The sequence below is a fragment of the Amblyomma maculatum genome, chromosome 2 (genome assembly GCF_055883805.1).
Source record: "Amblyomma maculatum isolate TAMU_Amacu chromosome 2, ASM5588380v1, whole genome shotgun sequence".
NCBI classification, from domain to species: Eukaryota; Metazoa; Arthropoda; class Arachnida; order Ixodida; family Ixodidae; genus Amblyomma; species Amblyomma maculatum.
In genome coordinates, this window is record NC_139345.1 from 179605996 (window position 1) to 179894353 (window position 288358).

Consider the following 288358-nt stretch of genomic DNA (forward strand, 5'->3'; position numbering starts at 1 on the left):
TTCGCGCTGTCGCTCGCAGATTCCGCGGTGTGTGCAGCCCCGAAATGAAAGAACACAGAAGGTAGATGCTGCAGCGGCATGTCGTCAACGTACTAGACACGTGAACGGAGGCTTTATATAAAAAACACTGTCGCTCAGCAAACGTTCGACAAGCGTATGACATACATTGCGGCATGATAGACACTTTTGTCCACTTTAGTGTGAATTTTTCCCAAGCCTGTACAAGAATAGGAATTAAAAAAAAAAAAACTGAATGAGCAGTGATCACTTCGAAGCTTCTTTAAGGCTAACACACAGCATCTCGTCTTCAAGAGCAAAACCGCCTTTCAGCGCTAGATGCGAAACCATCCATGTAACACCGAAGATGAAAATAATTTCATGCAAATGTAATGTAAATTGCAAAATGCCAGCTTGATATAAATTATTAGAATAACAGTCAAAGTAAACGTTGTAGGGTTGAGTTTTAAATCTTAATGCAATTCATATACAGTAAAACTTCACTTGAACGAAATTCAAGGGACCTTAGGAAAATGTTTGTTGAAGTAAAAGTTCACTGAACTGAAATAAGTGCGTGAAAGCGTATTTCTATTAGCACCAAGAAGCCGTTTTGCGGTAAATATTCTACTCGTAATGCAGTAGCCTTTTTCACCACTATTGAACTTAGGACTGCAGTGTTATTCCCTACTGAAAAACAAAACGTTCTACGGAGCAATAACCACACACAACCTCATCGAATCACATAGACCCTCATACGGTGCACATCATTATCATAAAATATCTTCCATAATTTATGTAACTGTACAAGAAATTATGAGATCTTACACAATTATATGCGACTTTTAAGTGATTTCTTACGTGAATTGATTGAGACTGTGTGAGAAAATGTGAGGCTATTGCCTCATACAATTTTTTCAATAGGGTTGGCTTCAGTCACTGTTTGCAAGCTCCAACCTCGTCCGGCACCGCGGTCTGCTGAGCAGCAGAGGCATTCATTTTCTCCAAGCAGATCATCCTTCAGCCGATCACGATTAACCAGCATGCATACGTACGCCTTTCTTGGAGCTAAAAGGCTCTTGCAGGGCTGAAGTTGTGGCTAGGGGTGGTTATGACTGTGGATTCAATTAAGCATGCCAAGCTAGCTGGTGAGTCCGCTGAATACAAGGTTGTTTAGATAGCCAGTTAAACGTAGAGCTAAATGACGGCAAGTTTTCGTCACGCGCTAATAAAATATGTTTATCAACGTACAAATATTCAGGAAAACGTGCACGTTGTTCTGGTTGAAATACTCAGTATGACGTGGGAGACACAGGATGACGCTATAGAAAATGTTCGTAGAACTGAAATCAGCAACAATTGAATTTCGTTAAAATGAAGCGTTTGCAGAGCGTTCTATGGAACCTCGGCGGAGGAACTTAATAAAGATCGTACAACTGAATACTTCGTTTAAGTGACGTTCGTTCAAATGGTATTTTACTGTATTAGCAAATGTGTTGTATTTTAAATAATAATTTAATTTTGCAAATAAATATTGTTTTAATGAAATTTTTACATGATAATAAGGTAATGAAAACAAACAAAAATATTTTGATAGTCATGATACCACTGGTGCTGGAAGTGGTAAAAAGAGGCCAATAAATGACGCAGATACTCGATGCAGTGGCTTACAAATGAGTTTACCTGCTATATCGAAGGTATGCAAGAACCATCTAAAGCGTTAAAAAGGACACTCGCACTGAAGACCTAATTAAAGCCCTATATCGACCCCATTGAGGCTCTCTTCGGGAAAGTAAGGGTAATGTGCGGAAGGAAACGACATGCTAGATGCGAGGGCCGTAACAGCTAGCGGTACTTGACTTCATTGTCAAGACGGACGTTTCACCTGAGAGCGAAATCAAGGCAGCTTGCGTCGACGCCAAAAAAAAAATCATTTCTGCTGTGCCGCAATCAGTAACCGAGGCACTGAAAGAAGTGACATCTCCTGCTGTCCCATTACCCACTGTCACATATTCCGGTTTACCTTTACGTCGCTAGATATACCCTTATGTTAATCAACTTCGGGTGTGATGCTTTCGCTATTCTTCTTGAAACTAGCGAAAGAAGCAGTCCTATGTACAATCTTCTACGAGGACAATATTCTAGTGGACTGCATTATCTGAAACCAGAGCTTGTTGCCCTATTGGACAAGTTTTATTTAAAAAAAAAAGCTGCCGTGCACCTACTACGCACAAACGTTCTCGAAGTACTTAAGATCTTGATTCAATCAGCACTTGAGAATTCACCACTTAATTGCCCGGAAGCAATTGAGAACAGCTATGTCATAATTAAGGTCCGCTTCTTTGATATTTGAAAAATTTCTCAGAATTCTTGGCACATAATTATCCCAAGAAAGTGACAGACAGGGACGAGATGCCAACTTCTTATGTGCAAAAGCGTGCAGGAAGATTTTCAGACTGAATTTTCTAGCCGCAGGTCATATTTTGATGAATAGATGAATATGCATGTACAATGTGTAACTTTGAAGGACTATTTTTTTAGTGTTTGCCGATCGTTTCAATTATGTATAACTGTTTATGCCCATTTCCTTGATTAAAAGTTGTTTCTTATCTATGTATTAAACAGACTACGTCTGTCATACATGTACGTCCTCGCGAGACTACATATACATCTTCGGTCTTTCATTCGACTGAAATGTTTTGAATGAAGCTAGAACAGCCCACTCCACCAGATAACTGAAACTTTAACTATATGCCCAAATTTTTGCTCCTTACTCTGAATCTGAGACGCGCCATGAATTTTCGCCGGTTCTGATTTGCTGTGAACAAAAACGGCAGCTGTTGACACAATCTCCACCATCAGCTTGCCATTCACTTGCGTTAGGTCGCCCTACACCTATTTACAGCTTTCAAACGCACACTGCATAGCCTGGTAAATTTACTTTGGTACACAATTTAGGGGCAAAAAGTGTTGAGTTAAGTGCACTCAAAGCTTCGTTTCTTGAAGACATAGCGCAAAAAAGACGGGGACAACTAACACAGAAGTAGACAGTACAGGCGCTAACTGACAACTTTATTTTTGAGGAAAACCGCAGCACAGTTTATGTCAAAACTCATGTGACAATCAAGGGGCCTTATACTACGACCAAATACAGTTTAACAAAGGGCGGCCGACAATCTTGACCCGGAAAAACCATAAAACAAACAAGGGAGGCCGGAAAGCATTATCAACAGATTATATAAAACTCATTGTGAACTTATTACAACAGAGGGGGCGCGTACAACATCGTGGCCAAGGGACCATGCCAAAAGAACCCAACAAAAGCAACGAGCGAGCCTAAGAGGGCCCAAAACAAGGGAAGTAAAAGCAGAGTCAAAACTAAAAACAGATAAAACGTGCCAAGCAAAAGCAGAGTCAAAAAATAAAGACAGACGAAACGTGCGAAGCAAAAGCGGAGTCAAATCTAAAAGCAGACAGTCTGTGCGAAGGAAAAGCAGAGTCATGAACTAAAAACAGACCAAACGTTCGAAGCAAAAGCAGAGTCACAAACTAAAGACATATGAAATGTGCGAAGCAAAAGCGGAATCATTAGCTAAATCAGACTATCCGTAGGAAGCAAAAGCAGAGTCAAAACTAAAATCATATTCAGAAGTGTAGAAGGCTCCCGCTAAAACATTGCAGAGCTAAACAAGAATAATCAGGATGAGAGAGTAGAAGAACAGTTTAGAAGAACCAACAATAATGAAGAGTGAGAAAGTCAAGGGAGTAAACACACCAGAAACCGGGAAGGAATAAAAGAAATTCCACAGACGATAACTCGTTTCATATCAGTCAGCAAACGGTTGCTTGTGGTAATAAAGCAAAAAGGGTTATAACACCTACATGTGGCCATCAAGGTATTCAAATTCGCTTTCAAGAAGGTTGATAGAAGGTACGCTGACGCAATCCTGACCGGCCTTTCTAATGAAGTATGCCTCCATGACTTCGCGCTCAGTTTTTTCTTTGGCTGATCTTAAGAAATCTGTGCTATCTAAGAGCGGATAACATGCGTTATTTGGATCTGTTTTACAAGCTTTAGAATGTTCGACAAGGTTAGTACCCGATTTGTTGCATACGCATAGTCTGTGTTCACAGAAATTATTTGCTACTTTGTGAACGTTATTTCAGCTCGAATATGGGGTAGATTTCGCATAGAAAGTTTTTAAAACCCGCCCCCCAAATATCCAAAAACGTGTGTGTGTGTGTGTGTGTGTGTGTGTGTGTGTGTGTGTGTGTGTGTGTGTGTGTGTGTGTGTGTGTGTGTGTGTGTGTGTGTGTGTGTGTGTGTGTGTGTGTGTGTGTGTGTGTGTGTGTGTGTGTGTGTGTGTGTGTGTGTGTGTGTGTGTGTGTGTGTGTGTGTGTGTGTGTGTGTGTGTGTGTGTGTGTGTGTGTGTGTGTGTGTGTGTGTGTGTGTGTGTGTGTGTGTGTGTGTGTGTGTGTGTGTGTGTGTGTGTGTGTGTGTGTGTGTGTGTGTGTGTGTGTGTGTGTGTGTGTGTGTGTGTGTGTGTGTGTGTGTGTGTGTGTGTGTGTGTGTGTGTGTGTGTGTGTGTGTGTGTGTGTGTGTGTGTGTGTGTGTGTGTGTGTGTGTGTTTGCATGTGCAATATTTTCACAGTAAACACATATTTCATAGCTTATTGTGGGGATATGCACTGATCGAAAAGTACAGAAATACGTGGTGCCAAGCGTTTCTCGTATAAAAGGTAACTGATTAGCGCTGCCGTTATTCCTCAAGGCCAATCGTTCCGTTTGCTCCACTGTTTAAATAAAAGTGTTTAAATCAATCGTAGAAGGTAAACAATTAGTTCTGATCAGTGGTTGGCCATAACTATTAACTTTTCAATTTCTGTCAATGGGTTGGCAAAACCTGCGTGCGAAGCTACTTCTGTCTGCTGATCTTTCTTTTATTATACATTAAAAATCAAATTTTTTTACCTTATATATCTATCTGAAGTGTCAATACATAGGCGGCCCCTCCTTCAGATGAACCGCTACGATATTTTCTCATCACGCATGTAGAGAATATTAGCAGCAAGGAAGCGGCTAATATACGTACATTCAATAGCCCAGTCGCCTTTCTTCCTCGATGCTAAGCTAAAAGAGTGTATCTCGGACCCACTTCAGGGCAAACATCGCAATCTCCGGCTCCTCCGGGAAGATTCTGTGCTTCTCGGCGCATTCCTGCAATTGAAGATAAAGCGGCTGGCAACGACATCATTCCAACTTTTTCAAATTTTCTTAGCTCAAATCGCGATGGCTCTCCACTGCAATGAAATAGAGAATGTGCACTCTTTAGTAAACAAATGATGCGCAAGGGACGAACGTTAGACGTTCTGCTTCCCCATGTTGTCAAATAAGAAAAGTGTCAATGAGTCTCTTCTAGTCAAAATACTTTGGTAAAAAGGCTCCGCTAAAAAGACTAAGAAGACAAGAGATTCATTGACATTTGTTGGTATTTGGCAGCACGAGGAAACCGAGCGTCCACCATTCATCTCTAATTTTAATAACTCGCATAAGGCCATACGCTTTGCTCAATCTTCTCAAAGCACTATTACCTTTCTAGAAATAACAGTGTTAATAAGGAATGACAAACTAAGCACTAATTAATACAGGAAACCTAGTGAGAGACCCCTGTACTTGTACTTCGACAGCAACCGTCTTATACACTACAATTCTAGCATCCCATGTGGACAAGCCGTCCGCTTTACACGGGTATGTTCTGGCAATCACGACTTCTAATTTAACTCTGCCAGCCATTGTAACACCCAAATTGAACGCAAATATCCGGCGCGCCTAACAAATGATGTAGTAGAACGAGCTAGCCTTCTCCATCGCGAGGCTCTCTTCAAGGCCGAAGAGCAACCATCCGGCCAATCGCAAATCAATCTCGTTCTAACGCACTCTGCATCGGTCCCCAATACCCCAATATTGCAAGAATTGTGAAGTGAGGTAACAATATTCTCATACAAAGTCAGCATCTAAAAGGAGTTTATCACCGGTACCTTGCTGTTGCATATCGCTGCAGAAAGGAGTTCAGTGGAATTTTCATTTCTTTTGAAACAAGTCCCACTGCACCAATCCGCTGCCATCCTTGCAAAACGTCACGATGCAAAGATTGCGCACAAATGACTACATGGCTAAAACTTAATGTTAAAATTCGGGCAACTACGCTTGCGATACTGACAACGTGATTTACATGCTTGAATATTCCAGCTGCAAAATTCAGTATGTTGGCAAATTGAAACGACCTTCACATACCGCTTTAATAATCACAAAGCTACACACTGCCTAACCTTCCTGTCTCTAAGCATGTGAACATTACCTAGCACCCTTTTGCAATAATGCAGTTAAATTTATTGAAATCAGGCTTCAGGACCCGCCAAGAACGCGAGTTCGTGAATAATTCCTAACAGACAACTTCAACACGGTTTCTTGTGGTCTGAATGAAAACATCAGCAAAGCTATATTTTGTCTCGTCGTGGCATTTTAACTTGATAGTTATGCCTCTGGCAGCTTCTTGCGGGATATTATGTTTAGTCGACACTGGCGTCTTTTTGCACTCTTTGCTTGCTTTGTTTTTATCATAGCCCACAGCCCCTAGCGGGATGTCAGGGTAAACTTGCAATCATCTTCATATGTGCATGTTTACTACCATTTTGGCCGTTTGCCAGTTTCACCCTAGCATATGCTTCTCGCCATAAGATCGTCTGATCGTTGCTCCTAACCTAATAGCGTTTCACACGATTCATTGTGCAGTCTGCACTGATACTGAGCGAAAAATCGAAGTTTTCCCAATGTCGCGATTTGGATCAGTGTTTAAATGTCTTAATCTCTTGGTTTTTTTACCTCGCTAAATCAGTTATCCTTCACTGTCAAATCATAGTCAGGTTTCATCTGTCAGTCACCCACCAATCAGAATATCATTTCAGGGAAGAATGGCCCCGGATATTGCAGGATGAGTACAACGCGTATTCTACTCTTGTGATGTTTTGTGTTTCTTGCGATGAAAGTGACAGACAAATGTTTAAGTGACATACCTTGCTTTTTCTTGCGCAACATTTTCAGATGCACAATCTGAGCGAAATCCGTAGCATTCTGCCTGTAATCTGTATATATTGTCGAGGGACGACGAGGACAAATTGCTGTGCTCGCGTGTGGAATGTGGGAAACGCGAGGACAACCACGCGTTGGTGTTTCGAGCTGGGCGCCGCTTGCTTGAAGCTGTTCGTCTGTGGTCAGCTACCTCTTTGTGAATATTTGTTTGTTGATCCACTCTCTGTGCACGTGTATCTACGTTACGTTATTTGTTGGAGAAACAGGGTAGCCCACAGCAAGCACGGCACTCCGTAACGGTCTTGGACTTCCAGTCTCTTTAGCCACGCCCAACGACGAGGCCACACCATCAACGTCCCTCATCCCGGCTATCATCATTGCCCACTCGCGTGATCCCGGAACCTTCAATGGAGTGGACGGTACTGATGTGGAGAACTGGCTCGCTATGTACGAGCGGGTGAGCGCACAAAACCGGTGGAACCCGACCATGAAGTTGGCTAACGGCATTTTCTACCTGACGGGCTCTACAATGGTCCGGTTCGAGAGCCACGAGGAGGAACTAACCAGTTGGGACCTCTGCAAGCGGAAACTTTCCGACTTGTTTTGTAAGCCAATCGGACGTCACCTGGCCGCACAGAAAGAGCTCGCATGCCGAAAACAATCGTCCTCAGAGCCGTATGTGTCATATATTCAAGACATTTTGTCTCTGCATGAAAGTTGATACCGCAATGCCAGAGAGTGATAAAGTTGGTCATGTAATAAAAGGAATAGCAGACGACGCCTTCAACTTGATCGTACACAAGGACTGTGGAACAATTGACGCGATCCCAAAAGAATGCCGCCGGTTCGAACAAGCGAAAAACCGCCGTATTTCCTCTCAGTTCGCGCGGCTACCGAACAAGGTTGCGACGTCGTCCTGCGTGGACTCAACCCCATCTCGCCCTCTGCCAACATTCGACAGCCTGACACGACTTGTGCGCCGGGAGCTAAAAGCAGTGCCTCCACACTTTCCCAACTATCGGTACCGGACAGTGCCTCTACGGTATCCCTTATATAGGCTGCCATCCTGTAAGAATTCGCCAATCTCGGGATCAAACCTATATGCTCCATTAGCTCCCCAGATGCTCGCCGTGTGTCCCCGGTACTTTGTTCTGGACATCCGTACTACCCTCGCCCCAGCCGCAACCCAGATGAGTGGACAACACCTGACAACCGGCCAATCTGCTTAAACTGCTCCCGAATCGGTCACATCTCTCGACAGTGCCGAACTCGATCACCATCGACCTACCACCGCTACCCTGATTATGTCTATTCCCGCCGCTCCTCATCGCCCTCTGAACAGCAATTCTCAAGCTCCGACGCTCACACTTCCCATCAACTGTTCGTCGCCGCCATATCGACGTCGTTCTCCGTCACCCTGATCTCGCCGCCAATCATCTCCTGACCCGTATGCACAATGTCGGTCGGAAAACTGTTGGCTGCAGCGTCTGGAGGTGATCTTGCTCTGACGACCCGACCCGAAAACCCTCCAATTCTCCAGGACCGACGGAACATGCTTAGCGTCGACATGGACATCGACACGGGAGCGAACCTCTCCGTTATGAATGCCCATCTTCGCTATCGCTGAAAAAAAGTGCTCACTCCTGCCCCCTCCGCTGTTGTCCGTGTCGCTGATGATTTCACTTCTGCTATCGTAGGAATGTGTACAGCCCGTGTGCCAATCGCCGGCCGTCATACTTCTGTTCTCTTCACTGTCCTTGAACACTGCCTTCATGACCTAATCTTCGGCCTCGAATTTCTCTCTGAACATTCTGCCCTCATTGAATGTGCCACAAATGTTGTTCAGCTCGACCTACCTTTTACGGAGGAGCCGCCAGATCCAGTTTTGCACCGCCTAAGTACTGTCAATTTTCTACGCCTGGACCCCGAAGCCGTCACCTATGTATCGTTCTTGACCGTCCCATCAGTCGCCGATGGCCAGTAGATAATTACTTCAGCCCATTTGATGTATGTACCTCTTGCACGGATCGTTGCCCTTGCGCATACAGTGGTCACTATGTCTGCCAATCAAGTGTCCCTTCCGGTTCTCAGCTTTACCTTGCACGTTCAGCCGCTTACCAAAACATGTCGTTCGCCACGCTGTGCCCTGCTTCCGAATGCATTGTATCAGCTGTTATAGGTCGCGTACCCCCCTCGGCGAACCACTACGTGTCAGATGTCCCATCTGAAGAATACACAAAGATGATTGCTCGTGACCTTTTGCCAGCACAAACATACGATCTCATATGTCTTCTTTCCTCTTTTCACGACGACTTTGACATCTATAACCACCCTTTGGCTCGGACCTCTGTGGTTACGCATCGCTTAAACACCGGTGACGCCGCTCCCATTGACAGACGTCCGTATAGAGTGTCCAGTACAGAACGCGACATCATTAGGCTGGTGGTGCACAAGATGCTTACTAAAGACTTCATAGAGCACTCGTCGAGCCTATGGGCCTCACCAGTTGTCCTTGTTAAAACGTAGGACGGGAGTTGGCGCTTCTGCGCTGATTACCGGCGCCTCAATAGTATCACGAAAAAGGACGTGTATCCTCTCCCAAGAATCGATGACGCTTTGGATTGCCTTTACGGAGACATAATTTTCTCTTCCATCGTCCTTCGATGCGAGTATCGGCAAATTGCTGTCGATAGCAAAGACCGTGAAAAGACCGCATTATAGTTACACCGGACGGATTATACCAGTTTAAAGTCATTCCGTTCGGTCTCTGCAATTCGCCAGCTACCTTCGAGCGAATGATGAACTTTGCTTTTAGCCTTCAAATGTACTACATGCCTGTGTCACCTCGACGACGTTGTAGATTTTTCCTCCACATTTTTTGCTTACCTCGAAAGACTGACGCGCATTCTTTCCGTCTTCCGTAGAGCCTAGTTGCAGCTTAACTCGTCGAAATGCCAAGTCGGACGCTGCCAACCCGCAATCCTTGGGCACATTGTTGATGCTTCTGGTGTCCGCCTAGATCCTGCTAAACTTCAAGCTGTCAAGGACTTCCCTCCACCTCGACCTTCTACGGATGTGCGAAGCTTTGTCGGCTTGTGCTCCTATATCCTACGTTTCAACAACATTTTTGTGCAATCGCCCGTCCCCTCACCGACCTTCTTAAGGACGACACCACTTTTACCTAGGGCCCTGCTCAAAAGACTCCTTTTCTACACTGGCTCACTTCCTCACCTCACCAGGCTGTATTGACCCATTTCGACCCGTTGGCTCCAACAGAAGTTCGCACCGATGCCATCGGATATGGTATTGGCTCCGTGCACGCCCAATGTCCCCAAGGTCAAGGCCGTGTATTCGCGTATGCAAGCCGCCTTCTTTCCACTGCCGAGCGCAATTATTCAATTTAGGAGCGCGAGTGCCAAGCCTTTACTTGGGCTGTGTCTAAATTTGGATCCTACTTGTTTGGCCCTTCTCAATGAAGTCGTGAGCTATGCTGTGTAGGGCCTCCCAAGATAGACAGGTCACGGCAGAGAGTTTTGACAAAATGTGAGTCACTGGAGAAGGCAATGGCAACCCACTCCAGTATTTCCTGCCAAGAAAACCCTATGACCAGTCAAAATAGCATTAATGATATGGCGGCGGAAGATGAGCCCCCCACGTTCGAAAGCATCTCACATGTTACTGGGGATGAACAAAGGGCGATTCCTAGTAGCTCCAGGACGAATGAGACGGCTGGGCTAAAGCCAAAAGGACGCTCAGTTGTGGCTGTGTCGGGAAGCGACCGGAGAGCCCGAAGTTGCAAGGAGATATACCATATAGCATAATACATAGCATTCATTGATTACGAAAAAGCATTTGACTCAGTTGAAACCTCGGCGGTGATGCAGGTATCGCGAAATCAGGGGGTAGGCGAGCCATACGTGAAAGTGCTGGAAGATATATATAGTGGCTGCACAGCAACCATAGTTCTCCATAAGGAAAGTAACAAAATTCCCATAAAGAAAGGTGTTAGGCAAGGAGACACAATCTCCCCAGTACTATTCACAGCTTGCTTAGAGGAGGTATTCAGAGACTTGGAATGGGAGCAGTTAGGGATAAGGGTAGATGGAGAATACCTCAGTAATCTGCGATTTGCTGATGACATTGCCTTGCTAAGCAACTCGGGGGATGAACTGCAAATAATGATTGATGACCTAGACAAAAAAAGTAGAACGATAGGCTTGAAAATCAATATGCAGAAGACTAAGGTAATGTTCAACAGCCTCGGGAAGGAACAACAGTTTACATTAGGTAGCGAAATACTGGAAGTAGTAGGCGAATATGTCTACTTAGGACAGGTAGTAACCGCAGATCCGGACCATGAAAATCAAGTAACAAGAAGAATAAGATTGGGATGGAGCGCATTTGGCAAGCACTCGCAGATTATGACTAGCAGCTTACCGGTATCGCTCAAGAGGAAAGTATACAACAGTTGCATCTTGGCTGTACTCACTTATGGGGCTGAAACGTGGAGGCTAACCAAGAGAGTTCTACTTAAGTTGAGTACAACCCAGAGGGCTATGGAACGAAAAATGGTAGGGGTAACATTAAGAGATAGAAAGCGTGCAGAGTGGGTCAGAGAAATAACTCAAGTTACCGACATTCTAGTAGAAATTAAGAAGAAGAAATGGACATGGGCAGGACATGTAGTGCGAAGAGAGGATAACCGATGGTCACTGAGACTAACAAATTGGATTCCAAGGGAAGGAAATCGTAGCAGGGGGCGGCAGAAAGTTAGGTGGGCGGATAAGATTAAGAAGTTCGCAGGGGTCAAGTGGATGTAGCTAGCACAGGACCGGGTTAAGTGGAGAAATATGGGAGAGGCCTTGGCCCTGCAGTGGGTATAATCAGGCTGATGATGATGATGATGATATCATATAGCAACATGGAATGTAAGATCTACGACGCAAAGTAAACAGGATGTCGCCAAGCGAGAAATCGAAAGATTGAACATTGATATCTTGGGTATCAGCGAGCTCGAGTGGACCGGAATGCGAGAATTTAATTCCGGCGACCATTATGTCTTTTATTCTGGGCACGAATCTAGGAGAAGGAATGGGGTCGCTCTCATAGTAAACAGAAGGATGGGCACAGCAGTGATAGGATACAACCCCAAAAACGACCGCATGATTTCACTTCGGATCCAAGGCCACCCTTTCAACATAACAGTTATCCAAATATCTGCACCAACCACTACTGCTGAAGAAGCTGACGTTGATAGATTGTATGCTGACCTGCAATGCCTTTTAAACCGTGCTCCATCATCAGACGTCCTTTTTCTCATAGGAGACTGGAATGCTAAGGTGAGGAGTAAAGAAATATCCGTAAATTACAGGCAAGTTCGGACATGGTGAGCCTAATGAAGCTGGGCAAATGCTAGTAGAGTTTTGCCAAGAAAACAACCTCACCATAGCGAATACTCATTTTCAAAAACACAAGAGGCGCCTGTACACATGGACTTCACCGGAAGGTCTGTACAGGAATCAGATTGATTATATTCTTTGCCGGCAGAGATGGAGAAGCGCTATACAAGCAGTAACAAACAAGGTCTGGGGCCGATTGTGGCACCGATCATCAGCTTCTTGTCGCCAAATATAAGCTTCGATTGAGGAAAACGCAGAAAACTAGAAGGCCTTTCAGGTATGATCTGGATCAAATTCCATCAGCATATGCTGTGGAAGTGAGGAATCGATTTCAAGAATTAGATCCAGAAGACAGAGAGCCTGAAGAGGTATGGACTGATGTTCGTGATATAATACAAGAAGTTGCTACTAAGGTAGTCCCAAAACAAAAGAAATGCAAGAAAGCAAAATGGTTATCTGAAGAAGCTTTGCAAATAGCTGAGGAAAGGAGGACGGCAAAAGGTATCGAGGAAAGAGAAAGATACAAGGTTCTCAATGCAGATTTTCAGAAAATAGCAAGAAGAGATACGAATGCCTTCCTGAATGTAAAGTGCCAAGCAGTTGAGGATAACAGCCTATTGAGGAACGCAAGAGCTTTGTTATAAGACAATCAGAGATATCAAAGGAAACTTCTGTGCGAAGCTGGGCGTGATAAAGTACAAACTAGGCAGGGACCTCACTGAAGCCTCAGAGATGAAGAGGTGGCAGGAATACACAGAAGAACCGTACAAGAAGGACCCGGATGTGCAAATCCAACATAAGACGGTTGTGATTACTGATCTCGAGCCGGGCATCCTGAAGAGTGAAGTCGAATGGGCCTTAGCCAGCCTTGCTAAGAACAAAGCTAGTGGAATAGATGGCATTCCAGCTGAGTTGCTTCAAAACCTCAACCATGACGACGCTGTTAGCGTTCTGTATACATTGTCAGCAAATTTGGACTACCCTGCAGTGGCCACAGGATTGGATGATTTCCGTTACATCCCCATTTCAAAGAAAGGCAGTGCCGAAGAGTGTTCTAACTACCGCACGATCGCGCTTATTTCGTATGCTAGCAAGGTTATGTTGAAAATCCTCCAAGGTAGGCTGCAGCAGTATGTGGATCGGGAGCTTCCGGACGTGCAAGCTGGGTTTCGCAAGGGCAGAGGAACTAGAGACCAGATTGCCAAGCTTCGCTGGATCATGGAAAAAGCAAGAGAGTTCCAGAAACCCATCTACTTCTGCTTTATTGATTACGCGAAAGCGTTTGACTGCGTAGATCACAGCAGATTGTGGCAAGCTCTCCAAGAGATGGGAGTTCCAATTCACCTATCTGTCTCCTCAGGAACCTGTATGAATTGCAAGAGGCCACAGTCAGAACTGGGCATGGTCTTACTGATTGGTTTCCGATTGAGAAAGGAGTGAGACAAGGCTGCATACTGTCGCCTTGCATATTTAACCTATATGCTGAGTGCATCATGAGGAAGGCTGGTCTGGTCGAGTCTTCAGCTGGAGTGAAGATTGCTGGGAAACGTATCAACAACATTAGATATGCGGATGATACCACTTTAATGGCAGAAATTGAAGTGGAAGTGAAGAGATATCTGATGCGCGTACAAGAAAAGAGCAAGAAGTTTGAGCTTAAACTGAACATTAAGAAGCCAAATATCATGGCGTCTTCCCCTATCAAGTCCTGGAGCATCAAGGGACAAGAAGTGGAAGCTGTGACAGATTTTCTCTTTTTGGGCTCCAAGATTACCCTGGATGAAGACTGCAGCCATGAAATTAGGAGACGCCTGCTTATGGGAAAGAGAGCCAAGGCTAGCCTAGACACCTAGTAAAGTACAGAGACATTACACTGCCAACCAAGATCTGTATAACTCGTGCTATGGTTTTTCCAGTTGTGATGTCTGGATGCGAGAGTTGGACTGTGAAGATGGCTGACCGCCGAAGAGTTGATGCGTTTGAATTGTGGTGCTGGCGGAGACTCTTCACAGTTCCTTGGACTGCCAGAAGATCAAATCAGTCGATACTGTCGACCATAAATCCTGACTGCTCATTGGAGGGTCAAATTCTAAAGTTAAAGCTCAGTTACTTTGGTCATCTGATGAGAGGAGAGGAGTCGCTGGAGAAAGATTTAATGTTGGGAAAGGTTGAAGGTCACCGTAGAAGGGGTAGGCAGCGAACGCAATGGTTAGATCGCAGTCTCGAGGCGCTGCAGATGAAGTTATGTGATGTTAGGACGATAGTGACAGACCGGAAAGCGTGGCGTGATATGGTCTATAGGGTCACGAAGAGTCGGACACGATGAACGACTGAAGTGAACTAAACTCTCGGTTGTGACTTTATTCACTGAAGGACCCTACAAACCGGCTTGGTCGCTGGACGTTGCGCCTTCAAGAGTATTCTTATATCGTTATCTATAAGCCAGGGCGTCTACATCAAGACGCTGACTGCCTGTCTCGTCACCCTGTGGAACCGCCAGATCCTGCCGACAATGACCCCGGTCCTTCCTTGTTCACTATATCTGATCTGCGTAACATCGCGATCGAGCAGCGGCAAGAGTCCTCCTTGCGTCCACTAATCGATCGCCTCAGCGGTGCCACCTCAGACCCTACACTTCAACCCTGTTCTTCGCGATGACATCCTGTACCGCCGCAAACTACGCCCTGATGGCCCTCCGCTCCTGCTCGTTGTTCCCCAGCGTCTCCGCTTCTCGATCCTCAGGGAAACATGACCTGCCCACTGCGGGTCACCTCGGTGTCTCACGAACGTATGATCGGGTTCGACGCCGCTTCGTTTGGCCCTGTCTTTATCGTAGTGTTCAGCGTTACATTGCCAGATGCGACCTCTGTCAATGCAGAAAGCGCTCATCCACATTGCCTGTCGGTCTTCTACACCCTATCGACGTATCCCTCGCACCCTTCCGTTGTGTAGGACTCGAACTCCTAAGAAATGTTCCGACGTCCAGTTCCGGCAACCGCTGGATCGCTGTTGCGACTGACTACGCCACTCAATGCGCTATCAAGCGTGCATTACCAGCCAGTTGCACCACCGATGTCGCCGATATTCTGCTCCAAAATATCATCATTCACCATGGTGCTCCACACCAATTGCTGACGGACAACGGCGGCTACTTTTTGTCCCGGGTAGTTGACGACATACTTCGGACCTGTTCCACGCAACATAAGCTCACTACAGCGTACCATCCTCAAACGAATGGGCTCACCGAGCAGCTTAACAGGACCCTCACTGACATGCTATCTAGGTATGTTGCACCCGACCATAGTGATTGCCTTGCTCTATGTAACATTTGCTTACAATTCGTCGCAGCATGACACCACAGGCTATTCGCCTTTCTATCTTCTATTTGGTCGACATCCTGCATTGTCATTGGGTGCACTGCCGCCGCCATCTTTGGAGTCGACTACGGAATCCGCACGTGACGCAATCGCCGAAGCAACTATGGCCCGCGAAATCGCCCGCGACCTTCTCACCACCTCCCAGACCTACCAGAAGTCTGTTTACGACCGTCGTCATCGCCCAGTGCACTATGCCCTAGGATCACTCGTTCTCGTTTGGTCTCCTTCTTGTCGTGTCAGTCTTTCTGAGAAACTCCTTCACCAGTACAACGGCCCTTATCGTGTGCTCCGTCAGGTCACCGACGTGACATGCGAGGTTGCCCGTCTATTTCTGGGAGTCTGTCGCATTTCATCGTACTCAGAACGACAAAGCGAATACCACTAAGTAATACTACCCTCTCCCCCCTCGGGAAAAAGGACATGACAGTCCTGGTGCGTTCTATCGTTAGCTTCAAACGGTACACTTTATTTATTTATTTATTTGAAGTGCATTTCATTTTTTACACTTCAGAAGGAGGCCAAAAGGCACAACGCCTGACGTGGGCCTTCCTCCCTGGGGGAAGCAAATTGCATTTGGCACATGTATACAAAACAAGCAAATACAATATGTGTAGCGGTCATCATGACATCAGTTTCCACAAGCACATGAAACAAATACCATTACAAAAATAACAATACCTGAACGAACATTTTTTAAAAGGACGCTCGCAGTTCACATCCGCCAATAACATCCAGTCACCCTTAACAGATGTAACATCTGGTGTCCCTCAAGGGGCCGGGTTATCACCATTACTCTTCTTAATATATATCAACGACCTGCCCTCTAATATTCAATGCAAATTGCGACTCTTCGCGGACGATTGTGTCATCTATAATGCAATAAGTAGCCCAACCGATAACCTCACTTTGCAACAGGACCTTGACGTTATTGCATCATGGTGTGAAAAGTGGCAGATGCCTTTAAATCTTACTAAGTGCAAATCGTTGTCCTTCACTCACAAACACACCTTGACGAATCACACATACAGCATTTCATCCGTCCCTATAACCGTTGCAAAATCTTATAAATATCTAGGTGTACATCTCACATCAACACTTTCTTGAGTCACCCACATTAGAACCATTTGCTCCGACACTTCACGCACACTTGGCTACCTGAGAAGAAATCTGAAATCTGCATCACCTAACATAAAACAAATCGCGTATGAAACATTTGTGCGGCCAAAATTAGAGTATGCATCATCCATCTGGCACCCATGGCAATCGTATCTCAACATCGAATTGGAATCAATCCAAAATCGTGCAGCCCGGTTCATCACTTCATGCTACTCAAGAGAAGCCAGTGTCACCGCCCTCAAGCAGTCCCTCCGTCTCTCAACACTAGAATCACGCCGAGCCGTTTCCCGCCTATGCTTACTTCATACATTTTATCATAACACAAGATCACGGCACGCTCTATTAACCGCCCCACTACGAACGTCCTCCCGGCTAAGTCACGGTAACCCGATAGCACGCATCAGTGGCCACACGTCTGCTTACAACAACTCATTTTTCCCCAACGCAATAGCACTATGGAATTCACTGCCTAACGACATCGCTGCATGCACTGATCACAAAACATTCCGCGAGAAAATAAAAATTCACCTCGCATAGATCTTGATCACTTCTGCGCTCTTTGTAGCGAGTATTGCTTGACATATCTTTAATAAATGATGTATCATTTGCTGGGAAACCCTGATATGACTACAACCCCCTTTATGTTTGTTTCTATGTTTGTTCTTTTTATTGTTATGCACGTTCCCATCATCGCCGTTGTAAACCAATAAGCCCCCCCTTATGTAATGCCTTCGGGCCTTTAAGGGATCAATAAATGAAATGAAATGAAATAAGGTGTTCTGAATAAATATGAAAAAAAAAACATGAAATCATCACAAGCCACGATTGCTGGTATAGCAATCTACGATGAACATACAAGAACGAAAAACTGTACAGAGCATGTTACAGCAAATTAAGATTTCTTGAAAAGAAGCAATGATGAAATACAGGAAGTTATGAAAGGAAAGAAAGAAAAAAAATCATGTTCACTGATACGAATACACGGTATATCACAAGATGTACCGAAACGTCATGCAGTCAGCAGTGCAATCACCTTTCTATTGTAAATTGTTTTACTTTTACATTGGTACAAGAGGTCATGGATATTTCTGTTTTCATTTAAAAGGGCAGTCATTTGATATTTAATCGTTTTAAACCCGTAATTCGTTCTTGCTTTTGGTGTTCTTATTTCCATATGCCGAAGGTGATATGGATTTTGAGGTAGTTCTGGCGTTACAAAAAACTGAGGTTCAGAATGAATTATAGTATACATTTCAAGTGCTAGCCGAAGAGTTTTTAACTGAAAAATGGTTAATAGCCCTAAGCTGTTCCACCACTGGTCCGTGCTTTCTAAGTAACCTAGGCTAGCAGTTGCTCTAATGGGCTTTTTCTGTAGCAGAAACAAAGCATTTAAATTAGCCTGTGTTGTATCGCTCCATACCAGCAGACAATAGTGAAGATGCGATTGAATTAAACTGAAATAAAGTTGTTTTTTTAGCCATATTGGTAATAGAAGCCTAAATTTGTTTAGAAGGCCCACAGATCGCGAAATCTTTTTTCTTACTTGATTAATATGGACAGTCCACAGCAGGTATTCATTAAATATAACTCCAAGAAATTTTATTGACTTAACACGCTATATAACGTTTGAATTGTATAGTATAGTTGGCTCATCTCCTATGACTATTTTTAGCTCTGAATATTACATACTTCGTCTTCGTGATGTTTAATTCTAACCTATTGGCCCGCAACCATAATGAGAGATTTTCTAACCAGATATTTGCTTTACTCTCTATAGTTTGTAAACTCGCGTCAGTAAAGAAAATATTTGTGTCGTCGGCGTATAAAACTGTTTCGCAGCAAGGAGGTATATTAATAATATTATTTATGTGAACTAGGAATAGAATGGGACCCAGTATTGAGCCCTGTGGCACACCAGTGCGTATAAGGCCGTAGCTGGAGGGTATGTCGTTGATCATTGTAAATTGCACTCTGGATGACAAGTAGCTCTCAAGAAGACTGAGGGCTGAGCCTCGTACCCCGTAGAATTCTAGTTTGCGTAGTAGAATTTCGTGACAGACGAAGTCGAAGGCTTTTCTAAAGTCCAAAAATAGCCCAAGTGTAAACATTCTGTTTTCGATGTTATAGATCATTTTGACTTTTATGAAAAGTAAAGCTTTTTCCGTAGATTTGTCCTTCTGAAATCCAAACTGTTCTTTGGCAATAGCTCTGGTCTTAGCGAGATACGAAACAAGGCGGGTGTTGATGACTTGTTCGGCAATTTTCGCGAAGACAGGCAGAACGGATATTGGGCGATAATTATTAGGGTCGTTATAGCTTCCTGTCTTGTGTATCACGCAAACTCTCGCAATCTTTAATTTCTCCGGAAACTTGCCTTCTTTGAGCATTTGGGTGCATATTTGTGACAGCAAAGGTGCGATAATATCGGATACAGCTTTCACTACCTCACCCTTAATGTTATCAGCACCAACGGAACAATTATTTTTTAGACACATCATATACCTAGAAATTTCGGCTGTTGTTGGGGAGAGAAACATTGAATATTTTGGATTGACTTGAAGAAATGACATTGAATCAGTGCACATCGTTTGTGTGGCCTGATTTTACCCAACCGTCAAGAAGTGTTCGTTGAACATGTCTGATAAGGGACGACCTCTGAGGTGACGCCATCTACCACAATATCTACTGGAGTTGGTTGAGATCGTTTGTTTAGATATTAAATTGTTGTATGACCTCCATATTTGATTTGGGGCATGTTTATTAGCAAACGCTTTTGCGTAATAATCCTGTTTTGCGGTTTTCAAATCGGTGTTGAGTTTATTCCTTACGGTTTTATACAGTTTCAGTATATTCATGTCCCTACACTTTAAAAAATCAGCAAAGAGATTGTGTTTCTGCCTTATTCTTTTGTACAGCTCTTTTGTGACCCACGGCTTTTTAGACTTTTTATATTTAGAGCTGCGAACAAGAGGAAAGGCGGCATTATAGGCATTTTGAAATTTTTCTTCAAAGACATCGTAAAAGCGACTAGGATCCATTTCATTAAAAACATTTGACCAGTCCACTTCTGAGATCATGCGTCGAAAACAATTTATTGTTTCGCCATTAATGTTTCGATAAAAATAATTAACTGGGTTTTTAGAAAAAGTTTTCCTCGAATGGGGCAGAAAAATAAAAAAATGGAAGATGGTGTTACGTTTCTCCACCGACAAGTGGGACAGCTGACGCGGCCACCGCATAGCAACAGGCAGAACCGCGAGCGGATCGGCCATTTCGACGCCGTTCATCGGCCGCGCAACGTTTCCTCCCGCCGACAAGTCTCAACGTGATCCTGCCACGCGCCAAATGTGTGTGCGTGCGTGTGTGTGCAAACGCCGGCCAAGCCTGGAGCTCGAGGGAGAGTGCGTTGCCCTCTCCTGTCTGCAGGAGGTGGAGGAGATGAGGTCGGACCATCTGCGATTGAGTCATTCGTCGTGAACCAACATGTTTGGCTCTCCCTTTCCTGTGAACTGGAAAAACTATAAAAAGCAGCGGCCGACTCCGCTGAGAGAGAGACTACTTTAACGCGCCGTTGTTACGACGCTAGACACCAGCTGTGTGAGAGTGTCTGTAATCTCTCCGGGTCAGCTTCACTGCCCGTTTCTTCATGATGTTGCAGTAAAGGTTGTTTCGTTAAAAGACGCCTCGTCTTTGCTGGCACCTTTGATGCCGTCCGCCGTCCACGGAGCCGCCAGGCCAATGCTACCGAGGGGCGCGCCAACCGGAACGTAACAATTGGTGGCAGCGGTGGGATGACGACGACCAAGCCGTAACCGTGGTTGGAGGGATGAGCCAGGCGATACAGTCGTCCAACAACTGGTGAACAGCGGAGAGACGAGGACGACCAAGCAGTGACCGTGGTCGGTGAAACGAGCCAGGCCTGACCGAGGTGCAACATCTGGTGGGAAGAGCGGAGATGTCCGAGGCGTGACCCGTGAAACAAGCAGCTAAGCGGAAAGTCGGGAGCAGTGCAACGAGCCCTGTGTGATGACTGGTTGCCTGCAGCGGAACGACTGCGTTCGATTCTTGGCTGCGAGGTTTGGTGAGTGCGGGACTTTCTTCTACTGAGGTTTGCCAGGCTTTTGTTAAGTAGAGAACAGAGCTGGTAATTGTGTTGTCATTGTTGCTGGGTTAATTGCAGCAAGGCAATAGTGGGCAGTAGAGAAGGCAGCACTCGGAACAGCCATGAATTTGGATTTGAAGTCGTTGCGCAAACCGAAATTGCTGGAGCTTGCGGAGGAGTTGGGTCTGAATTTATCAGACAAACTCAGAAAACCAGAAGTGTTAAAGGCTATTCTTGCGTTGGAAGCTGAAGATGACGAGCTTTTGGAATGCCTTGAGATCATTTACGAACGTCAGGAGGAACGTGAACGTAGAGAACGTCACGAGAAAGAGGAACGTGAACGTAGTGAACGTCATGAGAAAGAGAAACGTGAACGTCATGAGAAAGAGGAACGTGAACGTCATGAGGAACGTGAACGTAGAGAACGTCACGAGAAAGAGATTCGTGAACGTAGAGAACGTTAAGAGAAAGAGGACGCCCGCGTAAGGAAACTGATGCAGCTGGAGATTTCAGCCCATGGAATGAGCGTAGAAAAGATTAAAGCTTTTAATGCCATTCATTGTAACAGTTCAATACCGCGAGACGGTCCGCCACCGTTCCTCATCGCCGAGGATATGGCAAATTATTTGGCAGACTTCGAAAGTGTCTGCAGAAATAAACGCATCGGGCGAGATAGTTGGGCGCAAAAGTTGGTAGCTGTTCTCTTCGCTGAAGCGTCAGAAGAAATCCAGCGATTAGTTGGCAACAGCTTTCAAAATTATGATGCACTAAAAGAGTCATTGCTGATACGATATCAGATAACGCCTCATGATCTTCGGAAGAGATATGAGAGCGAGAACAGTTGTTACAAGTCGTACTTTGATTTGGCGTACCAGTTGAAAGCCGCTGTAATCAAATGGCTAGACAGTGCGGAAGTTTCGGAGCAAATCGAACTTGCACCGGAGTGTGAAGAACAGCACACTGAGATTAAGACCACGTACGCCGTAGACGCAAGTGAGCCTGAACAGTCAAAAGTACCACAGAGTAAACTACAGCTTGGGGAAGCGACTGAGCAACGTGACCGCAGTAGCGAGCCGACCGAGCCTCGAACAGAGGAGTATTGTGTTACCTTGGTCGAGCCACTAGCTGAGACGATTAGCACAGGCTTAATCGGTGAGAAGTCCGAAGTGACGCCGTTAAGCGAGGTGAACTGCACGCCGACCCAAGTAGCTGCAGGAGATACAGTTCCATCATATGAGTGTGGGGAACTGGCAGTAACTGAACCGCCTCTCGAGTTAAAAACAGAAGCTTGTGCAGAGCGTGGTGGAGAAGGAAACCAGCTAGGAAATGACAGAATTTCGGTTTCCGAAATCGACTGTGTCGTAGAGCAGGGCGCGCAGAAAAGCGAAGTGCCGATCAGCGAAACTGCGCAGCCCGCGAGTTGTGATCAGCCAGGGCAGACCGACGAGGAGTGCGCGTACACTGTAGAGAGCGAGACTTGCGAAGGCGACAGCGTACGTCTAGAGCAGAGTCAGAATCGTTCGTGCCCTGATACCACGCTAGGTTGTATTCGCGAAAGCAACCCCAGTGCGAACGCGGACGTAGCACACATGACCCTCAGGCTATCCGAAGCGCCCCAGCTGTCGAATGAGCTTGATCGTGCGCCGGTTAGCGCTGAGCAATGCGGCTCATCGGAGGACCCGTGTAACGTGAGTGGCGAGCTGCCAGAGGATATGCCTAGCTTGATGGCTGGCATGAGCGGTTGTTCGGATTTGAATGAAAGTGAGACAAGCGATGCAGCCGCGGCGCCGCCAGAGGAAATGCCTAGCTTGGGGGCTGGCATTAGCGGTTGTTGTTCGAACTTGACAGAAAGTGAGTCATGCGCTGCTGGCCGTGAATCAGACGCGGCGCCGCACTTTGACCACTTTGACGACACCGATGTCCTACTAGCTCCGGTTACCGCTAGCTTGCCAGAGCTCGAGCCGGAAGAAAGTAGGACTAGAGTATTCAAGTGCTGCCACCGAAAAACGCGGAAAGGCAGGCGCGAGAAAGAATGCTGCCATCGTAAGGAGGGCAAACGATTGCAGAAAGAAAGCAGAAGGCTAGTATTCCTGTGCTGCCGACGAAAAACGCGAAAGGGCAGGCGCGATAAAGAATGCTGCCATCGTAAGGAGAGGACACTCAAACGATTGCAAAAAGAAAGCAGAAAGCATGTGTTTCAGTGCTGCCGTAGAAAAAAAACGGAAGGGCAGGCGCGAAAAAGAATGGAGCAAGTGTAAGCCACCGCGAAAAAGAAAGCGACTATCCCAAAGGCACACATGCGCCCGTGCCGAGAAATCGCGTGACTGGTGCGCAAGCGTAAAGAGAGGGATAGGTTGTTTAGAAAAGCGAATGACTCGTGCTCGTCTGTTTCTTGGTACAGAAACAGGAAGGTACGGTTGTTCCGGGAAACGGACAGCCGAAGTTTTAGTGAAAAAGGTGATCTCAACAGTAATGCCGATGGCTTAAGTCGAAGCCTATAACGTGAGAAGAAGCCTTTATTCACTAGTTGGTGTTTTTCTTCCTGGCATAGGATTTTGAACATATCGTGTTGCATTATTTTTGTTTGAAGTGATGTTTTTGAAAGCGCAATTTTCAAATTTGTGGACGCGTTCCAAGTGCTGCTGAGCTGCCCTTTAATGTAGATGGGGGCATAAGAGGGAAATAGTCTGGCAAAACTTAGTGAAGTTTGTGCCGTGCTTGCTGGCAGACCGGTTGAGGTTTTAGCGTGGTTGTGACGTTGTGGGTTGTCAGAAATCTCTCCTGAAGACAAGTTGCAGAGTGCCTTGGAAACCGAACTTGCCAAGAACTTCTTCAGGCTGTTTGAGCTCAACAGAAGCTGAGTCGGACGACCCCGGCTAGCAGCAACATCCCGATCCCTCCGGACAGCGGATGCAGTCCCCTGCCCTTCGGGATCTCCCTTCCCCGGCGGGGCAGTCTGTTACGTTTCTCGACCGACAAGTGGGACAGCTGACGCGGCCACCGCATAGCAACGGGCAGAACCGCGAGAGGATCGGCCATTTCGACGCCGTTCATCGGCCGCGCAACGTTTCCTCCCGCCGACAAGTCTCAACGTGATCCTGCCATGCGCCAAATGTGTGTGCGTGCGTGTGTGTGCAAACGCCAGCCAAGCCTGCAGCTCGAGGGAGAGTGCGTTGCCCTCTCCTGTCTGCAGGAGGTGGAGGAGAAGAGGTCGGACCAACTGCGATTGAGTCATTCGTCGTGAACCAACATGTTTGGCTCTCCCTTTGCTGTGAAGGTTTACCCTTTCCCTGTGAACTGAAAAAACTATAAAAAGCAGCGGCCGACTCCGCTGAGAGAGAGACTACTTTAACGCGCCGTTGTTACGACGCTAGACACCAGCTGTGTGAGAGTGTCTGTAATCTCTCCGGGTCAGCTTCACTGCCCGTTTCTTCATGATGTTGCAGTAAAGGTTGTTTCGTTAAAAGACGCCTCGTCTTTGCTGGCACCTTTGATGCCGTCCGCCATCCACGGAGCCGCCAGGCCAAGGCTACCGAGGGGCGCGCCAACCCGAACGTAACAATGGTCACTGACGTCGCATGCCATCACACCCGACTTGACATCGTTTGGTAAAAAGTCACTGAAGCATAAATCAAGAGAAGTACCGGTACTTGCGGTGATTCTTGTAGGTAGGTTTATAACATTTGTGCAACTGTAGGTGGACATAATAGCAATAAAGTTCTTAGATCCAGTATTCTCAGTTAATATATCTATGTTAAGATCGCCCAAGACGACAACAGATTGGCTATGTCCTGTAAGCGAGTGAAGTACACTGTCGAGGTAAGAAAAAAACCGTTCAACGTTCCCAGACGGTGGTCGGTAAACGACAATTATAAGAACATCACAAGATTCTGCAACAAGTACTTCAAAATCATAATCAACAACGGAAAATGTCTGTAGACAGGCATGTGATACCCCATCACGAAAATAGAGAGAGACACCTCCCCCTTTTTTGCTGTCTCTGAACAAAGACACATCAGAATAGTTTTCAAATTGAACAACATCAAGTGAATCAGTGAACCAAGTTTCTGTAAATGCTAAAACATCAAATTTATGGGCAAGTGAATTGAGATAAGTGTCAACGGCGTCTCCTTTATTTCGAAGACTTTGTGATGTTGTTCTTGTTGTGTTGGGTTTAGTGGCGCATAAGCAACTTAGGCTATCATGCGCCAATTTCATGGTTAAGAGTGTTGTATTTATGTAATTAAAACTTACATTCTTTTTAGGACGTTTGCTTCCATTAAAAACCTGAAAACACAGGGCAAATCAACAAGCGCATTTTCACCTAAAAGCAAAGCTGGATGAAGAGGAATGTGTTGTTTGTAAAACTGTGTAAAATATTTTTCCCTTAGTTGTTCAAGTTGTCTGCATGAGATTAAAATGTGGATGACTGTTAGCTCGTGTCCGCATGAATCACACAGGGGCTTATCCTGTTTAGTTAAAATGAAGCTATGTGTTAAATGTGTGTGTCCTATGCGAAGACGGCATAGAGCCACTTCTTTGGAACGTTCAAGGTGGGTGCTCGATTTCCACTCTTCTATTACAGGCTTTATGAGGTGTAGTTTGTTATTTGTTTCAGTGTTCCAAGTGGACTGCCATTTTTGTATCAGTTTACTCTGTACAAATTTCATGCAGTCTTGAGATGGTATCTGCACTTGTTTTATTTTCTTGTCTCGAGCTTTGGCAGCGCACATATCTGCTTTTTCATTACCTCGGATTCCTACATGACTGGGTACCCAGCAAATTTTTATGCTTCGTCCTTCATCTGTAAGTGTTGCTATGCTGTGCAGGATGTTTCCAAGTATTGGTATAACTGCATTTCTTGTGTGAAGGGCTGTGACTACACTTAGGGAATCTGTGTAAATAATACTTCTCCTGAGGTTTTCTTTCATTATGTTCTCTATGGCAACAGTGACAGCATAGCATTCAGCAGTAAAGATGGACGCGCACTGTGGAAGTCTCATTATTTCCTCCCATTCGCCTTGAACAACTGCGCTTCCGACATAATGATCTGTTTTCGAGCCATCCGTGTAAAAGTCTGTGAAGTTACTGTATTTTTCTTTCAGCTGAAGGAATTCTTGTATGATGTGCTCTTGTGGGGTTATTGTTTTTTGGAACTGTGTAAGAGAGAGGTCGCAAACTGCAGGGACCAGGTACCAAGGAGGCAGAGGGTTAGGGAAGACTTTGCGAGTATAAGCAAAATAAAGAAAATGTCTTATTTGGGTGAGAAGGTAATCCCATTACTGTGCTGTTAAAATCATCTATCGCGTAATAGCTGTAGTTCTCTGAAAGTGTTCCGTAGTCCATACTGCCAGAAATAAAGAAGCAGAAGAAACTCAATGGATTAAGGTTCACTCTTCCAATTCATCGCTTTCAGCCCGAGTCGTTTCCTTGATGTTGCACCAATCTGCCTCACATGCAATGCGCAAAATGGGTTCTCCGGGGCCCTTGCGGACCATCACCTTTCCGTTCTTCTGCCATGTGAAGCGATAACCCATTTGCTTTGCCCTTGTGCGTGCCAGCCACAAAAGATGCTTGTTTCGTCGGGTAAGGTTATTGTAGAAGCGGATATCTGAACCACTATCGAAGACTTGCCTACCCTTGCCCTTCCAGTTCTCTTTTGTTTTCCTAGAAACGAACCTTAAAAGGATGGGAGCCTCACGCCCCTTTTTTTGCGGAAAGACGGTGGATGCCGTTAATATCGTCCTCGTCAAGAGAACACAGACCAAGGGAAGCAGCCAGCTCATTGATTTTAGACAAGAGGTTTTCATTTTCTTCCGATTTGAGCTCATGTATCTCGAGATTCTCCGTCTGCCATACTGTTCAAGTTCGTTAACTTGATCCTTTAAATCTAATATCACCTTCGAACTACCGGAGTCTTCGACTGCTGCAAGACGTGCCTTGATGTCTGTTAGTTCACGGTCCTGCTTGGTTTGGCGCTGGAGCATTTCATCATACTTATCAGACATGAGTCCAATAGACTCTTGTACATCAGTTACTATTCGCTTCAACTCGGGAAGTGCATTCATCATCTCAACTAAAGGCATCAGAAGGCATAGTTTTTTTTGCATATCTGATACGATAGCCATTAGTCCCTGTTGGGAGAACACCTGCTGTTCGTTATTTGTATAGCTATTCACCGGGGAGGAGTCATCTGAAGAACTTTGTTTGCTAGACTGCCGCGCAGTGCGCTCTGACGCCACTACACATGTCCGACATTTCCACTGCGTAATGCTGTTATCAGCCTTTTTATTTTGTAGACTTTGGCTGTTAGACCTGAACATGCTTTTCCGATGTGGTAGTTGAATTCACACGTTGCACAGGTTACAAATGGGTCTTTGGGCGGGATAGCAGCTTGGCAAGGAAGACACAGGTCAGGGTCTTCTAGTCCCGTAGGGTTAAACATAGCTATCACTAAGCAGTTGCACCCGGCAGCAGCAGCAGATGCAAACAAAAAAATAATAAAAGAAGCAAAGCCACCAACCTGCGAAGTGGAAGAAATGCGTCAGGCACTTTTCAAGACAAGCGTCGTCGATGTGCCACTGCTGCTACTGCCGAATGCAAATGCGGAGCGGTGCTTCCCAGTATCGCCGAAGAAACCTCGGTAGTTCAAACGTCGTAGCTGGGGCCAATGGGAGCAATCCAGATACGGTAGATGTTAGACGCAGATATGATCAGCAATCTTGGTAACCATGCTCCGGCGTCGGCAGGAAATTTTTCAGGCGCAGCACAGCCGTAGTGGAGCCATGCGTCAACGGTTGAGCTCGAGCGGAGGCCCAGCCGTAAAACTGCGAAGTGGAAGAAATGCGTCAGGCACTTTTCAAGACAAGCGTCGTCGATGTGCCACTGCTGCTACTGCCGAATGCAAATCCCCTATTTCGGAAGTTGGCGCCACACCTGGCAAATCTGAAAAGGAATTAAATGACAATTCTAATTACTTTGCAGAAAATCGCAGAAAAGTAATTAAATTACATTATTCATTACAGCTCTCTAAAAATAATAAAATTACAATACAATTACCTCTGCTGAGTCATTCAATTACTTTAAATTACTTTCTAGTTTCCATCCATGCAAAAACTAAGTAAAGCTAGTAAAGAAAACAACTTTTCCAGACATGAAGCACATGCGTTCTTTCGTCTTCCGCCAAATTCCGTCCCAGAGAGCTATTGCTTCCCTTTTTCCTACAGCACTTGCTATTACAAAAACAAGACAACTGCAGAAAAAAAAAGCAGAAGCATGGTCGAACGGTCGTGAAATGACCGGCGAACCCAGCGTCTTGCTGGCCCGGAGCTGTCTCCGCCATTTGAAGGGCCCGAAGAAGCTAGGTTATTTATTGCTTCCGCTGTCCTAAGAATTGACCTCGGCACTTTGTCCTCACTGCTCAGTTATGCTCAACCACGGTGGCTCACGCCATGGACCCTTCCGCCTATCTCCACTAGCCCCAATCCTCCCTTGTCCCGTGGCGACGAGTGTAACTAGGCACCACTGTGCCCTAGCCGACGCAACAGGGAGTGCCACTGCGCCGCGCTCCCAACTAGTCCAACTCCAGCCTTCTTGCACCCTCTCTTCCTTCGGCATTCCCTTGACGCCTTGCATCCTGCTGCTTAGAGAACGTCGGCCATGACATAGCCGCACTAAGTGACCCTGCTACACACGAGGTCTCAGACGCACTGTTCTGCTCAATTCTGTCTCCTTTTGCGAATCCGTTACGCTGTCTTCGGCTTGCCGCACTTCGTTCCTGCTTTCGTGGCACTCTACTTTGTTGTCTATTGAAGGAGTAATGGAGCACTTTAGTAAAGGTAATTTCGAAAGGGATTAATTACTTTTGCTGCGAAATTACTACAGAAAAGGAATTCATTACATTACTAAATTACCAAACCGAAAAAGTAATTCATTACATTACAAATTACCTACAAATGTAATTAAATTACAGTAATTTCATTACTGTAATTCAATTACTGTCATGTATGGTTGGCGCTATAAACTAGGACTTTGGATACACAGATTCAACTTCATATATTGACGTCGGTCACGGGGCGCAAAACACAGTAAGGGCCTGTGCAACGGGACAAACGTTTTTCGCACAACCCCACTCGACGGCACGGGAGCCACAGCAAGACGAGAGAGCCAGGAGTGTAGTGGAAATCACGGTGGCGACTGTCGTACCGGAACGTTTGGATGTTTTGGGATGCAGAGAGCCTGGCACGAGCTATCCGGCGGGCATCATGAGCGTGGGCCACGGCATTCCTGGAGTAGGTACTGGTAGCGTCTGCCGCGGGTAGTGAGGTGTCGGAGGGCAGTAACGGGTGTCGGCCAAATAACAGATAAAATGGAGATTATCCAGCTTGTCACAGGTGATCGAATGGATTCACCTCCATCAAGAGATGTTGCGGGAGAGCTCTCGAGACAACTAACATTGATGGCAGCACAGATCACACCACCCTCAGTGTCGGCTTCTCCTGGGAGTCTGTCGCACTTCATCCTCCTCTGCACGGCCAGCGAATACCCCTAAAACTATACATATTGTCATCGTCAAACAGCCAGAAGGTTAGAAGCTGGGTTTAATTTACTCACAGTGACACGGCACTGGGACGAGGCAAGGCTGGCGGGAGCTCGAGAGAGGAAGACGAAGAACGCCGGGGTCACTAGCGTGGCTAAGGCCAGCTAAAATGTCGGTAATCCAGTCCGGTCGCATGACGGCGGCACAAGAGTGATTAGGAATGTGGCATTACTCCCCCTATTTGAAAGGCGCCGTCCTCGGCGCTAACCGTTGGCGATCAGAGCAAGAAGGAACATCGGTAATGTTGAGTGGCTGGGGCGAACGAGCGGCTAACGAGCATGGTAGGGCTTCATACGTGCATCGTGAAGCACTTCGGACGTTGGTCGTCGAAAGAAGCGGACAGTTCCCTGGAGAAGAGCTTCATAGTTCTCTTCGCTGACTTGGCGGAATACCTCATACTGGCCAAAGTAGCGCCGAAGCAGCTTTCAAGACCGCCCTGTTACACGGATTGGGCTCCAAACCCAAACTCGTTCTCCGGGCTTGTAACTAGCAATTATGTGTCGTAGGTTATACCGGTGAGCGTCTTTTTCTTGTTAGCGCCAGATACGCTGTCGAGCAAGTTGTCGGGCGGCCTCGGCATGCTGAACGAATTCATCTCCATCCGTGACTGCAGGATTAACACTATCAGGAAGCAGCATTGCGTCTAACATAGTCATTGCTTCGCGGCCGTGGACTAAACGAAACGGAGTGAAGTGCGTCGTTTCTCGCGGCGCAGTATTATATGCGAAGGTGACATAGGGACGTATTGCGTCCCAGTTTAGATGGTCCTCGTCGACATACATTGAAATCATATCGGCGATTGTCGTATTATCTTAGACACCTGTGCAACGAAAGCTTCATCGTCCATGATCGGTCATCATGGCGGAAAGCTGTTATCTTCCTTCTCTTGTGTCTTCACCAATCGATACACGATCTTCATCTTGGCATAAATCTCAAACTTCGACTTATTCGTCCAACGATCGGGACGCTCGCTCGGTGGCTCGGGGTAGTGTTACGGATGACTAAGGCATCATTCTCACAGCCGGGTTTTCCCTCCTCCGTCGCGTCAACCTTCAATGGAGCAGGGTAGTTAATGGTGCCAGTACTCCCCGAAATCGGGTGGTTGGCGCTGTGGAGTTTTGCTCCATAATGTCCCTTTTGCTCCAAGGTTCAACCGGTCGAGCGAGCGACGGACTGCGCTCCACGAAAGACGGACCAGTGAGCGCGCTCGCTTCTCTCACGTGACTCTGCGTCATGGCTTGCGTGTCGCGACCGAACGAGTGCCGGCGAAGCGACCGCGCGGCCATCGCGGGCTCGCATGCAGACGGCGCTGCGCGAGCACTGAGAGAAAAAAAAAAGCGTGGGTTGTGCTCTTGTCTGGTGCCCCTAGGGTGCCTCGATACCAGCGCCGCGGCGGCGCGCAACATCGAGGCACCCTAGTTGCCCCGCGAAGCGTGCGCTGACAACGGACCACAGATGTCGTTTCTTGTTTTTTTTCTTTCAATTTTTCAATGCACCGGGTGTCGCAGCTAAACATGACCTCCTGCAAACTTTACGATGTTTCAGTTGTATGTTTGAATGGGTGTATCAAAAGAATTCTTGCAAGCCCCACCGGGGTGGTACAGTGGTAAGACGCCCGACTACTGTGCCGGAGCTCCCGGGATCGAATCCCGGCCTCGGCGGCTGCGTCTCAATGGAGGCGAAACAAAGTGGTGTCCGTGTGCTGTGCGATGTCAGCGCAGGTTAAAGATCCCCAGGTGGTCGAAATTACTCCGTAGCCCTCCACTACGGCCCCCCTTTCTCTCTATTCACTTTCACTCCCACCTTCATCCCTTCCCTTACGGCGCGGTTCAGGTGTCCACAGAGCAAGTGTGACAGATACTGCGCCTTTCCCTTCCTATGAACCAACCAACGAAGTTCTGGCGACCCGTTCCTTTACTGATGACAGAGTTAATTATATATGTTCCTATAGATTTCTTCGATTTCGCTGACTGCCATGAATAATATTATAGAAGTGCGCATTTATGGTGAGCTTGGATACTGGCTTGATATATATTGGTACCCATTTGTTGTTCCGCAGTACGCGCGTTGTTTGTACTGAGGCTGAGATAAGAAGGCATTCCAACTCTGAACTCAAGCAACAAAGTGCACCGCAAGAGAGTTTGAAGCTGAACTGCCTGGCTAAATATTATGTCGGGTGAACGGTGCTGAGAGAACCTATTGCGACTGCCGCAGACGAGGGAGACAAGTCCACGCCCTCTTTCACATTCCAGCAAAAAAATGTCAACCTGTTCACAAACGGCGCCGAAAAAAGCACTACGCTTGCATGCTGAAGTTTGCAGACACAAGACTTTTCAAACGAGAAACAGGTGCTTGCTTAATTGAAACCATGCGGAGCATGCCGCACAGACGTTGAGCGAAAGCCTGTAACGTATACGTACGCCTAAAAAAAGAGAGAGAGAAACCTATATGGCAGGGAAGACGGAGAGAACGGAGAAAGCTTGGGATAGTAACGCTAGGTACGAAAAACCAGAAAGCTCCAAGCTAGGAGAGCGGAGAAGCGGAGATGACAGCCATTCATAAGAACAAGAAAGAAAGGGCGAAAAAACGATAATATGGGAGATAAGAGAAGGAGCAGAGGAGGAGGTGAAAAGGAGAGTTTGTCCAGGCAAACTAACAAACGAAAGAAGAGAAGAAAAAAAAATTAGTCGTTGAAGGGGGCCGCACAAAAACATCGTGCATAAAGGGCAGGTGGTATAAGAAATGCAATAGCGAAAAAGGTGCATCAAATGCAAAGGGAAAAAACCCAGCAATACACCGACCAAACAAACTTTTGCCGTTTTTTCTAATGAGAGCTGCGACGGAGCCGCGTTTTCACAGTTGCTGCGGCTTTAAAAGCCGCATTGTTCCCCACAGCCGATATCAGTGTGATGTTATTTAAAATCATATCACTTAATTCATAAACGGCGATTTAAGAGCACTCTCACAATTTCTGACGAGAGCGCATGTTCCTGTGTTTCTTCAGTTTAGCTGCTTACCAAGAGTAATATAACTAGAGTGTGCATTTACACTACGTTTTAATACTCGCTGCTTATATTCGTACCAGTTTGCTTCCGTGCTGTACGCGCGGCGCTTTGCAGTAAACTGTGGAGTTGCGTACAGCTACTGAACATAAGATGGAATGCCTTCCAGTCCCAAAGCACAAGAGGCTAACAAAAAATGCCGATTTTATTTCATTTTGCAATATGCAGGACGGCACAGCTAACCTCGACTTCCGACAGATTTGCGTGAAATATTATTTCATTCGGTGCCATTTTAACTTGATTTTTATTGCTTGTATCAAAACCATCTTGCCATGTTGTCGCGAACAATTATTTTATTGGTAGAATAGTTCATTATGTTTTCTGTGATTGTGCTGATTGCGAAGAATAATTTCGCTGATAGGGAATAGTAATTGTATTGGAGCGAGCATAATTTTCTGAGGTTTATTACATGGTTGCTATATTTACGCTCATTTGTTTTGGCGCAGTACGCGTGGTGTTTGTACCGTTAACGAAGTTGAAATGGAAACGCGTTCTAGCTCCAAACTGGTGCTAGAGCAAGTGAGACAGCACGTTTTTTTTTGTTTTGTTTTTTTTGAGATCGTAGCTCTTTGGCGCTCATTCCTGCGTTTCACGTCGACGTCGTCGTTGGCGTCGGCTGTCCCTGTCACCAGCTCCGCAGCAGGGGCAGCGCGCTGTTTCCCCACCCTCCCTTCCGCTTACTCCGTGGCGGCAACCGCGCGTAATATCTGATCACCCCCCCCCCCCCCCCCCCCACCTCCATACCACTCTTTCTGCGTGGCGGCTAGGGTGCTCTCCGGTTGTCTAAACGCCGGCTCGCTATCAGCGGATCACAGTGCGTGCATCACAAGCCGAAATGTAGTCACGTTCTCTTCACTCGCTAGCGGCGTCAACGGCATCAGTCAGTCGCTACTATCTGTTCGTCGCACAACGTTCCTATGGGCCCACGCGCTACCTCCCGCAACCTCCCGATAAAGTAATCGCACTCTTCATTTCTTCGACCACGAAGCATCTTTCATGACAGGCAAGAACTGTTAGCGGAGTGATTCTTGAAGGAATACGTGTGGAAAATTTAAAAAAAGTTGTCTGTAATTGTACAGGGTCATCCACTTCTACCTCTAACACTGCCACTGCTTTCAAAGCCCCATTGCGTTTGACCCGGATATGTAATAAAGCCACGTGGCATGCCATACGAAGCACCACCTCCGTGTCCCTCGGTGCCCATATCGCTTTGCCTTGATATGCGCCAGCGTCGGATGCAATGTTGCTTTGAAAGCAGTGACCGTGTTATAGATAGAAGTGGATAACCCTGTACATACGTGTCTTGCTTGAAATCTTTGCCTCAATGTGTCGAAAAGTTGAAACAGCTGATGAGCTGCGCTCAAATTTCGCATTAGGAAGTAACGTAATCGTCGGCAATTTTTTTTTTCCATACAGACGCGAAGCACAAGACTTCCACCGCTGCAGGGCGGGCAGCAGCCATCTCCGCATTTTTTTTTCTTGCAGGAGAAAAAAAAGCGCTCTGACGTATAGTCACGTGGCCCCGCCCGAACAGGTTTGACGGCGTCCTAAGCCCCTTTCCGTTTGAACATCGCGCCGCTCCATCCGTCGTGCGGTGACTCCCGCCCAACGTTGCCCCCGTCGGTGCCGCCGACACGGAGAGGAGAGCCAGCTGTGAAAATGAGGCCTAAGAAGAAGCAAACACTGGCATGGGCAGGCGCGCTTGCGCTAGACCTGCCAACATTTATTACAAGTCATCTCACCGTCATTCTGTTCCCTTTCTTCATCGACTTGTCGCCTCGTAATATTTATTCCGCCTTAAGTATATATATTGTGGAAGAAGGCCAGGTCGAGACGGCAAGGTCGAGACGGCAAGGTCGACACGGCAAGGCAAGGGATGCCGTAACTGGCGTTTTACTCCGATGACGAAACCTAGGCGCGTGCCGGAGCCGGCGCCGCTGGCAGCCTGGCCGCTCCTAACTAACCGATGCATCGCGGCGCACAAATGGTTTCAAGCGAGACACATGAACAATTTCAGTTCCACGGTGGCGTCGATCAGCTGGGGGATTAACAGGCGTCACTTTGTAGTTCACTGGGGAAGTTTGGTTTATGACCTCATAGGGACCTACGTAGCGGTGGTGGAATTTGTCACTAAGGCCAGGGGTGCGCAATGGTGTATAAAGCAGTACTTCGTCGCCAGGACGAAAAGAGACCACTCGATGTGTAGAATCATAGCGAGTCTTGCGGTCTTCCTGGCACGCTGCCGTGTTGAGGCGGGCAAGATGACGGCATCTGGCCACACGAGATAAAAAATGGGCAGGTACTGATGTGGAGTAGTCGGGCATAGAGAAGAAGGAAGCGTCAAGAATTGTAGTGGGAGGACGGCCATAAACAAGGAAAAATGGAGAGTAACCGGTAGTTCGCTGTACTGCTGTATTATAGGCGAATGTGACGAATAGTAGAACAGTATCCCAATTTCGATGATCTGGTGTGATGTACATGGGTATCATGTCCGACAAGGTGCGATGAAATTGTTCTGTGAGACCGTTAGTCTGGGGATGGTAGCTTGAGGTTGTGTTATGAAGGGTGGATGACGCGTGAAGAACTTCGGCAACGACGTTCGATAAGACGGCTGTACCGCGGTCACTTAGGAGCACCCGAGGAGCGCCATGACGCAATACAATTGATCGCAAAAAGAAATTTGCTACTTCTTCAGCGGAACCAGTCGGTACAGGTGTTGTCTCAGCGTAGCGTGTGAGGTGGTCGACAGCCGTTATAATCTAATGGTTACCCCCATTGGAGAGAGGTAGGGGACCATATAAGTCGATGTCGACTACGTCGAATGGCGTGGCGGGACAAGGAAGAGGTTGTAGAAGGCCAGCGGGCGAAGACGTCAGCAGTTTGCGACGTTGGCACAGAGGGCAGGATGCGACGTATTTGGCAACGGTGGAAGATAAGCCAGGCCAAAAGAATCGTTTTCTCAGGCGGTCGTAGGTTTTGTCAAAACCAAGGTGACCTGCAGTAGCGTCATCGTGGAGAGCCGCCAGTATACGTGGGCGAAGCACACGCGGAACGAAGTTCCATCAAGGCAATACATATAGCGGAGTAGGATGCTATCTTCGAGCTTGAAATTGCGAAGCTGTCGGCGAAGCCTAGCATTGGGCGGGTCCGAAGCGCCGATAAGGCGGTCGATGATAGGACGGCAGTAGGCATCGGCTAATTCCTATGAGCGGAGAGCGTGCTTGTTTTCAGAGTCGTCAAAGCAAACGGTTGTGATATACGTCGGGCAAAGAGACGGTCGGCTCTGGTCAGAGGTGGAAATGCATTGGGCAGAAAAACAGCAAGCCGATTCAGAAAGTGGACAGCGAGAAAGAGCGTCGGCGTCTTGGTGTTGGCGACCCGATTTATAAGTGACGTCGAAATGGTATTCTCGCAGGCCTAGAATCCAGCGGCCAAGTCGGCGTGTGAAATTTTTGAGTGAAGACCACCAGCAAAGAGCATGGTGGTCGGTCACAACTGTGAAGTGGCGACCGTATAGGTAAGGGCGAAATTTTTGGACAGCCCAGGCGACAGCAAGGCACTCCTGCTCGGTAATGGTGTAGTTTTTCTCAGCTGGAGTCAAGGTCCGACTGGTAAAGGCAATCACTTTCTCACGCGATGTTGCATCACGCTGCAGAAGTAGAGCGCCAAGACCGTGACCACTGGCATCGGTGTGCAGGATAGTTGGAGAGCTGTCACTGAAGTGGCCAAGAACAGGATCTGATGTAAGGGCGTGTTTTAGGTCATTAAAAGCAGTTTCGCACTGTTCAGTCCAGACGAAAGGGCTGCGTGCTTTAAGTAGCTCATGAAGTGGTGCAGCAATAGTTGCAAAATGCCTTATAAAACGCCGGAAATAAGACGCGAGGCCGAGGAAACTGCGCAAATCTGTAGTCCGTTGTGGACGAGCAAAGTTCAAGACCGCGATGATTTTTTCAGGATCTGGGCGAATACCGTCATGGCTGACCAGATGTCCCAATATTGTAATTTCCTTCTGTGCAAAGTGGCACTTCTTAGTGTTGAGCTGAAGGCCTGCCGAAGCGAGACAGGCGAGGACTTCATTCAGGCGCGTGAGATGGTCATTAAAGGTTGCCGAAAAGATAACAATGTCGTCCAAGTAACACAAACAGCTTCTACATTTTAGGCCACGAAGCACAGTATCGATCATTATTTCAAATGTCGCTGATGCGTTACAAAGTCCTAAAGGCATAACATTAAATTCGTAAAGGCCATCGGGTGTTGCGAAAGCGGTTCTTTCTTTGTCGTCCTCGTGCATAGGTATTTGCCAATAACCTGAGCGGAGGTCCAAGGTCGAGAAATATTCGGAGCCTTGGAGAGACTCAAGGGCGTCATCAATTCGCGGCATCGGATATACATCTTTGCGGGTAATTTTGTTGAGTGCGCGGTAATCAACACAAAAGCGTACCGAGCCGTCCTTTTTTTTAACTAGCACTACTGGGGAGGACCATGGGCTTGTTGAGGGACGAATTATATTGCGATGGAGCATGTCATTTACATTTTCTTCAGCTACTTTTCGTTCAGAGAGGAAAACCCGATAAGGCAGTCGGCGAACGATAGAGTTACCTTCAGTAATGATGCGATGGTGCGCAACACAAGTCTGTGCCAGTGGTGTGGAAGTGGCATCAAAAAAGGCTTGGTGGTGTCGAAGCAATGTCAGCAGTTCTTGGCGTTGGTTCGGCGTGAGTTTAGGATTAATAGTCTTTGCGAGAACAGAGAGAGAGAGACGTCTGACGAAACACGTTGCTGAGGCGGAGGGGCGGTGAGCACCATCAGGGAAAAAGGTTGAACATCCACCATGCAATGCAGAGAAGTTCCTTTTGGGAGCACGAGGGATTCACGTGAAGTGTTAGTGGCCACTACTGTCGCTGAGCCGTTGTGGAACCGAACAAGACTTGACGGGAAGGCGATGCCGCGTGAAAGATGACTATATGATGGTGCTATGAGTACGTCCCCGTCAGTTATGTGGTCAGAAACAACAGTAAGCAGTTTTTCGCACTGAGGAGGCAAAACAGTATCAGCGGCGGCAACGGGGGGATGATGTCGTTCAGAAAGGTCAGATGAAAAATCGCTGTCTGTCAAATGGATAACACGGTCACCACAAGAAATTAACGCTGAAGCGGTTGACAAAAAATCCCATCCAAAATTCATCAGATGCGCACAAGGTGAGAGCACAGCAAACTGCACATGATGGCGGATGCCGTCGATAACAACTCGTACGGTGCACTTCGCTGAAGGGCGCAAAGGGACGTCATTGGCTCCCCGCAGTTCAGGCCCATCATATGGGGTTGTCACTTTTCGCAAGCGGTAGCACAAATGAGCGTGAATGACAGAAATTGCAGCCCCTGTATCAATCAAAGCTTCGACCGGTAAACCTTCAGCGATAACAGCAATCACGTTATACGGGCGATCAGGAGGACTTTTAGTAAGTTCGCAGAGTGCAGTTTGACCTCCGGAAACTGCAACACTTAGTTTTCCGGATGGCGTACAGGGAGAGCGGTTGCGGGGCGGAGAGGGGAAACTGAGCGGCGGCATGGGGAAAGGGACCGGCGTCGAGATACATGGGCGCCACTTGGTTCAGACGAGGATACGGGCGGTGGAGAGGATCGACGAGGTGGGCTGGCAATAGGTCGTCGCTGATAATATGAGGATACATCACTTTCGAAGGCGTCGTAACCACGCCGCTCGTTCTGAATGCGTCGACGACAGAAGCGGGATATATGCCCTCGGATTCCGCAGTAGTAGCATACTGGGCGAGAGGGGCGCCAAGGTGCGTAATAGGGCGGCGTAGGCTGAGCCGTCGTCACGGCGTTGATGTGGTTGTAGGGCGATGCCAGTTGGGGCGGCGGAACAAAAGGAGGGAGTGATGCTGCGACGTGCGAGTAAATCGATGCTGGGCGGGGTGCAGGAGGGTCGGACGCCATTGGTCGGGTGATGGTTGCAAGCTCATCTTTAATGATGTTGCGGAGACCGGCGTCGTTAGAAGGTACCGAAGAATGATCGCACTCGTGTCGACAGACAGGCTTGAGGACTTGGAGCTCCTCCCGGATCATGGCTCGAACAAGCGCCCGCAGATCCAGGTGAGCAGATGTCGGGCCAGTAGCAATGCCGGGCTGCAATCGGGAGGACTGCAGCTGGTCGATACGTTGGCAGGTCGCAATAATGGCGTCAACAGTAGAAGGATTCTGGGCAATCAGGGTGTTATATGCCACTGAATTAATTCCTTTCAAGATGTGGTGTACGCGTTCAGGTTCCAGCATGGTGGGACTAATACGCCGGCAAAGTGCAAGTATGGCCTCTATGGAAGACGCGTACGACTCATCGGGACCTTGGAGGCGAGAGGCGAGCTTATTCTTCGCGACCTCAGTCCGGAATGGCTGGGTCCGCAAAATATTGGCGGAACTGCTGCTTGAACGTGGTCCAGTTAGTGGTGTGGGGGTCGCGGTTAATAAACCAGGTTCTGGCGACCTCAATGGGGTAGAAAGAAACATTCAGAAATTTTAGACCATCGTCCCACCGGTTGTAGTCACTGCAGCGTTCATGGGTGTCCAGCCAGTCATCGCCATCTTCATCGCGACGACCAGCGAACAGCGGCGGGTCGCGTTGTCGTGTGGGCACAGTCGGAGGGGGTGGTGCAGCCGAGGTACAGGGTGCTGCCGATTCGTGGGTACTCTCGGTAGACATAACGATGGTGGCAGGCGGTAAACAGCGACCGGAACGTAGCTCCAGCGAGAGGCAGGGCACAAAACAGCAAGGGGATCAAGTCTGACCTCCACCACGCGTGGAAGAAGGCCAGGTCGAGACGGCAAGGTTGAGACGGCAAGGCAAGGGATGCCGTATCTGGCGTTTTACTCCGATGACAAAACCCAGGCGCGTGCCGGAGCCGGCGCCGTGGGACGATGATGATGGTATGTACAAATAAAAGGAAGATGATGGCATGTACACATTAAAGAACGTCCACAGAAGGCTCACAATATATATATATATATATATATATATATATATATATATATATATATATATATATATATATATATATATATATATATATATATATATATATACATATATATATATATACAGGATGGCACACAACTTTCCCGATTATCTATTTCATTCGAACAGTTTCGGACGGTGGACTGTCCTTCTTCAAGGTAGAATTGAGAATGGAGAATAAGTCCGCAGATTACGCCACTGTTAGGAGAGGGAGAAGGAATTCTCGCTCTCCGTCTATGGAGAAGCAAACGTTACTGAATAGATAGAAAGGGCGAAAAGCTCCAGTTGATTATTGGCTGGTAATGCAGCAAAGACGGAGAGAGAAGGAAACAAAAAAGAGGGAGGGGGGGAGAGGGGCAAAAAGAGAAAGTGGAGAGCCGACGAATATAACATACGCGCCGTGCTTCCACGAAGACGACACTAAAAGCAAGACAAGTCTCCCTCGAAGGAAGCCAGAAATTAAGCAAAGGCTCAGAATAGCATTTAAAAAAATGAAAAACAGACTACGCGAGCATGCATACCAGAACGGCCCGATCCCCAGCGGTGCAGGTGTTCAAAAAACCGTTGGGATAAGAGTTATGTGTTCTAGACGAAATTGTTCCACCCCGCGACGCGCCAGCGTTCGGAGCCAGGGCAGCGCGCCGCCGCGGCGACGAAAGAGCCGTCGGCCAGACGCGCTCTCCCGAAACCCGAAACCAGATGCCGCAGCCGGGCATTCGCGTCAAGTCGTTCCCGCGAGCGTATCCTAAGTGAAGACGTATGTTGCGGGATAGAAAACCGACCAGAGAGGGGAGGCCAAGGAGCTAAATAACGAACAGTATAGTTTGCGTGAGAAAGAGGAAATTCTTAGGAGCGGGCAAATGGGGGGGGGGGGGGGAGATAAAGGCCTCGGGTATTAGTTATGTAGGCTTTTCAGAAAGGCAAAGTTGCCCAATGTGTCATTAATTCCATGGGTTAGAGTCTGAAATTTGTGTATGAAGTACGATTCTCTTTGCTCTCTTTGTCGACTTGTTTGGAAGCCTGATTGAAAGAGAATGACCCGAATGTTTTCGAAAGTGTGGTTTGAAAGGCGCAGGTGCTCAGAAAAAGGGAGATTTGGCAGCGTGTGGACGTGGGCCTGGTGGTTATTGAAACGAAACCTGAATGGTGTTTCGGTCTGGCCGACGTATTCCATGCCGCACACACCGCAGCTTAGCATGTATACCACATCGGCACTGCCGCAGTTCAAGGATTCTTTGATCTTAAAGGTGAAATCAGAGAAGTTCTCTTACAATATTTGTTGCCTGCACATTATGGCAAATTTTACAGGGTGGTTTTCCGCACGGTTTACATCCGGGGTTAGGGTTAGTATTGGCGGTTGTTTTAGATTTAACTAACATGTCCTTTAGGTTTCTAGAGCGCCGATACACTGCTCTCGGTGGCTGTTTGAAAATGGAAGACACTGACTGCTTTGCTGGATTATATTGAAATCTTTCGAGAGGATATTATTAACCCGTGGCATGTTTGAGGAATGTGTAAGAACGAGGTTTGTTGGCCGGTCCTTCTGCTGTAATTTTTCAAAGTTGATTATTTCATTTCTGTCTAAGCCTCGAGCTTTCCCAATAGCATCATCAACAATGAAGAGGGGGTATTCCTTTTGCAGAATATTTGTTTTTAGTTGCTCCGCATGGCGGTCAAAGTCCTCTAGCTCAGAGCAAATCCGTCGGAATCTATGGGCCTGTGAATAGGCTATGCTATTTTTACAGTGGTGTGGCTGGCTGCTTTTTAAATGTAGGTACTGCTGGCGGTCGGTAGGTTTCCGGTATAGGGTAGTCAAGAACGTTACCTTTTCTCTGTATTGTAACATCCCAGAGGTTAATTAATGATTTAGAAAAGCTGTGAGTGAACGATCCGGATGAAATGAATTGTAATTTTGTATAAATGTTAACAGGCTAGCTTCGTCGTGGGGCCAAATGAGGAAAATATCGTCAAGAAAACGTTTATAATGGAGGGGTTTCAGAGTCTGAGTGTCCAGGAATTGCTTCTCGAGGGCCGCCATGAATTATATTGGCATAGGCCGGTGCCACCTTAGTTCCCATCGCCGTAACGTTAACCTGAAGGTAGTGTCTTCCCTCAAATTCGAAGGTTTTGTGATTAAGCACTAGGCTAAGAATAGTGGAGAGTGTTTCGTCATCCAGGTTCACCGAGGGGTCTGTCTTAAGGTATGCATCCACTTCCGCGCATATGCCGTCTGAATAGGGGATATTCGTGTACAGGAATATTACGTCCATTGTGACTAAAAAGCTTTCCGTCGGAATTTCGAGGTTGGACACGACCCTGAGGAATGATTTGTGTCCTTAATGTAGGCAGGGATAGTTGGTATAATGTCCTTAAAGAGGAAGTCAAGGACTGAGGAAATATTTTCGGTGAGTGTACTGTTACTTGACACAGTTGGGCGGCCGGGACGGTTGGGTTTGTGAATTTTTTTGGAGGAGGTAGAATCGCCCGAGAACTGGTTTGATGGGCTTCATTGCTTTAAACATATCCTGGGATATATTTTGCTTTTGAAACAGAGATTCTAATTGATTTTTGATTTTGGTTTCAAAATCTCTTGTGGAATAGCTATCCAATTTAGTGCAGAAACTTTTATCTTCTAATTGCCGGAAACCTTCTGGTAAATATTCTGCCTTGTCCATAACAACAATAGCGGCGCCTTTGTGCGCAGGTTTGATGATGATGTCGGACCGCTGACTCAAAGCGTCGAGGGCTTGGCGCTCTTCGGGTGACAGGTTGTTACGGACTGCATTAGGTTTTGATTTTGTATACGCAGCCAGAATATCCTTTTGAACAGCAGCGATGTACATATATAAATGTTTGTCTCTGTGTTCCCTTGGTGTCCATTATTTATCAGATATCCCCGGTATGTTAATTTCACGCTTCCTTTCGTGGTTACTGAAGTATTAACGGAGACGCAGACTGCTTGCAAAGTTATCTAAATCTTGAAATAATTGAAATTAATTTAATTTTCCTCTCGTAGAGCAGAATGTTAGACCCCTAGAGAGCAACGTTCGTTCCTAAGGTGACAGCGGCAGACTCGATATATTCACTACATTATCAGTAGCCATGGTAGACTGGTTTCCAGCAGACCCGCAAGGCTGGCGAGGAGCTACTTTATCTTTAGCCACAGGTGGGGCTGGTTTATCCTTGGCCACAGGCCGTGTTAGGGGATTGCTAGGTGTAGGGACCACACCATCCCGGCTGACTTTTTTTTATTTTCTTTTTGTTGATTTCGGTTGTTTTGCGATTTTCAATTTTGCGGAGCTCAATTAGTTCATTTTCCGTGAATGATTGTTTGCGGCGGCAGCATTCTTCAATATGTTCAAGTTCGAGAGCTTTTCGATGGCTGTGTCTTATAATTAGGTCCATAAGGCGCAGTGAGCTGTCATGTAGAATGCCATTCAACGCCGCCTCTTCATCGTCGTTCAGAGTTGTCATAGCCGGGGATAGCTGTAGCGGCATACCCTTTGGTATTGTTTGCGATTCACAGTACAGCGCTAGTGTTTTAACGTGAGCGCGGTATCGGATGCGGTTTTCTGTAATCTTACGGATTTTTAGGAATAAACGTGAATGCGTATTTGGGTAGCGGGCCGTACCTGTGGCGGTAGAGAGTCAATCGCTGCGGTGGCTGTGCCGTGCCGCCTCGCTGCAGGCCTTCCTGGTCATTTATCGGCGGCGGGGTGCCAAGGGGGGTGTCTCGGGTTCCTGAGAATGCGGGCGAATCGCAGTTGAATTCAATACTGTCCTGCAGCCACCTGAAGTCCTTGGAGCCGGATGTTGACGGGAGTTCCACCCTGTCATCGGGATCGAGGCGCCAAGTGTGCGTTTCACGTGTTCGCACATGATAGCCACGCCCTCGAAGCTCAGGTGGAGCCCATCAGTCGCGAGTACTCTCCACGGTGGCAGCTCCTCGATTGCGTGGTTCAAGTTTACATACCGGGGATATACCGGGGATACATACCGGGGAATTAACATACCGGGGATATCTGATAAATCATGGACACCAAGGGAACACAAAGACAAACATTTATATATGTACATCCCTGCTGTTCAAAAGGATATTCTGGCTGCGTATACAAAATCAAAATATAATGCAGTCCGTAACAACCTGTCACCCGAAGAGCGCCAAGCCCTCGATGCTTTGAGTCAGCGGTCCGACATCATCATCAAACCTGCGGACAAAGGCGGCACTATTGTTGTTATGGACAAGGCAGAATAATTAACAGAAGATTTCCGACAATTGGAAGATAAACGTTTCTACACTAAATTGGATAGCAATCACACATGAGATTTTGAAACCAAAATCAACAATCAATTAGAATCTCTGTTTCAAAAGCAAAATATATCCCAGGATATGTTTCAAGAAATGAAGCCCATCAAACCGGTTCCCGGGCGATTCTACCTCCTCCCAAAAATTTACAAACCCAACCGTCCCGGCCGCCCAATTGTGTCAAGTAACAGTACACTCACCGAAAATATTTCCGCAGTCCTTGCCTTCCTCTTTAAGGACATTATACCACCTATCCCTGCCTACATTAAGGACACGAATCATTTCCTCAGGGAATCATGTCCAACCTCGAAATTCCGACGGAAAGCTTTTTAGTCACAATGGACGTAACATCCCTGTACACGAATATCCCCCATTCAGACGGCATACGCGCGGCAGTGGATGCATACCTCAAGACGGACCCCTTGGTGAACCTGGATGAGGAAACCCTCTCCATTATTCTTAGTCTGGTGCTTAATCACAATAACTTCGAATTTGACGGAAGACACTACCTTCAGGTTAACGGTATGGCGATGGGAACTAAGGTGGCACCAGCCTATTCCAATATATTCATGGCGGCCCTCGAGAAGCAATTCCTGGACAATCAGTCTCTGAAACCCCTCCTCTATAAACGTTTTCTTGACGATATTTTCCTCATTTGGCCCCACGACGAAGCCAGCCTGTTAACATTTATACAAAATTACGATTCATTTCACCCATTCATATCGTTCACTCACAGCTTTTCTAAATCATTAATTAACTTCTTGGACGTTACAATACAGAGAAAAGGCAACGTTCTTAAGACTACCCTATACCGGAAACCTACCGACCGCCAGCAGTATTACATTTCAAACGCAGCCAGCCACACCACTGTAAAACGAGCATAGCCTATTCACAGGCCCATAGATTCCGACGGATTTGCTCTGAGCTAGAGGACTTTGACCGCCATGCGGAGCTGCTAAAAACAAATCTGCAAAAAGGAATACCCCCCTTTCATTGTTGATGATGCTATTGGGAAAGCTCAAGGCTTAGACAGAAATGAAATAATCAACTTTGAAAAATCACAGAAGAACGACAGGCCAACAAACCTCGTTCTTATACGTTCCTCAAACATGCCAAGGGTTAATAATATCCTCTCGAAACATTTCAATATAATCCAGCAAAGCAGTCACTTGTCTTCCATTTTCAAACAGCCACCGAGAACAGTATATCCGCGCTCTAGAAACCTAAAGGACATGTTAGTTAAATCTAAAACAGCCACCAATACTAACCCTAACCCCGGATGTAAACCGTGCGGAAAACCACCCTGTAAAGTTTGCTGTCATGTGCAGGCGACAAATATTGTAAGTGGCAACTTCTCTGATTTCACCTTTAAGATCAAAGAATCCTTGAACTGCGACAGCACCAATGTGGTATACATGCTAAGCTGCGGTGTGTGCGGCATGAAATACGTCGGCCAGACCTAAACACCATTCCGGTTTCGTTTTAATAACCACAAGGCCCACGTCCACACACTGCCAAATCTCCCTTTTTCTAAGCACCTGTGCCTTCCAAACCACACTTACGAAAACATTCGGGTAATTCTCCTTCAATCAGGCTTCCAAACAAGTCGACAAAGAGAACAAAGAGAATCGGACTTCATACACAAATTTCAGACTCTAACCCATGGAATTAATGACACATTGGGCAACTTTGCCTTTCTGAAAAGCCTACATAACTAATAGCCGAGGCCTTTATCTCCCCCCCCCCCCCCATTTGCCCGCTCCTAAGAATTTCCTCTTTCTCACGCAAACTATACTGTTCGTTATTTAGCTCCTTGGCCTCCCTCCTCTGGTCGGTTTTCTATCCCGCATCAAACGTCTTCACTTAGAACACGCTCGCGGGAACGACTTGACGCGAATGCCCGGCTGCGGCATCGGGTTTCGGGTTTCGGGAGAGCTCGTCTGGCCGACGGCTCTTTCGTCGCCGCGGCGGCGTGCTGCCCTGGCTCCGATCGCTGGCGCGTCGCGGGGTGGAACATCTTTGTCTAGAACACATAACTCTTATCCCAAACGTTTATTGAACACCTGCGCCGCTGGGGAGCGGGCCGTCCTGGTATGCATGCTCGCGTTGTGTGTTTTTCATTTTTTTTTTAATGTTATTCTGAACCTTTGCTCAATTTCTGGCTTCCTTCGAGGGAGACTTGTCTTGCTTTTAGTTTCGTCTTCGTGGAAGCACGGCGCGTATGTAACAATCGTCGGCTCACCACTTTCTCTTTTTGCCCCTCTCCCCCCCCCCCTCTTTTTTTTGTTTCCTTCTCTCTCCGTCTTTGTAGCATTACCAGCCAATAATCAAATGGAGCTTTTCGCCCTTTCTATCTAATCAGTAATGTTTGCTTCTCCAAAGACGGAGAGCGAGAATTCCTTCTCCCTCTGCTAACAGTGGCTTAATGTGAGGACTTATTCTCCATTCTCAATTCTACCTTCAAGAAGGGCGGTCCACCGTCCGAAACGGTTGGAATTAAATAGATAATCAGATAATAATGACATCCGGTTTGAATTTAACTCTGGCCCATTAGTAACAAGCAAACCATGTCTATATATATATATATATATATATATATATATATATATATATATATATATATATATAGACTTAAGGTAGGTGACACACGGTAGAAAAAACAACAATTTATTCCGACGTTACGGCCGGGGTCCGGCCTTTGCCAAGGAATGTAGCACATTCCTTGACAAAGGCCGGACCCCGGCCGAAACGTCGGAATAAATTGTTGTTTTTTCTACCGTGTGTCACCTACCTTAAGTCTATGCCCTACCGGACCCATTCGAGCTTCAACCCCCTTCCTATATATATATATATATATATATATATATATATATATATATACGTGTGTGTATGTGTGTGTGTTTGTGTGTGTGTGTGCACTGTCCTGACGCTGGGGCTAAGTCGACCCGGCCTTCACTTGGTAGCGTGCAGAGACTCCGGGTTCATGAAGGATTGAATCTTCGAAGTTGGTAAAATATATACAAGCAGGTTTAATGGCACTTTGAGAAAACTTATTTACATGATTATTTACATGAAAATGAAGGGTACATCAGTAAAATGGCAAGCGTTAAGAGTTCATAGCGAGAAGCGTCTGGATGAGCCGTTTACCCAGGGCTCAGAGCCTCTTTTCGTGCTCTGCAATGTCCTTAAAACCCCCTATGTCCAGCCCCTCTCTGAAGATGCTGACCAACCAGTTCCAGGGCACGCCCCTCAGATATCGGCATCCAATCGAACACATCACTGCACTGATGGTCTGATGCACTGACTGGTCCGGCATTGTTTCGTTGGGCGTGGTCACTTGTTGGCGGGAAGAGCTTGGGAACGGCGAGGAGGTACATTTCTATTCTTCAGCAATGATTCGATATGCTGGTTCCGGTAAGTGGATTTCCTTCTCAGAAACCCAAGTGCACGTGCGCGCCGCATACTGCTCCCAGCATTGTCCCTTTCCAACAATTGCAAATCTTTCCTGCATTCCCGGGAAATCCTCTAATGGCCGTAATCACCTTGCTCCTTTCTTGTCCTGTACGTCAGCGGACGTGTCACTCTGTCGTCTCCTTTGGATAGTAGGCATTCCTCACTGGACGATAGCGCTTCTCGACGGGAAGGGTGAACAATTGAACGAAAGCACTTCCGGCTATTTCCCGCAGGGGGACATTACATTTCTTTGTATTTTTCTAGGCGTTCCCCTGACAGGGCCAATTTGGCATTTGCAGGGTCTTCACAAAGCAAAACAGGCTTACACAAAAGAATTTATGGAAACAGGCTCACATAGAGCCCTAATTGTACCAACAGCACATATCCACAGCACTTATCCATGCCCACAGGCGAACAATAGAGCGCGCAAGTGCGGATGATGCACGGTCATAACCGCCTCCTCCCCCGCCAGAAGAGTCACGGAGGGCAGCAGTCGCAGCTGCTGCATGAAGAGACGACTTAATGGCCTGCACATGAACGCTTGAAGCTCGCTGTTGCTTTTCCCGTTGTCTTGATTGTCGTAGGCCAAATTGCTTGAGCTGTCTGAAACTCAACCACATGTCCAAGCATGCACTCGGCTCCCGTCTGAAGAGACCAGGTTAAAAGAAAACTGCTATCGTTGTTCGAGAAAAGCGCACACTCAAGACGCTCAGGACCCCCGTATTCCTAGAAAACCAAACGTGCTGCTTTACATAGTCACACATATACAAGCGCACGAAAAAAAAAAAGAACCTGAGTATCAATTTGGATACATGGTGAGGAACACCTCGGACCGCTTAGAAACAGCGGCTAAGCTCGTCCGCATTCCCATTTAACTTCCCCTTTTTGTATCTTATTTCAAAATTGTACTGCTGTAAAATCAAGCTCCACCTCAGAAGGCGACTGTTCTTCGATGTCGCAGTTTGCAGCCAAGCCAGAGGACAATGGTCCGTCTCTACGGTGAATTTGGCCCCTCCAAGATAGCACTGCAATTTTTGAATGCCCCATGCAATGCAAGCACACTCTTTCTCTGACACGCAATAAGCCCCCTCTCTAGAACTCAGTTTTCTGCTCAGGTAGAGCACGGGGTGCTCATTACCGTCGTCATCTCTCTGGCAGAGAACAGCACCTAGTCCTCGATCACTGGCATCACACTGGACCGTGAATTCTCGGTCATAGTCTGGAGCTCGCAATACCGGACGGCTAATCAGCACAGCCTTCAGGTTTACGAAGGAGGCTTCCTTTTGTTCGTCCCAGACTACACTTGTCGGTTCTGTCTTGCGGAGAGCGTCGGTCAGAGGGCTGGCCAAAGCTGAATAGTTAGGGATGTAGTGATTGTAGTATCCAGTCAGACCCAGGAATGCTCGAATTTCCGTCTTCGTGCCCGGCCGCGGGTAGTCTGCTACCGCAGAAATCTTAATCTCGCTGGGTTTCCTGAAACCTTGACCTACATTGTGACCCAAGTAGTCCACGGTCGCCCTTGCCAGGCAACATTTCTCGGCCTGTACGGTTAGTCCAGCTTGACGCAAAAGGCTCAGTACAGCTCTTAGATGTACCATATGGTCCGCCCATGAGTCGGAAAAAACCGCAATGTCATCTAAATAAGGCACCGCGAATGTTTCACACCCCTTTAAAACCCTATCCATGAGTCGGGAAAAACAAAATGGAGCATTTTTGAACCCGAAACTCATCATTGTTGGCTGGTAGCTGCCCGTCGGAGTGACGAAAGCCGCGTATCTGCTGGCGCGTTCAGTGAGCGGTACTTGCCAGTATCCTCGAGTAAGGTCCAGCGTAGTCACATATGCCGCTCTACTGACCTGTTCTACTCTCTCCTCAATATTCGGAATAGAATACACTTGCTCCCTGGTGAGAGAATTTAGCTTTCGGTAGTTTACCACAGGCCTAGGGTCTTTACCTGGAGCTTCTACTAAGATCATAGGCGAAGCATAATCGCTTTCCGACGGTTTTATTACTCCCAATTCCAGCATGCGAGTTACTTCCCTATCCAGAATTTCTCTTTGCCTTGGAAAGAATCGGTAGCACCTTGATCGCACTGGCACGTCTGAAGTTAGCTCAATATCGTGCTCTGTCAAATCAGTCCTGTCTGGCCTGTCCACGAAGCAGGCCTCAAACTCTGTTATTATCTCGCCCAGATCGGACAGCTGGGATTTCTTTAGTTCTCCTCTCTGCTCCGTCTTTTTGAGAAGCTCCTGAGCGTTGCTTCCTTTTCCGATGAGGCAAATCAAGTTGTCCCCCATCTCCTCGGGAAGGTTTAACGTTAGGTTTACCACGGCTTCCCTCTGCACATAAGGCTTCATAAGATTGCAATGATAAATGCGCACTTCTTTACGCCTACCGGGGATTTTCACTGCGTAGTTAGTGTTAGAAAGCTTTGCAACGACTTCAGCAGGTCCTTCCCACTGTACTTCGAGCTTATTCTGCCTTGAACCTCTCAGCAACATCACCTTGTCCCCGATACGAAACGTCCTTTGACGGGCTGACTAATCATAGTACACTTTGGAAGGAGCCTGGGCTGACTTCATGCTGGCCTCAACGAGTTCCTTAGTGTTATGTAAGCGATTCAAGAGGTTCAGAATGAATTCTACTACTGTTGGGTCTTCTCCGCGCCCCTCCCAGGCTTCGGGTGAGCGCAGTGACCTTCCGTACACCAACTCGGCTGGGCTAAATCCAATGGATTCGTGCGGCACTGACCGCAAAGCGAAAAGTGCTGCAGGCAGGCAGGTATCCCATTCGCGCTTGTTTTCATAGCACAGTCCCCTCAGGACTCGTTTGAGAACAGAATGCCATCTTTCTACGCTGTTGCTCTGCGGATGGTGGATCGAGCTATGCACTACCTTAACGCCGCATCGCTCGACAAATGAGGTGGTGAGGGCACTTGTGAAAACGCTACCCTGATCACTTTGGACCTCGGAAGGGAATCCAACTCGTGCAAACACTGACAGCAGCGAATCCACTACACTCTCGGACGTCACCTCGCGCACTGGAACAGCTTCTGGAAACTTTGTGGCTGGGCATAACATAGTGAGGATATAACGGTACCCTGACTCTGTCACAGGAAGTGGCCCAACTACATCTATTATTAACCGGTGAAACGGCTCGGTAATGATTGGTACTAACACCATCGGAACTTTCCACTTATCTTGCGCCTTTCCAACCCGCTGGCACGTGTCGCATGACCGTACAAAATTTTCCGTGTCCTTAAAACATCCAGGCCAATAGTATTCTTGCAACAGTCTCTGCTTTGTTTTCCTTACTCCAAGGTGACATGACCACGAGCTGCCATGGGAAAGTCGCAGTAAGTCTTCGCGGTACTTTTGGGGAACGACTAATTGGTCCCGCTCTACTCCGCGCTTATCCTTGAATAAGCGATACAGCACTCCCTTTCTCATCTCGAAAGAAATATTCTTTGCTGTCTTAGTGGCGCGGTGGCGCTCCCTTATCTCCTGTATCTTGGGATCACTGGCTTGCTCCATAGCTAAGTCCTCTCGGGTTCCACTTAAAAGTCTCGTGAGATTGCTAGACAATGGCGGCAAGAGGTTACTCTCAAGAAGGTCCTCATTCCGCGTCTCATCAAGCTCACTTTCAAGTTGACTTATCTGAGATGCCTCGCTCTCCAAGTTTTCTGACCCGCTATCTTCCGCATCGACCACTGTTTTAACTGCCATTTCTTCCGCTGTGGATTTTTCTGGAATGAGCAGTGTAGCTAGTTCTCGCGCCTTTGAACGTGTTAAGGTTTGCACAACTCTGTCTCCGAAAAGGGTGCCCCTCTTTCGCAGTAGCATGTCCGATTTGTTGGAAAACAAATACGGATAGCACTAAGGAAGCTTTCCTGAAACGGCAGCCTCGGTTGTTAACTCGCCGAAAGGGCCCTCGATGACCACGTTCGCGATCGGCAAGCACACACTCTGTTCCTCCACTACCTGGCGGATCCATGCACACTGTCCTGTATAGTCGGAAGGCGACACATACGCCGGATGGACAACATCCATCGTTGCGGCCGAATCGCGCAGTACCTTGCAAGGCTTCCCGTTGACTACTAGGTCATGCAGGTAGGGTCCCAAAAGCTGCATATTTTCATCGCAGTCACTGACATACGAGAAAACAATCTTTTCTTTCCGGCAGTTGACGGCAATGTGACCCTGCTCATTACACCTAAAGCATGTGAGCGGCTTCCTAGCCCCAAGCTTGTTCTTTGTGTTCTGCGCGTTGGTCACTTCCCCACTTTTCTCACTGCCGTCCTTTCTAGGGCGTTTGCCTGAAGAAGCCTTCCTTTCTTCGTTTGCAAATCTAGCAAAGTGCCTTTTCTGACGGTTATTCACACTGAACTTGGGATTGCGGGGCCTATCCACTGCTGGGTTGCTGAATTGTCGGCGCGAAGCATACTCCTCAATAAGTTCGGCAGCTTCAGTTGCCGACTTAATTTCGCCTCGGTCCTGTAACCAATTTCTTTCTTCTTCTGGGAGGCAGTTATAAAACTGCTCCAAAAGAATTCGCTCGATTACAGCGTCCCTATCACTGTAGGAATCTGTGCTCTTTAGCCACTCGCCCAAATTGATTCTTAAATTGTACAGTAATTCAGGGTAACTCTCGTCCCTGGACTTAGTAGCGTTCCGAAAACGTTGTCTGAACGCCTCGGCGCTAAGCCTTATCTATCTCAGAAGGCAAGCTTTGACCTTCTCGTAGTTGTCCGCTTCCTCCTTGCTTAGCCGCGCACCAACCTCCGCTGCCTCGCAGGGCAGAACCGTCAATAATCTCTGAGACCAAGTGTCTCGCTGGAAGGACAGTTTCGCGCAGGTTCGCTCAAAGTTAGCCAAATACAGACCGATATCCCCTGATATCACGTATGGCTGCATGTACTTTGACATCTTGAAATCTGCCTCCTTGTTGAGAAGAGGTACCGCTAGCTGGGGACAATTGCCCGACCTCTTGCTCAACTCTAGTTCTAATTTCTGGAGCTCAATTTCTAGCTCCAGCCTTTTTGCTTCTCTTTCAATTTCAATTTCACGCTCACGCCTCTTTTCCTCTTTTTCCCGCTCTTTCTGCTGTCTGAGCTGCTCCTTTTTTTGTCCGATGAGGTTCCATGCTTCACTGAGCTCCTCATAATCGGTTCCCAGATCAGCGATTGCCTTTATAATCAAGGTTTTTCGTGGCAAACCACTTGTATCAATTTCCAATTCCTCACACAATTGCAACAGTTCCGGTTTCTGCAGCTTTCGTAGGTCCATGATCGCTGCGAGTGTCGGCTACTTCCAAAACAACTGTGCAAACTACCAAACCTAAAGGCGTTTCCACACTCTTTACCAGTTCTAAAATCTAACCCTGTTCTAGAACCTGGTCCACATCAGAAGAAAAGCCAAGCACTCACCCACACATGCGATCGATGTTCCGAGCTGCTTTCTTGTTGGCCGATTGTTGCTCCTGCTTGTTGCTTGAGATGCCACCTCCGACCACCAGATGTTGTGGCTTGTAGATTCAGATCCCAACGCTGGTCACCAGTTGTCGTGACGCTGGGGCTAAGTCGACCCGGCCTTCACTTGGTAGCGTGCAGAGACTCCGGGTTCATGAAGGATTGAATCTTCGAAGTTGGTAAAATATATACAAGCAGGTTTAATGGCACTTTGAGAAAACTTATTTACATGATTATTTACATGAAAATGAAGGGTACATCAGCAAAATGGCAAGCGTTAAGAGTTCATAGCGAGAAGCGTCTGGATGAGCCGTTTACCCAGGGCTCAGAGCGTCTTTTCGTGCTCTGCAATGTCCTTAAAACCCCCTATGTCTAGCCCCTCTCTGAAGATGCTGACCAACCAGTTCCAGGGCACGCCCCTCAGATATCGGCATCCAATCGAACACATCACTGCACTGATGGTCTGATCCACTGACTGGTCCGGCATTGTTTCGTTGGGCGTGGTCACTTGTTGGCGGGAAGAGCTTGGGAACGTCAAAGAGGTACATTTCTATTCTTCAGCAAGGATTCGATATGCTGGTTCCGGTAAGTGGATTTCCTTCTCAGAAACCCAAGTGCACGTGCGCGCCGCATACTGCTTCCAGCATTGTCCCTTTCCAACAATTGCAAATCTTTCCTGCATTCCCGGGAAATCCTCTAATGGCCGTAATCACCGTAATCGGAAAAAACTACAGAAAATTTTCTGATGTTATCACAGAAGTTCTGTGCGGGTTTTGACGGGAAACCTGTTGTGACAACAGAAGATTCTGTAGTAACATTAGAAATTTCTGTAGGTACAACATAAAAGTACTACAGAACTACAGACAACAGAAATATACTACAGAAAAACTACAGAACTACAGAAAAATCTGATGGTTACGATAGAACTACAGGATATTTTGTCGTATTTTTGACAATGTTCTGTAGTTTTTTTCGACTGGGGATCCTTTCTTGTCCTGTACGTCAGCGGACGTGTCACTCTGTCGCCTCCTTTGGACAGTAGGCATTCCTCACTAGACGATAGCGCTTCTCGACGGGAAGGGTGAACAATTGAACGAAAGCACTTCCGGCTATTTCCCGCAGGGGGACATTGCTTTGTATTTTTCTAGACGTTCCCCTGACAGGGCCAATTTGGCATTTGCAGGGTCTCCACAAAGCAAAACAGGCCTACACAAAAGGATTAATGGAAACAGGCTCAATTAGAGCCCTTGTACCAACAACACATATCCACAGCACTTATCCATGCCCACAGGCGAACAATATAGCGCGCAATTGCGGATGATGCACGGTCATAACAGCACGCAGGAACCAGCGCTGAATCCTATTTTTTCCCGCACAAGCACACTTCTTGGCTTTTTCATCAGAACTGTATCCGAATTGAATGTTCGACTGCATATTTTTCTGGTTTTGTTTTATTATGAATCCTGTTTTTTATACTTGCTTTTTCTCCTGATTTTATCTGCATATTCTTATCATTTCATGTCTTGTACAATGTTTGATGGTGCCCTTTCTTCTGGGGCTGCAGTATAACATATATATATATATATATATATATATATATATATGGTGTGTGTGTGTGGGGGGGAACCACCACAGGAATCATTTTCCCGCACAAACGCACTTCATTTAGCTTTTTGAGCTGAACTGTATCCGAATCGAATTTTAGACATATTTTTCTGTTTGTTCTGTGTTATGCACACGTCTTTATTTGTATTTGTTTTTTCTGTTAATGTTATCTGCATATTCTAGTCATTCGATGCCTTGTACAAAGATTGATAGTGCCCCTCCTGCTGGGGTTGCAGTATATCAGATATTGTGTATGTGTGCGTGTGTGTGCTGCACTACACACTACACAGACTGATGGCATACGGTACTCAAATAGGACACTAGCCGCTATTTAATATCCGCATTTCTGTTTGTACACATATGCATGTGTCTGTGTTCATTATGAATTGCAGTGTATGTAACTCATTACACATCACGTATGTCTTGCGACATCTGTCTCTACTCTCCGCCAGCCGCTGCTAATGTTCCAGAATAGATTAAGCAGTTTTCGTCAGTGGCACCCATTTCCTTCATTTTGTGAATAAGTGCGTGTGATATTGAATATTTTATTAACGTTATCTAAGAAACTAGCAGTTATAATTAGAGCCTAATAATCAGGCATTGTGTACTTTCATTATTCCAATTTCTTTTCAGCTCATGACGTCATATCACCGTCTGTTTTGCGTGCCCGCCCCTAACGTACTCTCCACACCAGCCTAAAGACACAATCCGTCGGTATACCATCTGTTCTCAAACAGCACAAGCTGATCATACTGCTGCATACCTGCTTTGATCCTGCTGCAGAGCTAAATTCGTCCGTTTAAAAGTCACAGCGGGGAAAATACCCCCCCCCCCGCTCTCCCTTCCCCTCCAGAACAATAAAACCTCGGACACGCAATCTGTCCCACAAATCCTTACTGTGTGCTATTACTGTGTGTGGACAAAAAGTCGGTTTGGTTGCTTCAATCTGCTGGAGATCAAGCTGTGTCAACAAAGTACTTTGTGCTTCAAATTGGATTCACGTCAATACGTCCTTCAACATTAACTTACAACTCCTTCGTAGTATAGCCCCTTTGGATTTTCCATGTTCCTGTTTTCTATCCATTCCTGAAATATGTACAAAAAAAAGCTTGTAACGTAGTCTAAAATTTACTACAAGACAAGCACTAGACACCACCGGTAAGATTAGGTTTGTCGCTGCGAATCAATTCAAAAACATTTTGCCACTTCACATCAAAAACTAGAGAAATGTTTGCCTAAATGGAGATAGATAGTTTTTTCTTGATTTAAAACATTTATTCGTTGAGCTATATATGCAGACAAGCTCTACCTCTGCGGGTATGGCAGAAAGAAGCTTGCATTACGTACTACGTAGTAGTCAAAAAGCTCCGGGAGCTACGAAAATAAATTATAGAGGAAATGATCAACCTTGCGCGAAAATTGATAAGGAAGTCTTTGTCCATAGCAAAAACCTCTTTACTAAAGCTTCGTGGACCATCATATATATTCACAAGCTGAGAGCAGTACTGGCTACTTCTATGCAGAACCTTACGCCGCAGACAGTAGTGTCGAGATGAATTCCTTCGCAATGCGGGCAAAGTGAATTGCACCGCCGAAGTGCTCACTTGGCACAGACGGTCTCTATCTCTCACTCCAGAAAGCAACGCAAGTCAAAGGCATGCAGCATATAGCGGCGGCATTATGACGAAAAATACACCACTACAGCTTCACGGAATTTCTGCTCTGAAAATAGATTGGGTTGCACTAGAAGACGGTTTCGATCTGGAGTAAAGTTGTCTTAAAAAGTTTTGCAAAGCAATCATCACGGCTTTCCTGCGCTGGTAAATGTGTCCACTTTAATTGCAAAGGTATGTAGAAATTACAAGGCAACTGCCAGCACTAGGCAAAACATATACGAGCAATATTCCGAGAGCACTGCAGGACGTGCACTGGAAAAATACATAAGCACAAGCGAGATGTATCAGCGAGATACATCTTTCCCGTGAACCAGTTATAGAACGCCGGTGAACTTCGATGCGTTCAACGAAACGCTGGTTCTATTCGGTAAGGGGCGCGCGATGTACCGTGTGAAGCAGCAACAATAAAGCATGCGCATTTCTCTACTGCAGATTCTGCAATGCTCTCGGAATTTCGTTCATCAGCGCGCCTGCTCGTCCAAATGAATGAATGAAAACTTTATTTCCGCCGAAAAGGAGCCCTTCATCTCCCGCCCCCGGAACGCCGGCCGGGGAGCGGGTCAGGAGGGCCCCGCAGGCTGAGATCAGGTGAAGTTACAAGCACTCTGCACAGCCTCAGCCGCCAGGCGGGTCGCGTGCCGCTGAACGGTGGGATCTCCGCTCCGCAGCCAAACCTCCCAGGCTTCTCTACTATCAATGTTATTGCCGGCAACTGGGGAATCGGCGCATTGCCATATTATATGATCTAGCGTGCCTTTTTGTCCGCAATTTTTACATTTAGAATCTTCTTCCTCCCCGGTCTGTGTTAAGAAAACCCAGACAGGGCAGAAGTAGTTATCGGCTTGTAATCGCCTCCAGATGCGTGCTTCATTGTTAGTGAGAGACCGATCTGGGGGAGGGTATACTTTTCCATCTAATTTGTAATATTCTGTGATCTCATTGTATGTGATAGCGCAATCTTTAATTCCCTTGCATTCGGGCTGTTCTACCGCTGCCCGGTGGTAGAGATCTCCGGCCAGCAGGTGCGCAGCTTCGTTGCCAGGGACAGATTCGTGTGCTAGTATCCATATGATGGATATGGTTCTAGTAATGGGATTTGTGAGAAGAATCTTTTTGTCTGAGATCCGTCCTTTTGCAAAATTCCAGACAGCCGTTTTGCTGTCGCTGATTATAGTTTTGGCCTGTGTACCAGTGCATGCGAGAGCTATTGCGACCTCTTCAGCTGTACTAATGTCACGGGTGCGTGTTGAGGCCGCAATTTTAGGTGCACCTTCTCCATTTACTACTGCCGAGACAGCTGCTCCGTGTCGTCCGCATGATGCGTCTACATAAGCAACTTCATCGACTGCTTTGCATTTCATTCTTTTAGCGATGGCTTTGGCTCTGAGTTCTCTGCGTTCTTTGTTGTAGTCTGGGTGCATGTTTCGAGGTAACAACGCTGCCACACATGCTGCGCCGCCTGCTCTCCATGACATCACCATTGGTGGAGGCGCACCAAGGCGGCGCCAGCGGTGGTCAGCATAGCAACGTCGCCGAGGTAACGTCGCATTATACCCGTCTCCATTTATGATTTTGCCTGCTCCTCTTCATTTCTTTTTGTACTAATTATTTCTTTTTGAAAATAACTGACACCCATTAATCACTTTTCATCGATCTGGATCATTAATTAGCACGTTTTCACTTTCACGACGAAGCACCCATCGCTGGTTGCGTGATGTCACATTCGTTTAGACGTCAAAACTAGCTCGCTCGGCTACTTTGGTATCTGATAGCCTTTTTGGCTCTAATTAATTACCTAATGACTCCACTTCGACCACACGATTTCATTGGCAAGATCATTTGGTCTTCTTCCGCATTCATTTGTTCTTTTTCGTCTCTGTTCAGTTCAGCGCAGTCGTGATGATTATATTTTTCGGCAAGCTTCTTCAAATATAGCGACATAATGCTTACGCATTAATATCAAGCCATTACCTATCTGCTTCCGCCCTCCTTCTACCGAAGAATAGTGTAGGCGCTGTTCAGATTACTCGGCCTTTCCACTTTCTCGCATTTTGGTGTGAGCTTATTCTGAAGCGCTTGTTCTCTGTCGGCTGGGTGGAAGACCGGGCTTTGTGTCCTCTGTTTCATCTTCCCATTTCACTAGGAAGGCAATAAATCCAAACTAATTTCTGGAACGTTTTCGTCCAGGGCAGGGAGTGAAAGAGCACCATCTTTGTTTTCTAAATGTAACAATAAATAGCCCGATCATTTCGAATTGGCAATGACACCTAATTGTGCGTGACAACATAATACGTACCGGATTGAGGTCGACAGTGAGAAGGGAAGCCATTTTGGCGATGCAATCGAAAGCAGCGCTACGATATCTGGCAACCTCCTGCAAAGCGATATACATAATACAACAGGTCATTTAGGCCGAATCAGTACGCTTCTATCACAAAAGTATGGGGACACATAATCTCCGTCTCTAAAGGTATGGCTTGCAAGCGTGCGCCTGCTGCTAGGGGGCCGTTCTCCACAGATAGCAACGGCTGTGGTTTTATACCTATGTCTGAAGAGAGTTTCGCACGTCCGCACAAGGCGGAGCCAAAGCCGAGATGCAGCACTGATAGGCGGGCTGGGTTTCTGCTTCAGTTTTCTTCTCACTGCTATTCGTGGGCTGCTTACATGCTGTAATGAGCATTTAGCTCGTGCAGAATACCCGCTTCCAACTTCTGCAGCAGCAACGAGAAGCATATAGCCATCACTGCTTCCTGTGCAGCCTCTACATTCGCTTGCGCACCGAGGTCTAGATATCTGAAACAAAAAGTGAAAGCTATAGCACACGCACGCTTTGTGTCACGGATGCAATCAAGGCAATGGAATGAGCATGTATGTGGAATCTGCAGCTGCTTCCATTCAACAATCTGGCGCTTTTTATGGCTGCTTTACACACAAGGAAGCCTTACGCACATGCTCGGTACAACCCTAGCTGCAGCGCATCGAGGTCGGGCGATGACACTGAGCGCCAATGCTGGCGTTGTTGTGACTTTAATTGCTGAGCTCGACTTTGAATAACGTAAAAGCAATAGAGAAAAAAGAAAGGGTTGCATCGTTGCTGATACGCGAAGTAACTGATTGTAAAATGATATTAAAATAAATTGACTGATTGATTGATTGTTTGGTTGACCTGGGAACTGGGGAAGAGAAATGAAAGGCTTGGTATACCAGAGATGCTGGGTTTGTTCATATATAGCAAGTGTTTCCAGAAAGATAGTCACTAAATTTTGTAATTAGACCCAGTGCCAGGTGCTGGCTGGCGAAACAATGGGTAACATGATTCCTCTAGCCTGTGGGAGGTCAGTGACTAGAAAATTTGGCCTTCGGCCCCAATATAAGTTGAGAAAAAAAAAATCTCCAAAAGTGTTCATCGGAGAAAGCTGCCCTTACGGCACGGAAATTCATCATCACCAATAATACTTCTTTGTCTTCAGCTTTCGTGTTTTCTTACATGTTCCCTATTAGCGCTCAAGTAGCGTAGATTGCATTATGATCGCTATGACCTACTTGTGCGCCGCCTTTATTGTGCCTTTCCAGTGAAATCTATTCAAACGGGGTCTGACAAAGCTCTGATATTCAGCGATAGCAGAACCCCAGAAATGAAGCGCTGCTGCGCACAACCCTGCACTGGCCCCAGAAGTAGCTAGCAACGAAGACATGAGGCGAAGATGCAAATAACGGAGAAAATTAATGCGTAACTAATTTGTAATGCATGGGGTCTAGTAGACAATTAATCACGTGCCGCAATATATTAATTCTCTTATGCACAAATGGGCATGGGCAGGTCATGTAGCGCGAAGAGAGGATAACTGATGGTCGCATAGGGTAACAAATTGAATTCCAAGGGAAGGAAAGCGTAGCAGGGGGCGGCAGAAAGTTAGGTGGGTGGATGAGGTTAAGACGTTCGCAGGGTTCAAGTGGATGCAGCTAGCACAGAGCCGGGTTAATTGGAGAAATATGGGAGAGGCCTTCGTCCTGCAGTGGGTATAGTCAGGCTGATGATGATGATGATGCACAAATGAAAGAAGGTACACCACGAGAGAGAATATAAAGGGCAAACAAAATCCACCAAGAGTCAACTTGGCACATAAGGCGACATAGAATCAAATAATGGGAAATGCCATCTTCTTGGAAGATGCTTATTACATAGATCATTAACCAAGACAGATAAGTCCTATACATACTGAAAATGCATTATAAGCCAAACGGCAGTTATTCACGAGCATGGCTGAAATTTTCTGAATTCAGCATTCGGTTTGGAAATTATTGTGCCATAAAAGAGGCAATATGTACTGCACATTAACAGACGAAGAAAGGAACATCATAAGTTCACCTGTCATGAACCAAAACTCACTCACTAGTTCACTGCGGCATTTTCACTAATAATAATAATAATAATAATAATAATAATAATAATAATAATAATAATAATAATAATAATAATATTATTATTATTATTATTATTATTTTTTTTTTTTTTTTTTTTTTTTCCCCAAGATGGCGCCCAGTAAGGACGCATGTGCGCTGTGCTCCCGCCCGTTTTTTGGCAAGCAGCAGTTTTTACGATGTGCCTACTGTGCGAAACGTGTTCACACGAAGTGCGTCACCTGGGCGGATGACGAGCTGCAACTTCTGAAGTCCGGCTCTCGGCCATTCTTGTGTAATTTGTGTGCGTCGTCGTCGTCTGACGGTGTTAGGCTTAGCGACGGTGGTGCTAGAGTCCCTGGTGCCCCGCTCCTGCCCAGCCACCCGACCGGTTTTCCCCCTTCAGCCGCGACCGGCGAACATGGCGGTGAGTTTGCCTCGCTACGGGCTCTCCTCCTCGACGCGCTTGAGGGAATCTCTTTTCTGAGCGATGAGGTTGCCCAGCTACGGGAAGAGAACGAGCGCCTTCGTGTAGAGAACTCGCGGGCTTTCGTACAACAAGCCGAGGTTATCGCCTCTCTACGTGCCGATGTTCACGGCCTACGCCAGGAGCTTGTGCGGTGTGCTGCTTCGCAGTGTGAGCGTCCTCTCGTCGAGCGTCCTCTCGTCTCCGTGGGCAATCCTACCCGTGAGAAGCAGCCATCTGTGGACTACTCCGCCGCTCTTCATCGAGGGATGACTCCTGGAGATATTCCCTGTTCATCTTCTGCCTCTGCTCCTCGCCGTGCGGTTGACTTACCCAGTGCGATGAAGAAGCACCGACGTCGAGCCATTACTGGCGCATCGAGCTCATCTGTCCTGAACGTTGCCATTTACCAAAAGAAGCGTCCGAAGACTATTTTCGTCTCTAAACTCAGTCCCGATACTACATCGGTAGACCTTACCAACCATCTAAAATCAGTGAATATTACTCCCATTTCCTGCCGGCAGCTGAAAACAAGGTACGACTCCTACTCGTCCTTCCATATTGAAGTTGATGAAGAATCCTACAGTAAGCTTGTTGAGCCTTCGATGTGGCCGATGGGTTGCATATACAAGGACTTTCGTGGGAAGCTTTACGACGATTTGCTTCATCCCTCTGAACTGACGCAAAATTGCAGTGGCCCCTAATTTGGATATCTATTATCAAAACGCCCGAGGTCTTCGGACTAAGGGATCAGAATTTTTTTCTAGCGTCTTGTCCTCTTGTTATACCGCTGTTGTGGTTACCGAAACCTGGCTGTCAAGTGATATTCCTTCCAATGATTTCTTTCCAAATAATTACTCTGTTTTTCGTAGCGACCGCCCTGAAACAGGTCCCAAATCAAGAGGAGGTGGAGTGCTCATTGCTATTGACAGTTTTGTGAAGTGTGTTGGAAGTTCCGATCTGGAAACTGTTGAAGAATGTGTGTGGCTCGAGCTCACTTTAAATCGACATGAAAAACTTTTACTTGCAGCTTTCTACATTCCTCCGAATCTACCTCCTTCAGCCTATGATGATGTTCTGCTCTCAATCGAACATGTTATAACCCGTCACAGCAAATACAAACTTCTTATTTTAGGTGATTTTAATACTCCTGGTATCAACTGGAACTCACTTATTTCTTCTCACAACAATCATTACATATTAAGTAAGTGTAACGCTCTACTTGATTTTATAGCCTTTAACTCTTTGCAGCAACACAATTTCATTGAAAACTGTTGCGGTAATATTCTTGACATCTGTCTATCGAATTTTGAAAGTGTTCGAGTCTCGAGTTCAGACATACTGCTGACTCGCTGTGACAAATTTCACCCTCCGCTTTTAGTTACTACTGCTGTCTCTGCCTCACCTTCTACTAATTCAGATCGGGTGGGGAATTCGCCCCGTTTCGCGTATGCACGTGGTGATTATGTCGGTCTTTTCAATTTCTTCTCTTCCGTCGACTGGTCCCTTTTAAATGACATTAATGATTCAGAGGGTCAAGTCAGTCGCTTTACAGAAATAGTTCTTGATGGTATGCGTCGGTACATACCCTTGCATACTCCTACGCGTAGGAAGTTCCCTTCCTGGTTTTCAAGGGAACTAATAACGGCGTTAAAGCTCAAGGAACGGGCCCATCGTAAAGCGAAACGCCCTGGGTTTCACAATTGGGCAGATGAGTTCCGCCGTGTGCGTTCTCTTTGCAAACGCTTATACAAGCGGGACTACGACTCCTATCTTGAGTCTTTAGAGAGGAATGCCTCAAATCGTCCTAGTCAGTTCTGGCGTTACGTTCGCAAGCGTTCCATTAAATCAGATTTAAGTATCAGCTTAGTTGACTCTCAGGGTTCGGAAATTCGGGATGTTGCCGACAGTTTTGCACAACATTTTTCCTCCGTTTACAAACATCCACATTGTGATTCCGTTTGCCTCCCATCTGGTGCACTATCTAATTCCATTCTCTTTGACGAGGAGTTGATAACTGAGAGTCTTAAGCGTCTGAGACCATCTTTGTCTCCTGGACCTGATGGCATTCCAGCTGCCATAATAAAAGCCTTCAGTTATATCTTCGTACCAGTACTGACTGCCATATGTAATAACTGTTTAAAAAATGCTGCCTTTCCTCGCGTGTGGAAAATGGCACGCGTGTTTCCTGTCTTCAAGTCTGGAAACAAATCTGATGTTTCCAATTATCGTCCGATTTCTCTTCTATGTGCAACCTCTAAGCTTTTCGAATTAGCTTTGCACAGCGTACTTTCCTTCCATCTCAAACATATCATAGTACCGAATCAACATGGCTTCATGTCGGGTCGCTCTACTTCTACCAACCTAGTCACGTTTATGACGTATGCCTCTGCAGCAGTCCTTCAGAGGGGTCAGGTTGACACTGTGTACTGTGATATGAGCAAAGCTTTCGACGTTGTTACTCACTCACTACTTCTTGAAAAACTTCTACTCTCTGGCGTTGAAGTCTCTCTCGTAGCCCTCCTACGCAACTATCTCCTTGATCGCTTCTGCTTTGTCAGTGTCAATGGACAGACTTCTTTCGTTTACCCTGCAACGAGTGGAGTTCCTCAAGGTTCAGTACTAGGCCCGCTTCTCTTCTCCGTTTTTATTAATGATGTTTCCTCGGCGATAAAGAACTCCTCGTTTCTTCTTTATGCTGATGATATAAAAATATTTAAGGTAATACATTCTTTTCAAGATTGCGTGTTGTTGCAATCGGACATATCTGCTTTTTCTGATTGGTGTGCGAAGAATCGACTTACCCTCAATTCTTCCAAAACTAGGGTTGTGTCCTTTACTCGTAAAACACATAGCTTTCTCTACCATTATTCTGTTAATTCTGTGCTGTTGGATAGGGTTGATGAAATTAATGACCTTGGTGTACTTTTTGACCGCACCCTCAGCTTCTCCTCTCACACTAAACGCATTGCTCAGCGGGCTATGCGCACACTCGGATTCGTTTGCAGACTTTCGAGAGAGTTCCATACTCCACTTCCGTTCCTAAAACTGTACCTGCCCATATGCCTGCCGGTCTTGGAGTATGCGTCGGTTGTTTGGAATGGCACTTGCAAATCGAACTTGGACAAGGTTGACAGAGTACAAAAAAAAATTTTTACGGATATTTCATTATCGCTTTCCTTGCGCAACTTCCCCCTCTCGCTCCACCAGGAGCGCCCAACTGAATCTTCCTTCCCTTCACTGCCGTCGTATCAGACTTGATATCATATTTCTGTACAAACTCCTTCATGGCCACATTATGTGCCCTCAGCTCTTAGAGTACATCCTACTGCGCGTTCCGCGAAAGAGCATGAGGGAATTCAAACCATTTCAGGTTTCTCCTCTTCATTCCCACTCCCCTCTGGACAGGATGCAATGGTTATTTAACTCTTTTTGTCCTCGCCTTGACATCTTCCAAAACTCGCTCTGTTCATTTACATTGGATGTTCGTAGCGTTGTATTCTAAATAGTACTTTATCACATATAACTTCCACTTTCTAGCCTTGTATTTACTTCACTTTTTGCTTTTTCTCCTGTTCAATGCTGTCTGTATCGTGAACTACTTTTTATCCGTTTCTTACTTATATTTCAACTTTAAACCTTATATTCGAATCTTACTGTCCCTTGTTTAATTTTACTTCTTTATTGTATTATTCTGTATTTCTAGCCTGTGTTTTAAGTACCATGCACTTGTTGCGCCTGGAATGGTTGTTTATTTTATGTATATTTCTATATTACTATAATCAATGTCAGTTATCTGTTGTTTCTTTTTTTCTCTTCTATCTACCGTTCTTTTTTTTTCTTTATTTCCTGGTGTGCTAAAAAAATCTCTCGCTGTGTATATAAGTGATGCTACTCATTGTTTGCTTACTTTCCGTGATACTTTTCGTCTCAGTTTCATTTCATGTATTATTTATTTCTTTTTTTGTGTTCTCTCTGTGTGTGTAAACATGTTTGTGCTTTTTCATTTTTTTTATTTGTGCTGCAGCACAAAGACCACATGGTTGTTCCTGCGCACATTAAATAAAGATTGATTGATTATTATTATTATTATTATTATTATTATTATTATTATTATTATTATTATTATTATCATTATTATTATTATTATTATTATTATTATTATTATTATTATTATTATTATTATTATTATTATTATTATTATTATTATTATTATTATTATTATTATTATATCGAATCCCGGCCTCGGCGGCAGCTTTTCGGTGGAGGCGAAAAGCAAGGCGTCCGTGTGCTGTGCGATGTCAGTGCACGTTAAAGAACCCCAGGTGGTCGAAATTTCCGGAGTCCTCCACTACGGCGTCTCTCATAGCCTGAGTTGCTTTGGGACGTTAAACCCCACAAACCAACCAACCATTATTATTATTGGTTCACGGGAGGGGAAAGGCGCCATATCTGTCAAACTTGCTCTGTGGACACCTGAACCGCGCCGTAAGGGAAAGGATGAAGGTGGGATTGAAAATGGAAAAAGAGGAAAGGGAGCCGTAGTGGAGGGCGGCGGAGTAATTTCGACCTGTAGAAGTACGGCTGATTGGGCGAGTTGGTGAACTATGATGGACAGTAATATAAGTGCGCAACAAAGACGAGACAAAGAGGAGAAGTGAACAACAACGGCGCAGAACTGACAACTGATTTAATGGACAACTGGAAGAACGGAAGAGCATATATATGCACACACTTGGTGTACCCACATGCGCATAGTCAAAATTTATAAAAATATATCAGCACATGTAAAACGCCCCCGATCACACGCACGTGGTGAAACCTGCCGACGCACTATCGATTGTGCAGCATGGTAATCCCTTTTTCTGTCAATGCGACGGACGTTTTACTGACACAAACAATTTGCTTCCGGTTAATATGGAAAGCCTCGGCGATTTCTCGAGTAGTCTGGTCTTTATGAAGAAACAGTATATTAGTATCAACAAAGAAAGGTACACACTCACACGCGTTACAATGTTTTGCTAAGTTTGTTTCATTCTTTTTTATAGACTGTGCATGTTCCATCCAGCCTAGTGTTGATGCAACGGCCTGTCTGCCCAATATACGTATTGCCACAGGACAATGGTATATGACACACTACGTCCATCCTACACCTAATGAAACTCTTGGGGTGATTGACCTGGCATCTGTTCTTACTTTCTCTGAACTGCTGCACCCACCTTGCCAATCTTATTAGGGGCCGAAAACCACCTGGGGATCTCTAACGTGCGTTGATATCGCACAGCACACGGACGCCTCTTCGTTTCGCCTGCATCAAAACGCAGCCGCCGTGGTCGGGTTTGAACACGGGAACTCCGGCACAGTAGTCGGGCGTCTTACCACTGCACCACCCCGGCGGGGTCACCATTTGCCCTAAATTATTCAATTACGTAAGGCTTTCATGTGTAAGTGTGTAATTGTTTTCTGCTCGCTGAAGCATCTATCACAAAACATTGTATCTTGCATCGTTATTTCTTCTTTCCAGATTTCTGAAATATTCACTTAAGACGTGCTAAAATATCTCAAACTAAAACTCCCGATAACTTAAGCATCGCGCGTCGTTTTGCTCTCAGTAAGACTTCTAAATACAGATTCATTCTCGGATACTTTAATGCTGCAATGTTTTCCGCGGTCCCTTTCCCTTAAATGTGTTTCTTAACCGCTATATGAATATTTGGCGTTTTTCCTTTCACATTGTTTGTTCACAATTTCTAAATAATTCGAAAGCTTTGTGTAACTATTATTTCGTGTGATATTGTTTCCTGTCTTTAGAAACTACGCTTTAGTACCCACTCCTGCAATGGCGCATTAGGGCTGCACTATGCAGCAATATAATGCAAAAAAAAAAAAAATCAGATGATTGTCATGAACCCGGTAACTTACGCTCACACTTGAAGACTTCGGTGGAAAGTACTTGTTAAAACAGAAGCGGAATACCACGCACATCTTGAATATTCCCTGCGCAATCATTCAAAAATTCAAAAACGAAAATGGTTTTGATGAGCATCATTACAAAACTACAATCTCAAAGTCTCTGCAAATGTTTTTTTTTTTTTGCTCATAATGGACGCTATCGTATACGAGCGCCGGCGTGCTAAGAACGAGTATTCATTAGCGCGAAAACACCCCTTGCATGCCAGTCTCTTTTTAAACCAGCGGAGTAGTCCTGCCTAGACCCTCCTACATTTTTAGCAACGTAGCAGGCAGAAACAGCATAGCGCGCTATACGCTCTTCAGAGGCCTGCCTAAAGGTTACTTCGTGTGAACCTCTGCCCCCCACCGCAGCATTGCCTAACGCTCTTCCTATTGACACCCATAAATATCTCCCTCGGCGCATAAATTTTATATAGTTTTGGAGTCCTTTCCATTGCGATGGTTTAATGCGACTGCATTACCAGCTCCGCCTTTCAGAGAACGGGGTATCGGCAGTCTGAAAAAAAAAAATCACAATTATGCTTTTTTCAAGTTGTAATTCGCAGGCGATATGACCAGTTTAGTTGTGGATTGATTTATGGGGCCTAATGTCCCAAAGCGACTCAGGCTATGAGAGGGCGCATCTGCGTGGTATTGGAGAGCTGCGATTTAATTTCTATACGCTGGGGATCTTTACCACGCACTTACAGCACACAGCCCTCTGGCGGCTTGCTTTTTGCCTTATATTTACACTTACTTATGCAATGTTTGATTACAGAGATGCGATCGCTCTAATTCGAATAAAAAAGCTAACAATGAAAACTTTTGAAGGCAATTAAAAAACATTTTTGACATTTTTTAAACTTTGTGCATTTATTCTTCTTCACCTCAGCTTTGAAAATTGTTAAAACATGTTGCATAATTTGTTGCATTATTAATTACGACCACTTCAATAAGGCTCCTGTGCAAGGCATAGGTACCACGCAGATATGAAGATTATACGACTTTTGTGAATCACCCACGATTTTCAAATTTGGCATAATATAATAACAGGGAGAAATATGTGTACAAAAGAGGAATAAAGATATATACATTCAGAGACAGCCAAGCAGGCAGGCAACGAGGGCTCAGCTTTCGACACACTTGTCTTCACCTTCCACAAACGAGCGCGCCACTTCGTCCTAATCGTTCTCCACCTGGAGCATTATTGCATGTGGTCATTTTTTATCTCAACGTTGCAAATAAGCTGTGACAGACATAGCAATGAATGATTCGGAATCAGTTTTGAAATCATATAGATTCTAATGCACTGCGGCATCGGGCAACACACAGACGTTTTTCGCAATCGCCTTCACTCTCTTTGCGCACCGCATCCTTCAAAACAGTGACTACCTCGGGGCTCCCGCGTCTCGAATGATTGTGTGGACTCCAGCTCACATGGGCCTCGAAGGCAATGAAACGGCAGACGCCGCCCCTCGCGCGCTCACTCTACGGGCAACGCCTTTAGAGCCTTATGATACAGATCCCAAACCCAATCCGGTTCTCACTTTTCGCGTAATTGCTGAAATATTTCAATTCGGCCATGCAATTTATCCCAACCCTTGTAAGGGCCTTACAAAAGTGGGAGGAACGCACACTCCCCCCGCCTTTACACCTAAATGCTGCCGTGCCCGGCAGTTTTAGAACACTTTGATCCTGCCTGTACAGGAAAATGCCCGCACTGTGTGGAGAAGTCTTCGGATATCTTCCACGTGGTGTGGGCATGCCAGCCAACCTTGAACTTCGCCACCAAACGCAACCCCACTCGGGAGGACTGGGAGGCAGCCCTGTTCGGCTGCTCCAATCAGACAAGCCAGAAGGCCCTGGTCCACCCAGCCGGAGCCGCTGCGGTCGGAGCCCACCTAGTGATTGCGAGAGGTTGCCACGGTTACCGCAAGCTTCCTCCCTGAAATAAAGGTTGACACACACACACACACACACACACACACACACACACACACACACACACACACACACACACACACACACACACACACACACACACACACACACACACACACACACACACACACACACACACACACACACACACACACACACACACACACACACACACACACACACACACACACACACACACACACACACACACACACACACACACACACACACACACACACACACACACACACACACACACACACACACACACACACACACACACACACACACACACACACGCAGACGCACACGCACACGCACACACACACACACACACACACACGCACACACACACACACACACACACAGACCATAAGGCGGATTAGACAGCAAGAATATAAAGTTTAATGAGCAAGCAACGTATTCCAAATAGTTTTCAGTGAAATCGAAAAGTTGTCAAGGACATGGAGAACCGCCTCATTAAAACAGTGTTTCTGGGTTGCACTCATCTATTCTAATGATTCGAGAGCGCACATTATTTTCTTTCCTGTATGCGCACTTTCTTCCATGCAGTACCGTCTATACGTGCTAGCATGCTGTGAGAACAGCAGATCAAACGCGCGGCAAAAGACAGTTTAAGCCGTCTGGATGCCGTCATCTGGGATAGGTGCGGGCATCCGGTTATCGATATGTCCTTTTTTTGTTATTATTTCTTTCCCATACGATACTCGCTTTGGCATTGGAGCGCTACTATCATGCTATCCACCGATCGCATCTGGCTCGCAAATTCCAACGCGGCAGCGGCTCTCGCCCGCGCTGGTGAAGCGGGCGCTCAAATCCCCCCCAAAGTGCTTTCATCTCGCTTCCTTTACCCCAGGGTTATCGGCGTCTGGTTGCGGTGCGAACAAAGGGCGGATAGATTAGTGAAGCTCCAGTGCACATGCGTTCAACAAATTACCCGAGTCCTACTTCTGCTTCAAAGACGCGAAAACGAGCTGTCACCAAGGTATATCTACCTTGCTGTCACTGCGCCGCCTCTAAAAAACGAACATCTCGCGTAAGCATACCCCGCCCTCATGCCCGCTCTGTTTACCAGAACATCTCATATATAACGTCCTCAGTTCCGTCGCTACGTTCTCTGTACTTTTGGGCGTTTGTTAAGGACCTGAAATTCAATTCTGCTTGCATTTTATACGCTTATCAGGCAAGATATTGTTTTGTAAGTATCTTATCGGAGTGGCAGTAACTACTAGTGCATCAATATTATGCAATAGGTTGGTTTGTGGGGTTTAACGTCCCAAAGCGACTAAGGCTACGGGAGACGTCGGAGTGGAGGACTCCGGAAATTTCGACCACCTGGGGTTCTTTAACGTGCACTGACATCGCACAGCACACGGACTCCACTCCGTTTCGCCTCGGGGCGCTGTGAGCGCGCGAAGCAAGAGGACGCACAGCGCATCGGCTCCGCCAAAAGTTGGATTGGAGCCACGAAATTTCGACCGCAATCCCATCTAACCAGCTGCGACTGTCTGCGTGAAGTTGGCAGATACCTGTGGAAACCACACGCACACAGGTGGGACTACTAAAGACTTTCATTGGGCCGATCTTCACTTGCGTATCGTGGCGGCGACGCTAGGCCTAACGGCTGCCCCGCAGTCCGGTCGTGAGTGAGTCGCCCAACCGCGGCAAGATGGCTAAACAGCCGCAACGTGGATACGACCCGGGCACCCTGTCCTGGGCCGAGATTTCTGCAACTTCGCCTGATAGCCCAGATTCTGCGCCCATCGAGAATGAGAGGCTATTCAAGTTAGTCGAACGCCGCTCCCGCAAACGGAACGCCAACTCCAAGAAGGCGGAAGCCAAGTTGGCCGGCTCCTCAACACAGCAAGACGCTGCTGCGCGCGCTGCAGCACTCTACGGCGGGTCCTCACGTAAGACCGGACCCGTTTGGAAACCAAAGCCGCTTCCGCGGCTTCACCCCGAAGACATAGTTATCATCCTGAAGCCCCGGGTGACCGTCGCTCTCAAGGATGTGTACCCAACATGGCGAGCTGGGAGCAGCGTTCACGGCCTACCTGGGCACCCAGGTCGCAGCACCACTCAGCCTGCTCCCCACGTGAGAGCGAAATCTCATCGTCGCAGGCACCCGACCACCGCACGTCGCGGACAAGCTTCTGCGAAATTTCGAAATTGACTCACCAAAGTGTCGGCTCCCAATGTACGGCCAGCTGAAACTCACTGGTGATGTGTGTCGCGGCGTCATCACCGTAGCCAACTACGAGACCAGTGAGTCACTACAAAACAAGATCCAGCGGCATGCTGGAGAGCTTGCCGATATCCGCAAGCTTGGAAACTGAGACGTCGCGGCGCTCACTTTCGTGGGCAAAGTGGTGCCGCAATTTATTCATTACAATTCTGAAGTGACCCTTGTGCGTGCCTACAAGAGAACTGTCGCGGCCTGCGTGCGGTGCGGCACTGTGGGCCACCGGGCGGACACATGCCCCTGCCCGGACAACGAAAGGTGTGGCCTGTGTGGCCAAACGGTGCCTGTCGCCGACAGGGTCAAGGCACCTCACGAATGCATTCCGTCCTGTGGAGTCTGTGGGCATGCCCACCCTACCAACTCCCGCGACTGAACAGGAAAATTCTGCCAGCTCAAGGTTCCTGGCCCCAAGACCGAACGCCGTGAGCCCCCAGCAAACCAGCACCCTTGTAAACAGCCAAGGCATCTTACCTTCAGGTGGCAAAGGCGGAACGCCGCCTGGTGCTCCCGCCACCGACCTCAAAACGCCGCCCGGGAAGAAGAAGGCGACTCCACCGCCACCGCCCAGCGGCACGGACACCCACCACTTCCCAGCTCTCAAGACGGACGGCGCTGCCGGCGCCCGGGAATTAGCACCCCAACATGACAAACAACAGGTGAACGACTGGGCTGGGATCGTCTCCTCTCCTCCCCAACCCCCCTCTTCTCCACTCACCGTCACCGCGCTCGATGCGGAATACAAAAAAACAGATTGATGTCCTCCGGGCACAGAATGAAATTTTGCTCAACAAAATTCAAAATTTAGAATCAAAATTGGCGTCCGCCTCTCCGAGCCCGCAGAACTCGGACGCAATGGAGAGCGACGCGGAGCTGTCGCCTGCCCTCGTGACAGCGATCTCCGTTATGGAGGAGCGCTTATCCTCCAAAATGCGATCTATGACCGAGACCGCTATGGAACAGATCCTCACCAAGGTCATAAGTGCCATACCCGCGGTGGTCTCAAAACACATCTCGGATAATCCCCGCCTCCTCCGTCGGTCGGGTCCCATTAGGAACGTATCCCGCATTGCAAAATTCAACCGTCGGATCATTGATTCAGACAATGAGGACAGCTGCCCCGCTCCTGTCATCACCTCCGTGGTACCGCAGGTAGCTGGCTCTGGGGCGGCCACTCCCTCATCCTCCTCCCAAAAACTGTTTAATCATGGCGAGACACCTCAATCAAAGGCATTCTACCACCTCCGATTCCGCCTTCTCAACTATAATATCACAATGGAACTGTAGAGGCTTTAAGGACCGCACTAAGCGGGCCAATTTCCGCCTCTACCTTGAAACCTTCGAGTCTGTACCAGCCGTGGTTGCCCTCCAGGAGCCAGGCCTGGGCGCCACACTTTCAAATTACACGACGTTCCAACAGGATCCCGCGTCTTGTGTTCTCGTACACAAAGCATGCACAGCCAACTTAGTGGATCTCGATCTCCAAATAGATTATTCCTATGTAATGGTGACCATCCTACCATTCCGCCGCAGGGACTCGCCACTGCATGTACTCAACTTATACTGCTCTCCCAAACTCAAGAGAGTGACATTCGCGGACCTCTTCAGCCGCGCGCTAAGAGTAGCGGATCGCGATCCTCTCCTGATCGTGGGGGACTTTAATGCTCCCAGTCAGCTGTGGTGGTATCGCAAGGAGGAGTCGCACGGACGTAAGCTGGCGGAACTTGCGTCCACGTTGGGCCTTACCCTCAAGACTGACCCCGTCCACCCAACACGGTTAGGAAACTCCGTGACACGGCATACGTGTCCGGACTTAACCTTCACTTGCAACATAAAACACGCAGACTTGCTCAACACCGAGGAAACCCTCGGTAGTGACCACTGCATCCTTAACATTACAATACACACGCGCCCGCTCAAACGTCCCACAACACAAGCATGTATCCCAGATTGGACAAAATGTAGGCAAAATTTTGACTCACTTGATAACACACCAATTTCCGAGCAGGGCTACTCAGCATGGTCCCAACAGCTGCTGACACACCTAAGCTCGCATGAAACACAGATCCAGCTTTCAGAGGCGGTCACGGACGTGGATAACCACCTTCTACACCTCTGTGAAGCCCGTCGCAGCCTCGTCCGCCGTTGGCGACACCAGAAACACAACCGCAACTTAAAGCTCAAATTGCCGAGCGCACCCAGAAAGCGGCTGAGTAAGCGGCCCAACTCGCCGACTGCAACTGGGTGGATAGATGTAACACGGCCGCGTGACAAATGTCCAGCCGCAACCCATGGTGCCTCTTTCGAGCCCTCATCGACGCAACCCAAACATGAACCGAAACACAGAAACATTTGCAGAGAGCCATGCATGCTTTCTCGGGCAACACGACTCAACTGGCACAGAAATTCAGGGACCAGTATCTGTGTACAGCCCAAGACCCCCGTGGATCAGCATACTCTTATGCAGGCAGAGAGAACACAGAGCTGGATAAACTTTTCCAGCTCCATGTTCTGCGGGCGGCTCTTGCCAAAATGAAACGGGGCACTGCCGCGGGAAGGGATAAGGTCACCGTCAAGCTATTGGCGAACCTGCCCGACTGGGCATACCAGTCCCTCCTCGACTACATCAATGCAATTTGGCGCGGGGACACCCCCCTACCAAGCAACTGGAAAACGGCTCTGGTAACCTTTATTCCTAAATCAGGCAAACCAATTGACGCAGATAACCTCCGCCCCATCTCTCTCACATCCTGTGTGGGCAAACTAATGGAGACGATGGTGCGGGACCGGCTATCTGAATTTCTTGAAGAAAAATATGTTTTCGCGGACACTATGTTTGGATTCCACCCACACAGATCCGCTCAAGATGTCCTCCTGCAACTCAATCGGGTAGTCCTTGACCCACTCGAATGCCCCCATAATGACCGGGTAGTACTCGCCTTAGATCTCAAAGGACCATTTGATAACGTAACACACGAGATCCTTCTCGCTAACCTAAGCCAGGCCGACTGTGGCCTCAACACATTCCAATACATAAAGCAATTTCTCACGGATCGTCAATCCTACATTCGCATCCAAGATAATGAGCATGGTCCTTACCTACTCGGCACGCGGGGAACCCCCTAAGGCGCGGTACTTTCCCCGCTGCTCTTCAATTTGGCTATGATGCACCTGTCTGCCCAGCTCGATGGTGTCACGGTGTGCAGCACGCCCTGTATGCCGATGACATCACCCTGTGGGCTACCACGGCAGCATAGGGGACATTGAAACCAGCCTGCAAACAGCGGCAACGATAGTAGACCGCTACGCCCGCCGCTGTGGTCTTCAGTGTTCCCCATAAAAATTGGAATTTGTGCACCTCCGCCCCTCGCCAAATTGCACAACTCAAATCACTCTTTCTTTAGACAGTGTTCCCATACACGAAGCTGACAAGATACGGGTACTCGGACTTTACATTCACAAACAAAGACGGTGAGACACAACATTGGGCAAACTCCGTAAGGTGGGGGACCAGGTGGGCCGCATGGTCCGTCGAGTTTCAAACAAACTCGGGGGGTTACGAAGTAAAGATGTCTTGCGGCTGGCAAACGTCTTCGCGACCAGTCGGATTCTCTATTCGACACCTTATCTCCACCTACGGAGACAAGAGGAGGGTGCCCTTGAGGTCATCCATCGCAAAATTATTAAGCGTGCCCTAGACCTTCCCATCCCTACTTCAAACAGCCGTCTTATGGCCCTTGGGGTGGTGAGTACTTTCCGGAAGCTCCGGGAGGCGCACCTTGTAAATCATTACACGCGTTTATCGCAAACGGAGTCGGGTCGCCGCCTTCTTGCTCGACTCCGTATCGAACACACCACTCTTATGGAAGACAAGTTTCGCATCCCAGAACTGTGGAGACGCGCCCTCTGTGTGCGACCCCTTCCAGCCAATATGTCACACGAAGATCATAATGGTCGGCGCCTGGCACGAGCGGAAGCCCTAGCCCGACATTATGGCAACAGAACCGGTGTATACTACGTGGACGCCTCCGGCCCTCACCATGGGGGATGGTACACGGCCGCTGTAGTTCACAACAGCAAAACAGTTAACGGACAGCAAAACAGTTAACGGTCTCACCTTCAGAGCCCACAATACAACACACGCAGAAGAGGTGGCGATTGCTCTCGCGGCCTCACACTCAGATTCAAAATATATAATTACCGACTCTCGAGGAGCCTGTGGGAACGTCAGAAAAGGCTGGACTCCCTTACTAGCCTATCAAATCTACTCAAATTGCATACGGGATACGAACCCCGCACTCCGTTACCTTATATGGGCCCCTGCTCATCAGGGTTTGGCAGGAAACGAGGCAGCAGACGCAGCCGCCCGCGCGCTCTCTCACCGGGCTGTTTTCTCCTCCCCACCCGACCAGGAACCCGAGTTTAATCCAGCCTACACCTTCAAAGATATTACGATGTACTATCATAATTGTCATCGCCTTTACCCCAGCCCATGTAAAGGCCTCAAAAAGGCGGATGAGCGGCTCCTTCTCCGCCTTTTCACAAATACATTGCTGTGCCCGGCAGCACTAAAACATTTTGACCCCTCCTTTAGTGGCAGCTGCCCACACTGTGGAGCGGTGTTTTCTGACATCTATCACATGGTGTGGGCCTGCCCCTCTCATCAGGCTGTTCGCCCCATCCCTAACCCAACCCGGGAGAACTGGGAGGCGATCTGCTCGGCTGCCGCGACTTACAGGCCCAACAAGCCTTAGGCGGGCGCGCCCGGGCGGCGGCAACCGCCACTGGGGTCCCAAACTAGGGACATCCACCTAGTGCTTGTAAGGACTGGTCCCATATATGGGCCGATCCGAACATACCTCCAGGCCCTTGTATAGATAATAAATGTTCTTACCACCACCACCACCATCGAAACGCAGCCACCCAGGCCGGGATTTGATCCCGCTTCCTGGGGAATAGTAGTCTAGCGCCCTAACCTCTGCGCTACCCCGGCGGGGCAATGTTATGTAATATACTAATATTGAAAGCTGACGTGAAGGACAATGCCTAGACAAAGAATAAAAATTAAAAAAAAACGATTGTTTTTAATCATCCTCGAGAAAAATTCATTGTTAAGGTGAAAATCATTGAGAAAAACGTCTGTGTACTACTCGCATCAGGAATTCTAGGCGTACAAAACTGATTCCGAATCGTTCAGTGCTGCCTGTCACAGCTAATTTGCCATGTCGAGAAAAAAATGACTAGATTTACACTGAACAAGGGTAAATGGGGTACGCCTCAGTTCGCACGTCGAGCCAACGTTTGGACAAAGTGGACTTGTCTTCGTCTGGGCAAAGCCATCATCACTGGCAGGGGTTTAAGTACGCTTTTGCTCCCGATGAAGAAAAGCTGGCGACGGGAAAGTGGGTGAGAAAAAAGCAGATGTGAAGGAGTGGGAGAAGAAAGTAGGTCAGTGAGTGAACAAAAAAAATCTTCAGTATCTATTTCTCGGCCTCGAACCAGGGATCCTGTGGCCTGCAAAAGAAGTAAAAGCGGTAGTACCAGAAACAACTACAATATCGGATAGTTGATTAGTCACCAGATAGCCATTTTAAAACAACACTGTCAAGAAAAAATAGATGAACTTAACGACCAAATGGCCAAACTAACACTAACCGCGGACGAGCATCAAGTACTAAAAGAATTCGTGAAAAGGAAAGAACAAAAACTTCAGGCCAAAAAAACAGCGTAAATTCATAAGGGATAAGCTGTCGGTTGATAATGACACACCTTGGCAGCGAAGAATACCTCCTGCAGTTTCACAACAACGACGAATATAACCTACGAGACAGTACATAGGTGATAGCAACGTCATTGACATTTCTAGATCTCTAAGTGATAGTGATAAACAGATTCTAAGGCGAGGCCTGACCTTCTGCCCAACGAATAACAGCTTTAATGAATATCAGCTTCCCCGAAATATAACTGAATTCGCAAGAGAATGCTTCTTAAGGAATTCTTCGTTGCAAATCCAAATAATGTACCGGAAGCCTGTAACATACTCAGAGCCTCCAGCACATGGTTTCCTGATGCAGAGCGCAGCCCCGAACTGAGCCTATACATTAAATCCGTCTCAAAAGAAATTATTGAAAACACAAAGCTAACTCGAAAGCCCCAAAACCTCTCTTTAAGTGAAAGAGCAACCCTTGACAACCTAGCTTCTAGAACTGACTTAGTTATCAAGCCTGCAGACAAAGGTGGTAGCATAGTGATTCTCCCTGCTGAAAATTACAAAAAAGAGACATATAGACAGCTTAACAACTCTTGCCACTATGAGAAGTTAAATACCGATCCGACAGAACAGTTCAGTGAAGTCATCCTGAATAAAATAAGAGATCTATTTGCCAGAGAACTCATTACAGAGGTGGACTATAAATTTCTTCAGCCGTCAAACAAACAAGCAGGTCGATTTTACCTACTGCCCAAAATCCACAAGGTTTCCGCAGAAGAATTTTTTACCACAGACATACCAGGAAGACCAATTGTTTCTAACAAAAATACGCCGACAGAAAACCTCTCAATATTCCTAAATCACCACCTAGCAGGCCTCCCGACCCAGCTTCCTTCGTTTGTGCAGGACACACCTCACTTTCTCTAAATTATGGAGCGTATTTATAACACCACCAATCTTGCATATGATTGTATACTCGTCACACTTGACGTCGCGGCACTCTACACTAATATTCCTCTCGATGAAGGTATCAACGCACTCCCTCAAGTATTAATCAACAACCACCATCCGCATGCCTCTGAAGTTCGTCTCTCGCTCCTTAAACTAGTCCTGACTTCAAATTATTTCGAGTTCGATTCATCCCATTATTTGCAGATATTTGGAAGCAGCATAGGTACTCCATTCGCGCCGACTTACGCGAATATATTCATGGGAGTTCTAGAATCCAATATACTAAATTCATTTCTGGAAAAGCCACTTATATACCTTCGCTATATTGGCAAATATTTTCATGATATGGTAGCATGGATCAGAATTCCTCCAGTCGTTCGTCTCGCGTCATAATAATCATCACACTAGCATTAAATTCACTTGTCAATCGTCGCAATTAAAAGTCGACTTTCTCGACACCACGGTGTCAGTGGAAAATGGAAAACGTAAAACTTCTTTGTACAGAAAACCAGCGGATAAGCAACAATACCTAGATTTTACGAGTCATCATTCAAGACATTGTAAGCAAGGAATGTTTGTAGGACAGGCGACACGGCTTAGAAGAATATGTAGCGATGATAGCGAATACCTAAACGAATTACATTCATTGAAAGCAACACTACTCCAGACGAACTATCCCGGTAACTTCCTTAATATGGCCTTCGAAAAAGCAAGCGCTTTAAACCGCAACGATGTGCTCAAGAAACGACCAAATGCCAACACTGAACGCCAGCCTTCTTTTGTAACTAATACTCCCAATGCTCCTTCAAACACAAACAATATTCTGCGGAAATACCATTCCATGCTAACGTGCAATGAACGCCCGAAGAAAATATTTCCGGAGTCACCCAGGGTAACATACAAACGTAACGCAAACCTCAGAGATATTCTAGTACATTCTAAATTTGGCAACAAGCATCCAACACAACCACACCCTTGCTCTCGACCGAGATGTAAGACGTGCAGTCACATACAAAAAGACACCACGGTTAAAAGTAATGCAAGCAATTTCACTTTTCACATAAAATCAGGCTTTAACTGCACATCTTCAAACGTTATCTACCTTCTAGAATGCTCATTCTGTCATAGACAGTACATCGGAGAGACAGGGCAACCAATGAGCCTAAGGCTTAATGGACATCGGGCAGAAGCAGGTAAAAACCTCCCGAAAGCAATTTTCCAGCATTTCAATCAGAAAGATCATGAGTTCAACGGAATTAAATTATATTTTTAGCCGTCAGGCTTTAAATCCGCAAGGGACAGAAAAAATAAAGAGACATATCTAATTCATAAATTTAGAACATTGGAACCAGCAGGAATAAATATGTCTAAGGAAACCTTAGAATTCCTTAGGTATATTTCCTCCGCATCATAACTATTCGAGAAAAGAACCCCACATAGATTTATTTGTGCACCTAATTCACAACGCATGGGCACTCTATTCTCTTCCGGAATAGCATAACCTGCACAAGTTCCTCAAAACACAATTTCCTCATCACATATTGCTTCAGGCTGTCCTCGAACCTTTTTTTTTCATGTCGGTGGTGGTTCACTGAGCGGTTACTATCCTGTGACTTTGTAGCTATCCCCTCCCCCAACCTTTGCAGAAAGTTTAAGGAATTGTTCCCCTTAGATATATGCCTTATAAGGGCCCTTTGCAAAGCCTGTCCCTTTGTAAGGTGTATCTGCACCAAACCGGCTTAAGTGGTGACTAATCATTTACCCGGTATTGTAGTTTTCCTGGTACTGCTGCTTTTACTTCATTTGCAGGCCACGGGATCCCTGGTTCCAGGCTAATACATACTGAAGATTTTTAATTTTTAATTTATTTTTTTTTTCATGTTAGTTGTGGTTCACCGTGCTGTTATTATCCGGTGACTTTATACTTCTCCCCCACCCCACTTTTTGAGAATTGTCCCCCTTAGATATATACCTTATCAGGACCCTTTGCAAAGCCTGTCCCTTTGTAAGGTGTATCTGCGCCAAACTCCCTTAAGTGGTGACTAATCGTCTATTCAGTATTGTAGTTTTTCCTGGTACTGCCGCTTTTACTTCCTTTGCAGGCCACAGGATCCCTGGTTCCAGGCCGAGAAATACATACTGAAGATTTTTTTTTTCACTCAATGACCTGTCCTGTCTACATCTGTGTTGTCCCCGTCTTTTTTGCGCTATGTCTTCAAGAAACTGCTACCAACTAGCCCAAACCAAACATCTGTTGCATCATATTTCTCCTACATTGGGCTCTTTCCTATCTTCTCCTGCAGCGGGCAATCCTGTCATTTCGTGTGATAGCGCCTGTTCTGTCTACATCTGTGTTGTCCCCGTCTTTTTGCGCTATGTCTTCAAAGAACCTACTTCTCACCCATCTTCCCCTCCCCACTCCTTCACAGCTACGTTCTTCTCACCCAGTTTCGCCTCCCCAGCTTTTGCTCAAAAGCGTATTTAAACCCCTGCCAGTGATGATGGCTTTACCCTTGTTCAGCGCTCCCTCATGCCGTGTAAACCGCCTTCTTTCTCTCGTTCTATCTAGATGCCATACTGTTACGGGTGGAGAACGATGTGGACGTAGTGGCGTGCTCGTTTGTGGAAGCTGAACAGAAGTGAGTCGAATGCTGGGCCCTCATTGCCTGGCCACTTGGCTGTCTCTCAATGTATATATCTTCGAACGTCTTTTTAAGGCGGAAGCCTTTAATGCCTCATACTGTCGTCCACAAAGGTGTCGGCGTTTCGAGTTCATGCCTTATACGAGTATATTCCAGTTAAACCTTCCAAACTGCATTTGTTTTTTTAATTCTTTATTCTTTGTTTGTTAATGCTGGATGTTGCGTGGCACACCTTAATCAGTTTCTTTGTCGCACCAGATCAACCGAGATCTGTCTAGAAAATTCCGGCCACTCGAGTATATTTCTACAATGTTCCAGGTTGTACTAGTAGCAGTTTGCGACGTTATCTAGATAATTCTGAGCAGCCTTTAATTCGAACTTTGGCGTTTGCGACAAACACTCTTAGTTCAGCGATCGATGAGTATGCTTGTAGGTATCGCCACCGCCGAGTTGCTTAGTTCTTTTTCCGGGTGCAAGTCAGCCCAACAAAGAGTTGATTTCAGTACTATCACGTCTCTGTCCACTTGTGGTGTCTGCGGCCTTGTCACCACTACGAGACATCTGGTCGAAGTGCTGAGCGCCGTCACCGTGACGTACCACAGAAGATGGCACCCGTGGAGCAGAAAGCACCCTTGGTTTTGTTCAACCCCATGAGCCCGCCTGCTTCCAAGGACGACCGGACAAGGTTACGGAAGGCTGGCTCGACCTGTTCGAACGAATGGCAATTTTCAACGCCTAGAACGACGAAACGAAGCTCAAGCAAGTCTATTTTTCTCTTGAAGGATCTGCTCGAATATGGTTCGAAAATTAAGCGGCAGCTTGGAAGGATTGCGAGATTTTCAATAAAGAGTTATTGACTGCTTTTGCAAGTGTCGTCCGAAAAGAAAGAGCCCAGGCCCTCTTTCAATCAAGGCTTCAACTCCCTAACGAGCCTGTCCTGGCTCACGTTGAGGAGATGAAGCGCCTCCTTCGTCGCCCCGACCATAACATGACTGAAGAGGAGAAAGTGAAATTTTTAACGGCAAGGCATTAAAATCTCTTTTTCGAGAACTTGTCAGAAATCCGTCAAAAGCCATGGCAGAATTTGAAAGCGGAGCGTCGATCATCGAGAGAACAATGAACAGAAGAATGCACCACTACGATTGACCGCTCTCGCCGGTCTACGCAAGCTCCTAAAGCAGAGAATCTGCGAGCGTAGAGAGCCTTCAAGACCTCATCCAGGAGATCGTGCGAGAGGAGCTCCGCCGATTTCTGCCATCATACCAACAACCACAGGTGGCGACGATCGAGGACGTCGTTCGTTAAGAAGTCCAGCAGGCACTAGAGCGTTCCTCAAGCGATGGCTCCGACGGATCCAGTGCAAGAAGCAGTAGCGATGAACTATGCTGCTGCATTACGCCGTCCTGCACCCCAAAGTGACATCTCAAGCCCTCGTCACTACCATGCTGCTCCCGAATACCGCCCCTTGGCCCTCGCCCACCAAGTTTACCAATAATCTCCAAGCCCCAGGAAATGCGACGCCTGGAGGACGTCTAACAACCGACCGCTCTGCTTCTATTGCGGTGAAGCTGGACACATCCCCCGTCACTGCTCCTATAGGCGGATTGGTCCACAGGAAATCGCCTTGCTGCACAGGGGAGAGCACGCGTTGCCAAGACGTCTGTCACGCTCCTCATCGGCGTAGAATGCCCGATGTGCGTCACTGGGCCGCGGTTACATGCAAGGACGGTCCCCTAGCCCGCGTAGGGGAACCCAAAGGCAGCACCCTTTGGTTGTGAGGTTGCTAAACGGCGAATTAATGACGATCCTCCACCGCCGACGACGAGTGACGATGCTTCAACGAATACCCCGCCGCAACGCAGAACGAGGACATCGACGACCACGCGACCACACGTCAAACTAACACCGATGCCCAGTGAAGTGATAACAGTGTGCCCTGGCCGCGACCTGAGCAAACGACGTAGTAGAGATCGAACATCGACGCCAACATGCAATACGAGGGCTCGAGCAACTGACCTTGCAGTTGCTGTCGACGGACGCACGGTTACCGCCATAGTGAGCAGCGGAGCCGACTACTCTGTCATCAGTGAAGCTTTCGCCGCCGAGCTCAATAATGTGACGACCACTTGGGGCGGCCTGCTAATCCGCACCGCTGGTGGTAACCTTATTACACCGTCGGGGAGATGCACCGCAAGGGTTACAGTAAATGGACGTACCTACCCTACCAGCTTCGTCGTCCTACAGCAGTGCTCCCGCGAAGTGATTCTGGGCATGGATTTTCTGAACGAACATAAGCGATCGTCGCCCTCCGGTCCAAGCTCATCAAGCCCTCGATCGACAAAGCCATACTTGCTAGCAGAAAGTCGACGCATCACGTCACTCTCAACGTCCTCGACCAAGAATTGACCGTACTACCCCGATCAAGCGTCATCGTGCCTGTCGGTACAAAAGCAGTCAATATCGCGGAGGGGTTTGTCGAAGAAAACACTCAGTTGTTACTGGATTGAGGACTTGCCATTGCAACAGGCTTAGTCCATTTCCGTCAAGGAGAAGCTCAGGTACTGGTAACGAACTTCACTGAAAAGTATCGGCACCTTAACAAGTGCACGCGATCGCTTTTATCGAAGAATTAGCGGACATTGGAGATGTATTCGCCCTTCCCGACTAGCCCCTAGAAGACGCCCCTGACAAATATTGTCAGCCTACGTTTGACATCAACCAAGAATTACCCCAAAGCAGAAAGGACCAGATTTCCAGTCCTTTTTAACCTACAGTGAGTGCTTCTCGTCATCACCTAAGGTGCGACAAACACCACTTGCCAAGCACTGCTTTATTCTTACGAACACGTCCGACCTCTGCGCCAAAGCCCCTACCGCGAATCGCCGCCAGAACGCCAAGCCATCCGTGAGCAAGTCGACGAAATGCTTAATGACGACGTTATCCAGCCATCAAAGAGCCCCTGGGTGGCACCAGTGCTACTGGTTAAGAAGAAATACGTGACACTTCGTTTCTGCGTCGATTACCGCCGCCTAAACTGCATAACCAAGAAGGATGTTTACCCTCATCTTCGCATCGACGATACACTCGATCGGCTCTGCAATGCGAGGTACTTCTCATTGACGAAAGAGATCGCGAAAAGACAGCATTTATAACACTAGCCGGCATTTTCGATTTTAAAGTAATGCCATTTGGCCTCTGCTCCACACGAGCGATGCTTCAAAGTAATGGACACTGGGGTGGAGGGGCTTGAACCAGCAAATTTGTCCGATGTACTTGTACGATGTCGTTGTCTTCTCCTCGAGCTTTGATGACTACCTGGAAAGGCTTCGAACAGTGCTAGAAGCTATCAAGTCATCAGGTCTAACTCTGAAAGCAGAGAAATGTCACTTTGCCTACGAGGAACTACGGTTCCTAGGTCACATCGTTAGCAAGTATGGTGTTCGCCCAGACCCAAAGAAAGCAGCTGTGTTCGCACAGTTTCCACCATTCGCCGATAAGAAAGCCGTGCGCAGGTTACTTGAGCTGCGCGCTTACTATCAACGATTTGGGAGATACATTTTGCACATCGCCGAACCGTTGACGAAGCTTACAAAGACTGACGTAGCTTTAAGATTGGAAGCGCAGCAAGAAGAAGCCTTCGCCGAACTTAAGCGACGCCTGCGGACCCCACCTATCCTGGGCCACTGGGATGAAAACGCCGAGAGAGAAATTCACACCGATGCAAGCGGTCTGGGCCTAGGCGCTGTTTTCGTTCAAAGCAGTGCCGGAAAAGAGAAAGTCATTGCCTACGCAAGCCGTTTCCTGCCGAAGGCTGAAGCCAATTATTCGACGACAGAGAAAAAATGCTTTGCCATCATTTGGGCCACATCAAAATTTCGCCTTTATTTGTGCGGACGATCATTGAGGGTTGTGAGCGATCACCATGCTCTGTGATGGCTCGCCAACCTAGAAGATCCCTCCGACCGCCTTGTGCGATGGAGCCTGCGTCTTCAAGAATTCGACATCACAGTCGTCTACAAGTCCAGCTGCAAGCACTCCGATGCAGGCTGCTTGTCACGAGCCCCCGTTGATGCGCCACCGAAAGAAGCTGACGAAGACGCCTTGTTGGGAGCGGTAAGCTCCAGCAGCTTCACACAGGAGCAGCGCTCGGACTCTGAATTAAAAGTCCTTGCTCGAAGGAAAGATCGCTTCCCTTCCTGCTGTGTTCCAGAGTCATTTATTGTCGTTCGCCCTGCGCAATGACGTCGTCGTGAACAACTTCGCAGCCAACAGAAACGCGCATCATTTTCTTGTGTCCAAAAAACTCAGACACGAAATTCTGCAGGCGCTGCACGATGAGTCGACAGCAGGGCATCTTGGGTTTGCGTGCACATTACGTAGGATACAAGAAACGTATTACTGACCATGGTTGCCTGCTGACGGTGCTTAGTATGTGAGAACATGTCGTGAATACCAGCGACGCAAGGCACCCCCGACGAGACCTGCTGGTCTGCTGAGCCCGATATTGCCGCCGATTAAGCCCTTTCAACAAATTGGGATGGACCTCCTCGGCCCCTTCTGAACTTCATCAGCGGGGGACAAATGAATCATCGTGGCAAACGATTACATTACCCGCTACGCCGAATCCAAAGCCCTGCCCAATGGTACCACAGCAGAGTTTGCTAAGTCTCGTTCAACGGATTCTCCAACGACACGGCGCTCCTGAGGATAGAGGAACTGCATTTACGACTGAGCTCACGCAGGCCATCTTGCACTAATGTCAAACGAGCCACCGTAGGAAAACTACCTGCCATCGCCAGACCAACCGACTTACGGAGCGCTTCAACAAACCGACAGCAGACACGATCGCCATGCACGTGGACACCGAACACAAGACCCGGGACGCTATCCTGCCGCACATGATCTTTGCGTATAACACGGTAGTCCAGGAGACGATCAGAGTGACTCCGTTCAGGCTTGTGTACGACAGGGAGGAGGAAAAACATTTATTTAAACCCAGTTCGCGATTCCAGCAATCCATGCGGCACCTGGCGGCAAAGCCATGCAAACGCGCCAAAGAGGTCCAGTAGCAGACGCCCCTTGGTCGCGCTATGGAAACCCGCTAGCAAAACACTCGTAGCACCGCTAAAACTGTTCTGCAGCAGTGTGACACATTGTTTCGTGTATTTACTTCGTGATCCAGCGATCGGCGCAGGGAATCGATGCATTTTCAATATCCGCGGAGCGCATTGAAAGTGCCGTGTACATATAGTCTCGTCAGTTTTTGTCATACGATTGCGTCCCTGGTATCAACTGCTTTCTACTAACCTTCCCAAGGGACGGAACACATACGGATAAGTACGAGTGAGCAACAATACGTAATACCGTCACGTGCAAAATTTGATCGGCGCACGTATAAACAACTCCTAGTTTGTGGCAGCTTGATCATAGCGCTTTTTAAACTAGTTCTGCTAAGAACGTCATCATCAAATGCGCGTAAGGGAGCACTCTACGACGATCGACTTAATTCTTCGCCGCGTCGGGCAGGCGTCTCGAGATCTGCAGGTCACGCAGCGCGTGACTGCCCTCGATCTAGTACCTCACGTGCTACGGAAATTGGGTCCGTTATGTGATCGCGCTCGCCTATGCGGCCGCTCACTTTTAGCGTTGAAGCTTGTCACCCTTGAATAATATCACAGAATCGGTATAGTTTTGTCGGCGACAGGTCTCTGACAACTGCGCGGTGAACTGGTCAAGCCGGCACCTTTTTTTTTTTTAAATATATTCTCAAATAAAGCTGTACTTCCCTGGCGACAAAGCTCACTTGCAGGGCGCTCATTTGGTGAAGGGCTTGAATGCGTACCACACCTCGCCAATTATCAGAACAGCATGCAGTGATCAGAAGTCCTGAAGCCTAAGGATTATATTTTCAGCCACAAAAATCCCCGTCACGCCATCAAGGCCTAAAGGAATTTAAAATGCCTCGAAATGATTTATTACCACAGCCAGAAACGGTCTGATAGCATTTTATGACAATTCATTTTTTAATGACACCGTACGGCTTCGTTTTGCGACTGAGACAAAAATTATTTGGCTTCAGGACTTCTGACCATGACTGTGCATAACACGTCAAATCCAAAATTAGCTTAATTACTAATATATTAATCAAAGAACTAGCGGTCGTTCAATTACCTCATGAATATACTGAAATCAAAGCTTATCTATGCCAGTGCTCAAAATGAACCTTAGATGAGCTCGCACGGTCTTTTGAACTCAAGTTCTTGATGTCCCTAAGTATACACAAGTGCCTTTCCTCCATCTTGTCCCAGTCAAGTTTAGTTCTAGAATATTTCAAACATGTGATATAAACATTTCACAGTAAGAAAAGGATATCAATGAAACAAATGAATGAATTTACAGATATATTCAAATATCACCTTGTCAGTGCGGTTCAGTTCAGTCGTTCAGTCATGTCCGACTCTTCGTGAACCAATGGACCATATCACGCCACGTTTTCCGCTCTCTCACTATCTTCCTAACATCACATTACTTCATCTGCAGCGCTTCGAGGATGCCATCTAACCATCTCGTTCGCTGCCTACCCCTTCTCCGCTAACCCGCAACTTTTCTTAACATCAAAGCTTTCTCCAACGACTCCTCTCTTCTCATCAGATGACCAAAGTAGCGAAGCTCTAACTTTAGAATTTGACCCTTCAGTGAGCAGTCAGGGTTTTTGGTCGACAATATCGACTGATTTGATCTTCTGGCAGTCCGAGGAACTCTCTAGAGTCTCCGTCAGCACCACAATTCGGACGCGTCAATTCTTTGGCGGTCAGCCTTCTTCACAGTCCAACTCTCGCATCCATACATTGTAACTGGCTATAGGGTTTTCTTGGCAGAAAATATTGGAGTGGGTCAATTGTCAACTGCAGCATAAATGAACCCCGTGAGTAAGTGAGTGAATGCAGACTGGCCGTACTGTGTTGTTTTCTCACGAGAACGCACAGTCAGACATTATACATGAATTATTTTTATTACAAACCAGTCAATGATACACTAGTTTTCTCCCTAACAGCTTTACACTGTACTTCTGTGTCCTAATCTTTTAACAGCTATAACAAACACATAAAGTGGCCGTGTCCTCATTTATAGAAGAATACAGGAAGAGGCCCTTTTCATGGATTACTGCCTTGTCGTGGCGGAGGGGCTTGCGAAACTCGATGAAGTCGTGAGCTCTGCTGTGTAGGGCCACCCAATATAGACAGGTCACGGCAGAGAGTTCTGACAAAATGTGATTTGCTGGAAAGGTAATGGCAACCCACTCCAGTTTTTCCTGCCAAGAAAACCGTATGGCCAGTCACAATACCATTAAAGATATGGCACCGGAAGATGAGCCCCCCAGGTTGGAAGGCGTCCCACATGTTACTGGGGATGAACAAAGGGCGTTTCCTAGTAGCTCCAGGACGAATGAAGCGCCTGGGCTAAAGCCAAAAGGACACTCAGTTGTGGATGTGTCGGCAAGCGACCGGAAAGTCCGATGTTGCAAGGAGATATATAACATAGCAACATGGAATGTAAGATCTATGACGCAAGGTAAACTGGATGTCGTCAAGCGAGAAATGGACAGATTGAACATTGATATCTTGGGTATCAGCGAGCTCAAGTGGACCGGAATGGGAGAATTTAACTCCGGCGACCATTATTTCTTTTATTGCGGGCACGAATCAAAGAGAAGGAATGGGGTCGCTCTCATAGTAAACGGAAGAATGGGCAAAGCAGTGCTAGGGTACAACCCCAAACATGACCGAATGATTTCACTTCGGATCCAAAGTCACCCTTTCAACATACCAGTTATCCAAGTTTATGCATCGACCACTACTGCTGAAGAAGCTGACGTTGAGAGATTTTATGCGGACCTACAATGCCTTTTAGACCGCACCCCTTCATCAGACGTCGTTTTTCTCATAGGAGACTGGAATGCTAAGGTCGGGAGTGAAGAAATATCCGGAATTATAGGCAAGTTCGGTCTTGGCGAGCCAAATGAAGCTGGGCAGAGGCTAGTAGAGTTTTGTCAAGAAAACAACCTGACCATAGCGAATACTCATTTTCAGCAGCACAAGAGGCGCCTGTACACATGAACTTCACCGGACGGTCTGTACAGAAATCAGATCGATTATATTCTTTGCCGGCAGAGATGGAGAAGCGCTATACAAGCAGTAAAAACAAGGCCTGGGGCCGATTGGTGCACCGATCATCAGCTTCTTGTTGCCAAAATTAAGCTTCGATTGAGGCAAACGCAAAAAACTAGAAGGCCTTTCAGGTATGATCTCGATCAAATTCCATTAGAATATGCTGTGGAAGTGATGAATCGATTACAAGAATTAGATCTAGAAGACAGAGAGCCTGGAGAGATGTGGAGTGATGTTCGTGATATAATACAAGAAGTTGCTACTAAGGTAGTTCCAAAGCAAAAAAAATGCAAGAAAGCAAACTGGTTATCTGAAGAGGCTTTGCAAATAGCTGATGAAAGGAGGATGGCAAAAGTTATGGGGGAAAGAGAAAGATACAAGGTTCTCAATGCGGATTTTCAGAAAATAGCAAGGAGAGATAAGAATGCCTTCCTGAACATACAGTGTCAAGCAGTTGAGGACAACAAACAATTAAGGAACACAAGAGCTCTGTATAAGACAATCAAAGATATCAAAGGAAGCTTCTGTGCTAAGCTGGGCGTGATAAAGGAAAAACGCGGCAAGGACCTCACTGAAGCCTCAGAGATAAAGAAGAGGCGCCATTAATACACAGAAGAACTGTACAAGAAGGACCCGAATGTGCAAACCCAGCATAAGACGGTTGTGATTACTGATCTCGAGCCGGGCATCCTGAAGAGTGAAGTTGAATGGGCCTTAGCCAGCCTTGCTAAGAACAAAGCTAGCGGAATTGATGGCATTCCAGCTCAGTTGCTTCAAAACCTCAACCAGGATGCTGTTAACATTCTGCATACATTATGTCAGAAGATTTGGACAACCCTGCAGTGACCACAGGATTGCAGGAGGTCAGTTTACATCCCCATTCCAAAGAAAGGCAGTGCCAAAGATTGTTCCAACTACAGCATGCTCGCGCTTATTTCGCATGCCTGCAAGGTGATGTTGAAACTCCTACAAGGACGGCTGCAGCAGTATGTCGATCGGGAGCTTCCGGACGTGCAAGCGGGGTTTCGAAAGGGCAGAGGAACTGGAGACCAAATTGCCAGCCTTCGCTGGATCATGGAAAAAGCAAGAGAGTTCCAGAAACCCATCTACTTCTGATTTATTGATTATGCGAAAGCGTTTGACTGCGTAGATCACAGCAGATTGTGGCAAGCTCTCCAAAACATGGGAGCTCCAATTCACCTGATCTGTCTCCTCAGGAACCTGTATAAAGGACAAGAGGACGCAGTCAGAACTCGGCATGGCCTTACTGATTGGTTTCCGATTGAGAAAAGAGTGAGGCAAGGCTGCATACTGTCGATCTGCCTATTTAACCTATATGCAAAGTGCATCAAGAGGAAGGCCGGTCTGGACGAGTCTTCAGCTGGAGTGAAGATTTTCTGGAATACGTATCGACAACCTTAATTATGCGGATGATACCTTTTTAATGGCAGAAAGTGAAGTGGAACTGAAGAAACTTCTGATGCGCGTACAAGAAGAGAGTGAGAAGTTTGGGCTTAAACTGAACATTAAAAAGACAAAGATCATGGCGTCTTGCCCTATCAAGTTCTGGAGCATCAATGGACAAGAAGTGGAAGCTGTGACAGATTTTCTCTTCTTGGGCTCCAAGATTACCTCGGAAGGAGACTGCAGCCTTCAAATTAGGAGACGCCTGCTTCTGGGAAAGAGAGCAATGGTTAGCCTTGACCGCCTAGTGAAGAGCAGAGACATTAGTCTGCCAACCAAGATCCGTATTACTCGTGCTATTGTCTTTCCAGTTGTGATGTATGGATGCGAGAGTTGGACGGTGAAAAAGGCTGACCGCCGAAGAATTGACGCGTTTGAATTGTGGTGCTGGCGAAGACTCTTGAGAGTTCCTTGGACTGCCAAAAGATCAAATCAGTCGATATTGTCGACCATAAACCCTGACTGCTCATTGTAGGGTCAAATTCTAAAGTTAAAGCTCAGCTACTTTGGTCATCTGATGAGAAGAGAGGAGTCGCTGGAGAAATATTTGATGTTGGGAAAGGTTGAGGGTCGCCGAAGAAGGGGTCGGCAGCGAACGCGATAGTTAGATGGCATACTCGAGGCACTGCAGATGAAGTTATGTGATGTTAGGAAGATAGTGAGAGACCGGAAAGCGTGGCGTGACATGGCACATAGGGTCACGAAGAGTCGGACACGACTGAACTGAACTGAACAGGAAGAGGAAGGAATGCAGGAAGAAGTGATAGATGAAGATGCTTAGGCCGGTGCTAGAGGCATGCATCTGTCTGTGATTGGCAGACCTGCAGAATCCCTACTGCACAGCAACAACATACATATTGACTGACAAAATATTACTGCACTTACCGAAGTACTGTTTTACAAATGAACATCAATCTCCATCAACAGTAGCCATGCAACACTCGTGAAAATCCAGGCACAAAGAAATCTCAAGAGAATAAAATACAGTCTAAGAATTTCGATCAAGCGAACCTTTGCTGGACTTAACAAAACCAACGGCAAAAAGATTGAAGGCATTGAGCTAATTATCTGAAGATATATGAAATGTGGAAGAGGTTGGCAATAAACTGATGGGCTTGTATAAAGACGCATGAAGCCTTCTTGTCACCATAAATCATTTTTATGTTAAGAAACCAAGCTTAAAAACATCAGCTACAATGTGTGGGGTACATGAGGTACTAGAAAGTGTTTAACTGAAAAATTGTCACTGTATGTCCTACAGATTTAAGCCTTATGTCGAGTGGGGCTTTAATGTACAAAATTATGATTTAAACCTTATGTCGAGTGGGGCTTTTGTGTACAAAATTATGAAGTGTTTACAATCACAGATAAGCACAATACAGAGCTTTAGAGAGGCTAGTTTAGCAGTCTAACAGTTAGTGAACTACTTTACGGAAGATTTGATGCCCGCATAAATGTTTTTACCTCCTCCCAGTGCCGACTAAGAATGCCCGACAGTTTTTGTAAAGGAACTGTGATGATTAGTGCTCAGTGCGCTTTTACAAACATTTGTTTAGGTGCCTAGAATGCAGCACCATCATAAATATATTCACACAAGATACAATAATCATCACTGCAAAAGACAAAGCTGACTCTTTTAGATGGCGTTCAGGCGAGTTGTGTTACCTACCTACCATTCAAGTGCTCCATAATTCAATGTAATTTACCAGTTCATGGGCACAGCACCGAGAGTTCTTATCTGCAGCCATTTTTACATGAAAATAATAAAAATTTTTTTGGTGTTCAAGCATGTCTGGCTAGATTACAGATAGGTTTACTTTTAAGATCCGAGTAAGCAATGAATGTCTGATGAGAATTTTGCATGAATCGTGTTTGCACAGACTGCAGAGGCATAGTTTGTAAAATACATAGAGCATCAAAGTTTGTTTCTTAGTCATGCAATACAGCACCATGCTACCTCCAAGCTCTAAACTTCTATAAGGTAAAGAGCACCATTTTCATCAAATTATAGGATGTTGTAGTGTTTAGGGGTGTTATTTGGACACTAGGAGGCTGAGAAGCAAGCCTTGTTGTCTGATAACGATGGTATGTGCAATAATTGCAGTGAAGCAATCCTTTTGATATCTGAGCACTAAAGAGAAGGTTCAGTGTCATAGACTCGACTGTTTTCCTGTCGCCCTCTGTGCCGAATGTTCCACACACACGCATTCGCCGGTCCTCTCGCAGCTTTCTGCAGAAGCTCTTTAGTCTTGGAGGCTTCAGCGAAGTAAGTTGATGTAGACGGCAGGCCTTTTCAGCTGCATTGTTAAAAAAACACAATCAGAAGAGTGAAAAAAACTAGCAGTAAATAAAAGAGCACTATGTTGGTTTCACCGCGCTAACACATTGAACGACAGAATACAATACGAAACAATACGTTATTTATACTAACAAGCTTCTCGGTCCCAGACTGCCTGCGGGAGCGAAAATTCCCGAGGACCTCGCTAGACAGCGCGTTTATGGTATCCGATAGCGTAGACATAGATACACACGCGGAAGAGGCGACGCAGAGAGCAGGCTTTTCAAAGGCATCACTAATCACTCTCGCACTCTCGAGGAAAGCAAATGCATACTTGCACGACACAGACAGTCGGCGTAGCGACATAACACGCAAACGCAAAACACCTGCGTACTGAAGTTGACACTGAGCAATACAAGCGGCACCATCAATCATGAAAGAATTGTTTTACTAGCTCTGTGAAATGCGCTGTTAATTTAAACGCACTATCGCGCACAAGGCAAATCTAATAAAAAAAACACATTCTTTTTTAAATAATCGTGATGACCCTTCTCGCCACGAATAGCTTCATATTAGCCTCGGAAACGAAAAAAATACAAAAGTGTAGACTGAAAAAAAAAAAGGTTTTACAGCTGAGCGTTATCAAACAGCGGCAACAAGCGCGACGACCGGAGGCTCGCACGATGAGCGAGGCGCCTTTCCAATCACGCTGAATACTGGCGAAATTGTTCAAGTCCTTACCTGTAGCAATATGTAGACACACTGCAGTGTCAGCGTGCTTCCGTCTCTCAGATGCATCGGCGACAAATGTCGCTTTTTCCACGGTAGATTTCGTAAACACGTTCGTCAGTTGATCACGATTTTTTGAGGATCTCCAGCGACGCCGGCGCCTGAACTTCGGTCTGATAGTCCCTGGTATACTTGGATCATGTCAGAATGAGGCGTGAACCGTGACAAACGCGACCACTTTTCACAAAACACTACAAATTACGTCACAAACAAGGAAAAGCAATACATTTTCAAAAGACGAGTTACGCGTGACCCCACATATTCCCGCCATCTTGCCCAGTGTGGCCAGACTTCGCAGCGCCCCCTGTCCTTCATTAGAGTTGCGAATAACTGGGCACTGGTGAGCGCACGACAACGATCGATCCAATGCTTCGGCACGTAACCAACGAGGACAACGTTTACGTTGCCGACTACCTGCAGCGTGCAGAGGAAGCCCGACGACTGGCACGGCTGCGTAGTTAAGATCAACAACGCACCGGCTCCCGACCGTCCAACTTACGGCGACACCACGCAGAGAACAAGCCTGGAGGCCAAGTATGGGTTCGAACTTCAATTCACCGCCTTGGACTAAGTGAAAAGTTACTGCGTTAATTTGGGCCATAGAAAATCCGCCGCCGCGTCGAACAACTCGACTATGAAGTCGTTCCTAACGGTACGACAGCATCACAACAGTGACGCGCAAGCCCAGACATCGTTCATGTTGTTCGTCTGAAGCCTTGTTACGCGTGTGAAAGTATCCGGGGTGTTTCAACTTTGTAATGTCTATGTTTAAGTTGCTGTGTTTATTCTGGAACATCCAGGAGATTTTTTTTAAGGGGGATGGGGGCTGTCCACGCGGCAGCAGTGGACAGCAACCAGAACGCGTCTTTTAAGTTTTTCTGCACTTGTTCACAGGAAGCCGCTGGGATATCGTGGAACCCTGCTGCGCTATCGTCTGATCTGCGCCAGTACGTCCGGCTGACAGTCGAAAGACCATCGTGTCGATCTTCGCATCGATAGCCACGGAGCCACGTGACCACAAGTTGGCTACAAATAGGACCGACACTACAGGCCTGCTGTCATTCACGCGGCAGCAGTGGACAGCAACCAGAACGCGTCTTTTAAGTTTTTCTGCACTTGTTCACAGGTTGGTGGTGCTTCTAGCCTTTCTTAAAAAAAAAAAACAAATTGTATCTTGTCCACTGCTGCCACTTTGAAGGGTTTTTTTAGATTTCTTGACGATGCCGGATGAAGATGCAAAAGAGCGTTTGTCATGTCATGGCCCGTTGCCTGAAGATGGCATGTATATTACGTGCACTGGTTGCAAATACTCGTACCATCTAGGCAAATGCTCTGGGGTGAAGACCACTAACTTCCGTACCAAGGGTGCTTCACTGACGTCTAGTTGGATCTGTCCAACCTGTGAACTTGGACAGAAAAGATGTAGCACCGTCCTCACACCAACTGAAGACTCAAATATTTTGAAGAGGTTAAAAGAGTTAGATGAAAAGGTTACCCTTACCCTCCCCCATCGTGTCCAAAGTTGACAATTTGACACAACTATTGAAAACAGTCAGTGACATTGAAACCTCGATAGAATTGCTTTCTGACAAATACGACACGATTTTGAACAAGTTAGACAAGCAGGACTCTGACATTGCAGCCTTAGAAAGTAGAGTCGAGAGCATAGAGTCAGGAACGTCACCGAGCACGAACGAAGTCAAACTAAAGCTAAATGAACTTGAACAGTACAGTCGCAGGCAAAACATGGAGGTACATGGACTCGCAGAGGAAGCAAATGAAAACCTGCTAAGAAAAATGAATGACCTGGATTGCAAACTTCAGCTACCCCTGCTTGAAAACAGTAACCTGGACGCACTTCATATGCTACCAGCACGAAAGGGGAAAAAGTTGATCGTTCTTGCTCGGTTTGCATCTGTCCGACTAAAAGAAGAGTGGATGTGGAACCGCTCACGCCTTGAGGATGAAGCACTTGACCTGAAATTTTTGGACAACCTCACCCCTTTCAATAAGCGCCTTCTTTGGTTAGTGAATGGAAAAGGCAAAGAAAAGAACTATCGCTTTGTATGGCAAAAAAATGGTCACATTGTTGTGCGGAAAACCGAGGGCGTCAGTGCAATCCGCATCCGTGATGAAAGTGACTTTGATAGGATGACATGATTTGCTGCATCGGTAGTGAATTTCTACTGTGAATGACAGTCGCAATGGAGAGCAGCCGTTATCACGATGTCAACTCCTTTAGATGTATCAAGATTGCAAAAACTAAATCTGGATGCTTTTCTTTTTATCATCTGAATGCATGTACCTTAAAGAACAAAGAAGAAGAAGAATACTTTTTTGTCGACATTAGATCATGATTTTGACGTGCTTTCTTTTACTGAAACGTGGTACACTGATTTGAACGATGTTGTCTGCTTTCCGGGTTACAGATGTGAAGCACTGTTCAGGAAAAACAAAAAAGGGGGTGGTGTAGCTTTGTACATGAAAAACAGTATTCCTTATGAACTGCTCCCGCAATGCACAGTTTTGAGCCCCGCATACGAGTCACTTTTTATTCAGACAGGTGCATTCATCTTTGGCGTAATTTATCGGCCACCTTCTTCGTCCCTTCAAGAGTTTTTTCATTTTTTCAACGCTGTATTAGATAATTTTGCCTTGCAAAGTAAACCTGTGGTAATAATGGGTGATTTCAATATTAACGTGCTAGAACAGTCACATTCTGTGAATGAATTCGTTGATATAGTATCGGCCAATGGGTTTTATAACATAATCACAAATCCTACCCGCATCACACACTCCAGCGAAACACTTATTGATCTTTGTATAACAAACAGCGATATTCACGGTACAATAGTAGGAGTACTCCTGAGTGACGTCAGTGATCACCTATCAACTTTCTGCTTCATTCAAAGGTCATATAAACAGATCGTCGAAAGTACCGATCGACCACAGAATTTCCGAATTATAAGCAAGATCAAAATTTACCATTTTCGTCAACTCGTTTTCTCTATAGACTGGTGCGAATTACTATGCGAGGAGGATCCTAATATTTTGTACGACAAATTCTTGGATAAAATAATAAAGTTGTATGAATGTGCTTTCCCAGTTGTAGCAACAGCCAAATGCAGAAAAGGAAGGAAGCCTTGGATTACGCGAGACCTGCTTAGACGAATCAATGCACGAAATAGACTTTTCAGTCAGTTTATAAAATCGAAGATTTGTCAGTCCTGAAAGAGTATAGAAAAATTAGAAATAAGTTAGGTGCTGATATAAAAAAGTCTAGAATTAACTATTACGCTCAGAAGTTCTCGGATGTTTATTTTGACCCTCAAAAAACCTGGCGTACAGTAAAAGATCTTCTACAGAAACCGGAGAAGAACGTACCAACTCAAATGACAATTGGAGGAACTGATCTTGGTGGTAAAGATCTTGCTGATGAGTTTAACAGGCGCTTTTTGGCACTTGGAGCCTTTCGTGCAACAACGTCCAGAAATACTGGACAATACGTAGAATCTAATGTACAACACAGCCTTTTCCTATATCCCACAACTCCTTCAGAGGTTAATGGCATAATACTTGGCTTCAAAAACAGCTGTTCCTGTGGTTTTGATGGCATTAAGGTAGCACCAATTAAAGCAATTGCTGACTTAATAGTTAATCTACTTGACAAATCTAATCTTGACAACAGGTGTTTTCCCCGACAAAATGAAGATAGCAAGAGTGGCTGTTTTGTTTAAGGGCGGTGCTGCAAATATCATCAGTAATTACCGACCTATATCAGTTCTCCCGTTGTTTTCCAAATTAGTAGAGAAAGTGGTTAATATTAGAATCACTAACTACCTTAATAAACATGAGTTAATCTCTTCTAGCCAATACGGATTTCAAAAAAATAAATCGACTGAATCTGCTTTGCTTAGTATCAAGGAAAAGCTTATCAAAAACATAGAAAATCATCTGTACACATTAGGTGTTTTTCTAGATTTTAGTAAAGCATTCGATTCAATTAAACATAATATACTTCTTAACAAACTGCCATTTTATGGAATACGAGGGGTTCCACTTAAACTATTGCAGAATTACCTTTTATGCCGCTCTCAGTATGTTGTTGTCAATGGTTTCACCTCCGAGTCTGAGTTGATTAAATTTGGGGTTCCCCAAGGGTCAATTTTAGGACCTACCTTGTTTCTTCTGTACATTACCGACATTATATCTTTACCAGAAACTCCTCCTATCATCCTTTACGCCGACGATACAAGTGTATTTTTTTCAGCAGAAAACTTAGACTCCTTAATTCCACATGTAAATTTATGGCTTGAGAATTTATCTGATTGGCTTATTGCAAATGAGCTAGCATTAAATGTTGACAAAACAAAGTACATTGTGTTTACTCCAGTTAACAAGGCTGTTCATATTGTTAAGGTTTATTTACAGAATGGCTCTGCGCCTTAGCCTCATGTGCTGACCAACAGATGGTGAGCTTCCTCTTCTTCCACTTCTATCCCGGAGAGCCTCTTTTTGCACTTTGTTCTCTTCTGTTCGCATGCCTAACATTTCCCCCTTCGCAGACGAAGCCCCTGGGCTGTCAGTCAGAGTCCCGAGCGAGAGTGGCAGCGCTTTATTCTTGCGACATGAACTACCTGTGTTTTCCGAGAGGGGCGACCTTGGGAACATTGGCGAGACACGACGTAGTTCAACTCATTGGTGCGTTTGAGCACAATAAATGGGCCTGTGTAGTGCGACAACAGCTTCTGGGACAAACCACGCTTGCGGAGAGGTGTCCAGAGCCACACTAAGTCGCCGGGAAGATAGGAGACATCCTGATGCCGACGGTCGTAGCGCAGCTTAGAGCGGTCCTGCGAGGCCAGAGTGCGTAATCGGGCGACCCGACGAGCCTCTTCAGCGCGGCAGAGGGTGCTCGAAACAGACGGCTCGGTGTCGAGCGAGAACGGCAAAATGGTGTCAAGAGAACGTCGAGGCGGACGGGCGTAGAGGAGGAAAAATGGACTATAGGAAGTTGTCTCATGCTTCGAGGTGTTATAGGCGTAAGTAATGAAAGGAAGCACGTCATCCCAGTTCTTGTGCCGCGAGTCAACATACATCGCAAGCATGTTCGTCAGTGTCCGGTTTGTACGTTCGACGAGGCCATTTGTCTGGGGATGGTACGACGTAGAGTGACGCAACTGGCAAGTACAATAGCGCAGAAGCTGTTCCACAACATCTGCCGTAAACTGGCGGCCTCGGTCACTGATAATTACACGAGGAGGCCCATGACGGAGGACGACAGCGTGAAGAAGAAAGAACGAGACGTCAGCGGCGGTGGCGGAAGGGATGGCGGCAGTTTCACAGTAACGCGTGAGATGGTCAACGCACACGATGACCCAGCGATTGCCTTTGGACGAGCGGGCAAACGGGCCTATGAGGTCAACACCCACTTCCTCATATGGTGTGGTCGGTGGTGTCACCGGATGTAAGTGGCCCGGCGGAGAAGTGGTGGGGAGCTTGAACCGCTGGCACTGCACACAGGAGTTCACGTAACGCTGAGTCGTTCGACGCATATTTGGCCAGTAGAAACGTTCCTTAATGCGCGTAAGAGTCCTGGCAAACCCCAAGTGCCCAGCTGTAACGTCATCGTGCATAGAGTGTAGAACAGAGGAGTAGAGGCTAGCCGGAACGACTAGCAGAAAGCGTGCACCACCAGACGAGTAATTTTTTCGATACAGCAAACCATCACGAATGCAGAAAGGGTTCGCAGATGCCGGATCACGAGCTTTTTCAAAAAGTGATACTAAGTCTATCTTTTCGTTGTTCTCGCTGGAAAGTGGCAAGATCCGGAAATTGTACGGAAACGGCGGCAAGATAGTCGTCAAAGTTGTCATCGCAGAGGGTAGTTGCGAGAGGCAGCCGCGAGAGGCAGTCAGCGTCAGCGTGTTGGCGGCCACTTTTGTAAGACACTGCAAAGTTGAACTCCTGAAGGCGTAATGCCCAGCGGGCCAGCCGACCGCAGGGGTCGCGTAGATTCACCAGCCAGCAAAGCGAATGATGGTCGGTGATGACTGTAAAGGAACGTCCATAAAGGTACGAGCGAAACCGCTGTACGCCAAAAACGACGGCAAGGCACTCTTGCTCCGTCACGGTATAGTTGCGTTCAGACTTGCTAAGGGTGCGACTTGCGTAAGCAACAACGTGTTGGTTTCCGCCATGCCGTTGTATGAGCACAGCACCCACGCCGATGCCACTTGCGTCAGTGTGGAGTTCAGTGGGAGCTGTCGGGCTGAAATGACGCAGTATGGGCCGCGAGGTAAGAAGAAACTTGAGCTGGCGAAACGCAGAATCACATTCAGGAGTCCATTTGAAAGGAATATCCTTCTGCAAGAGGCCTGTGAGGGGGTAGGCTACTTCAGCAAACTTAGGGATGAAGCGTCGAAAGTAAGAGCAAAGTCCCAGGAAGCTCCTGAGTTCTTTCACAGACTTGGGCTCTTTGACGCAACTGACAGCTTCAATCTTCTGTTGGTCAGGCCTAACACCGTCTTTGTCAACCAAATGCCCAAGCACAACGATCTGTCGTTCACCGAAGCGGCACTTCTTAGAGTTCAGCACAAGACCCGCTTCCACCATGCAGTTAAGGACCACAGCTAAACGGCTGTTATGCTCAGCGAAGGTCCTCCCGAAGATCACTACGTCATCTAGGTAACACATGCAAATTTGCCACTTCAGTCCACGCAAAAGAGTGTCCATAAATCTTTCAAAGGTAGCCGGAGCGTTGCATAGGCCGAAAGGCATCACGTTAAATTCATACAACCCATCGGGAGTCACGAATGCCGTTTTCTCCTTGTCTTTCGGATGCATCGGTATCTGCCAATATCCGGACCGTAAATCAACAGATGAAAAGTAGGAAGCTGAATGGAGGCAGTCAATGGCATCATCAACACGCGGGAGCTGGTAAACATCCTTCTTGGTGACAGTATTGAGGCGGCGATAGTCGACACAAAATCGCCAGGTGCCATCTTTCTTTTTCACGAGAATCACAGGGGCGGCCCATGGGCTAGATGATTCCTGAATGATTCCTCTTTGCATCATATCACGGACCTGTTCGTCAATTATCTTACGTTCTGGAGGTGATACACGGTATGGTGTCTGTCTAATCGGGTGTGCAGATCCAGTGTCGATCATGTGATGGGTGCGGGAAGGGGGAATCGGTGGTGGCTGATCTCGAGCAAAGTCGAACACGTCCGCATGTTTCATAAGAACCTCCATCAATATTCGGCGATCGTTGGTGGGTAGCGATTGATTTATCATGGACTGAAACTGGGAATCAGCATGATCTGGACGTCTAGTTGAACGAGCAACGCCATCACTGAACGCGGCGATATGCATAGAAAGGCGTTCTTCAAAGTCGGCAAGTTTCAAACCACGCGGCAATACGGCAGGTTCATTGGTATGGTTGACAGTCCAAAGCGTGGCACGGCCCTCGTTCACTCGAACAACGCTGCGGAGTACCAACACACTCTTTTTAGCACCGGAAAGGGAAGCGGGTTCCACCAGAGCGTCGAAGGCATTGGGAACCGTGCCCGAAGACACAACTGGGACGAAGATGGCGGGCATCGCCGGAACGACGGTATCCTCGAAGACAGAAAACACTTGGACAGCCCGCGGCGAGTCGTCTATTAGGGCCGAACGAAGGCTGGGGCTTATTGATATCTCGCCACTGTTGAAGTCGAGAGTTGCGCCACACTGCTGTAAAAAGTCAACTCCTAGAATAATGTCGTGCGCAGAGCGAGGGAGCACCGTAAATTCAGTTCTAAACTCGTGTCCAGCCATTGCTACATTTACATAACAAATACCAAGCAGAAGCAACGATTCTCCCCCTACACCTCGAAATATGACAGTTCTATCCCAGCCAAACATAATTTTGCGGCCGAGACGGTTCTTAAAATCTAAGCTCATCACGGAAACTGCAGCACCCGTATCCACTAAGGCCATAACACAAACACCATCCACTAACACTTTCAAGCGGTTCTTCAGCATAACGACCGGTAGAGGAATTGGCAATATCGATGACCTGGCGACCGCACCTCCATCGGCCGCACACGCTGGTTTCACGGTGGCGGAAAAGAACGGCAAGGAGAAGGCGATTGTCGGGAGCGGCGGGCAGGAGGTGTCAGGCTGCGACCAGAAACTGGTGAGTCGTTGCGTGGTGGTACGTAACGGTAGGAGCCCGAAGGAGGGGGATAGGTCGGGTCACGGACTTCTGGACTCACGGTAGAAGAGCGATTCCACCATTGGCGCTGGTAGCGTGGTGGCGGGTTCCGGCGGCGGCAGAATCTGGATATGTGGCCAAGCATACCACAGCGGTAAATGACGGGTGGTTCACGAGCACGGTCCAAATAATAGTCCTCGGTAACAGGATCGAAGCGATCAACAAAGTCCAGCCGCTGGGGTTGTTGCGGAGGAGGTGGCGCCCTGTAGTGGGTACGAGCTGGAGGAGCAGGGCCATATGAGTCGTTTGGGTGGTTACGGACGGGAGGAGGAGCGGTAGAACGCCAAGAAGAGCGCTGGATGGGAGCTGCTTGCAGGGAGCAGCTATCACTGGGGATTGCACTGCGGTTCACATCTTGATGGCGGGAGAGCTCATCACGGACAATTTGGCGAATCATGTCGGCCAAATGCGGGGGCTCATGTGAATGCTCGTGAGAAACCACGCTTGCAACAGTGGTCACGTTAGGCAGACGGCCGAATTTCGGGGTTATGCGACGCAGCTTTAAAGTTTCGAACGTACGACAGTGCTTGATCACGGCCGTGGGAGAATCCAAGTTTTCTTTTGTAATTAAAAAGTTGTATACGTCCACCGCGATGCCCTTTAAGAGGTGGCCAACTTTGTCTTCGCCGGACATGCTCGGATCCACCGCTTTGCAGAGTTTTAGGACCTCTTCTATGTACATTGTGCATGTTTCACCAGGCCCTTGGGCTCGCTGGAATAAAGTCTGCTCAGCGCATTTCCGTTTTGCCGTGGTGTCCCCGAAACAATTACGAATCTCCTCTTCAAAACGCTCCCAGCTCGTTAAGGACGCTTCATGGCTCTCAAACCATGTCAGGGCTGTGGAGTCCAAGAAAAAAAACAAAATTTGCCAGCATTACAGTGGCATCCAAGCGATTGTACTTGCTCACCCGCTGGTAATTGGTGAGCCAGTCGTCCACGTCTTCGCCAGCCTTGCCAGAAAAGGTCCGCGGCTCACGGTAATGCTGCCATGCGGGTGCCGCTGGACCTGGCTGCCGTGCATCGCCGTCTTGAATCATTGTGGGTGTCAAAGGGGGGAGCCCAGCGAGTCGTCGGCTCGAACGAGGTAGAGAGGTATCCGTGGTGATCTTTCAGCACCTTCCACCACACTGTTAAGGTTTATTTACAGAATGGCTCTGCGCCTTAGCCTCATGTGCTAACCAACAGATGGTGAGCTTCCTCTTCTTCCACTTCTATCCCGGAGAGCCTCTTTTTGCACTTTGTTCTCTTCTGTTCGCATGCCTAACAATATTAGTAATGAAGTGATATTTCAGTCGCGACCACTAGAACGGGTTTCAGAAATCAAATTTTTAGGCGTTCAGTTTCAGGAAAACCTGAGTTGGTCTTGTCATGTTCGCTTCATTAAACGCAGTGTTGCACAATGCATTGGTATGCTCAATCGGTTCCGTTTACTGTTGCCTCGTTATCTCCGGCATCAGCTTTATTTCAGCACTGTTCACTCGCGGCTACATTACTGCCTGCTTGTATGGGGCAGCACTTCGAAGACAAATATGGAAAGCCTCTATTTATTACAGAAGAAAGGTGTCCGCTTTATTGAAAATCTATCACGACGTGACTCGACATCATTACATTTTAGGCCAAATCGAATTCTGGACATTGAATCATTATTTAAGCTGCGATTGTCAGAGGTTGCCTTTTCAGATTTTAAAAGCAATCCAGCACTATTCATATTCAAATATACAAAACATGAGCCACATTACGAATTTAGGAAAACCATTTTTATCAAGAACAACTGCCGGACGAATTATGGTAGACAATTATTCAGTTGGCAAATTCCTAACCTCCTGAACCTCTATCCTGACCTGATTGATATCATGAAAACCTGTTCCTCTCTGCCTGCCTTCCGGAAACAGGCAAAGATTGTCTTCTATAGTCATTTTCTTCAGTGAATGCCACGTGAATAAGTTTAAACCAGCTGGTGTGTGTAAGCAATGCAATGTTCGCATATTATACACTGTTTGGAAGATCAAGTTCTTCTGGAATGTCTTTCTTTTCGCGCTGTCAAATTAACGTATCTGTTTGTATTATTTTTTTGAAACAAAGGTGTTTTTTTTTGTCAAGCAAACCTATCTGTGGGTATTGTTTGTTTTGTAACAAAGGTGTTTTTTTTTCCTATGTATATATTGCAACATGAAATCGTTTGCTGTGTTCTTGCTATGCTCCAAACTTGCTGTGTTCTTGCTGTGTTCCAAACTCTGTCTGCATGAATGTAGGGTGTCTAGGGCCCAGTCAGGTGACCACGCGTGTCACCTTTAGCCCTCTTCACCCAGACAGTTTTGTCTAAATCAAAATAAACTCAAACTCAAACTCATACCTTCAAAACTGTTTTTGCTTTTTTTTTAGCAGCCGCCGGCATGCAGCCTTATGAATCTGATTCTAGCACGCATATCAATTCTGCATTCTTTCTTTCTTAATGCTGGATGTCGCGAGACGCACCTTTATCAGTTTCTTTGTCGCGCAAGATGCGCCGAGATCTGCATCGCAGACTCCGGCCACTCGCGTATGTTCCTACAATGTTCCAGGTGTACTTGTAAGTTTGTGACTCTACCTAGATGATTCTGAGCCGCCTTTAAATCTAGCATTGACGTGTGCGACAGACATTCTTAGTTCGACGATGGACGAGCGCGTTTTTTGGTATCGCCGCCGCCAAGTTGCTTAGTTCTTTTGCAGGCGCAAATCAGCCCACAAAAGAGTTAAGTGGTATCACTCCTGTATCCTCATTTAGCGTCTACGGCCTTGTCAACAACTACGTGGCAATATACCAATCACCATTGCATCGATGCTTAATCAATAGCAAGCGGATGATATCGGAACATGATTTAAGGCAGATATATAATTTCGTGATAATTTACGACTAATAATAAAATAGTTAAGCAGATGCCCATAGAAAACCATGCATTTGGAGGTTATCGGAACTATCACTAACCATCACTTACTAGTTAAGGGGTGTTTAACTAACACGAACCAGACATTAAATAATACTCAAAACGTGCAAGTCGTGGTTAACTATCACTAACCATTACAATGGTTAGACGTTTCGAGGCGTCCATAGCCGTCAGATGGTGGCGACATTGGCCGTGTCGTCATGACCAGAGGTGGCGTCATAACACCCGGCCATTTCTAATAACTGGAAGTGATAATGATGTCACATCCGGTCATGGCGTCAAGACTGGTGATGACGTCACCAGGAGATTCACGAATATAGGAAGCTCACCCCGCTGGGTGTTCCACCCCGGCGTCCATGCGGCGCCTTTCGTATGGCCATATCCTCGAACGCCGCACCACTGAGCATATATAGAAACAGACGTAGTCCAGCAGGCATCAGTGGCGTTTAAAATTGATTGACAGCAAAGAAAAGGCGCAGTATCTGTCACAATTCTAAAAGTCTCAAACGGTCTCGCAGTCAATGTCTAAGCAGCATGGCGGGGAAGGCTTCCGCCTTGAAGCACTTCAGTGAGCCAAAGTTCGCCAGAATTTTTTAAAATATATTTTTCCCTGTTGCAATGTTATGCCAAAATATAAAAATCGTGGGCAGTTCACAAATGTTGCAAAGTATTCATATCTACGTCTTGCGCTACGCCTTGCACAAGGACCTTATTGAAGTTGCCATAATTACTAGAGCAACAGTTATGCCACATATCTTTAACGACTTTGAAAGCTGAGGCAGAGGAGAATAGATGGACAAAGTTTAAAAATATCAAAAATGGTGTTTTTTATTTGTCCTAAGAAGTTTTCTTTTCACTGTTGTCTTAAAATTAGCGCAATCGTATCTCTCTATTCAAACATAACATAAACATAAGTTTTAGCTGTTTGATAGATATCTATACTGAAAACATATACTGGCCCAACGGAAATCTGGATATTCAGAGTATATCGTCGCGTACGTTAGCGCACCCTCACCAAAGCGGAATCGAATTATTCTGTGACAGAAGAAGGGTGTTTGGCACGCACTATCTGGGCGATTGCCAAGTTTCGTCCTTATATGTATATGGTCGCCCATTCTATGCAGTTACATGACCACCACGCACTCTGTTGGCTGTCCTCGCTCAAAGCTCCCGCTGGCAGGTTCTCCTGGTGGCTTTACGTCTTCAGGAGGACGAGGTCTACGTCATCTATCAATCTGGACGCAAGTACACCGATGCTGATGTTCTTTCCTGTTCACCGCTTTCAAACTGTTCGATGTCTGGTTTCGTCGGTGCCTCCTATCTGAGCAGCTGAAGAATCTGGGCGTTTCCTTACTCTTAAGCTTTGTATCTATGCCCGCAGCGATGTTACCGCCCCATGCACGTCATCGATAAGCCTACAATTTTACAATTCGTGGTCGACTTTTATGTCGCCGCACTTAATATCCTGAGGAGCGAAGGTGGCTGCTCATGATTTCCCGACACCTCCATACTGTCATTTGCGCCTCTTTACACGCCACGCAGATCCCCAATACGGCCACGCAGCTGTACTGATAACGTATGCTCTACTGCATCTGCTAAATTACTGGCGCGGCATATAGCACTTCATTCAATACATCCGATCGTGTACCGCCTGCCAACATCGAAAGAAATCACCCCACCACGTAGCCGCCCCTATGCAGCCATTGCATTGCCCCAGCTGCCCTTTTTTACCGCATAGACATCGATCTCCATGGCCTGTTTCCGACCACTTTGGATAACAGTCCCTGATCCATTGCCGCAGTTGACTACCAAAAACATTATGTGGAAACATAGGCATTCCAGTCTGCCGCCGACGGGATGTTGCTTCCTTTATCCTGGATCGACTGGTTCTTCGCCACGGGGCAACAAAAGAACTGCTCAGTGAACGCGGACATGCGTTTCTTTCCAACACCGTTGAAGCCCTCCTTAAGCAGTTTCAGATCATTCACCGGTATATCACAGCTTATCAACCCCAAACAAAGGCATGACTGAACGATTTAACCGCGCTTTTAGTGATATGCTATCCCCTTACGTTGGTACCGCTCACTCCAATTGGGACAAGGTGCTGCCTTTCGTCATGTATTCCTACAATACGGCTACATAGACCATGATTAAGTTCTTCCAGTTCTTTCATTTATGCTGTCGTGAATCTACGTCCACCTGCATCCCGCATGGATACTATCCTGCCCTACCATCCCGACGATTCAGAGACAACTCTATGGACTGGAGCACAAACAAATGCCGACAATTGGCGCGCTCCTTCACCGCGGAGAAACAGGCTCAGCAAACGCAAAGTCACGACACTTCGGGCCCACTGCCTTCATATCCCTCCGGCACACTCTTTGGATCTGGGTGCCTTACTCCGCTCCCGGCCTCCCAACTATACTCCTATCTCGTTATCACGAAGCTTATTCCATTTTCAAACAATCTTTTCTGTGTATTACGTGTTAGAGCCCCTGGACATCTCTCCGAACCATTGTCGCCGCGGCCGAGAAACCGTACACGTCGATCGCCTCAAGCCGTATTATGATCCACCCGTAACATTTTGCTGAAATTGCTGCTGAAGTTCCAAAATCCAAAATTTCCTTTTTGTTTATTTGACCGCTTTCAATGCAAACTACCGCCAATAACAGAAACCACACAAGAAAACAAAAAAAAAACTTATTAAAGACGAGTGCTTCAATTCCTACCAGCCTTTCCTTCTGTTGGCTCCGTGTTTTGCATGCAGTGCTTTGTGATACCCTGTACACAAGTCCCGCGTTCGACGCCACATGCGATTCCCTGTTGGGCAATGTTTATCCTTAGCGTTCGGTAGATCCTTCCGGGCCTTACTCCTCCATAAATGACAAAAGACTCACCTTCTGAAACATCTTCGGAGTAAACTTGTATTTGCTGGCGACCGGAAGGAAACATTTGTCTACCATATTAGCAGCCAGCTGCGCTCCCTTCGCTTTCTGAACGATACCTGAGAAAATGAAAATGTGAGTTAGTTCCCGTGTCTGTAGAAGTGTAATGACCATTTGATCTGACTTGAGCGGAGATGAAAAGAACGACTCCGCAGATGGTTGGACATTAGCATATTCAGGTAAAAATTTTACAGTAAGTTTATCTCGCCGCCCCGGTGCATTACATCATATTTAGTTCGGTAATTTTTCTGCACGCAACTAGATTTCAAAATGTGCAGCTTTTGTGGTCTCAGTTCAGACGATTTCTGCGGGAAACCCTGCGTTTGAGACGTCACAAACATTATACCCATTTTAGTACCCGCTCCCTGTGTTATATATAAATTTTGAGGCCTGTACTAGGCTATGCCAGACATTTTACGCACTGTGCCATGATTTCCAGACTTTAGTTCCACAATCCAACGTGCATGCGAGTTTTTTTGCAATACTGTATGTGCCGACACTGTCTCTTCAAGTGGAACATCGTTCCTGGCCATGAAACGAGTATCGGTTCCCATTTGCGCTTCTTTCATCTTAAAAATACTTCCAATCGAAATTTCTAAAAATGCTTTATTGTGTCGGAATCAAGACACGAGAAATAAATTGCAATCAATAACCCAAATTGATGACAAATGCCCGCAGGTGGCCTATAATACGTTTAGGGTCTTAAAATACACGGCCATGAAATACCCAGAGTAGCAGAATATAAATATCTGGGAGTATGAGTAAACGAAGGATCGCCATATATTGGAAAGCATCAGCAATCACTTAAGGCCAAAGGGCGAAGGAATTCCGGGATAATGAAGCATAGGGAATTGTGGGGATACAACAGGTATGAGGTTTTGAGTTGTATTTGGAAAGGAATTATGGTGCCCGGACTTACTTTCTTTCGGAAATGCGGTTTTGTGCCTAAAATCAGAGGTACAGTCGACATTAGAAATAAATCAGATAGCCGTTGGACGATTAGCACTAGGTGCCCATGGCAACACCACAAATGAGGGGGTACAGGGAGATATGGGCTGGGCATCTTTCGAAGTACGGGAAGCTCAGAGTAAAATATTATATGAGGAACGCCTGAGGAAATTGGGCAGTAACAGATGGGCAGCTAAAGTATTTAAATACCTGTACTTAAAAAGCGTTGACTCACAATGGAGGAAAAGAACTAGGAAACTTACTAGTAAGTATGCTAGTCACAAGGACGGAGAAATAAAGAGCATTAAGCAACAGGTGAAAAACACAGAAGTTAAAAATTGGATAAATTCGATGGAGAAGAAGCAGAGTGTGGAATTATATCGAAAGTGGAAAATGCAGATCAGGAAGGAAGCTTTCTTTGATAACTCAAGAGGCAGTGCCCTACTTTTTGAAGCTAGATCAGGGTGCCTTAGAACACGTAGCTACAAAAAGAAATTAAACAATGAAGATGACGCATGTGCTGTATGTGGTAACTCCAGTGAAACAATTGACCATATTATACTCGAATGTAATGGTATCCATCCGGAAGTTGATGCAGGCGCAGTAACTTTTCCTGAAGTTCTGGGGTTTAGAGATACCAGTGGCCGGGTGAATAAACCGGCGGTGGAAACTAGCAAAAAACGACTGGAAGATTGGTGACTTAAAAGCAGAGAAGTGACATAAGGTTATTAATGTAGATTATAAAATTTAATAAATAGAATGATGGTTTAGTTAACCAATCTAAATCAATAATTAAGATATAGGGAGAACAATGAGCAGGATGGCTACTGCTACCACCCCGTTTCAAAGGGGACGCTCCTATATACCATCCATCCATCCGTACTGTAAACGAGAGGTTACAAAAAGTGAAAGTCTGAACAACGAAACCGTAAACTATACACCGTGAAACTGTGCAAACTATATTGCCGCGAAACCTTCAAAACTGTATTTGTTGTTTCTTAACAGCCGCCGGCATGCGGCCTTATCACTGTGATTCTGGCACGCGTATCAATCCTGTATTTCGTTTATACTCGTAGTCGTGATACGACGCGTTATCATTTTCTTTGTCGCGAACGATGCGGCGAGATTTGTCTGGAACAATCCGATCACTTGCGTATGTTTCTACAATGTTCCAGGTTGCGTCAGTAGCAACTTGCGACGTTATCTAGATTGCTCTGAGAAGGCTTTAAATTGAGGGTTGATAGTGCGACGAGCGTTCTTTGTTCGACGATCGACGAGCACGTTTGTTGCTATCGCCGCCGCCGAGTTGCTTACTTCTTTTGCGGGCACAAGTCAGCCCAATAAAGAGTTTCTTCAGTGCAATCACCGACTCTTCATTTGTGTCATCGACCCTGGTCCCCAGCACGTGACAATATACAACGTACATATGACACGTCTGCACTACGCAGAAGTACAGTCTTGCGAATTATTAAACACGTCGCGGCAATCAGCAGCGACGCATGCCAGTGCTTTTGGTCTCCTTCATACGCCTGAAGCCTGCTGGTACTCCGTCCCTGAACAAGACTGGTAACGCAATTCGTACACTCTCTCTCATTCCGCTCATAGCCATGCGCTTTGATGGCGCGCGTTGATAGTGCACATCAACCTGTACGTTCTATCCGACAGTCACGAGTAGCACACCAGGGGTAAATAGATTGCCACATCGCCCGAGAGTGTCTTGAAGTAATCAATCATGATGCTATGCGCGCAAAAACTCTTAACCCCCCCCCCCCCCCCCCCGTACGAAGCCCTTACTCTTCTTTCACGGGTGCGTTCAGCCTATCCGATAACTGAACTCATTGCATCGCAGATTCTCTCCGCAGCTTCATCGTTTAAGTACTATTCCTCCTTGGTCAAACGACTCACAGAGAATCGCCTAATTGATCCATTCCGGTATTAGCTGCACACACCTCCAGTGTGCATAATGCACACTAATGCACCACGCAAAGCAGCGCGGGGGGCTGCCGCTGCCTAACGTCCCTCCCACACTCAACTCCCGCGCGACATAAGCATGGATAACATATGGAGGGAATTCAATCGCAGCAATTAAATTACGTTTCTTGGTAATTAACATGACAATTTAGTAATAGAATGATGATTTGGCTAGGTTTGTAGGGTTTAAAATCCCAAAGTGACTCAGGCTATTTGAGACACTTATTTTGTGGCAGTAATTTATCACATGAAGTATTTATATTTGCGAAATTACTTTCACTGATCTGCACAGTAGGGAGCCGGGAAAGCAGTAAAGACACGCGGCGAGTCGGAGCCAGCTTAACGGCCGAAAAAGGGCAGGACTGAGCAGAACTGTGTGTCTCAGACCTACGCTGTCCTGTCCAGCTGAGTCATCTTGCTGCGGCCATCTATGAGTAGTAGCAACGACTTTCAAAACATCCAGATGTGAGGCGTCAAGAAACCGTCGAATGGTCACATGGTACAAGACGGCCGATCATAAGGTGTCGAGTTCGATTCCTGCGACTACGAAAGCAGTAAACTGCTTTCTATGGTGCCTTCAGATGGCTAAGACATCTCCTGTCTAGCAAGACGCTTGGTTTCGCGCTCGTCTCTGTCTTGATCGTGATAAACGGAATGAGTGTTATACCGCGCTTCTTTTATTCGTGTTTTATTTCCGTTGTCCCTGCGCGTTCTGTAGCAAAAAAGGGAGAAATAGTCTGGGACACAATTTGGGTCGAAGACTATACATGCTGTGCGTAGCACCTGGAAAGAGATTTTGTTTCGTTTACCAGGTTTACTTAGTTTTCTATACATGAAAACTGGAAAGTCATTGAAAAGAATTTACTGTCCAAAAGTAAGTCGGGTGTATTATCAATACTTCTTGGGAGGGGTAGTCAGTAATGTAATTTAGTTACATTTCTCTGATCGCTAGCAAAGTAATGAGTACTGCTTTTTCATTATTTGGTCATGTGTAGCATGGATAGGTGCAGCCGTCTAGCCTTGGCGCTTCAAGCTGGGTCCGTAGTTCAAATTGCATAATTGATTCGTCAGCCTCCACAAAAGAAAAGATCAAAATTTTCAAGCATCGGCGGAAACGCCTAAGTAAAGGTTCCGAAGCATTTAAGTAAGCATTTAAAGTAGAAATTAAAAACAATATATATAATATTCGAAGCTTGGCAAATTTGAAAGAAAAAATTTGAGGACGCTTAAGCTGCGCCTTTAAGAATGGAACGCGATAGCGTTATCGAGCCACTTCCTATACTCATTTTTATTTATTAATCCTTCCGGGACGTAGAAGCGGTGCCAGCCACATTGCCGAAACACGCGGGCCTCAAGTTGCAGTCGTAGTTCGTCGGCAACATTGTTGCCGGTCCGAGCCGGCGCGATGAAGATCTCGGAGGCCATGCCCTGTCTATCTTATTCCGAGCGCCACACGCATGATGGCTCTACGTGCACGCCTAGCGAAGAGGAAGTACAGCGGAAAAGTAATTTGCCACTCGCTTAACTGCGTGTTCTGTAAGTGTGTAATTTACATGCTCATATTTATTATTATACGCCATAATACACTTCTCTAGGGGACCCCGCAGGGGGCACCTGTTAAAGCAGGCTATTGTTATCCAGAGTGGTGTTGCAACCAGACAAATCAAGCTCGAAACTAAATACGAAGCCGTAGCTGTTACCACTTTGCTTTTTAAAACGATAACGATATGCTTTATATATCTTCAACCTCATTTACCAGTAAACCTCCATGACTTAGAGGAGCTTTTAGACAAGCTACCAGAGCCTTATATGGTAGTTGGTGATTTTAATGCCCATTCATATTTTTGGGGCAGTGAATTAACAGATACTAGAGGCCGCATATTAGAAGATTTTATATTATGTAACAACATATGTTTGCTGAACACCGGAAAGCAAACGTACTGCTCACCAAGCTCTGGAAAAATTAGCTGTTTAGATCTATCCCTCTGCTCGCCATCGATTTTTAATTATTTTAAATGGGACGTGATAGACACCCCGTATGGAAGTGATCAGCTACCTGTTGTTATTGAGCTTTTATCTTCTCCATTAAATCATCCCTTCCAAACCACGTCGCTGGAAGCTCCACCTAGCCGACTGGTCATTGTTCAAATTAGAAGCCAAATTAGAAAACATTTTTTCAGACAGCCTCAGTGTGGATGAATTAAATGAGCTTTTCACGACCCGTATCCTTACTGCTGCTCACCTTGCTATCCCCAGTCCTGGGGCAAAATACCACCAAATATTAAACTGCGGTACACACAGGAATGTAAGGAAGCAAAAAAAACAACAAAATAAAGCCTGGGGTGTTTTTCGCAGGTACCCAACGCACGAGAACCTAATGAACTTTAAGAAAGCAAGAGCAAAAGCAAGATATATTCGTCGCAGCGCAAAAAAAACATCTTGGAAAAACTATGTTTTATCTATAAACAGTTCCATCACATCCAAAAAGTTATGGGAACAAGTTCGCAAACTAGATGGTACCTACTCCCCCTACACAGTCCCTCTCCTGACCCCTCCAGGTGTGGAAACTAGTTCGCAGGAGCAGGCAGATATACTCGGTGAGCATTTCTGCAGAGTGTCTAGCTATAACCACTACACAGAATCATTCCTAAGGTATAAAATCACAGCTGAAAAACAGAAACTCCCAACTAGCGGTGGCAGCAATGAACTGATTAACAGTTTAATCACAATACAAGAAATTCATAGAGTTCTATCTACTGGCAAAAAGACTGCCCCAGGCCCCGACGAGATACATTATTAAATGTTGTCCCGCCTCTCTGAGCCATCAGTAGAAGCCCTTCTAAAGTTTTTCAACAAGATATGGGTAGTAGGACAGATATCGGAGGCGTGGAAAAAAGCTCTTGTTGTACCATTTTTGAAGCATGGCAAAGCACCAACTTCGGCCAGCAGTTATAGGCCAACATCATTAACTAGCTGTCTGGCAAAATCATTTGAGAGTATTCTTAATATTAGATTAATGTTTATCCTAGAATCCCAAGGGCTTCTCGACAATCATCAGTGTATTTTTAAGAAGGCATGTTGTACAACTGACCATCTTGTCCGTCTGGAAAATACCGTCAGAGAAGCATTCATACACAGACAGCACTGTCTACCGGTCTTCTTCGATCTTGAAAAGGCATACGACACAACTTGGAGGTTCGGAATATTGCGTGACCTTGCAGACTTGGGCATTCGTAGGAGAATGCTAAACATCTTGCGTGATTTCCTCTCCAACCGCTCATTTAATGTTCGTCTAGGCACAAGTATGTCAAAAACATTTATCCGAGAGAATGGCGTACCACAGGGATATATTTTAAGTACTACATTGTTTGTTGTAAAAATGAATAGTATAAGTAAAGCAATCCCAGAGTCTGTTATGTATTCACTTTACGTTGATGACTTGCAAATTGCCTATACATCATCCAACATATCATCCTGTGAGAGGCAAATACAGATAACATTGAATAAGTTAGCTACATGGGCAGACAGGAATGGGTTTTAATTCTCCCCTCAAAAAACAGTAGCTGTTCTTTTTTCACTTAAGAGAGGCCTACAGACAGATCCAACTTTATACCTAAATGAAGCTGAACTGCCAGTAAAAAATAAACATAAATTTTTAGGTATAACTTTTGATAGAAAATTAACATTCCTGCCTCACATAACTAACCTTAAGTAGAAAGCTTCTAATCCCTCAACATACTCAAAGTTCTCTCAAAGAAGCACTGGGGATCCGATCGAACATGCCTTTTACACATTTACCGCTCTGTTGTACGTTCCAGTATAGATTACGGTTGTATTGTGTATGGCTCTGCGAGGTCATCATATTAAAGCGATTAGACCCAATACATAACCTCGGCTTACGTCTTTCTAGTGGTGCATACAGAACATCCCCCATTAAAAGCATCTATGTAGAAACAAATGAACCACCCCTTGCCGACAGGAGGAGCATGCTTACATGTGAATACATACTCAGGATAAGATGTTTACCAAAACATCTCGGTTTCCCCTTAGTTACAAAGTGCCCTTCCAGAACACTGTTCATAAACAAACCCCATACTATCAGGCCTTTACTACTCCGCTTCGAAGAAATATGCCAAGATTTAGGAATACTGGATGCACTTCCAACTGTAGCCCAGAGACAGTATCCATTTCCGCCCTGGTACAGCCTTCCCTCTACATGTGACCTCACGCTGACAGCCTTCCGAAAAAATCAAACAGCACACGAACACATATTACAGGAATACCTAGCACTACGAGAGAAGTATATGAACTTCACAGAATGTTTCACAGATGGATCAAAAACAGCAAATTATGTTGGATGTGCTGTCGTGCAAGGCAACAGAGAAAAAGTTGTAAGGCTACCTAACAGTGCCTCCATATTTACTGCAGAATGTTACGCTGTCTATGTAGCTGCAAATAAAATTATGCAAAAGAACTGTGAAAAGAGCATAATCTATACCTATTCTTTAAGTGTGCTTACGGCATTACATTCCAAAAATGCAGTTGAGCATATAGTAGGGAACATCATTCACGGCATAGAAAAAATCACAACGCAACGCCAAACCATAATCTTTTGCTGGGTTCCTAGCCATGTTGGGATAGATGGTAACGAAGTAGCCGACTCATGTGCTGCACAAGCTCGAACTAAGAAAGTAAAGAAAATACCAATTCCCTACAAGGATTGTATTAAGTTAGTAAAAAGAAGCCTGATGGATAAATGGCAGAAAAAATGGAATAACGAAGAGCAAAATAAACTACACACCGTAAAACCCATAGTAGGAGAATGGAAATCATGTACACAGAACAAACGCTTCAGTGAGCTGATTTTGTGCCGTCTTCGAATCGGACATACACACTTGACACACAACTTCTTACTGAGAAAAGAGCAAAAACCATTATGCGAAGAATGTGGAGGTTAGTTCACCGTGAACCACATTTTGATCTCGTGCACAGAACTTGAACAGTTCAGGAAAAAATATTTTACTCCATTCTATAATGAACGCATCCCATTCCACCCCTGTTTACTATTAGGAGACAACCCGCTTGTTGAAATTTCATCTGTTTTTAGTTTTCTTAAAGAGTTAGGGATTCTAAATCAGCTGTAATTTTCTAAACTTTTCATTTTCACTCATAAAGAAGCTCAGCAACCTAGTGTTTGGCGCATGATGGCCATAGTTGCCTATGTGCCAAAAAACCCAACCAACCAACCAACCAACCAACCAACCAACCAACCAACCAACCAACCAACTTCTCTAGGGGACATTTCTGAGACAACACAGCAATCAATAGACGTGCCTTTGTCCATTTCAAACCATATAACTGGCGTATTCGGTATCCGATATCTGCCATGCGCCGACCCTGAAGGAGTGCCGAATGACATGCTGATGCTATTATGTATGCATAGCGTATGGAAAACGCGTATGTATGTCAGGCATGAGCGAACCGTTGTACACACCGCTCGACACTACTTCATCGAGAGCGTGGTATACCTGAGAGAAATTCTGCGTGCACAAGATAATTTTCCGGAGTGGCTACCTGTACTGGACCAGCTGGCTTCAGTAAAGCCCTTTTAAATCTAGCGCTTTAGGCAGAACGTGCCTAGTGCTTTTAGCATTCCTTTTGTATTGCTTTGTTGTTGCGTATTCAGAGTGTATGCTGCGTGTTTAAAAAAAAATTGGTAATAAAGAAAAAAAAACTGGCGTAGCGGAGTGGATGGCGTGCTCGTCTCGCACCCCGGAGGCCCACGTTCGATTCTCCAGGCCGGCGATTTTTCCTACTAATATTTATTTAATAATGTTCTAGGATTTTTCGCTCACGGCTAACGCCGGATGACGCGGGACGGCGGCCGCCGACGACGACACCGACTTTTCTGCGACGAGGGGCCCTTAACGCTGTCGCGTCAAAAACAACAAACTACTCCCTAAAACAGCCTGAAAACTGCGTAGTGCCGACTGCACGCCTAAACTCCGGACAAGAAAGTTTGCAACATGCATTTCCATCCCTTCTGAATGCTTACTCGTCTGCAAACTTTTGACTTCTCTAATTGCACCCATCGGATGCTGCGTAGGACGTATGTAGAAAGTTTAGCCAAATTTCTTTACTGCTTACTTACACCGCTATAACTGCATTTTTGTTGTTGTTGTGCGTTATACACGTAATGCATGAAAGTATCCTATATTTGTTGCAAACTGCTCATTTTTTGCTATTTCTGTTCAGTTCGCAGTGAATGATGCCGAACAGTTCCCAGTTATCTGCTGCTCGTTTTTATCTGATTTTTTTTCTTTCCTTTCCTTCTTTTTTCTTTGTATAAGACTACAAGTGAATGAATGAGTCGTTGTTTGTCTGCTGCTGCTGCTCTGCAAATGGGGCTTGTGGCTTTGTGAAGTGGATGTTTTGACACCTTTTTCTGCAGCACCATGTACTTTTTGAGGCAGAAATAAACAATGTTAACATTACTATTATTATTAATATATCGATCGCTGTTGTACGTTTCTCTTGAATGCCACGACAGAGATTCTCGTTCAGCTGAGGTATACCTTAAGGCGGTTTGGTAGAGCAACGCGTATCTGTGACGAAAGCAAGATGGCATGTGGTTGCTATATAACCGAGTACGAGTAACAGCTGATGACACGTCCTATTGCAATGCTTGTCCTCAGAGCTTTTAACTGAGTCTACGTCAGTTTACCGTTCCGACGGAGCCTGCGCTGCGCTCCAATTTTCGCATGTCTCCAAAACAGCCATTCGTCGTCTCGTCACCAACGGCGTTCTATGAGCCGCATAAAAACTTCCCCGGCGGCCAACCTTTCCTGCTCGGCAGCACACTAGCTATGGCGTGCCTTCACTGGGACCCCGACTTTTTCGTTCAAATAAAAAAAAAAGAAACATTTCACCCTAATTCCACGGCTAACCACCCACCGCACCTTGTTAGTGCTTCCGAACCAGCATTGTTGTTGCGCAATTGGCTTAGACTGTGGTACCATTTTTTAAAATTTACTCATGCCATCTGGCGATATTGAAGAAGAAAAGTGTGGTCTCAATGGACGACTTAACACTGCTAACGAGGCATCTAGTGCACAATCATCTATTTCTGAAGTGTGCCGCGAACTGATCACTGCTCTTGGTAAAATCGGGTCAGCCGACTTGCTAATCGAGATAAGATCCGTAAAATTACAGCTTGCCGAGAACAATACAAACTCACAGACATACAGGAAAGGCTAACAAAAACTGCGGGAAAAATGTAACGCATTCAATCAAATCAAGGAGAATGTTGACGCCGTCCATCAGCTTTCTGCGAGCAACTTAGAGCAGATCCCCGCTTTGACAATCCGCCTTGAGGACACCGAAGATGGGGCGCATCGATCGTGTTTCTTGGGCTGACGGACGCCAAAAGTGCAAAATTGGCGCCGTATAAAATACAATAATCGAGTTTTGCTAGACACAGGTGAAAATCGCCATCCAGCCACGCGATATCGAACCTGCACAGAGGCTAGGACAGTATCAAGATGGCAGCAATAGGCCCCCTATTTGTCAGATTTTCCCACATTAAAGATAAATAATCAGTTCTTGGAGAAGAAGGAAGAAGATGAGAAAAGGCAGGGAGGTTAACCGGTAAAAGAAACCGGTTCGCTACCGCGCACTGGGGGAAAGGGGTGAGTGGATATAAAAGTTGGGGGTAAGAGAGGGATGGGTGAAGTCAATACAGTCACATAATAGATATATGGATTGCCAAAAACTTCAAGGAATCTGCCGTTAGCATTTCCGAACATTTCTGCCTTCGAACTCGCTCCGCCTGAAAACAGCTTCTAGAATTTGCAAAGTTAGAAAATGCTTCCTACAAACTCCGGCGCGATGTTCTTAAATTTGGTGGCTAAGCCTGTAAATGTGATTAGAAAAGCCAGAAAGTTATACAGCAGGAGCCAAACTAACCAAATGCAATTACAAAGCTGCGTTTACATATCCTTCTTTTTTACCAACATCACAAGCCTCCTGCCGAAGTGTGACGCCCTTAATAGCTTTATCAGCACATCCCGGTTGAACCAATCTATTAACAGCTCTGAAGTTGAATCCTGTTTTCTTGATTGCGACATAATTAAATGTGGCTGTGTCGACCGGGTACCGCGATGGCGTCCTCATAGGTGCTCATACAACTCTGCTGTGCACTCGCGTCCTAATAAACTCTCTGCCATAAATTACTTTCGCCAGATGTAATGCCACGCATTCATATTTAATCTTCGGTATTTGCTACCGCTGAAGTGTGATTCTTCGAAGTGGCATTGGCTGTTATCGTTAATACTTCTTTCTGGGCGAATTGGTGAATATTGTACGCTAAAAAATTTAGAGCGCAAAGAAATAGCTTGTTTTTTTTTTCGCTATATCTCAACGCGTTATTTTTGAGTCAGAATGATGCCCTTTAATGTACGCCACCCTTTCGACGGTTACAATGAAATATTAACAGTGACCTTGTAAAATGATTACTTCGGCGTGATTTAAGAAATATTCTGTTTGGATTACAGGGGAAGTAAATAATACATCATACTGTGTGCCCGACATCCTAGCTCAGTTTGCCAACATGTATATCAAGTATGTACTTTGTAATTTTCATATCTTGGCCCCCTGCTTCTAGACACCTTTACGCAAAGCCCACTACGTTTTTATTTCCTGTTTTGGTGTTGCGCATTTTCGGCGTGCTTCTTGTTTTTTCTTGCACATAAATCGCTACGATACTGCGAAAATTTACGGAAGTATATATAAATGTTTGTTGTTTAGCAAGAAATGGCTGCACCCTGCACCCTGCAGCAATGACAAGACGACCTTAAACTTGCTCTTGCGGAAATTTCTCCGCCCATTGCTGTGCAGTAATGGAATCTTTCTGACATCAGTCGATTAGCCTTCAAACAACTGAGAACGAACCCCCGCTGCTGCTGTCAGCTCGAAGGTGACCAGCTGGACGCTGACACTAGCAGTATCTCACGAGCAAACTTACCAACTTTTTCCGCGCAGACGTCGAATGTTTGATTGCCTTTAATACGTTTCTGACTCACCGCTATTACCTGCATCGCCAAGAAAGCAATCATCATCGCGGACAGACGCATTTTGCACGCAAAGTGTCGCCCGTTCTCTGGTAGCCTGACCACCTCTGCAGGTGACTCGAGTCCCGCATGCGAACAAGACCTCGTCGCTTTAATGACCAGGCTTGCTTGAGTGATGGTTTTCGCTCGCTTAGAATCGTGTTCCGCCGTCGCCTGCGCGTCGTTTCTCAGCTGCCCAGAGGCGCCTGCCTGGACAGTCAAAAAATAGCGCGTGACAAAGAAAGATTGTCAGCCGTGGGTGGTGTTTAGTCAGACGCGCACAGCTGTAGAACAAAGAAACAACATTTCTGGACCAAAAGGGATATATTGAGCCGTCAGTTCAAGTAAAACACGAAATTCACAGCAGAAAAAACTTAGCCCCCTGTTACACGGGCACTTTACCTGCCGTTAAGGGAAACTCCAGTTGGCCTTGACGGCCGTTAGGCGGAGTTATGCGGCAGCGCGAGCGCCGTTGGAAATCCAACGGCGATGGCCATTAACGGAGATCGCCGGTCTCCGTTCCGCCGCCGTTTCCGTCCGTTTCGTCCTGAAATAGGCAAGATGGCAACCCCCAGCAGCAACGTGTCTCCGCTGCAGGCGAGCGCTCCGGCGCAAAGATGCTGTGCCTAGACAGCGTCACTGACGCATTTTTACGTATCAACTTGTGGCAGGATCCCCTTGCTGAAATGCGAGCGCATAAACACAATGCGCCCGTGTACTCAAAGATGACGGCGCTGTTCAACCACCTCGAATCAGCTCGAAGTGAACCGACCGAACATGGAAAGTGCCGTGTGAGCGTCAGTTGAGTGGCGTTCAACTGACGCTCAACTGAAGTGCCGTTGAAAACGCCCGTATAACAGGGGTATTAAACTTTTCAGAGACGACTACCGGCTAACGGCGTTGGCTTCCCGAGTATGAACCTCTGCTGCCTGACGTTTTGGAATAGAGATTGCAGCTCTTGACTACATAACCAGAGGACACTGCACATCCTCTCATAGCGGACTGTCACCTTGCGAATTGAACCAGCCAATGAACATGCCATACATGTTATCCTTTGGTTTGCCGACTTCTGGTTGTCGCAACCGTTTCCGGAACCTGAAATCCGTTTTCTGGAAAACACCGGCAAGGGTGTTCGTCTTCTTGCCCCCTGCATTGTGCCCAATAATGAACACCAAACTCGAAACACGACTGCCACCTACGAGAAGTCGTGGAAGAGGTAAATGGGAGCCATGTGCGCGACGGCAGTTGCGTTGATCGACCACGCCCGATGAACTTAGGCAGGAAGTTACAGATAGTAATACTATATAGTTACCAATTGGCACGCGAAGTTTTAGATAGCGACAAAGTGCTAGCTCCGGTCCAAGGAGTTAAACTTCGAGAATTTTTTTCTACACACTCAACGCATTTACCAGCAAGCTTATAAAGCATAAAATGGACATTTACGAATGATAGTTTGAAGCCGATAAAATAACGGAATGAAAAACCAGCTCTGCACCTTGTACACTGCTCCATCCACAAAATTGGGAGGACGCTGAAGCTTAGCGTTCAAAATCGACGTGATATACCGCCTTTAACACCGCCTTGTCCTTCCGTGATTTTGTTTTACTTTAGGATAGTTTCATTAGGTTATGTTAGTTTAAGGGGAAAAGGAAGGCACATTGCCTGTCTCAGCTTTCGATGGATACCCACACCTACGATTAATGACATAATTTAGGCACAGGGTGGTCCACCTCTAACTGGAACATGGTCGCTGCTTTCAAAGCGCCATTGCGCCCGACCCATCCATGCAATAAAGCCAAGGGGTAGCCCATGCGAAGCGCCATCGGCAGGTCCCTGTGTGGGTGTATCGCTTTGCTTCGATATGCGCCTGTATTGGACTCAATGTTGCTTAGAAATCAGTGACCTTGCTAGAAGTGGATGACCCGGTATATTATTGCGAAAGCAATACTACTCGCACTTTCAAGCCTTCGCGCTCATCATCATCATCATCATCATCATCATCATCATCATCATCAGCCTGATTATACCCACTACAGGGCGAAGGCCTCTCCCATATTTCTCCACTTAACCCGGTTCTGTGCTAGCTGCATCCACTTGACCCCTGCGAACTTCTTAATCTCATCCGCCCACCTAACTTTCTGCCGCCCCCTGCTACGCTTTCCTTCCCTTGGAATCCAGTTTGTTACCCTCAGCGACCATCGGTTATCCTCTCTGCGCACTACATGTCCTGCCCATGTCCATTTCTTCTTCTTAATTTCCACTAGAATGTCGGTAACTTGAGTTATTTCTCTGACCCACTCTGCACGCTTTCTATCTCTTAATGTTACCCCCTTCGCCTTCGCGCTACCCGGCCGAAGTTACGTCTTAGCCACGTGACGCTGTGACGTCACAACCCCACGTGACACATGGGCTGGCAGGAGCTGCCAACTTGGGTCTCTCGTTTCACATAGGACGATTATGTCAGAATCAGCCTGCTAGGACTCTGACATTCACGTTACCCCTATAAGGCCACTAAGGCACGTTCATGTGGGTTGGTTAAAGCGGGGCTTTATATGTGGGCTGAGGAAGAAGAAAAAGAGAAGAACACTCGGTCACCCGCAGCTAATGCTTTCGCTCAATATTTGGTTCAGCAGCGTTGAACCCTTGTGATTTTTGTAAATTCCCAACCCCCTTGTATGTTTCGTACGACCTGAAGTAAAATTTAGCCACCCCGCGAGCACTTGGAGGGTTCATGCCGAACTTTATGCGAGCGCCATCTGACGAAGCACTTGTAGTGTCAAGGGAATTCGCTACCTGACGATGCACTTTGGCGCAGTGCGATAGCCATGACATTACAGCATTGCTTCTTCACATGGCTCTCGCATACAGTTCGGCATGAACCCATCAAGTGCTCGTGGGGTCGCTTAATTTTGCTTCAGGCAGTACGAAACATAGGGCTCGATAGTGCCTCTATTTTGGTAACTTCAGGCATGATACCAAACATCTCACTTACACCTTCATTCTCATGTGCTGTGTCCCCGCCTTTTTAATAATTTGCTATGTCTCATGTTATCACATTGCCGACCCCCCTTATAACAAACATGATAGTTCCACAGATGGTGTTTGCTGTATCCAAAGTTCGGAGTAAGAAGCCTTACCGTATTACAGCACGATAGCCAAGTATACATATAGTGCTCATATCATTGAAAACTGATATGTTATGAATATTTTATGCTGTCTATGCCCGTGGACCGGCGTTACTTCTCTACAGCATGCTACATGAATATTATGCAAGATATGCTTTAAAATAGCAGAGATCCTAAGCTTCTCTTCTGGAGAACTTAATCTTCAGTGCCGAGGTACCCTCCTGACTCTCTTCCTGCCGTTACTGAGCAACGGGTAGTACAAGCTGGACTCCAAGGCGATTTAGTGCTTTTCTTTACTACACACTGCATCGACGCATCAGAGAGACCTCAGCACACTTCTCCGCCTCCTCCTTATATCCGTGAGCTCCGTTCTTCTCTATTATTCTGTTGCCGGTACTACACCTGTTTATGCGTTCTGCCATACACACGACAACCACTTAGGAGCAACATGTCTGAATTGTGCTGCAAGTACTCCCATTATAGCGGCGCTGCCGCATTTCCAGGTCTTTCCTGCTCAGCCACGCCACGTGGTCCCGTCCCGTCACACGAATGACACATGGTTATCATTCTGTGCTCGGCATTTTCAGCTGCCCACTGCCACAATCTAGCACCCAGACAGATTTTGTACTCTTTGCTTGTTCACGCTCGTTGCTGAGAGCCGCGCATTTATAATTTTTTTATTGCCCAAGATGTGCCGAGGTCTATCTGAATCATTCCAGAAACTCGCGTCCGTTTCCACAATGTTCCAGGCTGCTCAGGGCAACTTCTGCGCCTTCATCTAGACGCGTCTTTGGAGTCTTCAGATTGAACTTGAAGACAAAACGAGCATTAGTAACTGACAACTACCGAGCACGATTGCAGCTAGCACCGCCGCCAAATTCCTTAGTCCTCTTGTGGGCGCAAGTCAGCCAAATGAAGAGTTCCTTCAATGCATTTCCACTCTTCATTTGTTGCCGTCAGCCTTGCCAAAACCATATGACATATAGTGGAGGGGCTGAAGCCGTTACCGTGACCATATTGCTCTAGACTATCGCAGTAGAACTTGGCCCAGCAGGTAATTTCTAATAAGGAGTCCTCTTCAAGATACCTCTAATCCATATAGCTTTTAAACATGAACTGGCGTGAAAACTGAATAAAATGTATTCCCAAAACTTCTTCGATCAAACCTCTGCTTCAGTGGGTAATATACATGTTCCCTTCTCTGCTGAGAAGAGTATTTTTAAGCTTTTTTTCTCGTCTTGATTTATTACGCATTGGGTAAGCTGCACATTTTTTAAGTGTCTGCGCAAGGTTTACCGTGCCTGGGAGACCAAGTCGTAGAATTGCGGGCCCTGTCCGGGCCTAGTCCAAGTGAGCGTCGACCCAGCCCGGCCATGGAGCCAGGGCCAGTGTGGGCTTAGGCTTCAAACGATGGGCCCAGGCCAAAAAACCAGGTCCATGCAGTGTTCTATCGTCCATATGCTTCAAATTACATCCATTCTGTGCCACCTGCACCCACATAATTTTAAAACTTCCCAATCTTATCCGTGCGCCGAACATGCTGCTGCTGCCCACCGCTATTTTTTCCTTTCTATGGAGCTACCCAGTTAATGTTATCGAAAATAGGTTATTTTCCATCCATATCCTATGCCTACTGCTCTTATTGTGAATGAGTAAGAAACTATAGACCCAACTCGATGGATTAGTGACTAATTGAGTAGCAAACTGCGACTGACAAGCCGCAAAGGAAGGAGGAGGGGAGACATTTATTTACAGCTTTGTACACAGACGTGGAGCGTTCAGTCCAGAGCAGGAGTCGCTGCCGTCGTCATCCGTGTCCTAGCCAGCAGCAGCGGAGGGCTGCGACCCATTTAGCGGGGTCACGATCGGTTATAGGTGGGAGAGAGGGGAAGGCGAGGCAAGCCCACATGACGTGATACAAGGATAAGGTGTCACAGTGGGGGCATGTCGTACAGAACTGAGAGGGATAGAAGGGGTGCAAAGTGCGCGAGTTAAAGGGATGGACACCCATTTGTGGCTGGCGGTACGCCCCAGCCTGACTGCTACTGAGTTGAGGGTGAGCGTGGAGGGCCAAGTCGTACCCACAGGCCCGGTAAAGGAGAAGGATGTCGGTAGTGATGACAGCATTGAGGGTAGGCATCTGAACTGACCGATGCGCGAACCCGGGGGCTGCCCCAATGGTGCATTCGCGGGCGAGCTGATGTGCCTGTTGATTGCTGATCACCTGATTGGGTCCAGGTGTGTACAGGAGTTTTACTTGCGTGTTGGTGCTTAGGTAAGGACGGAGGGTGTGGAGGGTTTTAGGGCTGACACGATCTGTTTGTTAATGGCGAATGGCTGATTGAAGGTCCGTGATGATGATGGCATGCTCAGCTTGGGGTGAAATGGCCTTTAAGAAAATATGCTGTGCTAGAAATGCATTGTAAATATATGGTATTTATTTCGTGTTGAATTCGCATTTTTGTTCCTATGATTAATATGAAGAATAAATTCATTACAAATATTCTCAGAGAGTGGTGACATTTCCGCTGGCAACAAATGAGGAGACTTGAACGTCATTTGAACGAACTCTTTATTGGGCTGACTTGCACACGCAAAAGAACTGAACGATCGGCGGCGGCGATAGCAACAAGCGTACTTGGTGACCGTCGATTTAGGAATGCCCGTTTCACGCGTAAGCGCTCTATTTAAAGGCTACGAAGAACGATCGAGATAAAACTGCAACCGGTTGCTAGCATACCTTAGACCATTGTAGAAACACATGCGAATGGTTTTGCTCAGCAAAGAAAATGATAAGGCGACTTTTCACGACAAAATAAATGAACCAAACAAGGGATACATAATCGATTAGTGCGCATAAATCGAAGCGATAAGTCCACGTGCCGGCAGCTGTAGAAAAAAGAATAAAGTTTTGAATGGTTCGAGGCATCACGCCCCCTTAAAAACATCGCCTGGATGGTTAAAAGTAAACAGACATGAACTAATATTGCCGCGAAACCTTCAAAACTATATTTGTTGTTTTTCAACAGCCACCGGCATACAGGCTTATCACTCTGACTTTGGATCGCGTATCAGTTTCGTAATCTTTGTTTGTTAATGCTCGATGTCGCGAGTCACACCTTTATCAGTTTCGTTGTAGCGTAAGATGCACGGAGATCTATCTCGAAGATTCCGGCCACTCGTGTGTCTTTCCACAATGCTCCAGCCCGTGCTGGTAGCTGTTTGCGGCGTTATCTAGATTGTTCTGTGCAGCCTTTAAATTGAGCGTTGACGTATGTGACGGGCATTCTTTGTTCGACGATCGACGAGCATGTGTGTTGCTATCGCATGTTTGGTGGCATGTTTGTTGCATGTTTGTTGCCACCATGTATGTACTGTGGCGGCGTCGCTGCCTCGCTGAGGCACGTCGGACTCCTGCTCTCGTAATGTACCCAGCGCTGCGGAATCTGCGCCTTGTCATCTGGAAGTACTTGTCTGATCAGCTACAAAGAGATGGTGAGGCGCGGTTTCTGCGGTGCTGGCATACGCGCTTCTTTGTTGTATGTGACAACAGGCTGAAGATGCCGGCCTTGCTGTACTAGCCTGCGAGCCTCGTATCCTCTTCCCCCCTTTCTTAAGATTGTACCCGAGGTCTTGAGTAAGCGCAGTATTCAAGCTTATATTGCGCCTTTATGCGATGTAATCGGTCGCCGTCAAACTGCTTTTCTTTTGGGGTATAGTTTCCACACCTTGATGTGCGTCTGAGTTTTATTTTCCTTAAGGGAAGAGAGGCCGTACGGACAGTTTTGGCTGTGGTTATTACTACCCTGTGTTTGATCATAGTGAATAACGTGTATTATTGACTACTGTATAAACATCGCACCCACGATCGTCTGTGGTTTCAAATGTACGTTCAAGGTACCAAATAAACTTCTCTTTTCTATCGCCGCCGCCGAGTTGCTTAGTTCTTTTGCGGGCGCAAGTCAGCCCAATAAAGAGTTTCTTTAGTGCAATCACAGACTCTTCATTTGTGTAAGCGACCTTGTCACCACCTCGTGACATCTGGTGGAGGTGCTGCCTTTTATCCTTGAAGCGAAGACCCCAACCTTGTTCCTGTCGCCCTAGGTGACCAGCCTACAGGTCACCGAACCAGCCGCCGACTCCAAGGCCTACAACCCGAACACGGTCTGCTGCCTGACCCCGCCCGACTCCGGAAGGCATCAACTTTGGAAATGGCCCAGTCAACAGCATCCGTCGTCTTCGTGCAGCCCCGGGAGCCCCCCCATCTTCCAAGGACTGCCCAGTGAAGATGCGGAAGACTGAATGAACCTTTTCGATCATGTGGCAGATTTCAATGGCTGGAACGACGCCGCGAAACTCAGGCAAGTCTACTTTGTTCTTCAAGGACATGCCCGAGTTTGGTTCGAAAATCATCAGGCAGCTATGAAGGATTGGGAGATTTTCAAGGAAGCGTTTTTGACTGCCTTTTCAAGCGTCGTCCGAAAGGAAAGAGCCCAGGCCCTCCTTACGTCAAGACATCAACTCCCTAACGAGCCTGTCCTGGAGTACGTTGAAGAGATGAAGCCCCTCTTTCGCCGCACCGACCCTAACATGACCGAAGATGAGAGAGTCAAATTTTTAATTCGAGGCGTTAAAGAATCGCTTTCTCCAGGTCTTGTTCGAAATCCGCCAAAAACCGTGGCGGAATTTGAAGGAGAAGACGTTGGACATCCGGATGCGCCACTACGAGTGACCATTTCAACAGGACTACTCAAGCCGCTACCCAAACGCATCTGCAAGCGAAGAGAATCTTCGGGGCCTCATCCGGGAGATCGTACGAGAGGAGCTCCGGCGATTGCTGTCACCATCACAACAATCCCAGGTGGCGACGCTAGCTGACGTCGTACCTCAAGAAGTCCAGCAGGCACTGGGCGTTCCTCAAGCGACTACTCCGACGGCTCCAGTGCCTGAATCAGCAGCAATGAACTATGCTGCTGCATTACATCGTCCTGCACCCCGACCCGACTTCCCAAGCCGAAGCGACCTCCCAAGCCCTTGTCGCTACCATCCTGCCCGAATGCCGCCCCTTGCCCCCCCCCCCCCCCCGCCAGTCTACCAACGATCTCCAAGCCCCAGGGAATGCGACGCCTGGAGGACATATAACAAACGGCCGCTCTGCTTCCATTGAGGTTAGGCAGGACACATCCTCCGCCACTGTCCGTACAGGCGGATCGGCCTCCGTGGTTTCGCTGTCGACGGCCCACGACCCCGTCTTGGCGAGCGACCACAGGAAATCAACGACGTCCTGCGCAGCGGAGAGCACTCGTCGCCAAGGCGTCTGTTACGCTCCCCATCACCATACAATGCCCGATTTGCGCCGCCGCACCCCGCTGTTACTTGCAAGGACGGTCTCCCGACCCCCGTAGGGGAAGCTAAAGGCAGCAACCTTTGGAGGTGAGGTTGCTCAACGGCGAAAAGACGAAGATCCTCCGCCGCCGACGACCACTAACGACGACGTAGCCATTTCATTGCCGCTTCACACGACGACATCGACGACAACACGATCAGAGCGCAAGCCGACACCGCCGCCCAGAGAAGCAATCAACCGTATGCCCCTGTCATGACCTGAAAAAACGACGGAGCCGAGATCGGACACCAAGGCCCACGTGCTATGCGAGGACGCGAATAAGCAACCTTGAAATTGATGACGATGGCTGCAGAGTCACTGCCCTAGTAGACACCGGAGCTGACTATTATTCAGTCATCAGTGGAGCGTTAGCTTCTCAGCTCAGGAAAGTTACCACCGCTCGGGATGGCCCGATTATTCGCATTGCAGGTGGCAACCTGATTACTCCCTCGGGACGATGCACTGCAAGAATGCCCGTAAATGGGAGTACTTACCCCACCAGCTTTGTTGTCTTGCATGCAGCGGTGCTCCCGAGACGTGATTTTAGGCATGGACTTCCTAAATGAACATAGGGCTATCATCGACCTCCGATCCAAACTCATCAAGCTCTCTGCAGACAAAGCCATTCCTTCTACGACTTCGATGCAACACGTCGCTCTAAACATCCTTGACGGACAATTAACCGTGCGTCCCCGATCAAGCGTCGCAGTCAGCGTAGGTAGCGCAGACTTCGAAACCGCTGAAGGCATCGTCGAAGGGAATATCTAATAGCTCTTGGAACGAGGTCTCGGCATCGCAAGAGGCATCGCGAAATTCCGGAGAGGACAAGCTCAGGTGCTGGTAACAAACTTCACCGAAGAATATCGGCATCTCAACAAGGGCACGACGATCGCTTTTCTCGACGAATTAGCGGACCTAAAAGACGTATTCGTTCTTCACGACCAACCACTGGAAGATGCACCGGACCAATTCCGTCAGCCCACATTTGGCATCTACCCGGCGTTGACCCACCGCAGAAAAGACCAGATTCGCAGTCTTCTTCGAGGATACAGGGAGTGCTTCTCGTCATCATCGAAAGTACAACAAACACCACAGGCCAAACACCGCATTATAACGGACGAACACGCCCGACCCCTGCGCCAAAGCCTCTATCCTGTATCGCCGCGAGAACGCCAGGCCATACGCGATCACGCTCAGGAAATGCTGCGTGATGACGTAATCCAGCCATCGAAGAGCCCTTGGGCGGCACCAGTCGTTTTGCTGAAGAAGAAAGACGCACACTTCACTTCTGCGTTGATTACCGCCGCTTGAACAGCATTACTAAGAAGGATGTCTACCCGCTTCCCCGCATCGACGACACTCTCGACCGGCTCTGCAATGCAAGGTACATCTCAACGATGGACCTGAAGAGCGGATATTGGCAAATTGAGGTCGACGAAAGAGATCGCGAGAAGACAGCATTCATCACACCGGACGGTCTTTTTGAGTTCAAGGTGATGCCATTTGGCCTCTGCTCCGCACCAGACACATTTCAACGAGTAATGGACACAGTTCTGGCAGGCTTGAAGTGGCAAACTAGTTTGATATATTTGGACGACGTTTTTGTCTTCTCGTCAAACTGTGAAGACCACCTGAAACGACTACAGACAGTGCTGGAAGCCATCACGTCATCGGGACTAACGCTAAAAGCAGAGAAGGGTCACTTCGCCTACGAAGAACTCCGGTTGCTAGGTCACATCGTTAGCAAGAACGGTATTCGCCGAGACCCGGAGAACACAGCTGCAATCGCACAATTCCCACCGCCTGCCGACAAGAAAGCTGTGCGCCGATTCCCTAGGCTGTGCGCTTATTATCGACGATTTGTCAGAAACTTTTGGCGGATCGCCGAACCGTTACGCAGCTTACAAAGGCTGACGTACCTTTTAAATGGCAAGCGCCGCAAGGAGAAGCCTTCGACAAACTTAAGCGCCGCCTGCAATGCCCTCCTGTACTTGGCCACTTTGATGAAAACGCCGAGACCGAAATTCACACCGACGCGAGCAGTGTGGGCCTAGGAGCCGTTCTCGTCCAGAAGGGTGCCGGACAGGAGAACGTAATCTCCTACGCGAGCAGGTCCCTCACAAAAGCCGAAATCAATTACTTGACGACCGAGAAAGAGTGCCTCGCGATCATCTGGGCCACTTCTAAGTTTCGTCCATGCCTATACGGCCGCCCATTCAAGGTGGTAAGCAACCAACATGCGCTCTGCTGGCTGGCTAATTTTAAAGATCCATCCGGCGCCTTGCCAGATACAGCCTACGACTTCCAGAATTTGACTTGACTGTCCCAGGTAGCACAAAGCGGGCTATGAAGGGTGGGCCCCGGTGGGCCCGATGTAGGCAATACAGGACAGCCCCGGTGGGCTCATTGTGGGTGCTGCAAGAGGGGCCGACGTAGGCCCGAAGGGGGCTGTCGACAAAGCCCCAATGGGCCCCACTAGGGGCCGATGCAGGCAGCCCTTTAGGGGCTGCCCACATTTTTCCGGCATTTTTAAAAGGGCACATCCCGCCAACTCCCCGCGATGGTCCTACTTTGGACCGATTTGGGCAGCCGCTTTGGAGAAATTTTTTTTTTATTTCAGTTAGCCCTTCAGAAAATGACATAGGACCAATGCGGGTTCTATAGCGCTAGCAGCACTTGGGCTCGCCCACATAATTCTCATAGGGGTCCAACGCAGGAAATTGATGGAAAGCCCTAGTCCAAGTTTTCCCAATCAATATTTATGCACACAATTAAGTAATTATTTTATACATGTTTGCACTTTCTAAACAGCCACAATATTAAATTTTACAATAATTCATAATATTTATCTAGCGGAAATGACTTAATGTACATCTTGTTCAGGCTATGGAGATGTGTGTTCTGAACAGCAGTATTGTGCCGGGAGTTGGAGGCTGTCCAAAGCAACCACATAAGAGGCAACAGTTAGCAATCAGTTTGTTTTAGTATTTGTAGCGCACTTTGCCTGAGCGCGAGAACTAAAGCCATGTAAATTTCTTATCGACTAAACATGGCAACAACTGTTATACAAATCATCTATAATAGTAATTTAGGGCAACATCTAATGCAAATATAGGTTGGAAACAATGATTGCGCAATTCCACGCACGACTTCTAGCCCCATTACGGCCAATGTGGGACCTACAGCGGTTTTGTGTGGGCAGCCCCAATTGGGCTGGACGTTGTTTTCGAACCTAGAGCCCACCTGCTGTTTCACGGGCCTTCACAGTCCCCTCAAAGGACAGATTTTGGTACCATGCGGGCACGCCCGCCTTCCAGCCCCATTACAGCCTATGTGGGACCTAGAGCGGTTTAGCTAAGGCTGCCTCATTTGGGCTTCACGAGGGCTTGCCCAAATTGAGCCCTTATTCATATTTCACCTGCCCTCAAGTAACCTACAAGGGGCCGATTGGGGCAGCATGCGGGTATGTCCGTTTTCTTGCCCCACTACGGCCGACGTTGGTCCCACAAAGATTTAATGGGGGCGGCCTCATTTCGGATCTATGAGGGCTTTACCATAAGAAGCCCACATTTAGGTTGGATTGCCCTCAAATATCCGGCAAGGGACCCTTGTGGTCTGGATGCAGGAATGTGCTGTGCATTAGCCCAAGAAACGCCGCTATGGGACCCATGCAGGAGGAGTAGGGGCAAGCCCAAATAGGGCTTGCCCCCTTTTACCCCATCGGGGACTCACGCAGGTTTTATGATGGTTGCCCCAGCCCCACTTGCCTACATCGGACCTACTGGGGCCCCACATTCTGTGCTACCTGGGGTAGTCTATGAGTCTGGCCGCAAGCATTCCGACGCAGACTGCTTATCACGCGCTCCCGTCAACGCTCCCCCGAAGGATGATGACGACGATGCCTTTTTAGGACAGGTAAGCGCCAGCAGTTTCGTAGAACAACAGCGATCAGACCCTGAGCTGAAAGGTCTAGCCGATTACTTAGAAGGAAGGACCACTTCCCCTCCTGGTGTGTTCAGGCGACATTTATCATCGCTTTAAGCAATGGCCTCCTTGTGAAGAACTTCGCAACCAACAAGACCGCGCCGCTTCTTGTAGTGCCTAAAAACCTCCGGCAGAAAATTCTGCAGGCGTTGCACGATGAGCCCACAGTAGGACATCTCCGATTTGCGCGCACGTTGCGTCGAATCCAGGAGAAGTATTACTGGCCGCGACTGCCTGCCGAAGTTGCCCACTACGTGAAGACATGTCATGAGTGCCAACGACGCATGATGCAGCCTATCAGATCAGCAGGACTACTAAACCCGATTCCGCCCTAAGACCTGCCCTTTCAACAAATTGCAATGGATCTCCTCGGCCCCTTCCCAGCTTCGTCTTTGGGTAACAAGTGGATCATCGTGGCCACTGAATACCTTACCCGTTACGCCGAAGCAGAAACACTACCAAATGGTACCGCGGCAGAAGTCGCCAAATTTTTTGTCAAACAAATTCTCCTGCGACATGGCGCCCCAGTTGTGCTCATCACGGACCGGGGAACGGCGTTTACGGCAGAGCTGACGCAAGCCATCCTGGAATACAGTCATACAAGCCATCGACGAACAACTGCGTACCATCCCCAGACCAATGGCCCTACGGACCGCGTGAATAAAACGATCGCGGACATGATCGCCATGTACGTCGACGCTGAACGCAAGACCTGGGACGCCATCTTGCCGCACGTGATCTTCGCTTATAACACAGCAGTCCAAGAGACGACCAGAGCGACCCCGTTTAAGCTTGTGTACGGCAGGGAGCCCACGACGACGCTCGACGCAATGCTGCCGCACGTAACCAACGAGGACAACCTTGACATCGCCGCCTACCTGCAGCGTGCAGAGGAAGCCCGACGACTCGCACGGCTACGTATTAAAAACCAACAGCGCACCGACAGCTGATGATACAACTTACGACGACGCCACGCAGAGTACAATCCAGAAGACCAAGTGTGGGTTTGGACACCAATTCGCCGTCGCGGATTAAGTGAAAAGTTGTTGCGTCGATACTTTGGGCCGTACAAAATCATTCGCCGCGTCGGACCACTGGACTATGAAGTCATTCCCGACGGAACGTCAGCATCACAACGGCGACGCGCACGCCCAGCAATTGTACATGTTGTACGACTGAAGCCACATTACGCGCGTTAAAGAATCTGGCGTTTAAAGTTTTGTTTGTTGCTTTGTTTTGGCACATCGAGGTGATGTTTTTTTTTAAGGGGAGAGTAATGCCGCGAAACCTTCAAAACTGTATTTGTTGTTTTTAAACAGCCGCCGACATACAGGCTTATCACTCTGATTCTGGATCACGTATCAGATCTGTAATCTTTGTTTGTTAATGATCGATGTCGCGAGTCACACCTTTATCAGTTTCGTTGTAGCGCAAGATCGAGATCTATCTCGAAGATTCCGGCCACTCGTGTGTCTTTCCACAATGTTCCAGCCCATGCTGGTAGCTGTTTGCGACGGTATCTAGATTGTTCTGTGCAGCCTTTAAATTGAGCGTTGACGAGTGCGACCGGCATTCTTTGTTCGACGATCGACGAGCATGTTTGTTGCTATCGCCGCGCCGAGTTGCTTAGTTCTTTTGCGGGCGCAAGTCAGCCCAATAAAGAGTTTCTTCAGTGCAATCACAGACTCTTCATTAGTCTCAGCAACCTTGTCACCACCTCGTGACAATATAAACTTTGGAAAGTAAGCATGAATAGCCTTTAACGCGCCTAATATAGCGTAAAGCTGGCCAGCAGCAACGGCAACATGCACAATTACCGGGTGCGCTCTGCGCCTTTCGGAATCTGGCGTGCCGTCCGAAACGAACTCTTAGCTCAACTGTCCTAATCAGCGAACCACCTTATACGGGCCGAAGTACCTGCGCAAAAGCTTTTCGATCCGTCCTCAGCGGCGAATCGGAGTCCAAACCAAGACAATCTCACGGCTTGTACTCAGCCGCGCGTCGTCGTAAGTTGTAACGTCGAGCGTCGGTTCGTTGTTGATCTTTAATGAGTATTCGGGCGAGTCTTCGGGCTTCCTCTGCACGTTGAAGCTAGGCGGCGACATACAGGTTCTTCTGGGCGGTTACGTGCGGTAGCATTGCGTCGAGCCTCGTCGTGGGCTCCCTGCGTACAAAAGGCTGAACGGGGTCGACTTGGTTGTCGTTTGGACTGTGGTATTATAAGCGAGGATGACGTAGGTTAGAATAACGTCCCATGACTTGTTTTCGGTGTCGACTTACATTGCAAACATGTCCACAATCGTTTTGTTGAGAGGCTTCATAAGTCTATTTGTCTGAGGATGATACGCAGTTGTTCATCGATGGCTTGTATCACTAAATTCCTGGATGGCTTGCGTCAGCTCTGCCGTAAATGCCGTGCACTCTCCGTGATGAGCACTTCTGGGGTGCCATGCCGCAAGAGATTTGTTCTACAAAAAACTTGGCAACTTCTGCCGCGGTACCATTGTGCAGTGCTTTTGCTTCGGTGTAACGGGTAAAGTAGAAGGTGGCCACAATGATCCACTTGTTCCCGTAGATGAAGATGGAATGGGGCAATTTGTTGGTTAGTGGAGGTATCGGGTTAGTAGTCCAGCTGGTCTGATCGGCGGCGTCTTGCGTCAGTGGCATTGACGGCACGTTTTCACATAATGGACAACGTCGGCAGGCAGTCGCTATCAGTAGTACCTCTCCTGGATTCAATGCAACGTGCGCGGAAACCCGAGATGCATTGCTGCTGACTCGTCGTGCAATACATGAAGAATTTCCTGCCTGAGAATTTAGGCACGACAAGAAGCTGCGCGGTGTTGTAGGCTGCGAAGTACTTATTTGCGAGGACGTCATTGCTTAAGGCGAAAGAAGACAACCGACGCCTAAACACAGCAGGAGGGGAAGTGGTCTTGCCTTCCAAGTAATCGGCTAGATGTTTCAGCTGAGAATCTGATCGCTGCTGTTGTGCAAAACTGCTGGCGCTTACTGATCCCAGAAAGACGTCGTCGTCATCGTTCTTCGGGGGAGCGGCGACGAGAGCACGAGATAAGCAGTCTGCGTCGGAACGCTTGCGGCCCGACGTATAGACTACATTCCCGTGAAATATTTGAAGCCGTAGGCTCCATTGGGTAAAGCAACCGGAGGGGCTTTCAAATTAGCCAGCCAGCAGAGCGCGTGGTGATCGCTTACCACTTTGAATGGTTGACCGTAAGGTATGGACGGAACTTATAAGTGGCCTAGATGATCACGAGCCACTCGTTCTCGGTCATCGAGAAATTTACTTCGGCTTTTCAGAGAGGCCTGCTATTTTAGGCGATTATTTTTTCCGGCCCGGCACTCTGCTGAACAAGAACGGACCCTAGGCTCACACTGCTTGCGGCAATATAAATTTCGGTCTCGGCGTTCTCATCAAAATGAAGATGCGTCAACAGTTCGGCGATGTGCGAAACATTTCTTACAAATAATCGATAGTAAGCGCACAGCCCAAGGAACCTGCGCACAGCTTTCTTGTCTGCAGGTGGTGGAAATTATGCGATAATACCCGTTTTCTCCGGGTCTTCGCGGACACTATCCCAGCTAACGATGTGATCTAGGAACCGCTGTTCCTCATTGGCGAGGTGGTATTTCTCTGGCTTTAACGTAGGCTCGATGACTTGATGGCATCCAGCACTGGCTTTAGCTGTTTCAGGTAGTCTTCCAAGTTTGACGAGAAGACAACGGTGTCATCCAAGTATACCAAACAAATTTGCCACTTCAAGCTGGCCGGGACTATGTCCACTGCTCGTTGAAACGTCGCTGGTGCGGAGCTGAGGCCAAATAGCGTCACCTTGAACTCGAAAAGGCCGGCCGGTGTGATAAAAGCGGTCTTCTCGCGATCGCTCTCGTCGACCTCCCTTTGCCAATAGCAGCTCTTCAGGTCGATCGACTAGAAGTACGTTGCATTGGAGAGCCGGTCTAGTATGTCATTGATGCGAGGAGAGGGTACACATCCTTCTACGTTATGCTACTTAGCCAACGGTAATTGACACAGAAACGAAGAAACAAGTCTTCCTTCTTCACCAAAACGACTGCTGCCGCCCTGGGGCTCGTCGATGGCAGGATCATGTCATCCCGAAATGTTTCCTCAATTTGATCGCGTATAGCATGGCGTGCACGGAGCGATACACGGTAGTGGCTTTGACGTAGAAGTCGAACGTGTTATTCCGTAATGATGCGGTGCTTTGCTAACAGAGTTTGGCGCACCTTTCACGCTGCAGAAAAACACTTGCTCTAGCTTTCAAGAATAGTGCGAATCAGACCATGTCTGTCTTCGGGTAGTGCTGCGTTGCTGTCGAACGTTGGCTGCTTTGCTCGGTTGGGTACAACTTTTTCAGGTTGGCTGGGTAGGGCAAAATATCTCGGGTGTCCGCTAGCTCGTCTAGGAAAGAAATCGTGCCCTTGTTCAGGTGCTGGTATTCTTCGGTAATCATACTGGGGAAAGCGCAATAAAAGCTGAACAAGGACGTCCTTGTCTCGCCTTCAGTACGCTGTTGCCCAGTGTTAATGCCTACCAACTTGCCCAGATTTCCGTTTTACTAAACGTGAATGCTTCGGTGAAGCTTGTCCATGACGGAAATTAGAGGCGCCTCTTGCGATTCCCAGTCCATGCTCTAAGAGAAACTGGATGCTTCCTTCGACGACACCTTCGACGGCTTCGATGCCTGCGTTGTCTACGTCTGCGACAACGCTTGATCATAGCGTCATGGTAAAGTCTCCGTCAATGACATTTAGAGCAATGTGGTTGATCGATGTCGTCATGGGAGGTATGGCATTGTCGGTCGAGTGTTTAATGAGGTTTGAGCGGAGGTTCATGATCGCCGGATGATTGTTAGATAATTCATGTCCAAGATCACGTCGCGCGAGAATTGCTGTAGGACGACGAAGCTGGTAGGGTAGGTACGTCATTTTACTGTAACTCTTGCAGTGCATCGCCGCCACAACATAATAAGGTTACCACAAACAGTGCAGATTAGCGGGTCATGCCATGTGGTCGTCACTTTCTTGAGCTGAACGGCGAATGCTCCATTGATACCGAATAATCGGCTCAGGTACCCACTAAGGCGGTAACCGTGCGACCGTCGACAGCACCATTGAGGTCACTTGTTCGCGTCCTCGTATTGCATGTTCGCTTCGGTGTTCGATCTCTACTACGTCATGTGCTGAGCCCGTGGCCGGGACACACCATTGTCACTTCTCTGACCTGCGGCGTCAACTTGAAGTTTGGTCGTGTTCTCGTCGACGTTCTCGTCGTGTTGAGCGGCGATTTAGTGACTGCGTCATCGGCAGTGGAGGATATGCATTAGTTCGCCGTATAGTAACCTCACCTCTAAAGGTCAACGCCTCTTTAGTTTCCTCTGCACAGAATATGGGACCTGCCTCGAAGGTAGCTCTGGCCCAGCGACGCAAAGCGGCATCTGAACGGAGATGGGGAGCGTGACAGGTGACGTGGCGATGCGCGCTCTCCCTACTTAGGAAGTCTTCGAATTCTTCTGGTCGCTCACCAGCAGAGGGTCGTGGTGCATCGATGGCTACACCTCGAAGCCCGATACGGCTGTACGGATAGTGACTGAAGATGTGTCCAGCCTCACCACAATTGAAGCAGAGTGGTTAGTTGTTAGATTTCCTCCAGGTCAAGGGGTCTCGAGCGGTCTCAGACCTCTCCCCAATATTGAAAAGGGGTCTGCGACCTCCTCGCCTGCATTGTATTTAGATATTGGTAAATCGAAATCTGAGAACAACAATCTTTAAAACCAAGCGGCCATATACAGGCCCGCCCTCCAAATTCTTGTACTGACGCTTTTCTGCCTTGCGCCTAACACACGCATACGCCATATGTGTGTCGTACAATAAACAAAAAAGAAAGTAATTAAAGCCACTGCTCATACTCAGCAGGGAGAACTTTTCATTAGCCTGGGCGTACCTCAGCCTGCCCGAGAAAGCGCATCGGGGGTGGTGCTTGGCTTCAAGATGTGTCACACGAACAATACGGCAAACTGAATGGAATGTGATAAACAAAATTACAAAACAAGGAAGCGTGAGCTGGGGTTTCCTCTGCTCCGATGACAGGCTTGCCCCCACCCCTACAGCGAACGCCGACTTTTTGAGACGATAAAAACTTCCGCGTGTCCGCGACCCATGCATACACTACTATAGTAACGCTGATCGTATCTGATCTGCCCTTGGACGCCAGGTTCAAGACGTGGGCACATGCGGCAGCATGGCTGTGAGCTCTGTTGGAATCCACCGGCAGGGCCCTCGTCTACCGCAGTCGTTAGAGATATGGTAATCCGCCTTTTGCGCGAGTTTTCTGCGCATGCGCGAAGTCATAGCGGCGACCGATGGAAACACATTGAGCGGCGTCGACGGCGTTTCTCGGCACCGCCAGTGCACGGGGACTGGCGGCACCGGGCGGCACGGTGGCCGTCACAGTCTTGGCAAAGCGATGCCAACCACATCTGCCGCGTACGGTTGCCACTCTCTAAGCGCGCCAAGATGCAAGACGCGGTTTTTCAGGTTTCCTTCGCCGAGCCGCGGCAACAACGACGTGAAGCTACAATTAGGGCCACCAAGCGTCAAGATGTGAATGGCCGACCTTAGCTACCTACTCTGTGCTCTCGACTGTGCGAAAAACACTTCGTTACAGGTATGTATGCATCTAAAGGAAATGTGCATAATGAAAAGTATCTACCGGAGCTTGCACCAAGCCTGTAACCTACCAGTGATAGCCGCAATGAGCATTTGTTCGGCGCGTCTGATGGCGATGTATTTTGTCGTTTGTTTTCTTTATGTGCCAAGGGGCCGGGTAGCGCAGATATCACAGGTGGCTGTGTGCGCTAGACCGTAATATTTAGCATGTTTTATCGCGACTGTCGCCAGACTAAAAAGAAAAGAAAAATTGGGGCGTTTGTTGTGATGCACCGCCGTTCGCGAGCCGAGTGGCTGAGCTGGTCATGAGGCTCGCGAACGGCAGTAAAACGCCGTATTTTTTTTTCTTGTTAGGCAGTCACGATAAAACATGCTAAATATTACGGCCTAGCACACAGAGCCGCCTGTGATATCTAAGCTACCTAGCCCTTTCGCACATAAAGAAAAGAAATGACAAAATACATCACCTTCAGGCCCCGGCGCAACTAAAGCAATCACGCACCGAAAAAATCCTCATTGCAGCTATCCCTGGTGCGCTACAGCCTGGGTGAAAACTCCAGTAGGTACTTTTCATCATGCATATTTCGTTTAGATGCATACATACCTGTAGTATCTGTGGTTTTGCCGCTCGGAGCATATGACGCACTTGACACTCTTGCACAGCGCACAGTATTTTTTTTTTTAATTAAAGGCTCGCCTTCGGGCACGCCAAAGCATCCGGATTTTATTCCTTTGGCGTACGCAATCAGATGCACTTCGTTAGCGAGCTTGATAATTGTCGTCTACGTCCAACCGTTTGCAACGGCAAGGAAACCGCCCGGCACAATAAATGGGTCTCCTGGAGGGTTCATGCTCGTTCACTTGCAGGGTGGATCGCTCTGGACGTAGAATAGGGTTGGTTCCTGACCGACATGCGCATCCGATATGTAGGAGATTCACATGTGTCACCAAGTTGTTGATTCCGCAGAAATCGCGGCGGAGGCAGAAATGAACGTTGGAGATCCTTTCACAACAGAATGACCATTCCCTGCGCACCGAGAACCTTTTCACCACTGCGACCACATTCGTTCTGACTCCTGAGACCAGAAACCGGCTACAGCTCTGAATCATCCATTGCCAGAAAAATGCAGCGCGTTTCCCGCAGGTGTGCATTCCGGCCGGGACAATGCCCTTTTCACGGGGTGTGTATATGTCCCTCTCTGCCGATCTTCGTGGATTAAATCCTATAGCTGCACGGTTGTAGATGACGCGAGGAGGAAGCGACGCCCATTGCACCATGCCGGCGCCGCGGTGACCGCATTGTGCTCGGTAACTCAAGACACCCCGCGCATATGCGCCGCTCAAAATTACAGGAGACGATTCCACCTAGCTCTGCAGCATCAACAAACCCCTGGCTACTTTCCCCTTTGAGATTCCTCTTTCTCTCTCTCTCTCTGCCCCCACGCTCTCCTGTCTGCCGAAAACCTGCACGCTGAGAGCGTCTCATTCTGTGACGTCGAACACGGCCCGCGCTACACGCTCTTACAATACGAAGATAGTATATGCGTACGTGCGTTATGAGTGGATTGTGAAAACGCTCTACCTTCCCCCATACTGCGTGAACATGATATGCTGCAATCACTGTCACTACTTTCCGCTCCGAGGCCAAAAAAGGGGGGAAGCTTTCGCTTTCTACCAGCGTTGGCGTGGCCATTTCGTATGGTGTGCTTTCGCGTCGTCTGCTACATCGCCGCTCAATGTGTTTCCCGCATGATGGCGCCACATCCTCGCGCAAAAGGCGGACCTTTTCTGGACAAACGATCGTTCTTTCGGCGTCCCTCACGTCACAGCTACCCTCACTGCTTGGCCGCATACTCTTCTCTGTGACTTCCGCTCTCTTTTATTCTCCTCCTTTGTACTCGGAAGGCCGTCAGACAGCATAAGCTTTTTGAAACTTGGTCTGGTTACTGCGCCTATTTTCCTCACCTCCCCATTCTCTTCGTTCCGTTTTAGAACGGCTGTGGGATCAAGTGTCAAATTTCTCGCATCCTTTACGACGCCTGCGCACGGCAGCTGTGTTATAGCACGGCTGTCGTGCTTTATATAGCCCTAATGTCTGGGAGACCTTAGCGTCGACAGCGATGGCCTAAGCGGCTGTGGACGCAACAGGCCTCTCTCTCTCTCTCACACACACACACATACGCACGCACACACACACATATGTATATGCACCAACGCACATACACACCAACGCGCGTAAAGCCACTTACAGGCGCGACCAATCTACCTCCCCCGTTCGGAGGGATGACACTGCATGGAAACAGGGGTCATTTCCTGATTTCTTTTCGGTTTCGACGCGGTTCTGTCCATAAGAGGGAGCTTACGCAGCTGTCGTTGAACTCCCAGCTGCTTTGAACGTTGTACATCCCACCGAGCTCAACACTGGTGACGAACTTCTGTGTCGGCTGTGTAATTAGCTGTTTCCTTCTTGGATTGCCGTTGTCGTAAAGCATTTGCCGACGATGAGTCTATCTTCGTAATCATGCCAAATTTCTTAAATGGCTGCAAAGTTCAGCAAAAGTTGAGTTTTTCTTAGCCCTGTGCCGAGGACTGTTTCTGTGAACCATTGTATGGAAGGAAACTATCGGACCTCTACAACTGCAGTTAACAAGGTTGACTCTCAGTAGTCCCAGATAGCGAGTGATGGAGACGTTAGTGCCGATAGTGCTTCGAGCGTGCCTAAATGCTGGAGCGTTGAGAAAGTAGAGTTCTTCAAGACAGAGAACAGGGCCCGTAATCCGAGTTTGCGTCGTTAAAGAAGTGTCGCTATTTCACGTGACCTCGAGTCATCTGATTGGTCGAAACGCCGGAACCGGATAAGGTGGCAACATCATGTTCCGACATTTCCACCAATCAGATGACTCGAGGACGGGGAGATAGCGACCCTCACGATACCAACGCAAACTCAGAATACGAGCCCAGATAATCAGTTTCGTGGACGGAAAGTTCATCAAGTGCTTGTGATGCTCAAAGGGTAGATGTTCGGGAGCATCGTATTAGAATTGCCACCGAACGGGCAGGCGGGTAAGTCAAGGCATCAGGGGACGGCAAAGATAAGCAGCAGAAAACTCTGCGGAAGAAAATCTACCAGCACTGCAACTCAGACGCACACCTCAAAGCACTTGAGACCGAGAAAATATCCAAGAAAATAAAGCTGGAAGAAGCCTTCTCGGAGCTGCTGAACGAGTACCATGAAGTCACTAATAGGAGTTTTCAGATTGCTCACAAACAAGCGAAAACCTGACATCCTTTCAATGATTTCAGTGAATAAATCGATGTACAAACTGCCAACGGCGTGGACCTAGGCAGGATTTCGCAAACGAATGTATCTGGTGCAAGCATCGTCGACCACATTGGAAAGGAAATGTGAAAGAACCTCTGGAAACCGCTGATAGAAGAAAGCGTAAAGCTCTCCGTCCTGATTGACGAAAGTACCACCATGAGCAAGCATTCAACTCTGATCGTGTACTTTGCTCGGACCCCCGTAACGAGCAGCCGGAAACTTTTTCTCAACCTTGTGGAGGTAACAGATGGAACGGCAGCTGGAATGAAGGATGCTCTGCTGACGTGCTTCTAACCACACGGCTTAAGCGTGTATGTGTGAAAAAAAAAACAACTCATAGCGCTTGCTTGCGACGGGGCATCGGTGATGCTTGGGAAGGGTTCGGGCGTGGCGAAGCTTCTGGACGATATGTTTCCTAACATCATCATATGGCATTGCTCGACGCACCGAGGTGAGGTAACTGCTGGACACACAGTTCGCGACATAGAAGGTATAAACCCCTTCAAGGTCTTCTTGGACAAGCTGTATGGCTTGTACAGCAGTCCTCCGAAAACCCGCACAGTTGGAGAATTGTGCCAAAGAAATGAACTCATCCCTTTCTTTGATAGGCAGGGTTCTGATACCCCATGGGTTGCCTCAAGTTGCAGGCTCGTGAATGCAGTGCTGATGTCGTTCTCTGATTTGTGTCACCACTTCTTGAAGTGTTTTGAAAAGCAAATACGAGATGCCGAGGAGAGAGCGCAGTATAGAGGACTGGCCGAACAGCTGTATTCAATAGAGATCTTCCAAAATTTGACACTTCCTTATTGTAGCTTAGCCGAACATTTCGAGCTTTCTTTAAACTTTCAGAGGCGTGAAAAAACTTAGTAGCATGACAAGTTGCAGTTTTTGAAGCTAGGAAGCTGCGACCAGGAAACATGCCATTAAATGTAAGTGAATCAGTAAAAGCAAACTGCTTCAAAAGAGCCCAACTTCGCCCTGGTTGAAAATGCAACCGCGAGAATAACGCTGCGGAGTCCTACCAGAGCTTGGGTAATAACTTAAGGACCCGACTTTTTACCACGAAGTCTTTTCTAAACACCTGCAGCAACAATGTTGACCAGCATATGCCACCTTACAAGGAACTGATTCATGACATTGGATGTTGGATGCGTCGACCTGGTCCGTTGAGCTGGACGTTCTTTACGGTGAAGACGAAATAGCTCGCTTAGCCCAGAGATTTTCTATAAATGAGAGGAATACCCAGCATGGCTTCAGGAAGTACATTGACAACGGAGGACAACTCGTGACGGCTGTCAACTGCATTCCAGTCTCAACTGCTGACTGTGAACGAGGGTTCAGTGCCATGAATAGTATCCTTACGTCTTTGAGGTCATCGTTGTGGGTAACTAGGTTCTCAACGCTTGTATTCATTAAGGTGAGTTGTCCACTGCTCCAACATTTCCACCCGGGTCAGTACATGACGTCGGGGCATTTGTCAGGAAGCCATTCTGCACTATAGACTCGAGCTCCAGCCCGAGAATCAAAGGTCTGGACTGAAGAATAGGAGAATTTCTGGAAGCTCTTGTAGGCTTTTATCTGGTCTTTCATGTGATCTCCACTGTAGTGACGGTTAAGCTACGGGCACAGGTATTGCTTTCTTCTCTGGACGCTTTGCCCACATGCCGTAGTAGTGACTATTCTCGCCGTGCCATCCTCCAGGCGTCTGTACGCCGCTTGTTTGCGTCGGCTCCATGAGCCCGTTGTAGCTCTACCCGCGACAAAAGAGGAAGCGCATGGAGGCCGCCCCACCCACAGGCAACAGAACACGATGCACTAAGCCATTGTTTTCGATTGGTAGCCTTTTGGTCTGGGCTAGTGTCCTCATATCGCCTTCAGACCTTGTCGTTCCTGTACATTAGTCTGTGTTGATCGGTGATTCATGTCGACCAACCGACAGAACGACGAAGGCTTCAATACGACTGAGATTCGTTGAAATTCTTCGGCCCTTCCTCCAAACTGGTTATAAATCTGTGTGACAGCTAGGGAAGCTTGCATACTCTCTTTATTTCCGACGTTCCTTCTTCGGCGACTTTACTTGATATACCGTAGAGATATGTGTGATTGATGAAGCTTTAAAGATTTTGTTTAGGATTGCGGCAGTCAACCTTGTTTCACCACACACTGTTTCGCGCTTTTCTTTTGCCTTGAATAAGCCTCTTGTTGTCAATCGTTTAACTTCAATTATTTATTGGTTTTAGTTCGGAATCACTACCTGTCATTTCCCCGATTATTTCCTTTTAAACTTAGGCAGTGTAAAATTTCTAAAATGTTTAAGTGTTCACGCGAGCGTCGGCAAAGTGTGTTAAGGTCTGCGTCATTTCTCCACGCACTTCGTATAAGGGTCTCTATAAACCGAGCAAAAAAAAAAACTACATGTTTCCCTTCTTTGGGTAAATATGCGTATAATATGCTGCGAACTGCTCTTTCGCTCTCCCTCTTTATTTCCATTTCCATCTGTGCTCTAATCACTAGAGACCCTCCCCAATGGAGTCAGGTTTTAAGCCCTGCCTCCAGGCATCACATTTCCTAGGGCTTCAGGGTCGTTTGTATGCTTGGCCGGCGGGAGACAAGAGGCGGCGCGAACAGGACAGTAGCGACGACAGCAGGATGAACACGTCGGGGGGGGGGGGGAGGGGGGGAGGGGGGGGGGCAAGACGACGTAATGCAGCAGCATAGTTAATCGCTTCCTGCGCTGGAGCCGTCGGAGCAATCTTTTGAGGAACCCCCTGTGTCATCACTGATCTCATCGGTGACTGCGGTTACGTCATCAACAAGACTAAAGTGGTGACGTTGCCCATGTGTTGAATATTGACTGAAATCGTGAGAGAAACGAGGTACCCCAAAAGCAGTCAACTTGAGTAGAGCGAAAATGGCGGCTGTGTTCCTTGCGATGCGCTGGCTGTGAGACAGTTGTGTCGGTGCGATCCACGGCGTAGGAGGGAGCACGAAGACGGGTTTGACGTACCGGACTAGTTATTCCGGCTCTGTTTAACTCAGAAACCAGCAGAAAGTGGAGTGACTGTACAGCGATTGCCGACGAACATCGATGAATGGGGGCTCATGGGCGTGTGCGCAATCACTGGTGCTGCATGCGCACCGCGTTTTTTGCTATCGGGGGCTGCCAACTTGCGTCGGAATGTAACATTGTTTCATCGCGTAGGCGTCGATCAGCAGGTGCGTGCGCCGATAGTAGAAGATATCGGGCGGAGAGCTGATTGCCGTCAAGGCGCCGCGAGGCGATATGAAAGATATGTTCAAGAGATTTCAAACATTGAATATTTGGTTGCTGCTGCCATAACGTTAAATTTGTATTTTAACATGCATTCATATGGAACAGCACGTGAGCATAACAGTAGTGAGTAGATTTTGGATTTAACTGCGTGCGTTTGGCTATGAATTCGGAAGATCCTTACAAACTTGTATTGCGCCTGTCGGGCTGGCGTTTAATCCTTGCAGGGGTGTATTTCGAAAATCTGTAGGAATGCCAATTGCGGTTCTGACTTGCTTTCTTCCACTTTTTTCAATAGCATTTTTGCGACGCGAACATACGCACTTCTGACCCTCGCTGCTCCGCCGGACCAAGGCCTCCAAACAACGCGTTCGTCTAGCGGGACTCCTGTGCACCGAAAGGTGAACGAAGGCCTGCTGAACGCCTGCGACTTTTTCTTGGGTAAGCTGTAAAAAACCCGCGTCTGTTATCGAACGATCTTGATTATATGCATTAATATGTGCAATCGACCACTTGCTGTAAGTTGGCTTTTCTGCAAGTCTTGTTTTCCAACCAAAAGCACTCGTTCCCACTCTCGTAAAGTTAAGAAACGAACAGAGGAAATTTCTTTGTTCTTTCCAGTTGTCTTCAAGATTACCCAGCGAGACTTGACGAAAGGTCAGTAGCTGTATATACCTCCTATTTATATGTAAAATGCAGGACGAAGGGAATAGGGATTGTAGTGCCTTCCTCCTGGAGCATGACTGGTTTCAGCCCATTCGTTATGCTCCCTCCCTACACACGTTCGCTACTCGAAATTATGAGTACACTGTAAAAAGCGCCGGCTTCTTTTTATTTCAGCAAGGACGAGAAGTGTGTTGTGTGATAACGAGACCTTTTGGTTGAAATACGCGCCTTGCAGAGAAGCTGACTTGTATTCCAGCGAGTGATCGATTGCCTGAATTCGCTGAAGCTGCATGCATAAGACGGGCTAGTTATCAATATGAATGCATGCTAAAAAAAAACAAATTTAGTGCTGTGGCAGCACCAACCAAATATTCAATGTTTGAAATCTTTTACTGCCTAAGAAACCGTAGCGCTTGTGTTATGCAGGTAGTCTTAACACATTTTTTATACCATTGTGAAGCTACAAGGCTGTCCTTACAATGATGCTTTCCTGAGCAGCACTGTGACACGTTGCCAGAATTCCTGTGAATGTTTACCACCTCACTGTGGGCTAGTTAGTATGGATCTTTGATTGTATGCTAGAACATCTAAAAGGCGGACTTAAGTGGATGTCATTGTTTGGTTATGCAGGAGACAGTGACTACCCACTGGAGTCATGGCTGTTTACACCGATGACAAGTCATCCCAGACCCAACTTGCTGTCCCTTCTCTGCTATCACCTTGCTGCCTAGCACAGTTGGCTGCGGTCACTATAGCTGTGTGGTAAACATGCTTAAACCGAAAAGTGTAGCGTTACAGCAAAGAAATAAATGTTCAGGACGCTTATTGAAATCAGAAAATGGCACCAAAAATTTTTACTGCCACATATATTAAATAGAAACACTTATTTCTTGGCCGCTGCATTTCACTCAAGTGTTTTTATTGAGAGACACCATACATAACAGCACACTTACCTTGATATACAATGACCATACCACATTGACATGTATATTGCAAAATAATTATTGGGCTCAAAGAAGCCGTTCACTTTCAACATATTGATACAAACTATATTCGACGACGAAGCGGAGACAATCAGTGGCTAGTTGACGTAGACGATGAAGTGGTTGCTAGTTGGCCCAGACAACGAAGTTGGTTGCCTGGAACCGCGCTCAGACCGCTGCTCGGACCGCTCTGGGACTTCGGCAGTTTTCTAGGCTCAGGGCGTTGCCTGGACATTTGGCTCAATACCCGTTACAGTCTGGTGGAGTACGCTGGGTACATTTTCCCACGTTTACACGCTTCACGACGGATCTGACTCCGGTCCACCAGCGACTCAGTCGCCGCCTCCGCGGACAGTCGCCTGAGGTTGGGCCCCTTTCCATCCCTACGAGGATCACGCAGCCGCAACTCTCGAGCCACCTCGACATGGCCACTGATCCCAGGCTCTCAGCTCCGATCCTTTGCCACCCGCTGTGAACACCACCATCTTTTCACGGCGACGTCTTCGAAGACGCTGAGGATTGGCTGGCTACCGTCGAGCGAGTGGCTCGGTACAACGGCTGGAGTGACGAGCGAAAGCTCAATAATGTTTACTTCGCCCTAGAAGAGTCTGCGCGCACGTGGTTCGAAAACCACGAGGGCGCCCTTACCACCTGGCAAGCATTTTCCCATGAACTTCTGACCACCTTCCCCAACGCCGATCGCCGCGAGAAAGCTGAAGCTGCACTTCAGTCCAGAAACCAGCGGCCAAATGAAAGTGTACGCATGTTCTGTGAAGACATGACCCGTCTTTTCCAGCGCGCAGACCCCAATATGAAAGAGGAGACGAAGCTTCGCCACCTCATGCGTGGAGTTAAGCAGGAGCTGTTTGCGGGCCTCGTTCGCAGTCCACCGCGTACCGTTGCTGAATTCCTCGCGGAAGCAACGATCGACCATGGAAACGACGCTCCAACAATGGGCCCGGCAGTACAACAGAGATGTCAGCAGCCTGGCCCCAGATGTTTTTTCGTCGTGCCATGGCGGCGGTGCGGACGCCTTACGTGAACTCATTCGGTCGGTTGTTCGAGAGGGTCGGTTGTTCGAGAGGAACTCCAACGTTTCCGCTTGTCCCAGAGTGCGCCAGTTACCTCACTGACCGAAGTCGTCAAAGATGAAGTACGCCAGGCTGCTCGTGAATTCCCGATCACTAACGTACTGCAGCGCGGCGATGAAATGCCCACGCACACATCCGTTGTTCCTCGGGCAGCTGCCTACGATCCTGTCGCTACCATGCTTCCACGGGTCGACGACAAACGAACGTACGTGTTTGTTGCACGTCAAGCAACTGCCTGTGGTCCTATTGACCCGACACCGGTGGTTAGTCACATCAGTCCGTATGACGTATCGGCTCGAGCTGTGGTGCCTGTTACACACCCTCGCAAGTCGGACGTGTGGCGTACGCGGGACCGCAGGCCAATCTGCTACCACTGAGGGGAGGCCGGCCACCTTTACCGTGCATGCCCGTATCGCCGAGTGGGACTTCGCGGCTTCGCACCCGATGCGCCCTGTCTACGGAACGGCGAACGGCCGCTCGAAATAGAAGCTCATCTGTCGGCAAGTCAGAGGCCTGGGAGATACAGGCACTATGACTCAGGATCGTCATCTCCGCTGCGGTACCGTTCCCCAAGCCCTCGCAGAGACCCCAGCAATATTGAGCGGCATTCCCAAAGTCCACACCGAGAAAACTAATTCCAGCGGTCTCCGGAGGCAGGGCTGCTGCTGTCGGAAAAATTGAAGATCCTCCGCCGCCGATACACCGATACGCTGATTCCTCACAGGGGCAGGGTAGCGACAGCATCCGACGGGCTACTTCTGATTTGTGCGTGACACTTGACGGAACTAACACGATCGCGTTACTTGACACCGGTGCAGACTATTCAGTGATGAGCCACGTCCTCGCCCAAGAATTGAGCAAAGTTGTGACGCCATGGTTGGGCCCTAGCATTCGCACGGCTGGAGGTCACCTCATTAGCCCGACCGGAAGGTGCACAGCCCGAATTGGCATCCGCGGTTTTTTCTACGTTGGGGAATTCGTTGTCTTGCGCGAATGTTCGAGAGATTTGATTCTGGGGCTCCACTTTCTGCAGGCAAACCGTGCTGTCATCGACCTACATGAGGCACGAGTCACATTCTCGACCAAACGGGCAGTGGCACGCTTAGACACCCGCGATCCCTGTAGCCATGCTCTGCGTATTGTGGATGATGATGCCACGGTGCCACCACGGTGCAGTGTCGTAATGCGCGTGCAGAATGACCTATTTCATGACTTTGAGGGCATGGCGGAGGGTGTTGTGCCAGTGGGGTTATCACACAGTAGCCCACCGTCAACAGGGTTGTGCCAAGGAGTTGGTAACGCAGCGCTCGTCACCCGTTTCGTGAACGAGGGCTGTCAGCTCCCTGGGCGGTAGCGATGAATCCGAGTCGGCGTTGGTGAGATGAAGAAAAGGCTTTATACACTATTTACATGCATTTACACAACAAGATCAGCTCTGTGGCCGAAAGCTAACATAGCCATACGCGACTGTTCTCGCGCAGCGACGGCCGGGGAGATTCCGCCGCGTCCGCACTGTCAGGGGGCGAACTGCTCCCGATGGACGCTCGTGACGAACTCACACTCGGAGTCTCGAACGGAAGCACTTGAGACTCCGTTGCCGAGAACCGTTGACGCTCAAAATGGTCCAATCCGACGGCAGCACTTTCGCAGGGCCAATGGGAGAGCTTGCTGCGCTCTCGCTTCAAATATGCCGCGGGGCGAAAAGGGGTTCACCGTCAGGGCCACGGCGCGCCGTGCTGTCTGGACATTCAGCTCATGTTGAAACACGTCGCTTCTCTCCCTTTGGTACGACTCGCCTCCAGTGCACTGGTGCTGTGCAGAGAAGTATCCAGAGTTTGTGAAGGAGGCGTTCGCCGAAGAAGTTTGGCGTCCGGCTGAATTTCTGGGCGGCTTTGGCCAGGCGCAACAGCACCCCCGCCATCATACAATGCGCCGGGAAGAAGAGCTGCTCGCATCTGGCTCGGATGCCGGGCGCGCTCGTTCGCCAGGTTCCTCCAAGCTCACGTATACAGTGTCCGGGCGCCAGGTAGCCTCACGTGCCTTGGTTTCCACTCGCGAAATCAGGATCTCTGCCGACAGCCTTGTTGCCGGGGCACGCCGATCAACTTCGGGTGACCGAGGGTACTTGCTTGTGTTGGGTGTTGCCTGTTGTCGGTCGGTTTTGCAAGCCGCAGAAAAGTCTACCGTTACCAGTGGCGAGTGGCAAGGGCATCGGAGCGACCCGAGCGAAGTTGATCGGCGTGCCCCGTAAACAAGGCTGTCGGCAGAGATCCTGACCTGGCGAGTGGAACCGAAGGCACGTGAGGCTACCTGGCGCCCGGACACTGTATACGTGAGCTTGGAGGAACCTGGCGAACGAGCGCGCCCGGCATCCGAGCCACATGCGAGCTGCTCGTCTTCCCGGCGCATTGTATGATGGCGGGGGTGCTGTCGCGCCTGGCCAAAGCCGCCCAGAAATTCAGCCGGACGCCAAACTTCTTCGGCGAACGCCTCCTTCAAAAACTCTGGATACTTCTCTGCACAGCACCAGTGCACTGGAGGCGAGTCGTACCAAAGGGAGAGAAGCGACGTGTTTCAACATGAGCTGAATGTCCGGACAGCATGGCGCGCCGTGGCCCTGACGGTTAACCCCTTCTCGCCCCGCGGCATATTTGAAGCGAGAGCGCAGCAAGCTCTTCCATTGGCCCTGCGAAAGTGCTGCCGTCGGATTGGACCATTTTGAGCGTCAACGGTTCTCGGCGACGGAGTCTCAAGTGCTTCCGTTCGAGACTCCGAGTGTGAGTTCGTCACGAGCGTCCATCGGGAGCAGTTCGCCCCCTGACAGTGCGGACGCGGCGGAATCTCCCCGGCCGTCGCTGCGCGAGAACAGTCGCGTATGGCTATGTTAGCTTTCGGCCACAGAGCCGATCTTGTTGTGTAAATGCATGTAAATAGTGTATAAAGCCTTTTCTTCATCTCACCAACGCCGACTCGGATTCATCGCTACCGCCCAGCGAGCTGACAGCCCTCGTTCACGAAACGGGTGACGAGCGCTGCGTTACCAACTCCTTGGCACAACCCTGTTGACGGTGGGCTACTGTGTGATAACCCCACTGGCACAACAAGGGTCATATCTCGCTGCTGCTTGAGAGGGGTCTCATCGTTGCCCGAGGCCTCGTCCACCTACGGGATGGCTGCACTACCGTTCTGCTCACCAACCTTTCGAACGAATTTCAGCACCTCGTCAAAGGCACGGTAATCTCCTTCCTCCAAGACGTCGTGGAGTGTCCACATTTGTGCACCGTTGAAGAAGCCCTTCAAGACGACACTGGAGCTCGTCACGTTCTGCCACCTGTCGAAATAAACACCGAGTTATCACCGGCTCAGAAGGATCTTCTTTCGGCTGCCTTGGCAGATTTTGCAGACTGCTTCGCAACGTCTTCCAAAGTGGGCCGAACTCCGGTCGCCAAGCACCGTATAATAACAGACGAGACCACGCGCCCCGTATACCAACGCCCATACCGCGTTTCTCCAACGGAACGAGCAGCGATTCAGAGACAGGTCACCGAAATGCTTTTCGACGATGTCATTCAGCCGTCTACAAGCCCGTGGGCTTCGCCGGTTGTTCTAGTCAGAAAGAAGGACAATACTCTGCGGTTCTGTGTCGATTACAGAAAACTTAATCTCGTCACTAAAAAAGGACGTTTACCCACTTCCTCGCATAGACGCCGCACTCGATCGACTGCGAGATGCACGATACTTCTCGTCGCTAGACATAAAAAGTGGGTACTGGCAAGTAGAAGTGGATGAGAGAGACCGGGAGAAGACTGCTTTCGCGACACCCGATGGCTTTTATGAGTTTAAGGTGCTACCGTTCGGCCTATGTTCGGCACCGGCCACGTTCCAACGCATGATAGACACCGTTCTGTCCGGTTTGAAGTGGCAGTCGTGTTTGGTTTACCTGGACGATGTCGTCATATTTTCGACCACCTTCGACCAACACCTAGAAAGGTTACGCCTTGTGTTAAAAGCTTTCCGAGACGCCAATCTGACAATAAAACCGGAGAAATGTCACTTCGGCTTTGAGGAACTTCGCTTCCTTGGTCACGTGGTCAGCGCAAAAGGTGTTCGCCCAGACCCTGAAAAGACAACTGCCGTTTCTGGTTTTCCGCACCCTACTGACAAGATAGCGGTTCGACGGTTCTTAGGTTTGTGCTCCTATTACAGACGCTTTGTGCGAGACTTTTCGCACATCGCAGAACCGCTAACCAGAGATGACACGCCGTTCCTGTGGGGAAGTGAACAAGAGGCCGCTTTACTTGAGCTTCGCAGCCGCCTACAGAATCCTCTGATACTAGGTCATTTTGACGAAAACGCCGCAACTGACGTTCACACTGATGCCAGCAACGTTGGTGTTGGTGCAGTACTAATTCAGTGGCAAGACGGTGCAGAACGGGTCATCGCTTACGCGACCCGAACACTTACCCGCTCCGAAACCAACTATTCAGCAACTGAGAAAGAATGTCTGGCGGTAATATGGGCCCTCACCAAGTTCCGACCATACCTCTACGGCCGACCTTTCCGCGTTATAAGCGACCACCATTCATTATGCTGGCTCGCGAGCCTCAGAGACCCCTCAGGACGATTGGCTAGATGGAGCCTTAGATTACAAGAGTACTACGTAACAGTCGTATACAAATCAGGACGGAAGCATCAGGATGCTGACTGTCTGTCGCGCTCGCCCATCGCCATATGTCCAGAAGAAACGGCCGATAATTTTCCCTTTTGGGGGCTATTAGTACAACCCAATGGCGCAGCTGCAGAGAATGGACCCAGAGTTAGCGCCACTCGTCGAGTATCTGCAGGGCGTCGACGCCCGTATTCCCCGTGTTTTTCATCGTGGGCTTCAAACGTTCACTCTGCTTGGTAACGTGCTCTACAAGCGAAATTTCGCTAACAGTGAAGAGACGTTTCTCCTTGTGCCCTCCGAGTTGCGCCGAGATATATTGAGTGCCTGTCATGATGAACCCACCGCGGGCCACCTGCGGATGAGCCGTACACTTGCACGAATTCGTCAAAAGTATTATTGGCCCAGGTTATTCCCATAGGTGCGGGCTTATGTACGCTCATGTCGGGACTGCCAACGTCGCAAGTCTCCGCCATTGAAACCCGCGCTGGATTTCTTCAGCCTATTGCTCCGCCGAAGACCCCTTTCCATCAAGTGGGCATGGATCTTCTCGGTCCTTTTCCGAAGTCCTCGTCTGGCAACCGTTGGGTAGTCGTCGCGACAGACTACCTAACACGGTACGCAGAGACCGCGTCCCTTGTTAAAGGTACTGTAGCCGAAGTTGCTCAATTTTTCGTTCATAACATTGTCCTACGTCATGGCGCCCCCGCCGTGGTAATCCTGGACCCTGGAACAGCTTTTACGGCTCGCCTAATCCGGTTGGTCATGACTCTGACTCACACTAGCCATCGACGTGCGACCGCGTATCACCCTCAGACCAACGGGCTGGTGGAGCGCCTCAATCGCACCCTCACCGACATGAATTCTATGTATGTGGACGCAGAACATCGAACCTGGGATGCGATTTTGCCCTATATAACTTTCGCGTACAATACCGCCACTCAAGAGACGACGCGACTGACCCCGTTCCAACTTGTCTTCGGTCGCCAAGTGAGCACGCCGTTGGATGCCATGATGCCAGTTAGTCCTTCTTGCGGCTCTGACGCCGAACTTGACGCCGACATCTTTGTTCAGCGTGCTGGGGAAGCGCGGCAACTAGCACGCCTCAGAATCCACCGACAACAGGGGAATGACTCTGCTCGGTATAACCTCAGCCGAAGAATTGTCACTTACGAGCCGAGCGACCTCGTCTGGGTTTGGACACCTGTTCGTCATCGCGGCCTATCTGAAAAATTACAGCGCCGATACTTCGGCCCTTACGAGATTGTTCGCCGTATCAGTGAAGGCACCTACGCCATTGTTCCCGTAGCTTCAGCTCCATCCCGAAGGCCACAGCGTCCTGAAGTCGTGCACGTGGTTCGGCTGAAGCCCTATCATGATCGTACGTGACTGAACTTTTCGTCAACGCCGCTGGGTCCTTGTGACACTTTAGTGCACCCTTTCGATGACGTCTTCCTAGTAGCACCGCATCGCATTAAGTCGATGCTACAGAGGAGGGGGGCAGTGATACACACTATAGTCGACGACGAAGCGGAGACAATCAGTGGCTAGTTGACGTAGACGATGAAGTGGTTGCTAGTTGGCGTAGACGACGAAGTTGGTTGCCTGGAACCGCGCTCAGACCGCTGCTCGGACCGCTCTCGGACTTCGGCAGTCTTCTAGGCTCAGGGCGTTGCCTGGACGTTTGGCTCAATACCCGTTACAATATTGAAGCTATCTATACAAATAGGTACTGTATGCATGGTGCAGTGTGCGAAATGCTTACATATCAGAGATAAAAATGCCAGCTGGATGGCATACTACTAGATATCTTGCTGTAACAGCTGCTAGGATAATGGTGCGCAAATACTAGGCTGCAGTGCCCAGAATAATTTCGGAATTATTACAAAATTCTAGTAACAGCTTGAAGACAGTAGACGCAGCTAAAACATGAGCATTCAAATGTTTCTACACCATAAACATGGTAGAACGAGAAAAATAAAATGGCTACTCAGTACAAAATAGCACTGAACAAGGGTTCAGGAGGAACCTCAGCTTGCAAACTGTGGCTCCCCCTCAGCTCTTGTTCAGCGCTCTTTCATGCACCATAAACATGTGATAAGTACACCTTTACATAATCATCACCTACTTCTGACCTTTGAATTTATTTTCCAAGTCAGTTTGACCAAATAACCAGAAATACCATCTTCTGAGCAAACTGGCGTTTGAATTGAAACGGTTTGTACATAATATACACGACACGAAAGAGTAATAGAATGAAGAATGTGTGTAAAATGAACATCTTTTTTAAACACTACACGGACTCCATGATGGCACTTCAAAACTAGCACACATTCTTCGCCTTCGAGGTAATCTACACACCTCTCTGGTGGGCCCCTTGTTTATAATAAGACTACGGAAATTAAGCAGATTCACCAGCTCGCCTCCGGCATCGCGCACCAAGCTTGCGTCATCACATCACATCACATCACTTTATTTTCCTTAAAGACCCCTTGCGGGGTGTTACATAAGGGGTGGGTTTTTATGAAGTACAGGTGTTCAAAGCAGTCATGAATGTTCCAGGGCAGGTGATGGCAGCGATATCGTGGGGAAGGCAGTTCCAGTCAGCTGCTACTCGGCAAAAAATGAATTAGAGAAAACAGTGGTACGGGCACGTGGGCGCAAAACTTGAAGAGGGTGACTGATGCGATGGGATCTGCGCGGCGGGGGTGCGCAGATGTAGGGTTCTTGTCTGAGTGGCGAATAAAAAAACTTGTGAAATAAGACGAGACTGGCAGTGCGACGGCGAGCAGAAAGGTTAGATAGACCTGATTGCAATTTTAGAGATGATATGCTAACGTCGTATGAATACGAGAAATGAATGAATCTGGTGGCCCTGTTCTGCACAGCTTCGAGGGCGTTTGTTAGATATGCTTGGTGAGGGTTCCAGATGGCCGATGCGAATTCCAGTTTAGTTCTGATGAGTGAAATGTATGCTTGTAGTCTTACATGTTGAAGGGCATCCCGCAGGTGACGTTTCAAGAAGCCAAGTGTTTTATTAGCTGATGATATCAGGTTAGTCACATGCAGACGCCAGGATAAATCGTTAGATATGGTGATACCTAAGTATTTGTACGACTGGACGAGGTCGACAGAGGAGTTAGAAATTGTGTACTGGAAAACAAAAGGAATTCGGCGGCGGTGAAAAGACATATACTTACATTTGTTAGGGTTGAGTGTCATCAGCTGCTGCAAACACCAGTTTTGCATATGGTTTAGGTCAGCCTGTAGGGATTCTTGGTCAGAGGGGTTAGTGACTGAACGATAAATAACGCAGTCATCAGCAAACAGACGGATATGACAAGATACATGCTAGGGTAGGTCGTTAATGTAAATAAGGAATAACAAAGGACCGAGAACGGAACCCTGCGGGACGCCGGAGGTTACTGGAAGCGGGTGGGAGGGCTGATTATTAATAAAGACAGACTGAGAACGATGCGTGAGGAATTCTTTAATCCACGCGATGATGTTTGGATCTAGGTTCAGCTGAGAGAGCTTGAGATGCAAGCGTTGATGGGGTACTTTATCGAAAGCCTTAGCGAAGTCTAGGAATATGGCATCAGTTTGTAGGTTAGTGTCAAGGTTGGCGTGAATGTCATGAAGAAAAATGGCTAGCTGAGTTTCGCAGGAAAATCCTTTCCGAAATCCATGCTGGGACGGATGGAAGAAGTGATTGGAATCTAGGAATTGTATGATTTGGCTGTAAATGACATGTTCTATTAATTTGCAGGGTACACTTGTTAATGAAATAGGGCGATAATTAAGAGGTGAATCAGTAGTACCTGTTTTGTGGATGGGAACGACCTTCCCCACTTTCCAGTCGTCAGGAATGGCTCCTTCAGACAATGATTATGTAAACAGTACACAAAGGATACTGGAGCAAGCTAGTTTAGCGTTCTTTAAATTTTTTTAGTTTATATCATCTATGCCGGTAGCGGATGAGTTCTTTATTTTATCAATTATGCATGAAATTCCGCTACTGTTGAAAGTTATGGGTTCCATGGCTGTGGTGTTAACAAGTGGTAATGTAGAACAGGGCAATTCCGGTTCGTCAGTAAAAACGGACGAAAAAGCAGCGTTAAAGGCGTTTGCACATTCGGTATCAGTCATTGTAACACCGGCATTGTTAGTGAGGGTGATAGCGCGCGCGTTTCTTTTGGGTTTATCACTTTTCAGAATTTTTTGGGGTTATCGACTATCATTTTTGGTATGTCGACTTCGTAGAAGGAGCGCTTAGCTTTAACAACCGCGGCCAAGTACAAGTGTTCAACTTCATGATATTTTACCCACGCATTTGGGCTTCCTTGTCGCTTCGCTGTACGAAATGCGCGTTTTTTCTTATTTTCGAGTCTTTTTAGTGTTTTCGTGAACCACGGTTTCTGATTACGCTTCCTAAAACTGCACGTCGGGATATATTTATTGGTTACGTCAGCTATTTTATGTTTGAAGAGTGTCCAGTTTTCATTTACACTTCTGCTATGAAAGGACGTTTCCAACATTGACAAGAAGTTATTTAATTCATTGCTGATTGCTTTGTAGTTTCCCTTGTCGTAGAGCATAATAGTTTTCCGGGAAGGTTCTTTTAACACAGATGTAAAGCTGAAAGTGGCATGAATTACTTTATGGTAGCTGATTTCGCGGAGGTACGTAAGGGATTCTAAGCTATCTGGATGAGTGGTCAGAATGAGGTCTAGAGTGTTAGCTGCTTCTCCTGCGACACGTGTTGGTTCAGATACTAACTGGGTCAAATTAAAATTAAGGCAGACATCAAGGAATTCTCTCGACTCTTCCTGACTGACCATGGGCCGAGGTTGACTATTCCAGTCGATAGTGGGGTAGTTGAAATCCCCAAATAGGAGGATATGTGCCTTAGGGTGCTTTGAAACCAGTTGATTTAGGATGTTGTGAAGCTTGCGAGGAAAGTCGGGACTACTTCGAGGTGGTCTATAGCACACCCCAATTAGAAGTGTCAGGGGTGAAGCACGGCACATGAGCCATAGTATTTCCAAGTCCGAGCAGACATTGATGACGGAGCATGATAACTGTTCGTTGACGGCAATTAGAACTCCCCCTCCGCGGGCTTCTTTCCTATCGGCGCGAAAAAGACGAAAATTTGGCAAATCAAACAAGATCTCTGAGTCATATCGCTGTTCAACCACGTTTCGGTTAATACAAGTAGATCGCTGCCTGATGATGAAATAAGGTTTGACACGATATCGCGTTTCGGCAAGAAGCTGCGGATGGAAAAGTTGGCACGAGGAGTAGGTGGGGAATAATGCGGTGGCCGGCAGGGGTGAGTTGATTGTTAAGATATTTCTTTAACAGTTTCAGAACTTTCATCGAAAATGTAACGTTTTGGGCCGATATGCAGCGTTTTAAACCGCAGGGAATAAGACACAGACTTTGCCTTAGCAAAAGCTATAAGCTGTTTTCGGCATTTCTGGACGCGGCGCGAAAAATATTCACTTACGCTGTAGCCTGTATCTTTGAACTTTGGACCTTTGGAAAGAACTTATTCTTTTGTTTTGAAGGATGTAAATTTGACTATAATCGGGCGTTGCCGATCCTGAGAGTGTCTTCCGAGGCGGTGAGCACGTTAAATTTCGATTGGGCTTAACTGGATATCAAGGTATTGAGAGCAGTGGTGAGTGATTATTTCTTCGGATTGCGAATAGGTTTCAGAGGGGTTGGTATCAGGTAAACCATAGAAAATTAAGTTGTTTCGCCGGGAGCGGTTTTCGACGTCTTCCAGACGAGCCTCTAACAAACTAACTAGGCGAGTCGTTTCGGTCGTAGTGGTTTGGATTGCTTCTAGGTCAGTGCACATTGTAGACAGATTTCCGCAGTTAGTTTCTAAAGTGCTGAGACGGGTGGTGAAATCTGCCATTTTTTGGTCCATTGAGAGAAGTTGGCTCTTAAGCTCCTGCACTTCAGTTACTAATTTGGTCTTGCCAGAAGACATCTTTTTTAGTTCGTCAAGAATAATGTCTAGCTTGTCAGGACCGGGGTTGCTCTCAATATCACCACACGACAGTAACAAAGAATGAACAACGTGAACACACTCAACACTGATAACAAGGCAGCACTGAGGGCTCGGGAGCTGCACCAAAAAACGATTACTCGTTTTCTTTGAAAAGAGACTGTAATGGCCACCAACCTGCATGGCGAAGACGAGCGGATTAGAGAACTGTGTTGTGGCACAGCCACCGAGCCCACAGAGTGCCGGTGACGGTATCTGTTCATTTATAGTTGACATGTTGAATGTAGTCGCTGACGATGGGGCATTCCAATCTGGTCTTAGGATCCAGTTGTTTTGAGCCGATATTGCAGGAAAAGGGGCGTTTTTGGTTGCCTTGTTGATGGGACCTCCGTAAGCTGCGTCGTGCAGGGGCACATGCTCGATCGCGCTCCACCAGGGAGCGCAAAACATGCCAGGGAGCATGACGCAGACGATGAGGGGCGAGAGCACCTGCATGGCGAAGACGAGCGGATTAGAGAACTGTGTTGTGGCACAGCCACCGAGCCCACAGAGTGCCGGTGACGGTCGCTGTTCATTTATAGTTGACATGTTGAATGTAGTCGCTGACGATGGGGCCTTCCAATCTGGTCTGAGGATCCAGTTGTTTTGAGCCGATATTGCAGGAAAAGGGGCGTTTTTGGTTGCCTTGTTGACGGGACCTCCGTAAGCTGCGTCGTGCAGGGGCACATGCTCGATCGCGCTCGACCAGGGAGCGCAAAACATGCCAGGGAGCATGACGCAGACGATGAGGGGCGAGAGCACCTGCATGGCGAACACGAACGGATTAGAGAACTGTGTTGTGGCACAGCCACCGTTTCCACCCTTTCCCATCGAAAGGGGGGAAACCATTCAACATGAACAGACAGTAACAGTTACAACGTCAGAGGGAGGTCTTCCAACAATGCGCCACTAGCACACACTGCCTGCTGCGCGAAATACAACATACTACACATCGCTGCCCAGACCTGGTTGCACAAGCTCGTCCTTTCCTCGGTCACTATAACAAATTTCTGAATAAAGTATTTTCCTTCTCCGAATACACCAAACGAAGCATTAACATCCCAGTTTGTGTACCTTATAGAAAGTAAACAGTCAACATCAGCAACATCAAAACATCAACGGAATATCAGGAACGGAGCCCGATGTGGCCGAAGTCAGCTGGCTGCAAAGCACAGGAGTGACTGTCACCGTGGCTTGCACAAGGAGTCCGTGGTGGAGGGTCGTGTGTCAGATCTCGTTTCCCACACTGCGATTGCCAGCTCTTGCATAGTAGCTGCCACCTGCCTTACTGCAAATGCAAATTTTCCTCTGTCGGCAGACACAGTAGTGTAGCCTTCATGTTCTTCTTGTATTTTCTTTTAAACAAACAGAACAGGAGACCACATACCTCCCACTCGTCGTTCTTGTCATCGATAGTAAGCACTGTTTGACAACACTGACACTCTTCAGCAGGCTGATGACTTAGTCGATTTTCGGGCCAAACGCTTTCACCACGCTGATCACTGCAGGTTAGTAGCCTTCGTTGTCTTCAATCGGATTTTTCCAGCTACTCACGACATCCGCATAGGACCTTGATTTTAGGCGACGCACAAAAAATAGCAACTAGCCGAGGAATCAGCTGTTTTCTGCCAAGCCGCCATGTGCACTCTTTGACGCCATCAGCGTGCCCTCGTGGACACAAAAAGTTACTGAGGGGCGAATTTAATTGCAATTCATAAAACACATATACTTATACTTGATGTTACTTTGTTGTAAATACAGTTCCTCAGCAGAATAAATCTTTAATATTTTATTTACTGCGTATTAACTGCGCCGTTTCATTGTCCCTTGTTGGCCTCGGCTACCGTTGCGACAAGTGTGTAGCAATAGCCGTGACCGCGGAACGGGGACTTCAGGGGCGGAGTCATGCTACGAGTCACAGGCAATTGGTCGATTTCGTAATCCGTCACAATTGACGTCTCAAGCTCACATGAAAACCGCGCCAATTTGACGTCACGCTCTACAACTTGAGAGCGAAATTGAGTGTTACAGAATTCCTCCCCAGGAACGACTCGGCCTGAATGTGCGTGTTTTGAGCCTGTGTTTGCTGTGTGTTTCTAATCCGTGCTGCACAGGCGCTTGCGAGCAAGGTATATACAATGTCTGGGGACTGTTGTGCTCGAAACTGTCGTTCAAACTATGGCAATAGATCCAAAGCGCAAGTGCACAAGTTTCCGCAGGACTCGGTTCAAAATGCAGCGTGGACAAAGGCTGTGCCGTGGAAAAGCTTATTACCGATAAAGTGCAATGTGGTAAGAAAGCGTTCTTGTTTTCTTCCTAATACTAGTGCTGCTTTTCACCACTATTTGATTTAGGACAGGTATTCAAGCGTAGGCGCGCCCATATACAGCACACAATTTAGACAGCACAGCTACTAATAATAGAGTAGCATTAGCCCTGTTTTGAGTGCAGAACAAAACTGTTTTGACTCCTAAATTAGTTTCTAATGAAAACAATTTATTTCGCTAGCAGCCACGTGATCGTAGTTGCCGTAGTAAATGACTGGTTTAAAGCCGAGTTAGCTCTTCGCTGCGTTAATATATCTCATGGCAATCCGAGCTTAAGCAGCTTTTTTTATATTTGCGTTACAGCTTTGTGACCAGCACGTCCGTAAAAGCGACCTCGTATTCACGACAAGCTACACCGAGTGTCGTAAAGGTCACCGTTCTGAGTAATATTTCTGCCCACCATTCTTAGCTTTATCTATCCATCTAACAATAAATGTGCTCTCAAATCACTTTTTTGCATGTCTTAGTGTTTATTTAAGCAAACCTGAATGAAGGTGAAAATTTCATCGCAACTTCATTTCTGCCATTGAAATAAATGCCAGGTGGATTGTGTCAAACTTCTGATATACTTTAAAAGACTGGTAATATTAGATAACACAGGTAACACATGTATAACCCTCTTCATCACTAGCACCAAAATTTTCAAGAGGTAGCTCCACAGCAACGTTGAATAAAAAAAAAAAAAGCAACCGCGTAGGGTGAAGCCGACTTTCAGTATGATCTCACTACGATGAAGTCACAAAAGCTTGCATAGGCCTTGTAGTAGTCTAGGTGGTGCTGCACTAGGAGTACAACACTGTATACTTCTCAGACATGTTAAATATAGATTCTTGGCCGCTTAGTGTGTTTCGAATATATTAAAAATATTCCTTATAAAGTTAGGCCTAACTACTATGCAGGGATGATGACAAATGTTTCAACATTAGACTGAAAATGTACTTTAAAAGCATTACTAATGTACTAATCAACTTTTTTCGTGCTATCAGAAAGTACATAAATAATATGCGAAAAGTGTATTTCTAGCATGCTTGGAATACTATCCAAATACATATGAAATAGAATTTACTCTTCGAAAAGGAAAGATCACACCTAAAATTCACCAGAATAATGCTCATCAATGTTGTGATAAAATAAAAACACACGAAGCATTTTCAGAGCCGACTAAAAAGAAACACAAATGAGTATTATTCCCTAACGTCCCAATAACTAAACTTTGTCTCTCCGTTCTTAACGTCTGTGTAAGTGCGTGTGGAAACTTTATGGCACGTAGCGGGAGCAATAAGGCATCGTTGCAGCAATAGACCTCATCCCTGGCGGATGTCAATGTGGCGCTAAATATGAGAATTATGCACCACATATTTGCTCCTTAACCATTATTACCGCCATATTTTGAGCGCAGTCACTCGATTACTCGTTTAAAGTAGCATCGAACTGGTCGTCAAGTTAGACGCTACTTGCGACAGAGATATCATGCTGAAGGAAAAATCGCAGATATTGAAAATAAATTTCAGTGTGGAGTAATATTTGAAGTGTAGTTCACACGAAGAAATTTGATATTTACAAAAGTGCCTTCTGAATACAATCAGAATAAGCATATGCATTTTTCGCGTATTCGAAATATGCTCGAAGCTTACTTCCAGGTCTACGATTTTCGACAGATTTCAAAAATATTTTTTAACATAGAGAAAGACCTGAAATGCACTAAAACAAATTAATTTTATATTACAAACGTACACCTTTAATGCATTGTCATTATGGTCAAATTTTATACATGTTTTGCACCCACTCGAGATATTGCCACGAAACCTTCAAAACTGTATTCGTTGTTTTTTGACAGCCGCCGGTATGCGGTCTTATCACTGTGATTTTGGCACGCGTATCAATTCTGTACCCGTGTTTGTTCATACTAGTTGTCGCGATACGACGCGTTATCATTTTCTTTGTCACGAACATGCGCCCAGATCTGTCTCGAAAATTCCGATCACTGGCTTATGTTTCTAAAATGTTCCAGGTTGTGCTAGCAAAGAGAAAGAGATTGGTAAAGAGCGGTCACTCGGCGAAAACTGGCCCCAGGAAATGACGCGCGACTTTTTGCGCTGCCGCCGATTGATGGATGGCGGCACCAACGTGCGCATGCGCGGACGCGCGCGCTACGGCACTCGCTGCAGCGGTAGCCCGCCAGAGCAGACGACAAGAAGTTGTCGAAGGGAGCGGTTGTGTGCTCGTGCCTCGCCGCGCTTGTGCGGCAAAGACCTCTCGTGGGCTGCTGCGCGGAACGACAGTGGTTGGAAACGACGGCAAGTTGAGCAACGTTTTTTGCTTAACTACGCTGAATTTCAAGCAGTTTACGTTGACCATGCCGGCCGGTGCCAATAAGTTTCGCAGCTCGTGAACAGGCGCGCCGGCTGTTCAGGCGCAGTTCGTTACGCCGTAATTCTGGCGGTTCCCAACCACGGCGAGGTGTAATATGTTGTGTTCCCGGGAAGCAGCTTCATTTCGAACAGTTTAGCTCGTCACGCTTGACAAGGTGGCATGTGAAGGCACCAAGGCACGCCGTTGCGCCAAAATGGCGTGTTCGCCGGCCGGTGCGGCCATGCTGACGCAGTTCGCCGAACAGCTAGTTTTGCTAAAGGTCGCGTTTAGCAGAGCAACGGTAAAGTGAGAAACGTTTAATTCTTGACTTTCTTGTCAAACTTCGTGTATTTCAGGCAGTTTAGCTCAGTACGGCGGTATGCGCTTCACAAAGTCGTGTATGAAAGGCAAGCCAACATGGCGTGCTCGCAGGCCGCGGTTTTGCGAACGGCTAGTTTTGCGTGGTGTCTCGTTATATTTAACGGGACAACGTTAAAGTGAAAAATGTTTTATTATACGGTAAGCTTCACTGCTTCAGCTGTTCAGTGCTCTTGAGGAATATTGTTTAGTGGCTGTTATTTCACGCTCTGTAGAAATGCATTTTCAGAAAGCCTGCATTATCTTACCTCTACGTTGCAAGAGTAGCTTTTGTATCAATTTTACGAATGACAGCTTTTCTGTTCTCACCAAGTTTTCAGTACCCACCCACATGCACAGATGTGTGCGCGGTGCAGTGGCCTTACATTTCATTGCAACCTTCTGCATCATGTTCATTCCTTTTCCAACAGCACTGCATGGACCCACGGGACTGCAGCCGAAGCGCGGCAGATGCGACGAGTGAATGGTGTAGCCTTCCCTCAGGCGTCAGTACTCCTCTCTGCCCTGGACAATACAAGTTACCCTTGCTACGGTAGCCGCGACAGGGACTGTGTATTTTATGTATAATGCCTGTTTTGTTACATATCATTTGCAATAATTCGGAAATCAGTTATGCTATTTTTTGTCTCTACCTAAGTGCTGTTTCTCACCTTGTGTATTTTTATTTTTCTGTATTGTGCACATCTCCTAATGTGTGTCAAGTATTGTCAATGCATCCGCCTACATCTGTTGCATCTCTTGTGTTTTATATGCAGCAAAATAAATTCATTTCACAAAGCACTTGGCGTCTTTTCTGCAGTACTGTTTTGCAAAGGCTGTGGCGCAGCTGCGTTGATGTCCAGTTTAGAGGACTGGGAATCTATTTTTCCTGTTATGCATGCTGATAATAGAAACACTAGCAGACCATTTAAAACCAAAATAATGCGCCAAAAAAGCAGGGAAAGGCACAGCGCATGGCTAGCATTGAAATTGCGCGCCTTTCATCAAGACCGGAAGTAGTTGCCGCCGGCCGCTTGGTGCACTACAGTCAAATGTGCCGCTGGGCCCTATGGGAGTGTCCGCTCTTTACCAATCTCTTTCTCTATGGTGCTAGTAGCACTTGGCGACGTTATCTAGATTGTTCTGAGCAGCCTTTAAATTGAGCGTTGACGAGTGTGACGGGCATTCTTTGTTCGACAATCGACGAGTACGTTTGTTGCTATCGCCGCCGCCGAGTTGCTTTGTTCTTTTGCGGGCGCAAGTCAGACCCAATAAGAATTAATTTCAGTACCATTAAGCCTGTGTCTTCTTTTGGTGTCAACGGCCTTGTCACCAATACGTGACATCTGGTGGATGTGCTGCCTTTGATCCTTCAAGCGAAGACCCCAGCCTTGGTCCTGTTACCCTGGAGGAAAAGTCAACAGGTCACCGAACCACTCGTCGGCTTCAATGGCTCCAACCTGAACACGGTCTGCTGGCGGACCCCTTCGATCTCGGAAGGCATTCACGCTGACAATGGCCCAGCTTAGAGCACCGGCTGTTTTGGTCGAATCCCGTAAGCCCCCCCTGCTTCCATGGACGACCGGAAGAAGATGCGGAAGATTGGATGGACCTTTTCGACCGTGTGGCAGAATTCAACGGCTGTAACGTTGCTGCGAAACTCAGGCAAGTCTACTTTGTTCTTCAAGGACGTGCCCGAGTTTGGTTCGAAAATCCCAAGACTTCTTTAAAGGATTGGGAGATACTCAAAGCAGAGTTATTGATGGCCTTTGCAAGTTCTGTCCGATAGGAAAGAGCTTGGGCCCTCCTCCAATCAAGACTTCAACTCCCAAACGAGCCCGTCCTGGTATACGTAGAGGAGATGAAGCGCCTGTTCCGTCGCGCCGACCCTAAAATCACCGAAGGTGAGAGAGTGAAATTGTTAATGCAAGGCGTTAGAGTCGCTTTTTTGCAAAACTGTGGACGAATTTGAAAGGGAAGCATCGACCGTCGAAAACACGTTGAACACCCGGATGTGCCACTACGAGCGACCACTTCAGCCGGACTACTCAAGCCACTACCCCAGCGCATCTGCAAGCGGAGAGAACCTTCGGGACCTCATCCGGGAGATCTAGCGAGAGGAGCTCCGCCGATTGCTGCCACCATCGCAGCAACCCCAGGTGGCGACGCTCGCGGACGTCATCCGTGAAGAAGTCCAGCAGGCGCTGGGCGTTCCTCAAGCAAAGGCTGCGACTGTTTCAGCACAAGAGTCAACAACGATGTACTACGCTGCTGCATCACGTCGCCCTGCGCCCCGACATAATGACTTTCCAAGCTCTCGCCGCTACCGTCCTATTCCTGAAAGTCGCCCCTTGGCCCCCGCCCGCCAAGCCTACCAACAACCCCCAAGCCCCAGGGAGTGCGACGCCTGGAGGACAGCAAACAACCGGCCATTATACTTCACAGCGGTGAGGCCGGCCACATTTTGCGCCACTGCCCGTACCGAAGAATCGGTCTCCGCGGATTTGCAGTCGACGCTCCACGATCACACACAGGTGAACGACCAGAAGACATCGACAACTATCTGCGTAGCGGTGAGATTGCGCCACCAAGCCCCATTGCCGTACAGGGCCCGCTGTGCATCGCCAGGCCATAACTACGATGATAGTGCGCGCGGAAGGTCCCCAAGCCCGCGCAGAGGAAACTAAGAACAACCTTTGGAGGTGAGGTTGCTTCACGGCGAAAACACGAAGATCCTCCGCCGCCGACAGCCACTAACGGCGACGCAGCCATTTTTGCTGCTCCGCACGACGACATCGACGACAACACGACAGGAATGCAAGCCGACACCGCCGCCCAGCGAAATAACAACAGTACGCCCCACCCATGACCTGAATAAACGACGGAGCCGAGATAGGACACCAAGGCCCACGTGCATTGCGAGGACGCGAATAAGCGACCTTGAAGTTGATGTCGACGGTCGCAGAGTCGCTGCGACACTGGAGCTGACTCTTCAGTCATCAGTGGACCGTTAGCCTCTCAGCTCAGGAAAGTTACCACCGCTTGGGATGGCCCGCTAATTCGCACCGCAGGTGGCAACCTAATTACTCCATCGGGACGATGCCCTGCAAGAATAACCGTAAATGGGTGAATTTACCCCATCAGCTTTGTGATCTTGCAGCAGTGTTCCCGAGACATGATTTTAGGCTGTGACTTCCTAAATGAACATAGGGCTATCATCGACCTCCGATCCAAGTTCATCGAGCTCTCTGCAGACAAAGCCATACCTCCTACGACGACTTCGATGTAACACGTCGCTCTAAACGTCCTCGACGGAGGATTGACCGTGCCGCCCTGATCTCAAGCGTCGCAGTCAGCGTAGGTAGCGCAGACATTGAAACCGCTGAAGGCATCGTCGAAGGAAATATCCAATTGCTCTTGGAGCGAGGTGTCGGCATCGCAAGAGGCATCGCGGAACTCCGGAGAGGACACGCTCAGGTGCTGGTAACGAACTTCACCCAAGAATAGCGGCATCTCAACAAGGGCACGACGATCGCTTTTCTCGACGTATTAGCGGACCAAGATGTATTCACCCTCCCCGACCAACCACACGCACCGGACCAATTCCGTCAGCCAACATTTGACATCAACCCGGCATTGACCCACTGTAGGAAAGACCAGATTCGCAGTCTTCTTCGAAGCTACAGGGAGTGCTTCTCGTCATCATCGAAGGCACGACAAACACCACTGGCCTAGCACCGCATCACAACGGACGAGCACGCCCGACCTCTGCGCCAAAGCCCTTATGTACCGCCACGAGAACGCCAGGCAATTCGCGATCAAGTAGAGGAAATGCAGCGTGATGACGTAATCCAGCCATCGAACAGCCCCTGGGCGGCACCAGTCGTTTTGGTGAAGAAGACTGCACACTTCGTTTCTGCGGTTATTACTGCCGCTTGAATAGCATAACTAGGAAGGATGTCTGCCCGCTCCCCCGCATCGACGCCACTCTCGACCGGCTCTGCAATGCAATGTACCTCTCATCGATGGATCTGAAGAGCGGATATTGGCAAATTGAGGTCGACAAAAGAGATCGCGAGAAGACCGCATTCATCACACCGGAAGGCCTTTTTGAGTTCAAGGTGATGTCATTTGGCCTTTGCTCCGCACCAGCCACGTTTCAACGAGTAACGGAGACAGTGCTGGCGGGCTTGAAGTGGCAGATTTGTCTGGTATACTTGGATGATGCCGTTGTCTTCTCCTCTAGCTTTGAAGACCACCTAAAAAGGCTTCGGACAGTGCTAGATGCTATTAGGGCATCGGGACTAACGCTAAAAGCAGAGAAGTGCCACTTCGCCTACGAAGAACTGCGGTTCCTAGGTCACATCGTTAGTAAGGATGGTGTTCGCTCAGACCCGGAGAAAACAGCTGCAATCATACAATTACCACCGCCTGTCGACAAGAAAGCTGTGCGCCGATTCCTTGGGTTGTGCGCTTATTATCGACGATTTGTCAGAAACTTTCCGCGCATCGCCGAACCCTTGACGCAGCTTGCAAAGGCTGACGTACCTTTTAAATGGGAAGTGCCGCAAGGAGAAGCCTTTAAAGAACTCAAGCGCCGCCTGCAGTGCCCTCCAGTACTTGGCCACTTTGATGAAAACGCCGAGACAAAAATTCACACCGACGCGAGCAGTGTGGGCCTAGGAGCCGTTCTCGTCCAGAATAGTGCCGGACAGGTTTAAGTAATCGCCTACGCCTCCAGGTCCCTTACAAAAGCCGAAGTCAATTACTGGACGACCGAGGAGTGCATCGCGATCATCTGGGCCACTTCTAAGTTTTGTCCATACCTATACGGCCGACCATTCAAGGTGGTAAGCGACCATCACGCGCTCTGCTGGCTGGCTAATTTGAAAGATCCCTCCAGCCACATTGCTAGATGGAGCCTACGGCTTCAAGAATTTCACTTGACTGTAGTCTATAAGTCGGGCCGGAGGCATTCCGACGCAGACTGCTTATCACGCGCTCCAGTCAACGCTGCCCCGAAGGACGATGACGACGACGCCTTTTTGTGACCGGTAAGCGCCAGCAGTTTCGCAGAACAACAGCGATCAGACCCTGAGCTGAAAGCGCTAGCCGATTACTTAGAAGGAAAGACCGCTTCCCCTCCTGGTGTGTTCAGGTGACATTTATCATCGTTCGAGCTAAGCAATGGCCTCCTCGTGAAGAACTTCGCACCCAAAAGGACCGCGCAACTTCTTGTAGTGTCTAACAACCTCCGTCAGAAAATTCTGCAGGTGTTGCATGATGAGCCCACCGCATGCCATCTCGGGTTTGCACGCATGTTGCGTCGAATCCAGAAGTACTACTGGCCGCGACTAACTGCCGACGTTGCCCACTACGTGAAGACATGTCGTGAGTGCCAACGACGCAAGACGCCGCCTATCAGATCAGCAGGATTACTAAACCCGATTCCGACCCCAGACCTGCCCTTTCAACAAATTGGGATGGATCTCCTCGGCCCCTTTGCAGCTGCATCTATGGGTAACAAGTGGATCATCGTGACCACTGACTACCTTGCCCGTTACGCCGAAGCAAAAGCACATGCCCAATGGTACGGCGGCAGAAGTAGGCAAATTTTTTGTCGAACAAATTCTCTTCCGACACAACACCCCAGAAGTGCTCATCACGGACAGGGGAACGGCGTTTACGGCAGAGTTGACGCAAGCCATCCTAGAATAGTCATACAAGCTATCGACGAACAACTACATACCATCTCCAGACCAAAGACCTTACGGAGCGCCTGAACAAAACGATCGCGGGCATGATCGCCATGTACGTCGACGCTGAACACAAGACCTGGGACGCCATGGTGCCGTACGTGATCTTCGCGTATAACACGGCAGTCCAGGAGACGACCAGAGCGACCCCGCTCAAGCTTGTGTACGTAGGGAGCCCAGGACAACTCTCGACGCAATGATGCCGCACGTAACCAACGAGGACAACTTTGACGTCGCCGCCTACCTGCAGCGTGCAGAGGAAGCCCGACGACTCGCATGGCTGCATATTAAAGACCAACAGCGCACCGATAGCCGACGATACAACGTACGACGACACCACGCAGAGTACAATTAAGGAGACCAAGTGTGGGTTTCGACACCAATTCGCCGTCGCGGACTAAGTGAAAAATCGTCGCGTCGATAATTTGGGCCGTACAAAATCATTCGCCGCGTCGGACCACTGGACTATGAAGTCATTCCCGACGGAACGTCAGCATCACAACGGTGACGCGCACGCCCAGAAATTGTATGAAGCCTTATTACGCGCGTGTGAAGCCTTATTACGCGCGTTAATGAATCCGTGGCGTTTATACTTTGTAATGTTTCGATTTAAGTTGCTCTGTTTATTTTGGAACATCGAGGCGATGTTTTTTGGAGGGAGTAATGCCGCGAAGCCTTCAAAACTATAATTGTTGTTTTTTAACAGCCGCCGGCATGCGGCCTTATCACCGTGATTCTGGCACGCGTATTAATTCTGTATCCCGTGTTCGTTCATACTCGTTTTCGCGATACGACGCGTTATCATTTTCTTTGTCGCGAACGATGCGCGCCGAGATCTGTCTTGAAGAGTCCGATCCCTTGCGTATGTTTCTACAATGTTCGATGTTATGCTAGTAGCAGATTGCGACGTTATCTCGATTGTTCTGAGCAGCCTTTAAATTGAGCGTTGACGAGTGTGACGGGCATTCTTTGTTCGACGATCGACGAGCACGTTTGTTGCTATCGCCGCCGCCGAGTTGCTTAGTTCTTTTGCGGGTGCAAGTCAGCCCAATAAAGAGTTAATTTCAGTACCATCAAGCCTGTGTCTTCTTTTGGTGTTAACGGCCTTGTCACCACTACGTGACAATATACTCGAAATGTGCTTTCATGTACGGTATTTAGGGCATATTTTAAACGTATATTTCTAATATTAAATAAGAAATTTACCCAATATATTTTATTATTTCGTCAACATATTCCTGCATACAAATTATATTTAGAATAGATTTCGAATATACTCCAGTATATTTCAAACGTATTACTTTTTGCTAAGGGCTACGGCATTTTCTGTACAATCATTGATGTCGGAAGTAGGCAGAGAGGCAGTAAGGGCAGGAGGGCCTGTGCTGTCAATAACCGTCACCGACGTTGAAGAACGATTCAGATAGGGAGCACCATCACAGTAGCGGCCGATTCGCTATCTCGATGACGTTTCTGGATATGGCAAGCACGAGCTCCCCTACATACAGGATGTGGAGAGGGAAGTAGGTTTCAGGTAATGGGCGCGAGGGGAGCTGTATGCGCGGGCCATTAAAGTTGTTTTGTCATGCGCTTACATACGCCACAGATTAAGTTCACCCGTGCGTTTTTCTGAACGCTGTACCATCCCTAACGGGCATTTTGACTGCAGCTCCAGCTTCGTTTTGTAACAAATGAGCGTTCGCTACAACAACGTGCGTTATAAATGTGCTCGACTGTACTTTCAGGTGCTCATTGTTCACGAAACATGTTTACCACTGGTGTCGGACAGCTTTTATGGCGCGGATTCTATTTATTTTGAGAAGCCAATATGGGGGGGGGGATTTAAACTCGCAGGCTTTTCGAAAATGAAATTAGCTGTAGGTCGTCGCCCATTTATCATTGTTCTTCATTACTTATACCCCTTCTCTGGACCGCTTTACTTCTTTAGAAAGCCGCACGGACGAATCCAACCTATAAATTATTAGAGTATTTCAACCTGAAAACGCTTGCGAGTTTTTTTCCAACATTAGCTGTCGGTGGCGCACTGTTCAGGTTTGTACTCACTGTGGTTCCCAGTTGAAAAATACACCAGGATGGCCTGGTGTGTTGTGGAGTTTTCTGGTGTGCACAACAGGTTCTGTAGTGTGTTCTGGTGCAAACACTAGGCCAGGCTAGTGTGTTTAGTGTGCACATCACACTGGGTTAGTGTGTTCCAATGACCACACCAGAGTGGGCTAGTGTGCTGTGGTGTGCACACCAGACCATAGTAGTGTGCTATAGTGTGCACACCACACCGGGTTGGTGTGTTCTGGTGACCACACCAGAGTTGGCTAGTGTGTTATACCAAGCACACCAGACCAGACTAACGTGGTGTGTACTGGTTTGGAGTGTTATGGCCACACCAGAGTGTGCTAGTGTGTTTTAAGATTCACATGCTAAAATGAAGCACTATTTGTACAAGTTCATTAGAGTATATTCAGATAATTCAGTGAATCTGTACAATTAGATTCCTCGAACCAAATGAAAAAAGTAGCGCAATAAACAGCAAAAGAGGTAATCCTCAATAAAGTTTTTAATGATAATATTCAATAACAAAAGTACTTCAAATGCCAAAAACCAGTAAAGGTTGACGTTTTCAACAAATAAGCCAAATAGCACTGACATTCTCACGATAAAAGCGATATGCCGCCTCACGATTGACTCACAATATGTATGTACATCTACAGGCAAAGGTGCACAGACCCTGTGAACGACTACAGTTCCTGTTCTGAGCAAAAAGGGGCAACAAAGTTCTCAAAATAGTAAGCAATAATCTATATTGGGCATAGCGGCTTATTTATATCACAAAAAAATACATGGTCAAAGCAGGTAAAAATGACAGATCTATTACCATGGAGTGCCTCAAATTTCATACACTTGTCCTCTGATTTCAGCATGAAATTTTAGTGAGTGTAATTCACATAATCTAATTGCAAGACACTGATAAGTAGCATACTGTATATAGATCAACATTGGTTGAAAAGGGAACAGATTACTCTGTCAGTCTAGCTTTATTTACGTTTCAGTGACTATTAATGAAATAATGTTCAATATATATCTACCAGCAGCTCCAAGGGAAGTGTTTTAGCATGATACTTAGCATGATACTGCTATGATAAGTTTAGCTTTCGTCTACCTTGCAAATGAGTGCTAGTACTATAAGCAAGTGTTACAATCATTGCAGCTTTGTGGCAGTTCGATTATGGCAGACTGCTGCTAACAAGCATTTGCTTCTTATTTGTCAAATGTTCTAGGCAAACAAATGCTTCCCTCACACTTATTTAGCCACTGGCTGTTTTAACAAAATAATTCAGAATGAGGAACTGATCCCCTGAAACACTTTGTTCATTCAGATATAGATAGCTTGGCATCCTCAGAATTAACCTACTTCATTAGAAAAAATAAGTAAGAGGTTAACACAAGCTTTGCTCTCCTCACAAGGACACAAGCAGAGTTGTAAAATACTGAGCTTGACTGCTTACAAAGAGGCGTCAGAAACAATACAGAACTCAACGACCTCAAAGTACAGCTAACACTTTTAATATACTAGCTCTTGAAATAAAAGAGCGAGGATTGAGATACCCGCAATCATCCAGCAGCTGAAGCACTGTTTCTAACTAGTAGCAGTAAAACAATTAAAGGGAAGATATAAACTTAAAGCTCTGGAAGAAATAGGTACATCAATGGAGAGGCAATAATATTAAGATCATAAATGTGGACTTGTGTGGAAAATTTAGAAAACCATACGATAATATTCCATTACTGTACAGAGACTTAAAGTTTTTGTGTCACTATTCAGTGTTCAAATATGGTCTCCTGTACTCTGTAAAGGCCACTGAAGTTTGATCAGGAGTTTATAGTTCCTAGCCAGTGCCTCCTAACAGCCTAATTGCTAACCATGCTAACACGGGGGCCAGTGGGTTGATCATGTTGGGGACTGATGCACTACTTGCTAGACTGGGAGACAAATGAAGGACAATAAACGACAAACGATTGTGCCGTGTATCCTTCATTCGTCCTCAACCAGCTTAATCGCCCGCTTTGTGATGGGTGCCATTGGTAGGTCTCATTATAGTTAGTCGCTGCAATGTGGCACTACCCTTAAAGTATGAATGCTTGCGTTCATACTTTGTGCAGCTCTCGCTTCTTGCGTGGCGCAGCAAATTTTTAAACGCAAATCGGCTGGAGGGGCAGCTTTGCTCATATCGAGGCAAAGTTGGCTCTACTTGTCCCTTGAACGTGGTAGCAGGCCCACTTGAGACGCTGCTTCGTGTTAGTCACTGACTGCAGCTCCTTGTGAGACAAAAAGTGTTTTAAGGTAAATTTGTTCACTTCGCCCACAAAAGCGTTTCAATGACGTAGTTCTTTCTTTGAGTCTATTATGAAACAATTTGCCCAACCTAATCACACATATGAATCACCTTAGTGCAGCTGTTAAAAAAAGGATGGCAAGCCAATGACCTTATTGGAAGCCATTAAGCTGCCGAGCCACCCATTCAAGAACACAATTTACTTTCCACTCCTTGTAGCAATCGTAACTGTAGGCTACCATGGGTTGGTGGTAAAATGACATTATCCAAAAGATACAGGACAGGCATAAGCCTATTCACATAGATGGCAGCCTGGAGAAAAAAAATTTGTCATAATGATGGCAGCTTATCCTGGCAAAAGTAGAGCCATGGCTTGAAGGCTATTGCTACCTGGTGGTCACAAAAAATGCCTCTGCAGGGAAGATTGCGTTCATGGCTTATTTATTTCATTCTCCTATTCCTCTTAGACAAACTTAATACTTTTTCATATATTTGCCCAGCAGCTTCAGTGCATTTGCTGAAATGTTACATCTTGTTGCTAAAAGACATACATGACTCCAAGAAGCACCCCACCATTTGTGCCCGCTCTCAAAACCAGCACTTGCAGCAGCTCCACAGAAAGCACTTTCACGGACAGCACACCCTATGACGTGTCAATTTTTGACAGGTAGCCTGATGATCATGAGGGATGCAGAGTCCTCATGAGAGAAAGAAAGAAAGTTACAAAAATTGTATTCCCTGCTTTTCGCCGTGTGGCACCACTCAGCTGGTATCTCTCCTCAACAAACGTAGGCCAAGTGTGAAAGCTGTCCATTGGAGCAAAGTAGGAAAGGAGGACAGGAGAGGGCCATGGACGGCCAGATCGGTCGTTTTCAGCAAGCATTGTAAAAATAAAGGAGGCACTGGTACCGCAGAAGGAATTAGACACCTGTTAGCATTTGATGCCCTGCCTGGTATAGTAAATGTGATGATGAATAAACCTTGCTAGACTCAACAGGCATGCTTCAACACTTTTGCTAATGTGATGACAAAGAAATGCAGTAAATCAAGGTTGCAATTTCATGTAAACTGACATTAACATCACTGCCATTGCTGACCCAATCCACAATAGGTTATTCCCACATTTGACAATTCATTGAAGCCACAGAAAAAATAATAACCAAAGTTGAACCCAAGCAACTCAGTGCTGTGGATGAGATACCATTCAGTCGAAAGTTGATGTATGTGCATTCGGGCAATATGTGAAGAATAACCCTACAAATGGGGACAACAGGTATGTGATGAGGCAGGCTGTAGTGGCTTTTTCTACAGGTTTTATATGTCGGCAGAAATATGATCACCAGCTATAAACTTGAGATCCGCCGGACAATAATAAACAAACTAATTACATCCCTTCTTACAGCCAAGGGCCATGAAAATATATCCCAACCATTGGCCTTGCTTCCCACGATTAAATGTGCAAACTAAGGGAAAAGGCATTGCATTCTCCCGAACTCAGTGCATTGGATGAGATAATTCCATCCAAACGTGGCTGCATTCTTGGGTAACATGTGAAATATAACTTTGCAAATGTAGCGCATGTAGCTGCGCATCGAACTATACCAGCTTCTCCGACATGGCAAAACATGCAACTGACTGACCATTTAAACATTATTAGAAGGGTATTCCCGCCATAAAACACACATTATGGTGATCAAAAGAATGTAAACTGCAAAATACACTTGCATACAAATTTGTGTCCTTCTTAAAAGTACTTGCTTTCTATTCATGGACATCCAAATTCATAGGTGCACTGCAATACCTGTCAACTGCATGCTCCTTCCTGTTCAGTAAATCCCCCCTCTCATCTTTTGGGGTATCTCTGTTCACGCATACTGTTGCTAAATATACAGTGGCTTTGATGGAATATCCAAAGCTTTCTCAAGTTTTTCTAGGGCCTGCAAGGCTGTTGTCAAAAAGGGGTCAATTCATAGGTACACTGAGAAATTAAAATGTTGTTTACATGCATTCTTATGGCCTGAAGTTGCCTTCAGCTTTTACCAGAGACTGTGACAGTAGTGCCACCACATCTTGCTAATATCACAGATCAGGTGCTGGTCTATATCAATTATCAGCATCAGTAACATGCACCAGACCAGCTGACCAATAAATGAGCATTATGAAAGCATTAAGACTGAGAAGTGGAAATGTTGGTACATTGTTTCAGAAATACAACTGCAAAAAAAAAAATTTGTAGAGAGAGAGATGGGCAAACATAAAGACGAGTCCATGTATTCTCACCTCTACCTGTTATCTTTTTGTGCCGTTGTCTTTTTCAAACAAGAGAAGAGCAAATTTTCAAAACATATCAAAGATGGTAAACCATGGCAAACAAAAAATGAAAACAATTTCTGAATCACAAATTGTATAGCACCTTAATCTTAATGTGACAGCCTGAACTTTGCTCAAACGAAGAATGTTAACTCAAAAATGATGTTTAAAAACCTGACATTCAATGGGAACTAATAAGGGTGCGCCCACAGGTAACTGAGCACAGCACCATTTGCAGTACATGACCACATAAGCCAATAAAGGCCGATGATAAATAGCACGTGAAATGTGCATGCTCTCCCAAAAGCAGGCTGGGGCAAAAAGGAACCTGCTCGTTGTAAAATGATGCAAAATATTTCTTTAATATCTCTAGCTTGGTGACAGTAAAATTTATTCACTGTTCACCTCTGCACCCTTCATATATAGGTTTATTTTCTTTTTTTTAAGAATGAAGCCATGTGTTAGTACATGCATGCATATATTGAGCGCAGAAGGGGGAGGTGGTGAAGGGTGGCTGTTCCTGGCCCTACGGGGCTGGGAAAGGGAGGTCAACGCCGCTTGCTGCAGGGGTTAGCTTGCCACCGAATTTTTATCTGTTGTAGACCGTCATTGCACCCACCACGGCTTAGGTGGTGGACGACGGCTGTTGCGGAGCGCGTCCTTCTCTCCCTCTTCTTTTCTTTCTTTACTTTTTCTCTTCTGTCCGCATGAGGCAGCGGAGGTGGCTTAGCTACAAAGCCAGTAGCAGGCCCGTGCATTTTCCTTTCCTTCTTCCTACAGCCACAACAACAGTATGTGCATGTGCCTGATGTGAAACCAACATAAAATGACTTCAACAAAGTGCTTTTGGTGGCTGCACGATGTCATTTCTCTGACGACTGGTTTGAGAAAGTGTAATTTATAGTTTATTTGAGTGTTCCATGAAGCCTGCCATTTCGATCAGTTTTCCCTTTACGAGTTTCATAACACCTCTGTGTTGCACGCTGACTAGTTTTATTTCATGATTACGAACTGCTACAGCACGTGTGTCAGCTCTCCTGTTGCAGCGGGTTTCAGCAAAACGTAATTCACTGCTGCTTTGTTTCTGCATCAATTACGTATATTACGTATTATGTCTGCAACTAAAGGTTCTGCAGCATCTCTGTGAAGCAGTGTTGTGAATATTCTTGGGAAATCTGAATGAATAAAGCCACATAAGCCATATAAGATGATTTTTTTTTCGACATGGGGGGGGGGGGGGGGATCTCGCACTATTGCGTAAAAATACCATAAGCCAAAAACTAAACTGAGGACTGGACAGTTTTAGGTTGCACACATAATAATAGGTAGATCAGCATCCTGCAACTTGGCATTGATGTGTACAGCAGGTAATAAAATAAGTACTCATTCATAATCCCTGAAGTACATTTACACACGCAGCTGCACACCTACACAGCCGTTTTGGAGAAATAGTATAAGAGGATGCTATATAGTTTTAAACAGAGTTGATATTTCATAAGTTCCTCACAAGACTGATTCAAATCAATAGCAGTGGCTCAGTGGTTAAGATGTCTGGCTACTGACTGATATAGAGGCGTTGGACACAGTGAATGAGATTTTGCTAATGTTGACGAATACTTTTCCCCAAACAGAGACTGTACTAATTCGTTTTCGAGACTTCGCCCAAGGCTTGAGAATTCAGTGATGCTCTCCCAGTTACTTCCCAAGAAGGCATCAGCTTCATGGCCAGAATTCGAAAGAATGTCGCGGCTGGACTAGATGGCCTGAGCAGTGTCCCTAATAAACATGTAGCACCTATTATAGCCAAACCACTCGCATTTATAATCAATCAAATGATTGAAACTGGTATATTTCCTTCTGACCTTAAACAAGGGCGTATAACCCCGGTCCAAAAAGGGGAAAGTGTTAGCGATATATCTAAGGTTTTTGAGAATGTTATTAATGCTCAACTTACAAATTTTCTTACTAAATACCATGCTATCAGTGAATCGCAGTACGGCTTCCATAAAGGAAAATCAGTTGAAATGGCCTTATTACAAATCAAAGATGAAATACCTGAAAATATGGATAGCAAAAAATTCACTGTAGGTTTATTCATTGACCTCAGAAAAGCATTTGACAGTGTAAACCAAAATATATTACTCTCAAAGTTGCAAGATTATGGCATACGTGGTGTTGCTCTTGATCTTATCACAAGTTACCTCTCAGACAGAAAACAGTGTGTAAAAGTTAATGACCTGACTTCTTCGATTACAACAGTAAGACATGGTGTACCTCAGGGATCGATCCTGGGACACTTGTTGTTCATTTTGTATATTAATGATATGTGCGATTTGCCTCTTTCACCGAAACTGGTCATGTACGCTGATGACACAATTTTTTTTTTCACCGCACAAACCGTAACCCAATTGAACACTGTCATAAATAGTTATTTGATCAAACTTGAAGAGTGGTTGCATAACAACAGATTAGCCTTGAATGTTAAAAAGACTAAATATATTATTTTCAAGCCTTATAACAAAGCCTGTGACACTGAGCTAGTCCTAAACTTTCAAGGTACAGCGTTGCAGAGTGCAACTTCAGAAAAATATTTAGGCGTCTGGTTTGAAGAAACCATGTCGTGGAACACACATGCTAGCAAGCTGGCGATAGAATTAAACAAAACAGTTGGCTGCCTCTATAAGCTAAGAGAATTACTTCCAGTGAGGCTCAAAAAAGCAATATGTTTTGCTAATTTCTACTCTCGTCTTTCATATTGCATTTTAGTTTGGGGAGTTACAACCATCCATAATTATAATAAACTCGAGCGGCTACAAAAAAAGGTGCTACGAATTCTTGAAAACTTTTATGGAAACCCTAGCCTACTGATCCCTTGTTTACTAAACATAGTATGCTTAAAGCAACTAAATTATATGATTACAAACTGTCTCTCTATATGCATAAACGTAACCTTCCCAACGATACGCACCGTCCCTTGCATGCTTACAGCTTACACAGGGAACTAACGCCAGTGCCACGTACACGAACAAATTATGGCCGGGCCACTCTTCACTACCGCATACCATCTCTTCATAATAAACTTAAAGCCCACATTGACTTTACTGCCCCGCTTAACACATTTAGACACGAATTAACAAATTTTATGATGAGGCAATGAATAAATACTGCGACGTTCATATTCATTTCTGATATCTGATGTGTATATAATTCTTTTGATTTTGATCTCATGTACATATCCATTTTTTTACTGTGTTGTGAAATCCTCTGCGAGATGCGGCCTGTAGACCCCCAGGGCCCAGTCAAGCTGTCTGTGACAGCTTTTTCCCTGGGGGCCCCCAACTTGTAGGTTGGAAATAAAGTGAATTTGGATTTGGAGTACACGGTCTTGAACTCGACTGTGGTGGCTACACTTCGATGCGGACAAAACAAAGGCGTTCATGTTCTGTGTGATGTCAGTGCACCTTAGAGGTCCCCGAGTGGTTGAAGTTGTTCCTTAGACCTCCACTACACCACTTCTTTTTATTCATCACTCTTGATTTTATCCCTTCGTTACAGTGTGATTCAAGAGGACACCAAGAAATGTGACAAACACTGCGCTTTTTCTATAAGCCCGTTTACAAGTCTGATTCAAACTTGTAGCATTAGAAATGACAAATAATCAAAGGAATGTGTACATAGCCTCTGGATGTGGCACCGATGTTTTGTTTCTTACTCTTTCAGAACTTATGAACATTCTATTTTATTGAAAGTACTCTTTCAATAACTATAAGACTAAGCAGTAATCAAAATATACGGGCGAATTTCAATTCCAGCTAACATTTACTAATCAATCTCATACAGGTTCGGCACCTTTGCAATATACGACTGGTCGTTCTGTGCCACAAGCAAACATGGTGATTTACCCTTTTCTCCCTAATTATGCACAACCCGACCTCAGTTGGAGGGTGTTCAACAATGAACATGAAAGGTATAAAGCTCTCCTCAGTTATCAATTTTTGGCAAAGCAATAGGACATTATTTTGAACCAAAAAGATTCTGAGCACTCTCAGGAACTTGCTATGATGTGTTTCGATGTATTGCGAGCATGTTTTCTCACTCCTCGTGTAACTGGCACTGTGCACAGTGAACCCACTGACACGCGCTCTGAGGTATTCAGTGACACCAGACACAGCACCAATGGCCTGGGTAATTAAGTCCTGAATGTGGCTTTCAAGACTGCCACAGTGCAGTGGTGCACCTAATACGCCGGATTGATGCTTATAACCTTGCCTTCCGGAAATCAATTTTTTCTGCTGATTCAGAAAGGGTGGCAGTGCTACCAGACGCTTCAGTGACTTCAGGACTTCTTGCATAATGAAATGCTCAGCAATGTGATTGGGTACACCCTTGGCAGCAGAAACTAGCTTCAATATGTCCCCATTCCCTCCTTCAAATGAGAAAGTAGAGGTGGCCCAAAGTGGCCCAGTCATGCGCACCGATTTCGCAAGCTGCACAAACTGGTGCACATTAAATGTTTAAATGTGCTCACCATAAAGTACTGGCATCTGCTCAACAAATTGTTTGAGAAGCCTTTCAGCAAAACATATTTCTCTCTCTTCAACAACTGTGTTCAAGGGTATGTACAAACTATGTGAAAGAAAGCAAAAATGAGCAAAATATCTTGGCGGGAGCAAATCATGCAGACAGGGCACACTGTAATAAAGGAGCCAGTACTTCCACTCAGTGGCTTTCCAAAATGAACGTTCTGTTACTGGCCTTGGCAACCTCGTGAAAAAAATTGGAGGCCGAATTTTCAAGAGGCGGTTATTCAATTCTCTGACACGGTTGCCAATGTACCACACACTTCCTGATGCGCACAACCAGAGTTCCATAAGTTATGCGGTGACCCCTTTCAGTACGCAGTGCATATAATCTGGTGGAAAGCCCCATACCAGGTCCAGTGTTCTTAGGTTTAAAAATAGGCGAGAGCCCCCTCCAAGCCATCCGCAGGGCAGTTTCGCGTGGCTGCAATATTCACTGCGTCGAGTACACTGTCGTGGCAACGCTCCACCATGTGTATCCCTCCATGATACACTTTTGTTCCTAAAAAAAGAATATTTGCCTTAACACTACAGATGATAAATGAAATCCCGTGCTTAGAAACAGGGAAAAAGTAGACCAGTTGCAAAAACCTACAAGCCAGCTTGTCCTTAAGCATAGGTATGCACACAAGGAGGGCAGGGAGTGCGGCAGCCCTCTCTAATGCTCTCACGGAGCGCCAACCTTTATTGTGGCGGACCTTCAGTACTAAACGTGAAAGTTTATTTCCATGCAGGCTTTTTTTATTATACTCGCAGCTGAACACCCATGGTGTTGCAATACAAGAACTACTCACTTGCCATCTTTACCTGCGGGAAGCCAATCAAGAACCCAAGGAACCATTGGGTTCTTGAAAAAAAAGTGTTGTTCACCCACTAGTCAGAATATCCATCAAAGAAGCCTTAGGTGCCAGTGAGGAGAACAGGGCAGTTGGCTTTTTCCAGAAAGGGACTAAGAATAAGCGACTTGAACTTTTACTACCTCAGGGTGTGCATAACGCCTAACATTTTGCACAATGGCCTGAATGGCCCAACATATACGCAGACTTGTTTGACAAATCCAAGCCTTGTCAGGGAACCTTCAAGTTTAGTTTTGACAACACACAAGAAATGCCTGAAACTTACGTTTGCCAGTTGTCGATTTTTTTTGCAACAGTCGAAATGATATGAACCACACTAGCCAACAGTACACAGTTGAACCTACTGCTTAAGAATGCATTTAAAGAACAAAAAACAAAGTTGTTTCTTGAGCTGTATGGCATGTAGAATGCAAAAGAAGCAAACCTTGTAATTAAAGCAAGTATTACCATTAACAAGAGTTCCCTATTGAAGGCACCATGACCAGCCGTAGTACCCATTATACTGCTTCGCGTTCAGCAGTGATGCACGAGCTGGTGAGTCGACACAGAAGCATAAGACGTTCACCGTTGAGAGCACAGCTTGACCGGCAAAAGACCGTGAGAAGCTGCCTATAGTATTGATTTTATCAACAAATGCCTTTAAGTAGACGTGTGAAGGTGGGTGTTCTTTAGCGAACCAAATGACACCGATAAGAATGTTTTTCCAGCGATATGGGAGATGTAACTCATTAGGCTGAACTCGTATTGGCCACATCGACCCTTTGCTGGACTTGAATACTGGTGCTCCATCGCTGTTTGCCGTAACAGTCAGGTCACTCCAGCTCACGTTCCTCTCACAGCGGATCTTTCTGTAGAGTTGGCCATCTGTATATATATGTGCCTTCATGAGTTGCAGCAGCCAGTTTCAGGAGGTTTCTTCCAACTGTGTCCCCAAAGTTTTTTAGGAGGCGCTGCAGCTGACATTTTAGATCCACTGTCAGGAAGAAGCTCCTTTTTTTTATTAGCTGTGATGCAGTTATTGTGGCAGCACAAGTATCACAGCGCTGCAAATCTGGCCCACATCCTGATGTCAGGCATAAGGATGTTGGGCAGTAGGTATGGATTTCTTATATGCCTTATGGCAAGTTTGCGTAAAAAAAAAAAAAAAAAAAAAAAACAAGTATGGATTTCTACCATCTTTGTCTGATGCAAATCCCACAACTTTCTCAGACCGTATTTTGTTGATGGGAATACGTTCTGGCCCAATAAAGCGTTCAATAATTTCAACAAGCTGTCAACTTGGGTCCAAGGAAGACCAGCAGCAGAAACAAAGGTCAGCACAAGCAGCATTGCTTGCAGGCGGGTAGTTTCTTGGTTTCGTATTGTTGACTCCGAGTTGATTCGAATGAATTCTGACAAGTCCTCATCAGGGGCCTCCAGCACAACAGCCTCCTCATCAGGCACTAGGGTCTGTGTATTAGGCATGCTGCCTTCAAGACGGAGGCTTAGATCATCATTTAAGTCGGGATGACTTGTAGGAGTAGGATAATGCCCCTCATCTCCAGATTCCTACAAAAAATGTGAAAAAAAACCCTAATCAGCAACAAACGAAAAGAAGGACAGCATTCACGCAAATGCCTGTAGAGTGTAGTAGTATATATCAGGGACTAAGGTACAATTCTGCATTAACACTGTTCCATTTCTATCATACATTCCTTTTCATTAACTTTCATATGAGCAAGTGCCAAGTGATGCAGGACCAAGCACGAAAAAAAGACTGTTGAAAGTTGCCACATAGTTCTGTATTGGCATGTTCATCAAGCAGAGTTCACAACAATTGACACAAGGCCCAACAAGAGATCATAGCATGTGGACAAGCAAGAGCACAGTTGAGCAGCAGGAACTACAGGCAACCAATACTTGGTGGTAACTACATGAAAACAGTATAGGCACCAAATTTCGGTTCCATGTTATCTTTTTAATGGCACGTAAGAGATTACTGTGTATGGATCCTCCCGTGGTATTAGCCTGTAATCACTAAAATATTTGTAATTGAATTTTGTTCTCTCATTTGTTTTGGTTTCACCAATTGAGCGATGGCTGACATCAGAGTGGTATATATAGAGCTTGCAGGGGTGGAAGCAGGCTCGAGCGATTTGAAGCAGCTTTGGGAGCAGTAGTGAAGCCATTTCGGAGCAGCTTTGGAGCAATGAAACGAGAGTTTTGAAGCAGTTGAATTATGCTTTGGAGCAGGTTTCTGCCGTCAAATGGCTCTGATAATTGCAGTTTTCTCTTCCTGTAATACAAAATTTCCTATGTGTTTCCTTTTTATACAAGTTCAATGCCTTTCCAACTTTGCACTCATGTCTGACAAGACAAATGGCCAACTTGGAGCAGAACAGCAGCAAAAAGGACGCTTGCTGATGCACTTCATAACTGAACACCTAGTGTGACCTAAAGCATCTGCCGATTTTGACTTAGATTCAAATGCCGATGTCTGCCACTTTGATGCGCTCAAGCAGTGCCACTAATATGGAGCTCAGATTAATGGGCACGACATTTGCGCTCTCTATCTAGTGCATATCCTTTTCGGTCCTGTGTCTGTGCTGATAAATTCCTGAGCACTGGTCAGCAGTGCCTTCAGGAAATATAGATGGCACTGAAAGGCAACCTTTTCATCCTTCAGCATCTTTACTTCACTGCCTCCTGTCAATAGTTCATCATTCTTTGCTTGAGCAATGCTGGGGCTCATTTTTAACATCTTGGAGATAGGCCCTGTATGGCTTGACAACACTCTTGAGAAGCTTCCCAGTGAATGACACCTTTAGCGTACCAATCCATAATGCTTCAAGTAGGATTTTGCCTGCCATAGGCCTGACAAGCTTGTCACTGACAAAAAGGTTCGATGGTGAAGTGCCTGCTTGTTTTCACAGCAGAACCATTAAGCCTGTTTCACATGCAAGCGAAAACGCTAGCGATTTCTGCCGCGGCGGGTTGAGCGGTGAGAGCGACGTAGATCCAACTTGGACATTTCTCGCTCTTGTCGCTGCTGCTCGCCGCTCACTTCGATCAATCGCTTACATGTGAACCAGCCTTTAGACAAATTCTTGCCGTTCTTGCAGTCTGACAAGTTTTCTAATGGCTCAGAGTAGTTTGCGCTATCTGCTTCGCTTGCTGCTCTCGCTTCTCTCTCCACCTGCGATTCAAAAGGCTGAAAGGAGGTGCTATGTCACACACACAGTGCTTTTTTTTCCAATAAATTCTCTTCATTTGCCTGTGGCTCACACTAAATGTACTTGCGAACAAATATTTACTATAGTTAATGCTTCCCTCCCTTACAAAAATTTGATTTGCATTAAGCCCAGTGTAAGATGTGGTATATCCTTGCTGGTGCTGTGACATTGTTCCTGTGTTCTGCTAAATTTGGTGGCAAAGCATCAAGGCAGCCAGTTTGGAGCGGTTTTAGAGCAATATTGCATTTCATAGCCGGATGTAGAAGGGAAAGCAGTTTGGAGCAAATGGAGCAGCACTTCCACCCGCGACTTGCGATCGAGTGATGAAAAAAATGACACATTCACTCCATTGTCATTTTGGTTCAGTACAACAATAAAACTAGCCTGCCTCAAAAGCTGGAATTGCAAACAGTGAACAAGCAGCAAATATATCAGTTTTTCCATCCCTGACCTCACCAATATGCTACTTTGACATCATTGCAATGCCCAACCGCTGAAACACATGAAAGAAAAAATTCCATAATGAATTATATAACTGTTCAGTGGCCATAGGTAAATACCATCTATGTAATTACCTATTATTACAAACATCAAAATGCATACCCAAGAATTATGTGTTTAACTCCTTGAAGCTTCACCTTAACAGTGAAAGGCCATTTCCCCCCCTTTTTTTCTTTTATTGTATGCCTCTACAGTACTTATGCACATACTATGTGACGGATATGTCACAGAGCGTCCTCTGCCCCTTCCTATCTGTTATTTCAACCAACAAACTTTATCAGCTAATTGAGTACTCGATGCTCAATAAATATATTTCACCAATCAACTAAAAATGGCTCTGCAGAGACCTAATTTAAATAGTCTTGCCTGTTCCTGTTTGCCAATCACTATACTCTTCTGGGACAGGACAAAATGTTCTGAAACGTGTAAAAAGAATGGCTGTACAGCCTGCTGTGAATTTTTCTTTTTATTTTAATTTCGTGTAAGCGTTCTGGCGGTAACGACATGGATGGAGGAAAAAGATATCATTGTGCCATAGGGTGACTGTATTTTGTATAGAAAGCCAGATATTGTTCAACATATGTGTTTATAGACTGTTGGGTTGGGGCTTTCTTTAGGTATGTTCTCTAGCAGACTGCACAAAAATTTCCCTTTAAACCTCCATGCAATCCTGTTCATACCTGTAGAAAATGATGACGGTGTTCAGTATGGCACGATAATGCTATTAGTTTTGCGCAGCGTGTGAAAATCCCGTATGGCCCTTCGCAGGCTGATCTCCACATCAAACCTGGCCGAAAGTATTTTGGGGATTCTGTCCTAACTGACATTTTGAAAGCTCAGTCACGTGTACCTGAGTATATCAATGCAGTGAATAAAGTGTCAATTTGAATTTTTCTAATTAGATGTACTGCATGTCAACCAGCTCCATTTTGACAAATCTGCCAGCCTGTAGTTTTTGTGAAATAAATTTCAACAATGAGAAAAAAAAAGCTTGGCTTATGTGTATAGCGCCGTTCAATCCCCAGCGCCTGAAATTACGCCAGTTATATTTATTGCTTTAACTCGTTTCCCTTTATTCCTATGTTCCTCTGACGACTTCATTTCTCGAACCTGGAATCACTATTTCCGACGGGCAGCAAGGATTTTTCCGCACATGAACTCGTCACGTTAAACAACACAATTAAGTACCAGAAAATGATCCACATATATACTAGTGCCAGTATGGCGTAAGTTGAAGGTGAATCTCGCCGCAACGCGTCGTCCGGCACGTTCTATCAGTCCGTTCAGTTTACATAATACCCCTCCCTCCCCCCTCTCCGCGCGCGCGCGCGCGCCCACTACACACAAACAAACAGTAAGAGACGTTCGTTTCTTAAGAGTGGAGAGAACTGAGCCCGGGATAACACGACGGCTTACCTTTGAGTATTCACCCCATGCTGATTGCCTCTGTGGCTGGCTCCACACGGCTTGCCGGGGAAATTTCGATGATGACGTACCGGGCTCAAAATAAGCCAAGTACCGTTTTTTAGGCGGCATGCTGTGTCGAGTTGTGGTGCACCTGTTGGCCTTCGAATTCTCAGCAGATAACAGCAGCTAAACGCGCTTGCTGGAGTAGCGCAGAAAGCCGACACAAGGTCACAAACGCATTCAACAAAGGATTCTTGGCGAACTACCGCTATTAACGCTAACCACGGTGGAAGAACCATGCAGGGCGCGAGTTGCCACCATATCGTCGCTGGCAGCACCAGACTATCAAAATAATACTCTTTTTTAATACTCGAACATAATAGTAGTCTATCCACAATGAAACGGACGAAGAGTGGGAATGTGCATATAACCTGCAATCTAGTTCAGTGTACCTGCAAGATTTCCATTTTCACCGTTGCGCGCGCATCATCTTAGCCGCGGGAACTATAAACCCAAAAGCAACACCGAGTTGTTTAACGTACGTGCAGCGGTCGACATCGCACAGCACACGGGTGTATGTTTAGCGTTTCAAAATGTATCGCTCACAGTAAACAAATTAAACAAATCAGTCGACCACATAATTAGTTTTAGGGCATATATACGCCTCAAACTGGCTATGTGGCAAAGGCGCGCATTGATTGGCTCTTTGATTCATCTGGATATTCAATTGAGACAAAATGAGACAGGAAGGGCTGTTTTAGAGCGCAGTTCCTTGGCGCCCGTTCCTGCGTTTCGCGTCGTCATCGCCGTCGCCCGGCCCGGCGTTGTTCCTTGTAACCAGCTCCGCAAGCAAGCACCGTCAGAATCAATCCGCAGAGCCAAGGGAAACACTAGAGGACTGGGTCCAACGCCTCTTTAACGATAAGGACTCCCACACACAACATTACACAACACAGCAAGACGTCCCAATGCTCGACACGAAGATGGCTCATTTAATAGAAGCCCACGCTAGCTTAACCAAACGTCTCACCAGTCAGAAGCACAATAAGAAACTTCAGCGGAAAGTACGAGATCTTACCGCACAGATTGAGGAAAATGGCAACCAGCTGTGCCGCCAAAACTGTACGCAAATATGTGAAGGGTTGCGAGGAAACCTTACCACCGCCTGCGCATGGCAACTGCTCAAACACCTTCTAGATCCCACCCAAAGCAAGATAATCAAACGTAACACTATCGCACGCCTTACTCACCAGCACAAAGATGACACGCAGTCACTGTCAGCGCAACTCTAACATATATGCACCACCCCGAGACAGCCGCAACGGCTACCACCGTATGCGGGCTCAACTAATACTCAGCTAGACGCGAATATCACGTTCGCCGAAGTCCAAACAGCTCTCCAGAAACTTCGAAATACCACACCAGGGGAAGACCGAGTCACCAACGCCATACTTCGAAATCTCGACGACAGATCCCTTCATACACTCACAGACCTATTCAACCATCACTGGGAAACCGGTACACTTCCAAACGCATGGACGCATGGGAAGATAATCCTTTTACCCAAAGCGAACGAGCCAATCACCCCTACGAACATCCGCCCGATATTGCTCACATCTTGCATCGAGAAACTCTTTGAACACGTCGTGTTAGCACGCCTTACCGCATACATGGACGAAACTTCACAATACCCACATACTATGCTAGGCTTTCGACCTCGGCTCGCCACTCAGGATGCCTTACTACAGATAACCACTGACGTACTCGACCCGAGCGCGCCAGCCCGCACGAAAGCAATTCTAGCCATTGACCTCAAAACAGCTTTCGATAACGTCAAACACATGGCCATTCTACAAGCACTGACGGACCTCAACGTAGGTACCAAGGTACACGGATACGTAAAGGCCTTCTTACAAAACCGAACAGCAACGCTGCATATCGACAACATCCACACACCGCCCTACACGCTGGCCAGCGTAGGAACACCACAAGGCTCAGTCCTATCTCCCTTCCTATTTATTATAACGCTTATACCTCTTGCTCATCGATTACAAGCTATCCCCCACCTTCAGCATACGCTCTATGCTGACGACATTACTCTCTGGGCAACACATGGGTCCGACGGACAAATCGAAAATACCCTAAAAATCGCAGCGGACACCATAGCTACTATCATACATGACATCGGTATCGAATGTTCACCAGAGAAATCGGAGCTCCTCATCCTGCCGCCGAAAGGTGGGATCTACCACACGAACATTGAGATAAACATCCGGGGTAGACGCGTTCCTCGTGTGAACACGTTGCGTATACTTGGTCCGTATCTGCAGAACGACGGGAAGTACAAAGAAACACTAAAAAGGCTGAAACAATCTCTCGCCGCAACCGCACAAGTAATAAGACGAGTCACGGGGAAGGCGCACAGACTCCGAGAAGCTGATACTCTCCGCATAATTCACGCCTACACAGTTAGTCGTATCCTCTACGCGACCCCTTATCTTAGGCTTAGCGCAGGCGAAACTCAGCAGCTAGACGCCATGGCTCGGCAAGCGACAATAACGGTTCTGAATCTACCAGGGAACACAAGGAACGACAAACTGCTTGCCCTGGGGCTGCAAAATTCAATACGCGAATTAAGTGAAGCACACCTTCAAGCCCAATACATACGTCTCGCTGCCACACCTACTGGTAGACAAATATTGCACAACCTTAAGATCTGGATTCCTGCCAACGACCCAAAACTAAGCACGCTTCCATCCCACATCAGGGAATCTCTATACGTCAAACCGCTACCTCGAAACACGCACCCTTTACGGGATCAAGGCCGCAGGACTGCACGGGCGAAATCACTACGCAAGTGTTACGGGGACGCCCCGGATACGGTCTGGGTAGATGCAGCTGTAGACGACAGGGAGCTACGGCCGTAGTTTACCAACCAAATACCGACCCCCTCAGTTTCGAACTGCCACCAGGCACCACAGCAGAAGAGGCTGAAGGAACCGCCATCGCCATGGCTATGACAGACACCAGTGCCAACTACACAATCAGCGACTCCAAAACCGCAATCTTAAATTACGCTAGAGGCAGAGTACACCTCTCTGCCAAATGTCTGCTAGCCACACCAACTCCCACCTCCCCCGACGCGCTCAGCTCATCTGGGTACCTGCGCACTCGGGAAATCCCGGCAAAGAGGCCGCCGACTCCTTAGCCCGAGGGTCTAGAAACCGGGCACAGGGGGAACTCGGGGAGGATTTCTTGAAGGAGCGCATGCATGCCTTCGCTGAGCTCACCGCACACTTCCGCGCCGAACAGCAACAATACCCACCATCACACTCCTCCCTTACCACCAGGGAATAGCATCTCTAGCAACGACTGCAAACGAGGACCCTACCCACTCCCTCTCTATTATCTCACTACCAATCAATCCCGCCAATCTGCCCCCTCTATCAAGCCCCTAAAGCCACACGGACCCATATCCTACTAACCTGCCCGGCGTGTTCTCCTCCCGGCGGACCGGTGCCACTCCTGACTTGGGAAGACCGGGAGACCACACTACGCTCCAAGGACCCGGCGAAGCAAAAGATCGCAGTTCGCCGGGCTGCCGATGTCATGGACAGATTGAATATGAACGTTTGAGTGCGGTGAGGCCGTGCGGGGACCCAGGGGGCCAGGGGGCCCCGAATACCCTTGCGTCTAATAAATGTTTTGCCCTCCTCCTCCGCAAGCCGGGGGCTGGCAGCGTGCGCTCCTGCACCGTTCGCCGCTGCTGCATCCCAAGCCGAAACGCAGTGCCCCGTTGACTTGATTCCTCCCGCAACCTCTCGATAACTTAATTGCTCTCTTCGCTTCTTTTCTCTTCCTCCTCCAATGCGCCACCCTTGTGCGGAGGCAATTAGAGCACCGGATCGGTGGCGGCTGATCGCGAAATGTGCACCGCCCGAGCCGAAACGCATCACTCTATCGAAAAGCTAAAGATGATGAGCTGCGCTCAAATTTCGTATTACAAAGTCACGTAATCATTGAATTTTTTTCCCGACGGCTGTAGGAAAAGAAAATTGAGAAAAACGCTGCAATTAAGCTTCTGCCATAAACCGTGACGCGGGGCAAAAAATGAATACAGCTCTATTCTGCAGTTCAATTAAAAAAAAGAAATAACGCAGCTAACTAGTCTACCATATTTTACGTCAGCACGACTTCCTATCGCCTGGTAAGAAAAAAAAACCCAATTCAATTCAATTCAATTCAAAATCCTTTATTCATAAGGATGGCCTGATCTTAACTATAGGTCAGCCCGCTGCCGTATTTCCCTTGGTGCGCGACCGGCGAATAATGTACCGCTTTGTTTTTCTTCTGGAAATTTGTGCCATTGAAGGTGGTGGTGGTGGTAAAGACTTTTAATGCAAAAATTTGTTCTGGTTTAGCCCTAGTCTAATTGCCGGCCTCGGCGGCCGCTTTCGATGGAGGCAAAAAGCAAGGCGTCCGTGTGCTGTTCGATGTCAGTGCACGTTAAAGAACCCCAGGTGGTCGAAATTTCCGGAGTCCTCCACTACGGCGTCTCTCATAGCCTGAGTTTCTTTGGGACGTTAAACCCCAAAACCAAACCAAACCAAACCTAGTTTAATTGCGATAGCAACGGCGGGAGCTTTTTTTGCCTGCTGCATTATTCCCCTATCACGCCCTATCAATGTAAGGTGCAACATTGTTGGGGACACTTAAGCTCATCCTTTAAGAGTATGACGCGAGAGCGTAAGTTACCAGTCTTCGTCGTCTTCTTCTTCTTCTGCTCCTCCTCCTGCTCCTCGGCTGTTCAAAGTCAAGCGTGGCCTCCGCCGGGACCACGCGACGGCTGGAAACCTGGCGCATCGTATTGCTACCCCAATAAAAAAAAAAGGTGCATGCATGCCCAAAAGGGCATTTGCATGGGTGGAATCCTAGTCCGGAACCCTGCCAAACAAAGCCGCCGCCCGGCCTTGACCCGTTTGGTCTGAGCCAGTCCGGAACCCCGCCAGACAAAGCCGCCGCCCGGCCTTGGCCCGTTTGATCTGAGCCCGTTCGAAAATGAATTTGGCCGCCTCTCCATCTCGGGAGGGGGGAGGAGTAGCGGAAAGGGTAGGATTTATTTGACATGCTCACAACATGTGGTAGACATCGGAAGTTCAAGTTTATTTCCTTTTAGCAAGAAAAGGAGGGGCCAGAATTAAAAGTTGTAAAAACAGCTTGACGGGGTCCTGGCCCCCTTACAAGTTTGGCAGAGCAGCAGACAGGAGAAAAAATCAATTCACATGTTTATAGCTAAACACGTTTATACAAATAAAAAACGGGTAAAACGTTGTACTGTTCCTTCTGTACGAACGAAGGAACGTTATAAAATACAGCACAAAGATACAAGGAAAGAAGTGGGAAAGCACTGCTAATACAGAAAACAATGGTACACAAAGATATAAAAAAAAGTCTTTCCAGAGTGTCAAAAAGCTTTATTGCTACACAACAAAGTGTTGGTCTAAATCTGCAGGCGCGTCAGCTAGGGTTAGTTCGTCACGCCGTCCTACTAGCTAGTCCCTTTGCTGAGTAAGCTGACGTTCGCAATATTCTATAAGAATTTTGTGAAACCGTACGGGTGGTTGCCTATAGGCTCGGTTGTCTATATGCTTCATCAGTTCCTGCAGTGGTAGCTTGGAGTACAAACGACGCGTGTTGGAGACGGATATCCGATTCCCGAGCCTGTAGTTTATAAGGTGGTAGCCTAACCGTGAGATCGCCGGCCACGTAATGCTCACACCTGGGTCGTCATAAGTCTGTAACGGTTACTCTAGAATTCAGGTCCGAAGCGACCTGGCGACCTCCTCGACCTGCGCAGAATTTCGAGCTCTTAATAGGAGAGCCCATCGACGTCGCCCTTCTCGCTGAACACCTGCACTAACAATCGCTGCGTGTGCTGGCGATGCCAGAGCACGTTAAAGAACCCCATGTGGACGAAATTTCTGGAGCCCTCCATACGGCGCGTCTCTCAATCATAGCCTGAGTCGACCGCTTTGGGACGCACAATAAACCCCATAAACCAAGCCAAACCTATAGCATTATTACCACATAGCTAGAGGCAAGTATGTCGATCGTCGTTTCGAGTGTGGTCTACGCAAATTATAGTGAACTAGATAACGCATATATATCCTCCAACGTGCTTGAATATATCAGAGTGCCGGGACTTGCAAACTATGACGCCCTCAGCACTAGCTGTGCACAGTTATATTTGCGCGGAAATGTTTATACGAATCACGCGTATACCTACTCCTTTTGGCGATGCCTTTTTGTCCGAGCGATATATATGCATGCTGAACTCGCATAAAAGCGTGCAAGTTACCGTCAGATGCGCAAGGGAATTCGAACCCAGGAATTCCTGGTGGGAAGCAAGTATACACGCGCGGCTTAACCACGTTAAAACCTTACCTTTTTTTAAATTTACCTTGCAAATTAACGTAGATTTGTCCACTGCACAGATTTTTCATATTTGTGGTGTCATCTAGAGCATTATCATTTGCCTGAATTGCGCAAGAAATCAACTGACAAATGCTAATATTGCAGCATATATATGTCTCATGCACCTTTTGACGTAAGCTCATGCAGAATGAGACCGAATCAATTGCCGTTTCGTGGGCGACAGCTGGACACGATTAGCAGTTTGAAAATGTTTTGACTGGAGTGCACTTCAACAACTGCTGCAACTATAAACGCGCGCGCCATCAAATGAGCTGCTCGCTTATTCGCGCTGAAATACGGCGCATGTACAACGCACAAACAACAATTTATCACGTTAAATATTTGTTTGTGTGATGTACTTCCCGATTCGGTCAGAAATAATTCCAAATCCGCGTAGTCTATAGCTGTTACATCGGTTTCCTTTGGGTGGCCGCGGGGCTGCAGACTACGCGGATTTGGAATTGATTCTGATCAAATAAAGCAAGTACATGACCCCAACTGCACCACCCGAACTTCAAACAGATGGCACTGCATGGAGGAAAAAAAATGTGGCACTGTAATAAGCAAGCGGTTGCTTTTGTTGTTGCGATTGAAGGAAAACCTAACGGTAGCATAGCTGTATATTTCGCCCTTAGCGTTGCAGTTAGTTGTTATATTTAACTAGCATGCAGCGCCACTCCTGGAAGCTGAAGTACGAGCTATTCAAGCAGGCGTGGACTGCGATAGGATACTTTTTCCCTAGCTAGAACTTTTGCTTTTGTAGGTGGCTTTCTCACTTGCGTCTGACCTCAACGCAGTTTTTTCCTCCTGTGTCATGTCACGCTAAAAAAAATGTAGTACATTTACGTGAAGTTCTTTGATGACAACATCAAGAAAGTGACAACGTCGCGGAATATAAAGAACTTCCGCCCGTGCGACGTATTTGACAACGACCACTCGGAAGTGTACAGCGTTTTTTGGGAGGGCGACCAAAACACAAGCGGAGGATATTACGATGCTCAACTGCTCTACATGGCATGTGAGTAGAATTGTCCTTTCTGGCATGAACCTGAACTGCAAAGCATTGTCTTGCCAACATACCACTAGCGTTCACTCGGGACTTAAGAACCAACATAAAGAACACCCCTTGTGTCCCCCGTTAGGGCACTATATATGTTTCTTTATGTAGCGGAGACCATACCACTGTACCCCGTCGCTGTAATAGTTTGTAGCACTGCAAGGATGGGCGACTTGGATTTGTGCCATTGTGCCACGTAGGCCCACAATCACCTATTTTAGTTATATATGATAGATAATTGTGCGCCTACGTGGCTCGCGCTACCCTGCTACCGGAAAGGGGGGGGGGGGCAATAGCAGCGCAATTAGCTATTGTAGTGCGCCAGTCTCCTGTTCCCAGAATAGGAAGGGAGGGGGGGGACAATAGCAGCGCAATTACCTATTGTAGTGCACCCGCTTCCTCTCCGAATCGCACAACACATGCAGTAGGAGCACAATCTTCTATTATATGCTGTTATTGATTTGTTCATTATTTTTAGGTATTTAAGAGAAGCAAATATCCTAAACAAAATATAGGTTTTAAAAACTACATTCCATAAATGCAACACTCTTAACCTTGTGTTGACGCATGATAGCCTCAGTTGGTAGTGCGCCATTAAACCCAGTGCAATACACCACAGCTTCACAGAGGGCCGAACAAGCGCTCAAGACAAGCATGCTTACACTGTATATCTTAGTTTGTAGTTTCCAGCAACTCAAGCTGCAGTCCGGATTTGCTGATGAAAAGTTACATGTTGGCTACCCATTTTAAGTTACTTCTGCAGTGTGCATTTCCTTTCCGGCAGTGGCAGCTGTGTTTTGATGGAGGTGAAACACAAAAGCATCTGTGTGCTGTGCAATGTTGGTGCACGTTAAAGATTCCCCGGTGGTCAAAGTTATCAGTTGGGCACCTCTTTCTCTCTTTTTTCAATTTCTTTCTCCCGTCCCTCAAATGTTGTGAGCTGGCCATTCCTTTGATGCCTCTAAAGATTAAAATGTGCTAGTATACAGCACCACAGAACCAACAATGTTCCTTCAATTTGATTTCAGAGTCCAGAGAATAAATCGGCCGCTTCTTGGAAGACAAGGCACACAGATCGAAGCTTAAGCGCAATGGAAAATTAGAAAATGTGTGTATTTTAGAACCTGGCTAGAAGCTGAGCTGCATGTTCCTTTCAAGAATTGTGTTGGCAGTATGTATACACGAGTTTCAAGTAATGTCATTGTAAGGCCCGTGCTCTGTTCGGCCTCAGTGGTTGTTGGGTTTTCTGTGTAAGTTTCTATGCCAGACCCTCGTGTATGTGTTGATGTATATCTGTACTTGTGTTTTGGGAGAATTTCTCAGCTGGGTGGCCTAGTGTTGAACTGCGTGTCGCGTTCTTGTTCCTAGAACGCGAGCATTAGCTCTAAAATGCGAGCGCTCCTTCGGACCCCCCTCTGAGTTTATTTTCCCTTTGCTATTGGAGATGGGAGAAGCGTCCCTTTTGCCTCTCCTCGGACCTCATTAGAGCGGTCTCCCGCTGTGCCGTCGCACGAGTTGGAGCGACCGGAGGCCATAAAACCCGCGAAGGGGGGTCAGGCTTTTGTTGCGCTGCACTGCGATGTGTAGCTTGCATCTGGTGCGCTTTGCGAAGGTTGCCGAGGAGACAGTTTGCAGTAAATGTGTTTTTATTTTTTTTTTACTTGTGGAAAGGGGCATGCTCCCGGCTCATCTCAGGAGCGCGGGACTGCGCCCGGGTGTCTTTTGCTGGAGCTACTCCTTGCGTGAGGACGCTCGCGCTGGCGAGCGCTGGGAGTAGCTAGTGGTTGCTTTGGAGCTGGGGCAAGAGGCGCCAGCTCGACTGCGGGGACTCGGAGTCCCTGGTAGCTCGGCTTTAGCGGTCGGCGCGGCCGGTCGCGGTCAGTTGCCGTTCGTCTCTGATTGTTGCTCCCTTGGGGAAGCAAATCCGGCTTGACTCTTGTATCATCTCTTGTATATAGTCTGTATAAAGTTCTCCGGTTCATTAAGAAGCTGCTCCACCAAGTGTCATTTATCTCGGACGGATCCACCACTGGGAAGCCCGTCGTATCTTTACTGGCGCAGTCGACAGAATTGGTGCGCTGCAGCGGAACCGAGAGAACGGAGGTGCCTGAAGCATCGGGCGCGGAGAGGCCGAAGACATGTGTACAACAGGGTGCGTGAAGCATCGGGCGCCGAGACGCCGAAGACTCGAGTACAAGAGGGTGCGTGCTGCATCGGACGTGGAGACCTCAAAGACGCAACTACAAAAAGGTGCGGGAGCATCGGGCGCCGAGACGCCGAAGTGCAGGAGGGTGCGTGAAGCATTGGGCGGCCGAGCGCCGAAGACGCGAGAGCAAAGAGGTGCGCGCATCGGTTGTGGAGACGCAGAAGACCATCAGCAGCCCTAACGTAGCTAGGGCGAGGTCAGCTATCGACGACTTCGAAGGACCGGGGAAACGTCGACTGCAGACTGCGTGTGTGTGTGTGTGCACTGACGATGCGGAGCATCACAGCGATGACGCCAAGGACGACGCTCCATCATTGCAACCAGTACTGCAGCGTCACTTGTGAGTGATTTTCCCCATTATTGCTTGCTTGTCTCTGCCGTGCTCGAGCCAAAAGCCTAGGCAAATAGCTATGGAGTTTGATATGTGGCTGTGGGATTTCGGGGCGGACTGCGGTCCAGAAATTCGAGCAATGAGACTAAAGGAGATGCAGAAGGAGCTTGACGAGCTACGAGAGATGCGGCAGGAGCTTTTATTAGAAAGAGAGCGCAGCAAACGTAGCCAGCTCAGAGTAGGCTACGAAGGAGAGAACGGCGCAGTTAAGACGGCTGTTGTGCCTCCGCTGACAGAAAGCGACGAGTGCCCTTCGGGAATCGTAGAGGTAAAGGCACCTCTAGAGGAGTTCGCACTGAAGTCCGAGGAAACTGTCCCAGTGGCTTGCGACGCTGACATTTTGCATGTAGCATCGCAGATCGTTGCAGTATCAGTTGTGAAAGTGGATGTCGCTGCCGTATCCCTAGAAGGTTTAGCGGATACAGAGAAGCCAGCCTCAGACGACAAATCCGAGTACGCGAGCCCACAAGATGGGTCAAAAAATGACGAGGCCGGTAGCAACGAGATGACCAACGCCAAGACTCACAGTCTAAGCTTAACGGAAGCGGCTGCGAATGCGGTGCCCGCGGTGCCGTCAGCTAGCACCGCAAAGTTGGATGTAGCTTTCGCGGAGGCAGATACGGCCGATGTCAGAAACACACAGGTCTCGTTGCCACCCCTCGCAGTGGATCTGAAGGATGAGAGTAATGTGCCCGATGATGACCAGGCAGGGCTAGCGGACACAAAGAAAGTCTGCCTGCCGATTGTAGCGGTATCAGAGCAGGTGAGCTCTGAACAAGGCCCCGACATCCTTCGGGATGAGAACATCCGCGGCGAAAGCGACGGAGCCGAAATCTGCATTTTGACCGTAGCAGACGCGATGCCTGACAAAGAAGTTGAGCAGCTACTGCGAGCGCCGGGGAAAGCAGACAGTTTGCACGAAGGTTACGGAAACGCGAGCAGGGCGTCGTCTATTTCTTTGCTGCATGAGTTGCCGCCGATATAGGGCGACAAGGTCTCCTTTCCGTGTACAATGAGCGGCGCAGACCCACTACCGCAGAAGGTAGAAAACCTCGAGCTCCAGGATAGGGCTGCGGGAAGGAGTAACGAGCGGTCAGGAATGCCAGTGGGCGATCCCAATCTGAACAAAGGGCCGCCGACGCTGAGTTCGGAGATGTACCGTGCTGCTAATATTCGTGCGCACGCGAAGCTAAGGACAAACATTGCGTTGACCGTAGTTGGCGCCGGCGCTGCAATGGAGATATCGAAGCCCAAGCGTAGAATGTGGCCAGCGCGGGGCCGTCTGGTTAAGATAGCGCAGGTGTTCCACCCGGGAGGCTAGGATTGACACTTGTCGCACTCTGTGCACACTTCGAATTTGTCTTGTAGAAGTGTATCCCGTGCTCTGGCTCGAGCGTGTGTGCAGGCAGTGTGCGAGAGTAGGGAAGGGCACGCCGAAGCTGTGTGTGGGTCCTCAACATGCAGAGAACTGACCAACAAAATGAACTGATTTCCGTTGCCAGATTTCATCTTTTGTAGTGTGAGTGACTGAGTCACATGTCGGCGAACTGTGTTATGCAAGCGCCTGTATGACTGTGTACGCGCATAAGCAAATATGTTTTCGCATCTTTATTTCTACTTTGGCATGCTCTTGTTTTGTGTACTGGGTCCTATTTAGGCAGCAGAGTACTTTTGTGTCACCGCGGGCAGAGGCGGCTGCTGTCGTTTAAAAGCGAGCCGCACAGAGCAAGTCTATTGCGGCCTTTTTTTTGTCTAATTGAGCGCATTGGAAGCTCAATTATCCTCTTAGGGGGGACGTGTAAGGCCCGTGCTCTGTTCGGCCTCAGTGGTTGTTGGGTTTTCTGTGTAAGTTTCTATGCCAGACCCTTGTGTATGTGTTGATGTATATCTGTACTTGTGTTTTGTGAGAATTTCTCAGCTGGGTGGCCTAGTGTTGAACTGCGTGTCGCGTTCTAGTTCCTAGAACGCGAGCATTAGCTCTAAAATGCGAGCTCCTTCGGACCCCCCTCTGAGTTTATTTTCCCTTTGCTATTGGAGATGGGAGAAGCGTCCCTTTTGCCTCTCCTCGGACCTCATTAGCGCGGTCTCCCGCTGTGCCGTCGCACGAGTGGGAGTGACCGGAGGCCATAAAACCCGCGAAGGGGGGTCAGGCTTTTGTCGCGCTGCACTGCGATGTGTAGCTTGCATCTGGTGCGCTTTGCGAAGGTTGCCGAGGAGACAGTTTGCAGTAAATGTGTTTTTATTTTATTTTTACTTGTGGAAAGGGGCATGCTCCCGGCTCATCTCAGGAGCGCGGGACTGCGCCCGGGTGTCTTTTGCTGGAGCTACTCCTTGCGTGAGGACGCTCGCGCTGGCGAGCGCTGGGAGTAGCTAGTGGTTGCTTTGTAGCTGGGGCAACAGGCGCCAGCTCGACTGCGGGGACTCGGAGTCCCTGGTAGCTCGGCTTTAGCGGTCGGCGCGGCCGGTCGCGGCCAGTTGCTGTTCGTCTCTGATTGTTGCTCCCTTGGGGAAGCAAATCCGGCTTGACTCTTATATCATCTCTTGTATATAGGCTGTATAAAGTTCTCCGGTTCATTAAGAAGCTGCTCCACCAAGTGTCATTTATCTCGGACGGATCCACCACTGGGAAGCTCGTCGTATCTTTACTGTCATGGTCTTCATAATGCAACCAATTCACAGCTTCCACAGTGCATCAGAGCTGGTAACAAAAAAAAAAAGAGCTTTAGAAAAATGCTCATACTACTGCAGTACCCTGGCCATTTTTCAGACACATGGCATGCCTTGTGTGTGATTTCAAACTTGAGAGTCGCTGCATTAGTGCAACCCATGTATACGCAATTTTTCTATAATGCCACTACTTAGGCTTTGTAATATAAATGATGTATGTGGATGTGTAAGTGCAAGGAAGATAAATAGACCATGTTGTGATTGTTTGAAGAGCTTATGAGTTATCCATTTTGCTTCCATTTGTTTGGTTCTAAGGCCTAAACCTCGCTTCAAATATGTGTGGGAGTGTATTGTGTGATATAGCTGTTTATGGTGACTGGTCAGTTACGTTAAATGCAGTAAAAAGCCACCTAGTGAGCAACTTTTGCTTATTCATGACAAACTTGTCGTTCATAGTTACAAACGCACTGCTGGAATTTTTCAAGGCGACTTCTAAAGGGTTTTCTGCCATTTATGGAGCTGCAGGTGCTCTGTTGAAACATAAGTGAGCAGTAGCTCCAATGCAGTCCTCATGGAATTGCTATTCATAACCCGCGTCTTGACAACGTAGTTATGAATGAAAAAGATGCAAAATACTTGCAGAAAATCACTAATTGGGCAGATAGTGGTCAAACAAATGCAGGAACGTTTTTCAGGAGCGAAGTGTAATGATGTTATTGTGCATGATGTGTATTTATTAGATTTTTACTGGCTATACCTGTGCTTCACTTTTAGTGAAAAACAAGCACTAAGCAACTGCGGATGGCAGCAAGGGAAACTGCCAATGAGGACATTAGAAGAACTGAGGAAATGCAGCAGCTGAAGGAAGATATAGAAGAATTAAAAAAGGAAAATTCAAAGCTTCCGAAATTGAACATGAAGCTGCAGGAGCAGCTTCTCAAAATCCTCTCAGGTATGGGTTAGCCTTGCAATACAGCATGGATATTTTTTTATTTTATTTGTTTGCATGGCACTATCCTTCTGTGATATGCATTTAACCACTATTTTCACTCCGAATTGTGTTGGCTCCATGCTGACCTTCTATGTCTTGGATACAGGTGCATGGCCTTCCTCAACGAGATTCAGTTTTTTATTGCCTGCTTGTAAATGTTAGTGTATAATATGGTTAATTTCAGCTAGCTAGCTTCGTTTGTTTTTAAATTTAAAGGCAACAATAGGCGGCAGCGCCATATGATGAAAGTGCCATGAGCACGCCTCATTTCACCATGCGGCGGTGAGCTGAGTGCATGCCTGCCTCACCGGGGCCAATAAGTGTGCACATTGGTAATGTGGGGTACTGTAGCAGTAGCTCAAATAAGGCTACCGGCTAATTGGTTGTTTATTCGCAATGTAATTTTATTCTGAGACATATAAGGTGCAGTTACTAAGTTAGGTCTGAGCTCATTGTCTTCGTAGGTTTTTTTTCCTTCTTGTGCTGCAGTTCTTTCTACTGTTACATGCAGTGTTAACCGTTTGTATGCACGTGCCAATGTTAATTTTCTTCTATCTTTCACTGCCTTTCATCGCTTGCTTCATGGCACTCTTCCATGGCCAGCACTCTTCTCTTATGCACATTAAGTGCCGCTTTCTTGGAGTGTGATCTGCACCTGTTAAGCTGGTTGCCCGCTTGTGATATGCCTTTTTCGAACATGCTTATTGTCTGTACTACTCTTTTGCTGACCGCAACTGCCCCAATTTAAATCAGGGTCACAGTGGGCAGACAAATTGTACCCTCCTCTGAATATTTCGCTTACAAGGTGTGTTGCTAAGACCTAAGAAACATGGCTTGATGTATGTAATCCTGCAATCATAGTCCAAGTGTACCACGGACCACCCCGCTTTATGCTTGTTAGTTGCCGTGTTTAAAAGAATGTCATTACACATTAAAATACATGTGTTTTTTAGAAAAAAGGCGTTAAAAAATTCGCATTCATTGCACTGCTCATGGGTCAGGATTGTAGCTTTCATACTTTGTCTCATGCTGCCAACATTGCAGTGAAAACTAAAATTTCGGCTTCATGTTTCTCACATTGACAGTGCTGCTTAGTCTAAAAGACCGAAAGTAAAAGGATGAGATGAGAACATGCAATGAAAGAGGAAAAAGCAGTGAATTTGGCCGACAGTATTTTAAAATGCAAACTTTGTCAACAGCCACAGAAGCCAGTGATATGGCAGTGGTTAAGAATGCTGGTCAGCAGAGACCACAAAGGCCAACTATGCCTGTTATTGAGCAGCCTCCACTGCCCAGCTGCCTTGCACCAGCAATCGACAGTGAACAGCAATGCTCAGCTCGACTGTAAAGTGAAAGCAATACAGCTGAAGATGGCATGCAATATCATCAGGATTCTGAAATCAATTATAATATTTGTAATGCTTGATAACTTGTTAAATCCTTGACCTTTACCACACTGTGCATATCAACTGAATAGAAATGATCAGTTAAAAGCAAGTTCAATTTTTTAATGTACAAGGATGTTCTTATGACAGTCGCAGTGTGCAGTTGCTACTGCTCCAGCGATGATTTGGTCTAGGATGGGCAGTTGGGTGAGCTGGTACATTTGCATAGTGGATGGTACAGCGTGAAGGCATCAAGCACACAAGAAGAGAAGCACAACAGACGAGCGCTGACTGGTAACCAACTTTTTATTAAAATATGTCATGTGATACAAAGAATGGAACCCTTGACCGTGCAAGTTCAACAGATATCGTTTTCCTTCATCAGCCACGTGGAAAACCCTATGAAGCAGAACCAAGCATATAAGGTCCCCACCCTCCCAACGACCCGTTACACAAAGGATACATTATCACCGAACATAATCTAGGAAAGAAACCTCTTTATCGATAAGCACTAAGGAGGCTGGCTGACACTGCGACTGCTTCTCGCTGATGTAATAAGCCTCAGTTATTTCTCTAGTCGTTTTGTCCCTAAGGCGAAGAATCTTTGTTTTGAAACCAAGGAGCGGAACTTTTGTTATTATTTTTCCCTCTTTTCCACAAGCACTACAATGATCTTTCAGGTGAGAATATTGTGTGTCCGAGAGCGAATGGAGGTGTTCACGCAGACGAATGTTTATGCACCGACTCGTCTGACCTATGTGTACCTTACGCACGACAGCGGAATTTCGTACACAACAGCGCAGATACAATCTACCAATCTCGACCTGTGCGAAACCTTGCATTTAAACAGGATACTGTTCTTTAGCTTTTGCTAGTGGTTCTTAATAGCGCTGCAGAGCCTGCCCAACTTATGCGGCGCCGAAACAGCAACATTAACTTAAAAAAAAAGAAGCAGTCGCAGTGTGTCAGCCAACCTTCCTTAGTGCTTATGGATAAAGAGGTTTCTTTCCTGGATAATGTTTGGTGATAATTTATCCTTGATGAAACGGGCCATTGGGAGTGTATGTGTGTGTGGAGACGGGGGGGGGGGGGGGGAGGAAGCTTGTATGTTTGGTTTTCTTGATAGGGTTTTCCACATTGCTGGTGACGGAAAAAGATCCCTTGAATTTGCCTGGTCAACGGTTCCATTCTTTGTAACATCATGTGACATATTTTAATAAAAAGTTAGTTGCGAGTCAGCGCTCGTCTGTTGGGCTTCTCTTCTTGTGTGCTTCGTGTCTTCGCGCTGTACCACCCACTATGATTTTAATGTGTGCTTGAAGCTTTGTTCTGCCACTTGTTTTGAAAATATTTTATGAATCCGCAAAATGAGTGGTGAACGATACATCATTCTGCACTTTGCTAGTGCAGGTGTTCTTTTGCCATTTATGCGCCGACGGTGACGACTGCACCTCGGTGCTATGGCTGTTTACAAAGAGATATCACGGTTTTGAAGGTGTAAAACGCAAGCTGAGCTTCCTTAACATTACATATACTTCATCGGCTCCTATGATAGTAACTTCCCTTGTTTTTCGCAGCACGATAAGTATGTTAGCAGTGCGAATGAATACAATCTTGACTCTGGGAAGCACACTGATGCCGCATGTGACTGAAGCTTCCCGCTGATTGCATACTCTGACCAATGTGACCAGTGCTTGATAATAAATTGTCTTTTCCAGCATTTTGTTCGGCTAGCTTTTGCAGTAATTAAAACAGCTAAAAATGTGTTCCGCAAAAGTCTCGAACCCCAGCTGCTGGCCTCTTTCAGCAATGCTGTGCAGATCAGGTCGTACTGGCGTTTTTGCAATTTGTGAACACGTCCTGATACTTACAAAGTTGCCGACTTTGCATCAGCGCGGCTGAAACTGCATTGTGCCATGATTTTCATTCATTAAATCTTCCAATTTGCTTTCGCAACAGGTGAAATAACACTCCCGCGTATGTATGTATGTATGTATGTATGTATGTATGTATGTATGTATGTATGTATGTATGTATGTATGTATGTATGTATGTATGTATGTATGTATGTATGTATGTATGTATGTATGTATGCATGTATGTATGTATGTATGTATGTATGTATGTATGTATGTATGTATGTATGTATGTATGTATGTATGTATGTATGTATGTATGTATGTATGTATGTATGTATGTATAACAAGCACACATATAACGGGCTCTATTTGGCCGCTTGTTGCTGAAGGGGCTCGGCATAGACTATTTTGGTCTGAAAATGTTAAATGTTTAAAATGTGCCCATATTTAATGAAGAGCTCAAGCCCCCTACTTTGCCGAGCTAATGCCGACTTACTTTCTTGGCCAGCTCCATTTTATTATAGGAGGGGGGGGGGCGTGGACCAGCGAGACTTTTCTCATTTGTTCCTGTATAACATTAATTGCATCATGTTTTCAGTTGCATCTTCTACCTTGCAAGACTGATTTATGGTTTGCATCGCTACTAGGCGCATGGCTGCCTCCTTCACCTCTGCAGACAAGCATGGTGCCGGCCTTGGCTGAGCTGCCTGCCGCATCGCCACAAGGAGCTATGCCTGCTGGACATCCAGCACTGCAAACAGTTCCCAATTGTTCTGAGACGGGGAGTGGAATGGTGAGCGCTACTACATACGCTGTCTTATGATATGTTCCAAAAAAGGCTAGCTTCTGCTAGCATGGTTTGATTCGTGAGCGAAATTGTCCAAAACAACGAATCATACACACAATAACAAATCACAAAGGAAAATACTAATAAAAAGTGTTATGACTATGGCCTGCTTTTCAGTGAAGTTGAACTAAACGTCAATTTTTGGATCTATAAGGAAGTTATTCTGGGTGCCGTTATGCAAAAAATTGTGGGGCAGCTTGATGCACCTATAGATTTAGCTAAGGCTTGATGACGTCTCATGGCTAAATGACCTTACTCCTACATCTACAGCTGAAATCTCAGGAACCATTATATATGCGAGCACTCGTTTGGCTGACAGCTTCTGAGTGAGGATTTTTTAATGTGCATAGTAGGCTGCAGTTTTCTTCACTGTCAGTCATGATACTAAAACTATTTGTAAGGCACATTGAATGGCCAACTTTACATTGTAAATCCATCACTCATTTCCAGTGCTTAATTGTATTTTGCTGTCTTGTGCTCAAAATATGGAATATGAAGCATGTGCATATTATCAGGGGTTGTGATAATGAACCACGACTGTGCCTTGGTTATTCATAATAGTGCTATCTGGTATGGGGCAGCAACAGTACATAGCAGGGGGGTACACAGCTTGAAAAATAAAACAATGGCCAAAACCTTCTTTAAATATCCATATTTGCTTGTATACCTCATTTTCCCTTAAGTAACAGAGGTCAAAAAAATATTTAAGAACTTTTTTCATAAAGTATATTGGCTTTGCATATTGAAGAAGTACTCAGTCATTTTTTTAACTCTATCCCGGTCATTTTACCAGATGATCACCTGAAGAAGATTTCTTCAAAGTTAATTTTGTCCATTTGTTTTGTTGAGCTCTTGCAAGTCGACATTCAATTAATTTTCAATTTCTGGTGTGAAATTTTTTTCTTAGTTTAAGCATGCCTAAAGCAACTGCAGTTCAAAAAATCCTTAAAGGCTGTAATTTGGAAAGGACAACCTTCACCCCTAAGCCTTCTGCAAGCCACGTACACCAAAAGTTACACCTTCTTTGCAGTATATCGCTACAAGTGGTGCCAGCTTGTACCAAACTTACATAATGTGGCAGGAATGAGAACTGATCGTGGTTTACAGAGAGTTGATATCTCGTGCATCTGAATATGCAATGAACGCTCTTAATTTCTTGGTCCCGTGAAGCTCCATGAATGTCTATGTGTAAAAAAAAGCCCTTTAATTCAGATGCATTTGTTCTGCACAGATAACTCTAGCTCCACGCCACCAGTACATAAGTGGCCTCACAAATGGCACATGGCCAGAGAATCGCTCCTTCAATAGGGCAACATAGTTGTAGGGCTACATTGCTTCCAAAACATGGACATAAGGTAAATATTTGAGTTTTCATACTTGGGTAAAACACTGGAAGAATGCAGAGGTTAACTGTCATGACCGTAACTGCCTCCTCTGTTCTGTCTCATCTCTGAGACTTGCAGTGATTCTTGTGACTAATATCTAGTTACTGATGTGTGGCTATGGCATCTATATGATCACTACGGCAGGCAATCGTCACAGTAGGCTTGTTCAGATCCGAGCTCCATTTGGAGTTCACCACGCCCCTCTGATGGCCTGCCATGTGTGCTACAGCAGGTGTGCTAAACTGTGGATAGCTTCATCTTCAAGTATAGTCCGAGCACGCAGCTTCGGTTTTCCTTTTAACAGCTTCATGCCAGCTTACAGTGACAGTGACTATTCCACACACATCCCACATCAGCCAGGTAACAGAGACGATCAATGCACTGTTTGAAATGCTCAGTGGTAGCACTGCACAGTTGCTTTTCATCCATGTTGTTCTTCCTTTGTACCACAACTGTGCACTATCCAAATGCCATTCGCGCATCATGCGGTGAAGCCTCCTTAGACGTTGGGCAGGCTGCTTGTGAAAGGGAACAGTGAAGGATGCCGGGAAGGCCCTTACCACTTTCAAGCAGCTCTTCCTCAACGCTACTGAGAGTGTGTAGACACTAAAGCACCGGTGTAAATGCGAATTAAAAACATGCGACATTCCTCGGTCTTTCACCTAATAAATTTGCCATGATGCAAGTGGTTCTTAGGTTTTCACTCTCAATATTTGAAACTTTAGCTGTTTCGTTGTTATTCCCAATCCTATGAAGGTTGAATTAATGTTCTTTTTACTTATAATTGTGTCATTTTTTCAACAAATGGTTAAAAACAAATATTCACAAAAAGGTAATTTCCACTTTTGTTTCTCAGTTGTTACTGAATCTGGAGGTGTTCTCCTTTGCAGATTGAGGCATTTGTTTTTAAGCACAGATACAAGTTAACAATAATTTTCAGCTTTTATACTCTTAAATTATGCATTACCATAGTAGACTAAAAAAATGCTGTTTTTGTGACCCACATTACCGCATTGTAGGGGTGTATGCATACTGCTCAATGTTTTGATCTCATACAATCTCATCTGCACACAAGCAATCAGATGAGGAAGGTTAACAAGGAAACCTCTGTGCTGCAATTTTACATTACTCGTAAGCACTTACATGGTGGCCGTGATCTTGTAGGGTGTTTGACATGTCCGCACAAAATCCTTTCCTGTTCTTGAAGTCTCCATGCAATTAAGCATTTGTGTTTACTATTTCCATATATGACACACAATCCACTTGATGTCGGTCAGGCACATACAAGAAAAGAGGGCACTAGTGTTGCACAGCAATTAAAGGTTTTTATATCTGAGGAACACTGGCTGCCTGATGCTACGGCCTCCAGATGATGAAGTTGAGATAAACAGGAGAAGGTTGGTGCACACATGGAACTCATACTACTGGAAAGAGTATCATCTAGTTGGCTTTTTTCCTTCGTGCACACTAGCCCCTCCGCAGCACATTATGAGTAGTGTGTTTACGTATTGTGGCTGTGATTGCTGTACTGCACTCTAAAGCTCTAGCTTCCAGTATTCTGTGTATATGCCGCTTTCCGGCAAAAATGTGGTGACTCGGCTATGATTGCAGCACTGTCCTGGCAGCTGGATCTCAGCACTCTTTGAACTCCTCCAAAATTAATTTTAAAACTTGAGGTGGTTATGATTGTATTTAGCTGCTAGTAATATATAGCCACAGCCTAACATGTATGCCTATTTACTGCAGTCAGGTGACCATCCATGAGTGTAACTATGCCTTACTCCTGATGACCAATTTGTCCATCGAATGAGGAGCACATTTTTCTGGCTACTCTGTCAAATGAATCAAAACCTGCAACATATTCAAGGAATCTGTTTGTGGTTATTACATTGACGTTTAGCTATTTGTAAGATTTCAGATTTCCCTTTCACATACTGTCCTTTTATAACCCTTTGCTTTAGTCTGCTCTTCACTATGCTCAAATTGGCAGCAGGTTTTAGCAATTCTGTTGTTAGTGCAAGCCTCTCTATATTGCTTGCGCATCAAATAACAGCTAGAAATATAAGTTTAACTTTTTTTCAGCAGTTATGTTGCTGACGAAGCCAAGTCCACTCGTCGAAACGTTGGCTCGACTTGCAAACTGAAGCATCCCCCTCTACCCTTGTTCAGTGCTCTTCTATACCATATAGCCGTCTTCTTTCTCTCCCTGACATAGTTATTGCAACACACCTTTTCTTTCAATCTTGGGCGGGGTATACTTTACGGATCCGTTGCTGTAGCATTTGTTTGGGTAAAAATTACTGTTGTGACTTGGCTATTTCATTCCGTCTTTCTTTACCATCTGTGTTTTTTAACTCCCTTCTGTTTATGCAGCTGAGGAGGTAGTTCTCTTATGACATGGATGGATTGACAAACATGAAAATGTAATCGCTAAATGCGTTCGTCTTAGGAGTTATATGAATATTGTTATTCCGAGAGCGCTTCGCACCCGTATCCTGGCGGCTTTCCACGGTGATGCTACAGCCGGTCACTTAGGCTTTCATAAAACTTACCACCGCGTGAAAACCCGTTTCTTCTGGCCAGGCCTCGCCTCAAGTGTGGCAAAATACGTCGCCTCTTGTCTGCCATGTCAGCGCCGCAAACGGCCCACTTCTCCTCCTGCTGGCCTACTACAGCCGCTACCTTGCCCTGCTACTCCTTTTGCCGTTGTTGACATAGACTTATACGGGCCACTTCCATTGTCCGCACGAGGTAATCGCTGGATAGTCACCGCCGTCGACCACCTAACACGCTACGATAAGACCGCTGCCCTGTCTAATGGCTCAGCACATGAGGTCGCCACCTTCTTTTTGGAATCGCTCGTACTGCGCCATGGGGCCCCTCAAGTGCTTCTCAGCGATCGTGATACGACATTTCTGTCGACGATTGTAGCCGAAGTTATTGAGGCCTCAACCACACATCACAAATTGACCTCCAGCTATCACCCGCAGACCAATGGGTTGACTGAGCGGTTCCACCGCACGCTTTCGGACATGTTGTCTATGTACGTCGACCAGGACCACGGAAACTGGGCCGTAATACTTCCTTTTGTTACGTTCGCCTACAATACGGCTGTACAGCGGACCACAGGTTACACCCCGTTTTCCCTCGTTTACGGCCGTTCTCCCGCTACCTTTCTTGACGCCTCTTTCCTTTCTACACATGCCAGTTCCTCATCCTCTCTTCCTTACCAGTTCCTTTCCCGAGTGACCAAATCTCGCCGGCTTGCTCGCGTCAACACGGAAGCCAGCCAGGAATGCCGCAAGTGCAGCTATGATGCAACCCATCGCCATGTTTCGTTCCGTCCCGGTGACGAGGTGTTACTTTGGACCCCATTACGCACTCCTGGCTTTTGTGACAAGTTACAGCACCGTTACATTGGTCCTTACACAGTTCTTGCAAAACCCTCCCTGGTCAACTACCGCGTCTCCCCTGTTTACCCTTCTCCGGACAGTCGTTACCGTGGCACTGAAGTTGTCAATGTTTCACGTATGAAACCTTTTATACGGCGCAATCCTGCGTACTAACTGCGGCCAGGCTGGCCGCTTCAACTGCGCGGGCGAAATTGTTGTTTTTGTTGTTCTCCTCTAATGTGATGGCACATACCCACACAGGGGGATCGGCCAAGAATTGGGGTGCAGGTGAGCACTGTGTGGCGCTTCATCTTCCACACGGCTGAACGTGCTGCTTCATCTTCATCCTGCTCCCTCTTGTAGATACCCATCGTCATCGCGGAGTGTGTTTGGCTGCAGTGTGCGACCAAGGCTTCAGGTCTGCAATAAAGCCTGATCCCCCAAGTTCAAACTTCGCGTTACCTTACTATATTAATGTTTTCAATTTCAAAGATGATCTGATATTTGATTAAATTTGGAAACAAAATAGTGTGGAAGCATTCTGAAGTCCGATAATTCAGGAATATAAACTGCTGGAAGAGGCAGTCAAGGGTCGAATCTTTGCTCTGACACCTCCACGCGACTGCACTGTGGATGCTGGCGTGCGTTGTGCAGATGGTGCAGTGACCATGTCCACAACCTTGGCCTTGAAGGACAGACATTTCAGATGAGAGCAGGTGATGGCACAAAGACCAGATGCAAAAGCAAGCAGCCCGCAGCAGGAGCGGCACTATGCCAATTCATAAAATTCTCAAAAATGAAGATGATTTAAATAACTAAAATGTGCAACTACCCACACCTACCATGACTAAGGAAGGTGTTTCATTGCACTGGTAACCAATTTAGAACAGGTGATTAGTTATTGTTTATATCCTTCAGTGGTTGAAATTTGAGTAGAGAAGTGGCAAGTAATTTTCCACAGTGAGGCAGCTAGAACCTCATAGGCTTCACTCCTTAAAATAGCCAGTTCTTGTACTCATGATTTTGACCTAAGGGTATGCCTTCCATGTGCTTCTCTGCTGCCTTTTTGTGTTTATAAAATATGCGTGAGCTGGAGGTTTTTCATGGTTGCTTCATGGATGCAGACTTGAGAAAGACAAAGAAAACAGCATGTATCCTATATATTTTTTCTATACTTTTATATAGTTTTGACCCTCAAAGCCATTATGTCGGTGTAGGTCATGTGGCTTTCAAGTTTCGATGGAAGCGAAATGCAGAAGGTGCCCTTGCGCTATGCTATGTCTGCACTAAACCAGAGCTGTCCACAGTGATTTCTCATAGTATGAGTTGCTTCCATACATAAACCTTTTACTGCAACCATTTTGAACTGTTAAATAATCTTGACTTTTTTTTATTGTTTTTTGGCTAAGTGCTAACACTGATTCTTGTGTGCACCTGTATTAATTTTTCATGTCACTTTTTTCTTCTGCAGGTACACCTGGCCAATGGCCACGAAATACCAACAGAAATGTACCAGTCACTGACGGCGATGCCTAAAGAATCTCTCTTTGTGAAGAGAGCTGCCACGGCACTGTGGTCATCAGAAGAACGGGCCCAGCGCAGCCTCACAGGCACCTTGTCAAACAAGTTCCTGTCAGAAGGAGGGGACAAGGTCCCACAAAAACAGCTTACACCGGTGAAAGTGGACACAATAAAAGGTAATTGTTATGTCCTGTCATGGGTAGCACATGTATATATTCTACATTAACATAGAGAATTAGGTTACCTTAGCCATAGTTGTTCCTGATAAAATATTACATATGAATGGGAAATTGACGCAAATGAATAGTGGTTTCCTGTGGGGCTGCCTTTTTTGCACTGAAGTTAGTGTATAGTTGGCTACTTCATGAGTCAAAGTGGCAGCTTCTTTTCATAGCCAAGCTCAATGATGAGTACGTCTGCTCTCATTAGTGGCACTAAAGGAAAATATTGTTGGTTTTGTTATGTTGAGATGGGCTGTTTTCTCGCACCAATGATCTCTGAATTTATAATAAAGAGCAGTAAATTTCGTTTTTCAAACCTTTTGTTGAGCATTCTGATTTGAATTTAAGGCCTCTGGTTTAGTGTATGCCCTGCCATTTGGCTCTTGTGACATTGGCTCAGCTGAGGCCACAATAGAGTTCAACCCTGATGAATTAAACCTGGATATTTCATATTGTTGGGTATATTAAACACGAATTATCCTCTTGGACACTGGATGGGATAGTGTAAAATGTATGGCAGATCAAATTACGATTTTGGCAGTCATTCTGTATATCGAACTGCATGCTGCTGCACCACTGCAAATGATGCCTCTTTTTATGTACCTCTTTGACAACTTTCCGAGTACAAAAATTGGTCACATGTTTGGCACCTACTGATAGCACTAGCACTATGAAACCATGTGATGAGGTGGATGTTGCTGTGCTTGAGGGTGCCTTTGTACTCATGGCCTTTTGATCTTTATGTCTTTGATGCTAACAAAGCTTAGCAACGAAACTTGCGTCGCATACTTTGTTGCAGGAGGCATTATAGAAATCAGCTATATCTCAATTTTAATGAGGGAGTCGTCTGGTTAAACTGATAACAGTACCCATTTTATTACAGGTAGTGGAGAGTTTAAAAGTACCATCTTAGTACAGATTTGATGAGTTACAGTGTGCTTCCAGCAAGCTGTTCTGTGGCACATTGTTCTAAGAAGCTCATGACTAGCATGGTGCAATGTATTCTTGCAGCAAGGCTATGGGGCAATTCATTTATTGCCTTTTTGACATATTGAATCGATATTTTAACATGTCGATGATCCCCTTCCAATTTGATATACATATCAGTTCTACTACTCATAGCTAAGTCGAGCTTCCCACACTGGTGTGTGATTTTCTTGCAGTGTTCTTCCGGCATTATGCTCGGAGCCGGGGCCGAGGAGGAAAAAGTTGAAGTGGTGGAGTGTGGACGCCCGTGATACTGTGTACGCGGAGCATAGAAATTCATTATATCGTTCCGCGCCAAACATTCCTTGCACCGACTGCTCAAGCTGCTGAAGAGTTTCTTGTCCCAGACGATAGACCTTCCATCATTAGAAGCAACAGTAAAAAATCCTAACTCTAACGACCTCATTTACGGAAGCTTTGCCGTTGAGTACCAGCATTTCCCGCCAGCTTTTCCCAAGCTTGTGGTACGGAGGTATAGAATGCATGCCAGTTGTTGTTGTTGTTAAGAACCTTATTTTTCCACTGAAGTAGGAGGCCCCCTGCTCCCCGCCCCCGACACGCAGGAATGCCAGTTTTTGTTGATGACGCACGCTAAACCGCACAGTGCTTGCAATCGCCACGACATCCGTAGCGGGTGCAGCAGCATGCCTCCTGTAACCTCAGCGGCACTGTCTAAAGGTGCACCACGAACAAACGTGTTCGTCATGGTATTAAACTGTAAAGCGCAACCGCGAGAAAATTGTTATGCAGCTCTAATCAAACAGCAAGAACAAAAAAAAGAAACGGCGATTAATCTCTTCTCAGGTTCTTTCTGCACTTTCAAGGTTTTCATTCCTTGATTCATTTCTTAATTCATCATCACATATCCGACTGATGCCTTAAGGAAATGAATTTCATTACAAAAAAAAAAGAACGTCTACTCAGGCGAAATTCAAATCTGTGCGCGCGGGTGTTCCGTCGCGAGCGGCGCGCCCTTCGCGTTGACGTCGACACCGTTCACGTTCTAAACTTGGCCATTCTCAAACAGGCGGTGTCCTTTCGCCAGTATTGGTCTTCGGAAGTAGCTCTGAAGACATTCAAGTGCCTTAAAACCGCAGAAAATGAGAGCCGAGATGCTTCCCGGCCGTACAACGGCGAACGCAACCCGACCGCGCCGGCCGCCTCAGATTAGACGGTGCCGCCGTTGGCGGCGCTGAACGCAGCACTCCACTAGCGCGGCCTGGCCACTGCAGGTTGCCTATAGGCAGAGCCGCCGTTGTACTACTCAGTCAGGCTTTTGTTGGTCGGCACGAGGTGGCGCCGCCCTACTCAAAACTCCAGCGCAAGGTCCCTACTCTGCCTCTAAAATCCAAAAGGAGATAACACCGATGGTGTAATCTACAACGCAAGCCTCGCTGTCGCATATCGCATCCTCGTCGTGTCGCATGCTGGCGTGTCTTGAAAAACAGTCATACAGTCAACATCACTAGTTACGTGTCTCCCAGCGTATCAGTGTCGCTCCGCATTCAACTACCCATCACCGAATCCTGCTTGTCAAATAATTCGTCAGGATGCCATGAAACACAATGAATTCTTAATCGATATCGCTTATGACGATGAAATTTTAGAAGGCAATAGTGCGCGACCAGCAGCGTCCCGAAATATCTCTATTGACCTCAGTTAGGTATAAGTCCTGCGAAAAAATCAAATAGACTACGCTGCTTTCATGCGCATCATCAGTGGGTGAGCGGAGGAATTTGTTTTATCCTACCGAAAAGATTTTGCACCTACCGAGCGTCGTAAGCAAGAAACAGCCAAACTCATCGGCGATTTCCAGCTTTAACATTTTTGCAGGAGCGTAAAAAGACATCCGTGACTCGCATCCGAGTTCCATGTTTCGATCTCTGCGTGTGATATACGGTATGCTGTCAGAAAGCGCGAGACAGTTCTGGAATAGGTGCTAGCTGGGTACGCTCGCTGTACCTTTCATGTGTCGTTAATCTTTCCGGTTTGCTTCATTTTTGCCCCACGTACCAAAACTTGCAGCTGGTGCAACGAGGAGTCCATTGCCATTAAGGGGCGAGGATCTGTGCCCTGGGCAACTCGAAAGCAAAAACAATGAATAACACGACTATAACATTTTGCAATAAGTTGCTGGATGTACTTGCGCCGATTTTTCCGGCCGTTTCTCATTGTTATTTCGTTGAAAGTGCTGAGTTTTAAATGTATAAATGTGGAAGAGTAAACGTTTCAAATCGCATACCTTCTCTCTCGGCTGTTGTCACCAAAGTCATTCAGGGACGCAACAACCCATCGGGAGTGCATTTCATATCTTATATTTAAGGTGCGCGAAACTATATAAACTAGTTGAAGCCTTATAATGTGATGTCAGGCTTTCCAAGCAAAGCTTTTATTGCACTACACTTGAAGCTGGGGAACATTCCGTCCTTATTCGAATAGACTGGAAAAGTTAGTTGGCAAAGGATGTTTGAATCCGGAGCGCACGCACACAGGACAGACCAACCCAGTTCGGCATCAAACTCAAACCAGACAGACCATCGAAGTTCAGAGCTCGGACCAGGCACAGCAGACCGGTTCGATGATGATGATGAATTTTAATGGCGCAAGGGCGTCTCAGGCCAAAGAGCGCCAAACACTAGGTGAACGGTGTACCCAGGTTGGTGTAATGTGCTGGTTGTGATTTTTCATGAAGGGTAAAAAACAATTTTTCTCATGGTGGTTATGATGGAACTATGATCATGGTGGATTATGGTAGTGGGCATATGGTCGTTTTGGTGTGCATGGTCGTTATGGTGGGCATGGTCCTTATGGTGGCCATGGTCCTTATGGTGAGCATGGTCCTTATGGTGTACATGGTCGTTATGGTGTACATGGTCATTATGGTATGCATGGTCGTTATGGTGTGCAGGGTGGCCAGATGGTGGATAATAGCAAAATAGGTACGTATAGCACACTGGTGTCATCTTGTGTACCATATATAGTTTATATAGTTACGGTTCATTGGTGAAGATAATACAGAATGCTGGTAGTGCCCCTATTTTCCCTGATGGCTAAGGAGCTGATGCTGTATTTGCTAACCTGCATAAAGGACAAACGAGGCAAGGACCTCACTGAAGCCTCAGAGATAAAGAAGAGGTGGCAGGAATACACAGAAGAACTGTACAAGAAGGACCCGGATGTGCAAACCCAACATAGGACGGTTGTGATTACTGATGTCGAGCCGGGCATCCTGAAGAGCGAAGTTGAATGGGCCTTAGTCAGCCTTGCTAAGAACAAAGCTAGCGGAATTGATGGTATTCCAGCTGAGTTGCTTCAAAACCTCAACCACGACGCTGTTAACACACTGGGTACATTATGTCAAAAGATTTGGACAACCCTGCAATGGCCACAGGATTGGAGAAGGTCAGTTTACTTCCCCATTCCAAAGAAAGGCAGTGCCAAAGATTGTTCCAACTACCGCACGATTGCGCTTATTTCGCATGCTAGCAAGGTGATGTTAAAAATCCTGCAAGGTAGGCTGCAGCAGTATGTGGATCGGGAGCTTCCGGACGTGCAAGCTGGGTTTCGCAAGGGCAGAGGAACTAGAGACCAAATTGCCAACCTTCGCTGGATCATGGAAAAAGCAAGAGAGTTCCAGAAACCCATTTACTTCTGCTTTATTGATTATGCGAAAGCGTTTGACTGCGTAGATCACAGCAGATTGTGGCAAGCTCTCCAAGAGATGGGAGTTCCAATTCACCTCATCTGTCTCCTCAGGAACCTTTATGAAGGGCAAGAGGCCACAGTCAGAACTGGGCATGGTCTTACTGATTGGTTTCCGATTGAGAAAGGGGTGAGGCATGGCTGCATACTGTCGCCCTGCCTATTTAACCTATATGCAGAGTGCATCATGAGGAAGGCCTGTCTGGACGAGTCATCAGCTGGAGTGAAGATTGCTGGAAAACGTATCAACAACCTTAGATATGCGGATGATACCACTTTAATGGCAGAAAGTGAAGTGGAACTCAAGAGACTACTGATGCGCGTACAAGAAGAGAGTGAGAAGTTTGGGCTTAAACTGAACATTAAAAAGACGAAGATCATGGCGTCTTGCCCTATCAAGTCCTGGAGCATCAATGGACAAGAAGTGGAAGCTGTGACAGATTTTCTGTTCTTGGGCGCCAAGATTACCTCGGAAGGAGACTGCAGCCATGAAATTAGGAGACGCCTGCTTCTGGGAAAGAGAGCAATGGTTAGCCTTGACCGCCTAGTAAAGAGCAGAGACATTAGTCTGCCAACCAAGATCCGTATAACCCGTGCTATGGTCTTTCCAGTTGTGATGTATGGATGCGAGAGTTGGACTGTGAAAAAGGCTGACCGCCGAAGAATTGACGCGTTTGAATTGTGGTGCTGGCGAAGACTCTTAAGAGTTCCTTGGACTGCCAGAAGATCAAATCAGTCGATATTGTCGACCATAAACCCTGACTGCTCATTGGAGGGTCAAATTCTAAAGTTAAAGCTCAGCTACTTTGGTCATCTGATGAGAAGAGAGGAGTCGCTGGAGAAAGATTTGATGTTGGGAAAGGTTGAGGGTCGCCGGAGAAGGGGTAGGCAGCGAACGCGATGGTTAGATGGCATTCTCGAGGCATTGCAGATGAAGCTATGTGATGTTAAGAAGATAGTGAGAGACCGGAAAGCGTGGCGTGACATGGTCCATAGGGTCGCGAAGAGTCGGACACGACTGAACGCCTGAACTGAACTGAGTGATATAGTGAACATGCTAGCTTGCAGCTTCTGTGCATCCAGGTAGCAGCAAAAATGGCTCACCTACTGAAGCACGCACTGAATAAGCAGCATAGAGAAAGTGGAGCTCAGATTCCAACTTTATTGGAGTCAACGGCCACTGGGATCTTCTTGCGACGTTTGCCGGCTGGCCTCAATGAAGAATCGCCGTAGATGTTGGCAGCATGATAGAACTCGTGCTTCGTCAGGCACATCCGCTTTTGAACGTTTCCTTATGTACTGCAGTGCACAGTCTGAAAAAGGAAAACACATGTATCTTCTCAATTCTTCTTCATCAGCTAATGAAATACACAAATATGCATATGGCTATGCAAGTTGTAGTACACAATAATGGCAAAAGGAAACATGGCAGTTCTATTTAGACACAGCCCTGTAGCACTGTGCATGTTAGAACAGTGGTTTTCAGCCATTGGACCCCTTGAGCGTTTCGGTAGCAGGTCACACAAATTTGAGTCAAGGCTAAAAATTAGCCTCCAAAAGGCATGCACTTGATAAGCCAGCACACCATGGCCTGCAGAGGACACGGGAAGAAGCAACATGATGGCACCGGTGTGCATGCTACTAGAAAGAATTTGATTCCTCGCTGCATTGCGCAGCTCGCTCGGCAGATGCTTTGCATACATGCCCAGCCAGCAGTGCAGCCCAAGTTTCGAATTTCAAAGATACCGGCGTCAACGACCCCGGTAAACTGTAAACAATCTCTCCCTTTCTACCTCTCGAATCAGATCTCAATTTCTGTAATCTTGTGGAGTTTATTTTGCTTTGAGAAACTGCACCCTTCTTTTAACCTCCATGCTTAACATTTTAACCCACTGCAAAAAAAAATGATTGATGACCTAGGCAGGAAAAGCAGAAAGGCAGGCCTCAAGATTAACACGCAGGAGATAGAAGTAATGATTAACAGCCTTGGGCGGGAAGGAATTGCAGTTTACCAATAAGTAGCTAAGTACATATCTACTTAGGACAGGTAGTAACCACAGATTGACAAATGAACGGAGAATAAAGAAAAATATTATGGGATAGGGTAGATTTGACAAGTACTCGCAGATAATGACTACAGCTGAACCAGGATAATTCGAATTTTGGTTCAACTGAACTCATGGAATATCCTCTTGAAAAATCCCATGCAAAAGTATAGGAAAGCTGCGTTGTATATCGAGCTCCGATTTCACTGGTCTTTTCTCAAAAATCATCGCAACACCCTCGGCGATTTGATGCGTGACGTTTTTCAAGCCTGGCGCGGAAGGAATGGGAAAGAACAGTTCGGCGACGGCTGATCTATAGCAGCGCCGTGGCTTTTCCCCAAAGGCGTGCGCATCTGCAGTTAACGTGTGCCGCGCGCCAGCACGTGACGTTTGCAAGCCATGTGCATGAAGAAATGAGACAGAACTGTTTTGGACACCGCCAGCAACAAAGCAGATGCAGCCAATGCAGCCGTGGTGTTCGGGAGAGGGAAAACAAAGAGAGTGGGCACACCCCTGCGCTTTGCTCTATCGCATTTTTCTACTCTCCCGAACACCATGGCTGTATTGGTTCCCTCTCGTTCCTTCACACACAAAGCTTGCAAACGTCACATGCTGGCGCGTGGCAAACGATCACCACAGATACGCGCCTCTGGGGAAAGGGCGCGGCGCTGCCCTAGACAGGCCGTCGCCAAACTGTGCCCTCTCATTCCTTCCATGCGTGGCTTGAAAACGACACGCGGCAAACGGCCGAGGGTGATGCGATCATCTTCAGGGAAAGCCCGTCCAATGCAAGGTGCGGAGTTGAATGTATCAAACGACCGGTGAAATTGAGTTCGATATACGACGCAGCTTTCCTATACATTTAATGGGATTTTCAAGGTGATATTCCGCGAGTTCGATATAACCAAAATTCGAATTATCCGGGTTGGACTGTAATATTACTATTAAGTGGCAGTGTATATATTTTTTGCGAGTCGTCCATTCTTGCATCTATGAATCAATGAAAACATGTGGTCAGCTGTGATCATGACCGACTTCTCGTATTGTTCGCTTCAAACGACATTTGTAGCTATCAAGCTTTCCAATATTTTGTGGCAGTGGACCTTGCCTACACACATGGTGTGATAAATCAAACCAGGGTTGTGCATCAAGCCTTCACGGGCGCAATGCCAAGTTCGCTTCCTGCCACTGAAGATGCTAACATCAAAAGCATAACGAAAAGATCAACACACTATGACGTTACCACTGCACAGCCTCATGGTGCGCTGCTAATAAATGAGCTGTGCTAATAAAGGAGTGACACGCTACTGCCTAATGACTTTTTTCTCCGTTTATATTCTCTGCGGCAAAAGTGGTGGGTGGGTTCATTTTGCGAGTTGATTAATTTACTCAACAAATACGGTATCATTTCACGATCGCGATTGACGTCTCAAGAAGATTTCTTTATATTGAATTATCGGTATATAGAACTAATTCCCGATCCTCTTCAAGTTCGATATATCTGGGTTCGACTGCAGTAGCTTACCTGTATCGCTCAAGAGGAAAGTGTATAACAGTTGCATTTTAGCTGTACTCACTAATAGGGCTGAAGTGTGGAGGCTGATGAAGAGGGTTCTACGTAAGTTGAGGAGAACACACAGCTATGGAACGGAAAATGGTAAGTGTACTAGGGATCATGTAGAATGGACCAGAGAAATAACTCGTTAATTGCATTCTAGTGGAAATCAAGAAGAAATGGGCATGGGCAGGACATGTAGCGCAAAGAGAGGATAAGCGATGTTTAGTTAGGGTAACAACTGGACTCCAAGGGAAGGAAGACGCAGCAGGGGCCGCCAGAACATCAGGTGAGCAGATGATAAGAAGTTTGCAGTGGTCAAACGAATGCAGCTAGCACAAGACCAGGTTAATGGAGGAATACAGGAGAAGCCTTCGCCCTGCAGTGGGCATACAGTCGAACCTCGATATAACGAAGTCCTACTTGAAGCTAAAAATTTAGTTAAATTGTAAATTTCATTTGTCAAGGTTACTATGCTTTAGCTGCCCAAATAAGTAAGAAGTTTGTGGAACAGGAAACATGTAAATTACGAATTCAGGCAGTAAGCAAGAGATTATAGCAATAACAGTGCTAACAAGGGCACCAAAAGTTATTTTGTACATCAGGAGCACATAATGACTGATAGCAAATAGACACGAATGCATAATGTTTGCGTGCACAAAGAGCAAGCAGAGTGCCTGGTACTCAAAGCCACTGCCGGATGTCGGCAATGGTATCATCATCGTCAAACGTTTGCAAGCGGAGACGAGAGAGTTAATACGAGTCTCTAAATCAGCTGATCAAGAGACTTGAACGGGGACGTTGTCATATTACAGTGAACTAGATTTAGTCGTATGTCCACATAGCCCATGCCGGGCGCTGCTACCTTGGGTGCGACAATCTTTGCTCGGGATTCATGTAACGCGTACCATATTTACTTGCATAAGAGCCCACCTCCCACTCTTCCCACTGAGAACATGAAAACAAAAATGCTAGTTGTTTGTGTGTCCTTCCGTTTTCGCGCTGTTGCAGTGCAGTGTATTTCTTTGCCAGCGTACCAAGGTGCTGTGTAGCGAGAACATTACGAACATTACATCACTCGTGTGGCGCTTGGCATTAGCTTTAGTGGTAGGGTAAGGGAAGGGGGGGGGGGGGGGGACTTGATAGAGTGCCAGCGGCATTGAGAGGAGTGGCTGCGGTGCCTTTGCCTTGCTCGGCTCTCCCACTGCGCGAGCCTGGTTTTCATGTTCTTTTTATGACACAGCAAATGGGGTGGGCGCAGTCGGTCGGTCTGCTACTACAAAACCATTGAAACGTGTCATAGCAGCAAGTGTCTTTTGAAGCACTGAAGTGAACCATGCAAAGAGCCGGCGTCATGATTGCGACTGACTGCGTGCTTTCTTTGACGAGTGATGGCTGCGATAGACTCATAAAAAAATCAACTTTTCTACGTACTGAACCCTCCCCTCAGAGTCATGTTGATTAAAACAAAGTGGGTTCATTACACGAGTAAATACAGTATTCCCAGTTAGCGCTTTGTTGTTCTGACTCGCCAGTTATGTCGTGGCATCACAGGTTTTATATGCACATGACGGTTGGCGCTGGTGCAGCAGCACACCCATGTCATCCTTTTGCTTTGCTCGCAGATCACAGACTGCTAGCAAAATTGGCGTGTAAAAGGGCAGATGTAAAATGCGGTGTGTCAGGGCTGAAGCTTTAGTTCTCATCCGATTGTCAAGATGGCAGCTGCTACATGCATGCGATGAACAAGGACTTAGTTAAATCCCGAAAAGAAACATGGTTTTCAATGGGGCAGAATTTGGGAAATAAAAAAAATTGTTACTTTGTGAATTTCGTTAGATCGGAGTTCGACTGCAGTCTAACTGATGATGGAACTGTGTTAGGCCAGAAAAGAGCTATAATATATATGCTCTTTCTTTTTGTAGGCATAGGTTTTGTGGACCCTCGAAAATCACTTCGCAGACCCCCTGGGGTCTGCAGATCCCCCTTTGGGAAAATGTGTAAGACAGACATACCCCCAGAAAACTGTCTTAGTTAACAGTACTTACAAAACCAACAATCATGAATTTCACCAATGCCTGTCCAAAGCCCCTTTCTTTCCCTTACTCCATGCTGCCGCAGACTGCCGCTTGAAATTATCCTGTCAAATTTACATGAAAACTACAGAACTCAAGAAAATATTCTAATAACTGGAATTCAGAATAATTTGACTTTGATTTATAATGACTTTACTGTATTAGAACCTTGTTCCAATTATAAAAGTTCACTTACTTAGCAACACATCCGCCTTTCAGAGATTGCGGGCAGCTTGGAGATTGAGCCTGGCATGCTGCGGCAGGCTTGTCCAGTGATGCTGCGGACGGCGGCTTCTCCTTGTGTCCAAAGCATCCTGGCAGCCTCCATTGTGAACCTGCCATCTGTGGTATTCCTATTCAGAAAAAGCCACTTCTGCTCAGGCACAAACATGCCTTGTCCGAGATGGACCTGTAAAAAATAAATTTGCAATGAGTCATTTGCGAAGCTAACATCAACTTAAATGCTTGACTATGTCGCATGTAGTCAGAAAGTAAAGGAATACTTCATTTATGAATGATATATCTTGTGATGTGCCAATATACTACACACCGTAAATACCCTACCAAGTAATATTTTAAAGGCCATTGTATCAGCCAAAAGCTCTGCCAAATTGAATGAAAAATTCATTTTGCATTCGCCACATTTTTTTTTTCTTTAGGCTAGTGTGACCACCTTGCAACTCAGACCTTGTTTTTCTTTGTTTATTGTTATGATATTTTTTTACTGTTAATTTTTTTTTATTCTTGATTTTTTGGTTTTCTTTATTTTTAATTGGCTTTAAACCTGGCAAAGTTTTTGCTGATCCGGACTCCTCCTCCTTTTTTTTACTTGTTTGAGAGGACAAATTAATGGCATAGTTTGTATAATTTATGCGAAGATGTGTATCATTCACTTTTACCATCCAGAGCAAGCCACAAATTGAGTGCGACAAAATGCTGAGACCATTGCGCAAATGTGCACTCGATAACAAGGAACAAAATCTGTGCTTTAAGCTTGCTCGCACACTGAACAGCTTCTGTACTAGAGCGACTATGATAGAGATCAATTTATAAAAGCTGACTTGCATGTCTAAACAGTCTGTCACTGCAAAGACTAAGAGTAGCCCTTTGTGGGCTTTGGATAAAAAAAAAAGTAATGGTGCGATGTCAGCGCACGTTAAAAATCCCCAGGTAGTCGAAATTACTCCGTCACCCTCCACTTTAGCTCCTCTTTCTCTCCACTTTCACTCCCATCTTCTGCCCTTCCCTTACGACACGGTTGCGGTGTCTACAGAAAACAAGTGAGACAGTTACCGCGCCTTTCCCTTCCTATTAATAAAAACATCAGTTCTTTTTTTTCATCAAAAAACCTGTCTAGAAATTCGTGGGTAGACAGGCCAGCAAGACTATGAACACTGCACTGCACATGCAGGCAAGCAGCATTGTATGGCACTGACATAATTTCTAAGGCCACTGTTTTGCCTAGCTGTGATATCAATTCAATTAGCAAATGCTGGAGCATAAAATACATCCTTGTGTTAGGTATTAACAAATCAGAATCTGTGTAAAACACACTCTAGATGATACACACCTTTTGGTGTATAGAGCATATCTTGTTCTAACTGACCCAGTGGAATAAGCTTTTTGGCTGGGAAAACACAGGGCAGACTAGTTTTCAAAGTGGGCAAAATACTGAACATGTGTACAACTAACGTTTAAGTGGCCTTCATCACTCAGGAGAATAAAGGTTTGACGTCATGCTGCCATCAGCTTCCTTTACTAATGTGCAACACCATGTCATGGGCACTTTGCAATGCACATTTTCTTCTGTTGCAACTATCCGCAGCTGAGTAGCCGAAGGCCACTCTAAACATTTTGAGGCCTCATAAGCATCTGTGCGAATGAAGAATAAGTTTATTGTCATTATGATCAGTCTCACCGCAAGTGCACTACACGAAACAGCTGTGACTTAGTGCAGCACAACAGCCATTAAGGCCAGGGTCCTTTCAATTTTGCTCATGATTATACATGTGAGAAGGGGCACAATGAAAGCACCCACTGATTTGGCAGGGGAGTGATAGCAGAAATTGTGAGGCATTTCACAAAGTAATGCTGCACTACTGTCAGCTCAGGCATTCTCCAGTCAGTCATCCTCCTACATTGTGCCATCTCTAATCTAGCAACATAAGAAGTTTCAGCTGCAATTATCAGTACTAGCAAACCTAATTCTTGTGTTTTGTTTGCTACAGCAATAAACCTTCAGATACTGAGGAAGGACATTGAACAAACAGCTTTTTGGCTTGGTGAAAATACCTTTGAAATAGAAATGCACATCAATTATTACATTTTGTGAGAACTGGCCTGCTAACATGCACAAGCTGCCACTCAAAATCATAAGCTCCCAATGCACTATAAAATAATCAACATTTATTCAGCTTACTAATTTTGGAAGCCTACAGGTAATAACGTGAGAAAATAGACATTAAAGATGCTATAAAAGAGTAAATGATTACTGCACTTCTGCACTGCATATGCACTTGCAGCAAGGAATATTCAAGTGCTGTGTCCCATCAAAATGAGAGCCCTTACTTACCTGTCCATTAACAGCAGCAAAGTTCCCTGGAACACTTGTATTTGCACCTGGTCCTCTAGATGCATCTGCAAAGATTACAAAATCAGAACACAAGTACACTGTAATACTCCTACAAGATGTACTGCTTGAAACGTTTGTGAAAGCTCTTAAGGGGTTTAAGATGCTAAATTCTAGGACAGTAATAAAACCTGTTATGGACATCCTCTGAATTGCCAGTCGACCGAAGCCAAACACTAGGCACCACAAATGTATGAAATATATTTTAATTTAGGTCTGAAAAGTGTTACAGTGCTCTTTTTTTTTCATCCAAACCCGTTGCTAGAGCAGCAATTAATAACATGTAAGCTTTGGAATTATTTTGGTGCATTCTTATTTAAAGAGCAGTAATGTGAAGCATCAAAGAGTGCCAATGCGCCACACAGGGCTGAAAGAGCCAACAAACGAAAGGTACGTTAACAAACAGGGCTGGCATTATTAGTTGTCCTCATACGAGCATATTTGATTTTGAAGAGTTATTTTGTAGTTATAGTTCTAGTTAACAACTAAGTCATATGTGGCTCTCATTTCAGTGTGCTCAAGTGTCTGACAGTCTCGCTAAATATGTCGAATTCACTGTGTACGCACCACTTGGCCAACATAATAGGGGATAAGTAGATGGTGAGGCAGTTAAAAAGGGAATAATGAGCTCATCATCCCAGGTCATATTTCCAGCATTTATCTGCCTTTTTTTAGCGCCCCTTGGCACCCCTTTACCACTTGTTTGGAACTTACCCAAGACGCACGCTCTAATGCTGCTGCCTCGGAGTGAAGGCCTGGGCCTGCGAACATGAGACAAAAACAGATTACAACTAGTTTCCACTAACTAGGACGCAATAATTTAACTGCCATTCTCTTACATACCTGATCTCTTTTCAATGCTTTCTGTCTCGGATGGAAAGCCTACACAAGTAAACTCAAAACAAGATTACATCTCAGTTTGCGCTAAAACTAGGATGAAATGGTAGTGCTGTTCACACTTACTTACCTGAGACACTTGAGTTCTCTGCCAGCACAGATGGAAGGCCTAAGCCAGCAAACAGGAGACAAGATACAAAACTGCATTAGTCTGCACAAACTAGGATGCGATGGTAGTGACTGCAATTCTTTTAAATACCTGATGTGCTTCTCTCCGAAGCCACAGCCTCGGACAGAAGGCCTGCGCCAGTAAACATGAGACAAGGTTAGTTTATAGTATGCACTGAAACTAAGATGCAATGGTAGTGCAATTCAACTGCTTACTTGAGACACTGGAATTCTTCACAACTGCTGCCTCAGATGGAAGGCCTGTTTCAGTAAACACGAGAAAAGATGAAATTATAGTTTGCACTAAGTAGGATGCAATCATAGTAACTGCCATTCTCATAAATATCTCACAAATACCCGACGTGCTTCTCTCCAAAGACACAATCTCGGACGGAAGGCCTGTGCCAGTAAATATGAGACAAGGTTAGTTACTGTATGCACTGAAACTAAGATGCAATGGTAGTGCAATTCAACTACTTACTTGAGACACTGGCATCTTTTACAACTACTGCCTCAGATGGAAGGCATGTGTCAATAAACACGAGAAAAGATAATAATTATAGTTTGCACTAAGTAGGATGCAATCATAGTAACTGCCATTCTCATAAATATCTCATAAATACCTGATGTGCTTCCCTCCGAAGTCCCAGTCTCGGACGGAAGGCCTGCGCCAGTAAACATGTGACAAGATGAGTTTACACTCCTCTGAAACTAGGATCCAATGGCAGTGCCATTCACATATTTGCTTGAGATATTCATGCTCTCTAAGCTTGCCACTTCGGATGGAATGCCTGTGCCAGTAAACATGAGAAAAAATTATGTTTACATTTCGCCCTGAAGTGAAGCACAAGAGGAAAATATTGTGATTTGCGCATTTTTTCAGCTGTTTGATTTCTTCAAATCCTTATTTGCTGCTCAAACTGCGATGCAACGTATTCATTTATCACAGTAACCACAGTGCAATTATCTGTCATCACAGTTGCAGGTAAACAAGAAAATAAAATTCATGATAGATGTGGAGGTGGGGAAAAAAGTGGGATCAGAAATTGTTTAAATTTAAAACATTTGAGCTGCAATGCATGATAGGACACATCACATGATGCAGGGGCCAAAATGGTGGAAATCAATTTGGTACAATCCCTATGTGAGAGTACAAAAGTAGTACCTGCATTCACATCAGCTGGCAGAACATACTCTGCAATGACTGTGCCACCATGCTGAAAATTCCCTCCGACAGCAGCTCGTATTTCCTCTACAGATGAAAGCAATTGAAACAGGAGCAATGTGTGTAAGAAAGACTGCTGTGTACAGGAGAGAAACAATATTATTTTGAGAAAGTGCAGGAATGACAAACTGCAACATACACTCAAGCTATACCAACAAGATAAGAACAATACTTTATAAAAGCATGTGCTCTTTATGCCATGACAATTAAAAAAACATTCACAAAGAACTGCATTTTCGAAGTACCAACTGTTTCTAATGCAAATCAAAGGAAGTCACTACAAACCTCCTTCAGCAGTGTCAGCTTCAAATGTTTTAGAAAATGAGGGGCACTCACAGGAGCCCTCGAGATTCTTACTGCTGTTCTAAAAACTCCCCCGATTCATTCCACATCCAATTCAATCATAATTGAAAAAAAATTATGCTTGATCCCATTTGACTCACAGGCCGTCAAACTGCCTATGTCACACAAGAAATGAGGAGACTGTGCTCCCCGATATTGCCATGCACAGGTGCAGACAAAAAAGAACATGCTATTTCCTCCTAAAATTTTTTACATGTTACCTAATTTAAACTCACAGCCACTGTATGTGTACACTGGTAGTAGACGCCAGTGTGCATTTGTAATAGAACATAAATAACAGAATACAGAACATAATAGAACATAAATAATGTTCTATTATGTCCAATACAGGAGTGATTGACTAGAATGGAAAAATGTGCTTATACATGTCCGCGCCTCTACATACAGAAGGTTAATGACAGCCTCACCAAAAAGGGAGTGGTTTGAAGGTTTGAAGAAAAAGCAGCCAGATGAAGGCAAAAAAGCAGCAGTGGAAGAACAGTAGTAGCCTGGAATACAAATTTCAGCTGTGGTAAATATTGTTATGGACGGTTTAAAGCTCAGGCATAATAGCCTTAGCTTTAAACCAACACAATTCATGCTCAAAAAAAATAAGCAAGCAGCTTCAACAGGCATTTCAAGCAGGACTGTATGAGACACCAGCTTCAGAAATCATGCCTGAACTAGAAACAATCAGATATCGCTGATCAAATTTATCATTTTCCTAACTTACAAGGCTACCGAAATCAATCGCACGTCGATTCGTACTTACAGCATAAATGTTTCCTAGACATTGATATATAAACACAGGCAATTTAAACAGCCAGTACATATGGATGCGGTGGCCATTTTTTCTCGATATTAAGAAATGGTTCCCCTAATTTTTCTTTTATTTTCTTGCGACTGTTTGCCATTCCTCAATAGCTTTAAATAATGCTAACAAAAAGCAAAGAGAATTCTGAAATATGCTAAACAGTCTCCTTTGCAGTGCTCAGCTTCAGTTCTCATTTCAAATACAGAAAGATGACACTGGCCTTAACAGGTTTGAATGCTGTAAGTAGGGACTGATCATGTTTCCAGCAGCAACTAAGTGGGAAGTGAGATTAGCAATCAGGCGCCACTACAGCAATAAAAGATATTAGGTTTCCCTACTATGTATCAACAGGTGCATCTTGACAGTACGTGACTCAGAAAGGCACTTGGATAATTTGAGATTTCTGTGCTCACCAATCTTCATAATAAGGGTAGCTGTGAGCTGCTCATTTATCTTGCGGCTTTCCTGCAGCTCCTTCCGAAGGCATTTATTTTCTTTTTCCTTTCTCCTTAGGGTTTCTTTTAGCGGTTCTGTAGTTTACACGAGTGAAGCATTCTACATATGTGCACATACGAAAAAAGCACGACCCTCCTGTCCTTGGTCTTCACAATCATGCTGTTGTAATATCTTTTCGTGCAAGTCCTCCAAAGACTCAGCTCTTTTTTTCTTCAATTTTTTTGCACTCGTCAAGCGCTGCAATATTGTGAAAGGTAAGAGTAACCATTAAACCACAACTAAACATGAACTTTAGAACTTAGACTGCAATTGGGGCTAGTTGGTTTACCATTTCAAGAATTTTTTCCGCTACGATATACACAGATACACAAGAAAGCAGGAACCACGTACACAGGAGAGGCGCGCTTGTCCTGTTTATGCTCTTGAAATGTTTTTTCTCTTGTACCGTTTACCATGCTGTAGATATGAAGAATATGACATTCTTTTTCAAAGACGAGGCTATATATGCACAATTATTCAATGATTTTTTCATATAAAGAGGTGAGCATCCTTGTGGAAAGAAGAGAGGCATGAATGTGCACACGTAAAACAAATACTCACCCTCTTCTTGGATGGCACAATATCACTGTCCACCTCAATAAGCCTAGGAAAGGGCTCCCTTAAGGCTTTCGCCTTCTGTCGAAGCCCTGCTAGGTCATCTGAAATGAATAAACGGTAACTAACAGCAGTTTTATGCAGGTGTGTGCCTGCGCAGTCATGCCGAAGGACCACTGTGTCAGTAAAGCAACACAGTGACAGCCTGTCGATCATTGGCCTTGCATAGGTATGCCCACTCAATTCTTCAACAGTCACATGTGACCATCAACTGCTCAGTGCAGAAGCGCCGAGCTGAAGCAAAGCGTAAATCGGCAGAGGGAGCAGATTTAGGCGGTGGAATCATGCGCCATGAGAGAGCATCATCTGCTTGGCTCTTCTGTTCCGTGGGAAGCAACCGCTGTAAGTAGGTTTTATGAGTTCCGAGAACATTTGTTCTATCTACTCTGTGCTTGTAGATACAGGCTTTGATTGGTACAAACTTGTAAAGGTTCATGTACTACACATGTCCCCAGTTCTATTTGCGGTTGAAATTATGTAATGTCAGGTATTTAATGTATTCCATAAAAATTTCTGCCAAATAGTGCAAATAGTTGTCATGCATGCTCAGATGGATGTCTTGCAAATGTGTGTTCTCATTACTGATATTATCCGGACTACATGCAGCGGTAAAAACCAGTAATGGCACTCAGTGGCGTCGATAGGGTCACCCGCAACCGGTGCAGAGCGCCCCCCCCCCCCCCCCCCCCCCGTCTTCACTTTTAAGCATCAGCGCAACTTCTCTTTTACTTCCTCTGTAGTGACCAGACTTTCCATTCCACTGAGCAAAAGGCAATCCGTGCCTCTCGACGCGTTGAAAGTGTGAGGTGGATGTGTGATTATGTCGAGGAGAGAGAAAAACAGGAGAATTAACAAGACAAAAAGACTGCTGGAAACAGAAACTGCCAGCGGTCCTCGCTTGGGAAAGGATAATGAACTACACATACACAAACGGAGGCGATGCAGCAGCGCGGCTGCCGACGGGTGTCGTATTACACGCTCCAGCGGGGGCGCGGGGGTTTCCGATGGGTATCGGGTTAATGCAGGTGTTTCCAGGTGCACGTACGTGAGCAATATGAGCAGGAGCACGCGAGCGCATGTGCCTCGAAACCCACTTGGGGCGTTGCAATTCTGCCGCTGTAGCAAAACAAAGTAAAAGGGCACCGCGGTTCCGCTAACTGTTGGAACTATCGCGGACCGTGCTGCCTGTAGTTCTGCGACAAATGCAGGTTAAACATTTTATTTTCTATGTGGTCAAATTTAAAAGGTTGACCAGAAAATATTCGTTTAGAGCATGCTTGACACACGCACACCCACATAGAAAAAGAAAAAAAAAAGATGCTATAAACAGAGGTAATAAGCACAGAACTAGACACCACGTTCCGCAATCTGCGCTCCATAAGCGCCTACACTTACTGGTCAGTGTTCCAACGACAGCAATGCGCGTCTTTTACACAATTCATTTCACTCTCCAACCCTTCCTCCCTCCTACTATTTCGCCATGTGGTGCCAAGTGCAACGATTGTACTAGTGACCACAGTTAGCGCTGTCAAGGCGAAAACATAACCACGAGCTAGCACTAAAAAGTGTGAAATCTGCTCACACAGCTACATAGACCTAAAGCCACTTCGAGACCAGCAAGCAGGTTTTAAATTTAAGCCCCACGTAACCATTACCGTAGTAACCATGACCACTGAAAACTGCGAAAAACACCCACCTGAAAGGGCAATAACAAAGGCGGGATAATATCCTTCAGCCTCGCCGTCTTCGCTACGCCAAAAGGCGTCCACCTTCTTAGTCGGGTTGCAGTCATCCACATCTGACGGTCTAAAATTTTTAATCAAACTTACAGGCAATATCGCCTTTACTTTATCTACGTATTTTACAAATGCAAGCATGGTACTGGAAATACTGAACGTCTTTGTCATGATGCACAAACGTCAAAATGCAGCGACGCAGCCAACGCAGATACAAACATCGCTCGGTCTGGCTACAACTTCGTCTAAAACGGCTATTGTTGTTGTTGTTGTTGTTCTACTCTAATTTGGGGGCACATACCCACGCAGGGGGATTGGCCAAGAATTGGAGTGCAGAGATATTAGGTTTTGAGATGTATAACTACATCGCAAAAAAATAAATATAAATAATTGCTATGGAATGGAAAAGGAAATGTAAATATGAAAAACCAAAATAAAAAGGGTAAATACGCACGCATAAAAGAATACTAACATTTATATGTACAGATTAAAAATTCAAAGCATATTAGCAAGGCAGACGTTTTGTTTCTATTAGAAAGTTTTGAATGGCGTTAAAAACAGACCTGTGGCTGTACCCAAGCATGGTGGCACCGAACGATAATAAAATCTGGCTTCTCAAATTAAGACCCAGCTTTTGTAACGGCTTCTCCAATTACCGTTTTCTCATCATGGTAAAACGGCGGTAAAGTAGCAAGAAATTATCTATTGTTTCCTGTTCCCCGCAGAAAGCGCAGACAGGAGAAAGCGCCAAACCAGACCTGTGCATATAGAAATTTAGGGGCGGAATACGACAGCGTAGCCTGGTTAGAGAGACCTCAGTCTGCCTTGATTGACATGATTTCCTATTGCAGGAATACTTGAGATGCAGGTAGTCGTCCGATGATAAAACAGATCCAGACTGCGTGCTTAATAAGGAACTCCTACGAAATTGTGCTGCTGTTATGTACGAGGATGGGCAGCACAGGGCCATTCAGAGATTCTTTAGCTAGTCTATCAGCAACCTCATTGGCTGTCACATTACTGTGGCCTGGTACCCACACTATATATATGAGGCTAAAATGTGAGGTGAACAATGAAAGAAAGGTGTTTAATATTGGCGAATCCATATTCGAAGAAAGCGACAAGCACAAGGAATAAGAGTGTAATTACAGCCACTGTTGAGCATATGGTGGGTCTAGTTTGCGCAGAGCAAGCACCACCGCCAGCAACTCCGCCGGGAAAATTGGGGTAAAGTCCGGAAGACGGCCTGACAAAGCCCAGTCTAAAAGTGGACAGTATATTTCAACGACGGCCTTTTCATGAAATTGAGAAGCATCAGTTTCTATCATTATGCTAACGGGAAAACTTTGTAAATCATCTTCTAATAATCCATTTACTATTTAAGGTGATAAGAGTTTTGCATTATTTGGGAAAATGTCATCATATACAATTTGAACCGAAGATGAACTTACTTTTGTTGGAAGGATGTTAGAAAGGACTACGTGCAAAGGTTGTACCGATTTTGCACTAGTATTACCTGCGGGGTATGAAACCGAGGCCACCTGACTCCAAAAAAGGAGTCTGGCTCGCAACAAAATATTGATAGGGAGCGGTGGAATTGTGATTCATACATTTTTAGACACGTCTGGACAGTCAAGAATTGTAATCTAGCTAACAATGGTGGTATTCTGGCTTCAAGGTACAATACATTTGAAGTTTATTTTCCTCTCCGCTGCCTTGTCCCCTTCCCTGCACTCTAGGCTAGGCGCTGTCTGTAGTCACTCATGTCCGAGAGGTGGCGAAAAAACAGACATTAGAATATTGGACTATGAATATTACAATATATTACATTCCTATGGTATAAGTAGTCGTAGTAATCTGTGATAATGAGAAATAGCGTTCCATGGTCTAGAGCGAGTTCATATGCTCAATGTAGCAGGCCGCAATACTTTAGCACCTTTATTAATGTTCATACTGTCACGTAGCCGTTCAGGCCCGTAACCAGAAGGTTGGTTTTAATGGGGGGTTGACCTAGTAAGCACAGAAGAGCAGGTCCAGAGAGCACAGAGTGACAGGAGCAGACTTCAGCTTCTTCTCGAACGCCACGGGGCCACTTCGAGTCCGCGCACTAGACTCTCGATGAGCAGCCGCCTAGCGGCTGCTGTTGCACACGCTGCATTACCCCCTTCCCCTCTTCCCGCTTCCCCTCTCTAAAAAACAATAAATGTCAACTTGATGAATTCGAAAGCAGAAAGAAAAAAAATAAAGCAAGAAACATGCGTTAGGCGGTGCGCTAATTTTCTCGCGAAAAGTACGGCTTCATGCGCACGATATGGACAACCTCGGATTTCTGCTGGCGACGAGTAGAAGAAAAGCCGTCCGGAAGCACTTCGTACGTGACGTCGCTCAGCTGACGGAGCACTTTGTATGGCCCAAAGTACTGCTGCAAAAGTTTTTCAGATAGTCCCCGACGTCGAATCGGAGTCCAGAGCCACACTCTGTCGCCCGGTGCGAAAGTCACTACACGATGGCGGTGATCATAACGCTGGGCGTCTCGGCTTTGCTGGTTCCGGATGCGTGCCCTCGCCAGCTATCGCGCTTCTTCTGCGCGTTGAGTGAATTCCTCGGCGCCAACTTCGAGGTTACGGCCGTCGTGGGGCAACATGGCTTCGAGCATTGTCGAAACTTCGCGGCCATACAATAAGGAGAACGGCGTCATTCGCGTTGTTTCTTGCTGCGCCGTGTTGTACGCAAACGTGACGTACGGGAGGACGTCATCCCAAGACCGATGTTCAACATCTACGTACATGGACATCATGTCGGCGAGAGTTTTGTTCAGACGTTCTGTCAAGCCATTAGTTTGTGGATGGTAGGCGGTTGACCTGCGATGGGTAGTGCCGCTTAGCTGCATGACAGATTCCAGTAGCTTGGCAGTGAAAGCAGTGCCTCGGTCCGTTATTATAACTGTCGGGGCGCCGTGCCTCAGGACTATGCGTTCGATGAAAAATTTCGCTGCCTCGATTGCCGTACCACGCTGGAGGGCCTTCGTGTCAGCGTAACGCGTGAGGTAATCTGTAGCGACAATTATCCACCTGTTGCCGGAATCAGAGATTGGAAAAGGACCCAACAGATCCATGCCAACTTGTTCGAATGGGCATCTTGGCACTTGAGCAGGATGCAGTAAACCGGCCGGTTTCACAGGCGGTGTTTTCCGTCGCTGGCAATCATGGCATGTTCTCACGTAATGTCGTACTGCGGCCGCAAGGTTTGGCCAGTAATAATTCTTCTTAATTCGGGCCAGAGTTCGAGCATACCCCAGGTGACCCGCGGTGGGCTCGTCATGACATGCCTGTAAAATTTCTTCGGAGACTATGGTACGACGAGGAGGTAATCTCTTCCCGTCGGAGCGAAGTTGATCTTGTATAAGACATTGTTTCGCATGCAGAACGATGAATGCGTTCTGGCGAAGAGACGGGGAACTTCTGTAGTGCGCGCTTCCAGAAAATCGATAAGTGGTGCGAGAGCCGGATCGTTACGTTGCTGCTGCGAAACAGTGAGCGCGTCGACGGCTGCGATAAGGGGAAAGTCTGGTTCTTCGTCTTCGCGCGCAGCCTCGGCAGGTGAACGGTACAAGCAGTCAGCGTCGTTGTGCTGACGTCCAGACTTATACACGATGGTCATGTCGAACTCCTGTAGCCGTAAGCTCCATCGTGCAAGGCGTCCGGAGGGGTCTCGCAAGTTCGTTAACCAGCACAGAGAGTGGTTGTCACTCACAACCCGAAAGTGCCGGCCATAAAGATAGGGTCGAAATTTCATCACCGCCCATACAACAGCCAGACATTCTTTTTCGGTGGTGGAATAGTTCGATTCGGCACGGGACAAAGTATGGCTGGCGTATGCGATAACTCGCTCGGCACCGTCTTGCCACTGGACGAGTACAGCGCCTAGACCCACGTTGCTGGCATCTGTGTGGACCAGAGTCTCGGCATTCGCATCGAAATGGGCAAGCACAGGTGTTGTCTGCAACCGGAGCCGTAACTCGTCGAATGCCTTTTGCTGTTCGTCCGTCCAGGTGAAGGTGACATCATCGCGGGTGAGACGTGTCAACGGAGCGGCAATGCGTAAAATGTTTTCAATAAATCTGCGGTAACAGGCGCAGAGGCCCAAGAAACGGCGAACTGTCTTCTTGTTACATGGAGTAGGGAATTTGGTGACGGCTGTTGTTTTAGCGGGGTCGGGACGAACTCCTCGATGGCTGACGACGTGGCCCAAGAACAGGAGCTCTTCATAGCCAAAGTGACACTTTTGTGGTTTTAACGTGAGGCCGGAAGATCTGATAGCCCGTAGCACAGCGGAGAGACGTTGGAGGTGTTCCTCGAACGTTGGTGAAAACAAAACAACGTCGTCCAGGTAGACTAGACACATCTGCCATTTAAGACCAGATAGGTCCATCATTCGCTGAAATGTCGCTGGAGCGGAGCACAATCCGAAAGGTAGGACTTTGAATTCATAAAGTCCATCGGGCGTGACAAACGCTGTCTTCTCGCGATCACGTTCATCGACTTCGATCTGCCAGTAACCGCTCTTAAGATCAAGCGATGAAAAGTAGCGCGCGTGGCGAAGCCGGTCTAATGAGTCATCAATGCGTGGCAGCGGGTAGACGTCTTATTTTGTGACCTGGTTGAGCTTACGGTAGTCCACACAGAACCTTAAACGTCCGTCTTTCTTCTTAACGAGGACAACAGGCGAAGCCCAGGGACTCCTCGATGGCTGGATGACACCGTCATTTAACGTCTCGTCGACCTGTTGAGCAATTACTTCGCGTTCCCGCGGTGACACTCGGTAGGGGTTCTGTCGGACTGGTCGGGTGCGGTCGTCGGTTATTATGCGGTGCTTGGTCAAGGGCGTCTGTTTAACCGCGGAGGCGGATGAGAAGCAGTCTTGGAACTGAAAGAGTAGCCCGAGGAGTCTTTCCTTCTCTGCCGGTGATAGAGCGGGATTCACAGCAGGGTCGAAGTTGGGCGTTTGGCTGGCAGACGTGTTGGTCTCAAGAACAAAGCAGTCGTGGGCAGCTTCTGCGACACCTTCAAAGTAAGCTACCGTGATGCCTTTAGCGATGCGTTGCCGTTCGTTTCCGAAGTTCGTAATCAGCACGTGAGCTAGGCCGTTAGTCAGATGAACTATACCGCGTGCGACACAGACTCCATGATGTAACAGAAGCTCTGTGTTCTGTTCGGCAACACCGGCAGCACAGGACTGGTCGTCGCACCTGACTGTGACGAGAGCAGACGAACATGGCGGCTTGGATACATCCGTGTCAACGATGCGTAAAGGTGCGTGGCGTCGTTCTGAGTCGGCGGTCATTGTTGCAGGCGTCGAAAACGTTACAGTACGGCGAGGAACATTAATAATGGCCCCATGCTCACGTAAAAAGTCCATGCCGAGTATGAGGTCCTTGCAGCAGTGCGGCAGGATAACAAAAACGGCTACAAAGGCTGAATCGGCGATGGTTACTCGGACAGTGCATCGTCCGATCGGCGTCATAAGGTGACCGCCAGCAGTACGAATTTGCGGCCCCAGCCATTCAGTTTTCACCTTGGAGAGCCGATCTGCGAAATTCTTGCTTATTACTGAAGAGTCTGCTCCGGTGTCTACCAAAGCGGTTACTGGGTGTCCGTCGACGAGAACGGAACGGTCGGCGCTAACAACGTGATCGGGTTGAGGGTGATTGGGAGTTTCTGGTTCATGGGGCGGCGGAGGCTTCGTAGTCACAGCATCGGGCTGAGTCGTCACGGGAGGGTCTTCGGGACATCGATTCCGTTCGTCAGCAACCTACCCCCCTGAGGTCGCCGCCTTCAGTTTCCCCGGTGTGGGCTTGGCGACCGGCGCATCGGCACATGATTAAACTTACGGCGGCCGGGTGACGAGTAGCGCACGGGGGAAGACTGTGTACTGTCGCTCGAAGAGGTTGCCCGGGTTGCCAGATATTCTTCGATTTCTGGAGGGCGTTCGCCGACCCGGGGACGCGGGGAATCACGAGCAAAACCCCGAAGACCGAGTTCACGGTATGGCAACGACGGTACAAGTGGCCGGGCTCTCCGCAGTGGTAGCACAGCGGCCGTTGGCGAAGAGTGCGCCAGACGTCTGCCTTCCGAACCGGTTGCTGCATGACGGGGCTCTGCTGGGATGGCGGCTGGTAGGGAAGCTGGTAGGATAGTGGCTGAGGAGCGGACGGCTGCATGATGAGGCTCTGCTGGGTTGGCGGCTGGTAGGAAAGTTGGTAGAACTGTGACTGCAGAGTGGGCGGCGGCTGTCCTTCGAAACGAAGCTGTTGCGCAGGAGGCACTGCAGGCCGACGAAGAGCCTCTGCGTAGTTCATAGAACGTGGCTCCAACAGTGACTCAGGCGGTGAAAATGTCTGACGGATTTCTTCACGCACGGCTTCGGTGACAGCCGCGGCAGTCGGGTTAGGCGATCCAAGATTGAACTTGAGGAGCTCCTCGCGAACTACCTTGCGGATCAGCTCACGCAGAGAGTGATCTTCAGTGGACCCGTTCAATGTGGCCACACTGCTGAAGGGTTGACGACAGGCAGACTCCTTGCGCCGGTATCGTTGCTGCAGGGCTCGCTCAATGAGGGTAGCTTCATTGATGAAGTCCGCGACGGTTTAGGGTGGACTGCGAACCAGACCAGCGAAGAGGGGTTCTTTTACGCCCTGCATCAGGTGGCGCAACTTCGTTGATTCTGTCATGTCGGGACCAGCCCGTCGGCAGAGATGGGTCACGTCCTCAGCGAACATGGCCACGCTCTCGTTAGGTAATTGCACACGGGCGTCTAGGAGGCGGCGTGCGCGATCACGGCGGTCATGGCTGGCAAAAGTGCCCCGCAGTTGCTGGCGAAAGGAATCCCAGCTTTGAAGACTGCCTTCCCTATTCTCATACCACGTTTTTGCGCAGTCTTCAAGGGCAAAATATACATTACGCAGCTTCTGAGCAGGACTCCACTGATCGAATTGCGCCACTCAATCGAACTGGTCGATCCAGTCGTCGACATCTTCCGCAGTAGCGCCATGGAAACTGGCGGGCGTACGAGGCTGCTGAAGCAGCAACTGATGCTGACTTGCCTGTGCCATTACAGAAGTCTCGAACTGCTGGTCAGCTGGCGTCGGTTCAGGTAGAGGAGCGAATTCCGGCTCCAGACCTCGGAGGCGACGGCTGCAGCGATGGATGGGTGTCGACACGAACGGAAGCCGGTTGGGACTAGTTGAACGGCTGCGAGAGGTCCGAGACATGTAATTCAAGGCCTCACCTCCACCAGCGTCACGTAGCCGTTCAGGCCCGTAACCAGAAGGTTGGTTTTAATAGGGGGTTGACCTAGTAAGCACAGAAGAGCAGGTCCAGAGAGCACTGAGTGACAGCAGCAGACTTCAGCTTCTTCTCGAACGCCACGGGGCCACTTCTTCGAGTCCGCCCACGAGACTCTCGATGAGCAGCCGCCTAGCGGCTACTGTTGCACACGCTACAATATTATCCGGCTCCTCCCGTAGAAGAGTTAATGGTTGATAACAAAGAGGTTGAACTGCTTTCTTGCGAATAGGAGCATAAAGAAATAGAGGAGGGTATGACAGGAGACAAAGGTGGCCCGGCCAGCCCAACGCAACTAATCAAGCACAGTCCCAAAATCAGTGTTATTAATCAGGCCTGCATTAACCAAATATAAATTGTATGTCAATAATTCCAGACACAATATATGGAAAAAAGGAAATTGTCTTGACCTCAGAAATTTATTGAGGTATAAAATAAAAGAACCCTCATGAAAACGATATGCGGTACCCGAGGTATGGCCGTCCTAGGCAGCCACACTAGGCAAAAGCAAGGCGCCCGTGTGCTGTGCGATGTCAGTGCACGTTAAAGAACCCCAGGTGGTCGAAATTTCCGGAGTCCTCCACTACGGCGTCTCTCATAGCCTGGGTCGCTTTGGGACGTTAAACCCCATAAACCAAACCAAACCAAACACTAGGCAAAAAAGTGATTCTGAGAAAACGCGGCCCTAGAAGGTTTTGAGAACGCTAACTTTTTGTTTGTCAAGATATATGAATGAAATTTTTAGGGCATGCACATAGCATGGACATTTGAATAACTATTAAGTGTCATAAAGCTGTGTACGCTGGTTCTGAATTTAGAGAAGTATATAATATATGGGTCACATGGGTCCAGGCCTGTAGAATTCGCGTAATCTGTTGGCATTGCGAAATTCATGGAGGTAATTTCTGGATAGGCATCGCGGGGAAAGACTAGGGGCTTTTATTTTTCCTTGTTTTCTAAGTTCCACTATAGCAGATGCTAGGACGCTGCAGGCGTCGATACAGTCGTCGTCGGCGCGCCTCGCCATGAGGACAGCCTTCGCTTCCGTGCATGGAACGCATGTCGCATCTTGATGCACCATGAGCAACCACACAACGTTTAACACGTTGCTCGAAACTGTTCAGAGGGCACGACGAGAGATCGTAAATCCGGCAATCGCAAAAATGGCGAAAGGCGAAGAGAACGCACGAATCACGAAGACAGCCAACGACAGCTAAGAGCCGGAGTAGACGACGCGGGGAAGTAGCCAGCGGAGACCAACGCGTCAGCGGGCGCAGCAACCAATAGCAGTCACCCGATCCTCCGCGTTTTCGCGGAGCGCGCGCTTTGCCCAATCGCAGCCTTGAATTTGAACGCGGGAAACTAGAAAGTTGTCGCGAGGCTCACAATTGGAAGCATAAGTAATCAAACATCTCGCCTTATTTGGAGGATATCAAACAAAGAAAGAGGGATAAAAGAAAAAGAGACACTAAAACTTGTGCAAGCATTCGTTCTCAGCCGCATTATATATTCCACGTCCTACTTATTCCTACAGGCCAAGGAAACAGAAGCGATCAATTCCATTATTCGGCAGTTCTTCAAAACAGCACTCGGTCTTCCCATTTGCACGGCTACCGAGAAACTCATGCAACTGGGGATACATAACACACTAGAAGAAATGATCGAAGCCCACCTCACGGCGCAGTACGAGCGGTTGATCGCAATATCGACCGGAAGACAGATACTGAAAAAGATCGACATACACTACGAGGGCAGACACTCACAGGTAACGTCGGTTCCCCGTCCAATACACAAAATACTGGTAGTCCCTCCACTAACTAAGAACATGCACCCGGAGTTTCACCTGCAGCGTCGGGTAGCAAGAGCCCAATCATTAGAGAAATACAATTCCAGTCAACCAAATACGACATATGTGGACGCAGCAGAATACGGGAATAAGAGAGCCTATGCCCTGGCACTAGTCGATCACAAGTATCGCTTACAAAATTCAGCGACGATAAACGAAGTACGAACGCCAAAGGAGGCAGAAGAGGCTGCTGTAGCTCTGGCGATTGTCACGACGGACTCCAAATACCTTTTTAGCGACTCAAAAACAGCCATTAGAAATTTCGCAAAAGGTAGAATTCATCAATCAGCAGCCAAAATTTTGAAATTTTTTTATTACTCTAAAAACGCACGTTCGATCAAAATTTTGTGGGTCTCCGCACACGCGGGTCATCCTGGAAGCGAGGCGGCGCACCAGTATGCGCGAGGATTCGTCGTAGGCCGGGAGGTGCGTTACCCCGAACTAAGATCGGCTCGCAAGAGAGACCTTACGTACCGAGGAATTACGAATTGGTATAAAAACAACAGACTGAAATATCCGGAGCCCCACTATACACCCAGCAAATCGCAACAAACACTACTTAGAAAACTTCAAACAAATACGTGCTTTAAACCGTATAAGCTAGCACAATGGTATCCAGGCGAATACAGCCCCTCATGTTCACTTTGCGGTGACCAGAGGGCAGATCTCGAACACATCATGTTTAAATGTGAAAGCATGCATCCGCCGGAGGGCCTGCAGATTACCAATTCGGAACAGTGGGAGGCCGCATTGCTTAGCTCTGATCCAAGCCGGGAACCCGCAATCACGGCTTGGGCCAAGGAGGTCGTCGAGCGCCATCGAGCGATGACCACCCCTGGGGCGGCTTGAGGAGAAGCGAACTCCCACGAAGAAAGAACTTTCCAAATTCTCCTGAATAAAGTTTCCTCCTCCTCCTCCTCCTGCAAGCAAACCACGCCTCGACCGCGCCGCTGTCGACGTCGCCGAGGGTGGCAGAAAAAAGCGCAAAAATTCACAAACAAAACAAGACCACGATGGCGGCGCTCAGTTTGGCGGAAAAGGAATGGCGCGCGCGCGAAATTTGGGAATTTTCGGCGCTTGCTCGCTGCTCCGCGGCTGCCGCCGGTTGTAAAATTGTTACGGGGATGTACTTAATGTAACGGCACTGCGATGGGCTGAACTCGACGCTAAGACTTCAGTAGCCGTGCAGTATTCGCTCTGTCAGCGTCGTCCTCTTTCTCAACGCTTCGTCATGCCCGCCCGCGTTCCTCGGTCGTCGTCTTTGTCAGTGAGCACATCACTTTGGTCCCGCGTTTCCCGGTAACACTACCCCCCTCGGTAAAAGGCAACGTCCCGGTGCGTATTAGACGTGCGGTGTGGAGGGGGAGTAGTATGGCTTGAGGCGGGCGACATGTACAATTTCGGAAGTGGGTGTAGCAGTCGGTGACTTTGGGTGGAGCGGTGCAATCTCATAGGTCCCGTCGGTCACTGGGCGTAGTACACGGTAAGGACCTGTGTGGTGGGGCAGACGTTTTTGACACAACCCCACACGACGGCACGGAAGCCAGAGCAACACCAGAGATCCGGGAGGATAGTGCAAATCGCGGTGGTGAGCGTCGTAGTGGCGTTTTTGAGCTTCTTGAGAGATGGTGAGATTGTGACGAGCAATCTGGCGGGCAGCTTCGGCTCGGGCGATGGTATCGCGGGCATAGGTTGTGACGGAGCCAGCGGCGGGAAGCAAAGTGTCGAAGGGCAGAAAGGGGTCTCTTCCAAAGAGAAGATAGAATGGAGAGTACCCAGCAGTGTCATGACGCGAAGAGTTATATGCAAAGGTGACAAATGGCAGACTAATATCCCAGTCGCGATGACTGTCGGATACGTACATTGCGAGCATGTCGGTGAGTGTCGGTGTGAGTGGGCAAGGCAGCACCCGTGGGATGCAGTCGCAGCTAAACCCTTTCGTCTTTTTTATGCAGGTCTTTGCCTCGTGCATTGACCCTGTTTCTTATCAGCTCGTCGGCGGCGAATGTGCTGCTTCTTGGAGTGAACGATATCGGCATGTGCCAGTGACAGTGCTTTTCCCCGCCAACGCCGGCTTTTTCAACGACAGCGACGGCCGTTGTCCGGAACTTTTTGAACGTCCGCACTGGCTATCCCATGGAACATCGACATCATCAGATCCTTCGGGAACCGCCCCTGAGGTTTTCTTTGCCAGTGGGCAAGGCAGCACCCGTGGGATGCAGTCGCAGCTAAACCCTTTAGTCTTTTTATGCAGGTCTTTGCCTCGTGCATCGACCCTGTTTCTGTTCAGCTCGTCGGCGGCGAATGTGCTGCTTCTTGGACTGTGAACGATATCGGCATGTGCCAGTGACAGTGCTTTTCCCCGCCAACGCCGGCTTTTTCAACGACAGCGATGGCCGTTGTCCGGAACTTTTTCGACGTCCGCACTGGCTATCCCAAGGAACATCGACATCATCAGATCCTTCGGGAACCGCCCCTGAGGTTTTCTTTGCCAGTGGGCAAGGCAGCACCCGTGGGATGCAGTCGCAGCTAAACCCTTTAGTCTTTTTATGCAGGTCTTTGCCTCGTGCATCGACCCTGTTTCTGTTCAGCTCGTCGGCGGCGAATGTGCTGCTTCTTGGAGTGAACGATATCGGCATGTGCCAGTGACAGTGCTTTTCCCCGCCAACGCCGGCTTTTTCAACGACAGCGATGGCCGTTGTCCGGAACTTTTTCGACGTCCGCACTGGCTATCCCAAGGAACATCGACATCATCAGATCCTTCGGGAACCGCCCCTGAGGTTTTCTTTGCCAGTGGGCAAGGCAGCACCCGTGGGATGCAGTCGCAGCTAAACCCTTTAGTCTTTTTATGCAGGTCTTTGCCTCGTGCATCGACCCTGTTTCTGTTCAGCTCGTCGGCGGCGAATGTGCTGCTTCTTGGAGTGAACGATATCGGCATGTGCCAGTGACAGTGCTTTTCCCCGCCAACGCCGGCTTTTTCAACGACAGCGATGGCCGTTGTCCGGAACTTTTTCGACGTCCGCACTGGCTATCCCAAGGAACATCGACATCATCAGATCCTTCGGGAACCGCCCCTGAGGTTTTCTTTGCCAGTGGGCAAGGCAGCACCCGTGGGATGCAGTCGCAGCTAAACCCTTTAGTCTTTTTATGCAGGTGTTTGCCTCGTGCATCGACCCTGTTTCTGTTCAGCTCGTCGGCGGCGAATGTGCTGCTTCTTGGAGTGAACGATATCGGCATGTGCCAGTGACAGTGCTTTTCCCCGCCAACGCCGGCTTTTTCAACGACAGCGACGGCCGTTGTCCGGAACTTTTTGGACGTCCGCACTGGCTATCCCAAGGAACATCGACATCATCAGATCCTTCGGGAACCGCCCCTGAGGTTTTCTTTGCCAGTGGGCAAGGCAGCACCCGTGGGATGCAGTCGCAGCTAAACCCTTTAGTCTTTTTATGCAGGTCTTTGCCTCGTGCATCGACCCTGTTTCTGTTCAGCTCGTCGGCGGCGAATGTGCTGCTTCTTGGAGTGAACGATATCGGCATGTGCCAGTGACAGTGCTTTTCCCCGCCAACGCCGGCTTTTTCAACGACAGCGATGGCCGTTGTCCGGAACTTTTTCGACGTCCGCACTGGCTATCCCAAGGAACATCGACATCATCAGATCCTTCGGGAACCGCCCCTGGGGTTTTCTTTGCCAGTGGGCAAGGCAGCACCCGTGGGGTGCCGTCGCAGCTAAACCCTTTCGTCTTTTTTATGCAGGTCAGTAGATATCGCTACTCCTATGAATTTAAAAGTGATTCTCTTTGTTTGGTCGTGCTGCCTTGCCCAGGCGTTTTGCTTGAAACATTTGCAGAGTGTTTTGACTCATTTTGTTTGCTTGCACTTTTGCTTAGCGGTGACGTTGAGCTCAATCCAGGCCCAGAGGTAGCAAAAAAGCTCGATGAAATTATCGAGAATCAAAAGGTTTCTTTATGCGAACTACAATCTCTAGGAGCAAAACTTGACCTACATATATCAGACAAATCAGAGACTTGCTTCAATTGAATGCAAACTGGAAGTACTATAACAAACAGCTCAAAGGGTTGAAGCCTGTGAGCACTCGTTGGCAGAATTAAACAGGGACATAGTTTCGCTAAGAACAAAGGTGGACTATCTTGAGAATCTCTCGTCGAAACAACCTACTCGTTTATGGCATTGAAGAGTTACAAACAGCAACAGTAGATGACCTTAGGAAACATGTTCTAACCGAAATCTTTGAAGGTAAACTTGAAATCAAAGTAAGCAGTTTGGAGAGGATAGACCGCTTGGGAAAGAAAGCTGAAGATAAAAAACGTACCGTGATTATGAGGTTCTTTGATTTCGCTGAAAAAGAAGAGGTTCTCCGGAATGCTTCAAAACTGAAGGGTTCCCAAACGTCCATTTCAGAGGACTTCTCGCCTAGGCTACGGAAAACGAGAAAGCTACTATGGGCTACTGTTAAGGATGTTAAGAAGCCCGAGGATGAAGTGTACCTCAAGTATGACAAATTAGTTGTCAATCAAGTGGTGTATGCTTGGGATGAAAAGAAAAACCGAAGGTATAAAGTAAGTCGTGCCGGTTCACATGATATTGGTCATAGCTCTCAGAGTGATGCAGCAGCAACCTTTGAATCGATGAAAAGTGCCGGGCGTCCGCGAAGGAAATGTGCTCATGCTTCTACTTGACAAGCTGCCAGTTCAGCTCGGTCGTCTTTCAACGCCCTTAGTACTCATCATCAAACTAAAATGATACTGTCATGTATAAAGAATACCGTTAGAAATTCCCTTGGTAGTCAGGCGAAACGTCCACCTGAACATAGCCAATTACGTGTCATATCTTTGAAAGCCAGGAGCATTGTGAATAAAATAGATAGGCTTGAGGTACTGCTCTTTTCATATGATCCCCATCTACTGGTTATAGGGAGCCCAAGCTCAAGTTTGGCCGCGCGACGGCAGCGCCGCATTCCTGGCGCGGTAGCGAAATGTGAAACGATGGGGCTTCGCCGGAGCAGACGCTCCGCTAGATTCCTGTGCACGCGCGGCGATCTCGTTGCGTCTGGCGGTTATTTGGCAATACAAAAACGCTTCCGCTGATGCGGAACGGATGTACTAAGTAGCATTGTGTCATGGGAAGCCACAATAGTAGGCGAAGCACCAAAATTCGAGGCTCACGTGTGAAACTTTGCAGATTCCTGTGGAAGCGTGTCCGCAAGACCTGTTTTCCAACACCATGACGGCGTTCTGAGAAGTCTCGCGTTCTTTGTGGAAACGAAAAGAACCAATTTCCCCTTTCTTCGTAAACTCAGAAATGTCGACAGTTGATAAAGACGGCTTGGAGAGCCATCAATAAAGTACAGTGGTTAAACACCAAGCATAAAAAGTGAAGAGGATGGAAGATTATCCTGCTCGTCGCTCCCCGCGTGTCTAGTTTTGCCGATTTTTTGTGCTCTCTCCCTGCTTTGAGTGCTCTGAGAGTAACCAAATCAACAGATGTGACGTCCGCAATCGAGACTGATGTGTGAATGTGCCCTAAGTGTCCACAGCTGCCTTTTCATTTTCAGATGGACCAAGAAAATATCTAGGAACGAGGCTTTTTTTTTTTTTCGGGTGTGGGGGCGGCGTTGGAAAACATGCCTTGCTGAGACGCTTTTACAGATTTTCGCAAATTGGCCAATAGGTGAACCAATTATTATTATTATTATTAACGAAGATATGTCGGAAGTGCAGTACCAAAGTGATCCTAGCTATGGCTCGACTAACACTACTCGCACGGAGCATCGCATTGGCGTCACAAGGTTCGTGAGTGCAAACCAAATATCATAAATGAAGCGCAACCATTTAATAAGAACCGAAATAAAACACTGTGTAGTACAAGCTTGGATTTCAGCTGCCTTCCGAGCCAGCGAGCCGGTTATATCACGTGTAGCGCACGGAGCACGCATGTGCTTATGAGATTGCTAGCGTTCTTGCCTTTGATGAAACACCTCCTTCGGACTATATGCTTATTCTTCTACTGCGAAATTTCCTTTGCTAACGTCGTACTAATAAAAAAAAAAACAAACCCGTATATAAATTGCATGCTACAGGCCAAAACGATGGTCAACGAGCGGGCCACTTTATTCCACAGTACTGATGATACTTTAGCAGTTTTTAAAGATATTACGTACGACAATATAATTACATAGCGGACTTACCTCGAGATGCATTCCTACCTTTTTGCTAACGTGGGACGCATTCACAATCAATATTTACTCATCCCCGTCTGTTGTCTGCTCTACAGTGGAGACGTGAATAAAAAGTTTCCCGCTTATATTAAAGTATCCTTCCTGGAAGTACGCGTCAGGTTGCCCAATCAAGAGGGAATGCGGGTTGCATGTCGCGGTGCGCCTGCGGGGGCGCGTCAATGCGCGTGCTCGTGCGAGAGAAAGCGCACGGCGCACGCCATGAAGGCAGCGAGCGAGCCGGCGGCGTCCAGTGAGCGCCCGCGCGACAAAGCAGCGCGAGACGTCTGCACGTGCGCAGAAGCGAGCGAGCGAAAGGAGAAAACTTGCACGGGATGCTCAGGTGGTGCCGCCGCGTTTATCCCAGTTTCTATTTTTCTGTCAGAGATGGCGCTCCCTGTCAGGAGCAGCAGCGCCGCTCGACGGTGCTTTGGAAGCCTATAACCGAAACGTGGTTGCACAGTGGTATTTTTGACGAAGAAATTGTGCCTCCGGGCTACGTCATATACAGACGTGATCGCGGTTCACGTGGTGGAGGGGTTGCTGTGATTGCCAAGCGTGAAGTGAACGTAACGCTCCTTGATCAAATTGATCAGCATGAAAGCTTGTTTTTGAGCCTGATAACACGTGGCTTTACCTTTTACCTTTGTGCTGTGTATCGCCCACCTGATGCTACGGATGATTTTATGTCTAGTCTTTTCGATCGTTTAATGCATTACCAGAGTCGAACTTAATGCTTACCGGTGATTTCAACCTCCCTGCCATCGACTGGGACAAACCGTCGTATGGCATATGTGCCTCACGTGATGTTATTTTAGATATTATGTTTTTGTTAAACCTTAAGCAAGCTCTTCGTGAATACACCAGAGAGTCATCTGTTCTTGAGCTATTCTTTGTTAGCGAAACCTTTTTTGATGGAGTGCTTGACGTTTAACCAGGAATCTCAGATCATCGTCTATTACAGTTTTCTTGTACTTCGCGTGCTGCTTCCGGGATGCGTCCAGTTAAATTGATAAAGGACTGCTCTCGTGCTGATGATAATGCGGTTATCGACGCCTTACAATCACTGTTGAACAGCTGTGGCGGGAATGACGTTCATAGCTTATGGCTGCATTTCAAGAATGCGGTGCAGTACTGTACTGAACATTTCGTTCCGCTTAGAAAGGTTCGCACCCACCATCACAATCCTTGGGTAACTCGTGAAATTGTTCAAATCAAGCGCAAAGTGAAGCGATGTAGGAAGAAAAAAACAGCTTCCTTACAGCACTTCCAAGTTCTGAAACAGAAACTTGCCTCAAAATTAAAACTAGCGAGGCCTCATTATTTCAATACGACGCTCCCAGAATTCATCAGAAGTGACCCCCAGAAATTTTGGAATTTTCTAGATCGAAAGGTTGAGCAGTTGAGTAAGGTTCGCATTGATAATAACATTGTCACCGACTGCACGAAAATAGCACAAGGTTTTAACCAGTACTTTCAAAGCGTGTTTCCGACGGTGACGGCAACCACAGCTAGAGTTCGAATTGAAGACCAAGGTAACATACCAAATATTTCTGTAAATGGTGTTCTGTCTATGCTGCGTAAACTCGGCGATAAAAAATCTGCGGGCCCTGATGGGCTCTCAAATGTGTTTCTTCAACGTTTTGCGGCGCAATTATCAGAGTTTTTAGCAAAAATCTTTCAAGTTTCTTTACTTTCTGGTGAAGTGCCGGAAAACTGGAGAATGGCCCGTGTTGTTCTAATTCATAAGAAAGGCGAAAAGCTAACCATTTCTAATTACCGTCCAATTTCTATCACTTCTTCTTGTTGCAAGTTATTAGAACACATAGTCTCTGGTTATCTTAACTCCTTTCTAGCTGAAAATAACATTTTATCCTCCTTGCAACACGGCTTCAGAAAGGGTATGTCCACTGTCACGCAGTTGGTAACTACAGTTAATGAATTTCAAGTAGTTCTCGATAAATCTGGGCAGATTGATGTACTCATTTTAGGCTTCTGCAAGGTCTTTGACACAGTTTCCCATAGTAAACTCATTTATAAATTAGTAAGTATCGGCGTCCCTAACTACCTTGTTAATTGAACTAATGCTTATCTTACATACAGGAAACAATACGTAGAGGTTAATGGTTTCAAATCAAACGAGCTTCCAGTCACATCAGGTGTACCCCAAGGGAACGTGTTAGGACCGCTGCTTTCCATAATTTATATTAATGATCTGTCTGTTTCTCTTCCTGATGTCTCTTTAAGGCTTTTTGCAGATGACTGCATACTTTTTAAGACCATAAATGAGCCCAACGATCACTACACCTTGCAAAATTCGCTATTAAGGCCCGTTTACACTAGGCCGACGCGATGCCGACGCGACAGCGACGCCGATTATCGGCCGACGAATCGGCCGACGGCGTCGTTGCCAGACGAGCTAGTCATACTACACCGACGACGACGGCGACGCCTCCGACGACTGAAGATCGTAGTTGTGTGACAGTGTCGCCGACCGACGACACCGATGAGACCCGTCGGCCGACGCGTCTTTGCCAAATCGGCGACCGAGCGAAAGCAGCCGCCGACCGAACCAAGCTCCGGCCCAAATTGTATTAAAAATGCACGAGCAGCAAGTAAAACACAGATACAGCTCTCTATGGGCCTCGACACTACCGTGCATGTGCACATGTACCCGCGCAAATGCGAACGTGCAGGCAATTTCTCTGTGCGTTTGGCGAGGGCTATCTCGTTTCCTGAGCTTTCTCGCAACGATGCCACAGCCGGCGCTTTTCACGCTTGAAGAAGAGGCCGACCTAATATCGTTGATAGAAGAACGCCGCATAATCTGGGATGTTCGGCACCGGCACTACCACCGAAGAGAATTAAGAGCTTGCATACAGTGAGATAGCAGCAGCGTTCGGAGACAAGTTTACCGGTAGGTATTTTTCTACCTTGTCATACGGTGTTGCCGTTTCTGTACTGTTGAGTATGCTCCTAGTGCTGATATATTCGCTTTGCATAACGTTACCGCTGTTATACATGTCCTCAACTTTGTTCAGCCTAATTATGATATGCAGTTAGCCCAACGATCGAGTCCTACTAGAAAAATGAAATACTCCAATAGATTCAGCATTTTCGTCGCCCAGGTACGTTGCACCGAATTGATGCTACATTATTTTTACTTCTTTTTCAGCTGCACAAGTACGCACAAAGTTCGCTAACATGCGAACAACGTTCACTCGTGAAAAGCGCAAAATTGAAATGCGTTCAGGAGCGGGCGCTGACGACGTGTACGAGCCGCGCTGGATACACTTTAAAAGGCTTTTGTTTTTAACAAGTGGATGCCCGACACAATCGAGCACATCTACAATGCAAACGGAAGAGGAAATTGAGGCAAGTTTTTACATTTTTGTGGTTGTTGGAAAGAAGTATTTTTTTATACATTGTGTACAGGGCAGTGCTGCTGGCAGTGAACAAAAATCGAAAAAAAAAAGCATGTAGACATATGGGCAGAAACAGGATGGAGACAGGCATATATGAAGCATTGCTTCACTTGCCAGTCATGGTTTGTGAAGATACAGCACATATATTTTCTCAAGTTTCTATGTTTTTTATTAACCTTCTTTGTCTAGTTGTGCAAAAATGTTTTGCACGAACCTTCATCCCGCAAACTGTTTTTATTTACATTAAGAATAAAAGAGAGTTCCATAAACTGTTCATAATTATACTTTAATGCTGAATCATTTAGCACATTTTTTTCTTTACTTGAATGCAGTATAGCAGACTGTTCGTGGTTAAGATGCAAGTTTCATTTATTACTGCCATTATATTGCTTTTTACATGGCGTTCGTGGCCTCAATGAATGCTGATATGTTCTTTTCACCTACTGATGCGAGGTTAAAATAAATGTAGATATGTTTACCCACACGACGTTCAAAATATTAAGCGTTTCATTGGACCTGTGTTTCCTAAATATAAATCTGGAAGCCACTCATTACTCTGTAAACATTAAGTAGGAATGATATGCAACCTGCACTGCTGTATATTTCAGTGGGCAGGAAACATGCATGCAGGAAAGACCCTGTTTTCAAACTTTGCTTTTATTTCAGCATGTGGATAGCCAGCTAGAGCTGAGCCCACAGCACCCTTTGGAGACCGATGAGGCTGTCACACCAAGGCGTCACGCTGATCCGCATGGAGGCACCTCAGAAGGAGAGGCCACTCAAGACGAGGAAACTGCAACCAGGCTTCCAAGTCTATCGAGGGCTGGGGGAAAAAGAAAGAATGAAGACAATGAGGCAGAGCAGCGGAAACGGCTGCTAAATTCAGCTGTGGGCGTCCTTGAAAGGAGCCAGAGCCTGGCCGCAAGGGATGAGTGCGATGCTTTTGGCACACTCTTAGCCCACACCTTACGACAAATACCAGCGGGGCCTCAAAGGCAGCTGGCAATGCTTCAGACGTATCAGTCGCTAGTGAAGTACAGCATGTCCCTTCACGGGACCACTATCGACGTGAGTGTCATTGATCTATAATAAATGTTTGAAAACATACAAGACATACTTAGCCACACAAGTCGACTGCCAGCTGACTTGTCCCTATTTGTTAAAATATTCCTTGAAGTTTTCTCTGACTTTCTGAGCAGTTTTGCAAGAATTGCTCCCAGTCTTCTTAAGTGGCTGCATGGCACTTGCTCTGCTTTCTGTCTCTCGCCATGTTCCCTTTCGAACATCACCTGTAGAAAGCAGTGAAGCCTTTTGCCGAATGGTCACTTATATTATTGTTTTGTATGCAGCTGGGTTACAATACGTATTCACCAGCACCAGAAATGTCTCACAAGACGAATAATATGGAGATTGGGTTTCAGATATTTATGGAGTACATCAGTTCATAACTAGAGCTCAATAGTGCATGCCAAGTTTCTTACAGATTAATAACATCTACTCAACCTGCTGAACCACATATAAGGTCTCCACAGGCCCCACCACCTGCTCAGAAGTAGTACATATTTTTAAATGCAGCAGCATCACTACCTGCATTCGTAGATATTGCTGGGGAGCCTGTGAAGCCACCTTTGAGCAACCGCTCGGATAGAACCTGTAGCCAGTGAATTTCAAATCCCAGCCAAGGCACAATTCTGCAAAGCTTCACGTGTTAGGTTTTATTTACTTCTTTGCTTGCAGGCAACTAAAGCTCCCATGCACCCAGGAAAGGTGTGTTTATTATGGCTTTTTAAATAAGCAAAGAGTGTTCTAATGACATCGGCTCTTTTATTGTCTGCCCCGATTAGCATGGTCTTGTAAATTAATTATTTTGATGACCTTTTCTGCACTAGACGGTAAAAGCCAATAATTTCCTTATTGCCTCTTCGTACGGCTACATGTGCACCCTTAAATAATGAGAGTATGTTTTCCATGGTTTGCAGCTGTGCAAAGACACCTGCAATTGGAAATGCACTGATTATAGAATGCAAAATTTATTAGTATTCAAACATGAGAAAGGAAATGACTGAAACAATGTGAAAACCAGTACGCACACTCCATTTTTGTTGCAGTCATACAAGTAGTCTATGATGCACGGGCATGCGTGACAGTAATATTCAAACAGATTATGTGGCTTTACATTATAATGCATGTTTCAACCACTAAATGTCAAAGGCTGATTGCTGATTGCAAAGGTTCCAGCTGATTACAAAGCCTGAATATTTTCCCTACCTGCTGACAGCACGCTTTATATATGTGCCAAGTGCAGCAGCCCTTATTGCTCTGTCATTCTATCACTGTTTGAATATACATAATGGCACATGCAGCAGCAATCAAGTTACCTGCTTCACCTTCATAAAGGCAAATCATGTTTCTGGATATTACAAAAAAAAGATAGATGTTAGAATACTGTGAACCAACATATTACCATGATAAAAGCATCCAAATCTTGACTGTCCATTGGTATTTAAAGAATTTGCAAGCCAATTTTGGTGGCAGTGGTCAACACACAATTTGTGCACTGTGTGAAGCTTCTTTTGAACTTGGTCAATTGAATTTTCATATTGTGGTTCTCAAAATGCAGCATGTTGTATACAAGGGTTGGCGGTGGGCCAGGTCCATCACACAAATCGTTTATCTTTAACACACTTTAAGATGACATTTTTTTTTTCTTGCGACTTCTTTAACCCACTGAGCTACTCCCTCTCTCCTTTTTTTTATTCCCCTCGTCTTCTTTTCTTGACTTATCTTCCTTCCCACAGTTCCCCGCACCTTCCTTCATCATGGCCACTTGCGAGCACATCGGAAGTTTCCTGGCACGCTGGATGCAGCCTTGTGTTTATTTTTTCGTCTCTAATCAGTCATTTTGTCGAGGGTCATTTCCGCCCTAAATACCACTTTTACCCCCCCCCCCCCCCTGACAGTTGTGCCATAGTTTTCCTTTTCTGCTAATTCGCTTTCCTTAAATTTTCTCTTGGAAGTTTCCCATTTTCTTTTATTTGCAATTGCTTTTATTTGCTATAACCTCTGTTTTAGTGCCAGCTTGATACTTTTACAATAAAGGACTAATTTGCTACAACCATATTCAATGACAACAGTCTTTTCGAACCCTTCTTCTATATTTATTTACCAATCCCCCCCCCCCCCCCCCTGCACAGAGTAGGACGTCATGTAGCACTTAATGGGCATGCTGCTTCTCTTGACCAAACATGTTTGTAATAGTAAAAAGAATGCCTTACCAGTCAATATCTCTTCAACATCTAAGCTCTCAGGAGGCATGTAGAGCTGCCGAGTTCCTCTCCTTAGTCGTAGGAAGTTGTGGAGGACAGTTGTGGCTAGTACAAGGTACTTCGATCTTGTGGGGCTGTGCCGTAATGGCGCCCTGTACATTTCCCACGAGTTGGCAAGGATGCCAAAAGCATTCTCTGCTGTACGTCTGGCTCTAGACAGTCTGTAAAAAATAAATTAATAGCATAATACTTATCTCAGCTTGTGAAAGGGATTGCTGTGTACCCTAGAAGCAAGAACATGGTAGCAAAAGATGTGGCTGCACAGCTGTGCTTAACGGATGAGTGAGCAAGTGCTGTTAAGACTTCTCCATCTTATATCATTGCGGTAGGAAGGTAAAAGTACATTTGGGCGGAAAAAATTTTATCAACCTTGCACATAGATCTTGGTGTGCCTAAAATGCGTTAGATATAGTTTTCTGAAATTTCCCCATAACAGTGCAGCCTCACATAGTTGTTAGCTTCCTGCCTTTGCAATTTCATGCTGCAATTAAATTCTTCAACACACCCTGAAGAAGAAAAATAAAAATGTACACAAGAAATGAAAACTGATCTTTAGTACAGAAGGTTGTTACCTGTAGTTGAAAATTCGCTTCTCATGCTGCAGCTGTGCAGCAGGGTACGGCCTCATTAAATATGGCTTTAGGCCGAAGCCTTCATCTCCCACAATCACGTACGGTGCTGGAGTAGACGAGTGTGGGAGAACTGTGGATGGTGGTAGAAATTCCACATTGTGTTCAATCTTCTTGCGAAGGTCTGCGGCTAACCATACCCCGCTGTCATTAACCCGTCCATTTTTGCCTACATCTGCAAAGATGAAGTTTAGCTCCGCATCAACGAGGGCCATCAGCACAATGCTAAAAGTACCCTTGTAGTTGCGGAACTGAGCTCCACTTTTAGGTGGTTGTCGTATGACAACATGCTTGCCATCCAGAGCACCAATGCAATTTGGGAATTGCCATAAGTCTTCGTAGCCACGAGCCACTTTTTTCCATTCCTCGTGTGTTTCCGGAGTCTGGAACAGAAATATCTTTATCAGTGCATAACATTTATTAGCCTCACGTGCAGAAGAAGTGTCTGCAGAAAGTCTGTGGAGAAAGCGTCTGCATGCCCGGAACGTACCCTCTGGACACACTAAACGGCACTGTGTAGAATTAGATATGGTCAAATTTGGTGTCCAACCTGATTTGAGTGCAGCCAATTCATAGGTTCAAAATATGGCATGCTTATGTATTTTTCGACTGTGGGAGGCTAAAAGAAGACTTGTAATTTTTTAGAAAAATCAGTCAAGCAGTACTGTGACAGAATAAAATGTGCACATTGCACACTGACAAGATTCCGTGGACCTACCATGCTGTACACACATTACGTTCACCTCAGTGCGTACTTGAGAAGGTAATTTAAGATCACTTTTCAGTATGGTAGGGCTGGCCACTTAATCTTTTTATCTGCCCACCCTAACATCTGTCAATAAAGTAGCCTGTCATGGGCAAAAATATAAGCATGCAAAGGATGCTTGTCTAAATTATCTTCTGTTTATGAAATGACACAGACGCACATAGCTGCAACAGAGATTTAATTAGTTTGCTTTATCAGGCAAACCATGCCCCATAAAGGTATGTATGGCTATCGCACAACTTCCAGGGCCATTACAATTCCTTACACTGTGCGATGAGCTTGCGCACCTCAAGCAGCTGTACATCAGAGCCTTAGCTGAAAATAAATGTGAAAAGTATTTACCTTCACGACCTCTGGTGCGAGAACGTGGTACAGGGCTTTGCAAACTTCAAATACTATGCCCGAAATGGTGCTGTGGGCAACGTAAAATGCAAACTCCAATGACATCTGGCTGTCACCTGTGGAGGTAAATATGACATCATTGCGTGTTGTGTGACTTTAGACTTCTTACATCAACTATACATTTCTTTTTATAAAGAAAGCTGAAAAGATTGCACTATGCACAGCTATAGAACACTTTTCTATGTGATTACATACTGTGTGCTAATGCAGTTAGGTGAGTGACAGTTTGGTTTGCCTGTGTGAATTTCAATAATATCATTACTTCAATTCTGCCTCTACTATTCGGGTCCAATGAAGTTTTGGTTGACTCCGGCGTTCTTGGGGCTCGGTGCTTGGACGCCTTTTATTTATTTTCTATATTAACGTTATTCTACAACACATTCCTGCTAAGGTTAATATGCATGCTGATGACTGTGCTCTTCATTCTGAGGTTAAAAATTCTACTGACCAAATAGTTTTAAGTAATGAATTCAGTAATAAGTGACTCTTGCCAAATGCCTTAAATTTTTAATGGAACTAACTTGAAAGAAAGTACCTTTAAAATACCAGTACCAAACCAAAACATTAAAGAAGGTGTACTAAATTAAGTATATAGAACTTTGGATTACGAACAATCTTAACTGAAATAAACCTGCCGTAACTCGAACATGGCCTCAATATTAATATTTATATCCACATCCGGGTGTCCTGTCTGTAACTAACAGAATAGTGAGGTAGATATAACTTGTTGTGGGTTTGCTCGGCACTGAACCTGATGAGAATTTGGCACCTGACAGTAGGGGGTCTTTCGCTAAACAACCTGTCTTCCACTGCATGGACGCAGAGGCCTCATCATCGTTCCTTCTTGTGCTTTATTAGAACTGCCAACTTTTTTCTTTCAATTTATAGCCTTTTCATTTTTATATATTCCTTTATGTCCTGAGGCAAAAGCAAATAATAAAAAAACTATATTATGTGATAGCTAATGCTTAACGTGAAATTGGTTTTTCATCGAAGGGCCCTTATACTTTAAACTCTTAGTGCTCGTCTATTGCATAAAAGTCCATCCTATTTCCAGATAAATGAAGAAACGAGGGGCTCGTTATAACACATAAATGAAACGAGGTAGTGGGTTCAGTCCCCACCTTAGGCGCATTATTTTTCCTTCTACATTGTGTTTAATTATCTTTCCCCCTCACGGATTATATTACTAACCGAGGTCCATACTAAAGTAAAAAAAAAAAACCACCGTTTGCTTTCCTTGACCTCGCCGACTGTTGGCTTCTTTCCTTCATCTTATTTCCCGTAATAGATTATGCTGCCATAATTTGGCACTCATACACAAAAACAAAAACTAACAAACAAATTTGAAAGTGTGCAAGGACAGCTGTTTGCTTTACCACCTTATGGAAAGCATGGGGCAGCGCATTACTAAAACACGAGCAGCTTTAGTTTCATTACTTAGCACAAATTGTGCGTCGTGTACTAACTTTTGTACCAAGTAATTACTGACAATAAAACATGGATTTTGCAAACATTACTTTCTTTTCACATGGGCATGCCACAAGTCATCACCATAATCTGACAATAACCACTTTGTTGCACAAATAACACCTTTAAATACGCATTTCTGCTCAAAACTGTCGCTGAATGAAGCTTATTCACCAACAATCCAGTTCTCCAGCCGTCCTTGAAATTATTTGAATGCCATCTCTAGATTGTCTATATGTTTTGTAATAAGACGTTTTATCGTGCTTGGTGCTCTTTGTTACCTTGTTTCTATTGTTGAAACACGGTGTTGTTTTCATTTATCCCTCTGCCTTGAACTGCATTCTTTTTTATGTATTCCCGCTGTGCTAAAACCCCTGCACGTGATTGCAGAATGTATAAATGAAAATAGGCATACACAGAAACAGTAGGATCGGCGGTTCTGAGGTAATCACTGAATTTGGTAGCATTGTCAAAATACGTTGCATATGCAAGCTGTTCAATGCCCCCAACTTGGAGCGCAAGTAGTACATAGGAGCTCACTCACCAGTTGCAAGATACCGTAGGGTGATAGCCAACCGCTCCCCTGCCTGAATCGCCTCTCGAAAGGAGGTATTTTCTTTTTGTATGCGGGGCCGGATCTTCGCGAGGATGGTCTCAAATGCGCTGGTGTCCATACGAATCCATCGTCTGTATGATTCGCTGTCTTCAAGTGCCAGTTCGCGCATCAAATTTTCGTATGCGCCCTGTTGCTTGCGCTGTAGTAGCCACGGCTGCACCCAGCACGTCCTTGGCTTCTTCTTGGGCGGCTCGATCGCTTCTAGCAGCAGCACCGCTGCTGCAACAGTGGTCGCTGCTTGCACTTCATCCATTGTACCTGCCGAAAAGGTGACTGCGATGACAGCTTGATGCTTTGCCGGCCGCTTGCCGCACGGCTTGTTTTCCTGCGCGCGCTGGAGAGGGTTCCGTCGGCGCGTGCGGTCGGCGCTGTTGTCGCCGTATGTGACACGCGGATCGGCCGATGGCTGCCGAGACGCCGACGCGACACCGATTCGCTTGTCGGCCGACGATCGGCGGTCGGTCGGTGTCTGTGCGGTGTGACAAACTCGCCGACGGCACGAATATCGTCGCTGACGACGATCGGCCGACGGAAATCGGCCGATTATCGGCCTAGTGTAAACGGGCCTTTAGCTGTCACCAATGGTGTCTTAAATGGGACATGAAATTAAACCTCGACAAAACAGTCCTGTTGCGAATTTCACGTAAAAAGCATATCAGTCATTTCTCTTACAGCCTGCTTAATCATTTAATTGAGATGACTACACATTATAAATATTTAGGTGTAACCTTAACTCATGATTTAACTTGGTCTTCTCATATTTCCGACATTTGTTCCTCCGCATTTTCCAAGCTGTGGTACTTGAGGCAGAAACTTAATGATGCTCCAAGTAAACTCAAACTTCTTGCATACACATCATTTACTAGGTCTAAATTAGAGTATGCTTCAGTTTTATAGGACCCTTATTTAAAAAGACATACATAAAATAGAGATGGTGCAAAGGAAAGCGGTTAGGTTCATTTACAGTAAATACAAGAGGTCAGACTCACCTACTACACTAATGAAAGCTAACCATATTCCACTACTTGAACTACGCAGAAAAATGTCCCGTTTATTGTTTATGCACAACCTCTTAACACACAAATTAAACGTACCTCGCCCTGAAATTCTTAAACAATTGTCGCGCAGGACACATCATTCAAGAAGTAACCTGCTCGAACCCATTTTTGCAAGGACTAACTCGTTCAAGCACAGTTATTTTCCACGGACCATTTCCGACTGGAACTGTCTTCCTGAGGCCATTCTCCAGTCTTCCAATTTCATTAAAGCTCTAGAGTTGCATTTTTTTGAATGCTAGTGTTTCTTTTTGGTTGACTTGTTCATTTACTCTAATCCCGTGTTTTTATTTTTATTTGTTGTTTTAATGCCTTGTATATCCACTCCTGCCTGGGCCAAAATATTGGCCTGCAGTATTTTGAAATAAATAGATACGCTCCGTAAGGCCGTTCGTCTGAGGGTGATAAGCACTTGTGAACTTGTGCCGAACGGAGCAAGAACGAAGTATTTCCTCAACAACTCGGAAAAGGAAACAGCGGCCACGGTCGGTAAGTAGTTGACGGGAAGCACCATGGTGAAGTACGACGTCGTGCAAAAGAAAGTCAGCAACGTCTGTGGCGCAGCTGGTTGGAATGGCGCGATTGATCACGTACCGCGTGGCATAATCGGTGGCCACAGCGATCCATTTGTTTCCTGACAAGGACTCGGGGAAGGGCCCCAGGAGGTCAAGGCCAACATGAGACAATGGCTCAGTCGGGATAGCAATCGGCTGCAGGTGTCCAGGTGGTAGCACAGGGGGTTTCTTCCGGCGTTGACAAAGGTCGCAAGCGGCTACATAACGTTGGACAGAGCGGTAAGGTCCAGGCCAGAAGAAACGCCGGCGCACGGGGTCGTATGTGCGTGAGAGGCCAAGATGACCAGCTGTATGGCGTCGTGCATTTGTTCGAGGACGGTAGAGCGTAGGTGTTGGGGAACGACCAGCAAGTGCTCAGCGCCATCAGGTCGCATGTTGCGGCGGTATAGCGTATTCCCATGAAGGAAGAACAGGGCGAGGGAAGTCACGGCTGTGTGTGCGGAGGCGGTCGATAAGAGAACTGAGGGTTGGGTCCAAGCGCTGTTCGTCGGCTATGTGGGAAAAGTCCGATATAGAGAAGACACAGGGGTCCGACTCATGGTCAGTATAGGAAGTGGGATCGACGGGATAACGGGACAGACAGTCTGCATCCTGGTGGAGCCGACCGGATTTGTATACAACGGAAAAGGTATACTCCCGCAAGCGCAGTGCCCAGCGGCCGAGGCGGCCAACAGGATCCTTGAGGGAAGAAAGCCAACATAAGGCGTGGTGATCAGTAATTACAGTGAAGGGTCGACCAAACAAGTAGGGTCTGAATTTTCCAACGGCCCATAGGAGAACCAGGCACTCCCGTTCCGTAATAGAATAGTTCTGCTCCGCTGATGACAGGAGACGACTGGCGTAGGCAATCACACAGTGTTGGCCGCGTTGTCGCTGTGCAAGAATGTCACCAATCCCGTGGCCACTGGCGTCGGTGTGAAGTTCCGTCGGGGCAGACGGGTTGAAATGGGCCAACACAGGAGGATTGGTGAGAACAGCGATGAGGGTGGAGAATGCGTTAGCCTGCTCTGGACCCCATGAGAAAGGAACGCCTTTCTTCAGCAGATTGGTGAGAGGACGAGCAACAGCGGCAAAGTTTGGGACGAACCGGCGAAAATAAGAGCAGAGTCCTATAAAGCTGAGGACATCACGGGGTGAACGGGGACATGGAAACGCACTGACAGTGCGAACTTTGTCGGGATCAGGTTGCACGCCGGTGGCATTCACCAAATGGCCAAGCACTTTAAGTTCGCGGCGACCAAAACTGCACTTCTTTGAGTTCAGTTGAAGTCCGGCACGGCGGAAAAGTGCCAAGATGGAAGAAAGGCGACGAAGATGGCTTTCGAACGAGGGCGAGAAGAAAATCACATCATCCAAGTAACATAGAGAAGTCGTCCATTTGAACCGCGGAGTAAGGAGTCCATCATTCGTTCAAACGTAGCAGGGGCGTTGCAAAGTCCAAAAGGCATAACCTTAAATTGGTGAAGTCCATCGGGTGTGACAAAAGCTGTCTTCTCGCGGTCTTGTTCGTCGACAGAAATCTGCCAGTAGCCACTACGAAGGCCGATGGAGGAAAAGTAGCGGGCTCCATGTAAACAGTCCAAGGCATCGTCTATTCGCGGCAGCGGGTAAACATGTTTCCTTGTAGGTAATCTTGTTCAGATGTCGATAGTCGACGCAAAAGCGCCAACTGTTGTCTTTCTTTCTAACGAGCACGAGAGAAGATGCCCAGGGGCTGTTCGAAGGTTCGATGATATCGTTGCCCGACATCTTGTCGACCTCCTGCTGGATGACTTGGCGCTCAGAAAGGGACACACGGGAGCTGCATTGGCTAGTTTCCCGTGAAGCGGCCGGCAGAGGACGGCGAGGAACTGCGGCTAGGAAGACGTGAACAGGAACGGTGGGCTGGTGGGGAAGGAGAGCGACTGGACACAGGAGGAGGCGGAGTGGTATCGGTGCGGGGCGGCTCATAACGAGGCGTGAAACGGCGGTGACCGTAATCGAAGTAGTGGTCAACGTAAGGAAAACGTCGAGGTGGTGATGTCCAGCAGCTGCGGCAGTGGCGGGAGATGTGGCCAATACGTGAGCACGTGAAACAGATAGGCCTGTCGTCAAGGGTGCGCCACTCATCAGGATTGCGGTATCGGTAGCGTGGCGTGTAGGTGTTGCGGGGCGTAGCGGTGGCGACCATGGGAGGGACGGGGCTCGAACTGTGGTGTTCCACGGTGTGGCTACAGGGGACGCCCAAGCTGGCAACCTCTTGACGAACAAAGGCTTGAATGAGGGATATCGTCGCTAGGTTGCTGTCTGAGGAGGGCGGGTTGGATGCAGCAGGAGCGAGCGCTTCCAGTTCACGACGCATGATGCGGGTCACATTTTCAGTGTTGGAAGGTTGCCTTAGGGTCGGCAGATCCTCGCACGTGGAGCTAGGGGCGTTTGTGTTTGGCCTGCTCGAAATGTCGACAAACCTGCAGAACGGAGTCAACCGTGGAACAGTCCCGACAGAGTAGAAGATTGAAGGCATCGTTGGCTATGCTTTTGAGGATGTGCCCCACCTTATCTGGTTCTGTCATGTCTTTATCTTTTTTTCGGCAGAGGGCCAGAACATCTTGTATATACGTAATATAAGGCTCGGTAGATGTCTGGGCACGCGTGACAAGGTCCCTCTTGGCGGCGAGTTGACGGCCAACCGTTTTTCCGAACAGGTCACGGAGTTTTCGTTTGCAAACATCCCAGGACGGTATATCTGCTTCATGTGTTTCGAACCACACGGGTGCCGTGCCAGTGAGGTAGAAGATGACATTGGCCAGCATCAGCGTGGCGTCCCACCTGTCGTGCTGGCTAACACGCTCATAAAGCGAAAGCCAGTCCTCGACATCGACCTCATCTGTACCGCAGAATGGGACAGGGTCACGGGGGTGGGCTACGACGACAGTTGGAGTTGCGGAGGTAGATGGAGCCGCGTCGGTTGTCATCGTGACGGTTCCGAGGTGACGGCCACTGCGGAGATCCAACGTCAGATTGTGTCGAACCCGCGACCTCCACCAAGATGTTACGGGGATGTACTTAATGTAACGGCACTGCGATGGGCTGAACTCGACGTTAAGACTTCAGTAGCCGTGCAGTATTCGCTATGTCAGCGTCGTCCTCTTTCTCAACGCTTCGTCGCGCCCGCGTTCCTCGGTCGTCGTCTTTGTCAGTGAGCACATCACTTTGGTACCGCGTTTCCCGGTAACAATATAATTTATTTCGAGTATTTCTACGGCAAGTTGGGCATTGATAATTACAGGAAGGGTAGTTTATAAGGCATACTACCCACTATGTCGCGATTTTTCGTTTTTCAAAGGTCGCGACTACCCTTCAAAGCGGAGACAAAAGGGGGGGGGGCCTCCGCACCGGTCGGTTTTATCAAATAAATTAACTTCACGAAAACGTAAGAAACCAGCATAGAGAAAGAAATTCGTTCTCTATAAAAAAAAGTGGTACTCGACTTTCACCCTTGAAAACAATTATATATGTTTGGCGTTTTGAGAGCCCCTCTTTCTTCTCCACCCATAAATAATTTCGTATTTGTCGCAGTTTTTATTTTTATTAATACTCTGAATAATTTATTTATTATATTATTAAAGCAGAAGTAATATTAGCGCTAAGGTAAGACGTACGCACGACCACGGCCGGTCTCAAGGGAGAGCGAGAAGCGCGCTCTCCCTCGAGACCGGCCGTGGCACGACGTCGTGGACGTACTACGCCCCTGTAATGTCGTAGCGATCGAGGCTCGCCGGGCGTGGCGGCGGCGCGAGATGTAGGCTGCCTGTATATATATATATATATATATATATATATATATATATATATATATATATATATATATATATATATATATATATATATATATATATATAAAAAACCTAGGCGAACTTTTTCGAGCCTTGCATTCAGAGGAAAAGATGCAGCGGGGTTTTTCGCTTTGAAAAACTAGGAAACTCGCATATATTGCATACGTTCCTGAAGTGCGCGGTGTCTCTGACAGTGACTGGGCCGATTTCAAGGAAACGGCGTAAGAAGTATTTGGAGCGTGCGCGTTCTTCAGCGTACCGGCTTCAACTTTTTACAGACGGCGAAAGGGCCACGACACTGCCGCCGGCCGAATTGATTCAAAAGCGCACGTCCTAAGTGCTCAAAAAGGTGACTGCAGAGGTGAGTCGGGGGCATCGTTCTCAAATGACGCACCGGCCTATGGGGAGTCTTCAAGTAGCCAGAGTCGAATTGTCAAGGCCGATAACACGACTGACTGCGAGCCTTCAACCAGCTACAGTATGTTTGAGAGTGTGGAGTCCGACACTACGCCCGACGACGAGCCTAGCAGCCGGAGTCATGACGATTGTACTGGGTCTGGCACAATGACCGACGATGAGCCCTCAAGCTGCCGCAGTGATAACGACAGTGTAATAAGGTCCGAAAATTACATTTAGAATGACTCCACAGAAGTCAGTGACAGTCTCGACGATGACTTTCGAACAAGCTTTGACGAACCTGGCATATCTGAAAATGAAGATGACCTGCCATTGTTCAGTGCCCAGCTATGTAATGAAACCTTACCCCACTCCCAGGTCACTAAAGCTGGTGCTGTAGCAGCTGTCATGGCATTTGCCATTTCTCATGGTCTAACATGGATAGCACTGGGCGACCTGACAAAACTGATCAATTTTCTTTTTAGAGAAGATGTCTTACCCCCAAGTACATACACATTTCGCAAACTGTGGTTCAAGGAAACTCAAGATGTGGTACAGTCCTACTACTTCTGTGAGGAGTGCAAGTCCGAGCTGAAGGTCGATGCAAAATCTGCTCAGTGCCCCAAATGCAAGCGCAAAGAAAGCCTTCAAAAACGCTTCGCTTCCTAATTGACAGCACGAAACAGGAACTACATCACAACTTGCAGAAGCTTACAGAGCCTGCCTCAGTCATCTCAGATGTGACTAGTGCCGAGTGCTATGCAAGAATGCAGACGGCCAGAAATCTTAGGAGCGACGACCTCACCCTTACTGTCAACACAGATGGACGTCCACTGTGGAAGTCGTCAAAGACATCAGTGTGGCCTTTGCAGTTTATTGTTAATGAATTGCCAACGCACTTGAGAGTCAAACATCCCATTCTGGCAGGGCTCTGGTTTGGAAAAACCCATCCGAAAATGCAACTTCTCTTAGAAAAATTTGTGCATTAAGTTAACCACACCAAACCATTGAGGTGGAAATATGAGTCAATCACACACCTGTCTAGACCTGCTGTGCTGTGGTGGTCAGTTGACGCACCTGCAAGGGCAGCCGTGTTGAATATGGTTACCTTCAATGGCTACTTCGGATGCCCATGGTGCTTCATCCGAGGAAAGCATGTAAAAGGTAAGCAGTCATATGCAGTGGTTTAGGGAATGTGAGAATGTAGGGGGCATTACTGGCACTGCATGTTTTCAAGTACATAAGTTTGCGCGAGCTACACTTATATGCCTTATATTCTCATTGGTCTTCAGGGAGCCTGCGGTATGTCACACATGAGCAGCCAGAAGCCAGGACGACAAAGATGGTTGAGCGTGACATGAAGTTGGCAGTCGACTATGCTGAAAATATGAATGGTTTCAAAGGACCGTCTCCACTCATCAGCCTGAAAGGTTGGTTTTTCCTCCACCTCCTCTCGTGCTTATGTGTGTTTTGCACTGGCATAGCTGCTAGTAGTTTTTGGTTGTGAGAAGGAACTTCAGCACTAAACATTTCTGAAGAAGCTTATGATACATCTTACAGCTACCACTGCAAGCCTTTCCTCATGCTCCGATAATACAGAGCGACAAAATACTCCTAAATTGGTAGCAGAGACTGGCAGTGATTAATTCATCACTGGTAGCTGCCACCACTTAAGATATACTGTTTTTTTTTCACTATTGCTGGCAAGCTGCGTTACAGACCACAGAACTGTGCCTCTGTTGTCTTCAACTGATAAATATCAGGCTTAATAGCTGGAAATTTGAATTCTGAGACATGATAATCATCAGCAGAAGTAATCACTTGCAAGTTAGGCTCATGGCAGAATTTAGGCTCGCTGCAGTTTGAACTAAATGAATGCTGCAGTTAATGCCAACAAATAACAGCATGAAGCTATCAGCACTGGATTCAGGTGAGCGCTAAGGAGGCTGCAGGCCAGAGCTTTGTCTCCAAGGGTTAGAGAAGTGCACCCATTTATTCTAATCTACTCCACATATGAGACCACAAATAAGGAAACTTTTAGCCACTGGTATAGAGAAAAAAACCAGAACGAAAAGACGGGGTCTTCCCGTAATCTGTCTTTGTTTAGCTGCAGGGAGATCTTGTCGAGCCGCAAAAACAGGCATTCCCTACCCCTCTGGGGGGCCCTTTTTGTTGGGAGGCCCTTTTTTGTGAGGTGAACTGCACTTGCTTAGATTTGGAGCAGTTTTAGTAGTCTGCTGTCAATCCCTCAATCTCGTGGTTGTGGATGACATAAAAGAAAATATAACTTGAACAATAGATGAGATAAGCAGGGAAATCTTTTTTTCACTGCCACGACAAACATCGCTCTACATTTCTCAGATAGTTTCATCGATTGTTTTCTCCTGCTTTAGGGGGAAAATATAGGCAGCAGAGTAATAACTAATGTATCACTCACTAATTAAAATGATCACATCTCATCCTTTTTTTAGTTTCATGTGGTTAAAATGAAATTGGCTATATTGCAGAGGTATAGTATAGAAGCAAGAACAAACCACCAAGGAAGGAGGTGGGGTGGGGGTTAACTGCACATTAGCTCAGGGCCCCCATTTTCCTTAATCCAGCATGACAGCTATGATTGCAAAAATCCATAGGAACTATATGAGCAGCTGCTACAGTAATGGCAGGTGTGAAGGTTTCTGCATATATCCCGCATTCAACTGTGAAGCTTGAAGTTACGATAGAGGTCAGTCTGGCATACGTATTAATCATAGCTGTCATGCTATTTGCTTCAGCCTAGTTGTACGAGGTTTTAATTTACTGCTATACATTTTCAGGACAGCAAAAGTGTCAAATCAGCTAGCTAGCAATGAACAAGCGCTGAAATTTGTAAAATTGTGTCAGCTGAGTTATTTTTCTAGCCAAAAAACAGAAAGCCTAAATATCTTCTGTAGTGCTTAGTGTGACTTCTGGTGTCAGGTGCTGTAAATTTTTTTGTTTTTTTTTAGTATGCAACCAGTCCTCCTTACTCTTTTCTGAGCACGCTAGCCAGGTTAGCTCGTTTTCTTTTCTTGAGACTAATTTATTGTCATAAACTATGCTTACTTTATTGTCCCATATGCATTTTTTACGAGTTCAAGCATGCCATTCTTCAGCGTTACGATGTTTTCCTGACATTAAATGAGCTATATTATTTCCTCTTCCAGGTCTTGATCTTGCCAATGACCAGAGTGTTGAGTATATGCACTGCGTCTTGCTCGGTGTTGTCAGGCAACTCACTGAGGTCATCTTCTCCTCTTAGAACTCTGGTCAGCGCTTCTACATTGGTAAGCAAATGACAGGTTTTCCTGTCTACGTCATTTTTGGCTCACAAGCTTTAACCCAGGCAGCACATTTCATCGGCCCAATAATGGGGTTTGAGTGGGGATTACTGGCCCACAAGTGGCCCAATGGTGCCATTGAGCTACCAATAATGTGCAGCCACGCTATACCATAATCATTATTGGCCCAGTGAACTTCACCCATATCCGTTATTGGCATTCAACCGGCTAAGAGCGGTCAATAATGCCCATTCATATTGAACAGTTTGCCATTATTGTATACACAATGAGGCAGCCTGGTCATTATTGGCCAACCAGCTGCAATTGTTTGCCAATATCTTCCACACCATGGTATAACCTGGTAAATATTGTCCGGTCAATAACAACGGCTTCTCAATATTGAATATATCTAGGCATACAGTGGTCAATATTGTCCAACCAACTTTGGCGGCTTCCTAACATTGTAATATCTTGGTTTCTGGTGGTCGATATTGTCTAATGAGCTTTGATGGCTGACCAGCATTGCACATATCATGGCATAGCTTGGCTAATATTGTCCGGCCATTATGGTTGCCTCGTCAACATTGAATATATCTTGGCATACATTGGTCAATATTGCCCCACCAGCTTTGGTGGCATCCTAACATTGTATATATGTTGGATTATAGCGGTCAATATTGCCTAATGAGGTCTGATGGCTGGCCAGCTTGCACATATAATGACATAAATAGGTTAATATTGTCCGGCCATTATGGTTGTCTTGTCAGCAATAAATAAATCATGGCATATATTGGTCAATAGTGACCCGCCTGTCATGGCGGCCTGCCAACAATGTATACATATGCATTATATTGTTCAATATTGTTCGATGGACTCTGATGGCTAGCCAGCATTGCACCCTAATGGCATAGGTTGGACAATAATGTTCTGCCAATATGATTGGCTTGTCAACATTGCACATATCTTGACATAGATTGGTCAATATTGTCCCATCAGCTTTGATGGCATCCCAACATTGTATATATCATGGTTTCTAGTGGTTGATATTGTCTAACGAGCTTTGATGGCTGGCCACCTTTGCACATTTCAGGCTGCGGCGGCGCTAAAAAACAGTAGAAGCAGCTCTGACCGACAGAGACATTTCTAATGTTTGTATCTCAATATGACAATGTGTTGGGGCTAATTTCGTCGCAACTAAATTTTTCGCTGGCCCGGAGGTCAGTTTACGTTCAACTGTAGAAGATATTCATATGCCATACGTGATTTGGGCCACCATATATATAATGTTTATTGGGATTAATGTATAGATTGTCCTAAAATTGTTTGACTGAGCTGACCAGACAAAATGAACAGAAGTGCCCATCACGGAAAATGTAGAATATATTTTTCTGAATACATTTTTGTGATTCGCTAATTGTTGTGGATGACCTGCGATTATACTTGACAATTTTGGTAGAGAACTCTTTTATTTACGACTTTAGGCACGATTAATTGTTATGTAAAATTCTGCATATGATATCTTCGAGACAATTCCTGCAGACTAGAGGCCCGGATGTCGATCACGCTTGGACGTAGCTAACACAGATAGTGTTCCAAACTTTAGCCAAGTGTTTAAAAAATTCTGGCAGCACGTGGAATCTGCACTGCAGAAATTTGCGAAGGCGAGATTAATGATGCTGCATACGGTGCATCACGTATTATTATCGCTATCAACTAAACGCAGCGTCATTACCATTGATTGTGTCATCATTGTCATTATCACTAATTGCAGCGTCATTCTCGTCACTATCCTCACGGTAGACAATGAGAATTACGTATGGTGCTAGTTTCGCGATCCAGGGTTTAGCGCAGTTGGTTAAAGCGTTAACTAGGCTAGGAATTCGATTCCCGGTGGAGACGATTTGTTTTTCTGATCTCGTCAAATCAGGATGATTGAAAGTGATTGACACATCAATGCACAGATCCGATGCACAGATATATCCATGCACAGATCTCGAACACATCTCGCGCACAACTCTCGCGCACGGGATTTCGTTCCATGGGCCTATTTATACGCATACGAGTACAAGCATACGCGCACGCTCGAGCACACATCTGATCTGACAAGCAAATATTTAATTGATGCGTGTCCGCGAAAAAAATCCTGCGCAGTCAAGAAACGCAAGGTACTCAAATGCAAAGAACGCAACAGAACGTGTGAGTCGCTTGAACAAACACGTTTTGATTGTAAACGCAGAAACGATCGACGGTGAATCCACATCCTGTAAACGTTTGTCCATGATTGGAAACACGCACGCGTAGCATCATTATCTCCGCCTTTTTTTTACGTGATGGAAAGAAACCCAACATGTTCAAGCTAAGCAGAGGTGGGAGAGATCGATCGCGCTAGCCACTCAAACACGCACTGCATGATTCGCCATTACCCTAGCTGTTTCCGGCATTCAGCATAGGCACCGACTATACCACGCCTCAGTACTAGCTGTTCTTATAGACAGATATGTTGGGCTGCTTTCAGGGCCTTCGAGTTCTAATATCTACTAAACACAAATTCTTACTGCACTCTTTTGCGCTCTGCTGTGGGTTTCAGCAACAGACAGAGACTGAACGAGTTTGGCCATCGGTGCAGCAGCGCATAAAATATTTCAGCTCAAAGAAAAAATACAAGCAACATATATTCTACGTTATGTCTAGCTAATTCACTTGGCAAGAAAACAAATCTGAACTGTCCTGGAATGGTTCGTATTCTAATGCGACGTAAATCGCACACTGCCAAAAAGTAGTGTACATGTAAAAGATAATAAAAAAAATCAACAGCACTGCATGGGGCAAGGCAAACGGAAAAAAATAAAATTTAAAACAATTACCTACAGTGTAATGAATGCGCGCACATGTGTCGCCATCATATATGGTAACAAAATTGAAATTGCATAATAACGATGTTCTTTACGGCAGTTATTTTTGTTCGAAAGCTGTAATATATGGCTCATAATTATGCATTTGACAACAGCGTTTGACAGCGCTCTCCTAAACATTGTTCAGAAACTATTCTTCAAACATTCATTGCCTTATTATCCAACCATATAATCACCGCACCGAAGGCGTTTCCCTTCAGAGAACTAAATAATTCTATCCCATCATGTCAACCAGGCAGCAAATTGCAATTCATATATATTAAAAGTAATGCGAGTGCGTTACTTTAGCAGTTTTGAGGCATTTTTAGAGAGCACCACTCTCGAAGAATTTAACACATGATTGAGAATTAGGGTTCCTTTGTGAAATATTCTGCCGCTTTCACAAGCGCTGCTTCCGCGGGCTGAAAGATGATTCTACCGCGCTTCTTTCTGAGGACAACCTTGTCCCAAGTTCGTAGATATAGTTTCAATGTTGACCCTTGCTTTCTTTCTATTTTTTCTTTACTGCAAATTTAGTTCTTCAGATCTTAGCTTGTCGAGTATTTTGTATTTCTTGATATGCCCACGCTTAGTTCTACGCGGATTTTTTCTTGCTCTAAATGTCCACCTGATTTGAAAAAAAAAATACAAAGAATAACATGGGAATTTTTAACCTTGAAGTACTCGTAGTTATGGTCGTTTTCGCTTTTCTTTTCCTTAATAGGAATACAGCAAGTATACGGGCTGTTGCATCGCTCAGTTGCGCGTGATGACGTTTCAAGAGCACTCCGTCATGAACAGCGACCTGTGTGCCATCTTTAATAAAAAAAAAATATGTCCATTTGTTCGAACCGAGGACGATTCCGTGAAAACTGAAGGTTGTTTTACGTATGTGATTATTATTTGAAACTATGAGGTGAAAAGTATTTTGCATTAACAAAAAAAATATAGCGAAATTATCATTCCACTGAAAATGTTACCGAGCCAACAGTCGAGGCGACCAAAGAGCTCCGAACGCACTCCTCGTTGTTTTAGCGAAGCCAAGGGCAAAACTCTGCGCATTCCTCCTCACACGCTTGGCGCAAAGAACATATGGTTTCCATTCTTTCGTACTTTTGTCGCCTCTCCGCCCGAGGGCCTTGACTAAAGCAATTCTCCAAACCGCTTTCAACTTCCCGTCTTGTAGCCTTTTCTCCCCGTAAAGCAGTCATCGCGGAAGGGCAGCGACCTTCACTGCCCTCTCTTTCCTCCCGGCTAGGCAGGCGTTGCTCACAATGCCCCCCACTCTACTCCCCCTCACTCTTCCCTTCCTTCCCGCCAACTTTCCTGGCCGGCCGCCTTCTGGGCTCACGTGGTCCTGCGGGACCTCTTTCATTTCTCTCACCCCCTTTCGAGCTTTATGCCTACTCTTTCGACAGATCTCAAGCAAAAAAAAAAAAGAGGAAGAGAAAACAACCATCCTTCTGCCCCCTTCCAACCGTGCCTCACAACTCGACACAAGCCGCTGATTCAGAGGCGTCTGGTCGGCCACACAATCCCCACCGGCTCGAGCTGCTCTTGCTCCCGCAGCTTTGGACAGCAGAACCGAAAAACCAAGCCTTCTGAAAGTTCCGATTCGTTTTAATGGCCATGCCTGAAAGAGGATATTTGTGAGTACCACCAGCATTTTAAGTTGTTTGTTCATAACTGAGCTCTCTGAGATTATTTCTTGCTTTGTCTCCTTCTAAGATCGCTACTTTTTCTTACCAGGTGTATAAAGCATCAGATCCCTGGGATGTACTTTGCGTGGCAGCATTCATTTTGGATTGTTGCAACTGAGGTCTGCGAATCTGCGCTAGCCGTATGGTAAGATACTTTTTTTTTGCATTATTTGGTGCAGTATGTTGTCAGCCTTGATCATCATGTCAATAACCGATATGCTTGCGAGTACGGAAAGTCATTTATTTCGATCGCACCACGCCAGTCAGTTCTGAACTGTATTTTCAGCGCACTATTTTGTATGCATAAACTCTGGTCATAATGACAAAATTTACGGCGCAGAGGTGGCCAATTTGTATCGCAAAAGAAAAGCGTGGTCCTGTAAAACATGACGCGTGTTTTGCGTGATTTTCAGGTTACAACTTCATCGCGCGTGTGTTGTGTGTCTGAAGTGGTCAGTTTCTTTTACAAACTATATTCAAAACTCAGAGTTAAGTCTAGCTTTCTGGGACATGATTTTTAGTTGCGAGCGAATATTTAATATTGTAATTTGCCGTTATGAATGCGCTATTGGAATGGTCTAAACGACGCGTAGCTTATTCACGTGTTTGATCTTTCTCTTGCGCTAATTCTGAGTAGTAGAAGTGTCATAAAATAGCCGCTTAAAATAGGTTATTTACAGTTGCTACCATAGTTCTTATACTTTACCACACGTACAAACTTGTTCCCACAACAAACGTGATGCTAAATTACGGATTTCTTTATTTTTTCAGTTCGAGTGTATCATACAAACCCCAAAGCATCTGTGTCGTACGTTGTTTTGGCTGCAGCTTTGACAACTTTTAAAACGTTCTGTTTGCAGTAATGATGCGGTGCACACTAAATTTAGCAGCCGCGGTCGGAGTGCGACTACCATTTTTTGTGTCTGTTTTTTTCCTTTGTAGATTTTTTTTTAGTTCTTGCGGCAATCTATTCAAAGGAAAGCTATTGATTTGAAGCTTCCAGTTATGACGACGTCTTTCTTCTACTGGTGTTCGATCACAAAGGCACTACAAGCATAAGGGGGCAAGCACTGACTACCGTTTAACGAATAGATAACGGCAAATATCATTTTGTTTTGTTTCCAGCGTCAACAACACATCCACATGGGAAGCCGTGTACTGCCAGATGTCGCAACCAATGTAACCAAGTTAATATGGCCGGCCTCACTGAGCATGCAGCTTATTTCAACCTGAGTAAATCAGACAAGAAAGTTGCCTGAGGGCCAACACGTAGTGCTTTATTTTGCATTTTTACTCCACGGTCTAGCTGCACTTCCACTTTCCAAAAGCTTTCTGTCTTAATGAGATTTATGAATGTTGCTTTTATTTCCAGGTGCCATCTGCGAAAGGAAATACATTATGCACGCTGCTCAAGTCCATATCTTTAAAGGCTGCATGGAGCTGCTGCCCCAAAACCCGATCACAAAAGAAGCTGCGATGAACGCAGCGCCTTCCTCCAACCTGGGACCTGAGAACACCTTGCCAAGGGACGCAAAGACAGTAGGAGCACTGAAGTCTAAGAGTTCTGCCTAAATGTTTCCATGCCCTGTAACACGTGCACACCTAATAAATCATCATGCAGTGAACCTTTCAGCTGTATTATTTTCTGTGCATAGATATCCTCAGCATGCTTTATTTAAATAAAAAGCTGCATGAAAAATATCTGCACTGCATAAGTAGGGGATGGCTTTGCAGGTGCCTATTAGTCATAGCACGAAAAAGCAACTAGCCGGATTGCCAATTGCTCTGGCTGGATGCCAATAATGCAAAACCACTGGGCAAGATTGGATTGGAAATATTGGGTAGCCGATAAATCTGGCTGGATGCCAGTTGTGAATATCCAGTGAATAAGCATGGATACAAGATATTGGATGGCCAGTGAGCTTGGCGGGATGGCCGTGATATAACAACCAGTGAGTGAGCTTGGGTGGAAGATATTGAGTGGCCATTGAGTGCCGTTGAATGCCAGTAAACAAGGTAGTATGCCAATACTGGTTTTGATAGGAGAGCCGATCAAATTGGTTGGCATATATCTTGGCTCTTTGTGCGCCCCGATCAAACGCCAATATTGACCAATATTGGGACCAATATATCCCAATATTGGACCATTGGCGGTCCATTGACGGCGTGCTGCTTGGGAAGCTAGAAGCATTGTCAGAATTGCAGCCTACTATGTTCAGTTTTGCAGGATATAGATTTTGTGCTTTTGTGCAACTGGCACAGAACTCATGGCAGTTTACTAACTACTGAATACTATGAATTAAATGATATGCTGAGTCTCTTTTGCAATTGGTTCTACTATCCTCTTTTCCCAAGTGTGGTCTCTCAATTGCACTTTGTTTTGTTCCATTCAGGGCTATGGGTGGGTCAAGACTACCAAACTTTCATTTGAATATTTCTCTTTCTGATCGACATTTATAAGGAATCAATGACCCCTTTCTTAAAATACATGTCCTAGCTTAAAAATGCATTACCGTCGTATCTGTTTTTATCACTATTGCATACACCTGAATATTAAACTTTTATCTTTACTGAATGCCCCAAAGTGTTTTGTTGAGGGACTGTAATATAAGTGCGCCACAAAAATGTGACAAAGAGGAGACGTGGACAACGACGGCGCAGAACTTACAACTTATTTAATGGAAGAACGGAAGAGAATATATATACATACACACTGGTATACGCACATGCGCATAGTCAATTTGTAAGACTTTTTGGGAAAAAAAAACTTTTGAAAAAATAATAGCAGCGTATCTAAAAAGCCCCCATACGCACGTGGTGAAACCTTCCGATGCACTATCGGTTGTGCAGCATGGTCATCTTTTTCTGTCAATGCGATGGACGTTTTACTGACACAAACATTTTGCTTCCTGTTAATATGGAAAGCCTCGGCGATTTCTCGAGTAGTCTGGTCATTACGAAGAAATAGTATCTTAGTGTCAACAAAAAAAGGTACGCACTCAAACGCGTTACAATGTTTTGATAAGTTTGTTTCATTCTTTTTCAAGGACTGTGCATGCTCTATAGCATAATGCTGATGCAATGGCCTGTCTGCCCAATATACATACGGCCACAGGACAATGGTATTTGATACACTACACCCATCCTACAGCAGACGAACAGAGACCCGAGGGGAATGCGAAAAATATCACGGCTGAATAAAGAACTGATCCTGAGTATTGCAAACTTTTGTGGCTATAGTCGGGGTACTTTGGCGCAGCGTGGCGCAAATCTAACAAATCTCATGTTTATGGCGCAGCTTGGCGTAGAAATATGCGCAGTTGTATCAAAATGGCATAATTGGTGCAGCAGTTGCACTGGTTGCACCCGTCAGAATTTATCTGATAATGCGCCTCACTAGGACATACGTATGTGCACTGTCCGTTGCGTGCACGCGAAGGTTTTGTTTTTTGTTTTTTTTTTTTTTAAATATGAGCAAGCGAATGTGCACTCATCTGTCCACGAAAAGGCGAAGTTTCCTCAGTTTACTTCGGAGCTTGGTTTCTGTGCTAAAAGGGGAATGTTTTGGCTGCATTTTGTGTGAAGTCGAAACGCGGAGAACGCGTACGTACTCATCGAGTACGCCATTGAGGACAGACGCGGCACAGGCATTTCACTAAAGAAGGCTTTGTGAAGTGAAATACTCACCGCCGAGCTCCACAACATCTGCTTCGTAGAACCCCTCATCACTGGTGTCCTTGCCGGCGCCGCTGCACCAATACACGCTCTTGTTCTTCGCGACGTCGCTCACCGACGACGGGCAGTAGTTTTTCACTAATGAAATGTGCACTATTGCAGTGAATCCGTCTTTATAGCGGACGTACGCATAGGTAGGTGCCGCAGACATGCTTGCAAATGCTCGTTTAAACACCGCGAGAAACGAAAGAAGCGACGGCGCTCACGATGCTCCGTCCGGTATCTTCCGTTATGCCGTTATGATACCGCCCCTTGTTCGCAGTAGCCGACCAAATGGCTTGGCTTGCCGCATGCAGCAACAAGCTAACCACAAAGCCCAGTTAAAAGGGTCAAAACCGGCGATTTTTCCATGATTTTTCTATACTCATATGTATAAATGAAATAAACGAAGTTGAAATTGTAGATATAAATGAAATGGCGACTCGCGCTGCAAAACAGAAATTTTTAACGGCCACACTGCTTGATTACGTCGCACTCGTGAAGGGGTTTTCGAGCAGACGACGGTGACAATGCGGCGACAGGGCAGGACGACGGCGGCTCTACTACAGTGCTCTAGAATTGGGTATAGCTCTACATAGAAACAGCCTGGCCCGACGCAAGCACGGCCGACAGCTAACTTGCTTAAGGATCTTGGAATCATTGTCCTATAGTTTCAGCTCGCACTTTAATGCACTTGATCCTTCAATGCACCGATGGGTGGTAAAGCCAGCGTTGCGTTGTTGGCTGCGCGAGTTATTGAACGAAAGACAACACACTGATTTATCACCGATTTGCCGAGAAAAGAAACCTTCGCGACTAATTGAATCGTGCGATCCAGCGCCCCCTCTGCACCTGAGAACGCATGTGCATGCTCGGATCATTTCACGCGCGGGCCTGCGTCAACACGGTTCTGTTGGGCCTTGAAATCGCGGATGCTGTGGCGAGGATCTTTCCACGCCGCTTGCTACAGTCCGCCGGTGCCGGCAAGGCGGATTGTTTGCAAGCCAAAAAAAAAAAGAAAAAAAGAAACATGCTAACCATGTTGATCTCATATAAATAATACCCGATTGGATAACTTAACGTTAAATACACTCAGGATCGCTGATCTGCAACGAGATTCTGGGGATAACTACTATACACGCGGATTTCTGCTCGCAGCTCAGCTGCCGATATGTGGCTACTCATATATACGATCTCCTACTCCGCAAGCGTCGCGGAGGTTACATACATTTCTTTTACTTTGAGACAGTGAGGTTGACAACATCTAGGGCTGTTTTACGGACAGACCATTTACTATAGCGATGATCAATTCCGAAGCGCCGTTCACTGCGGCTTCAGTGAGAAACGGGTTAGCTTTTGCGACGGGAGCGCAGCGCACGGCAGGCCGTTGTCCGCCACTCTCGGGCAGGTTGAGGTATAAGCCCGGCCGCTGCATATCACTGCGGCAAGAGGCGAATTTGTCATCTACTTTCTTGGTGCGGATGGGGTCTGTCATATTTTGATGTACCACTTAACATTTATTACGCCGATCGAGCAAACCATCCTAAGAGGACGGAACGGCTGTGCCGTCGAGCGCGTACGTACTCTCGAAGGGATCCGCGCGTCGATCGGCGAGCTTTTGGCCCTCCCGCCTTAATTGTTACAGCTTTGCTGCGAAACGGCAGCTGATTGCGAGGCACCGACCACTAGCGCTTAATATCGCTGTTTACTATCTTTTTTTTTTTCTAATTTTCTATGTGGGTGTGCGTGTGTCGATCAAGCCTGTTCTAAACGAATATTTTCTGGTCAGCGTTTTAAATGGCACACATAGAAAAAAAAATAAAGGGTTAACAGAGTTATTTGTCGCAGAACTACAGACAGTACTGTCCGCGAATATTTTCTTGTCAACCTTTTAAATGGCACACATAGAAAAAAACAAAGGGTTGTTATTTGTCGCAGAACTACAGACAGTACTGTCCGCGATCTGCGCTCCATAACCGCCTTCCTTGCAATCCAGCTGCTGCTTTGCCGCAACGCTAGCAAGGCGGGATCGAGTGCCAAGAGTTAGAGGAACCGCGGCGCCCTTCCTACTTTGTTTCCGACGGCGGCAACAGCGTAACGCTTCAAGTGGGTTTCGAGGGCCATGCGCTCGAGTGTTCCTGTTCATATTGCTCGCCCTTCCTTCCTCCACGGCTCGCCCTAAAAACAGCAGCATGAACACGATACCCACCGGAATCCCCGGCGCGGGAGCGTGTACGTTAGACGACACCCGTCGGCAGCCGCGCCGCCGCATCTCCTCTTTTTGTGTATGTGTAGTTCACTCTCCTCTCCCAAGCGAATAGGTCTCTCCGGCAGTCTTTTTCCCTGTTCATTCGTCGCATCGCCTCTTTTTGTGTATGTGTAGTTCACTCTCCTCTCCCAAGCGAATAGGTCTCTCCGGCAGTCTTTTTCCTTGTTCATTCGCCGCATCGCCTCTTTTTGTGTATGTGTAGTTCACTCTCCTCTCCCAAGCGAATAGGTCTCTCCGGCAGTCTTTTTCCTTGTTCATTCGCCGCATCGCCTCTTTTTGTGTATGTGTAGTTCACTCTCCTCTCCCAAGCGAATAGGTCTCTCCGGCAGTCTTTTTCCCTGTTCATTCGCCGCATCTCCTCTTTTTGTGTATGTGTAGTTCACTCTCCTCTCCCAAGCGAATAGGTCTCTCCGGCAGTCTTTTTCCCTGTTCATTCGCCGCATCGCCCTTTTTTGTGTATGTGTAGTTCACTCTCCTCTCCCAAGCGAATAGGTCTCTCCGGCAGTCTTTTTCCCTGTTCATTCGCCGCATCGCCTCTTTTTGTGTATGTGTAGTTCACTCTCCTCTCCCAAGCGAATAGGTCTCTCCGGCAGTCTTTTTCCTTGTTCATTCGCCGCATCGCCTCTCTTTGTGTATGTGTAGTTCACTCTCCTCTCCCAAGCGAATAGGTCTCTCCGGCAGTCTTTTTCCCTGTTCATTCGCCGCATCGCCTCTTTTTGTGTATGTGTAGTTCACTCTCCTCTCCCAAGCGAATAGGTCTCTCCGGCAGTCTTTTTCCCTGTTCATTCGCCGCATCTCCTCTTTTTGTGTATGTGTAGTTCACTCTCCTCTCCCAAGCGAATAGGTCTCTCCGGCAGTCTTTTTTCCCTGTTCATTCGCCGCATCGCCTCTTTTTGTGTATGTGTAGTTCACTCTCCTCTCCCAAGCGAATAGGTCTCTCCGGCAGTCTTTTTCCCTGTTCATTCGCCGCATCTCCTCTTTTTGTGTATGTGTAGTTCACTCTCCTCTCCCAAGCGAATAGGTCTCTCCGGCAGTCTTTTTCCCTGTTCATTCGCCGCATCGCCTCATTTTGTGTATGTGTAGTTCACTCTCCTCTCCCACGCGAATAGGTCTCTCCGGCAGTCTTTTTCCTTGTTCATTCGCCGCATCGCCTCTTTTTGTGTATGTGTAGTTCACTCTCCTCTCCCAAGCGAATAGGTCTCTCCGGCAGTCTTTTTCCCTGTTCATTCGCCGCATCTCCTCTTTTTGTGTATGTGTAGTTCACTCTCCTCTCCCAAGCGAATAGGTCTCTCCGGCAGTCTTTTTCCCTGTTCATTCGCCGCATCGCCTCTTTTTGTGTATGTGTAGTTCACTCTCCTCTCCCAAGCGAATAGGTCTCTCCGGCAGTCTTTTTCCCTGTTCATTCGCCGCATCGCCTCTTTTTGTGTATGTGTAGTTCACTCTCCTCTCCCAAGCGAATAAGTCTCTCCGGCAGTCTTTTTCCTTGTTCATTCGCCGCATCGCCTCTTTTTGTGTATGTGTAGTTCACTCTCCTCTCCCAAGCGAATAGGTCTCTCCGGCAGTCTTTTTCCCTGTTCATTCGCCGCATCGCCTCTTTTTGTGTATGTGTAGTTCACTCTCCTCTCCCAAGCGAATAGGTCTCTCCGGCAGTCTTTTTCCCTGTTCATTCGCCGCATCTCCTCTTTTTGTGTATGTGTAGTTCACTCTCCTCTCCCAAGCGAATAGGTCTCTCCGGCAGTCTTTTTCCCTGTTCATTCGCCGCATCGCCTCTTTTTGTGTATGTGTAGTTCACTCTCCTCTCCCAAGCGAATAGGTCTCTCCGGCAGTCTTTTTCCCTGTTCATTCGCCGCATCTCCTCTTTTTGTGTATGTGTAGTTCACTCTCCTCTCCCAAGCGAATAGGTCTCTCCGGCAGTCTTTTTCCCTGTTCATTCGCCGCATCGCCTCTTTTTGTGTATGTGTAGTTCACTCTCCTCTCCCAAGCGAATAGGTCTCTCCGGCAGTCTTTTTCCCTGTTCATTCGCCGCATCGCCTCTTTTTGTGTATGTGTAGTTCACTCTCCTCTCCCAAGCGAATAGGTCTCTCCGGCAGTCTTTTTCCCTGTTCATTCGCCGCATCGCCTCTTTTTGTGTATGTGTAGTTCACTCTCCTCTCCCAAGCGAATAGGTCTCCCCGGCAGTCTTTTTTCCTGTTCATTCGCCGCATCTCCTCTTTTTGTGTATGTGTAGTTCACTCTCCTCTCCCAAGCGAATAGGTCTCTCCGGCAGTCTTTTTCCCTGTTCATTCGCCGCATCGCCTCTTTTTGTGTATGTGTAGTTCACTCTCCTCTCCCAAGTGAATAGGTCTCTCCGGCAGTCTTTTTCCTTGTTCATTCGCCGCATCGCCTCTTTTTGTGTATGTGTAGTTCACTCTCCTCTCCCAAGCGAATAGGTCTCTCCGGCAGTCTTTTTCCTTGTTCATTCGCCGCATCGCCTCTTTTTGTGTATGTGTAGTTCACTCTCCTCTCCCAAGCAAATAGGTCTCTCCGGCAGTCTTTTTCCTTGTTCATTCGCCGCATCGCCTCTTTTTGTGTATGTGTAGTTCACTCTCCTCTCCCAAGCGAATAGGTCTCTCCGGCAGTCTTTTTCCCTGTTCATTCGCCGCATCTCCTCTTTTTGTGTATGTGTAGTTCACTCTCCTCTCCCAAGCGAATAGGTCTCTCCGGCAGTCTTTTTCCCTGTTCATTCGCCGCATCGCCTCTTTTTGTGTATGTCTAGTTCACTCTCCTCTCCCAAGCGAATAGGTCTCTCCGGCAGTCTTTTTCCCTGTTCATTCGCCGCATCGCCTCTTTTTGTGTATGTGTAGTTCACTCTCCTCTCCCAAGCGAATAGGTCTCTCCGGCAGTCTTTTTCCTTGTTCATTCGCCGCATCGCCTCTTTTTGTGTATGTGTAGTTCACTCTCCTCTCCCAAGCGAATAGGTCTCTCCGGCAGTCTTTTTCCCTGTTCATTCGCCGCATCGCCTCTTTTTGTGTATGTGTAGTTCACTCTCCTCTCCCAAGCGAATAGGTCTCTCCGGCAGTCTTTTTCCCTGTTCATTCGCTGCATCTCCTCTTTTTGTGTATGTGTAGTTCACTCTCCTCTCCCAAGCGAATAGGTCTCTCCGGCAGTCTTTTTCCCTGTTCATTCGCCGCATCGCCTCTTTTTGTGTATGTGTAGCTCACTCTCCTCTCCCAAGCGAATAGGTCTCTCCGGCAGTCTTTTTCCTTGTTCATTCGCCGCATCGCCTCTTTTTGTGTATGTGTAGTTCACTCTCCTCTCCCAAGCGAATAGGTCTCTCCGGCAGTCTTTTTCCCTGTTCATTCGCCACATCGCCTCTTTTTGTGTATGTGTAGTTCACTCTCCTCTCCCAAGCGAATAGGTCTCTCCGGCAGTCTTTTTCCCTGTTCATTCGCCGCATCGCCTCTTTTTGTGTATGTGTAGTTCACTCTCCTCTCCCAAGCGAATAGGTCTCTCCGGCAGGCTTTTTCCCTGTTCATTCGCCGCATCGCCTCTTTTTGTGTATGTGTAGTTCACTCTCCTCTCCCAAGCGAATAGGTCTCTGCGGCAGTCTTTTTCCCTGTTCATTCGCCGCATCGCCTCTTTTTGTGTATGTGTAGTTCACTCTCCTCTCCCAAGCGAATAGGTCTCTCCGGCAGTCTTTTTCCTTGTTCATTCGCCGCATCGCGTCTCTTTGTGTATGTGTAGTTCACTCTCCTCTCCCAAGCGAATAGGTCTCTCCGGCAGTCTTTTTCCCTGTTCATTCGCCGCATCGCCTCTTTTTGTGTATGTGTAGTTCACTCTCCTCTCCCAAGCGAATAGGTCTCTCCGGCAGTCTTTTTCCCTGTTCATTCGCCGCATCTCCTCTTTTTGTGTATGTGTAGTTCACTCTCCTCTCCCAAGCGAATAGGTCTCTCCGGCAGTCTTTTTCCCTGTTCATTCGCCGCATCGCCTCTTTTTGTGTATGTGTAGTTCACTCTCCTCTCCCAAGCGAATAGGTCTCTCCGGCAGTCTTTTTCCCTGTTCATTCGCCGCATCTCCTCTTTTTGTGTATGTGTAGTTCACTCTCCTCTCCCAAGCGAATAGGTCTCTCCGGCAGTCTTTTTCCCTGTTCATTCGCCGCATCGCCTCTTTTTGTGTATGTGTAGTTCACTCTCCTCTCCCAAGCGAATAGGTCTCTCCGGCAGTCTTTTTCCCTGTTCATTCGCCGCATCGCCTCTTTTTGTGTATGTGTAGTTCACTCTCCTCTCCCAAGCGAATAGGTCTCTCCGGCAGTCTTTTTCCCTGTTCATTCGCCGCATCGCCTCTTTTTGTGTATGTGTAGTTCACTCTCCTCTCCCAAGCGAATAGGTCTCCCCGGCAGTCTTTTTCCCTGTTCATTCGCCGCATCTCCTCTTTTTGTGTATGTGTAGTTCACTCTCCTCTCCCAAGCGAATAGATCTCTCCGGCAGTCTTTTTCCCTGTTCATTCGCCGCATCGCCTCTTTTTGTGTATGTGTAGTTCACTCTCCTCTCCCAAGCGAATAGGTCTCCCCGGCAGTCTTTTTCCCTGTTCATTCGCCGCATCTCCTCTTTTTGTGTATGTGTAGTTCACTCTCCTCTCCCAAGCGAATAGGTCTCTCCGGCAGTCTTTTTCCCTGTTCATTCGCCGCATCGCCTCTTTTTGTGTATGTGTAGTTCACTCTCCTCTCCCAAGCGAATAGGTCTCTCCGGCAGTCTTTTTCCTTGTTCATTCGCCGCATCGCCTCTTTTTGTGTATGTGTAGTTCACTCTCCTCTCCCAAGCGAATAGGTCTCTCCGGCAGTCTTTTTCCTTGTTCATTCGCCGCATCGCCTCTTTTTGTGTATGTGTAGTTCACTCTCCTCTCCCAAGCGAATAGGTCTCTCCGGCAGTCTTTTTCCTTGTTCATTCGCCGCATCGCCTCTTTTTGTGTATGTGTAGTTCACTCTCCTCTCCCAAGCGAATAGGTCTCTCCGGCAGTCTTTTTCCTTGTTCATTCGCCGCATCGCCTCTTTTTGTGTATGTGTAGTTCACTCTCCTCTCCCAAGCGAATAGGTCTCTCCGGCAGTCTTTTTCCCTGTTCATTCGCCGCATCTCCTCTTTTTGTGTATGTGTAGTTCACTCTCCTCTCCCAAGCGAATAGGTCTCTCCGGCAGTCTTTTTCCCTGTTCATTCGCCGCATCGCCTCTTTTTGTGTATGTGTAGTTCACTCTCCTCTCCCAAGCGAATAGGTCTCTCCGGCAGTCTTTTTCCTTGTTCATTCGCCGCATCGCCTCTTTTTGTGTATGTGTAGTTCACTCTCCTCTCCCAAGCGAATAGGTCTCTCCGGCAGTCTTTTTCCTTGTTCATTCGCCGCATCGCCTCTTTTTGTGTATGTGTAGTTCACTCTCCTCTCCCAAGCGAATAGGTCTCTCCGGCAGTCTTTTTCCTTGTTCATTCGCCGCATCGCCTCTTTTTGTGTATGTGTAGTTCACTCTCCTTTCCCAAGCGAGGGCCGCTGGCAGACCTCTCCGGCGCAGTCTTTTGTCTTGTTTATTTTATCTCCTGTCTTTCTCGCGATCGGTCCATTCACACGTACATCCACCTCCCTTTCAGAACGCCGAAAGGCATGCAATGTCTGTTGCTCAGTGGAATGGATGGTGTTCCGCACCTCAGTGCGTTGCGGTGTTCCGCACCGGGGGTCACTGAGCTTCGCAGTGTGATCGTTGCGATCAGCATGGTTACTTGCGTGTGAGACATATAAGATGTCAACGGGAATTTGGGCAAAGTTGCAAAAAATCTTGCCTTCGGGGGAAAGACAGGAAGGGGGGGGGGGAGTTTTACGTACGTTGCTTCATAGGCAAAAAAGTCATTTTCCTTTTTGGCGTCACTCGCCAAAACCCCAATGACAGATTCAATGTCGGATAACCCTCTATTTAAACATCTGAGAAGGTCTGTGAGCCACGTGAGCCTTGGAAAGTGATGTAGAGTGCAAGTATTCCGAGGCATAAGGAGATGCATATGTTTCGGAATGTGGAACCACCACCTACCTGTTCTTGGCCTCCCGAAACATGCATCCCTTAATGCCTCGGAATACAGACCTACACAGACCTACGGCAGAGTCGTTGCCGACATTTCATGTTTACTCTGCTTTGCGCATTTTGGCTACTTCGTTGAGATAAAAAAGAAATTTTTTTTTGTCTATGGCGTGACACTCCCCCACTTTTCCGGTTTTGGTCCACTAATTTGAGGTTCATTTTAGTATATGTATATCGTTACAAATCGTAATACGTATTCGCACTATGCAACATATATACGGCAAAGGCTCGCGTGCAGGAATGTGTTTGATTTTTTTAACATAAAAGGAACATTAAATGTGTGAGTGCCTAAGCCGGCGTCGGCAGGGTCGATGCATGCAATCGAACAGATTAAGCACAGAGCCACCGAAGCGCAGATTAGTATATATATATATATATATATATATATATATATATATATATATATATATATATATATATATATATATATATATATATATATATATATATATATATATATATATATATATATATATATATATATATATATACATACATACATATATATATAACGTTGCGCAGCGTTCTGCTCAACCAGCTAGTGCGCAGCAAGTCAATCCAATCTGCTCTTTCGGTCCTTACGGCACTTCCGATGGGCCGCACTTCCCGTTATGCGCGGGAGCGTGGTTTTGACTGTAGTGCCTAGAATAGTTTTGACAGTGTGCCATTTTCTCTAAGCTCCACAACGCATGCGAGCAAGGGTGTACGTTATACCCGCCGAATCTCCAGATCATCGCGATCACCATGAGCCAGCAGACTTCACCAAAACGGCGCAAACTGTATTTGATTGACGCAAGCCAGCCTTTTGTTATCCCACGCACTACACTGTGGGCCAACAAACAGCGGTCCGTCACACCCGCCAGCGCGGCAGCAGCGTCCACACTGCTGGACAGTGCACGCGGCGTTTCGGGGGCCGACATATCTACTCAGCCAGCAGGTAGCGATGACACGTCCAACGACGAGCCCGCTGTGCCTCAGCTAGGAACCTTTGGACCGCGTGCTTATGATCGAGAGCCACCCGATCCCTTGTTGCCCGAAGGCGCTGCCGCCTCAGTAGACCGGGATAATTGCAGTCTGCAATCTGACTTTAGCAGTGGACCAATTTTTGATGACCCAACAGAGCTCTCAGTGGAAACTCAAAGTGAAGCTAGCTGCAGCACTGAAAATGAGCAGGAAGAAGACGATGACTGCAGTGCTACCACTGAGCCCCAAGTCCAGGATGGCACTGTACCACAGTTTGACGACTTGGACCTGTTGGCACAATGCGTTCAGGACTTTGGTGGCAAAAAGTTGCCAGGCTCGACAACAACACTAGCCGAAGCAATCGTTTTGGTTATGTCATTTGTTGTTGCACATGGACTGACTTGGTCAGCTGTTGATGACCTCCTGAAGTTAATCGACGCACTGTTTGGTTATCGACGGTCAGGCTTGCCACATAGTAAATACTTATTTCGAAAGCTGTGGACTTCAAAGTTGGCAGCCATGATAAACACACATTACTTCTGCGAGGAGTGTACGTCCCTTCTAGAACTGAATAATGGCAAGCTTTCTTGTCACATCTGCAATTGCACCACAACTGTCCCTGACACCAGGAAGAAAGGCAACTTCTTTGTTATCATGAATCTAAAAGAACAGCTCCGCTATGTCATGGCACGAGTCAAAGATGTGCTTTTCACCATCCTTTCAAATCTAAGAGACGAAATGAACTTGGGAAGCACACTTACTACTGACATTGGCAATGCTGCAATGTGTCGAAAACTCCGCCAAAGGGGACTTCTGAGATAGAGTGACTCTAAATACTGATGGAAGCCCTCTTTACAAATCAACTAATGCATCTGTTTGGCCAATCCAGCTCTGCATAAATGAACTTCCCTAGCCTTTTCGGAATGAGAACTGTTTTCTGGGTGGGTTGTGGTTCGGGAGACGACACCCAGATATGCTCATCTTCATGAGGAAATTTGTGGAAGTGATCAAAGCTGCTGAGGATGTCCTTTGGCAGCACGGCTCCTTGGCGCTGTCATCCAAAGCATATCTGGCATGTGTCTGTGTAGATGCCCCTGCTAGAGCCTCTGTTGGGAACCACGTCCAATTTAATGGCCGTTTTGGATGCCCCTGGTGTCTCAGCTGCGGGGACTTTGAAGATGGTAAGAGGTTCATTGTTCTAATACTTAATTTATTGTTTTCTAAGTAATTGTCACTACAGTGATCTTGTCAAAGATCCCTATTGCAAAAACCAGTGCCACTGGGAGCCAGCGCCCCAGCGCCATACCTGATTATGGTCCCAGTATGACGCTGGACACTGGGCGCACTGGGACGCGGCATACTGGGACGCTCCGCGCTGGCGGCACTGTTCGCCCGGAAAAAAAAACGTGGGATAAAAATTAAAAAGTAAAAAGTAACGAAACAAGTTGGGTACATAAAAAAATATAAAAGAGTAAAAAAAAAGTAAAAAATAAAAAAAAAGTTAGCGCACCAAGTGCGCCTCGAGCTAAGTCCCTAGGAACCTACCAATCACTAGCTGAGCACGCTAACCACTCGGCCACGCCGAGAACTGGAGTTTCTATAAACATTTTTGCATTTTATGTCATGACCCGCATTTATAAGGTTGGGACTTCATGTTTCGCAGTCTACAGGCCATTGCTACCGCTCTAACAATTGCAACTTGATCATTTTAGCTTGCTGTCTGCTCTCACGACTAGCAACTAATGTTCTGGGTGCCTATGCGCGCTATTTTGTGTACTGGAATCATTTTAACATGTGGAGTTTGACATCGCTGGCAAATTTACCAACGCCGGCTCTTGGGTGGAGCTCTGCTACCGTGGGCGTAATTTTCGCTGAACACGGAGCTTTAGTAGAAGACTTCAAGGAAAAACGTGCGACCAAGCTTCAATACCGGCAAGCGCCGCAGCGATGACCCTAATTGCGTGTAACTAAAACTTATTTGTATGTAAACATTGCGGGAAGCGTTGCGATGACCGAGGGCTCGGCTGCTTGATACGCAGAGTAAGAAGGAGCGCAAAAGCTTGAGAAACACGCCAAATATTATGTATTACAAGCGCTGTATGTTGTTGCTTTTTCTCTCATGGACCCATCGCTCGGTAAACTACTATCTTCCTCGTTTTAGTTTTTCTTTCTGCTGTTGATACTGGGCGAGCTGTTGATACGCTCGCCTGCGATTGAGCCCGCATTGAACATTTTGGCAGTAATCATTGTGTTAGAGTGCCCTTAAGATCAGTTGCGAAGTTGGTTATGCATGGTAGCCCACATTATTCAATTTCAGCTTTAGTAGTGCGTTAATCGTCAGTCTGTCATGAGATCGAGGCGCGGCGATCGTTGTCGCTCTCGAAACGCTCGAAACGACCTATCGAAACATGGAAACTCTAGAAAAAAGATACTGCCTTTGTTTTCTTACAAATGCGCAACGACTTCGCAGCAAAAAGCGCTTGCTTGAACCATATTTTTCATATGCCCCCCGATGGTCGATTGAAAGTACGCTGTTGCCCTGTTGGCCCCTGAGGGATGCTACTCCGGCCGACGCCGCAGGCCGCACCGGCTATACTGGGGCACTGGGACCAGTGCGGCCCAGCGCACATACAGCGCTTCTCCCAGTGCATCGCGGATGCCAGCGACACACCCAGGGTCAAAGGTCTAATCCCAGCGTTTTTCTCCCATCGCACCAGTGCAGCCAGTGTCTTCCCGTTACTGCTCCAGTGAATATCGCAGACCTCCAGCGTGCCCAGCAGATCCAGTGCAAAACCAGCGCGAAAATCTTACTGGTTTCGCACTGGAGACGCTGGTTTTTGCAATAGGGATGTGCTAAAGTTTCTATTCATGTTGACTGTGCAGTGAATGTACTGTTGCAAAATACATGTCCAGATGATCACGGAAGTTCTTGTCCATATGATATTCATACAATCTTCACTTTGATTACTGTAGACGTCAACATAACAATTATGTGATTTTTATGTTGCTTGATGATGCTCAATGATTGTTGCTTGTTTGATGGACCCATGGACACAGATTCAAAGCCAGCCGCAGCAGCCTTTTTCAAGGCGAAAATCTTTAATTGCTCATGCTGTCGTGGGCAAAATGTGTCCCGCTTTTGTGGCGGCGCTGATTGGTCGAAGCAAGATGACGTCATAGTGGTCTCGATCAATCACAGAGCACCACCATAGTATGCGCGAATGACAATCAATGATCAATCACTAATAATGACTAATTAAGTAATTACTAGTTATTGACTAAGTATGCAATTCAATAATTAGCGAACTAATGGCTAATTAAACAAATAATAATTACCTCTTCAACAATTAATAATTTGTGCCAGCTGCATAGCAGAATGCGGCATTCAGGCTTTCGCCTTTCACTACTTTAGTGGCTAAAGCCGCTCGTAATGTTTTGGTGAGGGTGAAAAGCAAAACATGAATTTGTGTTGTGTTGTGTTGGGTTTAGTGGCGCATAAGCAACTTAGGCTATCATGCGCCATTTTCATGGTTAAGAGTGTTGTATTTATGTAATTTAAACTCACATTCTGTTTAGGACGTTTGCTTCTATTAAAAACCTGAAAACACAGGGCAAATCAACGAGCGCATTTTCACCTAAAAGCAACGCTGGATGAAGAGGAATGTGTTGTTTGTAAAACTGTGTAAAACGTTTTTTCCTTAGTTGTTCAAGTTGTCTGCATGAGATTAAAATGTGGGTGACTGTTAGCTCGTGTCCGCATGAATCACACAGGGGCTTATCCTGTTTAGTTAAAATGAAGCTATGTGTTAAATGTGTGTGTCCTATGCGAAGACGGCATAGAGCCACTTCTTTGGAACGTTCTAGGTGGGTGCTCGATTTCCACTCATCTATTACAGGCTTTATGAGGTGTAGTTTGTTATTTGTTTCAGTGTTCCAAGTGGACTGCCATTTTTGTATCAGTTTACTCTGTACCAATTTCATGCATTCTTGAGATGGTATCTGCACTTCTTTTACTTTCTTGTCTCGAGCTTTGGCAGCGCACATATCTGCTTTTTCATTACTTCGGATTCCTACATGACTGGGTACCCAGCAAATTTTTATGCTTCGTCCTTCATCTGTAAGTGTTGCTATGCTGTGTATGATGTTTCCCAGTATTGGTATAACTGCATTTCTTGTGTGAAGGGCTGTGACTATACTTAGGGAATCTGTGTAAATAATACTTCTCCTGAGGTTTTCTTTCATTATTTTCTCTATGGCAACAGAGACAGCATAGCATTCAGCAGTAAAGATGGACGCGCACTGTGGAAGTCTCATTATTTCCTCCCATTCGCCTTGAACAACTGCGCTTCCGACATAATGATCTGTTTTCGAGCCATCCGTGTTAAAGTCTGTGAAGTTACTGTATTTTTCTTTCAGACGAAGGAATTCTTGTATGATATGCTCTTGTGGGGTTATTGTTTTTTGGAACTGTGTAAGAGAGAGGTCGCAAACTGCAGGGACCAGGTACCAAGGAGGCAGAGGGTTAGGTCTTTTGGCAATGCTAGGTAAACAATCCGGTAGCTCAACCTCTTGACACATTTGCTCAAATCTTAGGAGCAGTGGTCTCACTGCATTGGGTTTGTTGGTGAATACTGTTCTAGAAGGGCATTTAGTTACTAGAGAATAGCAGATATGCTTTGGCAGAGATCTGATTTTAAATATATAGGCACATGTAAGTGAAGTTCTGATTTCAAGAGGAGGTTCGTTTGTTTCCACAAGCAGACTGGATATAGGAGAAGTTCGGTATGCTCCACATGAGAGTCGAAGTCCTGTGTTATGTACCGGGTCTAGTTTTTTTAAATATGATGGTCTAGCTGACCCATACACTATGCAGCCATAGTCTAAGGTGGAGCGTACGACAGATCTGTAAATGTGTTTAAGGCACGTCGTGTCAGCGCCCCAGTGTTTACGGGAAAGAACTTTTAGTATGTTTAGAGATTTGGAAGCATTTTTCTTCTGGACATTTATATGAGGAAGAAAGGTGAGTTTTTTGTCAAAAGTTACGCCTAGAAATTTGTGTTCGTTTTTCACCGGTAATTTCGTTTTGTTCAGGTGTAGTGTAGGATCTGTTTGCAAGCCTCGTTTGAGAGAGAATAGGACAGCTACTGTTTTTTGAGGAGAAAACTGAAATCCGTTTGTGTCTGCCCATGCTGCTA

The 288358-nt window shown here is 46.7% G+C and overlaps 2 protein-coding genes across 2 annotated transcripts; both read right to left on the minus strand.

Annotated features, from left to right (window-relative positions):
• Nucleotides 1-5125: 5125 nt before the first annotated feature.
• Nucleotides 5126-134049, minus strand: LOC146200526 (uncharacterized). Its single transcript, XM_084592389.1, has 6 exons — nt 133926-134049; nt 107376-107482; nt 67071-67139; nt 58572-58649; nt 55629-55685; nt 5126-5212 (listed from the first exon to the last, which is right to left on the minus strand). Exons 1-6 carry the CDS (start codon nt 134047-134049, stop codon nt 5126-5128), a joined length of 522 nt encoding a protein of 173 aa, XP_084448515.1.
• A 24145-nt stretch (nt 134050-158194) lies between these two features.
• Nucleotides 158195-159248, minus strand: LOC146200527 (uncharacterized). The gene has a single exon (XM_084592957.1). The coding sequence runs from the start codon at nt 159166-159168 to the stop codon at nt 158290-158292; it is 879 nt and encodes a 292-aa protein (XP_084449083.1). The 5' UTR covers nt 159169-159248; the 3' UTR covers nt 158195-158289.
• Between the last annotated feature and the right edge of the window lie 129110 nt (nt 159249-288358).

Bases quoted from the DNA above. Each gene is read 5' to 3' on its own strand.
- LOC146200526 (XM_084592389.1), bottom strand. From the start codon at position 134,049: ATGTCGCCGCCTAGCTTCAACGTGCAGAGGAAGCCCGAAGACTCGCCC. The intron at 107,483-133,925 runs GTGAGATTGTCT...TCATTTTCTCAG, and splicing joins CGCGCGGCTGAGTACAAGCC to GTATCGTTCAGAAAGCGAAG. The intron at 5,213-55,628 runs GTAAGTTAATGT...CTTCAATTGCAG, and splicing joins GGCTATACTACGAAGGAGTT to GAATGCGCCGAGAAGCACAG.
- LOC146200527 (XM_084592957.1), bottom strand. From the start codon at position 159,168: ATGCAGGTGCTCTCGCCCCTCATCGTCTGCGTCATGCTCCCTGGCATG.